Source organism: Melopsittacus undulatus, chromosome 1, assembly GCF_012275295.1.
Source record: "Melopsittacus undulatus isolate bMelUnd1 chromosome 1, bMelUnd1.mat.Z, whole genome shotgun sequence".
NCBI lineage: Eukaryota > Metazoa > Chordata > Aves > Psittaciformes > Psittaculidae > Melopsittacus > Melopsittacus undulatus.
In genome coordinates, this window is record NC_047527.1 from 103193600 (window position 1) to 103481957 (window position 288358).

At 42.5% G+C, this 288358-nt stretch overlaps 2 protein-coding genes and 1 long non-coding RNA gene across 13 annotated transcripts; 1 reads left to right on the top strand and 2 right to left on the bottom strand.

Moving 5' to 3' along the window:
• Window positions 1-3868: 3868 nt before the first annotated feature.
• EXOG (exo/endonuclease G) lies at window positions 3869-25075 on the bottom strand. The gene is given in 7 exon segments (XM_005150026.3): window positions 3869-4278; window positions 4280-4453; window positions 15514-15628; window positions 18422-18498; window positions 20198-20337; window positions 23640-23789; window positions 24917-25075. Coding segments are annotated over 7 exon segments (1092 nt in total). The 5' UTR covers window positions 25065-25075; the 3' UTR covers window positions 3869-3990.
• Window positions 25076-35372: 10297 nt separating this feature from the next.
• Window positions 35373-130356, bottom strand: ACVR2B (activin A receptor type 2B). Its single transcript, XM_005150027.3, has 11 exons — window positions 130266-130356; window positions 54960-55167; window positions 51167-51276; window positions 49659-49810; window positions 48480-48623; window positions 47250-47393; window positions 46236-46384; window positions 42474-42588; window positions 39796-39934; window positions 37313-37443; window positions 35373-35625 (listed from the first exon to the last, which is right to left on the bottom strand). The coding sequence occupies exons 1-11, from the start codon at window positions 130315-130317 to the stop codon at window positions 35431-35433; spliced, it is 1539 nt and encodes a 512-aa protein (XP_005150084.1). The 5' UTR covers window positions 130318-130356; the 3' UTR covers window positions 35373-35430.
• Window positions 130357-131629: 1273 nt separating this feature from the next.
• On the top strand, window positions 131630-147287 carry LOC115946673 (uncharacterized). Of its 11 annotated transcripts, XR_004549635.1 has the most exons (6): window positions 131630-134279; window positions 143494-143587; window positions 143815-144045; window positions 146063-146287; window positions 146464-146517; window positions 146614-147189. It is a non-coding gene; the product is annotated as an uncharacterized lncRNA (long non-coding RNA). The 11 variants fall into 11 exon arrangements; XR_004080722.2 differs by adding an exon at window positions 147198-147287 and having other exon boundaries at window positions 146063-146764; XR_004080724.2 differs by lacking the exon at window positions 146614-147189 and adding an exon at window positions 147198-147287 and having other exon boundaries at window positions 146063-146517.
• The last annotated feature ends 141071 nt before the right edge of the window (window positions 147288-288358 follow it).

Consider the following 288358-nt stretch of genomic DNA (forward strand, 5'->3'; position numbering starts at 1 on the left):
GTCACGTATCTTTGTGGAGATAAAGAAACTTTCAGAAACCTAGAGTAATGATGAAGAAGCAGTGATAACAAGGTTGCTCTTCCTTTCACAGAGCCTTTGTTAATCCCTGCAACCCGACCACTGCTAGGTAGCGACATGGTTTTGTGGTTGACTTGGCAGTCCTGAGGTAATGATCTCTTACAACCAACTTGATTCTAGTACTCTATCACTAGCGTGCTCCATAACTTCATGGCCTAACTCCCAGATTACCTTCAAACCTCTGGAGAAAAGCACAATGAGCCATGCAAATGCTCCTGCAAGTAAAAAATCCCAAGATGAGTTTAATACCAAAGAGGCAAAGTGATTTTAGTACCAAAGAGGCAAAGTGAAGTTTAGTTCATAGAATCATAGAATGAACTACACTGGAAAAGACCAACTTATTTTCTCTTGAATTTGGGTTCTGCTTTCCTGCAGGTAGTACCACCGGCACCTGAGATGCTGCGGTTTAGCTCCAGTTTCTCAAATAAGTACACTTGCACTATTCGCTACTCTTATGGTAGCTAAGTCTAGCAGTTCCAAAGGCGTGTTCTTCCTCTTCATCGCTCTGCTCTTCCTGGGGTAGACATGAATATGCTACCAGAAGTGGTTGGAAAAAGTTGATAGTAGAAAAAAGGTGAGAAATAAACAGAAAATAGAGTGGGCAAATACAGCACAGAATTTAAATGACTGACATGAAGCAGGAGGTCTGATTGCTGTAAACTAAGCCTGTTAAGCACAGGCCTGAAATCCCATGACCGGGACAACAAAATCCTTCTACAACTTCCTCCTAAATTGCCTAATATAACCTTTCTGCGTGAAACCCTCTGGACTCAGCTGGGTGAAGGATTATAGCAGCAGAGTATTACAGTTATTTAGGCACTATAAAGCTGAACATCTCCTGCCAGGTCCTGCACCTAGAGCTGGATACTGAAACATACTGTGAGTCTGGTTCCCTGAAAGGAATTAGTAGATAGCTGTCTCTGTTGGAATTCAAATTGTTCCTTTTGTGCACGTTTTGAATTGTGAAAACCAAAAAGACATTGTTTTCCAAAGAGAATGGAAAACTAAATTCTATAAAATGTGAAGAGAGTACATTCTAGAACCATGTGTTACTATTGAGCTATGCATAGGTGCTACTATTTCTGGTGCTACTCCTAAGACCCTGTTTGCAGAATGATGCTATAACCATCAGGCAATAGCAAACTAATCTGTGCCTACAGGTATATAATATTCCCTTGCCAAGAGTGATTTCCTAAAGTTCACAACCTGCTAAGTAATGAAGTGCCTCTTCTACCCTTCCCCTTCATGCCTCCAAATTTTCCGGCCTTACCCTTTCCCTGATTTCATTAGCTGCTTTGACTGCTGACAGACCCACATGTGCTGGGCTTGCCTAATGCTGCAGAGCATTCCCAGGTCGTGAATGAAAGCTCGGAACTGACATCATTTGCCCTGCTCATAATCCATCATTAAGGGAAATTAGCAGGGCAGCAAGTCTCCCAAGGATGGGTGTGGCTCGGCTGGAGCTGCAGCTTGACTCGTTTACACATCTGGAAGTTTGGAGGCAGCTCGGCTTCTTTTCCTCCCACTACTCCTCTCAGCCTCCCCTGCTTCTCCCCTCCTAAAAGCAAATCTCTGCCTGCTTTCCATGGCTGGGACAATGGCCTGAGCCAGCCCTTGTGCAGGGCAGTGTGCCGGGTCAGTACTCCAGAGGGAATTCGCCGTCCTGCAAAGCACATGCCTTTGGATTTTACTGGGGTCACAGTTATTCCCATTGGTAGAAGCAGAGCCGGTTATCCCCAAGAGCGCACCTTAAGGGCCAGAGGCAGCGTATTCCAGACGGACTTCACTCAGTACAGAGGATGTTCTGTCTTGTATGATACCTGTATCAGAGATACTTCTTTCATCACAGAATGGCAGGATGCATCCAGGCTATGCCCACTGGTAGCTGAGGCCATCCTTCAAATCAGTTCTGTACAAGTTAGCATGTTACAAGAGCACAGGGTAGGAGCAGGCAGAGGCAGGCAGTGTGCCCCGTGTGCAGGGACACCAGCATGCAGATGGGGAATCTCCTGCAGCACTTTGAGAAGCTGTAGGAGCAGGCGGACTCCCTGCTGTTGAGGCAGGAGGAGGGTAAGGTGGAAAGACAGAGGAGCCAGGTAAGGAGATGGTCACATATGAGGCCTGGGAAGTGGCTGCTGGGCCCACCCCTCCCCTCCAGCTGGTTGTGCTTCAGTGTAATGTGGGGGAGCCCCTTGCTCCCCACCCCAGATTGCGTTGTATGAGTCAGCAGCATGGAGAGAAATTCAAGCCATGCTGCAGATGTCCTGCTGGCACTTACAGGTCATGGCCACTTGCCCAGTAAGCCAGGTCTGTCCCTCGGGGGGACAGCCACCCCTGCCTTGCATGGCACTACCATGTTGTCTTCCTCCCTGAAGCAGGACCAGGAGGTGCTGAGCCAGTTGACGGTCCAGGAACAGAAGCTGCAGCAAGCCAGCAGAAGCTGTGGGAAGAGATGGCCTCCAAGGTGAGGGGTGGTTCATCCCCAGCGTGCAAAACTGGCACCTTTGGGGCTTGGTGGCCCAAGGCAGTATCCCTCTGAGGATTCCCACTCCTGGCCTTTTTTTCCTCTGAAATGAAGGAAACTATGCATTTTTTATAAAATCCAGCTGATGATTCACAACATCCAAATAATGCTCCTGATTCATCCTTTACGAAAACAGCCCGATTCAGCCTGGCAGTACATGACCCTTCTCAGAAACTATTAATTCTCACATTAAAACTACTGAAGGTGTCTATATGACACAACTTCAAATTTACAGTCTTACCAGTAAAAGAAAATTCTAAATAGTCTAAAAAAGTTTTTACTCTTTCTTTCCAGATTTAAAATCTCAGGATATGAGTCACACTAATTTATGTCCAAAATTCAAGTATGTCTGGAATTCAAGACGTACACACATGAAAAGTAAAAAACTAATGAAAAAATAACCCTTCATTAAGCCTCTCAAGCCAATGCAAATCCGACCAACTTCAGTTGCTGCTGAAGCAGAACAGGAAATGCGTTTATTGTCAATCTTGTGCATTCACAAAGGAGTTTTCTTGTGACACTTATATACCAAAGACTGATGTTGGTGTAAAAGCCCAGTGAGTGACAACCACAGACAAAAAGAAGCAGTGCAGACCTCTCAAATCAAGCAATATCAAAGAAAACACCTTTATCCAAACTTAGTGGTGAAAGTGAAATACTAAGCTTACATTAATTTATGAAGACTCCATAGACCCTTACAGCAACTTGTGCAAACTCTGCTTCTATTGTTGATTTTTTAAATGCAGAATTATACATGAATGGAAGAAGTCTGCTGCAAATGACGAGAGCTGACAGCGACTGACATGCTAAAATATCCCAAGCACACAAGGTCAGGGGAGGTAAGAGACAATCTGGTTTCGTCAATACCACTATGTGAAGACTGTAAGCGATTCCATTATGTCTTACAGGTCTCTAATAAAAAGAGTGTTAAATGAAATATTTCTAAATTAATATTTAAAAATCCCAGAAAGTACCACTGCTTCCACGGTGTCGTACTGAAAGACATTTGCAAGCAGAACTGCATTTAAACATGTTCCAGTTGCTCTTCCAAGGTGTCTCCTGTCTATTTTTATAATATTCCTAGAAGGGATTCCATACAAACCCTGAGTCTGACGTCTCACTTGGAAAATAGCACAAAGCCTTTTCTGGAGGTCCAGTAATCTATTCATGCCAGAATGGGGTCATTTTCATTTCCCACATCTAAGTACTGCAGCAAATCATGTGTATGCATCATGTTACATGAGAATGAATATTACTCCAAACCCACCATCTTCCAAATGTTTATTGTTTTCACAACTCAAAAAAGGGTAATTTCATACAGCCCTTGTCTTTGTGTTTGCCTTCAGCTCCCCTCTCAAAGTACAAAACCCCAAACATCTTCTTGAAACTTAGCCAGTCTTCCCCTCTCTAGCTGTGACTTGTTTTTCCTGCAGTAACTCTTCTTCCTTCTTCTTGTGAAGCTTTAGAAGATATTCATCAGGCTCAATTCCTGCCTCCCTTAACTCTGACATGACCTTCTCCAAGCGGTGCAATGTACGGGCACTCTGTACTTTCCTAGCAGTGATGTACAATGTAAATTCCTTGAAGCCTATCAGTTTACAGGTATCCACCTCACAGATATTTTTAACATCTCTGGTTTTGTCCACCTGGGGGAAAAAAACTAAACCTGACATTTTTTTCCAGATCTTCAATATTTACTTGGAATTCAGGCAGCTGGTGACTGAAGCCTATGGGATCATTTGGCACCACAAAAGCCCCCAGTACCAAGGGCTCTGTAGCTGTTCTGCTCCGCCTGGCAAGGATCACCTTGTATAGGTGGGATGGCACAGCTACATCATCCTTCCCGATTACCTGTCAAAAGGAAATGTATGTTTCAGATACAGAACTTATCAGTTGAGGGGAAAAAAAAAAAGAGACTAATCCTACCTCTGAAAAGGAGCCACAGCCCATTAACTACCCACCAAAATTATGGGCAACATTATCAGACTAGAAGCTGAGGTGGAAAGCACTTGTACTGGGTCTGGCTAGGATGGAGTTAATTTTTCCCTGAGCAGACCTCATAGTGCTGTGCTTTGCATTAAATTCACTATGGTTCAACTTAAGAGCTTGTACATGTTGGGTTCCCTGCTGTGTCACTTAGACCAGGAAGGAGGATCAGGACTCTACATTCACACAAAAACTGTTGAAAGCTCACACACATATGTATACAGTAGACACCCCACCCTGTGTCAGCAATAAGTCCAAGGGAACATACCTATTGATGATAAATGTATTCTCTCCCATATTCAAAAAGTGATGCTCATGCATGCACTATTCCAAGCTGTTTGGTTTTTTTCTGTTAGTGTTGCTGAACTAGATCTGCCATGCTAACAAAATGTAACAGGCTAATACATGGAAAATTTAAATTTTGCATAACCCTTCTGTATAACCACCCTTCTAAAATTTGTACTTTAATAGCAACAGAAGAAAAATGTTCAGATACCTTACAAAAACTACAAAGGGATCTTGGTTTATACATAAATTCTGGTAATTTGGTACTATCTCCAGTATTTGCAATACCTACAAAAGTAGACTGCTTGTTTTGATTTTTTTTAATGTATAGTTAAAATACAATTTCAGAGAAAGCAGATATTTATTTCACTGCCACAAACTGATTGCATTAATTGAAAGTATGTTACAAACTAATCCAGTGTATCAGGTCAGACATACTTTGTCCATTCATATATTCAGTATAACTCAATCACTAAAGAAAACACTTCCTATGTATGTTTCATTCTGAGAGCATTCAGCATTCTGTAAAACAAAATGAGTTTTTAAAACTAAACTTTGCCTGTGGCAAGTCTATTCCAACAGTCTGAGTTATGAATTCTTTCAGTGCTTGATGTGTCTCTCTCACCAGTTTTTTAAGTGACTAGCATTTAAGTCTTACTGGTTAGGCCAAAGCTAGAGAAAAAGCCTTCAGGAGAAAGTGAAGCCTTTACTAAAGTTTTTTCATGTTTTGCACAATAACTTAGCAGTACCACTACTACCATCTCTGTCAAACATGCACTCTTAGATTTCTTTGTTATAGAATACTTTCCTCCCCTTCCCTAAACTAGCCTATTTAATGGCTTTGGTGTATTTTAAACATTTTTTGGTGTGTTTGTGTCTCTTTGTGGATTTTTTATTTGTGGTAGTTTTGTTGTTTTTAGAAAAATTATCCTTTTTAGAAAAATGTTGTTTTTAGAAAAATTATGCCATCAAACTTTTACTAAATAAAGCTCTGCCTAGACATCTAGCACTCATTGAAACAGGTAAGCAATAAATAAATGCCTTATGGCAAATCCATTTATCCTTTCAATGACAGATGTCTTGATAGGGAAATTAGAGCTCCTGAGTGTCAAAGCACTTTACATTTAGCATTCCGTGTGGGTGAAACCAGAGTTACAGCTCCTTAGGTTCAATGGCATAAATAATCAAAACTGACTGATGCACCGATAATTTTAAAATATACTAGAAACTATGCATCAACACACTGTGCTATCTGGTGGATTAAAACTGAATTACAAAATCATAGAATCACAGAATGGCTAGGGTTGGAAGGGATCATCTAGTTCCAACCCCCCTGCCATGGGCAGGGACACCTTCTACTACACCAGGTTGCTCAATGCCCAGTCCAAGCTGGTTTCTAACACCACCAGGGATGGGACAGCCACAGCTTCTCTGGGCAACCTGTGCCAGTGTCTCATCACCCTCATTGTGAATAATTTCTTCCTAATACCTAAACTAAAACTATCTTCTTTCAGTTTAAAATCATTCCCCCTTGTCCAACTACATGCCCCTGTAAAAAAACCCTCTCCAGATTTCTTGTAGGTCCCCTTTAGGCACTGGAAGCTGTTCTAAGCTCTCCCTGGAACCTTCTCTTCTCCAGCCCAACTCTCTCACCCTTATCTCCATAGGAAAGGTGTTCTATCCCTCAGATGATCTTAATGGCCTCCTCTGGACTTGCTCTAACAGTCCATTTCCTTTTCGTGTTGGGCCCCATAGCAAAAATAAATGGTGTTGGGAGCTTAACCTATTTGAGATAGGTGGCACTCAAACTGGGGATTACATGCAACATATTGTGGGTGAGAGACAGGCAGCCAAGAAGCTCCCTGAGTGGAGAAAAAGCCCTGAGGGGGATAGGAAGTAGCTCATATTTCCATATTCAACCAAATACATCCAGTGACTGACACTGTTGAAGGCAAAGGGCTGGAATTCCTTTTCTCCCCTGGGATTGCAAAGTCTGCACTGCAATCCCACTCCCTGCATGCTCCTAGGGCAGAGTAGAAGAGAAGGAAGAGACTATGCACAGGTGCACCTGCATCCTGCACCTGCAGCCTCCTGAGAGAAGGCAGTAGTGATAATAAACTCTCCTCCCCACACTCAACCTGGCTACTGGTCTCCAGACTTGCAGCATCCCTGTGCAGTATGGCCTGCACTGCCTTTTCCAGGCACGCTTTGTCTTTCTTCACATACTTTGTCCCACTATAAATACATGTACATGTGCTAGGTCCCCCTTAGCTCGGCTCCCTCCCCTTCTCAATACCTCCCACACACTTACACATACCAGCATCCTCCTTCTGTTGTATAAAAGACCAGAGGAAGGGTAAACACACAGATTGAGCTGCTACAAGTATCTTCAATTAGGGGGTATACGACATATGTAAAACAAACAGGTGAATGCATGTTGAGTGAGCTAGCAGAGGGAATGAGACTGAGTCTGAGAACTGAGTGGGTGGATAGAAAGGCTGGGGAATGAATAGAGCTGAACATAGAATAGTTAGGTATGAAATGGAAATGCTGAATGCTTGAAGTGGGTGTTAAGGGAAAACAGACCCTGTGCTTATGCAATATGATGTAAATATATATATTCTATGCAAAATAATGCACATTTATGCATAGTATATTCACCTATGGAAGGAAGGAAGCAAAGCAAGGAAGAGAGGACTAGTTACAAATGAAGGAAGGTTTGGCCTTTTGAGAAACGTAGTTCTAAATACAGCTCAGCACTATACATGCAATGGCCATACATGCAATTTATGTACCAATTTAGTTTCACATAAGCTCTCTTTTTAGGATTTAAATAAAATTTAAGTAGTGAAAAGGCTTTACACAAGTCTTCTGGATAGCAATACACTGCTTCTGTAAGTAATTACTTCACTGAGTTCTAATACTGATAAAGTGATTAAAACAAACTTCAACCTGCCAAATGGCCAGAGTTCACAAGTGTCCTTTCCTTACATAAAACGAGGCATAAAGTTCTATTCCCAGCTAATTCTGCTGGTGGAGAATAACATCAAAGGAGTGTGCCTGATTTCCCTGACAGAGGAAAAAGCATGACAAGGAACATGTAAGGGTTTTTTCTGCAGTTTAACACTCATGTGAACCACACACAGGATTCATCACCAAAAAATCATGCTGCTAGTGTGACCCAATGATTTCTGTTGAAAAGGAAATGCATGCCATAATATTTCCATCATTATGCTCTGTAATATATCACAATTTGCTTTTTTATGTGAGTATATACAGAAGCTGCAGATGAATGTTTCCACAGAGTTTTCAAACACACACTGAGATCAACAGCCAGGGAAAGAAGGTGTGGCTCTGTAGAAGTGAATTTTGCACTAGAAGCAGTAAATAGGAAAACCAAACTCAACAATTCATTTCCTATTGCCACCTAGAGGATTTTCTTACCTAACAGCAGCCTGAATCACTATTCTGATCTGCACCATCTCATTTATCTCAATGCATGCTTAACAGAGGCAGATAGCATATGCTCCTATTGTAACAGAAGAGAAAATGGGTTAAGATTATCCATGCACAGATGTTGACTTGATTTGTGCTAGTCTATCCACAGGCAGCGGATGATCTTTCAGCAATCAATACCTGAAGCAGCTCTGTCCCAGTTGGAGAACAGCAGCAGTTTTACATAGTATCTGTGATTCAAAAAAGATCTTACGCCCTAATACAAGCAGGAAAATATAGCAGTGCCCTGTTGAAAATCACTGCTGTCCCACATGCTTTCACACCATGTTGGCAACAGGCCAAAAAGTAAATTTTTGTGTAATCTTTTGAAAACTTTCATTTTGCTACTGCAATAAAATTTTGCTTAATCTTTCAAATTTTCAACAGCCTCATAACAGGAAAAAAATAAATAAAGGCCCTCCAGCTAAAAGCCTTCTTTTTATAGTATTAAATATATTCCTTTCCCACCATGATCTGGGAAACCAATGTGAAATTTTAGATACTACCTCTCTTTGCTGTCTGTATAAGTTCAACATAAAAATGTTCATTGCTCTACCTTTTTGTGGCTGCTTATTCCTTTCACTTTTGCTTCGCTCTTGTTTCCTTTAGTGATTTGGTGCTGGCTGAAGCCCCGTGACTGAAGTGGTGTCATCCAATAATGCAACATTATGATAATGCCATTTTCAGCATGGTGTTTATTAGTTTTTATTATTACTGACATTGTTACTGACATTCCACAAATGTGTATAAATTGGTCATACTCCTCAATTATGTCAAATTAATTGTGGACAGCTGTCATGAGGACAGGTCATTAAAACGTATGAAATTCCTGACATTTAGAGATGTTTACATATTGCTAAAACAGCAAACATGTTGATAAGTAGTTACACAAACTTAAACAGTTCACGGGGCAGATAAGGATAAGGGAAGAAGCAACATGGTTTCTTAAAACAGTGAGCTTTGTTAAATTCAGCCTCACAGCTACATCACTGGATGAGGATATGTCTTAAGATTGGCTTTTCTCAGAATTTTGGCCAAATCTGTTCTTGGTCGTGGTTTTTAAAATTGGAAGGACAAAATTGGTAGTATCTTTGGAATGCTTAAGTATCACAACAAATAATTAAGAAATTTGATAATGGCATCTACAGTAAGCTGAGGCACGTGACATTACGTAGTGTCACCTTTGTGGTGGCAGTCAAATATATATGAAGCAAAGCAGTCCCTAAAAATTGCAGTCCCTAAAAATTACAGTCCCTTAAAGTTTGGAGTTTCTGAGAAATAAAACTCCATTCTTACATTAACAGGAGGAAGGAATATGCCAGGTATATCAGCAGAACACTTGAAATTATATTAAAAGAAAACATTGTTACTTTGACTAGAAATTTTAAAACATACATAAATGTTACCGTATTTTCATTTTATACTGGACCCGTTACAGCTTCCCAGAGTGGTAAGAAAATGACTGTCTTCTAAAAGAAAGGAATCCCGAATATAAAAGTAGTCTTTTGCCACCTAGTGACTAGAAAATGAAAATCAGCCATGAAGAGAATTAGCAGAAGGAACTAGCCTTTCATCAGCGAGTGCCAGCTCTGGACTGGCAATTATCTGAGATGCTCTTAGAACCCAGTAAATAGAAATCACATTCAATCATGCCTTAAATGCTAGTGCACACTGAAGAGTCCTTGCATCAGAGGGTACCATCATCAAATAAATTTAAATTATAGCTCCAGAAATTCCTTCTATACTCCAGTAACTGTTTCTTAACTCTTTCTGGATAATAACCAGAGTTTAGAACTAAGCCATACTGGAAAGGACAACTGACTGAAAACAAGCATACACACAATTCTCTATGTGTACTTCCACCTACATCTGGCAGTAACAAAATTAAGGCTTCTGTCACATTTCTTGATGGACAGAATTCAAGGACATCATTCCTGTCACCCAAAATAAGACTTTCTCTAAACAGGCACTTTTTTTGTTTCATCTGTAACTTTAGGTATGAAACTGACTAGACCCATCAGATGTTTTATTAGATATTATATAATTCCTGCTGATATGACACCAGTTTTGACAATCCAGAGCTTTTTTTTAATAATTTGATACTAAATTCTGTATAAAAACAGACTTTTTAGCAGTGTAAAAAATTCCCTTTGCTATCAGTATAATTTTATTTACTTGATTATTGTGATAACATTAACTGCCTTCACTCCACTTCCTTTCAGATTCATGTTAGGCAGCACTAATTCCGTTGATAGTGTTTTCTCCTGAATATTTGAGAGAACTCTATCAGATGGCACTAAGAACTGAGGCAGACCTAGCAATGCAAAAACTAGAAAATACTACAGATAAAAAGCACAGTAACAATATGCAACACTGCACAGCCAAGCACTCCAAAATGCAAATGCATGTACTTCAGGAAAATTTAATTTGTTATAATTGGTCTGACTGCTATTGCTGAATCATTTGGAAATACTAAAAAGAGAGGAAGAAAGAAAAAACCAATCCCTGAAGAAATGAAGACATGGTAAAAAAAAAATGCTGTGCCTAAATACATAGTTATGGCCTTAAAAACCAGAAACCCAAGCCCCTGGTTTTGGTTTGCTTGGGGTTTGGGTTTTTTTTTGGTTTGGTTGGTTTGATTTTTACAAACTACTGCTTCTACAGCAGACATTTAGGTTTCTTACCACTAAATCCACTACAGTCTCTATTACCACGCTTCCTATAATAAAAGGACCTTTGGGATGGGTACAGTGCTAAATAAAAGCAACCTCATAAATCTATCCTTTGGTGTCTCTTCTCCTCCAATCTTAACCCCGCGTCTATTATTTTCATTTGTACATCATGTCTAAATTTAGGGCTGACAGAGCTCTAGTTGTTTGTATCAGCTGATCTCAGACCTAGCCCTTTGTATGTTAAGTTTTATGGGACATATGTAACGGACCAACATCTTACTAGTTGTCTCCATGGCCCTAAGCCCTTTTGGAGCAGTCACCAAATAGTCAGAGTCCCCAGGTTTACCTCCATTAACAACACTTCCTTTCCATATAGTATCTTGGCAATGAGAAAACCTCTAGTATTTCTGAAATTTGACTAGGGAAAACCATAAAGTACCACCTTCTATTTGAGAGGTGCAACTTGTTGCCACAGAACTAGATGACAAGTATATCTTCTGGTACAGTTATTGTACGTCTCTGGCCCAGGCTCGTGATTCAATTTTGAAAATTAAACAGCAGACATAATTCCAGTATGAGCTTTGTATTTTTAGTATACACTAAAAAGTACCAAAAAATGTAGACTTAAAATAACAAACAAACAGTTACACTGTGCTTTTGTTCACCAAGCATAGCCAATTCTTAAATTATTGTTTACTAGGATGGCACTGGGAATAAGGGTGCAGCATCATGCATGATACAGTAGAATGATTGCAAAATTTGTATTTCAAACTCCAAATCTGCTGACAGAGGAAAATCATTGAAGTGACAGTCAGTAGGGAACAGTAATGCATAAAACAAGACAATGTCATTTTGATTTGATCTGGACAAAGATGAAAATTCTGCATCTGTCTCTCCAGTGACAGAGGACAGATTTTTCCTGTTGGCATTCTATTTTACATATATTCTCAAAATATGTTTTTCAGATACAAGCATGGTCATCAATCTGCTCTTTGCAATAAGAGCCTCTGCTGGAGATGGATGAAATGACAGAACATATCTGAGGATACAGCAAGTTCAGCCAATAGATAGAACAACACTGGCATCTAAGGAGTTCAAGGTTAATTCCCTTTCTGGAATTAAACAGCAAATGGTACCAGAGTCCAAGCAGGAACTGGGAACAATGCCATGACCAATGCTCTGTTTTTCCTCTATAGTGGTCTAAAAATAACCTTTTTGGATGTCTGATGAGAAAAACACCAGCCTGTAAAGCCATGGATACATACTCCACCACTCCTTTAGACAAAAAACAAGGAAACAGATTAAAAAGAGGATCTGAAACAAATCAATGCAGACACATTCACTGTAGTACTTCTGCACTTTCTTTTTTTCCACAGTTCTAGTCTCAGAGAAGAAGGAAGACACTAGAAAGAAGCGCAGCCCTAACAATCACATTGCCAGATTATAGGTTGTGAGTTTCAGCACTATTGTGTATACTACAGCACTTCTTCAATAGCACATACAAATAAAAAGGACACCCTCTCACATCAGCTTCATAAGCCCAAACAATGAAGACTAAAAGCCTTTCATTTTTTGAACCTAGCAGAATTCACTCTGAAAGACAACTAAGTACCACCTTCCCTTCTCATTCAGCTGCCAGCTCTTTGTGTTCATGGTTTAGAGGCATAATACCAGACTACCAAAATCAACAGCATTGACTGCAATTATAGCCAAGATACCTGTTTATCTCCAGCCAGTGTTCCCTCTTCTAAGCTTAGTGTTGATGTAAGAAGGAATAAAAAACCCCAACAACCCAAACCCATCACACCACTCTACTCTGAAGTCTCCCTCCCCAAAGGACAATGGCAAGCACAAAATCACATGCCATAAAGAGATTTCAAAATAGTAAAACAATTCTCAACCTGTATTTATTTACACTTAGGAGTGTTGCTAAAGAGGACCTAAATAAAATAATTAAAAATTTTAAACAAAGGAAATAACCCCAAAGAAAACCAACATTTTACTCTTCCCACCTGCAGACAGCATCAACTATACTGAAATAAAAATCAATTTACATATTGAATCTCACTATAGGAAGCTGAGTAAAGGATGTGGCCAAATGGTAAAATGAAAACCTGAATACCTTCATTCCACTGTTTACAATCTCACACTGAACTTCACTTCTTAGTTTATATTAAGACTGAAACTGATAAAACATTCATTAAAAAGACCAGAGTTGTCGTCAAAGCCAAAGATGATGAAGACATCTTGGCAACAGTCCAGAACAGAACAATATGATAATCAAAGCAGCATGGACATTATGTGCCTATTATTCTATCAAATTATTTTGAATAAATGCAGTAAAATGCAGTGCCTGCTATTATTTTTACCTGTGGAATACTAAAATTTACATTTCAAAACCTAAATGGAGAGCAACAATCATCCAGAAAATGTAATCTTTCTCTTCTAAAAAACACCTTCTCTAGAGAAAAACTAGAAAAAGGTGACCAAGACTAAAGTGAAGCAGTTGATAGGTACACTTGACAGATGACTCAACTGCTTCCTGCAAAATAATTTCCAGATATAAAATGTTCAACTTGGCTCAGGATTTTTAATTCTTTGCTATGCAAGATGAATATATATCTTTAGAGATAAAAAAGAAAATGCAATATCCTGACAGCTGCAAGGAGGCAATCTCCAGCAAGTGATGTGCAAGCCTGGTGAACTCTATGGTGCCATTCTGCCTGACAGTAAGCCAAACGTCTGGCAGGAGACTGTTGGAAGGGAACATCTTTATCCTGCTCCTAGCTTTGTGTTTTTGGACATATCTCAGGCTGTCACCAGTAAGCACTGGACTCCTCTGTGTGCTCTTTTATCTTTCTACAGCAGTAAAAAACAAGCCCAGTAAGCAAATAGAGTCCAGTATGGATGGTTTTCTATTGTATTGGGTAATTAAGCATCTTGTGGAAGGATGTGACAGTCATCAACACTAGCAGACATAGAAAGGGACTGGGATATATAATGGGGCAGTAGCCAAGTCGGCACTTTTTCTTTGGATGGCAAAGAACCATTGCCATTGTAAAGATGGCTCTGCTGCTAACTTAAGGTATCCCTTAACCACAGCTCAGTTACGCACTTGAAAACAAGCACAGTTGCACTTTCCTCACAAAGATGTGGTGAGAGATGAAGTTTGAAACTGCCAGTGAACATGAGAGGGATAAATTATTATGGCTGCATTTTCATATGCATGACATGACTGGAAAAAAAAAAGTAAGTCAAACCCAAAACCAAGGCTGTAATTTCATCACAGTCAAGATTATAGCCATGGGCTGGTGGGAATATAAGGGACAGTTTTTAAAGAAATAAAAAAGTAGAAGTGAAGAGAAAAATTACATTATTTAATGACAGAGTTCCAAGTTTAATCAAATGGAAATCAGCTGTGTATTTATGATGGAGAAATAACGCCTAAATCTTATAGCTAAACAAGGCAGTGTTGAAAGCCTAACATCTCGTTTGTCTCTCTCATATACCTCTGAAATAGGAGCTTGTTACAGTGAGCTCATGCATTGTTCCTCAGAGAACTAGTTGGACAGCTGAATCACTCAAGAGTTGAAATTGCAGTTGATCCAAGCACTTATTTTCAAGGAAAAGTGTTTTTTCAAGAGGCACAAAATACAGCATTTATTCTTTGCATTATGCTAGCTTTCCTTTAGCAACTGAAAACAGCAATAATATCTCATTACAGCAGGGGCAGAAGGCAATAGACTCACTCCCTGAATACTTTACTATGCTCAAATCCTACAGATGTCTGAACACTTGCTTACAAAGATTAAGTCAGGATAAGCAATAATAAATTAATCTCTCATCTTGATAGCCTATCTTTTGTCTACCAGTGACAGTTTCTAGAGACTGTGCACTCCAAAATCTTCAGAATATTTTAAGCAGGTAATAAAAAAGGGTGACTAAAAGAAGGAGGGCGGAGCGGGAATCAGTAACATGGACCAATGATTATACTGCATTCACCTAAAACCTACTGAACGTGAATGAAACCTTTCATCAGACAACTGCTTTTGAAAGTAATGGAGCACAGGCATTCCAACCCAGTTCTGACAAACCCACACCACCTCTGTATTGCACTGTTTCTAAAATATATCAATAAATGATTGAATGGATGACTACACATCAGCGAAGCCCACTCTCTGCTTAAATACTGTCATGTATTATTGAAATTAGAAAACAGTTTTACTGCAGACTGAACAGACATTTAATAGATCTCTCTTTGTAAGTAAGAAGAATTACTTCAAAATTATATTTTTTCATGTGTAGGCAAGATACAACGGCTCTACTGAACTTGTTCCCACTAGTATTGGACATTTAGTATATTTTGTATGTACTAGGATGTTTAACCCTGTTTTATCAAGCTACAGGAGCAATTTTAAATAATTAAAAAAGTATTTGTCATTGTGCTGTTAACCCAGCCACATAGATACATACCTGGTAAGTAACACTCTTCTTTCCATCATCATTTGTTTGAGGCAAGGTCAGAGGTCCAGATACTACCCAAACATCTTCAAATCTCTCTGTCAGCTCCCGACAATACATTTCCATTCTGGAATATATTTGTCAGAGAGGGTAAAGTCAGCTGGGAAAACTTACCATCATAATCTTTGAAACATACTGTTAAGGGCAAGATGAATTCCTGACGGTTTGGAAGCATTTTTGCAAACTCATGTGACTGACTCACAAGCCAATGAAGGTAAAACACAGGTCCAAGTCATACTTCCTACTTGTCCAATTTAACTTACTTACAGATATGTTTGTGTTATTGCATGCATCTGAAAATGGTTTTTGCAGCCTTAGCACCTGCCCTGAAAATCCAAGTTCTCTACTGACTATGCCTTACTCCCACACTTTACACTAGAAGGATACTGTTGATGGTCACTTTGGACTAGTAAAATACATATTTTAAACAGCAGTTTGTGGAGTTCTTGCTTCAAAACGTTTACTGCATTACTGGATTTGTATGTTCTTCCCCAAGGAATCAATGTCCTGCAGCAGACTGCTCTTTCCATAGCTCAGCATACTTAGGAAAGTTTCTAGGTGCCATTCCCACGTAGTCTACTTACTTGTTTTTTTTAATACAAAACTGTTTGAAAATAAAGTGGTAACTCCAGAAAGACTAACTTTAGTTATAGAGCTGCACTTCGATCATACGGAAAAACAGGCCAGAACACGTGATGATCAGTCCAGCCAATCTGGCTGCCTCTGAATGAGGAAGTTTCACCTCCTCCTCTGTCTCATCCCTGTTCTTCACAACTCTCCCTTGGGCCACCTTAAGTACTCCTCATTTGTCAATACTCCTGAGCAAAACCAGTCTTTTTTTTTGTGCTGGGTTAGTGAGTTAAATCAGCTCACACATGTCAGAATTAGCAGGAATGAGCCCATTCTTCATGTGATACACCAAAACACTGACCAAAAGCTACTTTTTTTTCCTGCCGTCATCAGCTTTGCTTCCAAGCAGCTCAGCTCCTCAGGCTGTTTCACAGCATGGCAATACAAACACCGCCTGGCACAAGGAAAGAATGGGAACAAATGCAGCTAGGGAGCAAACTGCTTTTAGTGGCAGCAGGGACAGAGATCAGGTTACAGCAACCATGAAATCGTTCTCAAAACAAGATAGGAAATGGTAGTTCCACATCAAGAGAGAAAGAAGTATGTTGGTGGGAAGAGAATGAGGAATAAATACTAAGGTGCAGTTAGACCACAACACTGAAGTAATCTAACAGCTTGATGAAATATGCAGTCCTGATGCCTCCTTTCCTGCTGTTCCCCTCGTCTGCCCCAGCTGAACAGTCCTACTTTGTCTTCCATGTTGGCTCTGGCACTCATCTCACCAGTTGGTCCCATTTCCTAATTCATCAGAAACATGACCAAATAAAATAAAATGCAGATCAGTCTAACTGGGTTAGCAAATGGAACTGACTTACTGCAGTCAGGCTAGTACCAGCACTGGAACTGGGAAAGCGGCAAGAACACGTGGTGGGAGGGTGAACACAAAAAACACTGTTAAACTGACTAAGCTGGATTGTCTACCTGCACCTCAGAAGACAATTCAAGAATCAAGCAATTAAAACAAAGAGAAAGGAAGACAGCTCTGAAGCCAGGAAGGGATACAACACATATGAAACATAGTATCCTTAAAACTATTTATCACTGAACAAGTGACTGACAAAACCGGTGGCACCAACACCTTGCTCACGTATTTAGACTGTGGAAACAGAGTTCTGAGGCTGGGAGAAAGTGTTAATAGCTGCTTCAATTGGGGGGTGATAGTGCCAAGGGAAATTTGTCAAATACTCCCCATGATTTCATAATTATGCAGAGATCCTGCTCAAGGGAAATAAAGAGGATTTCCTACCTTGAACTGGTACAAATGCCTAGCTCTGGTATAAGTAAATTTTATACGCACATACGTGAGGTATTAAAATAATACAAAAACCCCCTCTTAAAATGTTATAACATTTTGTCTATAAAGCAGTATAACCTTATTGAATGCCTCATATGATTTTATATGCATTCTTGTAAAACTGGAAAGCAGTGTGCAGTTGCATAAGGATACATTTTCTTGTAGACTTTTAGTAAAAAGCTATACATAATTTGGCTAACCTTCCTTTGAGCAAATACTGTGAAATTCATTTTTCCCTCCTGTTCCTGAGTCTTAACTTTGTATAAGTCCTATGCAAGAAACACTGAACGAATGCTACTTTTATTAATGTTCTTCTGTGCTCAAAGGAATGAAAGAATAAAAATCCTAAGTGAAGAAAGTTTAAATTTCTCAACCACTCACTTTACCTCCAAACCAATCCAGCCAGTGCTCACAAGTGAGAGAGAATGTGCCTGACTGCTTCTTGAAGCCAGAACCTGAAGAAATGCCCTAGACATGAAGCAGTCACAACTCAGTGGGAAGCACTCAGCTGTCCAATTCAAAGTGCACCAGTGTCCACACACAGAGATGTGAATACTCGCACACTGCAAGTGCTTTTTTGAGGAAGAGATGTTAAAGCAAGACCTAAACCCTTTCCTTGCTTCTACTGAACTTTTCTTAAGGGCAGAAATGTTAAGCCTGGTACCTTTATCCACATCAGCCAGAAGAAGTAATTTTATCTATTCTACATAAAGGTCCTCTGCAGTTTGACTGAATAAAAACCTAAAGTAGTCGTTACACTGCTCTTGCACTGTGAGGACTGCCTTTCATTTCAGAGAAAGTTCCTATGATCTCTACAGATAGCCTATAAAAAGCACCAGAATACTTGGATGTAAAGAAGTTCTATAAACACAGAATTTCTTATTTATGCCACTGCCTGATATCTTTCAAATAGCTTGTTTACAAGTAGTTTCTCACCTGTTCCAAAATCCAGCATTATTTTCATAATTCTGAGGCACGATGTTAGACAGATAAAATGTTTCAGCCATAGCTCTCTGCATAGAGAAAAGAAAGAATAGAATTTCACTGAAACATTTACAAGCTAAACACACATTTTAGAAGATTTTGTATCAAGATACATTTTTAGTTTCGCCTTCATTTTATCAACAGAAAAGAACAGATAAAAGCTAAGTCACAACATCTACAAAATTATTTTGGATTAAGAGGTGAATAACTGAGGTGATGCAAAATGTAATTTTTTTAATTTTTTTTACAAGAAACATAGCGCAAGAATATCCAGCTCTAGAAGCACAGGGATTACTATGTCACCCAATGTCAGTTTTGTACTGTCTTCTTTCTGAATGGGAAGAATGCTTTCATTCGTGTTTTTCCTTTGTTTGACTGCCTAATGGCGAGCTTTTTCCTTTCAAGAAATGGCTTTATTAAAAATATTCATTAATATTTTACAAATCTATAACATTCAGGCAATTAAATGATTTATGAGACCATAATGGTCAAACATCTACATATCTGCTTAATTTTGTCTTTAAAAGGCGTCATAAACCACTCTGAACAGAAGCCCATATATCTCCAAATGCGAAGGACCTGGAGCTAAAGAACTCTGCATAAGCTGGCATATATAGGAGAAAAACTTAACTCAGAATCTTCACAGGTCCTGTACTTGTCAATATTCTTCACACACTACTTCTTCAAAGTGAAGGGGCTGACAAAACTCCTTAGGATAATGAGTGAACACTACCTGCGCTAATTAAACTGTGGAAGATTGTATCACCTCACTGCATTTCAAGCCAGGTCCAGGATCTCTCCACACAAGTAGTTTACCATCAAACCCCTGCCACCCCTCCCCCCTCTAGATACCACACATAAATAACCACAAAGACATTTCTATTAGAGATAAAACAACTGTTCTTTCCTCCACCACATTCCACTGTGTTGTAACTCTGCCCCACTGCATACTGTTCTGCCTGGCAGAAATACAAATTCAAACTGCTTCTTAATTGACAAATTGCTGCATTAGGCACATTCCACAAGACGATCCAATAAATCCAAGGCTGCTTGTTAGTCGGCCAAGGCATTAGGGTATGCTTTCTTACAGCTCAAATAAATGACAGGTGAAGACATTTTATAGAGTGAAAGAACTATGGCAAAAGAAGGGTCTAATTTACCTCATACATACTGCCAGAAAGAAAAAAGCCTTTTAAATCATCCAGGCAATCCCCTTGCCAATAAAGAACAGTACTTAACAGCATCTTTGCTTTGCCCAACCTAGCCTTAAGCATCTCAGCACCTGCTGGCCAGAATGAAGTCATCATTCCCTGTCTCCTTTTAACCAAGCTTCAGAAGACACTTTTGAGGTTTGTTTGGTGAAGGTTATCACCTTCATTTTACAGACAATGTGACACAAAAGAAGTTGAGAAGACTTGCTTAATGCTACACTGTACAAGATACACTCACATCATCTCTGCCTACCAAGCTAATCTAGATGTGGTTTATTGAAGAGAGGTATGTCACCAGGGGATGCACCTGATTTAGACACCTGAAGCAGTCTGTGAGAGCATCCTACAGTGCTCAGTCAGGGACAGACCTTGTAACTCCAAGTCCAGGTCTGCACATCAATAATGAGATCATGCTCCAACTCAAAACAGACTGCAAAAGGAACATCACACATCACTTTTAAGGGCCTTTAGATCCTTTCTGACTGCTAAACACAAAAAGAAAGAAAAAAAATCCTACTGTTGAAAATTTGTTATCTCCCGCTGGTGCCATGTGTCCTCGTGACCATCCACTTCCAAGGTAGTCTTCATTGACAGCACTAAACATTAGTGGGATGTTAGGATCTGGCCTGAATTTACAGTGCCTTCGGTCTGCATTGCCTGAAGAATAACATGCTAAATTGTTAGTTTATCATAACAACATCATAACAACCACACAAAAAGAACTGGTTCTGTCATACCCTGCCAAATGACCCATGCTTAAGGATTCAACACATTGAGTTAAATGGGCTATTTTCCTCCTCAACCATAAAAAAATAATAATTCTGCTTAAGTATCTGTGCTCCAGTTCTAAATTCTTCCTTACCACACACTAGAAATTCTAACATGCCTTCTGTTTTACAGAGAAAAAAAAAAGAAAAGCAAAATACTTTAGCATCATCATAAATGCAGATTAATATTAAAGAAAAGACTGCTAAAGATATAAATCAGTACAGATTCACTTTTTAGGGCAATGAAGACACACAGATCTTCAATAACTGGAATTCCATTTTTATGTTTCAGCCACTACAAATATTTCTTCTTGCATTTCTTCCAGTCTAGCCTGGAAGTAGAATGGGTGCACATTGATAAAGTTACACTTGGTAGAATACTAAACCCATTCAGGAGAAAGTCTTAAGTCATTTGAGCTTCACAGGCACAGAAGCCTGTTGCCTTTCCAGGCATTTGGGAATTATGCACAAAAAATGGCTAGGCCTAAATTCCTCTGGCAGAGAAAAATATTTTGCGGGATGCTTGCAGGGGGAGCTAACTTAACTGTTGCAGAGGTGGCAGCCCATTCTAAGCCACTGTCTTTCCTGGAGAGCCTGTGCTTTCTTCCCATGTTTACTGACCATGTACTAGTATTTGTGTACTGGCTGTGTATAAACTCCCAGTCAGCTCCTTGTAGAAGAAAGTACTCTGAGTGGGCTGCAACTTTGAAAAGACTCCTTCACAAACACTAACTGCATCCTTGGAAAAGTGATGGCCAGACAAGACTTGCATGAAATATTCTGGCACCGACAGCCTCCAATAAGACACCATCCTTCTTGAGGAATGGCCTGGGGCCCAAGATCTTCCACAGTTAAGGAAGGTGCTGCAGAGAAGCAGCAGAGGAACATGCAAGAGCTGACTCAGCTGCACTTACAGAATGGCTCCACACAGGCAGCAGCGCAGTACACAGCTGAAAAATAACTGTCTTAGAGCACCATCACCATTGTGCACATTTTTTTCCCCCAAATGATAAAATAATTCAAAGTATGTACAGCATACTGATTTTTTAAAATAAAATTCAAGGTGTCACCTTAGGCATAATTTCACAGGACCATTATGTAGTCTCTTTCCATTTAAGCATGAATCAGTACACACAAGAGAGAATTTTCCTCAGACTTGGCATTTTATAAAGCATTTCCTGTTGCAACAACATGAAGGGCAATTTTCAATAGTGATCACTGCTAGTTGTTAAAATTATTCTTCTGTAGCTGACTGTGCATACACACACAAACTGCACCCACTCTGGCTTTTTTTTTTGTCACATCAATATTGCTGCTGAGCGCATATGCACCCTATGCTTCCCTGTGCTACATACTGAGACTGAGAACAAAGTGTGGTACATGCTCTCCACTTGGCAACTCTCTGAAGAACTCAGGACCATCTGTCTATATGTCCATGTAAGTGATGTCAAAACAGAGCAGTGCTCAGAGAACCTTAATGCAGCGCAGGCAGAAGGAAGGATCTTCACTTTTCATTTTTGGTAAAGCATGTGACACTTCAAGACAGGATTGATGCTTTGGAAGCAACACTGACAAGTATATCAGTGTGCAAAATAACAGACTTCTTATTTCTAAAAAATTATATTTAATTTCAGTATTTAAGACAAACTGTAATTTATCAATTAACTTGAAAAGTGGAAAAATATATCATTTATTCTCTACTCACTGTCTTGATAAAAATGGTTAATTTCTTCTGTAACCAGTTTTGTACACCTCATTTACATGTATGTTTTTAAACATTTGATCTCTTACTTACCAATAAAATATGTTTTTTTACACCACATCCTTTCAAAACTCTAAGACACAGATGGCTTTTGTGACCTTCCCTGAACAGCAACAGATCTCTATTATGGTAGCTATCAGGCGTAAGTTGGAGCTGAATGCATTATGATGCAAAATTTCAATTTGCAGATTAGTTGTATCTGATAATTTGGAAAATATTTTAACAATTCGGCCGTTAAAACCCACTTGAAAGCAAGCCTGGAATTACTGCTTTCTTCTCAGAGAGAAGTGGAATCAATGATGCTACTTAGGGGTTGGTTATAAATATTTTCAGGATCACGTTTTTAATTTTGAAAGGTAATTTGAAGACAGTGATTAAGATATATTTAGAGGGCTACTGCATTCATAAAACATTTTACAATTATACAGTTATCTCCATTACTAATAATTTGCTTTACAAAAGCTGAACTAATGCTATAAACTTAATTTACAATGACTGTATACTACTCATACTTCATTCACTGTTGACAGCAAAAATTCTGAGCCTCTGTCTTGCTTAAAGAACAGGGGAGAGTGTATCAGATAACACACATCAGAAAATACAACAGAAGGCCATCAAAGTAAATAATGGCTGCAGTCAGTAGGGAATGCCCTATCTAGCTTTGAACGATTACAACTGTTGACACCCTTTGCTCCATTTTTATCTCACAAACAGGCATCCATCTTTTCTTCTCATTCTGAGCAAACTTCTAAGTTCTGTAGATTAAACAGTCTGGCCACTTCACAAGCCTTCACACATAAGGAGCACTATGTAAACTGACATAAACTGGACCACAGAGCTACATTAGCTAAGGAAGCAAGAGCAATTTTTATGTGCTTGAGCAGTAACACTGAACTTTGCAGGTCTGAATCAGGTAAGGAAAAGTTAGTTTTGTTTCATTTTTTCTCCATTCATGTTTAAAAGATGTATGCTAAGATTCCCTCCTGCAGCATGACTTGAGTGTTTACATTGACACAGCTCTATTTGCTTACAGACTGTTCATAACAGAAATTTCTCATGGAAGGTAGCTATAGTTCTTTATTCCTCCTTTTCATACTCAACCCACTGGGCCAAGTGTATTTTGCAGGCTTCAAGACATTGTATGTTCAATACCAGACCAGTTCCAACAAGAGAAAGAATACTGAAAAATCCTGCCAAACTGCAGTGACAGATCTCTTAAATCACTAGCAACATCAGCCTTAATACTGTCGTGATGCTGACATCTACCCAGAGGCTTGCTGCCTTCAGCGGGATTGTGAATCCATGGAAAAATCCATACCTAGAGATCACTGTGGGATTTTTCTCCCTGCCTGCTCCAGGGTCTACCTTCCTTGCACAGCAAAGCCCATTCTAGATGTCATATAAAGGTAAATAAATAAATACCTACATACCCAGCATCTTCTGCTTCGAAATATGTTCAATCACCCATCTCGGCACCCGTTTTGCCTGGTCATAAGACAGTGCATGATTTGTGTAACATCTTATCTCTGTTCCAGCCTCAGGGAATCCATACTTTTCCAGTAAAGACTCTTCTACCGGTTCTAAGGAGAAAAATAAATAGGAAGCCATCCACAGATGAACTGTGATCAGAAACAAACCAGTAAAAAAAGCATTTCAGTGGATGTAAACATATTGTATAGGGTACTACCTGAGGCTACTGCCACAATTAAGACTTAAAAAAATACAAAGAGAGCTATCCAGTGAAGCTCCTTTCTACTAAAAAAACTTGTGCTCTTTGTCATGTCCTCATATGAGTATCTCACAGTATCCACACAGACATTTCACCCTTCAGAGCTGGAAACTGCACTCCTCACAAACTGAACCGTACAAGTTGAGCACAAGCATGAATACTGCTCTCACTGGGAATGCTTACATTCTGCTGAATTAATGAAAACTTCACTTGGAGATGTTTGGGTTTTTTTGCAAGTAGCATTTTTCTCTCATGGAGGAATGTTTCCATCTGTCTTACTGACTTACTCATTCTGCAGACACCTGTTCAACAGAAACTCACACTTTTAGTGCCATTCTTCTTGTGCTTTCCAACACTCCCAGTACTTTAAAACCTTCAGGCTGCAGAGAGAACCATTCCTTCCCACCAGGCCCCAGTGCCCCCCAGTAGCTCCCCTGCTCCCCCCTCCCATGTGAACAGCTACCACCCATGATGGACTCATCCCCTCAGGGCAAGCAACAGCTAAATCTCAGTTATGGCCTGAAATGAACTGTGTGTTTAAAAATAAACATACGTATATCTACAGCTATGCGTGTGTATGTTATGAGGCTGTTACCAAATCACACAGAACAACTGCTCTCCACTCCAACACAGGACATTCGCTACCATCGCGGCAGCAGCACAAGCCACTTTCCTCGATGTCATTTCAGTGTGAGCAAGTGTAGCGCCGGGAAGCTGAATTTTTAATTCAAGTTACAGCCCAGCATCCTCAAATAACCTCCCCACCAGCCCGACGCACGTACAAGGGGCGCTCCCTGCCCTCCCGGGACCTTTGGGATGGATACAGCTGGGAGAAAACCCCTCTGAGGGGATCTCTGAGGGAGACTTAGAGACAGGGGCGGCTGTTGTGACTTGAGACCGCGCTGAGCCGCTGTGGTTCCCATTCCGCAGAGCCACGGGGCCGCCTCGCCCGGCTTCCCCTCAGCCCGCGGCTCTTACCCTCCAGCAGGACTGGCCCGGGCCCCGGCTCTGCCTGGCTCTGGCTGCGGAGGAGCCGCCACGCAGCCCAGCACGATGCAGCGGCGCCCGCCGCGGCCCCGCACACGAAGCCGCCCAGGAAGCGGCGGTGGCGCGGCAAGGCCGCCATGGCGGCGGGCGGATGGGCACCCGAGGTGGCTCTCTGAGCCACACCGCCCCCTGCCGGCTCGGCAGCCTGGTCGCCATGGCTGAGTGAGGTACTGCGGGAAAACGGAACGAGAGGAAGGAGCGAAACGCGATTTGATCGAGAGCTGGGGCAAACGGAGAGGGAAGGAGCGGGGCTCTCCTCCGGGGAACCGCTAGAGGAGGGGTGCCTAAGGTAGTCCTCAGGCAGCAATGCCAGGGGCGATCGTCTTTGGCTCCAGCCCCAGGGCATGGTGCAGGGTTGGGTTTAGTCACCATTTGGTGACTTGACATCAGACCTTTGCTTAGGAAAACCACCACCCCGATTATCACCGGGTTTCCCTCACAGGTGCCTGTTAATGTGCCTGACAGCCTCATGTAGATGATACATTTAGATTAGAAATTAGGGAGAAGTTCTTCCCTGAAAGGGTGGTGAGGCCCTGGCACAGGGTGCCCAGGGAAGCTGTGGCTGCCCCATCCCTGGCAGTGTTCAAGGCCAGGTTGGACGGAGCTTTGAGCAGCCTGGTCTAGTGGAAGGTGTCCCTGCCCATGGCAGTGGGTTGGAACTGGGTGAGCTTTAAGGTCCCTTCCAACCCAAACCATTCTATAACTCTATGGCATGGGTCCACTGCAAGCATTTCCAACCCAGCACCAAGCAAGAGGCATTTTTGCTGAGGATCAGCTTTAGCACAGGCACCTTTTTGTTTTGTTTCTTGTTTGGTTTGCTAGCAGCCTCCCTTAACCAAAGAAAAAACCCATCTGTCCTTGTTAAGGACCACAGTGTGCAGTATCTGGGGGCACACCATGAACAGGGGCATGCTTGTTCATACTGTTCATGGCTCTAACAGCAGTTGTACATTGGATGTTCACTTCCAGTGACTGTGAAGGTATTAGTGGGTAAATTTTTTACAACTCAGATTGGAACCATTGGAACCATTTAAGCAATCACAGCCCTTTGCTCTCTCCTCTGATCCTCTGCTAGAGCTAGTGGAAGGGCAAACACTTCTCTGCATAGTCCTGGGATTTAGCTTAAACCCCCCAATCAGTGTCAGTTGCAGCTATGTTGCTGGACTTTATTGAGACAGCTTAGCATGCATGTAATGCTCTCTGTGGATGGTTCTTTGCTGGGAGTAATAAGCAGTTTCACCACAGTGCTGAAGAGGCAACACAATTAAAAGGATGCAGTGATTCAAGCTAATTCCTTCTTCCCTTTGGAGGAGTTTGCAATTGATGGGTAGTAGAGGCCTCAGCTATGACTCTTCAGGGATTTGGTTAGGGATTTTGGATTGCAGGGATTCCATTAAAACATCAAAACATTGTTATATAGAAAGGGAAATACTCCAGCTAGATGCCAAATACAATAAAAACAATGATTTTTAACACTGCACCACCAAGAGAAACAGTTATTTGTAATTTACTGTTTATTTTCATATACAAAAAGATAAACTTGAAATAGTTCTTTCTAGTTTTTTCCTCCTATCTGTTGGGGTGTAGCTGCTTCACACAGGGCAAATACTACATTCATACAAGTTTATTCGGACACCCAGTGCAAAGCTGAAGCAGCAAAACTCCAACTTGGCAGATCTAATTTCAAACTTGAGACTCATTTCTAAAATACCACAGTAAAAAGGAACAAAGATCCACTGCAAATTCATGAACTATGATACAATGTTCTTTCCAAAATGTCTTCATTTCATAACTGCAATACAATGGATATCTGCATTAGGCCATTTTATATATACATTTTATATATATATACTTTTGCAGAATATATATATATAAAATATACATATAGAAAAAAATCAGCACACTTCAATCCAAAAGGGGTTACAGCAACGAGCTTAACTCTCTGTATACTTTTTTCTTTAACAGGATACTTTAGTATAACTTTTGTTAACTCAGTAGTACAAGCTATCTCTGTTCTACATTTTTATAGCTACAAGAGTGAAATATAACCTACAACATTTACATTTCACATATCTTGGTATACAAACAGTACTTATTGAATTTGAGCCAAGGACCAAAAGACTCTTTAAAAATTATTTCACCATCTGATAGAGCTTCCTGTAATTTACACTCAGTTTATTCTGCAATCTTCTAGATCATTTACTTAATCTCTTAGTTTGAGTTTAAATCCATTCAAACTGGAAATCCTGGAGAAACAGGTTACTGCAAACTCTTATGTATACTCTATATATACAAGTTAAGTAACACAGCGTAATAAGACTTAGCTATTTATCCTAAAACTGATATACACATATTTCACTACGCTAGACGAGTCTTAGGATTTTTATTTCATTTCTTTAAATAAAGCACAAATTTAGAAGTAGCTGGTAAAACTTACAATAAGATGGTTTAAAATGACAAATGGTTAGGGTGAGATTTCGTTCTGCTGGTGCCAAAACATTTTCTTGTGAGTTTTGTACTATGCTGTGTTGTTTAACTGTATGCATCTAATGTTACATGCAGAAAGCTCTTTCCACAAGAATTGACATCAAACTGTACTTAAGTCAACTTTACAGTATAAAATTTGTTAAACTTAAGGACGAATGTGAAAATATTAACAGGTGAAAGATCAGGCTTTCAACTCTATCATGAGGATCATGCAGAATTCATAAGCAGATAATTTGAGCTGATTGACAATGGCATTGTGCGGACTTACAGCATAGAATTGAGGTCAAGAATGTTACTTAGTTTGCAGTAACCACCTCCTTCAATTCTCATCCACCAACAGATTAACTTTTGCATCACAGTTATTCCATTGGTAGGCCAGCAGCATTGCAAAATGCTTCCTTCTGGGAGATTCTAGTACTTTTGTGAAGGATTTACCGAAGATAATCATAAACCATCAACAGCCACAAACATATCAGACAGTCGAGGAAAAAATGGGGAAAGAGAAACATCTCCTCTTCTTCCTTTCATAACAGAATAGTGAATTAATTACTAGCCATTAATTACCAGTAGTTAATTAAGTGAATCACTAATAATAGTAAATTCATTACTATTTGGATTGGAAAGCTACAGTTTTGTCCAGTTAAAACTGACTATAAAGTTGCATCAGCTACATCGATACATTTTTTAAAAACAGACATTTGGGAGGGGAACAGTAAAATGTTAATGACAAAAATTATCTTATTTTTTTCCACAGAAAACATAACCTGAAGAGAATTCTCTTCAGCAAAGTACCATTAAGAAGTCACTCTGACTGAATGTCTGCCTGTATGAGAAGGCTCTTGGGAGAAGGTAGCTGGAAAAAAGTTATGGGCCAGACAGGTTCTAGGTCTTGCCAACATACTTTTTTTGCTATCCACAAAGTTGCTCTAGTACTAAATTCATGTTCTGGACCTATGAAATGCTCCAACCTCCTCTTCTTATGCTATGGCTGGATTTTTGGTTTCAGTTATTGTTTTTTTTTTTTGGTGTTCTGTTTTTAACAGGAGTGGCAATACAGGAATGCCATCGACTACTGAATTAGGATTTTAATTGACTAGGATGGTTACTGGCTAAACTTCAGTTCCTCAAAACAGTGGAAAAGTTGCATAAAGTATGGCCAATAACTTTCTTTCCACAAAAAAAAAAATAAAAAAAACAGAAGCTATAAAGTCTTCCCAGAACATTTTTTAGTTTTGCAATACTGACCTTACTGGAATGTTACACATTGAGTTTTGGTTGATGGTTTGGGTTTTTTTAATAGCTGGAAAGATTAAGAGGCCTATGCTTCAAAATGGGTCAAAAAATGCATAAATAGTGTTTTAATCACATCATCTGCCTCATTAAAATACTGAAATAAAAGGCTAATAAAGGAAGCACTTTTCAGAAAACACTTTCTTGATAAACATCCAGCACAATGCCATTATAGAGCTTCAGGGAAGCCCTTCTGGTTTCAACATTGGAAAACAAAATAGTTTTGCTTTTTTCCTTCAGTCCTTGGGGATTACGCTCCATTTACATATATATAACATATACATATGTGTATATGATACATATATATAAACACCCATATATAGCAAGGTTCCTGTTTGTGTATGTTACAATATTGTAGTATCAAGAATCCAGATAGCAACACTGTTTAACATGAGGTTTGAGGTAATTGGTTCTTGAAATACCTGGATCACAGGCTGCATCCAGAAATAACAGCTGGGCGATGAAAAGTGGTTTTTTTCAGACAGAAAAAAACTAGTAAAAGGTGGGAAAAAAAAGGTTACAGCAGTTGCTTTTATGTGTCAAAATAAAGGCACAACAGAATAGCATTACATTTCAGAACAGCTGGGTGGACATAACACAAGTATCACCTCTTTCTGTGGAAATGTCCTGACATAAAGGATTACTGCTTACTTGAGAGGTTACTGCTTCAGTCAGGGAACTGAGCATCACCCTAAAACTAGAGTTTTGAAAGAGAATTCCCATGTAAGTAAAGGACCAGGTGTGTTTAGAAAGCGCACCAGGAACACACAAACACACACTCATGGTCCCACAGAATTGGATGGCAGCTCTCCCCTTGGCTTCCACAAGGCCAGGATTTCACTGAGAACATGGATGGCAGGTCTCCACAATGGTAGCACCCTGCTTGAGGTCGCCTAAGCACTAATTTCAAAAGGCACACTGTCAAACCAGCTTCAAGGGATTGTGGCACATTGGTTTAAAGCTTTTTTCAGTAACTCTTACCCCGATGACACTGTGTTATCAAGGTTAAGGGAACCAAAAAGACTGGAGTGAATTTTAGGTCCAATGGGAAAAATTCGCTTAAGTGAAAAGAATACATTGTAAAGTTTCTTCTTTCATACTTTTAGAATACCTTGGATTGGTTAGGCAAACCTGGAATGTTTCTTTTCTAAGTAGGACTTTGGACATGACAGTGCTCCTTTACTTTAGTGCCTCAAACCCACACTGTGAAATCTGACATTGGGAACACAGAACATGTATCTGCATGTTCTGGTGTGGCCTGATTAGTTGTGTCACTTCAAAGAGAAGGAACTTCTAGGAATTGGTTTTATCAGGACTCTACTGGCAACAGCTCCTTACAGATCATATTGTCAATGCAGCAGATGAAGCTGCTATAAATGGATATGGCAGTGAGTGAGATCAGCCCGGCTATTTGGTCTTGGTAAATTCTTAACACCCTGACTTCACAACTCACTGAAGCATCATGGCATATGCCAAAAGGCACACTGCTCACATATGGATACTCACATGAATACATGAAAAAGCTCTTCCTGGTTAAACTGAAGATGGTCATAAAAAAGCAATAAGTAACTTTAGCAGAAAGGATGTGACATGCAAGATAACCTAAACATATACTTAGTGCCACCCTCAAAGCATGTCCAAGTACATCCAAACTTTTGCCTCAAACTCGTTTCAGGCTAAACTTGTTCTATTCTCTAGATTTCGATGTAGTGCACACTTAATTAAAACATTATATATATATATTTATTTGCTGTGCGTACACAGACCTTTCTCCCTTTTCCCTGCAGAAACATATCAGACATTACAAAAATAATTTGTGGTATAAAAAAATTCTCACACAATGTAGAATTTTTGTTTGCATATGTAACTAAAATATATATATTTTTTTCCAAAAGTAAAAAAGTCAAAATGTCCTTATTTTCCTCTATTATATAGTATATATTATTTACAATGTTACCAAACAATATTCTGTATGTAAAAAGTGATGATAGTGTGTGGGACACTTCCTACTTAGCAACTTCTCAAGCGGAGTGTGGCTTGAAGAGGACTACAACAACAGCACTATCACAACATTAGTGACCAACACGTTCCTCTGCAATACGAGTTTCTTCCATACCAAATGAAACCAGATCCTTCTCCTGCTAAGGCAGGGTAAATTCTAACAGTCTGCCTAGAAGTAGCACAAGAGGAATAAAATGTGTGCTCTCTGGTTTCCATGCTGTGATAGTAAGGGGATCAGGATTCCTCATGGCAAGGCCTGACCCTGCCAACCTGGAAATACTCCCCAGCAACATTGCACCAAGGGGTCCCAAGGCTTCTGCTGCTCCTACTGAAACCAGCAACTTCAGGTGGGAACAGCAGTAAGCCAGGAGACAAGTAAAATGCAGTACAATTACTGGGGCACTCATGGACCTACTCTTTGAAACAAACATACACAAAGATCTCAGCATTTCCATAGGTGTAATTTCATCCAGCATAGTATATTCTGTAAGAGAACTGCAGCTGAAAAATTAAACAGAATAAAAAATGGTTTTCTTTTGTCTTAAATACAGAAAACTGTGATCAGGACTAGCTAAAATCCTTAATCATAATGAATAAGCCTGGTACTACTTAACTGATGGCTAGATTGGTATATAGGCATGCATATAAGACACACACAATTTCCAGCCCTGCAGCACTACTACAATTTCATTAGAAAGTCACTATCTATCATATCAAACCAAGCAATTTTAGTTTCTGTGGCATTTCCAGATTCAAAATGTGAACTCAAACATTCTCCACCTAGGAATCCAGCCCAGTCAGTGCAATAAATTCATAAAGAGAGTTACACCACATGGGGATGGGGATCCTGATGGGGAATCCTGGCTCCTAAAGTCAAGGGGAATTTTTACCCAAGGTTCATATTCACATAAGAACTGCCATACAGGAGAGGAAGGTCAACAAAAAGTTCTGCAGCAAAGTTTTTTAAGAGCTACATCCTCCAGGTCTGAATGGGAAGTGAAATTTAGAGCTTGGGAAGTAACTTAAGAGGTGTTGTACCCATCATATTCAAGGGAGTGTTAAGAGGGAAAGAGACACAATTGCTTATTACAGCTACACCTATGGATGTACCCATGCTGACTTGTAAAAAGACTCTGCAGTACTAACAGAACCAAAATCATGCTGTCAGTGAGAGCTCATATGCTAGATCAGTGATGAGGAAACTACCTGCATGACTGCTCAAGTGTTGAAAAACTAAGAAATTAATCAGAGAGTATCTTCATGAATAAAATAAAAACCAGTTTGAAAGAACAGCTTTAGCTGTACAAATCAGTAAGTAAGCAAAAGCTCAGGATTTCCTTCTTTGCTGCGATAGCAAGACAGACACACATACCTACATACATTTAAAATTTTTAACTCAGCACACACACAATTTAGGAATTCTGTTTAAAATCAGTTTCTGAATTCTGTTTGACAAGATGATCTATAAGGAACCATCACACCAGGGAAGATATAATACTTTACAATCAACATTCAGTCAAAGTTTGTATAGTTGTGCAGTTCCCCACAGTAAGATAAGCTACATGTGAGAATTTTTGTTTATGCTTTCTCAAAAGAGAAGACTTCAGAGACTAATAGGCTATTAAAATCATATGGCACTTTCAATAAATACTTTAAAGCTTCTTAAAGAAATTAGGATAAAAAAGCAACTGCTGTAATAAGCCTGTTTTAGCCATAACACATAACGCTGAAGGAAAAAATCCAGAACAGCAAACAGATAACAGTTAAAAGACAGTACAGCTTTTTTCTTTCTGCAGCAATATGAACTGGCTCCCATTCCTGGGGAAATGGGAGCAAGCTCATCTTGAAACAAGTATTCACTCAATCTTAACTGCTCTACGCTCCACCCCAACCCTTACATCACTTCACTTCTAAAACATAGTCACATTTTTATATAAATCTCAGTGCAGAAATGTATTAAACATGAAAAATACTGATCCTGCAAATGTTTACAACCACACTTAACAATAAGTGAGCGCCCAACATCATGACACCAGAAGAGCTACCTACATGCTTAATGCTAAGCACAGGTATGTTGCAGCATCAGGCCCAAAGATGCCAACCCCCACTGGGGACATCACTTGGTCAGAATGGTTTCGTTCTGTCTGGTTTTGTCAAGGTGTTCTCAACAGAAGCACATCAAGAAACAGAAACTTCCAAACCTACACACAGAAATACAGTTACATGTGTGTACATACTAATATGCAATATACATTCAGTAACTTGAAAGAATAGGTTAAGACTTTATTCAGATAGACAAATTAAGGCAATTATCTTAATGTCTCTTCAAGATAAAGGACCATGTCCTCATTTGTGACCTCTAGGTTTTAAAGCTATATTTTTTCAAGAAATATATTTTAATTTTCTTTATATTTTCTCCAATCAGCCATTTTGTTCGCTTAATAAATTATATCTGTGCAAGAGTGCACGCTGACAATTTGGCAGTGGCAAGAAGTCCAATTCATTTATATAATACACACTTTTTACATTTTCATTACAGGGTGATCAGTTTAGGACTGCATTTTGGCTTAATACAAAGGAAAATTTAGAAGTTCTGGCCATCCAATAGACATAACTTTGTCAGTCCAGCAAGACACAGAATTCATGGTATATTCAAAGTAAAAACAAAAATTGAAAATTAAAAAAAAGAAAAAGAAAAGAAAAAAAAAAAAAAAAGATGTACTGTCCTTTCACTAAAACAGACCAAAAAAAAATAACAGAGAATGGAAACAGCCTTCACAAATAAGAGTGAATAATGCCCAGGTACCTTATATAGGCAGTTATTCTACAACTGTATACAGTTATTTACAATGGTGCTTTATAAAACAAACAAACAAAAAAAATGGTAGCACTTCCTAAAAGATTTTGGAACTTTTTTTCCTTTTTTTTTCTTTTTTTAAAACTCCCTTGTCATAAAAGCCAACTTACATTAAAATATACTTACTACAAGACAACACAACTAACAAAATATATAATAAAACTCATACAAGTAGAAAATTCTGAGGTATTTCTGGTTTGAGGTGGTCTGTGGTCATGAAGTTTTTAATTTTTTTTCAGTTTAAACCTCGGAAGCCACGTAACGTGTGTGTTTTGTGTTTGTTGGTTTTCTTTCCTTTTTTTTTAGTTTTTTTTTTTCCTTTTTTTAAACATTGCATGTTTTGCAAATTAAAAAAATATTTCAATGTTGAATCAGCAGCATTAGGAACATTCACTGACTAGAGCGAGTTTATGGCATAATAAGAGTAATGGTATTTTAGAATATGCACCACTTTAAGACAAAAGAGTTTTGTCACAGAGCAAGGAGAAAGCAGCGTCAAAGAAACCGGAGAGATGCTGCGATAATCACTGCTGCTGCTGAGCTGCCTCTGCCTCCTGCAGCTGGGCAGCTCATAGGTGTCTTAGATGCTACAGGAGCCATCTGCCACTGGTTCAGGCATTCCCACCACCTCCTAAGCCCAAATTAATATGGAAAAAAAAATATAGAGCCAGTTTTCACACTTTTCCTTTTTCCACCATCTGCACCTGGAGCCTGGGCTGACAGATCAACAACCCCAAGGCCAAATTTGCTGAACTGACTCACAATAAAGTAAGATGCAAAAATTTTGCCATCTTCCAGTCTTTTACCAAAGTGCGTCTGAAAACACGCTTTCTCACCTCTTCCAATTACATGGCTTAAAAGCATCCCTCTCATTACTACCTGGAAGTGAAAAATAAAAGGTATTTATAGTTCTGCTTTGTTCTGTTACCACCCAAGCCTGAGATACTGGAGGAAGAAAGAACTAGTGCCTTGCTTACAACCACTGGCTCTTTAACTCAGCTTTCTCCACACTCTGCTGTTGTTAATACTCTGCCCAGAAATGTCCTTCCTCTCCTCTATGGTTACCTGAGAAGTAGCTCCATAGCAAATGATGTTTCCCCAAATGCTGCCAAATCCAACGTCACTCTCCCCACCCCTATTCTACGCTCCCCCCTTCAATTCTGCCATCAAGAATTAACATTCTCTGCCCAGTTACTTTTTTTCCATGTTACAATGACACCCGTTAGATCCGTAAAAGACACATCTGCTGTTTTTTTTTTTGAAGCTCACTTCCAAAAAAAGCCGAGAACCAAAAGGAACTGAACCCAAAACCAAAACAAAATGGGGAAAAAAATCCTTTTGAGGAAGGTGTATTCTTTACATAACAGTCTTAAGTTTCCTCCACAGTTTGCAGCATTGCGTTTTCTAAGATGGTAGGTGGTTTTCCTTTATGTCACAGATGCTCCGCTCAGAAGACAGACCAATAAAGAGAAACCCAGAAAACTGAATAAAATAAAAACAACTGAAGTGAGTTTGTTGAGGTTCTGAGGTACCTGCACCTTTTCTGCATTCATTAGTCGGCACCTGAATGCTTGCTGAAATGTCCTTTTTTTAATACAGTAGAGCAATGTGCTGGTAAAATTGATCCAATCCAAAAAAATAATAATAATAATAATAACAATAATAATAAAAAGTCAAGATAAAATAGCAGCTGCATTCATGTGTTTGTTGGATTTTTGTGTTTTTGTTTTTGTGTGGGTTTTTTCTTAAAACCTTCTTTTTTCTTTTCTTTTAATCCACTGAGTCTGGAAAGACAAAAGTGAACCAGGACTTAGATACTAGACTCTTTGGGCGGCAAGTCCACGTTAGTGACGGATGTCACAATGGAGACGAGGCAGTCCGAGGTAGTGCCGTTTACAGATTTGCGGATCTGCGCAATGCGCTCCTCGACACAACCTGCTGAGAGCCGAGCCTCCGCATCGTGGTCCCAGCACTCTTCGATGGTCACACAGAGCTGCGCCAAGCCCTGCAGGCAACAAGGAGGAGAAAGCACTGTCAGCACCAAAGTCTGCTCCAGGGAATGTCTGCAGCAGGTGAGGAGGTTCACTTAACACAGCCTAACACTTTAAAGAATAACTAAGAATATTTTCTCCATGGTCTCATAGAATCATAGCACACCAGGTTGGAAGGGACCTCAAGGATCATCTGGTCCAACCTTTCCTGGCAAAGCATGACTTAGACTAGATAGCCCAGCACCCTGTTCAGCAGAATATTAAAAATGTCCAGTGTTGGGGAATCCATGAATTCCCTGGGAAAGTTATTCCAGTGGCTGATTGTTCTTATTGTGGAAACTTTCCAAACATCATGGCAATTCAAAAAATTACGCCAATTATCACAAGATAAGCATTAAAAGTGACTTTCAATATGTGTCCTGGGATTTTTTGAAAGCTTTTGCTTTCTAGGACTATATGGCTTGGTCGTATACAGCTTTTTTACATAGCCTCAAAAGTATTTTTTTAATATAAACATATAGCCCAAGATTTGTCAGTTAAAGCATTAAGAGACAAGACATCAAGTACTGCGATTCCCATGATAAAACCATAAGGGCCAGCAGCACCATATCTGTTACTATGAAACTGTTGTTTTGTTTACAGTCACTTCTGAAGAGAAACTAAGAAATAATTCTTCCCTGTGAGGGTGATGAGGCACTAGCACAGGTTGTGAGGGTAATGAGGCACTGGCAGTGGCTGCCCCAGTCCTGGCACTGTTCAAGGCTAGGCTGGATGTGGCTTTGAGTAACCTGGCCTTGTGGAAGGTGTCCCTGCCCATGGCAGGGGGTTGGAACTGGATAAGCTTTAAGGTCCCTTCCAACCCAAACCATTCTATGATTCTATATAACCAGAACAACTAAATTCAACACTGCTGGAAGAGCGCAGCTCTTACTTGCACCCTCATTTGAACAGAAGACTCATCTTTACCTACAGCCCACAGCCCTCAACTTCAAGGCAGGGAGTTAATATATCTGAGTCTAGCCAAAACTATGGCAGTTTGGTTCGAATAGATACATTTAGCTTCTTTCTGAAGCCCTGTGAGATTTCATCATCTGCTTAGTTTCCCAGTCTGAAAAATATAATATCTTTTATTAAAAATGCAAGCCTGAAATTATCTACCTCTGGGAAACCCATGCTGCATTTTGCTTCATTGCCTGCTTGCTTCACATCTAATTAATTTTTCCTCAAAAAATTGTTCAAGTCTTGCATCTATCTAGTTTGTGAGGTACACATCTCTGATGTTATGGATCATTTTCTTTTTCTTAATGAAAACGACTTTATTTTCCATTCTTTCACCATATTGAAGGAATCCTATTATACCACCAGACGCTCCAAGTTTAGCACTGGCTGTCTTTAATCTGCTAATTTACTCTCTAAATAGAAGGAAAAATGGAAAGGGGAACATGAACATGGCAAGGGGATTGGAACTAGATGATCTTAAGGTCCTTTCCAACCTTAACTATTCTATGATTCCATGATTCTATGAAGGTGTTGAGTGACCCCTCATTCCCAGCACTGACTCTCTTTAGCACTGGCAAGCAGGTCCATGCACCAGGGTGGACTCATTGGCTTCCCCCTGAAGCCTACAGGTGATGCATAATCACATCCCTCATTCCAGTCACACAGGAAAATATTTTCCACCATTAACCAGGAGGGACATACAGGGTGTTTCAGCCAGTGATCCTTGAACACAGGGCGCATCTTCTTGTGAACCACCACTTCTTGCAGATCCTCAAGGGATGGGTGCTGACCTATTTCTTCTTCGAAAGGCAGCATGTATTCATCCACTGGACCTAAGGTGCACACAAAGAATCAGGTCAGTACAGAAATGTCCTCCGCAGAGTCACGTTCTCCCCATGCATGAGTGAGCTGTGGCTCCAGAGCAACCTCAATCCACTGCAGCAAAACCTGAAGTTCACATGTCACTGCAGACAAATGTGATTTATATTCTTTCTGCACAATGGACTTTGTTGTCCCCGCTGTCTGCCTTATGCATTTTCCACCTCATCAAGTTAAGAATCCGAACCCTCAGCTGGGCCTCCCAATCCCAATGCCCTCCTTGAAGAGGCTTGTAGGGAGGTCTATGATTTATTTTAATAGATAGGGCAAATCAGCGCATCCTCACATTTTGGCATAGCAATTCAACACACAATAACCTAAAGAAAGGTTTCAGCATGAGCATAATTTTATTTTAGGCACTGACTAGCATGGTCAAGCACACAGAACACTTAAATTTCTTGCTTTGTGATCTGGCTTGTCAGGTTTGAGTCAGCCCTGACTTGCTGGAGCCAGATGCACTCATCCCAAGTGTCAGCTCCTAAGTGCAAAATGATTTCTGAATGGTTTAGTTATACCAGTTATGGCTGTGAACTGCTATGGGCCACAGGAATGAGACAACTGTTACGAGTATCAGTGCAGATGCTGGACGGTAGCAGTAACTTCTTCATATTGGAACATCATTTGGCTTTTAGCAATGTGTAGATACTTCCTCATAAACAGCAGCCTAGCTTAACTGATGGGCTTCTTAGAGTGCTCCATGGCATCACTTATGGTTTCTTGGTAGCAAAGAGTGACCTCTTTCAAGAGTGGAGATATTTCAAGAGTGTCTTTCCAGACTAAAGTAAGAGCTGAGCACTTCAGTTGGTCATGAACTGTGACGCCAACAATGTGGTATTTAGGTATGGTAAAAAAACAAAAAAATGAAATAACTAAAACAACTTATAACTATTCTTGTTGACATGGCACACCAACTGAAACACTCCTTCCACAGATGGCACAATAACATTCATGACCTTCCCTTCCTCTTCCTCCAAGAGGGATCAAGGCTATGGAGAGCTGCACTGGTGATCTCCAAGCCAAATTTGTTGTTTACAAAACATCACTTCTGAGTTAGAAGCACAGATGAGGTTCAATGTAACTCCTCATCACCCTAAAAGAAGTCTTCCCTCTGATTTAATGGTACTCTGTATGGCATTTGCAGTATCTTGGCCAGCTGCTGCATGAGAAGAGTTGGAAGGAAATCACAAACATGACAGTCTAAAAATCCAAATGCTTATCTGGGGAGTCCAACAGAGAAGGGTCACCCCTACATGGGTACCACTGTTAAACCCTACTGTGCTCATACCTTCCTACTCCTCCATCATTTTATCTGGTTAGATAGTAAATTTCTGAAGAAAGTTTCTGAAGAAAAGGCCTTCTCTTACCACACACCTGTGTGGTAAGACTGATTGGCAAAAACATTTGAAGTCCAGGTGAGGTACTGGTCATGTATGAACACCCATATCCATAAAAGAAGAAAGAAGTTGGAGCAAGCAGCCTTGGAGCTACTACAATGAAATAATCGCTTCATTGACCAGGGACAACGTCCTGCAAATGGCAAGGGTGTCACCATAGGGCAGAAGTGCTATTTGGAGAGAAAAGATGCCCCATTTTGCAGCATTAGGATTAAAAAAAAAACAAACTGGAAAAGGAGACATCATGAAAGTTCATTCTTTTGGATCATGCAGGAGAAAGTGAGGTCCTCCAAAACTCTACATGGAACAACAAACTCTTCCCACTGCTGAGAGAGGGCTTGATCAGCAAAAGTCAAAGATTTAACACCTAACGACTTATGATAGCAGGGAAATGAACTTGCTGACCCAAGAAGATCCTTCCAGCCTTTGTTCCTGCTACTTCATCAAGGTGCTTCATTTCTGGGCATTCCATTCAGGCTACCACACTGCCAGCAAAAGTGAGGTGTGACAGCCAAGCTGGAGCCCAAAGCCTGCCTTGTTCATGGACAGGAATGCAGAGTGCCACAGAGAGCAGCACAGAGCAGGCTCAGGGCTACAGGACACCCACCACTGATGGAGAAATCACCTATTCCTCCTCCGAGTTCTCAGCCAATTTGCAATGTAACCAGCAGAGTTAAAAGCACATTGAGACTTGGAATGCTACAAAGGTTATTATCTACAGAGAATGACAGATTATGTTAAAAAATATGCAAATGAAAAACAGGTTAGCTACTTAATAAAAATATGCCATTATTACTCATTTAGAAAAAAAACAAAGCCACAAAGACTGGTCCACTGTCTGGACCACTAAACAATGCTGAAACAAAGCTGAAACAAAGCCATCCCCAGGGAAGAGACAATCTTTATTCTTACCATCAACTGCTCTGCATCTGGAGACTAGTTCCCACAACACTAGTCCCATTGCATACATGTCTATCCTCAGGAAGGCGTCTCGTTGGAAGTTGATTGCTCCCTCTAACACTTCAGGAGCCATATACCTCCTTGTTCCCACCTACAGAGAAAAAAAACACAACTCAGATGACATTCTAGTTAGGCCTGTCAGCCTCTGCTGGTTGGAGATGACTGACAGCTGGTTTCATTAGCCTTAAGGCTACTTCTGCTTAAGTTGCACCACACTTGGAAAACAGGAAAAAGGGAGCTGTTTTTTTCTGATGCAGATTCTCATTAAGATCACTGGAGTCTAGAAAAGCTACCTGAAGGAAAAAGCTGAAATGCATGGCTATGTGTGTGATATTCATTCAGGGTACACTACAGGTCTAATTTAAACACATTCTGGTGTGGTAAGTATGGATAGAATCCTGCCTTCCCTGCATCCCACCGCATCTTGCTCTGGCAGCATACACTCCATGAGAAAATGCTGTCTTTGGAGACAACAAACATTATGAGGTCAACTCAGACTTGGTTATCACAGTTGTTGAAAGTTCATCTCCCTTTCACTCAAAAAAAATTAACTATATGAAAAAAAGAGTAAAATTGATACATCCTGAAATGGTAGGAAAAGGTATTGTTTTGATACTCCAGGATAAAACAGGTCTCCTTTAACCACAGGAGCAGTAACTCTGCCCTGGCTTGCTGTGATCTAGTTTGGAAAAGATCCCCTCTTGCCGATTTGAGGGGACTCAGGCCTCATTACAGTTGTGTTTAGTCCAGCCACAGCCATACTAAGCTCGTCATATAGTTGTGATTATATTAGTGGCAGAATTACAGCCCATACTGAAGGAGAGTGGTGAGAAGAGCCAGGGCAAATGCACCTTTTTAACCTGAGATTTGAAACTCCTTTAATACATTCTTTTAGAAAATTCTTATCTGTTCTTGCTGTTACCTGAGTCAGTGGGTAGAGGGGAAAGGCAGGAAGTGAAAAAGGTATGCAAAAACTCAGGAAAACATGAAAATAAAGTGGCAAAAATAAGGAAAGCTGGGAGGGACTAATTTCACTCCTTAGCTAAAATAAAATGGGATCCTGCATTGGAGATGAACACTTAGAAAACCCCACAGGCACAAGCAGGGGATGCTGGCCTTGCTGTGCACCAGCACAAGAACAGAATCACAGAATAGTGAGGGTTGGAAAGGACCCCAGGATCAGCTGAATGAGGGGCTACTTACTGCAATTCAAAGGCAGAAGATTTAGAACCCATAAAAATGTACCAAAGCGCTGAGGTAGTGCACAGCCAGCTCACAAGATCTGCTGCTGGTAAAGGTCACCCAGGCAGCCACGCTGCCTGAACTCTTAAAACTAAGTGAATGATTTTCAGAGTACTAATATATGCATTGTCGTATTAGTATTAATATTTAGGAGTATTAATATTTGTGCTACAGTCTAGACAGGTGGTCCATGCAGTGGGGGGGGAGCTGCCTGACTGCCTGTACACAGAGGGTGGTGCTCATTAGCTCCTTTTCCAGCTGGGGTCCCCCAGGGATTGATGTTGGGCCCAACACTGTTTAATATCTTCATACATGATCTGGGTAACGGGATCAGTGGTACCCTTATGAAGTTTGCTGATGACACCAAACTGGGTGGGGAGCTGGACATTTCCCTGCAGGAAGACCTGGATGGGCCGGAAGAGTGGGCTAACGAGAACCTTATGAAGTTCAATAAGGACAAGTTTAAGGTCTTGCACCTGGAAAAACATAGTCGGGGAGAGCAGCACAGGCTGGGATCTACCCAGCTGAGGAGCAGTTCTTTGGAAGGGATCAGGGCTCCCAGAGGTGTTCCCTGGCCATGGCAGGGGGGTTGGAACTAGATGATCTTAAGGTCCTTTCCAACCCTAACTATTCTATGATCCAAGGGCTGAGAAGCCGTATGAGGAAAGGCTGAGAGAACTTTTTATCCAAATTTGAGAAAGGAAGGCTCAGGGGAGACCTCACCATATTCCAGTATTTAAAGGATGGCTATAAAGAAGATGGAGACTCCCTTTTTACAAGGAGTCATATGGGAAAAAATGAGGGATCATGGGCACAAATTACTTCCAGCAAGATTCCAATTGGACGGAAAAGGAAAATTTTTCACAATGAGAACATTCAGCCACTGGAATAATCTCCCCAGGGAAGTGGTGGTCTCCCCAACACCGGACAGTTTTAAGATTTGGCTGGACAAGGTGCTGGGACACCTTGTCTAGGTCATGCTTTGCCTAGAAAGGTTGGACCAGATGACCCTTGAGGTCCCTTCCAATCTGGTATTCTGTGATTCTATGAATATTTAATTCCTAGACAATAAAAAGTCAACAAGTCCCATGTCTGAAGGAGGAAGCTGCCTGGCCCCAGGGCAGGGGTGACCTCACCTGCACAGTGGTCAAGAGGGTGAGCACTCTCCCAGCTCACCCGGATCAAAGCAGCCTGATGGTCAGGCACAGCCAGGGGTTTCTACACAGTGCTTGTCCACCCCTGCCTGTTCCAAGGTTTATGTCTGACCACAAGCTTTTATGGAAAATACGTATCCCACAGAGAATTAAAACTACACAAACTGCTCCCATTTGCAAGGAGCTTTGGCAATCCCAACTTTTTAAAATGTGATTGTTAAAGGTAACGATTACCTGTCCATGAGTGTCCCCTGGAGGTTTTCCAGGTTCAAACCGTACAGCTAGTCCAAAATCAGCTAGCACTGCTGTCAAGTCGTTCTTCAGCAAGACATTTTTACTCTTGAAGTCCCTACAGACAAGCCAAGAAGCAAGTTTGGGAAGGGTTTATTATGGCACACAGCCAAATCACACTGCAACACACCATATTGTAAGTCTATAGGCTTAGCAGCCCCCAGTAAATCAATTCCTTTCTTCCTTACCTGGCTGTCCATCATGGCCAGCACTGGCAAATTTGGCTGCTCCTCACTGTCCATGTCCCCAAAACACAACCAAGCAGCCCTGTGCTGCTCAGCACAGAGTCGACTAAATTCTATGGTGAATTAACCTCGAGCTAAAGGAAGAAGTGGTATGAAGGCAGTCTTTTAATTAGAGCAGGCAGTATAAAGCGCCATTTCTTGCTCTGAGCACCAGCTGTAGACCTCCTCCTCTAGGCACTTATATTTCTCACTCCCAACAACAAAAGCAAGACAGGTTAAGGGGTTCATTTACTCTATCCTAGTAAGGATGTTTGCTCCCCTCTACAAAATTAGATCTTCCTGGAAATTAGCAGATGTTGGTGGGACTCTCTTCACCCTGACTATATGCTTCAACAGACTTTTGCCACAGCCATCTATTGCACTTATGTTTTAATTGCTGGATTGATCTTCCCTGGAGAATTCAGAGAGCTGGAAAACAAGCGGGAAAGGGGATGAGTCCACACTCAGAAAAGCTGCTGGGATCGGACAGGGCAGCTGGCAGGCAGCTGTAAGCATTTGCAGTAGAGAGGGTCTGTCCTTGAGGCAGCTTTAAGGAGACATTCGTGTCAGTCCTGTGCTGCAGTGGGACTGTTTCAGGGCAGCTCAGGTAAATCTGCAGGGGCTGGAAAGGAGAAGAGGGGGGAGGAGGGTCACACCGAGATGCCTAACCACTTGAGCCCCGTTCCCTGGGCTTCCTGCATTTTCATCTGCCAAAGGAATGTTTGGCAATCTAATTAAATTACAGACCTTAGACAGCAGATGGCAATTGTCCTGTATGCTCAGCATTATAATTTCCCTATCATCAATTCACTCAGTGACCCTGCTGATTGCAGGACATTGCAGGCCTGAACAAATAATTAATGAGGGCAGATACAATTGTTCCACACTAGAGAGACCTGTCAAAATTCTCTGGGAAGAGAGAAACTGCTGGACCATAGAGAAGGACTGCTTGCTGTGGCCTCAGATGCCAGAGCACCAGCTCAAAGCACCACAAGCAAAAATCATTCTGTACCACCAAGCCTGTGATTTTGAGCTTAAAAGAGGATTTCTCCTTTCTAAACTAATTACAGCATGATGGAAATTTCTGGCTCAAGGATTAAGATGGGGAAAGTGCGTGGTAAGTTGTAGAGCATCATATAGCCATGGAATGCCAGCAGAAAACAGTCTCCATCATTTCAGGGGGACACATTAGGTTTGTAGGCATACTGTACAGTTTTTCAGAGGCTGCAAAACATTCGTAGCCCTCCGTTACACACAAAACCACCATTTACCTAATACCTGCCATCTCAGAGACTGCTTCCATGCTATGGCAGTTTTCCCACAAGCTTAGAAAACAGCCATCATCTAATGACATAGATAAACGCCTTTGCTCAGCCAGCATTAGAGGATTATGCCCTCCAGGATGGTACAGATTGTGTGCAAGATTTTTCCAAAATGGTGATTCACAGAAATGAGGAGCACATAGAAATGCTCAGACCGTCTGTCTGAACGATACATTTCCAAAGTGAAATGCAAACCAGTATTATTGCATGGGCATTTTGTTCACCCACACTGCCCTTTGGGCATGCACCAGTTAACTACTACATCTTGATACATGATGCAGTAATTTTCCTTTGTGCTTCCTTTTTTTCCCACTATTTCTATACATTTCCCCATTTTTCCATGTTTTGTTTCCTTCCTTCCACAAACCATCGTGAACTGGTACATGTGAGCTGCAATGCAAACATATACAGGACAGGGAGAAAGACCTGATCCAAGCCATGCCAAGTAGAATTCCCAATAACATCACATGCATTAGACCATACTAAAATGGTCACTGATAAAGGAAAGTGGCCTGAAAAACAAATATATATCTTTTACCGTGCACTACTTTAAACTAGGGAATAAGGGAGTGAGGGGACTGTGAATGATGGCTGCGTTAAGTCGATTCAGATACCAGAGATTTTATTTTCAGCCTCCACGTGGGGGCACTTTCGCACCAACAAGCAATCCCATAACCTTAATCCTCCTTGTAGTACCGGGGGCCAGTAAGGAGTTAGCTGAAGCCGTGCCCAGTAGTGACTCGGGGAGTCACACCTGGCAACCCCAGCATCTTCACATGCTTTGTGTGAAGCCATTCATAAATACCCGCCTTCCCCCTAGTTCAAAATGCATTTGGTATTTTCTTTTAAAGCAAAAATAAAACTGAAAGGAGTGGGGTAATCCAAGGGAAATCCCCTGTGTCCCGAAATCCCTCTTTGGTAGGTATGCACTAAGTCCACACAAATAGTGCATTCTCCATCTTTTATAATTTGCTAAATGGATGGGGACACTAATGAGCACGATCTGTTGCTTTAAAGCCTTTCTATAGCCTTTCTCTGCTCCCCACTCTCAGGAATTTTCATCTATAAACCACTGCCCTTTATTCCACAGGGACAAATGTCAGGGACACAGAGGTCAGCTCCAGGAGCAGCACGAAGGCAGCTGCAGGCTCTTTCAACAGCCCCCAGCTCTCAGGAAGCATCAGGTTTGGGTAGGGGGGCTGTTTTGGGGGCAGGGACACTCCTGAAAAAAAGGGATTATCTTGCCATAGATGAAGACAGCCCCACTAGATAGGGTACAAATTGCTGCAGCTGGACATAGGGTTTAAGTCCCTCCTAGATGAAATGTGGTGGGTGGCAGGGTAGTACAGCTGCGGATTAGGGCATATCCCATGTAAATCCCTTCTGGAAAACTCCTCCCTCCTGCCGTGCCACTACCGTACCTCTGGTAGAAATGCTTTAGTCCAAAGCAAGCAATGTGGGACTTTGGAGAAGGGCTAAAATAAGTATTATTGCAATGAGGATGCTTTAACCCACTGCCTTCTGGATTCCTGCTGTCACTAGGGTCCTATAACCTGGATGGTTTGAAGAGGGTGCCAACAGGTCTCAGAGGCTCTGTGGTACCTGCTCTGGTGTCTCTCATAAGCCCGCCGGTATGATTTGGGCACTATAAATACAAGGGAAAATATATAGCAGCCATTTTCTGCATTTCTACAGTTTCTCCATTTCTTCTAACAATCAAAAGCTCTGTGGGAAGGCACACAGTGGAGTTATCAGTCTAAAACACTTAAAGAAAATTAGGGACCACATCTTGGTGAGGCTACAGACATACATAGATTATAATACGATTTATCAAGCACAGTTCTTCAGCAACTATATTTCCCTTCCCACTACATGTCAAGAAAATAGTTGATCAAAGAGGGAAGCACCTAACTTTCAGATGTTTGCCAGAAACCACTAGCAATCATACTAACTTTTTCACCGACAAAAAACTTACTTGCTCTTCACCATTTCCTACACGGCTGAAAAAAATTCTTGCCTTATCATAGAATTTGTTAGGTGAAAGGGCATTTACCTCCTAAAAGCACAACCTCCTCCTTTTCCATTCAACAGCATAATTTCAAAGAGGTTGCAAACATTTGACCACAGCAGTTGAACGGTGTCAGTAAAAGAGGCCATACCTGTGTGCTATAGCAGGTTTGTGTCCTTCACCTTTGCACCAAGGGACGTCTTCATGAAGGTAGGACAAGCCACGGGCCATTGTTTCTGCAACATGGCAGAGCTCATTCCAGCTGATAATATTGCCCTTCAGGTAATCTGTCAGAGAACCCTATGAAACAGGACATCGTATGTTCTTAATTGCGGATCCTGCTATGTGACAGATGTGCCAATTCATCAGTTTAGAAAATTATTTTAATGAGTGCTTAAGAAATTTGAACCTTGATTTAACAGGGAGAAAAAAAATAAGAAAAAAGAAATAAACCCCAGAAACATTTATCAGCCCTCAGCCTTTGACAGCACAGAAAGTATCTAGATGTCAAAAAGGAGTCTACTAATCTGCCAGGGAAGGGGAGGGAGGTAAGGAAGGAACAAAATCATCTCAAAATACAGCAATTCATCTAACCTAAGAAAGGAGAAAGCCTTCCATGCAAGGAGATTACGCATCATATCAGCTGGTTGCGGCAATGATTGACTCAGTAGACCTTGGATTAAACAGAGGGATAACACTGCTGGCTCAACCCCGGATTTGTGCATGTTTGTTTTATTTCAAGTGTTAGTCACGTTTGATAACTAAAGCAATCCATTAAATGGGAGATGTGCCCCGAGCTTCAAAAGCAAACCCAGAGCCCATCTGCAAGGGGTCAGCTGGGACTGCAATGGTCTGCGACACCCCAACTCCCACATTAAGAGATGGTGACTACCACATACATAAGCTGTGGCCTTTTGTACCTGCCTCTCACCCCAATTGCCACCTTTATTAATCCCATATTTGTGTAGGGAAGCCTTGAAAGCTTAAGGGCCTTTGAAGGAGGAGAGCTGTAGCCCTTCTCTGCTACCACTGAGCCACGGCTCACCATGGAGAAACTGAACAGATTACAGTAGAGCTTCTGGGAGAATATTAGGCACCAAATCCTGCTGTTTCACAGCCAGCCACCTCTCTTCCCTCCCAGAATGTACATGCAATGATACCTTACCTTATCATGGAAAGCTGTGATCAGCCAGAGTTCTGTCTCTAGGTTTGTCCCTCTTTTCTCTGCTGCGATAAACTGCAAAAGGTTTTCATGCTTCATGCCAGGAGTATTGAAAATCTCCCTCTCACTCTGCCAAGACTGCTTATCCTAAAGCAGGGAGAAATGCACCATCAAAGATCATGCTTCGCTTTAAAGCAAACAGCTCCTTCAGCTCAGCCAGAGCTGTTCACAGTCCTCTTAATATCATCCTCCTATGTTTGGATGTGATGTATCCCTTCAAAATGAGGCTGTTTTCCTAAAGTGTAGATGTTGGAGAAAGACTGGAAATTGCTGCTCTCACTCTCCCTTCTCCAAAATTATCCTCAGCTCATATGCTACAGCAAACTCAAACTCGCTGAGAAGTAAGATTGTCAAGATTTCCTAAGGAGGCTTGCAAGAATAAAGCCTGTGCATATAGCACCCATATCTGCATTGTAGCTGTAATTGTTATGATTGCAGTATCTAATCTAGGCTCTATTGAATATTTACTAGTAGGTCACAGCTGGTTTGGACAGAAGATGTGCAAATCTCCTTTAGCAATAGTATGACAACAAATACGGGGCAAAAAATTAACAAAGAAGGAGATAGCAGAGGATCACAAACATATTTCAGTCATTCTTCTTTCATTTGACTTTTGATTGCTCTACTCTTTCCATCTGCAATTCCTAGAGAGTGAAGTCAGGAGTGTTCAAAGGTTTCCTAGAGCGGAAGACATGAGCTGACAGAAATGCTGCAGTGCAATTAGCTTTCACAGTGCAGGGGCTGTGCCTTTGTAAGCTGTAAACTGTTTGCTAGGTTTGGGTCTGGATTTACAATCTACCCAGGCAATACATACAAAGCCAGGGCTTTGGGCTTTTGTGTGCATTTTGGGAATCGCAGCTGCACATTGCCTTGTTGGACTTGAACAACACAGACATTTGCAGTGAAGTTAAAATACCCTGTAGATTTCAAAATGTGTTTGTTTTTGCCCTTCTTGCAACAACTACTACTACAGGAAGCTTTTGATAATGAGATATGAGATAACATAGAGAAAACTGTAGGAAGGAAGGGTCCTTGAACATTTTCCCCCAGAAGAAGAGTCCAACTGCATCTTCACTATTGTCTTAAAAACCATAACCACCAAAGGCACTTAGGGCATCTCAGCACCGGTGAGGCAGCCCAGTGAGTGAGAACCTAATGTGATGCCCTTCTTACCTGAATAGGGAAGATTTTCACTGCTACATAGTCATTCATCAGCTGAGCCTTCCACACACAGCCAAAGCGTCCCCTCGCCTTGATCTCCAAGAGCTGCAGGGGCTTTAGGCCGACCAAGGGAGAAGGGGGTGGAGGGCCTGGGTCCTGCACGAGAGAAGAACATTGCCATGAGCTGAAGCTGGACTGTAAAACAAAGAGAAGGGAGCAATGGGGAGACTGTGGATGGAAAAAAAGGCATAAAGAGGTGACATTTTATTTAATACAGATCACCTCCAAGTGTCATTTTGTGTATCAGACTACCACCTGCCATCCTCTACCAAAACCCAAATTCTCCTATGTTTTCAAAGCAAGAGCTATTTTGGGCTGTAAAACACTGATGACCTCAAGGTTACCTCCTGTCAAAAGTAAGAACTTTTTGATCTGTGTGACCCAACAGCCAACTACACCTAAAACCTCCCACTGCTTTGCACTTCACTAAGCATTTTTCACATAACCCCTGCAATGGGCAGTAAACAGGTCTGTCAGCATCATAAAGATTGTATCTGTTTAAACTGCATTTGCCCAGGAGAACAATGCAAGCTCACAGGATGTGTGAGGTTGGAGTTCTGTTCTATCTGTTTTCAGATGTGAAAGGCTCACAGTATGGGCTATAACAGGCAGAGAAGGGAGGGAGGGGAAGGTAGCTGCTTGGCCCTTCAAAAGAAACCAGAATGCTCAGGGTACAGCAGAGCCAGCAAGGACCAGTTCCTGATGGCTTCGGGCCATGAGGATGACCTCCTACATGCATTCACTGATAGCTCATAAAAACTGAGATTCAACACGGAAAGCATCTCCCCTAGCCCCATAAAGCTGGTAGAAACTTTATCATGTCCCTGATCTCTTTCTCTGCAAAGTTGGCTTAAATCAAGCAATGGGATTGAGAGTTTGGAGGGGAAGGATACCCAACAAGCAGGGCTGTGTAACTCCATCCCTTAGTAATCTCAGACATGTTGATAACCCTATACAAACCTATCAGCTCCAACAGGGGATGACTACCACAGAGGCCAACTGCACCACCAACTTTAAAAACAGAGAGAAATTAGGCCATCTAAGGAGAGTGAAGCAAAAGTGGGCATGAACATACAGTAGCAGCCTCCCTGCCTTTTGCAAGGTCCAAGTAAAGGGAAGCAACTCCCTCACCTCATTAATGTCGACGTGCCCGTAGGGAGGCTTGCGGTGACGATACATCCAGAAAGCCAAGAGGATGGCCATGGATAGGACAGCAATGGGGAGCAGTGAGTACACCAGGATGTTGAGCAGGGAGGGCGTTGGTGGTGGCGGCTCGTATATGACTGTGAGAAAAGATCAGGGTAAATGTGGGAAAGGACCCTTCAGGTATGCAACAGCACTGTCAGCCACACACCCAGATGCAACCAAACCCCATCCTTCCTTCTGCTCCAAAGCTGACAATGCTTAGTGGCATGACCCAGCACATCCAACAGCATTCATAAGGCTCTGTAGTTTACTCTTTTCCATATGGCTTTCAGTAATGGAATTACAATGGTCCAAACCACACCGCACAAACCGAGCCTCCATCTGACCTTTATTTAAGATGGGTATTTCTTGCCAGGATACATAAAAGCAGAACATTTCCTCTTCTTAACCCTTCTGAATGTATTAAGTGAGCACAAAATCCCTTGCAGCATTGCTTTGCCTCTTACAGTGATTGACAAGATGTCAGTTTTTAGTAAAATGCTGCCGCAACCACAATCAAATGCACTATTCCCACAGTAGTTCTTGTTCCAAATTACATCAGTGCAGTTGAGACACAAACAATGGGAATACTAAATGGAGCCATGTTGCTATGTTGGAGACAGGGAAGGAAAAAATAGCAAGACTTGCCAAATTAAACAAAAAACTGTGAGAGAAAGAATATTTGCTACTAGGTTGCTACGCGTACATTAATAACAGGAGATAATAAAACATCTGTAAACAATTAAAACCTAACAGGAAAGCCCAGGAAAATCTGATAATGGTCTATCGGAACATCTCACTAAATGCACGTAGTTGACTGCAAAAGAAACCATCCTAAGGAAAAGATCCACCTGCTTTAATAATTTTACTGAATGATACCTTAGCAAGCATTAGCTAGAAGAAGAATTTTTTCTATTAGCCTTTGAAGAAGGACCTGCTATTACTTTTCTTCCTTGAAGTATATCTACAAACTCTGAAAGCTGACATGCACGCCTATTTCCTTTCAATTCTCAGATGCACAAGATAGCAATCAAATGCAAAAATCTCAGATGCTCAAAGTATTTGGAGACCTGAGACCCATGAAAATTAATGACAAAGGTGTCAAATACCTCGTTAAGAGTTTAAATCTTGATCCGTGCTGTATAAATCACTCTACCCTCTTCCCCTAGTCTGTGGTTTTGTAGTATTCCACTGTGAATGTCCACCATAAAGAAAACCTAATCTTTACTGATGGGATCCAAGGTGTTATTACAACACACTTTATTCATGGACTGAAACTATTCTTAAAGATCCATAGCAGAAGGATTTCTGGCCTTCGTAGCCAAAATGGTACTTTGAGTCCTGCTGGATGTACTTTTTTTTTCCCCCTCAACAACTAAAAACTCCACACCAAGAACGTCATAAACCCGGTCTAGAGGAAGAGACCTCAACTGCCCATCCACCCCATCACTCACCTTCTGGGCCGGTGACTTCAGGCAAATGGGTAAATTTCTCATTGCAATAGTTGCCCTCGCAGCAGCAGAAAAACACTTGAGGATTTTCTTCTGTGGCTACACACTCCTGCCTGCATCAGGGATGGACAGACATGGCAATAAAGGGAAGAGAGAAAACAACATCAGCCAACTCCTGCGTCTTGTCTTTGGGAGCTGACCTGCCTCGAATTGTCTTCTCTATGTGCCTTCTCCTGCTGCTGAACTGCACAGATCAGCAGCCTTCACTTAAAGAAAACAGCTTGGCACTCAAGTACCCCAGTGGATAGCAAAGACCCTTGAAAAGACCGTAAAGGAAACAAATGCTTCCATATGTACTGAAGGCATTAGATGGTGAGTAATAAATAACAGCCGCCACTGCTAACTGAATGAGAAGCAGAAAAATGATGGAGAAATGCCTCATTCCCTGAACAGCGTCTTTCTTGCAGCCCATATGTATGCTGTCAGGGCAGAGGAGTATTTGATCATGCAATTAAAGATTGTGCCATAAAGCACATAAGACGAGAGCTGAGCTAAGACTGCTCTCACAGACTAAGCATCGCTAACTCTAGAAGGGTACCTGACAGCAGTATCAACAGTCCAGCTACAGTTTTTGTTGGAGTTTTTAAGGTTTAAAGTACCATCTTCTTCAAAAAACAAATTCTGCACAAAAGCCTTTAAGAAAATCAGGCTGCAGTCTTTTTGTATTTGCCTGTTAGCCTTCTCAGCACTGAGGTTTTCTTGCGCACTGCACAAGGCATTAGGGGACTTCCTCAGATCTGACCAACTCCACTTCCACACATCCTCCCTCTCCCACACATCAATGCCAAGAGATGTGCAGTGACTTCATCAGTGATCTAGTAGTCATTTCTCTTTCTTAAATGCCTGCTTCCCTTCCCTGCCACCTTTTGCTACATTACCTTCTGCTTTTAGTTATTACAGTTGCAGAGCTGCTCTCTGCAGAGAACTGTATCAAACTATTTCCTGAAGCCCAGCTAAATTATATGCATAACTTCCTTCCTTCAACCACTCGGAGGAAGTAGCAAAACAATCATATGTGTTTGACATTATTACTCATTTATGAACCCATGCCAAGTCTCCCTTTCTGTGGTATCACTGACATACTGCCACAAGACAAACGGAAAGGACTCTCTTCAATCATAACACAGGGTAGCTTTCAATGCTTTATTCCTTTTGGAGGAAAAAAAACATGGCTATAGCTGAAATGTCTCCTGCAAGATCTCAGCTGGGAAGCACTTGGATTGTTTTTAGGCTTTTATTTTTTTAAACTTCAAAGAAAAAAAAGGAAAAAAAAACCAGCCATTTGACTTATTCAAATGAACAAAGATGTTTCAACAAGTTAAGCAATGTTTCCAGATGCTTTTTTGTGAAATCAGATAACAAGCCGTTTGGATTTAACAGCATCAGTATTGGAGTCTTCAATAGAAAACACATCCTTTGCTAAATCTGTTGGTTAAAAAATCAAGCTAATGAGTGAAAACAGCCTGCTCCACATCTGCAATTCATTATCCCTGTCTTTGAGTTGGTGTGCACTCAGGGCAGGCATCCAGGTACATATGACATGTTATACTTAGCAAATATTACAAATGAGACAGTGGGAGAGAATGACACATTTTTCTATGGCAGTGAGGACAGGTTTCATAGCGGTTCATGTGCTCCTCAAGGCAACATGAACACGACCTCTCTAGTGGGGCTGTGTAAACAAATGAAGAGCACAAGTCACTTTTTAAACACTACCTTTTTCCTATAACCTTAAATGTACACGTGCCACGTTCTTGTTTCCTTAAGATAAAGGACAGAGTAATGAGCTATCACCATCAACATCCCAGCCCTTGCACTCCTGAATTTTTCCCCTTCCAGTGACAAAGAGGCAGTGCCAGAAAACAGAACATACTGCTTGTGCTCCAAGAGGAGCTGCAGCCTGGCAGAATAAGGACCATGCCCTGCATCCAGGGGATGCTTCCGCACGTATAGATACAGGTGTACCTCTTGAGGCTGTGCCAAACTTGCCTTCCAAAGCTGCTGAAGACAGAGAAAAAAGGGCAACAGCACAGCACCATTGATCAATAAATCATCTTTTTTAGTCATATTTTGCTATCTTGGGATTCAACACTACCTGCATGAAAGGCTGCTGAGGGCACTCAAGGGAAGGAAAAAAACTACTGCATTTAAACAGCCTTTATTTAATTAAAGCTAACCTTTATTTCACATGATGCTTTCAACACTTGTACTGTTTGTTAATTCTCAGAAGGTCTTTTAGCTCTGCCCTGGAACTCTGTCTTTGAAGAATCAGCCTGCAGGATAATGGATGCTCAACCCCAGGGCTGCAAAAAGGCTGGTGAGGAGCCTTGGAAACTTTTTACTGTTGTAACAGAGCAACACATCATGACAAAGTTTAAGAACCACTACATCCCTGCACAGAGACACTCAGTGACAATACAAGTGGCACTGTATATGAGAGCAGGCACTGAAAAGAGAAATCTGTTTACAGTAAACACTTCTGCTTGGAAGCAGGAAACTAGAGTGACCTTCTGTTCTCAGAAGGATTGGCATTAAGATGACTAATGGGCCAAGAAGGATTGATTTATCGGGAAAGAATAAAAATTTAACTATATATAGAGCTTGGCTATGCAAATGGCAAGGGAATAGGTGTGGTGGGAAAGTAATCCTGGTGCTAATAATAGAATGAAGATGAGGAACGACTCACAGTTGGGATAAGCTAAGACAACAGGCACAAAAGCAGAGATAATGTAGAGTGACAAAGGGAGAAAACTTTCCAGCCATGGGGCAAATGTAGTCCAGGATTAAGCTCCACTGCTTAAGATGTGATATCCTAAAATTTTTGGAATGAGAAGCTACAGAGGTGTGCAGATGGGAATTGCACAAAGGTGAAATCAGCCTATACTGGTGTTGTATCTAAAGAAATCCTTGAATTTTATGTTCTATGAACCCTTCTTGGAAGGTTTGAGTTTGGACTGGTTGGTCATTGGGTTTTTATAACAGAAATACTAAGTCTAGAGCTACTAAACACTGTCCTTTTAAACTGTGAAACTGCAGAGGGCTATTTTCTTCAGCCATAACTGTCTCCCCCTATAGAATTCATCAAGGAAAGTAAGAAAACACCAGTTTATTTTCCTAGCTGTTTAACAAGGCTGGAGGCTCCCTACTACAAAGCCTCACTCCTTTCAGCTCTGTACAGGCAGTGACATAAAACATTCATATTGCTTTGCTACCCCGCTCTTTCTCCTGGCCAGTCTCTTAACTCAGCCAAAGAACAGTGAAACTTTTTGCAATATCACAAATGCCAAATACCTCAACCTCTAACCACCCCAGATACTTATGCTTTTCTAGAGAGCTCTAAACAATTCCAAGTTTTCCTTTGTATTGCCAAATGCTCTTGGAAGAACATATTATTCTTCATTTGATGGTACAGGACAGGTTTTTCAACAAATGCTAGAATTATCTAAGCTTTGCTAAGAAAAAACAAAGAAAACCCCTAAACACCTCACAAACAACAAAAACAAACCCCAACCAAATACAAAAACAAACCTAAAACTGCCTTTTGTAGCCTTTTTTGGTTTCTATTTATAAAGTTAAGGCAGGTAGGTGACAATTTCAAGAGCTATGTTGTCAACAGAAGTAATTCCAGGGCCAAGTGACATGGACTTGCTTCCTTTTCCCCAACAGAAAAATCATGAGCCTTTGCACTTAAAGGAACAATTAAACCTGTATGCAGAAAACACAGCTAGGCTATTACCTGTCATAACAGTTGAAGTCGTCTAACCAGCAGCCTTTCTTCACCAGCTCAATGGAGCCTGAGTTGTTTCTCCAAGAAGCATAGCAGTGGAGCCGCTTGTCTTTCTCTCCCTCACAGCGCTCCACACCACTCTGGTTGGTCTTCTCCAACTCCCAGTTGGCGTTGTAGTAAATGCATTCCCTTGTCTCAGCCTCCCCATGGCCTGGTCCTGAAGCAAAATTCAAACCCCAAGTTAGTTCAAGTAAAATCAGAAACTGATCCCAAGAGACCTATATCCACGTCACTGTGCTTCAGGTGATTCATACATTTGATTCCCTGGGAGCTATGCAGCTCATTGATGTGAGGTTCAGCATGGTGGTAGAGGGTTATTGTCCTCTGCTGGTATGAGGTGGGGAACAAAGAGGTTTGGTTTGCTTAGGCACACAGCAGGAGCTCATGGTGAAGTTAAGAGCCCAGATGAGACACACTCCCCTAATGTCTCCTCTGGCCAGTGCTTCAACCACAGAATCCTAGCAGTGGGATGTACAAGGCAACCCATACTCTGTATTTTCTATCCACAGAAACACTGTTTAGGAAAGACAATCTCCCAGGGTGCTACTTAGCGCTTTCTGGGATGTCACGCAGTTGACTTCCCCTCCCTTTCCACCACTATTTTGGGAAACACCGCCTAAAAATAAATGGATTCTTACATGGGCAGGATGTAACTGAGAATAGATAATACTCATCCTGCAGAGGAGAGCCAGACCAATGCCTATTCTCACTTGGATCCCAGTTTAGGCTTATCTGGATGAGTCTCCATATGATAAACAGCATGTTTGCAAGCTGTGGCTGACAGAGCTCATGCTTCCTCTCCACCCAAGCAAGCAATTCAGCAAAAAGCAACTCTGTTCCCCAAATGGGCACTGGGTTACCACAAACAAAGGAGCCTCCACAGCCTATGAGACTTTCCTCCTTTAGAGCCTTGTACCAAAATACTGAGGAGGTCCTACTGCTCAAAGTGAAAAAATTCCCCCATAGCCATGGTGGCACTGAAAGACAATTGCAGACACCACCATTAAAAAGGGAATCAGGTAAGAGAACACCAATATCTGCAGGTGGCCTGTTTTGTCCTAAGTCTCTCTTCATTTGGAAACACTCTGTGGCATTTTGAGGATTAGTTTAAAATAAGGAGAATGAAACAAACACACAGCATGTAAGCAGACAAACAGAAAGGTACCATGAAGCTCATGATTTCATAAATCTTGAGATGCCTTGTAGTTGTCTCTCTTTGAGACTGCCCAGCCTAAGGCAAGGTCAGTTCTGGTCATTATTTTGATGGACTACAATCATGGAAAACACAGGTATCCCAATAAAATGTGTTGACAACTAGGTAGAAATCATAAAAGGGTCCCATGGGATGGTGAAATGAAAGTGCTGCACTCCTGAAATAGCCAGACCTTTGCAAAGTGCAGAACTAAGCTTCTGGCTAGAAAATTTTGCAGTGCTTTCATGACTCTATCATCCCCAAAGGCCATGAAACCTTTAATGTTGAGCTTAAGGCAGCCAGGGCCATGTCTGGACAATCTAAATGCAACCCAGCCTGTGATTCCTACTCAATATGACAAATCAGCCACTTCTGAAAGAACTCTGTAAGGTGATGCAATTCATTCTTCATAAGACACTGAGTAGCTAGTGGCCTACAGCCAGCAAAGAAAACACCCAGCCTGGGCCCAGGCATCAGCTCCAGGCTCCGATACCTTTTGTAGCTTCGTTTTCATTCCTGAACACCCATCTATTACTGAAGTGGGTACTCTAACAACACCCAGCTAAAGAAAGGAGTATTACTTCCAACTGAAGATCCAACATGCTAAGTTTAAATGACTTGTCCCAAGGAAGCAGGATGCTGGGGAGGAACCTGATCTGCCCTTCCACAGCCTGCAACTCCTTAAGTTGCCAAGTCTCCAAGCTGTTACCTGGTGGCAGGATTCACCTCCAATTTTGCAGTGCATGGAAAGCCCTTTATAGATAGCACGTGAGACAGAGACAGCATTTAAGCTATGCGGTGTGGCCTGATCTGCTGTAGGGAATCAACCTTCTGCTGCCAACAGCCATCAGGCAAGGAGTGCAGATGACCTGGAATGCAGTGGAAGCAGAACTGTAAGAAGGTTGGAGAAAAATTAGTTTTTGCCAAAGCTAGGGGTGATGTGTCCAATCGGATCCTGATACCAACACCTGGACTTTGCCTTAGGCAATTTTCATATAACAGAACAAATGCATCAAAGATCTCTTTGCAAGTCGAAGAGGGCTTCAATCCTTCAATAACTCTTTTGAGAGGAACGTCTAATCTACATTGTGGGAGAGACTGCAAGGGAGGAGGGGTATGAGAAAGTCATAAAGCTGACTTCTGAAACTGGAAATTACATTCAAAGCACACATGAACAAGAGCTTGATTTCAGTAGCACCTGCAGGTTTTATCAGCACTTGCAAAGCTCTAAGTTCACCTCTGACAAGTTGCTTACTGTAATAAAAACAACCTACCAATATCCCTCAACACAGAACAGTGTCAATATTGACACTTCTTGTTAAAGCCTTAATATTTGTTCTCTTGATACTTACACTATGCTTTGTTAGGGAAGATTAAGCATTTTTGCTAAACACTGGTTAAACAGGAAAGCAAAGGAGCATTTTCTTGTGTGTGGGGAGGGAAATATCCTCTTATTTATAAAGGAATGAGCAAATATCTTTGCTTCATTATAATACTTCACATGGCTTCCAGCTGATACCTGATAGCTAATACTAACAATTTCTGGTCCAGTCCTTGAAATAAATTTTGCAATATCATTTCCATCACCCCAAACCAAATCTTACCTTTGCTCTAGATGGAAATTTCCTCTCCTTCCCCAATTCCATTTCCCACAAAGCAGGAAGCTTTCTGGGAAAATGAACCATTTGCCTGGGAAGCAGGCCCAAAATCTAATCCTGGCTCAGCCACCTCTGTCTGTAACCATGAGCAATATTACGTAACCTCTGCTTTCTCCACCTGCAACAATGGCCAATGCAATTCACAAAGCTGCAGTGAGGTTTGATGCTTCCACTATGGTTTGAAAAGGTAATGTTAAAAAGATGTGCAGCAGGAGCTGTATCAGCTCTGGGACCAGCAAACAGAGGCTGCTAAATCCTGTGCTGAGCCCAGGCTCCCTTCCCCCAAGACAGTTGTCTTTTCTGGAACAAGTTTCAGCTGAAGACTAAGATCTGCTTGCAAACACACAAACCCAACTCTGCAAACAGCAACTGTGCCAGGAAAAAGGCCTTTCACAGCTTTTCCCCCACCATCAAAGTTTAGATGAGTTGAATAAAAGCACGTATAAAGTTTTGGATAACTAAATGTATGTGTGCTTCCCTTAAAACAGCTCCTAAGGATGCTTGCATTAAGGAGACACTTTAAAAACCTGTGTGTCTGCTACCTGCTTTCACATCTCTTAAAAAGCCATTTGGTAAGGATCCTCATCCTGCTGGCTGCTCAGGACTGCAAGAAAACCTTCTCTTTGTGCCCAAGATGGTCCCAGCAGGAAGGCACAGGGCTCCAGGACAGGGTATTAATTTACCTGATGCTTTAGCTCATCAAGAAACACTCACACCTTGCTCTGTAATGGATCATGCAGAGACGAAAGTTTATCACTAACTGTCATATCTGAACTTGCTGCATTAAAACCATCAACTGAATGGAGGGAGGGGGAATTAAAACGGGTGTTTATCCCTTTGAGGGAGAAGGTGGTGATGACTAAGAGAAGGAAATATGAGCTCTGCTTCTTGCATCTCCAGGAAGCCATGTAGTTTTTTCCTGCCTTCTCTTCCCCTTGTACAATGAATAGTGCCCATTCCCCCAAGGCCACTGGAGGTCGGTAAGAAACACTGAGCTGGAGACTTCTGCCAAGTGACAGAGGTGGGAGAGGCACAGATCAACCATGTTCTACTTCTTATTTCAACTTGTAAGAAAATCAGAGGGAATTGCCCCAAAATGGATGCAGAGAGAGCCTGTGTCCTTCCACTGGACACAGCTGATGCATTAGCACAAGTGTTGGGTCGGACTTCAGTGAGCTTCCCTCAATACCCAGCAACACAACCTAGCTCAAAGGAGGTGTTAAACTGGTAGGTGGTAGGAAATCTCCTGACCTCCTTCATTCAATGGCACTCCCTGGTAAAGACATCCTGCTCATGCAGGGTAGAAAATAAACATATCGAGGAACTACTTAGATTTTGGCAGAAAGTCAATAGGACTTGGGTGCAATGAGATATAAAACATTTGCTAAGCAAGTGTTTGAAGAATCGGAACTTGGTTTAAGTCATTGGGTCCTTCTTCCCTCCTGCCTAAGCCTATTCTGCCAGCCACAAAGCAAAATTTGGGGGGAAAAAAGCCTGTTTCCTACCCAGCAGATTCCCACGAGGTACAGACAAAGGTACAAATGTGGTTGGACCTGCTGGCCCCTGCCAAATGTATGGACCCCCCCAAGGCTGAGAGATTGCTTGCAGAAACTACTGCAGGCAGAACCACATCACTACATTGGCAGCGCTCTGCGGAAAATGCTGAGCAAGCAAACCAGGAGCATGCACGTCAGGCAGGAGCATGGCATCTCCAGCAGCACTGGAGTTCTCTCCATGGACATAGCCTCATGTCAGCAGCCAGGCAAAAAATGATACACATTTTAATACCACAATCCACAAATAGTCATTTAAGGAATAAAGTCTGAAGTCTGTTTTGGACTCAAAGTCTAAGGAAGGAAGAATTAGGCTTTGCAGAAGCAGATGGGTTTCTGGTATCCCACTGTATCCACCCAATGTTTCAGGATGATGCGGCTGCTCCCAACACCTTTCTTCAGCAAAAGCCACACAAAAATACCTTTGTACAAAATATCATGAAGTCCAAGTAACTCCCATCATGAAGGCAGAGGGGGGCTACTCCCCACCACCCACTTTGGGGGTCAAAATCTTTTTTACTTCAGTCCTGAGAAATCATTACACTGATTCCTTTAGGTCAATTTTCTGCTCCAAATGACTGAAGCATCACCAGGTTTTTGCCAAGCAGGACCCCCAGCACCTATTTGATGCACATAATGATAGGAAGAGCACTCAAAACACTGTGCAGCATGGGAAGACCTCTCTCTTCTTCGGAGTTGCAAGGCACAGAGTGATCTCATTAAAAAGGGTCCTCTTGAACTGAAGGACTTCAGCCTGCTGAAGCATGGGACCTTGCTGCTGATCTGAGACTAAACTCTGCTCTCCTAATTTGGAGCTGCTGACAGATCACTGAGGCTGTGTCATTATCCAACAGCTGCTAAATTATAGCCAAGATCCAGTATAGCAACTCTGGGTCTAGGTGTTAGCAGTTGCTGGGCTCCTAACTCATAATTAGATACATAGGGAATATCTTCCCCAAGGCTGAAGGCTGCTATAAATCTCAGCTCTTTATCTCTGCCTGTCCCCTTTTTAAAACCTAAAATGAAAGTATATATGAAAAGATGGGATGTGTCAAAATAGTCTGCATAAACACCAAGTGATTTACCAGACAGTCTGTTTGCCTAACTGTCAAAACCACCGGGCTTATATATGAAACTGTGTATGCAACTGAAGTTATTTGCAAACACTTAGTTATGTCCCTATATAGCTATTTGTACATGCAATTTTATAATATAAAATGACAGAAATTGTACACTGAATTGGGGTAATTGCCCTCTAATTTGGAGGGTAATTGCATGTAGCAATTAAGCACCTGTGGATGCATTCTTGCACATGTGATTATGAAAGTCGGGCCCTTTGTTTGAGGTTTGGGGTTGTTTTCAAGAGCCATCCCTCAAACCACAGCATGGTTGAGTAGAGCTGGGAAATAAGAGGCTGCTGCAGCACAACCTTCTGGGATGAGCCACTTTCGATTGCTCAGCACCTGCAGGGATCCTAAACCAGCTGCCTTCGAGCCCTGAGCTGCATTTTGGCACATACTTCAATGGGGAAAGCCAAGATCTAAGCATGTGTAGAGGACACCTGGGGGCATTGCTGGAGAGAGAAAGGTAGGGAAAGAGGACTGCTAACTCCCAGCTAGCTCTCTCCCAGACAACTGCCCAGAAGTTATGTGCAGGACTGCAAATTAAAGAAATTCAGACAGTTATTGCTAGCATTTCAGATCCCAAAATAAAGCCAGAGGAAGGTTTGCAACTGGGAAAGTTTGGAAAATGTTGCTCTGGAGAGACCACCCAGTTGCATCTCTACAGAGCCGATATTGAATCTTCAATTAGTAAGTATTGCTCCAACACTTATTCCCCAAGCAGGGTGATTTCATTCCTGTTATACTTAAATAATAGGATCTAAATAAATTTTTAGGCACAGCATCAAACTAGCGATGACATCTGTGGTTAAGTACGTAACTGTACAGAAGGATTTAAAGACTTGCTGCGTGCAGCCCCTGTTCTTTCACAAAAGACCTTGAAACAGCAGAGCCCTGCATAACAGAAACAAGCCCCCTTGACTCTGCACAGCCCTTTTCTCAAGCCAAAACTTCATTCCACCTTTTGAGATCTCCATGGCCAGTGAACACCCAGGCATGGAATGATCAAATATGCCAGCTATCAAGATGCAGGGATGGGCATTACTCTGGCTAACTAAAAAAACCAAAAATAACTGGTAAAGCATCCATTGCTGCAAAATGGTTTGGTTCTTAGGCCAGATCAGGTAGAAACAGACCCATGCAGCACTGAGAACAGTAACAGTGTAACACCAAGGGAAGATATTACTTTGCATTTTGTTTTCTGTCAATACATTTGGCATATCCCACGATAAAAGAGCTCTAAGTTTTCTAGTCAATCAATGGCTGTTAATCTATTATCTCAGCATATATTGCCATGGTAACCTGCAATGATGCCATTGACAACCAGTCTCAAAAGGACAGGAGGCTTTAAGTCATTTTCTTTTAAAATTAAAAAAGGAACTTTAATATTAAAGAAATACATCCTCCCTGCTCACCAGGGATGACAACTCAGGGCTTCTATATTCACACCATGACTCACGCTTCACAGCTTCCACGGACATCTGTGTAGCAATCCCCCCCCATGTATCTCTTTTTTAACTTGGGCTTAAGTCAGTAAAAGATAACAAGGAGATTATTCAAAAGAATTAGATCTTTATTAGAATTGTCCCCCAAACTGCTAGTAAAACCTGGTTTGTAAAATACAGAGAGCATGGTTTAAGAGTCACTACTACCAGCTTGGGGAAAGGATGCAATAGCTGTTTAAGTCTTCTGAATAATTTCCTTGGTATTTTAAGTCAAATAGAGTAGACAGAAGAAGGATGTGGAGAAGGACATGTGGTATTCCAGCTCCTTACAAGTCCATAAAACCAGGCAGATTCCTGTTTAGGGAAGACAGAGCTGAGCGAGATGTCAGCACTGTTCAATCTAGTGAAATACTGAGTGTACACACACACACACACACAACACACGCAGAGCTGATGAGATTAATCTCTTGGCCCAAAGGGGAGGATCACTCAGGAAAAGGTTTAGTAAATCATTCCTCTGGCCAGGCAGAGCAATCCGAGGAGGTTTGGCCAGGTCACCAGCTGGACTGGCGTGAGGCAAGACAGAAATGTTGCCAGCAGTTAATCAATTTCTGGAAGCAGAGCATTTTTGACTTGAACTCAGCTGGTCATTTCTATATTTTATTTAAAGAAGAGATCATTTCAGTTATCCATTAGAAAAAGCCTATCTATTCTGTAGCATTTCAGTTAAGGACAAAGACAAAATGTAATTAGATTTCTCCCCTTCGCATCACTAACCATATCTGTCTCTCCCAAAAAGGTTTTAGTTCTTTAATAAAACCATCAGGGAGATCAATCAAAAGCATTTAATGCCATGGTGCTTCTGCAGTTCATGTTGAAATGCACTTTGGGTCACAAACGAGGCAATTCGGACAAGAGAGCTCAAACTGGATTAATAATAACACACAAAAAAGGCCTAATTCCTTTTTCTTTTTTTACAGATGCACACTACTCTGCTATACCCAAGAGGATAAAAACAAAATCAAGTCAGCCTCAACAAACACAAAGTCACACATCCAAAAAGGGCACCATCACTGGCTGACTGCCTGCCCATGGTGTGAGGGAAGTAGAAAGCTGTGATGCTGGAGATCGCTCACCCAGACTTCCCCAAGGTGCTGAGCTGCTGTCTATCCATGTGTGACTGCGCCCAAGGATGCCAACTCATGAAGGACCTCTACCATGAGCAAAACAGGTGAATGCCTACCACTCCTCCAATCACCTTGCTCATTAGGAGACACCTCCTTACACCCTTTGCAAGAAAATGCCTTCACCCATATAGGATTTCCATAGAGGAGAGGGTTGTGTTTACCTTGCAGACTAGGAGTTTTGAAACAAGCATATAGTTATTGAGATTACTTTTTTTTTCTTAAATTTGAGGTGTGCATTTATAAAAGCATTAAGGAGACCATATATTTAGTTTGTAACAGCAATGAGTATTCTCTGGCATGAAAAATGGACCCTTGTGGGTTAAGCACTGTGCAAATAAGCCACCAAGAAGATTATCTTAGCTGCTAAACTTTGCAGCCTTGGTGATGGAAAATATTCGACTTTAATGACAAGATTAAGATATTTACAACTTCACTCCTGAAAAATCAAGTGGAGAGCAAATTTTGACCAGATACCACAAATCACTACATAAAATATGCAGCAAATACTGAAATGAGATTTAAAACATCCTCATTTGTTCTCTCCTGTTCTCCTCAGGAGCCAGCATAAGTTCTCTGAAGGGCATGGGAAGAAGAAGCAAAATCACATAGCTCGTAAGTATTTTCCACACACACAGAGTGAAGTATTGAAAAGCTTTCAAAGGAAGTCTACAAAAGAAACTTCTTTCCAGGCAAAGGGATGTGGATACAGGAGCATCTCCTTGAGGAGTGCAGAATTTAAGGAACAGTAATAACCACATGGCAATACCTTTCCCAGCTCTTTCACATGTACCTGCTCCATCCCACCATCCTCAAACTCCCATGCTGCTGCCAACAGCAGAAACTCTTTTCAGAGCTCCTGATTTCTAAGGTCTTCCCCAGAGAGAGACTGATGCATGTCTAAAACACCAGAGAACACCTGGCAAGCCACAGAGAACTTCAGTACCCAAACAGCACCACCTCAATTCATAATCTACACGTGGTCCTCTGAGATTTATCAGCAGGGACATTTCAAATATGCTTTAAAATGTGCTGAGTCTACTAAGATTGGGCCCCAAGTGCTTTTCTATTGATTCTGCTTGACATTTCCAAATACCACAATTCCAAATTTAATTCACTGGTAATTGGAAAAACTGTAATGCATGTAAATGGACAAGAAGATGTTGAAAGTCCAAAAGGTCAAGCATCAGGAAAGCATGCCCCCAAGAACTAAATGATGTTTGTTTGTCTTCTTGTCACCCTCTTCCACTTTAATAATCAAAGCTCGGAGCTGGGCAGTTTTCTCAACAGGATGGAGGAAGAAAGGAAATAAATAAGCACAAACACCCTATAAACTATGGGTTCAAAATCACTGCTTTAAATTTCATCACTGACCAAAATTTGAATACACCATAGAGATGATTCACTTGATCAGCAGATTACATGAGCAAGTGAGAAACTTGAGGAAGAATTAATTTGATAACTCTGTTAGTAGAAGAAGATTCTCTCTATCTAGAAATCAGCTTTCTAAGATTACCTTTCTGCTACCCCATGGCTTTACAGGCATTGAGCTTCTCCTTGCCAGCCAGGTGTAGGGGAGGCAGTGGCAGAGAGAAAATCTCACCAGACGTCCAAGTTCAAACCTCAGTTCCAGTGTGATGATGGACATTTGCTGGTTGATCCTTACTGGGGTCTCTATCCATCTGAGAAAAACCAGACTTCTGCTTCAGAGGAACCAAGGGCTTCAGCAAGAACTGCTGTGGGACCATGCTGGGGATGCTCACCCAGCTCTTTACACAGAGCCCTGAGTTGCAGCAAAGCCCATTCCTACAGCATGCTCAAGGATTTAATGTATTGATGGGCAATTAAGCAATTCTGGGCAAAGACCATTTGCATATGATAAAAAAATCCCCTATTTCTCCATGTTCTAGAGAATAAAACATGCCAATTTTAGCTGCCAGTGTGACCTGAATTCCCCAGCACGTAAGCAATCCCTGATGCTCTGACACCTCGGTGCATTTAGCTCAAAAGGTAAGAATATGATCAAAGTACACTGCACAAACAAGCACTAGCACAATTTATAGTCAGTTTCACTGATGAAGGACAAGTATGCATTACCACATTCCAATCAGAGTTCCTTTAGTTCAGCCCACAGCAGTATGTATGAAAATACCTGATAACTCCTTGAAGCAAGTAACATCTTTTACATTACACCCCAGGTTTTCAGATCACTCAGGTTTTGTACAAGAAGAAAACACTGACTTTTCAAACCCTCTTTCCCAGCATACACTGGTATTTCAAGAGTTAAAAAGCTTCAGTCAAACCATGGGAAGGCAGCTGAAGCTAGCCTGAAAGAGAAGGGAGGCAGGAAGAAAAGCAACTCTCTAGCCCTTGCAGTCACACACTAGCCTTAAGCCCTCCAAAAGGAAGTAAAGACATTCCTAAAATTCTTCAAGGATGAGAAGCAAGCTGTCAGCTGAATCAGAAGTCCATTTCTCCCATCTTTACGCTCTTAATGGCAAATCCCACATGAGCAATTTTGAAAGACGCTTTTACAATGGAGTTTTCTCCCAAGTGGCTACCACATATCTAGGACTTGTCTCGTGTTTACAGAAATGTACCTTTCTCTTTTGGGTCTATTGAAAAATGCTCCCGTCAAATGACCTGAGGAAGGAATGTAGCACAACCCAACAGCATCATGCAATTTCCAGTGATTGTTTCTGTTACAATAATGAAAGGCACGGAAGAAATGGCTGGATAACTGCAGTGATTCTCTAAGGACAAGTTCTAAAAGAGATGCTGGATATATACTATGTAAAGGGGGGGAATTAAGTCCCCTTTAGCTTTCCTCTTGATTACCTGCACTCGCCAGCATCTGGATTCCACTTTGAAATAAAAATGTTTCTGAGAGATTGTCCCAGAAATTTCAAACTCTGCCTGTTTCATAGGTGGAAAGCAGTAAGATACGTAAGTGCTTTTGGACAGGTCTTCTCCATCCTAGTGTTTTATAGTTTTCTCAAGCCATACGGAAAACTAAAACACTTTGGAGCACAGTGTGCACACAGCATAGAAGAAGAAGCACGTACTCTCTCATCTGTGTCCAAACTTTCTGGATGACATGAGCTCAAAAGCTCCACCCCAGAAACTGGGCACATTCCCTTCCAGTTCACCTTACCATTTGGATTCCTGTTTCCATGGTGACCAGGCTCTAATATTACATAAAGCAACATCAAGTAATATTCTAAGATTCAGTCCTGTACTCTTAGACAATTTTCTAACTTCAAGATAGGTGGGAACTTCCACAAGCCCTATCCCTGATGCTGCTCCCATGTATTCAGATGCTCATGTATGAGAATAAGGAAACAGAGGTGCCCTTGTCTGAGCAGTCCCAGGGATATCACAAGTATTTCAATGGATTTCTCACTGGAAATGCAATGAGAACCCAAGAGAAGAGAAAGCTCTGGGGAGATCTTACTGCAACTTATAGCTCACTGCTAGATCCTCCTTCCAGCCCTTTTGTAGATGGACATCACATTTGCTAATTTGCAGTCAACTGGGACTTCTCTGGTTATCAAGGACTGTTGATAAATGATTGAAAGTGGCTTGGTTGATGAATGATAAATGATCGAAGGTGGTTCCTCCCTCTACTAACCTGAACACTTAGTGGAGAGACCTTTCCTGACACCAGAGAGTAGGTCAGACCTTGACAGAGCAAACCACATCAAAATATCAAGATACTTTACATTTTTCTCTTCCTTCTCCTCCAGATTTCAGTAAGAAGGCAAACAAGAATTAATTCATCTTTGTTTAAACCACCTTGCAAAAAATCTTTTAAATACTCCCTCCATAACCTGCAATATTATTTTAGGCTGCAGTCAAACCCTTTCTTCTCAAAAGCTTTATCAGCAAGATGCAGTAATCACTTGTTTACCTCTGTGTGCATGAGTTGTAAGATGAGAGAGGTGCCTGCAGGAACATACACACAGAGGTCTGGCAGCCACATGGAGATGAGCAAACTGCAACTACGAACAGATCTTCTCACTGCCTCCCTCTGCTCAGGGACACAGGCGTGCAAACTACTCCCACCTCTCCAATAAAAAGGTACTGCATGAGACATTACTGTATACTCCTGTTAATCAGCAGAAACAAAAATGGAGGACATACCATGAATAAATTCAGTTTTTTCACTACATAAAGTAATCAAATATTCTAAGGCAACGTGGAAAGTTTCTCTGCAACTGCTGCCAGCTGAGCAATAAAACCACTAAACTACCCACTAGGTTTTGACACACAGGTCTCGATGCTCTACAGCCAATTTCCTGAACTTTGGTAAGGCGTTGCAGCTATCTGAGAAGAGCAACAAAACTTCTGATAACTTTTCGGAAAGCACTGTCCACACCAACAAGTAGGTGAACACGCCTGCCCAGGAAAGACAGCCACAAGGACAGGAAACTCTCCACCTGTTACATCTTTCTTTTTGAGGTCAGAGCAAATATAAGGAGAGTTTCAGCCCACCACTACATGTGCACATTTACCGTGGGTATCACATCACAGTTTAAGCCTTTCAATTTAAATACTCTACTATGGAATTCACTTTAATAAAATAACCCCAGGAAAACATAATCTATTATTTTAGCTATCCTGGGATCTCAGTGACCACTGATATGCACTCTTCTTAATGATGAATTACGACTGGAGAATAATAATATTGCTGATTAATCTCCCCCAGCTTTAAGACGCCCCATACTTTGCAAGGATGAGACAACTGATGAAGAGTGGGAACAAGTGATAAACAAGAAGTGATGAAGAGTGAAACAATCACAGATGGTGGGGTTTATGTTCAAACCAAACAAGACAGTTCCTCATGAAAAGGGCAGGTGATGTGAAGAACCCCTTCTCAGAAGATGCCCCATAACGTTGTAAGAAGAACCAAGTGCACTTGCTTGTTCTATCATTCTTTTGGCAATAGACGGTGTCAGGCCACTGGGCTGGATGGGCTTTTGTTCTGGCCCAGTCTGCCCATTGTCTAGTTCTTACATTAAATATCTTCAAACTAAAAAACATCACTTAAAAATACTTCAAATGCTGCAAGGCCTAAGCAGCTACTGGTAAACCAAATGCAGAGTGTTACTAACTGTGTCTTTGCTCTTGATTTTCATTTGACCTATCTTTTCTTTCATGTTGGGATTTGAGGAACCCAATCCCTTTGAACAACTGCCCTGAGCCTGTAACTGCCATTTAGAGCCAACAGCTGCTGGGAGAAGGACACAAATCTTTCACAAGCTCCTCCCTGCACAGCTCATCCCCACTACCCTTCAGATGAATGTCTGCAGCAGTTTCCCTGTGGGCAGAGATTTTGCATAGGGTTTTCATTCATTGTTCAGTGGTATTTTCCATCTTAACAAGTTTTTAATGTTTTATGCAGCAAGGATGTCCCTGCCATTTAAAGAGGGTAGCATGCTGTAGTAACTATTCATTAACAACACATCATAAGTGACCTTTACACTGAAGCAAAGGAAGCTGCCCTGCCTGCCTGGCTGTATTCTGGAAGAAGATGTGGGCCAAGATTTTCGAAAGGAATAAAGATTTTCATGCAGAGTAGCCAGTCTAACCTATCTTGAAAAAGTGTCCGATTCCTGAGGGGACAAAAAATGTTAAAAATGTCTCAAGTTAAGTATCCACAAGCCACTACAGTTTTGAAAAATCTAAGGAGAGAAGTCACCATAGTGCATCTCACAACCACCTTGGGTCTCACCATAACAAGGTATTAACATATTGCCCTTGCCATAAGAGAGATATTTCTAGCGTGAGATAACTAGATTGGCTGTCTCACCGCCAATTCTGAACAACAGAATCATAAAATCATAGAATAGTTAGGGTTGGAAAGGACCTTAAAATCATCTAGTTCCACCAAAATGCAGTCCTACAGATGGAATCAAAGCAAGGGAAAACCTACAAGCCTTGCAGCAAGAGCTGAAGTCCCTTGTTCACAGCAGGCTTTTCTAGAGGGGTGGGGACTACATGGTAGTTTTGCCAATACAAGCCACACATTCCTAGTGTGGCAAAAATAAAGGTCCTGCTCTTGTGCCACTGGTTTTTCAGAAGGACATAATTAAGCTTTTTTCTTTATTCCTGGAAGAGGGCTAGTCCCATCTTTAGGCTGCCATCTCAGGCATACATGAATGCATTCAGGAAGCAAAGCACCATATACACAAGTGAGGAGAAGAGCCAAGACACAGACAAGCACAGTCCAGACACGAGTATCATTTGTGAAGTAAAAATAACATGCACCACTTTATGCACAATTACATTTTCAAAAGCAGAAATGTTAAGAAATTTTTTTGAAGACAGCCAGTGACGTTTTTCACAAGGATCGCTGACTCAAGCCCTTGATGTAGCTGTTTAGCTGATGACTGGAAAAAAGCCCTGGCTATGTTTATTCTTTAGACAAAGTCCAGCTAAAAATGCATACAGGCTTAAATAATCTGTGGAACAATGACCTCAAAACCCTAAATACAACACTGCATCGCATGCAGGTTTCCCAAGAGGATAAAGCATTGTCAGGACTGATACCCAGCTATCCCCTTTTGATGCACATTCTACTAACACTGCATTTTCACCTTTATATCACCACCACGGCTCTTGGAAGTAATATACTATTTCATTTCCATTTGCATTTCAATACGGCCCCAAGGGCTTAACATACATCTGGTCCTCACTGCATTAGTCACTTTCCAAGGAGGACATTTCCTGAAGAAGGTGAGACAAAGGATGCACCATGTCTTGAAAACCTCACACATTGGTTCTCAGCCAAAACCGTGAGCAGAACTGCCCGCATCCTCGCCTGGTGAAGCATCCCAGTTTACTTTGCAGCTCTCCATGCCAGTGCTGCTTTACAAATAGCAGCAAATGTCATTATCCCAGTTATCACAGGTGGGGAGAGCCAGAGTAAGAGGCACAGCTCCAAGCACAAGGTTATACATCAGTCAGGAACAAGCCAGTAGGAATATCTGACTCATCAATGTCAGATCCCAAACTTTCCATGTTACCTAAATAACAAAAGCTTAATGTAAGACACTGTAACAGGTCTGCTGAGCATAGCTTGGGAATTACAGATCTTGCATGAAGGCTTGTGGCTTTATATCTATCACCTTGCTGTAAGTTCCTCTCTCTTCTCCCCCTGCACAGCCCAACACAGCAGCAGATTTGCTCCCATCATAAGTGTTACCTTCAGCGGGAAAGACTTAATATATTTTTAGACATTTATACAGATTATTATTTAGAATTTGTGAACTTTTCAAAGTAGTGAAATAATGGTTTTTTTTTCCATACTGAGAAGTATTTTTACTCACACACTCAGTGTCTCCCACCCTACCCTTATGATGGCCATAATGCCCCTTCAAAACCCATCACCCTGGGACTGAGCACAGGCAGAGATGATAAACAAGACCAAGTGCCTCAGACCAGGGACACAGCTGATTAACCTGATTAACCCTCTCTTCTCCAGAGGGAGCTTGGGCTGGTCATGTTGATTTTGCTCATGTCATCCAGGTGATTAGCAGCAGCCACACTGGGCACAGGGAGATGGTTCCTCCTGCCTAGCACAAGTTCAGCTCCAGCTGCTGGTAAGCAGAGAACTGCAGACAGGAGGATCCTCAGACCCATTTTAAAATCATCTTAAAATAGGGTGATGCCTCTCCATCAAGCAGGCAGTCCAAGCCGTGCCCTGATGCTTAAGTTTATCCCTACCCAACCACTCAATACATCCCAGCCCATCTCCAGCCTCAACCACAGAGCAGCTGTGCATTTTTTTGCCATAGGTATCTTTAACAAGGGCTCAGCGACAAGGAGTACAACACGCTTATCTCTTCATCTATAAAATAAATATATAATTTTTTGAGCAAGGACATATCAAAGAGCACAGGATGTAGTGCAGTGACTCATGCGACCAGCAAAGTACAAAATTGGCTGCATGCATGCCTGCATAGGGCATTCTGCAGCTATTCCTATAATTAGTCCTTCAAACGCTAGAGGGGAAAGTAGCAAATTCAAAGAGGTTCCACTTCTCAATTATTCACATATTTCCAAATCAAACGGTTGTCTGTCAGAGAGCAACATGCCATTGCCCTAGGATATCAAAATGCGAACTGAAAAGTCTCTCCAGGAACAGGATTTGCTTTCATTACATTTATATCACCTAATTCATTTTAAGATTATATATAATTAGCCTATCCCTCCATTCCCAACTGCCCCCTCCCAAGTTCAATATCCTCTCCCAATTTCAGAATATACCACATGTGCCAATGGCGCTTCTTCAAAAGCAGCAGACTGTTGCCTGTCAAACAATATAAGGAATTTTAATTTCTTTTTTCAGCATTTGCCTTCTTTGAATTGCCAAATTTTTCAAATGCACATTAGCACCAAATGAGATTTTCACTCTTTTTTTTTTTTAAGCAAACATCTCTGAGGAACTTTTTATTTTCTCTTTTGCCTTCCGACTCCGAGATTTCAGGCTACCATTCCTAATGTTTTACAGCCATTTTCCATCACCATCACACTATCTTCATTTGAATGTCTCTGCTTTCATTTCAAATCTTCTCAATTCCAGCAGGTAAACCTGCTGTAAGGTTTAATATGAGAGAAAACCAAGGTGTCCCAATCACTTTCCCATCAACACACTATTACAGTGTTGCTCTCAGTGAGGATGCAATTTCCTTGAACTAGAAAAAAAAAAGTGAGCCCTGCATCCTGAAAAAAAGATTTCAGCAAACGTATGAGGAGATTCCTGAGGTGGGCAAGTCTTTTTCTGGCCAGCTATGAGTATAAAGGAATTAATTGATTATTGTTAATTTTTTAATAGGGAAGCAGAAGGATCTTTCCCCATAAGGAAAACATGGAGTTTGCTGCTGCTTCCTGCTCTGCTCCAACCTTCTGCTGAGATTTCTCTGAATTGATGGGGGGGGCTTGGAAATCACATTAATCATCAACCATTTTAGCACAGGTGATTTTTGGGCTAGATGAAAAGCAACCAATTTCTACCAGAGGTGAAACAGCACAATATCAAATATAAAGAATCTGCCTGGTGTGTCACCACTGCCATCCCAGCACAAACAACCCATCAGGTTTTGCTAAGATGAAATCAAGTATTCCCCTATAGCAAGAAGATGCCACAGGGGTGGGATGACTCTCAGCAGTCCAGGATCCCATCGCATTTCACTGCTTTTCTAACAACGCCTGTAATTTCAGCTGCAGACTTGGCATTTTCACCCTTTTGAAGCAATGGGTTTGTCAGTTTTCAAGCAACAGAACAGGGAAATAAGTTATTAGAGCTTCTTTCAACTTGCAAAACCAAGTGATGTAAAAAAACAAAATGCAAAGGGATGTTTCACCCAACTTCCACACGCACCCACGAGCCCAGGCTTGGCTTGATGCTGTTTTTAGCACCTGGGTTTTTGAGTATCTCTATAAAACTAAGAGAAAAATACCATAGCCCTTAACTGGGATAACTCACAGGCCTGGAAGGTAAAGTCAGGGTGAAGACAGGCTTATTTTACCACAAAATAAACCAGGTGAAGGCAACCTCAAAAGAAGGAGCTGAGCTGTGCTAAAATAAGGAACAGCACTAGTGGGCAGGGTTGTCTGGATGTATAAATAGCTAAAGCAGAAAAGCATCACTATCTTCTATGAAAAGAGAAGAAAGCAAAGGAAAAAAAAAAAAAGAGAGGGAGAGAAAAAAAAGAGGAAAAAAAGCATTCTTTAACTCTATCAATGAAAATGTGGCATCTTGCACTGCTTCCAGTCAGAGGACCCAAGAGAGCATGGTGGCCAGAAGAGCCCTGTGGCTGCACACATTGTCATCCAGCTCCTGTCATCCCTCTGTCCTGCCCATCAACAACCACACTGGGTGTGAGAACACCAGCACTGGGGCCAATCTACCTACCCGGGATCACCAGCACAACATCAATGGAGCAGGCAAGGAGAGGATGAGGAGGCAGCCGAGCATTAAAACCACTGCTGGCATGAAGTCACCCCAAACGCTCCTCGACCCCTGAGAGCCGGGAACTTCTCTCCCTACCTCAAAATCTGGCCAAAGGCATCATGGAGGAGCATTGCTGGTTTGGCACATCCAGAGCCACACACAGAAGTGAGCACAGGAGAGAAGGATGTGATTGAGGAGTAGGGGAGCCTGGCGCAGGCATGTTAAAAAGGGAAAATACCACTTATACCTGCTGTAGATGGTTGGGTTTTTTTGGTGTATTTTAGCCTAAAGAGTTCCCAGAACCACCTTGAAAACTTCCCCATCCCCTCACATGACCCTCAAGTGCAAACAGCTCCCACAGAGACATCTCCCGAAGAGTCAGCTAACTTAAAGCAGGCCTTGGGCAAACACCCCATAACATGGTGGTTTGCAAGAAATTCTTATCAATCTTACTGCTTTCAAGACACTGACTAAAATCACCAATACCAGCTCCATTCATTTTTTCCCCCGAGTGCTTTTACTTCGTATTCTCCAATATTGTAACTCCCTGAACATCACACAGCAATTCCCCATTAAGCCCCAGCAGCTCATTTCCAGCTTTACTCAAGTTTTTTGCAAGCTGTTCGCCCTCAACTGGAAAGCAAACGTGCTGTTATCCCTCCCTCCTGGCTGATCCTCAGGTATGACTGACATATCAGCTGCAAAGGATTTTCCACATCATGGGTTCCCTCTTAAAATCGCAGCAGACGATTGCTGCCTGCAATCGGTTTGCAGCTCGTGCACACACCAAGCTGTTCCAGCAGAGCTGTTCAGGCTCCCGCTCCTCCTGAATATCCACAGGCAAGCACATTTACCCTGGAATAATATTGTTTTGTTTCAATTTGGCCTTGTGGATATATCACAATGAAATAAAACAGATCAAAAATTAATTCTCTGCTCCAGATTAGGAATATCTACATGCATGCATCCATTTAGGACCAGCTATTTCACATTAAATTCATATTGTGTTTTAATTTCAATAGCACATCTGACCACATCTTTAGCAGCCACTTCTTAAAAGCTGTAGTGCTCAAGAGCAGCGAAGCTAATGAGTTCTTGCAAACAGCTTTTTTATTCAAGAACTAGTAACACTTTAAACCAGGTAAGCAAACATGGGGTATGCTGAGTGAGAGCATTACAACAGCAGTCCAAAGAGCTCTTCCCAAGCGCACCATCCAAGGAGCTGTTGGCAGCAGCATGAGGCAGGTGTGTGTCACTAGAGAAAAGCCTCACTTGGATGTGATTTCAGTGGTGAAGGACAGAGCAACACACCTTCCCAGAGATTCAGAGTCACTCAAGGACTTGAAGAGCACAGCTCTCAGAGAAGGGACACCTTCCCCAGCACATCGTATGTTTTAGTGCCAGGACTTGCTGGTTGCATCCAAATTCCTACATATTGTTGCCCAACCCCCTTCTGCACAGCATCCTCTTACTCATCAAGTAGGAGAGTTTGCAAAACAGAAAGCCACTGCCTTGAGCTGATCTGTGATGAAAACCCCACTTGCAGCTCCATGCATGCTGTCTGTGCCTTCCTGTGTCAAAGTTGCGCTCGATAGAGGTCTTTCACTTCTAACGGTCATCATTGTAAAGGCAAAACGTCCTGAGAGCTGCTGCAAAATAGAAGTTAAAAGTCTTCACCAGCTATCTGCTCTTCACAAAATCTGTTTCAAAGAGCACCAGACACCAAGATCAAAGCACATGTGAAAGTCCCCATGGAGCTCAGCAACTCCAGGAGGGGCTTCCAAGTGCCTCAGCAGATATTTCCCTTGGCTTCTGGAAGTAGGGCTGAGTCAATACCAAGTGCTTTTGGGAAATCCCTCCTTGCAAACTATCCACCTGAGGGATGGCAAGAACAGAGAACACCACAGCAGTGCTAGAAAGCGACTCTCTCTCATGCATTTCAATGCACTGGGAAGCCTGATGAATCCACATATGTTTTCTGGAGCACAACAGGAATCCTAAACTCAGAGCAACCTCAGTAGGAGATTAAGGACTGACAGATACTTGTTTTCAGAGGTGCCATCTGCATCAGCCAAATGTGCCTTCCAGGTATTTTATAATTCATTTCATTACAGTCAGATTTCTCAGTCCCATTCCTTCAGCAGACCTTTGTGTCAGTAGCAACAGCCTCTGTCATATCATGGGTATCCCTGCAGGATTTGGAACTGATATAACCAGTATCATTCTGCTCCTCAGCCAACTGTGCTGTTTCCAACTCTACTGACTGCTAAGCAATCTTAGAGGCTTAAGAAGACTTTTATCTTGGAACAGATTTTAAGCCTGAAGAGTACCCAGTAGAAAAAAAGGTAGGTTGTGGGTATCAGAAGATAAAGGTTCCCTGTCCACATGCTGTAGAAGGATAAATTAATGCAACACAGTCCTCATCAACAACCTTAACGTCTACAAAATCTCAAGCCCATGACACCAAGATTGTGCCTTTTGTCATCCATCTGCTTCCCTGAATGGTCAACCTATGGCTGGCATCACACAGCACCTTCCAAGCACACAAATGCATCATAAATCCTGCTGAAGATATCATCTCTCCAACTCTGTTTGACCAGGGGATGGTTGCAGTTTAGCCCCATTTTTAAAATGTAGTTATCAGAAAGAAAGTGAGAAATTCACATCCAGCCCTCCAAAAAGGAGACATTTTGGAGAATAAAGCACATGGCTTGTGTAGATACTAGCTTCACTTAATCATGAAGCATTTCTCCCAGCTGGCCTTGTAAAATATTATGGTTAATCCAGCCCCATTGTGAGTGGGGTTTTTTTTATATAATGAATCAAGTGGAAACCAGAAATTTCCACCAGACAAGGCTGATTTAAGAGGGGGCTGTGGCAACAGCAGCTCCTGTGGAGGAGACTGAGATTTCTACCCATTAGATCCCTTTCTGTGAAGATGGACACTTGTCACAGATATTTCCACATGGGCATTTCAGGGTTTAAAGATTGTTCCTTGCCTGCTACAAGGGGACAAACAGACCACAACCTACCATCATTCATGTAAGTGGGATTTTCCATGGCTGCCTCATTTCACACAGCCCTGAGCCCAGCTCTGCCATCTCCCCTGGGTAAACCACATCACACATGTATATGTGAATAAGGTAACAGAATGGACAGAAAAGGAGATGAATAGGTGAGTCATTATATGCTGGGGGCTTTTTTTCCCTTATCCAAAACAAGCCATCTCCATCATTAGTGGCAGATAGGGATGAGAATGCACTTTACGCTCTCCACTGAACAATTGCTCTGGTTTAAGAGGGTGACCAATTCAGAAGGTGAAAGAGATACAGTCCTCATGAAAGAGATACTGTCCTTGAAGCAGTGGTTGCAATGATGTATACTCATCAGGCAAGACCTACCTTAAAAGATACCCTAACAGTGGAAACCTAGATGGTAACATGCGGTGACACAAACTGATTTCCATGATGAGACAAAACCCATCTGAGGATGCCACATCTGAGATTTTCATATCAATTTGAATAGTCAGAAGCAAGCCCCTCTTTGCAGGATTTCCCTCCAAAAGCTGAAAATCTGCCAAGGTTTCTGGCTGCCTTTAGTTAATGCAGCATCTCTGCTCCAAAGCCAGATTGCTTAACTTCTAGTTTTTTTGTTAACATTAAAACATTCGTGACCACAAGCATCCACTCTCTATTTCATTTATAACTTAGCTAAATTTAGAGTCACTGGCCAAACAATAGCCATTAGTATTCTAGTGCTCAATGTGTGGCTAATCTTTCTGTGTATTATGAAATACAGACAAATCATTGACATATACTTCTTTTAAATGAAATCTCCTTCACCTTCCACGCTTTTTTTTTCCCCTCCTGGAATTAAATAGCAGTGGCAGGTACTATTACAAACAGCATTTCCCATTCAGCAGTCAATGGCTGGGTGCTGCATTAGTTCACCCTCCACCACCCTCCACACAGCTGGCTAAGCTTGCAGATCCCAGCTGCAGCAGGATTGTGTGGCAGATACACCTCTAGAGGGGTCACAAGTGCAGGGTGTACATCCCATTACATAAATCACAATACAGAAAGATTTCCACTGATTTTTCCTTCTACTGCAATTTTTCATCTTTTTTTGTTGTAGTTGTAGTTTTCAAAACGGGATGGTGTCAATGTAGAGTACCAACTCTTTACAGAAGAGCCTCATCCTATGCTTATGGAAGCCTCCATACATTAAGCAATGTAGACTAAGTCACAGGAATCATGGGAGGAATTAATGCAAAAGCAACTCATATATATCCATACTAGGAGCAGAAGAAGCCCAGATAGAAGCAGCACATCTGCTCCTACCATCCTCAGTGTATTCCTCAAACAATGGGAAGAAAAGCCTGGAGAAGCACTGACCCTCACTTCATTCAAAGAGTGCCCCTGCTCAATTCATGAAAGTTTGCCTTTCCTTTTCAAGTGAAAAGGCCAGAAGAATACTTGGGAAACCAAAAGATCGCTTGGAAAAAAAAAGAAAAGAAAAAAAAAAGGAGGGGGAATAAAAACAAAAAAATCATTTTAACTGCAGGAGGTTTCCAACTATCAAACCCCATAAACTTTGTTTAAAAGAGTTACAGCAAACTAGTATGCTGGGGATTTAATTTTTTCTTTCTGGGTTTTTAAGGAAGAAAGTAAACATAGTTTTTTAATCCTTCCACAAAGAGATTTACAACCCTAATGTGCTGAAGCATAAACTGATACAGTGACAAACCCCCTTTCTCCTTAAATGTGCTAATAAGGTTGATCCTTTCTCCAAAGCTTTGTTCTTGGGAGGTTTCTGCAATGAGTTCACGTCTTTCACCAGCACAGAGCCCTGCTCATGTGGAAATCATTGGGCTGAATACATTCACTGCCTCATCTGCCCCTCAGCATCAGGTCTCAATTGGGATTTGGGGTGCTGGGCAAATGACTGGCCAGCAATGCAGGAAAAAACAAAACAAAACAAAAAAAAAGGGGGGAAAAAGGGAAAAAAAACCTAAAAGAAATAAAAAGAGGGAAGGGTAGAGGGTTACTTTTACAGTGCAAAGTGAAGCACGATTTAAAATAATCTATCTGGGAGAGGGCGCAGCTAGCACAGGGCACACCAGTGCTTGTGTGCAGCTTTCCCTAGCACCTTCCTGATATTGAGCAGCAGCATTCACCTGTGGTTTTAATACATCTGGCAAGTAAGCCCTATCCCACACCCCAAAACTATCACGGCAAAAACAGCTCCACATTACGGGCTTAAGAATGGAAACTCTAAACTGGAATTACCTGCAGGGACAAAAGACCCTAAAATAGAAGGTTAAGCCAAATGTAAGAAATCCCATCCCACTGAGACACGCATGGGAGTGGTCTGACTTTTCAAAAGCAGTGTACTGATCAAAGGCATGCATGGTAACAGGAAGAACAGTCAATTTGCAGAGTCAATATCCATTTTACCCGTTAACACGGTGAACAGGGTGCCTTGCTCAATGAGGAAGGTTCAGTGTCATGGATTGATTCCTGCAGAAAGTTAGGTTGAGACACCTCTCCTCACCCTCTGCTCTGTGAAGCAGTAGATCATCATGCTGATGAGTGGCCTCAGGGATGCTCCATCCTACAGCTACCAAAGTCCAACTCATACCAGTAACCTCCAGATTTTCTGCTTTTACAGGTAATTGCAAACCAAACCAACAGCCTCCTCCAACCCAACTTGCAAATAGCTGCCAAGAAGTCACTACACAACCATCCTTGGATGCAAAAGAAGGTCAACAGGGACTTTGGCTCTTCTAACACTCCGCGACTGCCACAGCATCACTTTGAAGACAGATGAAGTTTAAAAACAAACAAAATCCCCACAACTCGCAGCTGCTCTCCTGTATCCAGGCTGTGGCCAAGGAAGGATTCCTCCTGCAGTATTTTTAGCTGAACACGTGCTACATTTATTTCTTGAAGAGAAACCTCCTCGAGGCTGTGGTGATGAACACTTGTGAGAAGACATTTAACTCTTCCCCACTGAAAAGTCCATGAGACAAATGTGAGGATACATACCCCTACAAAAGTTTTATAGGAAGACAGGGATTTTCTTTAATATCCCACCTATTTCAGCTCCTGCCAAAGCCTTCTCCTCCATCCCTGAACCAAGAGGCACCTCCAAACCCATTTTACTAACCTGAATACCCAGTGGCCAGTTCACACCTATAATCCAAGGAGGAAAATGTATATTGGACAGTACTTTTCATGTATTTCACAGGCAGGATCACTGCCATAGCATAGCAGGGCTCATATAAACACACCAATCAATCCCTGATAAAAAATTATCAAATGTATGACCATGTGACTGCTCCCAGCCCAAGGAACCTGAAAATCTTTCCAGTACTTAAAATTAAGCTGCCCAGGGATGGAGGAGCGATGCTCCTCACCACCCAGCCCACTGCTTCCCCTTAGCTGCTGTATGGTGCAGGAAACAGCTCTGGGAAGGGGCTGTATCCCCTTTAAAGCTCCCTCCCCAGCCAGGCTCCTCTATCCAAGCTGGACATCATGTCCTATGGCCACCCTGTGCTTGCTGCTGACTGATGGTTAGAGGAGTATTTATGGCAGAAGTCTTCCTCCATAAAATAAACATAAACGACTTAGCAGCACAAGCACAGGCTGGACACGCAAGGCAGAGTATAAATAACCTGCTTACCCTTAAAACCTTTTTCCAACTCACCTATGCCAAGTGTTTCTGCAGAATCCCTGTCTTAATTTAGAAATCAAATGTATTTTGAACAAGAGCTGGCACTGAGCATTCCCCGCCTCCGGGTGAGCAAACGGGCCACGCCAGCACCACTGACAAGCAAAAATCCAGTTCCTTCCAGCTCATGGTATCGCTTACCCAGCAGGAAGATATTGCAGAGGAATGTTAAAGAATAAAATCAGAAATGAATGCAGAGCCTGCTATTCAGACGTGCCTTCTCCTTCCTTTTAAACAGGATGTGAGAGCAGCCTGGAAAGGCAAAGCCCAACCTGGGGTGCTGGGATCTGCAGAACTAGCATTCTGATCCCCTAGTAGCACTCAGATGAGCTGGCCAAAAGGGATTTGTGACTTTGCGCCAAAGCTGGCCATGTGCGTGCCAACTGCCTCTGAAGTCTGTTGCAAGTTCAGATGTACTCAAGGCTCTTAAGGACAGGAGTTCAGCTTATCTGAGCTCATCTCGCCCAGCACCACCCCACTGAACTCCGGATGCTGACTCCATGGCATGACAGCACAAGTCTCACATTCACCCCTTAGCAGGTGCCCTTCAGTTTTCAATTGGTCCCTTTCTCCTGCTTGAAGCTCAAAGCAGCAGCCTCTGGCCAGAAATGCTTTGTTACAGAAAAAACAGTGGAGTGCATCGGGAGCCCTGCAGCACCCACTTACACTTTCTCTTTACAAGGCTGTTTGGCTGTGAAATGTGGGCCCTGCTCGACTGAGTCAGGGACAGCTCACCCATGAGCTGGCACCGAGCTCCTTTACTGCTCCTGGCAGAGCCAGCCCAGCTCAGCCCCTCCTTGCATCATCATCCCTGGGCAATGGGGAGGATGAGCCAGGCAGAGCTGATGAAGGGGCAGCTCATCAAGGCATGCCTGAATTTTCACCTCTGGTTAGCAAAAGGTAGAAGGCCAAAACTCAATTTATCCAAGCTGGAATTCTGTTTACTTATGCAATAGGAGATGGAGAGGGCGAGATTATCGCAAGATAATCACTCCCTTGATTAATTATAAAGCAAAGCCAGCTGCTTCCAATTCCTGCATGGTACGGGCTGCTTCCCAAGGAAGCAGCCAGCACAGGAAAGTTTCAGTTCTTTCCTCCTCAACTGTTTAATTCTAAGCTTAAGAAAATAATGCCACTTGCTATCCACCCCCCAAAAGTGCTCACTGCTTAAAGTGAATAGATCACTGCTTAAACATGAAAAAAAAAAAAACAAAACCCAGTCATACAAACCCCATTCATTCAAGATTCATCTGTGCTCAATTAAAGAGCACAGGAGCAGCTGATGAAAACATTTACAAGATACTATCAAATCTTACAAGGTGGGGAAGCCAAGAGGAATCCAGATATTCAGATTTTGCCAGGATTGATTTTTATTCCACGTGCACAAAAAAAAAGAAAGAGCAGTTGTAGAAGGTTGTTTTGCCTGAACAGAATTGGTAAGTGCAGCTATCAATAACCATTGCAATAAATAAAACATTTGCAGGAAAGAAAATACCTACATAATCATAAATTCAATGAAAGTCATCTTTCCTGGTACGGACTGTGCTAGCACTAGGTACATGCCCTGGTACAAATTACTCAAATAGAAAAGTACTCTAAGTCTCATAGTCCAGAGGGGCAAACGGGAATTACAATTGTAAGAGCAATGAAAACAGAGACAACCTAGATGGATCCAGAGTCATCCCCATGTCTTGCAATACAGGTAAGAGTGAGAAACCACTGAACCTGCTGCATTTCCTCCTATTGAGGGAGAGTGGCAATTCCCCAGAAGTGATCCCGGAAGGGAAAAATCCCAATTTGCCTCATTCACCAGCACAAACACCAGGGACCAGCAGCCATGATGCCAATGGGCAGCGCCTCCCTGGAAGAGCCCAAGGGGCTGACCACATCCCCATCTCCTGCTGGGCATCACTGCTGCTCCTCAAGCCTCTGGGGAGAAATGCTCTTAGAGGACAATTTAAGCATATTTTTGTGATTGTAAATTCACCCAGGAGGCTACATGACACTTGTATGAAAGGGAACCTGTGCCGCGGAGCTGCTGCAGCAGGGATCAGGTGAGAGCCATGCAAGCATTCACGCTCGTGTTTCCCTAGCAACTCCAGCTCCTGCTTCCCCTTACACATTCCCTTCCTCTCACTTCAAAGTAGGCCAAGACTCTCCATCGCTCAGCCACACAAACCAGAGACTAGGGGAATTCAGTGAGCCCTATTTCCATTTCATACAGATTTTGATGGACAATGCAGTCACATTAAACCCTGTCTCTGCACATGCACTCAAGCTCCCCTGCAAATACAGGAGGGACCCATTTTGAGAAAGGGTGTCTCAGCATCCTCAGCATCATACCCAAAGCCTCTTAGCACTTGGTAAAAAAAACAACGATGAGGATGGAGGACCAAACTGCAACACCTGCTCACAAACTTGGAGGTGCCTAGGTAGATATCAACTAAACCCAACAATCACTCAAGGAATCTGACTCCCTTCAGAAAACCAAGTCTAAGGCTGAGACCTGCCAAGATATTGAGATGGTATTATATTTTTGTGGCTGAGACCTATACACACTGCAATGCTGGGCAATTTGGTGCTGTGTGCACACGTGCTTTGCCAACTGAAAAGCCTTGTCATGGGCTCAATAATACGCACTAGAAATTCAGCCGTCACGGCTAAAAACCACGTATGGCCAGCAAAAGAAAGCACTCCCGTGGCGAAGGAGAGGCTGTCAACAAGGTGCGTTTGAGTGGAGCTTCTCAGTTTATCTCCTCAACCGCACAAAATCCATTACAGCCAGAGATGAAGCCAAACCACCACTTAAAAAAACAAACCACACAGAAAAAGGCAGCAAACTGTAAAAGTACACAGTACTGCACCAGCGCTGAGATGCTGCAGTAGCCAGAGGCTTGCTGAATAGGTCACTGGAGGGTTGACTCGGGGGTAAATCCCTTTTGTAGCTCTATCTCACAGCTGAGATTTTCACCTCAAAGCCCCAAACAGTCCATATGGGAGAAAACACCTAGTCAAGATGATGGTAGAAACACAACTCTTTCAACCCTGCAGCCTCTTCTCACAATAGCTGTAGAAGCACACATTGCTTTTGAGAACTTCATCCACTGAGATGGCAGCAATGTCAAAAGGCAGAACAGAAGTAGTGCAGGCAGACAAGTAATGTTATCGCCTAACATCTCCATTAGCAAACATTTGGATAAGAATGGCTCATGGAAGAAAAGCGCTAACTTTGAGAAACAATTCACATCATTTTTCAACAAAATTGTTAAAACCAGGAACATTTATTTTCATCTGCATCTAGATATAGAAATATGAATGATAAACAACTGTGTCCTTAAGTGATCGAAAAGCAGAGCATGATAAAAAGTGCTGTTTCTCCTACCCTCCATCTACATATGTCCCCTCAAAAATAAGCTGCTGAACATCTGGTGAATGTTATTAAAAACCTTGATTCAGAAAGCATTTAGGCAACATGCTTTAGTCCATACCCGTCAGCAAAGGCCTTAACTATGACATTAGAATAATATGCGTAAATATATGATGGGTCTAAACTAGAATCACGAGATGTGCTCCACTGAACAGGGACCAAAACCGTAACACAAGAAAACTTCAATCTAAATTTCGTGTTCATTGAGTGAATTGATCTGTTTTAACAGTGGGGAAAAAAATGAAGAGAGAGAGAAATTTTCCTTTGGAAACATCAAAATGTTTGGCTCTACCACCCTGCAAGGCCACCAGCTGGCTGCTCATCGCACAACCCCAACCTGGGAATTGCAACTCCAGCTGCAATAAGATGGCAGGCAAAATGTATTTAAATCAAACTAAAACACTTATCTACCTTCAGTAGCTGTGAGTAAATACGTGTTTATTTTATATTCACATACTGTATTTATGCATGCATGTGTATATACACGGTATTTAAAAAATTCAGTGGTAAACCTTTCACTAGCCACAAATCTTTTCTTCCACAAAAATGAAGCATTGCCTGGGTTAACTGGACACAAATCTCTGCAAATTTCTTTATTTTTCTTCCCCGAGAATCAAGGATGGCACAAGGTTGGATATGAGCACTGTGGATCCAACCTCACTTCACCACACATGAATCCTCCTCATACTGACGAACACTATTCATCAGCCCCGTAAGGTTATACAGTAATATAATTAATAAAGTGACATATCATACATAAATAAGAAGCCTGCTGCTTGGAGAAGAGAAGGTAGCCAAAATGTATCCTAATTCACTCTAACAGATTGAGGAGAAAATAAAAATACCTAGCTGAAGCATCCATCTTTGCACTGTCAAATACCCTCAGCTAAGAGGAACCGGCACATCTGCCTGGAAAATAGTCTTTCTTCCCTTTTTTCCTTTCTTCCCTCTCAGCCCTTTTGCTGGTAAAAAGTGGCATTTGGGCTGTGTTACAGTTTCAAGCTAACGTGAAAATGAATGAAGGCAGAACTTCTGGACAAGATGGACTTCCTATTATCAAATGTCCTGCAATGAATTTTAGGTATCACCCACTCTTGTCCACCAAGGGTGTCTCTAAATCACAGCCAAAACCAGGTGAGATGCCAACTGCCAGCCAGGCAAAGGAGAAGAGCTCAGGAGGAATTTCCAGAAGCTGCAGATCACCTATTGAGAGGCAGGATAATCTATAAATCACTCCTTCAAATAAATGGATTTGCTTTTGAGCAGAGTAGTCTTGACAGTCCAGGTACACAAACACAACTTCCCCACAAAAAAAAAGTTAATCCTTTAAACATTCCCAGTAGTGCATGTTAAACAATTCTGAAGTTATATAATTTACACTAGACTTGACAGCAGGGTCATCCTCTTCCCTCTCTCTGGAGCCCCCCTCCTTTTCTATCTGTGCTACAAGTGTGGAGTTTCTCCACATGTCCTTCCTTTCCCCCTGCAACCTTCTACCTTGGAGCTGCCACCATGAAGCCACTGAAGCAACCAACCACCCTGGGTCACCCTGATACCAGATATTTGCACCCCTCTCCTGACCTCATGATAAAGCCAACTTTTTCTGTTGCTTTGCAATGCTCTTGCACCAAGAGCTGGTGGAAATGGCAAGGAGAAACCACCATGAGGTCCACCAGAACATCGCTCCTACGACCCCTTACAAAAGGGCACTGAGCATTTCAGGCAATGCATTAAATCTGCAGCTAATATACACAACTGCTCGAGGTTATTTGCTATTTTATAACGACAAAGCATGAGATGCTCTGGCACTGCTCCCACTCTTTGAGCGTAACTAACCTCCAAGACTGCTCTGACTGTCAGGAGGCTGATTACATGAAATAAAACACCGCATTTGTCTATTAATTAATATTGACTTCACTGCTTGACCCCCGAACATGTAGAAATTTATAGGATCACTCTCCAGGTTTATTAGGGCGCTATTAATAATCTGAGAAGTATTTGAAGTCAGTCACCTTAAGGAACTAAAAAGAGCTCTTTGCTATGATGCATAGACATCATATCAGGCTACTTTTGGCTTGGAAAAGCATTTGGCTAATTTTCAATTTGTCAAGTGAGTCCCTGACAATTTGGTAACGTATGACAGCACAGATCTTCAGGAACCTCCAGCAAGCTTTTTCTCAGCCGCGGCCAGCCACAACAGCATGGCACAAGGATTTTACAAGAAGCAATATAATAACCAGATGGAGCAGAGCAATCACCTAGGCTATTTTGGTAGATCCACTCCAGATGAACATGATACAGAAGCCAATTAACTCCAATATATCTGACATGCAAAAGAGTTTTAAACTGAAAGAAATCTCACTAATGAGCTGAACTATCTGACAAAAGTCTGAAGCAATTCAGAAGATGGTGATGCAGTCATCAAGTATGCAACTTTTGTGATGCGTTATGGTGAATTGAAGTGGTATTATTATCAGAAATATGACAGGCTGAGAAAGTTGGGGCTGTTCAGCCCAGAGAAGAGAAGGCTGCATGGTGGGACCTCATAGCAGCCTTCCAGTATCTGAAGAGACCTACAAGGATACCAGAGAGGGACTCTTCATTAGGGACTGAAGTGATAGGACAAGGGGTAATGGGGAACAGGGAAAGTTCAGGTTGCATATAAGAAAGAAGTTCTTTACTGTTAGGGTGATGAGGCACTGGAATGGGTTGCCCAGGGAAGTTCCGAATGCTCCATCCCTGGCAGTGTTCAAGGCCAGGTTGGACGAAGCCTTGGGTGATATGATTTAGTGTGAGGTTTCCCTGCCCATGGCAGGGGGGTTGGAACTTGATGATCTTAAGGTCCTTGCCATGGTTCTATGAAATCTAATTTTTTCCCTTCCACATTTTTCCCCAAATTCTGGGACTTTCAAATATACAATATCCCTTTTTTTTTTTTTCCAGAAAAAATGTAATTAGCCTTTTGAAAAAAAATTCAAAGGAAGCATGGTTCATTTTAAGTCCATAAAAAAGTAGAAAAAGTAACTATTTTTGTTAAAAACCTGGCTTTCATAAAAGAAAACATACAGACCAAAACCACAACCTCCCCCACACTATTTTTAAGCTTGTACTTTAAAACTAGAAAGTGTCTTAGTTTCTTACATGTACCACATACTAAATTGTTAAGGACTATATTTTTGGGTAGTTTATTCAGTGAGAGGGAGATGACTTATGAAAAAATATCCAGAAATCTTGCTTCTAAGCCATAATATTCCTTACGAAACCCAACATGCCTTTTAGAAAGGCCAAATCTGTGAATATCAATCTCTAACTATTACAAAGGGCAAACTTAGCAAGCGTGCTTCCCTCAAAAGAAATAATAAGTAAAGTGAGCACTGAGAGAACTAACAGCCTCCAGCATTTTATCTTCTAAATCTATTTGTGACTTACAGATGCTTAAAAGCAGTGGTCCAAGGTCAGGGGGCTTAGTGCCTAAGATGTTAAAAGGACTTTAAATACTATAGGCCACTTTGAAAAATCTGCTCATCTTTGCCACGTGCAGATATTTTCACCTATGGAGCAAGGAATCAATGCGAGTATTTAAACTTCCTTTTGTCAGGAATGATTTAAACCAGGAGAGCACAGAGGCTTGTAAACAAAACTGCTGACACCTCCTGCATTACTGAAAGTGAACCATGATGGAGCATTAATTGAATGAGCACCTTCAATCTGTCAAGTCACACAACACCCACATGGGCTGCTCCTGGCAGAGCTCAGGTTGACACTGCAGCCATCAGGGCCATGCCATTAAATTGGGAAGTTTTTGTGATACCTGATCAACCATGACAGGACTTGGGTCATCTTGGAAAGATAAAAGGGCCAGCACAGCTGCTGAGACCATCTTCATGGAGCCTGTGCTTGATTATCAGTAAAGACATGGCTCCTTGGAGTCTCGCTCTACTTAAAGATTTCTTGCAGACCAGTTGATTTTAAGCCCACTAGCAGATTGCCACTTCCACTGAGTCTGCTCCTCCAGCCCAGGAAAATAGATTCTTTCCCCCTCACACTGGTGCTCCAGCCCACAAAAATGGTTTTTATCCCCCTGACCCAAAAAAATGGATGCTCCCCCTCATGTGCCCATGCACGTGTTTGTGTTATTTCCACAACTGAGAGCATCGGTTGCACCCACCAGGCACAGAAAGGATCAGGTACTCTCAACAGCTCACCCTAACACAAATCCCAAACCATTTCTTTCCAGCAGTGCAAAGTCACCACAGCCAAGGCACTTGGTCTTGCACAGTTTGCAAGCATGACACCAAATAGCTACAGCAAAAAGGAGCTTTCAAAAAGGTTAGAAACAAAAAAAGCAGCATCAAGAGGAACATTAAAACCAGCAAAGGCCTGGGCCACCACATCAGCACAATTGTTCCTGTGGAGCTCCTGCCCTCTCCAGACCAATAGGCTTCACTGGTACGAATGAATGATGCAAATAAACAAGCAAAAGTAAAATCTAGTTTAAATGGCTTAACTACTTAAGGAAGTGATTTTTACCATGCCCATTTTACATTCAATTTTAAAATGAAAGATAGACATAGGAATGCATAAGAAGGTGATTGATTTTTAACCTCCTTCTCAAACTCTCTTTTCCACCTCTGCTCAGGAGACACACATTATGCTTGCTTTTAAGTGAAGGGTTGGTTAAAGAATGACACCTCTCCCTTCAGTAGAAAACCAAACAAATAAAAACATAGCACCAAATTAAAAACTATCTCATTTAGGACCAAGTTTCCAACTAGCAGGGCTCCAAACTACTGGAAAGAGGAGGCAGAAGAAAGGCAAGACCCAGCACGTAAACTACCTTCTCAAAGATCCTCTCTGATGAGGAAAAGCAGGAATCAGTGCAGTCTGACCCTATGCCCATTTGATATGACTAAAGCACCACTGAACAGCCAATTATCATTGACACCTCACTAATGAAAAGAGTGGTTTTACCTTTCCTGTTAACCATACTCCATCTTCTCTCTCCACTTCTTTAGGCCACAGCATTTTGCAGCAGGAACTTCTGCTTGGCACTAGACTTAATTCTCCCATTTTTGGAACAAACCTATTAGTATGAACACTTGAATTCGATAGGCATTCGCATTACTCACTCCTGCAACTCAAGGTACAAGACGCCTCTCAACTCTCTCTCGAAGTAAAATTACTGTTTTTTCTTAATTACACCATCGGTTAATGCAACCTCTGACAGAGGAAAGGTTCAACATTTAATTTGGCAAGGTTTAATGCCAATCTGCATTAGGCCACAGTGATTTAACCTCCATCTCCATGGCAGTGTGCCTACATCATTCTCCTAATAGCACACACCCCAGCCCTACATGTTTCATTGGGATCCCTATGGTAGGCTCAGCTGCAGTACCTGGACCAGCAGTTCTCAGTGCAGTCATTATAGACACTGTGCAACCCCACCACAGTGGCATTTATTCTTCCCAACCACCAGTACACTATTTCGGATGTCAAAAATCAAGGCTTGCATTAATTAGAAGGCTAATTATACTGCTAATTACACTGTATGCTCAAATACACTGCTTTCAAGTCTCAAAACCGCAACTCCGTACAACCTTATACTCCTAAATTTCTAATAGGGAAAGCACCTAGTAATGCTTGAAACCCACTCTCTCCGGCACAGGAGTTACAGCATGAAGTCTCATATTTTGTTTTGCCCATAGTTCAAACAAGCAGCATGGTTTCAGTCTATCTCTCCCTGTTGATACATGACCTTCTAATCTGCACCAGGAGATGTGAAATTTGGGAACATGACATCACCACAAGCAGAAGGTCTGACTCCCTTCACTAACTACGAGCATTAGGTGGTTAGAAGACAAAAAAACTGTACCATGCGAGGAGATGTTTCAATGATAAAATACACTTACTACGGCTAAAAAGAAACCAAAATGAAGTGTAGAGGCATTGTTCTGTAATTAACCAAAGTAGATTTTACTCTCAGAGCTAACAGTAACTTCTCGACACCCCTTACACTGTCCATGAATTGTGTAGCCCAGCAGCACACCAAGGTCCACATGGGAAGGGAAACACCAACAGCCCCCAGAGTGCTTTTCGTGTTTGTTTCTCATGTGGCACCTTCCACTATTAACATGTCCTTATCTGCTATCTTGTATTTATTAGACGAGAACACTTCCTATCAACAAGCTTTGCTGCCACAAACAAGCAAAGGCCACTCAGGAGCGGGAGCTCACAGGGATCGAGCAGCAGCACTCCAAAAGCCTCCTTTGCCTCAGTCTCCCTAAAGCCAGATTACTTAAACTTCTCCAGTAGTTGTGACTGTAAGAAGGCTATTTGCCAAAAAAACCCCCAACCCACAAACAGTATTTTATCGCAGAAGATAACGGTGTTTCCCTGGGTAACAAGTTCTTGCTGTCAGAAAAGGGTCCTTCAGTGACCTCTTGGTGAAGCTCAGCATCATGGTGATGCCGGGAAGCAGCTGAAAAGGTGGCCAGTCCCTTTGTAGCCCAGCTCAAGTACTCCAGGAGAGAGAAGGAAAGGGGCAGCAACACAAGTTGGTGATAATTATCTGCTTCAAATACTCTATTTGACAACTGAAAAGAAAAAGAAAGAAAAAAGAGAGAGAAATAAAAAAAGAGATTTCTGCCATTTTAAATGGATTACATCAAACCAGAGCTGCTCACTACAGGCAAAACAAAGTGCAAGACTTCATGCTTTAGGAACAAACACACTTGGTCAGGCATTCACTAATTGCCAGGTATCCAGCCTTTTCCCCCCTAAATTCGGGGCTGCTCAAGTAAACGCAGCAGCACCTCTAGAAACCTCCCACATCCACACATGCTGCTTACACCAGGGAAAAAAAAACACAGCTCAGGAAAAGGCTTCAAAGCTGATACTGAAGGTGGTGCTCCCACATCTACTTCTTTATCGACTTCCCAAACTACCATTTGCAAACTCCCACCTCAGCCTGGCATTTGATCTCTAACCTGGGTTAGCAAACACCACCATGCAGAACAAATTTTCTACTCTGAAAAAGGCCAAAGCTAGCTTTCCACATCTCAGTTTCATTCAGGAGCAATCCTGCAGCCTCAAAGAGGATGGTACCCCACCATGACTTAGGGGTCACCACCTTTGTTTGGGGTTATGGAAGGGTTCTGCTGACCTTCATCACTCAAATTCCCCTAATGGCATTTCCAGCCTGTGCTCCACAACCTTAACCCACTCCATCTGGAGGGTCCCACTCTCGTCCAGCTGCCTGAAGATATTTAAGGTGGGGAAGAAAGCCCTGCTTGGTCTTTCAAGCAACCTTTCATTTCTCAGCATCTTACATTTCACCATGGGAGAACAAAGCAGCCTTAGTATCACAACAGCGCAAAAGAAACTCCGTATTTCAAATTCTCCTGCATGACCTTCTCTGTCTCCTGCTCCAAAAGCAGAAATTACAAAATCCAACTTAAACCTCTATAAAAGAAATATCAGCAATTCAAGTGAGACAGGGTTTTTTTTGTTCTTCTTTTTTTGGTCCTTTTACTTTAGCTACATAAATTAGGGAAAAATAAGATCATGACACAAAAGACCAATCATAAAAATAGTCCAATTAATTTTCCTCTAAACATTTCAAATAAATGGAGTGCCATTTCTGCATTTTGAGACTATTCAATTACAGAACGGGAAAAAAATATTATCCTGCAATATAATATGCTATGCAGCTCTAGCATCTGAATAGCTATGAAACCAAAAAGAGGGAGACTCATTTATTAAATCAATGCTGCATTACCTGTATTGCAGGATCATCAACACAATTAGAAGGAAGCTTCAAAAAGAAAGTCCCCAAAATATGTAAGAAAGCAAACCCCACAGTACATGGCTTTTCTGAAGGAGACTGTGCAGGATCTGAGGTTATTCTGGGAAGACAGTTGCAGTAACTCATTGCACCACACAGCAATGAAGACCATAAACACCTGAATATATTGTTCAGCCATATAAGCAATCATTAACTCATTACTATCACCATTAAAAAATAACACTGCCTTCATCAGTGTATCATCTGATCCCTAATGTCCTGCTTACTTTTTTATAGTGCTAATTTGTCAGTTTTGAGGTTTTAAGTAAATCATTAATTGGACTTCTTGGGGGGAGGCTTAACATAAATGTTTCTCACTGAGTTTGCAAATAAATTATAAAAGGGAGAGGGAAGAGTGAATAAATTTCCTGACTACTTCTACCTCTCGTTCCTGTTTTTAGTATCTCACAACTCACCAAAATTCTCAAGTTTCAGACTGAAATTCACCAAATTCAGTCTATACTTACAAAGGAAATTTGGTGGGTTTTTTTTTATTGTTTTTCTTTCTAAAACTGAAGGCCAAAGACAGCAAACTCTTCCCTCATCCTCTTTCCTTCCCACAAACCTGGCAGGGTCTCCTGGCTGAGCTGCGGCTCTTACTAGAAAGTCTTTCAATGGAGCTGAAATAACTGGACAGAGAAAGGGCAGGTTTTGCCCAGTCCAATTCAGACTTTATTGAAAAAATATCTCTAAGTGTTCTGATAAAAACTCATTTAATTCAACAGTAACAATGCCATTTAATCTATGCTTCTATACAGGGCACTTCCTAGTTTCTTCTTTAGTATGCATATAGATAAAAGACTTCCTAAACGAAGTCCTTGATTAAGTTATCTATGCATAAAGGGGAAAAAATTATGTATCAAGGGATGATTCTGTTTCCTTCTAGGCTATTTGCACAGCCCCAGTTGCTCCAGGGTCCACTGGGTGCTACAGTAATGCAAAAAAGCATCATCATTCTCCCAGAAGGAAGTGTCTAGGTAAAAGGAATCTGGTTTGGGGTTACAGGTGCCCTTTGGGGTGTCTAACCAGCAGTTCAGCCCAAGAGATGATGGGGATGAAGTGATGCATGATGGTCCCATCCCTCCCAATGCAGAGGGACCATTCCCATGTCCCAAGCTCAGAAGTCCAAAACCTACCAGGATCACATACAGCCATGGGAAGGGCTGGAGGTGCTGAATATGCGACACGCATAAGCATGTGCAACACCCCAGTTCAAATGTAATGGCACATTTCCAGACCAGAAAAAAGGGAGAAGAAACTTGACCGATGTTACATATAGCAGCAGCAGGAGTAAAATCCCAGCCAAAACCTACCTGATTCCCAACCTGGCACCATCTCATCAGGGATCCTCCAGAGCATCCTCACGGCTATGCCCTTCCCATGGCTCACTCATTAACACCTCGAGGGATCAAACCTTGGTAGGAAGCTGCTTGCAGCCGGCAGCATCCCTGCCAGCAGCACCACCCTGCCCGCAGGCAGCCATTCATAAAATAAAACCCCAACAAAAGACACACACACAGACATCCACACACACCTCTAACCGGAGAAAGACCATCTTACTCACTGCTCTCTCCTTCCCACGCTACCTCAAAACACTCATCTGCTGAAGCAATGCGCTGCCTGGCCGGCAGCCAGCTGGAAGCCAAAAGGGGCTTTTCCTTTCCTGCCGCTCAACCTCATTCAGGCACTTATTGCTTGTACACAAGGCTATTTATAGCTGCTGGCGAGCAACCAGGCGCAACCCAACCGCAGAGCCCCGGCAGTTCCGAAAATAAAATAAAAAAGTAAATAAAAAACAGCAAAAATAATAAGAAAATAACAAAAAAAGCCCAAGTGCAATGGGTTTGTTGGTCTGCTCCCGAAGACCCTGTCGCGTGCGAACGCGATGGCAAGAGAGAGGAGCGCGAATGGGCTGCTCTGAGCTAAAAATAAACCAGCCAAAAAAGCCACCGCAGGGAAGCGTGACCTTTACTACTACTACAGGAAGAAAGCACGCTGCACCCTGTGCCTGCCTGGGTAGGTAGTGCTGCTTTGGAAGGCAGGACTCAAAGTGGTGGGGAGAAAAGGAGATGGAAGGAAAAAATATGAGACAAGAATACTGAGCAGGGGGGGAATAATAACAAAAAACCTCAACAAATGAAAAAACCAAACACTCCCCCCAAACCAACCAAAATAAACAAAAACAAAATAAAAAAACCCACAACCCAAACCACCACAACAGCTTTTTTTTTTTACAGGAACAGCCCATTTCTCCCACCTCCAAAAGGCAAAACTCTTATTCTTTTGGACACCTCTTCCCAGGGAATGCCCCTGAAATATGGGGGGAGGTGGGAAGGTGAAGGGGTGGGGTGGGCAAAGGAAGAAGCAGCTTAGCTTCTTGTAGATAAGGATTATAAATTTGAAGGAAAAGACAGTAGAGACGATGCAGTTTTGCCCATAGGCAGAGCTGGCCCCCAAGCAAAGCCACAGCCAAGGGTTTATCTTCCCACATCATCCCCTGAGTGGTGGGTGCTAGCAGTGTTGCCACAGTAAAACCCATCCTCAGTCCCCCTGGTTTACACCCATTTTCCTCCCAACTCATATTTAATCCCAATGGCAAGATGCTGCTGTCCGTGAGATGTGAGCTGCTGCTCACGTAAACCAAAAACATCCTCCTTTAACCTGATTCGACCACTCAGCAATGAACTGCCCCCAGATCAATGACCAGAGGAGAGATTCATGGCCACTACTTTGCCCTCCCCCAGCAAAGCAACTGGAACTGAGATTTTCACAGAAAAACAGTGGGTTTTGGTCTCTGCTTCAGCCTCCCTGGGGTCAGCACATGCATCCTATAGAAAAACAAACAAAATTTCTTGGATTTTGGGAAGTAGTGGCATGAATTGGCACACAAGCATGCACGCATGAATGCAATTAAACACTTCTCATAAACGGGACAGCTAAAAAGAAAAGCCTTGAGGAGAGTGTAAAATGGGGGAGTTACCCCATGGGTCGGCAAACACCAGCGACCCTGAACTCACACTCTCCTTCTTGCATCTATTTTTTCCCTCTAAACGAAAGCACTTTGATTCTGCCGAAACAGGTGTTTCAGATACCGCTTGAAAACTAATTAAATCATATCTGCAGCTTGAAAACTAATTAATCCTTTATTCCCTATTATAATAGATAATTACAATGCATGATAGGAAATGACTTGTCAGGTTTTCTGTTTAAAATGCTTGCACTTCATGGAAAATAAAATGGGGGAAATGGTTACAGGGCCTTCCCATCCTCCTGCAGCCCACCAACTGAAGCTGCTAAAGGGCTGGGGTTTTTTTAGATGTAGCACAAACAAAAACTACAATAACTGAAAACAGCTTTGAGAATGAAAGGCAATGATAGGTCAGATTTCTCGGGTCATTCTTGTTCATTTGAGTGTACGGTCAAGGGGCTACTTCTAGAGTGCAGCCCCCATGCAAACAAACAGATAAGTAAAGCATCTGTAATTAAAATAATGAGCCAGGCAGAATTCAACATGCAAAAAGGGCAACATAGCTGCTCTTCACTTCCTCCTCCAACACCTTTTCCTGCATCAGGCTCACATGAAGCCAATAGTCCAGTGGCCAGGAAGGTGAGCCAACACCCACCATCATCCATCAGCAAAGGCACCCCAGAACCCACATTCCTCCCCCCAGATTTATCTTGAATTATCCAGCAGTATCTTCACTTCCACTGTGAGCTAAAAAGTGTGGTTGTGCTGAAAGATTTCATAACTCCTTTGCCACAATATAAGTTTCCAGTCTTGCCCTACCTTAAAAAAACCACAACAACCAACAAAAAAATCCCCAAAAACAACAAACCCTCACCCAAAAAAAAACCCCAAACCAACCAAACAAGAAAACCACAAGAAGACCCACAAACAAAACATACAAACATACAAACAAAGCCACCTTCACAAAGCCAGGTAGGATGAAACCTACCAGGTAACAAAAAGCAAAGTCATGCTAAGAGCAGAATAAAATGAGATATCTCCATTTGCACTCAACAGACAGCAACCACCAACAGAAAAACCTTGGATGATATTTCTTCCCCCAAAATAACCCCACTCTTTTTGCGTTCACTTTTGCCTTCTCCTCAAATTGGTTGCTACTTTGCAAACTTCATGACCTTGACGTAACTCTATGCAGTTGTGCATTCCCATTTTTGGGAAACAAGAAAAAAATAAGCAATCCTGGTCACTGCTTCTTTTGGTTTACACCTTCAATTTGGGAATTTGTTTTATTTTAGAAACAGATTTTTCTAAAGCACCCAAAGAGAAGCACCTTTCAAAACCACCCAACTCTCCACTAGGCCCACACAGGTTCCCTCTCCAAACTGCCTGCATCTCCTCAAACCCCACAAGGAGCAACGAAAACAACCACTGCATATAAAGTTGTCAAAAGTATAGTCAAAGTTGTTTTCTTTCCAAGGAAATGCTTTGCTGTTCAGGAAATTCTTCAGGACCATGTGTAGCTGGCATCTGGGAGAAGGACAACACAAACAAACAATGCCATGGACAAAGATCTTCAGTGCATTCTGGTACCAAGCGTACTTATCATATAGTTCTTTAGCAAGATATCCTTGTGAGCAACCCCCAGAGACTGGACTGAGGCCCTGTATGCTGTGTTAATGAGGTTAATTATAAACACTCTTACCAGCAGGGGGACTAAAGGGTGAGAAAAAACCTCAAAGGGTGAGATCCCCTCTACCCTGTCCAGGGAAGATATCATCCAGCCTGGTTTTCCTCTTTCCCTATGGAATGACCAAAGATGCCACATCCAACAGTGGTTTTAAAACATACCTTGTCCCTCCAGAAAGCATCCTCCACTGCCAACTCATCCAAACCAATTTCTCCATCTCTTCCCTCCCTCCTAAAGTAGCACTTGCACTGCAAGCCACAGCTTTCCAATCCAAAAAGGTCAATACATCACCCAATTTCAAAATTGATGATCTGTCACCAACAGGATGAACATGTGAAGAGATTTGGGGAGGGGGAAGTGGAACGAAAAGAGGGGAAGTGGGGTTTATATCAACATAAGTAATTGCTTTGGTGTTTGTTCATGTATTAGATTAGTAGACTTGGAGGCAGTTAACCATATGTGACAAGAAAATACCCCATGGCAAAGCTTGGCCTGCTACTCATGCCATTTAAGAGCTTGGGATGGAAGGGAGGGAGGAAATTCCGCTATTTTGGATTATTCTGTGATAAAAGAAGATGTTTCCAAAATCTGTATAACAAGTTAAAATATTAGAATTAATTCTTTGCATTTATCACTTTCCTTTAGAAATATGAATTTTAAGTAACAAAGTTAATTAGTATGAAGGAAGAACTTTAGAGAGAAATTAAACCCTCTACCTTGTTTTGCCTATTTTCTGAATTTCATCTCAACCTAAACTGGTACTCTTCTAATAATATTTAATGAAACTGCTTAAACCACAACAGAAACCTATGATGAGAAGACATGTTTCTTCAAGCGTTAAATCATCTGATGATACTTAAATTGACCTTTTATATATACTAGAGTCTATTAAAAAAAATCTCATCACCTACTACCAGCTTCGTTTTCATTAGTGTTTAGCATCTCATGGACATTCCCACCTATGCAACAAACACACCCTCCAAAGCCACTGAAGCATAGCTTTGGGGATGGATTCCAAATAGAACTGAGGTTATCTCCTAGTTCTGATCACTCAAGCACAGCTCTCCCTCCACTTTGCTATTACTTAATCTCTACCACAATCCTACAGCTGTTTTTCACCCAAACACTCATTTCCTACTCTTTCAGTAATTAAGGTTTCAATGGAACAGCCTGGCAGCACTTAATGCTGTTTTTATTAATGCTGTAATGACTTGAGTTACAAGATATTGAGCCATTTTCATGTTTTCACAAATAAGACTATGGGTTCCCCCCACTGCTGCAGGGTTTCTGATTCTCCACATTCCTATTCAACAAATCATTTAGATTCCAGGGCAACACAGGCATTTCTAAGAGAGCCATGGCCCAAAAGGCTTTCTAATTGAATTACATAAACTGGGTACAGAGAAAAGAAAAAAAAATTCAAAACTAATTATATTATAGCTTTGATTTTTTTGGCATCCAATTTGCCCAACCTTAAAGGGTCACAATTTTCTAAGAGAACACCAGCTCCTTATCCACTGAATAAAAACCCCTTTAAAAAAAATCCCTCTACTTTTAAGCTTCTGAAGGCACCAACAATACTTGCAGGACACTGGCCCAATATCTAGCTGTTATCATAGAATCACAGAACAGTTTGGGTTGGAAGGGACCTTAAAGATCACCTAGTTCCAGCTTCTCTGCCATGGGCAAGGACACTTTCCACTAGACCAGGGTGCTCCAAGCCCTGTCCAACCTGGCCTTGAACACTGCCAGGGATAGGGCAGACACAACTTCTCTGGGCAACCTGTACCAGGGCCTCACCACCCTCACAGTGAAGATACTCAGTGGCACCTCTTTTGGTCAGTAGTAGCAATATTCTCTTTAAGGAAACTTTGAAGTGGTTTCAGGCAAGTTACAAGACATATTAAGAACAACATGCCATCTGCTTCCCAATGTGATGTTTTGCATTGTGTAACTAAACCCATTTAAGAACTGAAGTCTATTTGACATCTAATTAGTCTGTTTGGTAGCCTGATCACTTATAGATGTTTTGGAGGGGAAGAAGCATTCTAACAAACTTGATCTTTTTTTAAAAAGAAAACAACTAAAAATAATTAGTCACAGAACTGTTTTTCCTTCCTGAATATTTTTTCTTCTCCATTTAGGAATCAAGGCATATGTTTCTCCCATGCTACCCTCTATTTCTGGTAGAATGTAAATCTAGCTATCCTTTTTTTGGGTACCAAAACCACAGAGCTTTACCAGAGCCCTGGAAAAGGGAGAGGAACATTCCCTAGGTTGCTGAATCAAAGGCTCCACCATCAGTGCCCAACATCACATGGTGATTTGTCAGGTCATTTGTTTGCTTGCTTAAGTTAACAGTATTTCTCAGGAAATGCGTGGTCACCTCAAGAGTGATTTATCCTGGCAGAGTAGCACTAGGGTATAAAAGCAGTAGGCGCAATCCAAACAGAAACAAAACAACTCATACCAGAGCATTTAAAATTCAAAGTCTAGACTCCAGCTTGCATACTGCTGCAGCTTCCTCACACACTACACCAGCGCAAAGAGGAGGACCACGGGTAGCTAGCAACATGCCACATCTTAAAATACCAAAGCAGGTCAGACTCAGAAGTACCTGCTGGCATATGCTTACCAAGGATGGGGATGTTCAGATTCACGTATCCATTGGGAACACTGCAAGAAATAGCTAACAAGCATATTTAATAGGGACAGCTTTTATGGTAGCCACACCAAGGAGAAACAACTGTTTTTCATGCATGAGCAGACGATGGAGAAGGAAGTGCACACCACATCTCCAGAAGCATTTCAGACATGTCTTGTAGAAATCAAAGAAGACAGCTTCCAGCAGACTCACTGTATGCACCCACACACCAAATGCAGTCACACTCCAGAACACCAGAGACAAAATTTGATTCCAGCATCAGCCATGAACAACAGCATGAAGAAGCACAATGCATTGCTCCACACAGCATTCCCCCAGGAAGAAAAAAGACAGAAAAGAGATAAAAAGAGGTGAAGATAGATGAGTATGAACCACAATCAGGCAAGGGTAATAGTTGGAGGCAGGGGTAGATCAGGTCAGTCCCAGAGGATGTTGTTCCTGGAACCACAGGAGTTAGGGTTTGCAACCTTTATCAGCTCCCTCAGTGAAATACAACTACTCTTCTGGCCAGTCCTGTTTTCCGAGTTTTATTTTCTATTGTTCTGTACTAAGCAACAGCCTCTCCTTATCAGCACCACCCTGGTCCCCCTTGTTTTCCTGTTACTTTCCCTTGTATCACAGTGGTTTTTCAGCCTTGTCTGGACAGGCGTTTTGGAAGGTGCGATGACTCTGATAGCCTGATCTAATTACCGCCTTCCCAAAACAAGTCAGAAAAGAAAGGAGAAGAAATGAAAAAGACCATTTCAGTTAGTTAAGCATGCAGCTACCCAAGAAAAGAGCTGGAAGGAGGCAGAGGGAATTTGCTAACTTTCACTCGGTGTCGGAGCAGAGCTGCTTTCAATATGCCATATTGACTTACCGCTGCTGGAGGCACAATAAAGGCAGGCCCTGGAGTCAATGCGAGCTCCTGCAGCTCTGTGTAAACTCCGCTTAAAATGTATTTCAAGGAACTTGATCTATTGACATGGCAACTGTGAAAACTTGAGTCCATTTGAAATTTAAATAGCATTTCCATCCTTCTCTAAATGCCAGCCACGGGGTGGGCCCCACGGCTCTTGTGTGGAAAATGCTTTCACTAGAAGACATCTCCCCCAACAGAATGCCTCCAGACACAACTGCTCTCCTCAAAAGCAGGCAGCACAACTGATTGGGACCCCTTTCTGATGCAAATGCATATTATTCTGTTGGGGAACAGCAGGTGTTCAGCCATGCTTTCCTTTAGAAGAATTAGGACCTTGCTTTCTTCCCCTCCTTCTTGCACTTGGCTCCCGGTTAGCTTCAACCGCTCTCACCCTCAGCGCACACTTGGGTGCCTCCCGGGCTGTGAAGTACAAATCAGTGCTATTCAGGAACGGGACAGTGTGCGCTACTGATCCGTAAATATGACTTTTATTACACATGACAAAAGCTACATGGCAAATACCCACAGCGCAGCATACCAACTCTTCCCAGTGTGGTGAGCAGAAGTCCTCTTTCCCACTGCATGGCCACTGAGACCCAACATGGCACAAATGGAGGTTAAAATAGAGGGGAAGCATTTCACAACTAATTTTGTTTGACTTGTGGAGCTGTGCTACCAGAAGCCTTACCAGCAACCATACCACATAAATAATTTACTTCAACTTTGGGAAAGAGGCAGAGGAAAATAAAAAGGGTTACTGTTGAGTATCTCAAGGTTGCTATGGTCTATATAAAAGACATGTGAAAGCTGGCTGCCGAGGCAGGGAGCACATGCTAGCCCCAGGAAGGTGCCAATGGACGATGCTGTTGGGCAATTACACATATCACTCAACAAAATGGTCTACAATAGAAGTAGGATCAAAAGGTATAAAATAGGACTAACCTTTCTCACTACTCAAGCACAAAAGGGAATGTTCCTGCCCTTCATAAAACGCTGGAACATCAGGCTGGAAGGGACCTCAGCCATCATCTGGTCCAGCTTTTCTTGCACAAGCACAACCTAGACAAGATATCCCAGTATCCTCTCCAGCCAGGTTTTAAAGGTGTTCAGTATTGAAGAATCCACCACTTCCCTGAGATCATTCCAATGTCTGACTGCTCTCATTGTGAAAATTTTCCTCTTGTGTCAAACTGGAATCTCCCCAGCAGTAACTTGTGCCCATGACCCCTCACCTCTTCTGTGTGACTCCTTGCAAAAAACAGGAGCCTCCACCTTCTTTGTAGTCACCCTGTAAACACCCTTCCTCACTCTGCAATGCCACCATGTCATTTGCAATTTAATTTGAGAACAAACAATGGAAAGGGAGAGGAATAGAGATAACAAATTCACAGCAAGACACACATTAATATGGTTTTATACAGACACCACCTAAAACTCCTGGGGTTTGGAAAGTTAAAACCCTCAGCCTCCTGTGGAACTGTATCTCTAGGATTTCCTGAATTATCTACCTGAGCACATAAAAAGGGCCTTTATCCTAGCACATGTGAATACCAACTCTCCGTTGGATCCCCAGAGTCTTAAAGAACAATTTGGAGGAAAAAGAAACTTCTTCATGGACCCATTTAAGGAGCACAGGAAAGACCTGCTGAGGACACCGGCAGGAGAGTCAGACAAATGGATGATTAAGGCTGGCATTGTCAGAGTGATGCAGCAAAACACCACAGCTAAGTGACTGGAGAGGGAGCCACAAAGGGCCTTTAAAGATGAGGAAAAGGAGCTTAAAAAAGATCATGTGATTTTGCTGATGGAAGAAATGTTGAAAAGACGAAGGAAAGGCTGGGGATGTTCACAGAGGTGACGGCTGGATGGTTGCTTATTGGACAGAGGAAGCCAAAGGAGCAAACGCCAGTAGGCTAGGCATGGGACAGTGTATAACATTTGCCCATCACTGCACTTCCTTTAAAAACTAAAAATTTAAAAAACGAACAAAAAAAAGATAAACTAAAGAGATATGATTTCAGCTCTTCAAAGTCAAAACAAGAAAAATCCCTGGAAACTTGTGGGAATATTAGTCTAATTTAAGCCTTAAATTCCTAATTTGAGACATGTTTGTTTAAACATAATGTAAGACAGACATCTGAAGTTATAAAATAACGAGACACTTCCAGCAAATTTGCCAGTTTTTATTGCCAGTAACGATCACTGTCTCAATTATGGGCTCCAGTTAGGACTCTGTTATGCTGCACCCTTTATAAAATACAATCCGTACCATTAAAGTTCTACCTGGCTGGGTTACAGCAGTTTGATGATATAAAGAATAGCTAATAAAGAACTGAGAGTTTGAAAGCCTTCTCTTTATTTTTTCTTAAGAAAATTTTAATCAGACCATTACTCAGTGGTTATAGCAGCAATGTTTTCGTATATATACATTATTTTTTATATATATACACATGTCTATATATTTATAGATACATATACATTATATAATTCCCCCTCCCATTTGTAAAAAGCTCAGGCAGGTCCTCTTTGGAGCAGCTTGGTACAGATACACAGCCAGAGCCCACAGAAGCAGTTTCAGCACTTTAGCAGAGATAAAGCACACGGATTGAGGAATTCATCCACTGAGAGCTGCTCACAGCACTAACACTACAGTGGCAATTGATGTTAAGTGGTGAAAGCAGGGATATTTTTTCCTTTCTTCTCATCCATACAGTCATAAAGGAAAAGCAGGCATATGATGCAAACTAACCCATTTTAAACAAAGTTTTAGCTCTTCTTTCCTGCAAAGCTACCAACACTCAACCTTTACACAGCTCAACTTAGAACTACATATTCTTATTGCAGCATAAGAAGAGGTGACCCATCCATCTCTGTAATGGCACAGCAGTTCAAGTGAGAAAAAAAAGACAGAAAACTAAGTAAAAAAAAACAAACCATTTTTAGGACATGCAAAGGGTTTTGCTTGGTAACACCCTTCAAGATGGATGTAAAATCCTACAGCCTGTCCAGTGACAAGGTCGGTCTGCCAGAAGAATAGTTTCTTCTGTGACCAATACACATGGAAAGGATGAGGGGAAAAAGCCCAGATTGTGAGAGGGAAACTAGGGTTATAAATGCAATATTGAAAGTAGAGGTTTTTTTTTAAAAAAAAAAGTGGAAAAGCTACTTGTGTACTCATCATTTCATATGCCTGGCTAAATACCCTTTAACAAATTAAAAGTCTAAAAGACATGCTGAATCAAAGTCAATGTCAAAGCACAGTGCTTGACATTTGTTTTCTCAAAATTAGTTATTGGCACAGCATCTAAAACGCACTGTCACCAGAATTACAGCCACATAATTCATTTTTTAGCTGTCCAGAAACAGGGATAACAAAAATGTCTTGGCCAGTCACACCATGGTTTGTACTAACAATGCTCCTGCCATCTGATGTTGCTTCATTCCGCCTTTGGCAGAAGTTTGGAGTTTCATTCTTGAAGTTGTGTAATAGATACTTTTGATTTGTGATTGAATGGAAGATTATAATCAACCTTGGGACATTCACTCACTCATGGAATAAAGCCATACAGTCCACTATAAATATTTATAATTTTTTCCACATTTGTTAGTATAATTAAAGGGAATGAAATTCAATGCAATAGTTGGGGGAGGGAAGAGAAGTAAAACCTGTTATTTATGGTGTCCTTTAAAATTAAATGTATAGACATTAATTGCTTATTATACACACTGTTATTATACACACTGTTATATTATTACAACCAGTAACACACAGAAAACTGAGCCAAAGAGAAGAGCCTGCTGCATATAAACACCCCACAATAATATGTCCCAATCGGTCATTCAGTTAAGAAAAGACACAGGGCATCTTGTTTGCTTCACTTGCACCAGCAGCAAATATAAGATGCTACCGCAGCAGTACAGTATCATTTTACACACCACAGCACCCGCATGAACGACTGTGCAGTGTCAGATGCTACCAGTCCAATTTAGGAGTATTTTATACCACTACATCCCAGGCAAGATAAATACAATTGGCCCCGTTATCACTATATATAAACCACTTACAACCGCATGGCAGAAATGCAAGGGCAGAGGGTGGTTAGGAAAATGCTGGTTCCAGCTCCACATTTGCTGCTGCTTGTCTTGGAGAAAAATAAAACCACCCATCACCTGGGTACTAAAATTGCAAAGGCAAACAACCACAATGCCACAACAAGCTGAGAAGTTCGAAGTTTACAGTGCAGGTCCTGAGGAGGAGCTCCTGTTTTCAAAAGGGTCAAATATTTTGACATACAGGCTTTTAAAGCTTGTCCTGTGAGAAGAAGGGGGATTTTATTCTGGGTCCATTGCCTATTCATTCTTTCTTTAATAATACATGCTTCTGTTAAAAAGGGCAGCACACTATTTTTAGACTGTCCCATAATGTATAAGAATGCATCAGCTAGGGTTTTTTTTAAGCCTGGTACCGCAAAGGTTTGGGAGTCTGGAAAAAAATGGGGCACAGGTAGGAGTTTGTCCCAGGTTGCAGGGAAGGATTTGAAGGCTAGGTGAGAAAGCACTGAAAACATGCCCAGCACTCTTCAACTCTTCTCAAACCTGAAATGTGCTGATAGAAAAGTAGGGAGAGAGTAAAAGAAAACAAAACCACTGAAGTGCTATTGCTTGGAAACCACTTTAATGAAAGCCACTGCAGAGTATGACAAGATACCTAACCTACGCTGACAGGGAAAACAGGCAAATCAAATCCACACTGCCACTTTTACATGCCCTCTGCTACAAAAATAGCTGGATAATAACCATTTCGCAGCTGAAGATGTTTGCAGGATCCAACACCTCTCTGAATCTTAAGACTGCTGCTGTACACGGAGGAAACCCTTCTGGAAGCATCAGCTTCGAGGCAGGAAGATCCTTCTTTACTGCTGTTGTAAAGGACAAAGGGCTTATTGGAATTAAGGGATGTTTCAGCCTCAGCCTCTTCTCAGTAAAATGCTAGTTCTTATTTGCTTTTTTACAAGCAGGCTTAGATTCTGTCCCCCTCCCCTTTTCAACATGGTGCAGCGATCTAATTCTAAAGGATGCTGTCCCTTTACACAATTTTAAGAGACCTGTGAGGAGTCGTCTCGCCTTCCCACCTCCATCAGCACAGCACCCTGGGACAGGGAGCAGAAGAACACAGCCTCTCTCATTTCCCTCAGATTTCATACTGGGGGGAGGCAGTATGGGGGGAGAGTTTCTTCTTTTGGCACTGAAACTGAACTCCTGTCCCAGGATTTGATAAGCAATGCTGGGTTAGGCTGCTAAAGCCCCGACTCCAGACACGGTCACAGGGCAGTCACACCAGGCTCTACAGTGGGATCACATCCAAAATAATACACGTGGAAAAGGTCAGTGCTCCAACCTTTACTCATTAAACCCTCCCTAGAGCCCAGCACAGTATGCTTGCTGGATATAATGGCATTCCCCAAAAATGTGTCAGTGATGCATGAGCTTTAAAGTAGATCTCTGAACCCAGAAAGTAAATGCCAAGTCAGATGCAGCTACATGTGACAAGGAACTTTTTGTTCAAATAAACTCAAATGCATTTTAAACCTGCTCTGTTAGATAACTGCATCCATCCAGCACTCCAGACCCCTTCAGAGCCTACCTGGTTATGCTCTTGTACCATTACAAGGATTGTCACTTTTTTCTTCCACACAAGAACAATGAGAAGCTCAAAAGGATGATATAATCTTTAGAAAGCCCAATGACAATCGGGTACACCAAAACTCTACCACCAGCCAAGCCTAGAACTAGAATTACTGTTCTCTAGCCTGTTATTTAAGGCAAATAAGATAAAAAATAATAAAAAAAAGAAACAGAACAAAAGCAGAACTCTGCTGTGCAGGGTGCCCAGGTCACGCAGCCAAACTGGCTTGAGATTTATGTCGTAATCCCACCTTTATTCTTTACAGGCCATGCATTAATTTTTAAAGAAACCTGAGTTCAATGGGCTTAAGCTTTATAAAGCACAAGGAGAAGGTTACTGCTCTTTTCTTCCATCAAATCCACAAAGTGACCTCACCAGGTACTACCACATTGGCTCAGCAGTCACACCCTGTTTGCTGGAACATTTTTGCGGGTATCACTGCAGTGGCTCCTCCAAGAGACACTACACACATATCCTAAACTTCTGGTTCAGACAGGCATATCTTTCAATTTTTCTATTTGCAATACCCAGTATATGTCCCCTGCTGTGATCAGCCCAAACTGGGAGCTGGGAGTCCAGCTAATCACCCTCATCCTGACCACACCAAATTCATCCACAGGAGCGACAGTCAGGGACAAGGGCTGAGCTCCCTGCATTTTTCTGTATCCTCAGATCCCTCCTCCAACACCAGCTGTTGCAGCATGGGGACAAGAATAGCCCCCCATTAATCATTCCTCATTTCAGAGACAACATATTGGTCCATCACAAGAAGCTATTCTGACTGAGAAGACACTGCCACGACAATCTCCACCAACTAAAGAGCAGGAAGAGCTTTGCCCTCTCTCCCTTCTCCCAGAGCAGCAAGATTTCAATGCCTTATATCCTCTTAAGAGCCACCACTGCTCCTCAACCCCCAGGAGACTTAAAGAGTCTCAGCAGGAATACATGCAAAATCCTCATCAGCTGATCCAAAGCTTTGCTTGCAACCACCCTTTACATAACCAGCAAGCAACATCCTAATTATCCAGCTAAACATCATGAATTCAATTTGCCTTCACTTCACGCACTTCCATTACTACAGTAGATATAAATTAACGCACAGGGCAACTTGCCCCACAGCACTTTAGTAAAAACTAGAGGGTCTGGGGATGTGGAAACACTGGGTGAAACCATCCACCGAGTCTGCAATTGAAACATTAACCTAGATAGGGACCACCAAAAAACGAGCATACCCACAGTGAAGCCCATTTACTGCTCTGGGTGGGGTTTTCCAGTGCTTTTGCTCAGCCAGAGATGGAGAAGCAACAGAACAGCTGCAGCAGAGGAGTAGATGGATACTCTTTTTTTTTCTTGGTCCAGTTCCCTATCACACTGTAAGTAATCTCTGCTCTCATCATCAAGAATGCTTGCAATGACTGCAGAATATAACCCAGATTTTCTCCATTGGGTCCCTCTACCCTAACTTAGGTGCACATCTCTATTAACCTTTCATTTCCTGGCCTGGGTTTTCAGCTTCAGGTTTGTCTGTTGTTTGGTTTGTTTGTTTTTAATTGAACCACACTGTACTCCCTATAAGCCTTGCATGTAATGAAGTAAACAGCACCACAATGCATTCCTCAACACTAGCTGAACCACTAAATAGCTGCCTGGAGTTTGAGGCTGAAGCAGCTGGGTGTTGGATTACAAACGCAAAACAAATGCCAAGGCATGGCCATAATGTGTGCAATACATTGATGACCTACTGCACTTAAATAGCTCCTCAGAAAGCAGATCGGCCATTCAAAAGGCTCTTTCACACTTAAGAAAGAAGAGAAAGTAATTTGTCCCTATAATGCAGATTTGACAAATTCAAAGCAAATTTTTTTCATGTACACAAACTACACTGGCAAGAGGGGGCAGGGGAAAAAAAATCAGCCTTGCAGGGTTGGCACGCTGGAAGGGACAGCATTTCACACTTCTGAAATGTTTCCAAAGGGCGAGATCCCTCTCCACCGACGCCAGGAGCAAGACTCTCGCTAAACATGGTTAGGCAGAGGATTTCCGAGACCGATCATGGCAATTTGAGCCTCCTCAGATCCTCCTTTTTCCTGCCTAGAATACAGCAGTGCTTTTCAAAGCCCATGGAGTCCACAGCAAAAAGTCCCAGCCAAATAGCACACATAGCATTTTAAAGCAGTGACTGTATCAGCCTACTGCAATCTCAAGTACACTAGTAAAGCTATCCATGGAGTTAGTTGAGTGCTTCTGGGTTTTGGAAGAGGTATGCAGGGTCTCTGACCCATGCTCAGCAGAATGAAAAGGGGGTTTTCATTCAGGCCACAACACAAGTTAAGATAAAGCAGCTAAAGAGTAAAATTCCCCCCCAAATTATCTTTTTACCATAAGGTAATGTAAGGCTGAATTGCAGCTGTACCACTCCAAAATCATCACAAAGTCAAAGTCCACAGCTGAGCAAGGTCTGGGGAAGTCACTTAACTGTGTCACCATGAACATTACTTGTAAGTCTCATCTCCAAGAAAATTTACAGCAGGAGTGAGGACATTGTAGCTTATCTCCCTGCTACAACACGCCTACTCAGCCACAGTCATAGCTCCCCATAGCCTTGTCTTCCCCCAGATCAGAGCGTGTCCTAGTTTAAAGCCATTGTTGAAAGCCATGTGCTGTTGGACCACAAGCAACATTTCAAAACCTTGGTTTGGTGCTGCAAAGTCATCTGCAGGAGTTTGCACCATACAGCTGCTACTCTGCAACAAGAATTGTCAACGCTCCCAAGTATCACACTTTTGCTAAAAGGCATCAAAATGGAAGCAAGTCTTTGGCTAAAGCAGACTGCAAGGAACTGGAGGAAGCACTTGCAAGCTTTTCTGTAGAAAGAGTGACAGAGGGGCTAGCATCCACCTCCTCTTTTGTTTTTAAATGCTATGTTCAGTGTTGAGCAGGAACATCTCAATCTGCAAAGACTAATTCAAGTTGTTCTAAGGGAACCAAAACTTCTTTAGTATCTCAGCAGTAGACAGGATGTAACCGGCAACATCTCACCAGTCCTGTCAACCTCTTGGTCAACTAGCTGAAGAAAGTTGCAGACTCTTGAATACAGCTCTTTAAAGTGTTTAGGGTTCTTTCCTTTGGGAGGTTGGGGAAAAGACCCCTCTTATATCCAAATATCCCTGACAGCAAGGTATTAAAGCTAGGTTCATTCAGAAACTCATGGTAGCTTCTCCTATCCAGCAGTGGCAAGGCTATGTTTGGTGACCTGGCCAGATACCTTACATCAAGCAATACGCAAGTGCAGCAAGAAAACAGGAACAAAATTCTGACCTATATGTACCTGACTGAAAACCTGAAGGCTCAAGAGGTCACCCAGACTGGAAGGAGAAAACATTTAAGAAGGGAGTTGAAAAGAACGTTGCCATCACAAACAAGAAGAGTAGCAGCAGGCTGAAGAATGTGGCTCTGTCCACTTTGCCTAATGGTAATATTCATTCCTGTGGAAGAGGGGAGATGATGCTGGGAGAATTTTTGATGATGCATCCAAAATAAAATAACTCAAAAGACACTGAGGCTGCTCTGGACTCACTTCCCCCTTGCCCCAGGTACTCGTGCAGGGAAGGAGGCTCGCAAGCCCTCCATGCATAGCCATAGCCCTAAATTAAAATGATAGGATATACTCATGGGAAGGCAGAAAATTTCCCAGAAACTGAATTGGGCCCAGGAGCATTACAGTGAGGCAAATATGGAGAGACCACTAGAAGAAACGGAGATGTTCAGAATTGCCAGCCTGGATTAAGATCAGCACAGGCCTACCTGGCCCCAATGGATCTCTCCTGCTCCCTAATGGATGCTCATCTGAGTTATCTTGATCACTGCAAGCTCTTCCTTTACTCCCTCTGCCACCAAGCTACCCGTTGAGTGCAGCAGAGGAAGAGTCAGGTCATGAAAGGGGTTGGAAAGGCAAGGAAAATGCTGCTACTGGAGGAAAAAACCCTGCTCCCTCCACTGTGCTCCTTCACACATGCCATTGTCTCAGGCCACCAACAGCCCGATGGAGGCAGAGAAACCAGCTACCATGAAGGAAACAACTGCCCTTTCATGCTGCAGACTTACAGCCCTCTCCTAGTGCTGAGACAGCTCAATTTTTTAATTAAAAGGTGCAGGATTGTGCTTGTAGCAGAAGAAAGAGGGGGGCGGAATCACTACAGCAAAATACCATTTCATTTTGGGGCCTACTGTGTATGAAAGCCTGGCGAGTTTTGCCAACAGCTGGTCCACAACCTGCACAGTATTTCCAGAAGTGTTTCCAGTCCAATCTACTCAATTTAGCAAGAATAACTCACGCGTTTCGTAACGGCAGCTGGAGAGGTTTGCAGCACTGCTGCTTTTAAAGAGGAGACAAAATCTGAATGATTTTTAGGAATGTAAAAAGAAGACAAAAAAAAATAGATGCAAGTCATGTTTCAGCTGTGATTTCAAATCAGAGAGCACTCTCAAATGTGATCCTACCGGGACAATAAGCAGCTTTTGCACATAGGGATTTCACCCAATATAATTCCTTCTAAGAAGGAAAATGAGTGGTACGGAAGGTGTGTGGAAGCTACCAACCCTTGCTCTTCTGGGATGGCTCTGCTGAAGACCCCCAGATGTCCTTCCTTCACCCCACATCCCATCAACTATATATCCTCATCACCCTTTGGCCCATCGCAACATCCACCTGGGGTGAGATGGCTATGTGGTTATCCCCAAGGCCACAGCAGTGGTCCACCTGTTCCCGCAGTGGCCAGGCTGGATCTTGCCTTGGAGAGCAGCTCCCATCCCACAGTCTGGCCAGTAGCCCGAAGACCACACGGAGCCAATAGTTGGATTACAGCACATTTTAAAGAGCACCCAGCAGGGTATCATGAAGATGAGTGCTGGGCCAAGGAAAATCAGGAATGTTGGACAAGATACAACTGTAGAAGAGGACGTGAGCAGAAAGCATAACGGCAGAGTGCCTGGCTCACTCACGGCTGCAGTCTCCTCCCTACATCCAGTGGGATGGGGACCATCACATCTTTCTTTTGGCTCTTCCCACTCTCTAACTATACCCAGCGGAGAGCATGATGAGAAATGCTACCCCAGCCCAGCACGCTGGTGCACCAAGTGGGATGTGACATACGAGCAGCCACCTCAGCTGTTGGATGTTGAGAGAAAGACGACAACCTGAAAAGATGCTCCCTTTCCTCCTGGAGACATCACACGTGCCAATCAAAAGTGAGAAAAATGCAGACTTTCAGTGACTTCTGTTACCAATGACAGGCATTTAATTGCCTTAAGCTTCTCTGCAGCAACCTGTTCTGCCAGTTCAAATACCAGTAGCTGGAATAAGGACAAGGCAGGTAATGGCTCTCGCACCAAGGCAGGACCACTCATATCCGCTGTGTGCTGATGGCACATTCCAACCTAGATGGTCATGGAAAGCTGAACAGCAGGCTTGAGAAACCTTCACCCTGGCACAAAGTCAACAGAACGTATCACAAAGCCTCAACGCTAATGCCATTTCAAAAAGACCAAAAAGCAAGCAGAGCAGCAAACTAAATGTCCTACCCATGCTTATAAATTCTAGGCCCCACTTAAAAAAAAAAGATACAGTATGGAGAGGTCCTTTATCTTTTGTAACCTCTAGCTGAATGCCTCCTAAGGAGTAGACTGCACCTGCCAGAGAGCAAACAGGCTGCAGTGGTAACTCCTTCGATTTCAAAGCACAAAGCAAACTTTCAGCTTCTCCAAGAAGGAGGGCTAAAGAGAGAACATGAATATATTGGCCCCACTTACAAGTAAGGAACATGCACCTCATCATCCATAAAACCTAAGTACTGGGATAATAAAGGACGCTTCAGTTTTGCAGAACTAATGCACATACTTAACTAGGTATACAACAGCTTCTCAACATGCTTCAAGTGAGGCACAGAAACATGTCAAGGATCTGAGCAGACTTAAGACTGCCTGTGGAAGAAAAAGTCTTTATCACAGAGTAAAAAAAAACAACCCTAGTTTTATAAGGCTGTAATTCACCCTGAAGATTAATAGCATCATATGGGGCTGAAGCAACTCAGGACTAGGCCCAGCATTTCCATACCAAACCTTCTCTTTCCAAATAAGCAAAATGTCAGATGGCATCGAGTGAGCCTCAAATGGGATTTCTTTCCCTGCCTTGACTGCTAACCACTTACCCAGCTTACTTTGAAGAACATGTGGTACAGATCAACTGAGGTGAAGCCTGAAAGGACAGAGGTTACATTATTCCCTTCCCAGATGGAAGGTTTGCACATACACATGGCGACCTTTGTGTTTCACAAAAAGATGATTTCTTACTTGAAAAATATGGTTTGTGTCAGCCACCACAACCACTCGAGGAGAAGAGGTTGTGGTGTGCTCTGGCAGGCAAGAAACAAGAAACTGCTGCTGGGTTTTGGAGTGATATCCCTGTTACAGAAACTCCCCCCAGCTGGTTTTTGTCTTTTCTTGGCCATCACAGGGGCAGGACTTCCAAAGTCTATACTTCTACTGACAAATGAGGGGAATTAGTTAATCAGTTGCTTCCAGAAAGTCCGTCTCTTGCACCTAAATGTGATCTTCTTTAGTGTCAGCCCCAGCCTCCAGCCCTAACTAGATGCTACCACAGCTCACCAACAGAGGTAAGTCCCATGTCCTTACAGATGGAAATAGTAAGAAAAATTTAGGTAGCTACATCTCATAAAAAGATACCGACCTGAGATTTTTAAATACCTTCCAAGCTATTTTTTCCCCATCTTTTCCTGGCACCAGGGTTTTCCAAGTAGTGCTCTGGGACCCATGAGTACCCCACTGCCAGTTGTGTTTTCAACTACATGTCTCACACAACAAACAAGAATGTCTCATGAGAAATTCAAAGGGGCCACCAGTGCCAAGAAAGGTCGGGACCTCACCTGGAGTATCGTGTGCCGTTCTGGTGTCCTCAACATAAAAAGGACATGGACCTGTTAGAACAAGTCCAGAGGAGGGCCATGAGGATGATCAGGGGACTGGAGCACCTCCTGTATGAAGACAGGCTGAGAAAGTTGGAGCTGTTCAGCCTGGAGAAGAGAAGGCTGCGTGGAGACCTCATAGCAGCCTTCCAGTATATGAAGGGGGACTATTCATTAGGGACTGTAGTGATAGGACAAGGAGTAATGGGATAAAACTTAAACAGGGGAAGTTTAGAATAGATATAAGGAAGAAATTCTTTACTGCTAGGGTGGTGAGGTACTGGAATGGGTTGCCCAGGGAGGTAGTGAATGCTCCATCCCTGGCAGTGTTCAAGGCCAGGTTGGACAGAGCCTTGGGTGACATGGTTTAGTGTGAGGTGTCCCTGCCCATGGCAGGGGGGTTGGAACTTTATGATCTTAAGGTCCTTTCCAACCTTAACTATTCTATGATTCTATGAGTCTAATATCTCCCCGTTATTTTATAACCACCAATTTACATCCCTGGGAAACTGCAGTAACCACTGTGCAAGCCAGCCCGCAGCTATGCTTGCACCGCAGCCTGTGCCACCACCTTCCTGCACATCCATATGTCCAAATGCCACCTGTCCAGCCCCAAGGGACAAAAGCCAACATGCTTTTGACAGAAGGGGTTTTGCAGAGGGACAAACAGATGCAGAGGAGATGCAGATATCAAAAGCATTAAGTTGTGTGGTACCAGGATCCAGAAACAGAAGAGGTGGAGAAACAGAAAGGTAACGGAAGTGGTGAAAGGAAGCACCGGCATGCTGCCTTGTCTCTCTTCCTCCAAAACTTCCCATTACCCTCTTCCTTCCTCTCCAAATCATGTTAATGGTTGATGTTCCACTTCCTTTTTTTCCCTAGGAACTAGCCTCTCCATGGTTCCAAAACCAGGATAACAAACAAAAACCACAAACAAAACAAGCATTCCCCCCAAAACAACCAACCAACCACAAAAAAAAACCCCACACCTTTTATACCTTATCTTTTTAAAAGAACCTTTGTGTACTGCTAAACTGTAGCATTATTTTAAACATTCATTTTCTGCCACTAGCTCAGCTTTGACAACAGAAAGGAACTGCTCCTTTTCAGGTTCATATCTGGTAAAGAAATAACAAAGCACCAGGGAAACAAGTTATTTCCAGGCTGTGAGAGTTTTCTTGGAGTTGTTTTTTGGTGGGGTTTTGTTGGGGTTTTTTAAGTACCATTTAACAACAAAACAATAAAAAAAAACCCACGTTACTTTCATGATGCTGACCACAACATTTTAAGGCAGCGGGGCTTCAATAAATATTTTTACGATGAAGCCTGCAAGAAAAGATAATACATAAGACAGTTATTGGACTTTTGTTTCTTTGTAAATGCATAGTGAAAGTTGAAAAGACAGAATGATTATTTCTAGTCTAACTTCAGAAAAGTTATGGAAAAAAGATGCCTTAATATTTTACTAAGAGAAGGCTTTCTGAGGAGACCTCTCCCCAGAGCTCCCATTAACTCATTTTTGCAGCTTCTTTGATGAAACATCAACAACAATAATTCAATTTATGGTCCAGATAAAAGGCATTTCAAAAGATGTGAGAGGAGGGAGAAGGGGTTTCAAATGGCATTACCAGTTTAATTCAGTCCAGTTACCTGCTGCCTGTTTGCAAATTAACTCCTGACAGCTCATCCTCCACCGAACAGAACAGCTGTAGCTAATGGCATCCCAGAGGGGACAGATGAGTGTCAATGCCTGTACACACAAGAAGACCCTGTAGCATCTTTAAGTTGCAGTCAGATTGTATCAGATCACAGAGAACACTGCCCACACCTTGCAAAAAATCGTGACAAGCATGGTCATGCTGGGAACAGGAGCTCACCCCAGGGCAGGAGATGCTCCAGCCCAGGGGTCCTTGGAACATAAAAAATATGCACAAAGAATTGCAAGCATCCACATCCAAACTGCCGCTTGGGAGAAAGATAAGTAAAAAGTTTAATCAGCATGGTTATAAGGACTACTGACTTCTGGCATACCATTTGGTAACTAGGACTCCAAAGAGTAAAGCTGGAGAAGACTGCCCCCTCAATGAGCAAAGGGTGGGGACAGGTTTCTCAATTTCCATTTAGGTCCCTCCAGCTGTGAGGAGCAGCTGGGGTGGGGAAGGGAGGAGATTTCACTGCAAACACAGAAGGATCAATAGGATCAGGAGGATGACCTCTCTGGGGATGGAGATGATGCAAGAGCATCCCTGTCTGCCTTGCCCATCACCTCACTCCTATCAGGCAGGAGGATGTGTCATTAGTCAGGGGTACTGCATGAGTGGTGGTTGCAGCCTTCCCCTCTACTGAACTGTCAAGACTGACTTTAGGCTACCCTTTCCCTGAAAACTGGAGATAAAAAATCTGTTAAGATACATAATCTATAATGGAGCCTGGCTTTCCTTGTCCATCCACCACTGACAAGCTCAGCAACAGTGCCCGTAAAAACACCCTGACACATTCCCTGCACACACACATATGAGCAAAACAACCATCAAGCCCAGCTAACTGCTTTCATTCTGACAAGTGAGAAAACATTTCCTGAAGTCAGGACAGACAATTTCTTTCAATGAGAGAAAGGTGGAAAGAGCACAAAGAACAAAACCAAACATGCAAGAATTAGGTGAGTTACATGAGAAGTCATAAAAGAAAAAGGTTAAAAAACAAAGAAACACCCAAAACCCCACAAACCAAGGCCGTGTCACTGGCCATGTTTCCCATTAGGAGAAACCTTTTGTAAACACCACATCTGAGTAGTGTGCAAGCCATGATGGACACATAAAGGATAAAAAGGGTGAGCAACATCCGGTACGGACAAGTCCTATGCCTTGTAGGAGGTGTCCCATCCTGCATCCTCTAGGATGTGGAGGCTGACGAACTCACGGGCAACTGAAGAAAATAAAGCTGCCTTAATTGCTGGTGTTCCTGCAGCACAGAGAAGGGGAGTCATTTTGGAGCTGTTCTAAGAATGGTTTAACTTTCTGGGGAAAATTTCATCAACTACAAATTTCTCAGGGATATCAACCACATTCTGCTCTTTGTGGAAAGCCCTAAAGGACAGGATTTACTCACATAATCCATCCTAGGTATCTTAACCTGAAGTACTAAGAGAGCTTCTAGCAACTGGATGGCAACACAAAAAGACAAAAAAGCCCCTCTGTCTCAAGAACACATACAATCACAAACTTCACACACTGTCATGTCCAGCTGGCAAGAGCCAGACCTGTCCCTGCAGGTATGGTAGCATTAGTTTCTGCCCTATTCTTTCTTCCCAGGATTTCACACAACCCAGGGAAGAGCTGGATTTTTGTCAGCTACAAACTCATCCCTCAGTGACATTTAGAAGATATAAAACATTACCTTCTATTTAAAGAAAAATATTTTCCAGCTCTCAAGGAACGGGAAAAGCAGCACAAAAATGCAACCAATGTACATTTTTACACCTGAAACCCCAGAAAGCAAATAAAACCAACCCAGCTGTTTGCTTTCAACTCCCAATATCTAAAGCCAAGTCTGAAGGCTTTACTGTGAGGAAGAACACAACAAAGAACTCATCACTTCTAACGTAGTGAAAATAATCTGCCCCTTGGACCTGTCCATCTAGCACAGTGATGGAAGGGAAGGAGCAGTAGTATTTCGCACTCCCAGGTTCACAGTCTATACCCATAATCAGCTCTCCAGTAGCATCACACACTTCAGGAGAAGATCCAAGCAGATTTATAGGAGGCTGATTTCGGATTACAAGTCCCCAAGGAAATCTTCCTCCCAGCATCCACAATTCAGAGGTTGATTCATACCCAGTGCATAATAGGCTATGTTTCTTAGAGACAACTGGTTGTCTTCAACCCCACTGCCATTGCTGCACCTGGAGGCTTGGTTTGTTTTGACAGTTGTAGAGTTTATAAATACTGAAAGCAGCACTCAATTAAGGCTGGAGACAGTCAAACTACCTTAGACCAACAGGATGCCAAATGGTAAGGCACAGTAATGAGATGATGACACATTCATAACCTAATGCTTTCATTAAAAACTTGCCGTCCAGGAAAGCTTGCCCCTTCACAACAGAAACACTTGGTTTTCATAACTGCTCAAAGAGAAATTTTTGCACAAACCAGTGAACCCTGGGGAGAGCTCTTGAAGAGCGCAGGTATCCGTCTGGGAGCAACTGGAGAAGTACCAACCAAGCGGTTGCAAACAAAGCGGTGCGCAACCCATTTAAAATGCCACTGAGCACTTTGGCATGCACCCACACACCAACAAGCCACTAACAGTTACACCAGCACGAGGTTGGGAGATCATAGTAAGCAGATTCAAGGAAAAGCAGGACTCCTGAGATAAGCTGCTGGATGCCTGAAGTCCCTGAACAGAGGTTTCTTCATCCACAAGCACAGTCTCTTTCCCAGTTTTTAATTATTTTTAAAGGCATGTTACTTTGATCAAAGCCACAGCATGCACACCAACCAGCTGCAAAGCTAGGCCATTGTCACAGCATCTATGCTTGAGGTGAAGCCATCTATTTGCCGTATCATTAAAACAGTAACTGTAGATATCTACCTTCCAGCATAGGAATTCTGAAGGGATCTAGAAGCCCACATAAAAACTCCTGTCTTTGCGGATCGGGGACCACAGACTTTATTCTGCCCAAACACCACCAACGGTCCGAGCATCACTCTCATTGAGCACGTCTCTCTGCTCTGGTCCTCATTTGTATGTGCAAATAATGGGACTTCCTCATCCCACTGGAGTGGTGCTCTCATATTATCATATTCAAAACATATGAAAGTGAGGTTGGCAGGGATATTACAGAAAACAGTCCTTTATAGCAATGATCCAATATTGCTGATCCTGCCTTTGGAAGTTTCTGACACTGGCATGTGTCTCAAGGACACAGTCACTTCCAGCATATCATCTATTCTGACATAAACTACAGGGGATGGAAGGCATCAAAATTTAAGAGTTGCCAAAATTTTGAGAATGAAGTTCTGCAAAGCACAATTCTAACTCTTATAGCCGTACAAAATCAGATCTAAGTGTCCAGAAAGTAGGGAAGATCCGTTTATCTATCCAACTAGAAAAATCTATGATGGTTAAAGAAACTGCAATTGAAAAATTCAATGGTAAGCACCAGCTATGTTTTACAATACACAATTCAGAGACACAAAAATACGCTTCTTAGAGTGCCAGCATCATAAGATGTAACCGAGGACACAAATAACGGGTGAAAGAACAAAAAACCCCACTTTTCTCACCTCCCACAATTCTGCCCCATGACTGTGTGCCACAGAAATCTATTTGGGGTTGTTTTGTTGTGGTTTTGGGGTTGTTCTCTCCCCCACCCCCCCCCAAAAAAGTAAGCCCTTTTTAAATTAAATTTTGGTTTCATGAAGTTTTGTGCATTTTATGTGTTTGGGGTTTTTTTAAGTTTAACAGCACAAACCAAACAAGTGGCTGCTCTTTTAAGAATGGTCTCCTCCTGGTTCTTCTCAAAACAAGAAGATGAGGAGGTCAAATATCCCAGCTCTCAAAACCACCGTCACAAATGGGAACCTCCTGGGCAAAGAACACCTCAAAAAGGGAACCGAGCAACTTTTCATCCACCTCATCTTTAGACGCTTCTCATTCACAGGGCTTGTGGAGCAGGAAAAGAATGAGAAAGCCGTAACACAAATTCACATTCAAAAGTACGCTTAAGAAAAGCAAAGCACCAAGATTGATTAGTGTGTTCCACTGCTTTAATAAACAGCCTAATGATGACCAAAATATAGCAAAGCTCAATTGTGTAACCAAGGAGCCAAGATTTCATCCTTGATAAGGACATGGATTTCTGTCTCACAGGAGAAGCCTGCAGTTCACTAACAAAGATGACCTTTTATATTATACCCTTCAAGGCCACAATTAGATGGAGAAATACTGTACTAACTTGGCAACATGAGTTTTTGTACACTGTGCTAATTTTAGGAGAATCTTGCCAAGACCATTACCATCTTATAACAAGAAAAAAAAAAAGAAATACAAATACAAAACCCACTGCTCTCCAGACCCAAATTACTTTCCACAATTTAATGCAATTTTAATTAAGATGATTAAATTACAGCAAAAATGATTAAGATGATATCCCGCAGCAAACCACTAAAGGTATAACACCTTAATCCAGAAGAAGCTGGCATGTACATACCCATGATAAAGTATTCATGAAAAGCTAGAATTTTACACATGAACCAATTTTACATCACTCAAACAATACCTTGGGAGATATTTGTCACAAGTAAAAAAAAAATAGTGACATCCATCAGCAGAGCACAGTTTTTCTGAGACTACACAGAAAGAAATCTACACAGAAAAAATTGAAAAGGCTACAATTACTTTGACAATGTTTCTACAGCTCAAAGGAATTTGGGGGTTGAAATAAATGGTTTCCTTCTCCTTCCCAGGGCTCCCAAAATCAATTTAATATATAATTCTTTTTTCTTTTTATTTTTTTTTAAACTAGTTAGATCAGAAATGCATGTGAAATCAGGTCACTGCAATAATCATGTACATGGTACATTTCCACTATTGCCTATTAACCACGAGGTTTAAATGAATGAGGAAAGTCTCAGATCCATACTTCACCAGTGGAAATTATTACTATAAACACAGCGCTGCTCAGGTTTTACCCTTACCATCCAACTAGGCCTATACTCCTTTGGAGAAGGGTAAATGGTATTTAACAGACAGGGTTCAAAAGGCAGCTACACAGAGGCATGTATCTCAACTAGGACCTGGGAAAGGATATTGCAACAGATCCCCTAGGGTTCAGGTAGCCTCTTGTGGTGCTTCAGCACTGGATAAATTCAAGCCTGTGATTGTCAAAGAGGGGTAGCTTTAGCGTCATTTTAAAAAAGCTGTGCCACTGCAATGAAAAAAGTTAAAAATCAGCTATTTCTAGGCGCAAGTCTTCTGGAAAACCTCAGCAGGGACAGAAACAAACAACAGAAAATGGTATAAGAGATTTGGAAAGAGGAGGAACAAGTGACACAGCTCTGGCTGGTGCCTTTTCCAGCCCATGGGACAGGACAGGGCTCAAAAATGACCACTGAGCTTAGGTGGGCACCAGATGTTTTATTCTGGAGTACAGATGTAAACCCAAAATGTCTTAGAAGTTGTGGCTCAATACACAAGAAGGTACCAAGTAACTAAGCTTTGCCTTGATCTGGACCTCCATGACTCCTCTAAGACTGACCCATAGCAGGGGGGGTTGCAGAGTTAACTGCATCGTTTCCACAATATAGGTCCATTCCCAAAAATGCTGCTGCAGTTTGCATCAGGGACACCTTTGGAGCTGTTCACACCAGCTGTTAGCTTTCAAAATTAAGTGGGGGGGGGGGGGGGGCGGGGGGGGGGGGCCTGGAGGTTTATGGGGGGGGTGATCTCTAAATAATAAGAGGAAAGAAGAGCTCTGTACATTGCAGAGAGCTATTAACAGCCATGCAGAGTCACCCAACAGCTCCCAGATTCAGGACACAAAAACCCTGAAGAGCTTTTTAAGGACAAGCGCATTAGTGAAACTTGGAGGTGTGAGGTTTTTTAACTATAACTTTGAGTGCCCAGTTAAGGTCTAGTTTCCTCCCCGCAGTAATTAGTCAGATATGACACGAGGTGAGACCCAGTCCAGGTGAGAGGTTAACTTTGTATTTTTCTTTAATGGATGAAGAAAAGTTTAACTGGAGAAAGATAAAATTCCAACATAAATCCTCCACCGAGGCTGCTATGAAATAACTCTTTTGTTTAATTAGTATGAGTTGGATCGGCAAACACTAGATCCCGATGGACAGAGAGCAGCTGTTACTATAACAGAAAGACATTCATCTTCCCTTCTCAGGACACTGAAACTCTATCAACAATGCCTGTAAAACGACTCTTTCCCCCCCCCCTTCCCCGCCCCAACCCCGAGTTTTTGCCTGGCTTTCATATTCAGACCTATTTTTAGCAGACTTTATCTTGTCGTATTGCACTTCATCGTTTTGTACATTAGCTGGTTCTAAATCATATCCAGGCACAAAAGTGTTAGGGACATCAACAGGGCAATTCTCAAGTGCAGGCTGCAAGAATGGCACGTCCCTCACTCGGGGTTTCTTCTTTCATCAGCAATTCATTGAGAAGGAGCCTATAGACACAGTTACAAAGCCAGATACACTTGCATCTCACTTATCTAACAGAGTAGGGGGGATCTCATTTACCTTTGGGGCTTACAGTTACCTTGGAAGGGCTTCTTTTAGCTGTTATTTACATAATAAATAGCCAATCTGTACAGGAGCGCATGGGAAAGGAAATTCTATTACCAATAATAATAATAATAATAAAAAGAAAGGTTTCTCATGTTTGCTTTTAGCAGCACTAACTCCATCCCATTAGACAACAGAAGCAGCTATCTACGGAAAATTATCTATAGCCATAAAAATTATCTGTAAAAGACTTCCCCAGTTATCTCAGGTACAATATAACTGCTAAAATACCCCCCAGGAACGGACACATCGAGCCAGACTCCCTGCCAACACAAACAGGCACTATGCCAAGGCTTCAGCCAGGCAACAGCCGCGGGGATACACACTTGCATGGACTGTACCTTCAGTGGGGTTTGAAGGTTTTTGTGTTTCCTTTTTGCTTTGGTGTGGTTTGGGGGGGGGGGGGGGTGGGTTTGTTTTGGGGTTTTTTTCATCCATCACTGTCAAAACTCAGGAAGAATGAGCTTTGTGCCACCAAGCTGCACCCACGAGGGGAGCTGCCCAGCAACAGCAAGTGTGCTCATCAGAAATGCTCCATCAGGCTTTGCTTTTCTTTATCGCCTGCATAAAGAAGCCTGGAAATCAAGAATGGAGGGCCACCATGTTGCTTCAAAGACTCCAAAAGATGATTAAAATCCACATGGGAATTTCTTGCTATAACCAAGTGTGCCAAGGCTGCCCTTTCTCCAGACCTCTGCTTCACACTTCCACTTTGAAAAAGATATTCCAGGACTCTGAGGAAGGGACTAATGTCTATTGTAACAGTGAGGTAGTAGAACAATAGCACCCAGGTAAAAACTTTCATATCCATAAGTTTTAGTTTGTTGTGAGGTTTTTTATTTGTTTTGTTTGGCATCTTTTTGTTTGGGTTTGGTTTGTTGTTGTTTTTTTTTTTTTCTTGCTTGCTTGAAAGAGGATTTGTCTCTGAAATATTCCAAAGGACACCGAAGAGCATGGAAGGGGCAACTCTGCAACAGGGCACACCCGGGACAGCACCCTCACCTGAGGGTCCATGTGCAGCATTTTCATCCAGAGATGCTGCGGCTCTGTTGTAATCACTGGAGTCAGGCATTCACAACTCCTTGCCTGCCAGCAGCCAGGGCCAACATCGCAGCAAGGCACTGCCAAGCATTAAATACACCATCCTCTTCTCCTTCTTGTTGTGCTAAGCTTTATCCCCTGTGCATCGCAGGTTCCTTAAGTAAACAGGAATTTCACAGCAGGGAACTGGTATGTCAGCAACAGTGCCTATCAGCACTACCCCAAACTCAATTTTTAGAAGCCAAGCAGGTGAGTGTTACTCGGTGCAACTGTAATAGGTATCTGGGAAAATGCCTTGCCCCAGGCCTAAGAATGTGCTTTAGCAAAGACTTCCCTATAAAAATAAAAGTGCCTGGTATGCCGTGGGTGCACGTGAAAGCAAGGAATTCCGAGTTCAAACTTTTGTGTACCCGAGAGCTACCCAATAGCCACCGAGCTGTAACTGGATACTCCCACCATGAACACCCAAGGACAACTGAATTTCTCAGCCTGCACATATATAGGGAATTAGCATTCTTAACCCATTAATTACGCTCAGGAACTAAAGTGGCAATACAAAACCCTCTGTGTTCCGGTTGTCATACTGGAGAAAGGAAAATAAAGAACTGGAGAAACAAGCGAGCTGTGCACCCACAGGTTGCATTGCCACATCTCAGCCATCCCACGAGTGAACTTGCCAGAACAAGGCTACTACCAAGATAACCACAAATCTGCACTTTTCTGAGCAGCAGCATCTCATGTCAATCATAGCTGCCCTCTGTTGAGCACAGGAACTTGGACAAATCTGCACAGTAACATGCAGGTCTGAAGCAAAGCAAATGCCTACTCACACTTGAGCATCTGCAAAGCTCACAAGCTCCTCCAAGAACAGTACCATAGTCTCCTTACAACTTTAATAGCGTACAGCTCAGCTTGCTGCCTCAGAGAAAAGCCTGAATATTAGCTATGCAAAATTTAAAAGCCCCCCTTTCCCAGAAAAAGAAGTATCAATGACAAACAGGGCAACTGGAAAGGGGAGTTTTCAGACAGCTCAGCCAAACTGCACCAGCCTACAGAAAGAGCCAAGAGCCAAGCCAGAGACTGTAAGACATGGGAAGAGCATTAAAAAGGTTTAAAAAGCCCAAAATGCCCTCATTTTATGAAATGCTTTTTAAAAGTCACAAAAAGGAGACAGAGCTTGATTGAACATTTCTTCACTTCAGACCCATAGCTGCATTCCTCCCTCCCCAGGAATTCAAAACTGTCTCCAGAGGTAAATTATGTATAAGCAAAATATTCCTAAAAGCCAAATTAAAAAAGCTGCACACATTACACAAGGCCTTTTAAATACATAATGTCAGAGGAAAGAAGGGCTAGCCACCTAGATTGACCATTTGATAGATCAGGCACAAATGGAACTAACTTTATCCCTCTCACCCACTCAAAAGCTTATAAACTCACACCTTGAAGCAATAAATTAGGAAGAAGCACTACACTAGCACCACAGGCACCACACAGAAAATTTAAACTTCTACTACTAGTTAGAAAGCAAGTTTGACAGTGGGAAAAGCTTTAAATAAAATGTATATAGTCACACTACTAAGACACTACAGAGTAGCATCAGCTACCACAGACTTAAAAATCACAACCTTTGCCACTGTGGGTTTGGGGCTCATTCAGCACAGGCTCAGGATTTTGGATCAGTCTGGAAAGTGCCAGAGACACACTCATCTCTCTATTCCACTGCCAACCTTACTGGAGGATTAATGCACACCCTCTGCTCTTCTTCTGCTATTACATAATGGTACGTACTAGACAAGAAGAGTAGAGTTCAAAATCCACATCTTAATTTGCACAAGTATCCGTTTAGATTAAAATGTATGTAGCTCACACTGTAAAGCACTTCATCTTTTCATGAATGCGCTTAATTCTCTTTAAATAAAGATTATGAAGTCATACAGATCTATTAGTATGAGACCAAGACAGGACAAATAAAACAAAATTATACCTCTGGTTTCATAAATATACCAGAACACTCAATTTTTCTCAGCCGATTTCATTCTAGGTGGGCAACAAAGGACATTGTGGTGGCCAGAGCTCCAGATGTGAACCCAAGAGGATGGGGAGAAACGCTCCTGCCACTGACTCTCAAGATCTCAGTGAAATGCCTGCCATAGAAGTGGTGGGAATATCCGATAAACTTTTATTACATCCCATAAATTACGCACTATAGGGGCAGGATGCAGACATCCACAGATACAAGTTTTATGTCTAACAACTCCTGTGCAAACATTTTAACAGGCTCATTTCAGCTCCTTAATACACCTCTGGTTCCCAAACCCATCAGGTCCAGGCTGCCTCCTGCCCAGTGCCTGCAAGGCAGCCCTGCCTACACCGAGCCCCATGCCTTCCTCCAAGCAGCCTCCTGCCCACAGAACTCTCCTCCAATACAGAACCAAATCTGTGATGAAATGGCACAGCAAGCTGGAAATTGCAGAATTATTAATGAGAAACAGGTAATTCACATCTTCCTCCAGCAACAGGGTCACTCCTTCCATTATATTTCTTCTCTATTTAAATTTACAAACCTGTGTGCATGAGCCAGTCCCTGTTTGCAAGCAACCCAACCTAAGAGGAGAGGATCTTCTCCAAGAGCCAAATACATCAACCACCTCCGAAGTCACCAAAAAATAAATGTAAATCACATAAGGTGGGTAGAGCACACTACCAGGTCAAAGCCTGATCTCACCCAATACAGAAACACTTCCTCATGTATTTTTGGTATAGGTACAAAACATTTGGTGTGACCCTGGGTGAGCCACTTGACAATGCAGCGTGGAGCACTTGCAGACAGTAATGTTTTCTCATACTTGGCCCCCTCTGCTCAGTGTTTTTGGGGCAGGGACCTTCTCTTGACACAAACAGCACTTTCCAAAAGAGAAGCGGCGTTTTTCAAGACATCTAGACATCAGTAACATCTTTTTCTTAAGTAGCATGATGGACCAATGCCACATGCAATAACATAATCAGGGAGACAAGACTCAAATACTGGCAAAATAAGAGGCACTTGTGAGCTAGAGGGAAGCATATTATTATTTTCTGTGTACACTGACAATTGCTGCTTTTAACTTCTAGTTTGAATTGAAGCTATACTGTAGTGAAGGAGGAAGATGACAGAGTGAAAAAAGAACATGAAATTGGTGAAAAAGACCAACGGTTGTATTTATATCTAAGGATACAATGTGCCGAGTCTGCAGAATGCAGGCAGAGTGCATCTTTCATTTACTTCTCTGCCCCTCTGACTTCCATGGCTACAAAGAAAACTTACACAGGAGATTTGGGAGAGGGAAATTATGTACATTATTTTTAATATACCTTAAAGGAACAAATGACTAAAGGGATACAAAATTATTTCAGAATGAAGTAATAATGAAGAGATTAGACATTAGTTGATCCTCAGTGATTAATGAAGGGGAAAGGCAAGGGAGAGGAAAGCTTATACTGGTCAATGTTGCGGCCACAAACACCTCTCTTACACATCCAATTTCACTGATGTGAAAATCCCCACGTGAAGAAACAGGCAAAAAAAAGAGCTGAAGTGGGAACAGGGTGCAGAATGCCAAGTGCTACACTGAATAATTCAGATCCAGGCACTGCTATTGGCCAGGCAAGAAAATCACACCCCCCTGCTAGTTTTAAAATCAAAGGCCAAGGAAGGATAAAAGGGAAAGACAACACCTCTTTAAAGCAGAGATTACTCTCTGCAGTTCCCATTTCCCAACTTCCCACAATGTTTTGTTAGGCAAGAGCACTGGAGCTGGGGTACCTCAGTAGTGCTGAGGCATGGCACCACGATATTCACAGCTGACCAAAAGCCTGGATAACACTGATGCCTTTTTGACAGCACTCCTTCAGCCCAACAGCATGAGAAAGCCAACTCTGAAGCAGGTACTGACCCAACAAAACCAAACTGACTTCATAAGAGTTGCCTTTGCAAGACTTTTCCAGCGCATAAGCAGTTCTTCAGTCACTGAAGCTGAAGGCAAGACCTCATTAGGGCTTTCACTTGGGTCTATGGTACCAGTGAACCCAAACAGGTTCTCTCCCCTGCCTTTGCCCTTCCCAATCACAGCAATGCTTCTTCAGCACTGGCCAGTGGGGCTGCATACACAGATTTTCACGTGAGGGATGGGAAGCACCATAATGAGAGGCTGTGCGCCTGGTGCAGTATTCCATGGAAAAGGGACATCCAGCAAATTACCTTGCCTTGGTCATGCATAGCTAGCAGCAGGCAAGTTAGCAAGTCACTTCCACAATTTTCAGACTACAGCTACTGCGTTAAGCTTGAAATAACCGCCCTGGGTGTATTTGGTAGAAAGATGCTATATATTCTGGAGCTTGAAAGATGCAGTGCTACTAAAATCCCATCTGACCAATCTACTGCAGCTCCACATGGTCAACTGCTACAAACATTAAATTTTAGAAACACTTCTCAAAGTAGGTCCTGATATTTGACACCCAAAACACCTTCCCCTACAAAGCCCAAAAGTGGAATAACTTCGTCTCCTATTTATTTTACCTTTAAGGTATCCTGGCTTTCTAGGAACAAGCACCATGTGGACAGTGCACACAATTACACCTTTGCTGGATGCCCAGCCTCAAACCATCTCTTCCATTGACCTCCTTCCCTCTTGATGAATTAAGATAGACATCCCTTGGTTCCTTTCACAACTGCAGCGCTCTTGCAGAGGAACCCAACCCTTGGACAGGCACTATGTAAATCACAGCAGCAGGATTCCTGGGCTGGTCTCATTATCCCATTACCATCACTCCAAAACCTGCCCCTCAGCCCAGATGAGAGGCTGCCCTTCCATCTCAGCCTGTGTGCCAGTCCTGCTTCCCAGAACTGGTGAAGTAAGGGAACCCCTCTAAGTGAGCCGCAAAGTGAGGAGTGCATGTGTGGTGGGGAAGGGGAGGGAAACAGTGGGAGGGAGAGAACAGAACAAAATAAAAAATAAAAAAAAATTAAAAAGAAAGGAAGGAAAGAAAGAAAAAAAAGTGAGGCTGGCCTGTTTCTTTCTTCTCTACCATCTATTCAGTGGCAGCAGGGGAGGTCTACAACTGTTGTGTCATGTAAAGCACAAAAAAAACCTGACAAGCGTGTTTTAGCTGATGGAGACCAGAGTGGACAGGAGGCTGGTGACAGCTCAAATGCAGGGAGTAAGAGACCTCCACTTTAATTGCCTGTTTCTTACTATCTCATCAAACAAGCAGGAGCGTTTGAGCCTGGATGGGCTGCTCGAAACCACAAGAAATGGCAGAAATTTCAGTGTGTAAATACTTCAGCTAACTACCCAGGCTGACAGAGATTCTCACTCCTGTCCAGGGATACTGAATTTTTAACCATGCCTCATCCATAAAAGCCTATACCAAAGGGAACATGCAGAAGATGCTTTGAAATGGTGAAGGGAGGGAGGGGGGAAAAGGGAAGTTAAACCACAGGCTGGGCAGGACCTGGAGAGGTGTTTATAAATAAAGGCACTAAAAATAATACACTGCACACTCGCATCTCTAACATAGCATTTTCTTCTCCACAGAACTGTGACAATGGTTATCTCGGTGGTATAATTATCTAGATTTGATGACAGATTAAAAAAATGTATCTCTCAAACACCTGTTCAAGAGTTCTGTGTTTTTAAAGGCCATTGCCATTAACCTTGGGCCATGCACTTCATTGTGTTTAATTAGCAAGCTAATGAAGCCAGTTTTATTCCCCTTCTCAAGCACAAGAGGATAAATACAAGACAGTGAAAGAGGAGACCAGATCCATTTGCAGCACAGTTCATTGCTGCATGGCATTACTTAAACTTGCACCAAAATAAAAGTAATGCAATGGCTCGGGAAAACGTGTTAGCAATGCATTCTGCAAGACAAATCCTTTTACACCTTCTGTATTTTCTAAAGCTCATAGATTACAACATGACTTCCGAACATTTGGGCTGCAGGAAAATTTGCAAACAAAGGGCTAAAAATGAACATAATGTTTTCCTCAATGAATCCTCAGTATTCCAAAAATTAAGCATAACAGATTTCTTTCTTTCTTTTTGGTTTGTTTTTTTTCTGCAAAGAACAGCAGCCCGTGCTTGCTTTGTTACAGCCAGCCAAGGTAGCGATGAGAGAAGCATCAACAATGGAGGTCAAGCGATTTTCGAAAAGCCCACCACTTTCTCAGAGTCCTAACGTGTACACACACACAAAAGGCATACTCCAAGCAAAGCCGGGTGCTACGAATCCCAGCAACACATTGCAACTGTGGGTATCTGGGGTTGGTTGTTTTTTTTCCCCTGACTGAAGAGCTTTAGGGAAAACTGGACAATGAAGATCACGTTGATAAATACTCGTAAATAAAAGCTTTAAAAGAGAGGGAGGGATTTACAGAATTGCTAATGCACTGATTTAATGATTCCAGGGGACCTTTCCAAATAAACAGAATTATATTCATTTTCTAGGGTTTCTGTACTCTGTTTTCAGGGGGAGGAGAAAAAGTCAGCATAGTTATGCCCTATCACGTTATCCTTTTCGTAACATGATACATTTAAGAAGCTTTCGGGGTTAATTTTTTTAACGCAATCATTTTTTCTCCTCCAACTTCCATTTCTACCACTATATGCACACGGCCATAGGATCGGGTTAAAAAAAAAAAACAACAAACCAAACAAAACCCCAACCCCACACCCAAAACAAAAACAAAATAACAAAACAAAAAAACCCAACCCGGAAGCCATCTCTTTTATTGAATCACCCGAGATAAAAGGATTCCAAGATATATGGAAAGAAAATACATTGACCATAAATCTCCTTTATGCACATAATAGAATTTTCCAGCCAAGAGAGCTGTTGTGATGATAGCAACGGCGAGCACCACGAATACTGATGGCACACACGCACACACACACACACACCGCCTGCTTCTTCCAAAATACCTGCTCTCTCCCTCAGCACTGCTATGTAAATACAAGACCGCACAACCCCCTTCCTCACACACGGAAACAAAGCTGCGTACAAGTGTCCCAGCGATCAGATAAAAAAGCCCAAGCTGGCTTTGCTCACCATCAAATTAATTTTTTTTAATTTATTTTTATTGCCCACTCCCTTTTCATTGCCTTCCCCTCCCCGCCTCACACTTTCGGTGTGACTTAAAAAATAATTAAGCGATGGCAGTGTTTATAATGCCAAAGGCAGGCGGTGGCAGCGCATATTTAATGGGCACTCGGAACAAAGGAAGCCCGGCTGCAGGAGCGCCCCGGGGCCGGCCCCGCCGCCGCCCTCCCCGGGCAGCCCCTTCCCCAGGCCGGGGGACACGGACACGCGGGGAAGCCCTCCCACTCCCACCCACTTTGCAATACAATGAAGCCGCGATGGCAAAGCCGCCGGGAACTCCCCGGCTGCCCATCGCGGAGCAGGGAAAGGGCACGGCTGCAGCATCGCCGCCTCCCACACCCTGCCCCCGGGAAACCCTCGGCCACAAGCAGCACCCCTCCCTGGCCACAAACAGCCCCCCCACCCCACAGATCCAACCACCAGCCCCTCGCCCCGGGCTGGGAAATGGAGGTACCGAAACAAGTCACTGCGGAGAGCCGGGGCGGGGGGCTCAACCCCGGAGGAGGGAGGGGGGGGGGGTGTCAAGGGGTCGTGGTGACCAACAACGGGGGAGGGGGACCGGGGAGGGCAAAATTGCTGCCGCCACAGTTTGTGTTGGGGAATGTGCATCAACAATAAAAAAGAATAGAGAGGAAAATAATAATTACAAAAATAAAAACAAGGAGGGAAAGGGGGGAGCGTGGGGATTTCAAGCGTGCCCGCGTTTTTAGTGCTGGGGAGGGAAACAAGAGGTTCTGACCTCTGCCCCCCGCCCCCCCCCCCCCCGCGAGGGCTGTGGGATGGGGCACCCCATGGAGAACACACACACCCCCCCCACGGAGCGCTGCCTGGGGCTCCCACAGCTCCTCCAGCAGTGCCCGGGCTTTCAGCTAACTTCCACCCCGCGCCCCCCGGCAAAACGCGCACCCCAGGGGTTGGAGCCTAAGTTTGGGGTCCAGCCCAGTTCCACAAAATGAATAGGATGCAAAACACACTAAACAAACACAACCCCGCCACAAAAGCGCCCTCCCGGGGGATGCTCCCCCAGGCACCCCCTTCCCGCGCCGCACACCCCCTTTATCCTAACTTTCTCCCAGCTCCCCCCAGCGCCAGCCAGCCCCAAACGGCTCGTTTCGCGCTAACAGGCAAACCCCAGCGGGACCGCGGTAGCCGGGGGGCTGTGAGGGAGCGGCGGAGGGGTATCCTCTGAGGAGCAGGGGGGAACTCCTCTCCACCTCCCTTACACACCCGCAGCCCGGCAGGAGCGAGCGCACACATGGCTACTACCTGAGCGGCCCCGCACCATTTCGGAGCAACCCCCAGGTCTCCTCCCGCTGCTCCCAACTTCTCCACACACACACGACCCCCGCAACCTCTGCGGCTCCCCCTCAGCCCCACTCCGGCAGCACCGGCCCCGAAGTAAATGCCCGTTTTTGTAAAGTTTCCTCGATATCGCGGCGTGTTTACATTGCCATTAATTCCCACAGGCTGCCTGAAGGGAACAAAAAGCAGCAGCACGGGAAGGCTCGTCCTGTGAGCAGGGAGAAAACGGAGGAGGGGAGTGAGGGGGTGAAAAGCAAAAAGAAAGAAAGAAAACCAAACAACCCCCCCAGTAATAATAAAGCAAATGAAGCAGACGGCAGCGGTGGGGCTATTCCCCAGTTCGCAGGCTCGCTGGTTGCTCTGCTCTGTTTCGGAGGGTGGCTGCAAATAATTGCACGGCCCATTCAATTCTGCATTTGGAGAGGCGACCGTAAGCCCCGAGCGGGAGGTAAACACACCGAAATGCACTTACCTGCACAGAAAGTTCCACAAAGCAAGGCGAAAGTCAGCCACGAAGCAATCATATTCCTTTACTTTTTTCTTCCTCCTCGTGTGCCGCTCTATCCCCAAGGGAAGCAAAAATAAAAATACGAAGATCGAGAGAGTGAAAGAAGGGGGGAGACGCGAGGCTCTGCCCGCGCTCTCTCGCGCTTAAAAAAGAAAGAAAAAGAGAAAAGGGGAAAAAAAAAAGGAAAAAAGGCAAAAATCCTGGGGGAGGGGGGAGGGACGGGGGGGAGGGAGAGAGGGGAAAAAAAATCGGATTTAATTCCTTCGCAGTTGCAAAATGTATCCAGTGGAGAGGAACAGCCCCGGACGGTTCGACCTGCTCCTGCCTGGCCCCGGCATTCGCTCCGAGCTTTCCAAGAGTTTCTTTCGCTGGGCTTTTGTGCTGGGAGCTCGGCGTGCACCACACACTGACTCCCCCCTCCCCTCACCCCCTTCTTCTCCTCCTCCTCCTCTTCCTCCTCCTCCTCCCAACCCAGCCCCTCCGGCTCCCCCAGCACTACGGGAGAGCGCACACGCACACGCGCGCGCGCGCACACACCCCCCCCGTCCCCCGTCCCCGCGGCGGTGCACGCGCAGCCCCCCGTGCAATGCACGCGCAGCCCCGCGCAAAGGCGCGCGCGCGCACACTCACCCGGGGCCGCGCTTCCCCGCGCAACGCACACGCGCTCCCGGCGCCGGCAGCGAGCGGGACTCTGAGAGGTGACCGGGGCGCGGAGCGGCAGGCAAGGGACCGCGGAGGAGCCGCGCAGCCCCGGCAGCGTGGTGGTGGTATGGGGGGGGTTGTGGCTGCGGGCCGCGGCATCGCGGGCTGCGCGGGGCGCGGAGCGAGGGGGTGGCGGACGCGGGGCTGTGACGGGAGTTGCCATGTACTGGGGGGGGAGGGAATAAAAGGAAAAGGGGGGAAAAAAGAAGCAGCTGGGGGGAAAGGGGAGGTTTGTTGTGTGTTGTTGTTGTTGTTGTTGGAGGGGGGTTTAATAATTAAAAAAAAAAAAAGCTGAACCGGTTCCAAAATGGCTTCTAAAAAAAGGGAGAAGCCAAAGCGGAGCCAGCGGGGAAACCCGGATGTTTGATACAAAGAGGCTGGAGCGGGGCGGAGCGGCGCGGGGGCTCCGCGGCCGCTGAGTGGGGAGCGGCTCTGCCCGTCACGGCCGCGCCCCGCAGAGCACCGCCCCCAGCGGGGAGATCCGGGGGGGCTTGGAGGGGGGGCGGCAGGGTGCAGGGAGGGGAGAAATGGGGAGCATGGGGTTGAGGGGTGAAGCTTCCTCCTCCAGTGCCCACCACCTTTCCGGAGCTGAGAGGAGGACGGGAAACCCCCCCCGGGGGTGGGAATATACCCTGTCCTTATGGATAAATAATCCTTCTCTTCCAGGTTGGTGAAAATGTGTTTTCTCTACTCTGAAACCCCCGCACGAAAAAAGCCCTTTGACCCCCAGATCTTGCAGTAGCGATGGCTCAGGGACAGTGTCCAAGAGTGCCAGGGCAGAAGGGCCACCTAGGCAGAATCAATTCCCAGGCAGCTTCAGGGTTAATAAGGTTTTCTTTATTGCAGGGATTACAGGAATTGAACTCTCTCCACAACCTGTTTTAATAATAACTAAATAATATGATATTAGGGAGCACCACAAGGGGAAGGAAGAGGAACAAAAGACGCTGCAGTTGGGTCATTCCCAAGGCTTGGAGTCTGCAAGGTCCACTGGAGAAAGGGCTGCAGCACAGATGTGCAGCTCCCGCACACAGTGATGAATCTCAGGTCACCTCCCTCCAGTTTGTGCTATGGGGTGTAAGGTTGAAAATGTTTCTAAAAGCGTTTACTTTTTCCTGTGGATGGAGAGAAAACAGAATAATTCATTTTCAAAGTTTGAGAAGTGTTTTGTTTCAAGAAGAAATAAGTAGATTTACTTTTGCAGTAAGAAGTTTGCAGGAAACTTCAGGAATCTTTTGTAAGGGCTTGTAGCGTCTTGGAAGCTGGAGTCTTTATATACATACAGCACTTGCGTAACAACGTCTTAACTGTGAATGAGATTCCTAGGTGCAGTTGCAATAAACTGATTAATAGTATCATTCATGGTATCATACCTCATTCATATGTTCAGTGTAAGTAAAGAGGAATACATTGGCAGGAGCATAACGGTTGTGACTTCAAACACGATACTCTTGGGGGGAAAAGTTACAGCTAAAGCATGCACCACTGGGCAGTGCAATTGGTAAAGCTGCAATAAATGTTCAAGAAAATAATTTGTGGAGTAAAAAGCAGCAAAAACAAGCTCACAAAGAGCTAGTGCTGGGCAGGTCTCTGGCACGTTACCCAAGGTGGGTAACGTTACCCAGTTAGTCAAACCGAGGATGGAAATAAGAAGGAGACATGTCTGTCAGTCAGATTGTTCAGGATGACCCCTACTTATGCATAAACAAGCACCCACAAGTAGGGTTGTGTGTTTTTTTAATCTGGAGACAGCAAGGACTGATTTTTGTCACCAAACACTCGTGGGACAAATCACTGACAAAAGCACACAGAAAGCAGAAGGGAATAGAAGATGGTTAAATGAGAAGGAATGTCTTTGCCATGGGCTGCAGCTGCTTGGAATGCATTGGGATCCTCAAGAGAAGAGACAAGTAATGGGTCAGTATTTCCTATACGGTTGCTTATTTCATTCAAAAGCAAATAATGGGTCATTTCTGTGTGTTTCATTCAACGAATAAGTTACTTGAACTACCACATGGCTGAAGTATGGAGAAATGTGTGGGGCAATAAAAAGACCCAGTGTTTCACTGTGCCGGCATCCCCACAGTTAGCTAAAATGAGACATCTAGTTCATACCAAGAAAATATTAGCCCTCGGGAGCAGGCAGCTTGGCTAACGCAGTGATCGGTTGCGCTGTGTCCCTGCCCAAACTTAAATGTTCCCTGGCCAGCGCTGCTCCTATTTTTAATCTCTGTGCTATGAAAAGCCCTGTTCCACAGTACCTGAATTTGTGCTTTATAGGCAGAGACTTGGGAGCACGTTTATCACGCGGCTGTCATTGCTTTTGAGGAAACCGGTCCAGAGTGCTTGGGTTGTTGTCCTGAAGCCACCCAATATGACGTGGCCCTTTGCTCTCGGACAGTGTGCTGCTTCACGGCGATGCTGTGAAGAGCAGACTGACAGAGAGCTGGACCCAGGGCAGTTTCTGCCCAGGGATAAATGATACCCTGATTTCTCATTTATTAAATTGCAGCCCGTATTGTGTACATTGTTTCACAGGGAGATGTTTACCCTGCTGAAAAGCTAAAATGTTTTCTCTCCTTGCAACATAAAAAGCCCAGGAGTGAGTATTGTCACCGGAGATAATGTTACAGCCTTAGCAAGATGGCACTTCAAAACTTCGTCAGCCTCCAAGAATTTCGGAATAGCGATGAATGAAGGTAACAAGTGTTAAGAGCAGGCGGTGCTTGCAAGAAGTGCCCTCACAAGCCGTGTTTTCAAGAGCTTTTTTCTGTTCCCAGTTACCATTAGAGCTGCACAGCTGGGACCATTTTTAAATAATTATACTTACCAGTTAAAAACCCTCACATGCTAAAATAAATTTTAGCTAAGATGGCTTTGAGCTTTGCAGCCTCATATGACACTCCATCTTTCTCGTGTGACTGTTGTAACAAGTCAAATTCATGTATTTTGATACCCGGCACATGGTAAAGATACTTGGATCACTTAAGCCTGTACAAAACTGCAATGCTCGCATGTCATTTATCTTAAAATCCTATTGTGGCTCTCGTGAAATGTAACTTCTTCAGCGAATGGAAATTTATACTGGCAGAGGTGTTATAAATCATGGAAAATACTCAGGGAAGGGGACCCAACGCTTCCTTTATCTCTTCAAGTATTCAGTAACAGGAATTTATTTTTCAGCTTGGCATTGGTTTGTTGCAGGTTACAGAGCTTTGGTGCAACCAAAGGGACCCGTTTCCAGTCATCTTAACCAAAACTGAATAACTGCAACAGGTGAGACATGTGCTTGTGGCTCCTAGATGGCAAACTGGTTCATAGGCTGCAGTTTCCATATCAGTTCCTAAAGCTGCTTGTAGGAAATCACCCAGCCTAAAAAACCTCCTGGATCCCAGCTTCTACATTCCCATTTCAAAATGCATGGATAAGAGAAAACAATTTATATTCATAACCTTAAGTAAATAAATTGTCACTTTAACTACACATTTTATTGTAATTAAATGCTTCTCAGTAATAAGCAACTTACACTATGAAGGAGTTTCCTAATATAACAGTAAGCTAAGTTCCCGGTTCTGAGCAGAATTAGGAAGCTTTTAAAAGCACAGACCAATTAATATGGCAGAGCCATGTTGCAGTTCTCAACATGTGGAGGAAAGGTGGTTTTGCTAGAGAACTTTATCCTTATTTTCCATTGCTGTGTGGTCAGCACCTCACCTGCAGGATTTCCCACTAGGATTTATACCCAGCATTAGCTTGACTCTGCTTCTGGTGGCTTTGCCTGACTCGTAGCAGGAACAGACCTGAGGCAGATTTAAACCTTCCCCAGCTTTCTAAGGACTCGCTGCTGTCACCTCTCCATAATGCAGCTACAATTAACTTTGCTGGAATTTCTATATTTGAAGCAGCTTTAAATTAGAGCCTGAACTTACAGACATGGATGCAGATGGTCTTTGCTGCTGTCTGTATGAGCCCTTGGTTTTTGCACTAAAAAAGCCCACCCACGTTGACAAATTTGCCCTTTGCGGTCTGGCTTCAGTGCAACCAGTAAAAATAGCAAGTGATACGACAGACAGAATGGGCCCTAAACTATATTTTTGATTGCTTTTCTTAGCTCTAGACTAAAGAGCAAGGCATCTGATGTTGACAGATTAAAGGGGAATATACCAAGCAAAGGGATCTGCTACCAAGATGCCCATAAACTGGCAGTTCTGCCATCCTCCAGAATGTGAATTCTTCCTTTGGTTCTTAGTTGTATTTTGATCAAAGTGTAAATACCAGCACCTGGTACATGTCAGACAGTGTCAGAGCCGCATACCAAAGCTTTCTTCAGGTTCAATCTTTAGCGCTGCTTTACTCATCCATGGATTTTGTTAGGACTTCTGGGACATAGCTCATTATTTTTACCACTGTAACCAGCAGAGTGGCCATATCATCATTTCCCCTTAAATCCAGGAGAACAAGTCTGGCCTATTGGGCAGGGAACTTAATTGTGAGAAGGCTCTGGAGAGTGATTGGCACTGGATGATAGCTGTACTATTATCATGTTACTGCCCCTGAAAAGGAGGATCCAAGCTCTAATGCATACCCTCAAGTCCCGCCAGCTCAACGGGTACCAAAGCATGCCCACACTTGAGCTGGAGACTTCTCTGCTCAGACAAGGAGGATTACGGACATCATATGACTAATTCTGCAATGACGGTGTATGCTTAATTGGTAAAGGACTGCATTTTCTATCTTTTTTTAACCCAGGACATAGCGTCAAAGGTCTGCCTGATGTTCGAGGTTCATTTCAGGTATTTGCTTCATTGAGATTCACTGTACCTAAGGTTACTGTGACCTCTGGCTTTGTCTTGTCTTCAGCACTATGAGAAGCCAGTATTCAAATTCCCCTGAAACGTAAGGCTGTGCTGCTCTCACAGCTCACAAAGAGCCTTCTCTGAACCTCAGGTACAAAAGCTTTGGCTGTTGCAAAAGCCAGTAGCCAAGAGTCACAAAAAGCATGATATTTATGTAATTGAACTACGGTACCAAACTTTAGACATTGATTCTAATGTCCTGCTTTCAAGATCTCTGCCTCAGTTGCTCTGTAAAATGCAAATACAGCATTGGTGATGCTTAGCTGATTAAAAGAAATAAATACTTCTCTAACTTCTAAGAGTGTGTGTTGCAGGGAGTTGAAGTCAATGCATCTTAAATTCAGTGGAAGATGTTTTTACCAACCATTCAAACAGATTACGAAGAGCCACAGCGGCAAAATCCCTTCTGCTTGAAATGTTAAGACTGCCTGGGTGCCTGTCAGGAAAATGTCCTCCAGAATTGGGGGGGTAGAAACACCAGAATCACTTCTTGGTGCCAATGCTAGTGACTGTGACAGCCTCCAGTAATGGCAACCTATTGTTTTGCTCTGTGCCCATAAAGCACTCTGTCCTGCTTCCTTCAAAAGCTGAAGGTAAATAAATACGCGTCCCATCATCTGATCATTTTGCTTGCATAGAAGTCACCTACAGAGCCTTTACATGAGATGGACAAGCAGAAGGGCAAGAAAAACTCTTCCCATCCTTGGTGTAAGGCCAGCTAGTGCACAGTGCTGCAACCTTGGGGCTCAGAAGCTATTGAGTCACCCTGGTTGTTCCACTTTTCTGTGCACAACAGCCGACATTGCTGATACCAGCTGGGGGTGGCAGGGGAAGGGCAAGGTGTTAAACCTCTGTGCTGGAGTGTGTTTGGACCAGGCTAGGGCAGCGTTAAGTGCTGCATTCTTTTGGGTGGCTGTCAGCATGTTCCATGGGGGTTTGCCACACCTAAAAAAGAGCCTGCAAATACAACAGAACCCTTGAATCTGCAGATTGAGAACAGCATGTTCAGTTACTGCCCTTGGACTGTTCCTTAGCCCCATCCATTTATAAGTTACCGTCATCTGTAAAACAGTCCAGTAGGTATTTACCCACGTTGTCTTCAGCTGTTGATGTTTACCTGAAAATGCAATGTAGGTGTTTTAAAGTGCATATGGTGGCTACAGCAGCCTAGAGCAGAGGCTTGTTGTCTCTCCAGCCCCTCACATATCTCCCTCCCCAGGTGTTCCATGGGCAGAAGAACATCTTTTGAATTCCAGTATTCTATTTAAAAGCCTAGACTTCGGATTCTTGCAATCTGGTGGCAAATTAAGCTTTAACAATTGGAAGGTTCATATGGAGGTGCTGTGCCCCTCTTTGAAATGGCTTTGCCTAAGAAAAGCATCTATGTCCCTCCTGCAGCCAGCCAGAACACACTGCAGGCTTTACTTCCACTACTCTTACCTGTGGCCTTGTGCCTCCCAACACACAGAAGACATGTACGGAAGAGCTAACAAAATACATCCCGGAGTGTTTGGTGTATTTTTAGAGTTTAACCCAGATTATTGGCCTTTGTCCCAGATTTCAGTGGTTAGGGTGTAAGAATGCCCAGTGAGGCCAAGTGCTTCCTGCACTGCTCTCAGGAAGGCTTTAATCACAAAAAGTACCCTCTCAGAGAAGGCAAATAATCAAGCTTTTGTGGCAAATACTCTACTGCCAGTAACAGGAGGTGGTAAACACTCAAGACTACAGTATAAATAGAGCAAGGCAGATGCACTAAGCTTTAAAGTGCAACATTATTGTGTTACATGGTATTGGGTAATGAACTGGACATCACTAGCAAGGTAGTTTTCCTTTCATCTTTACTGGGACCGGAGTTTGTTTTTTATATCATGAAGTTTCTGTCCTTGCTGCTCATCAAGGGAAATGCTGGTGTAAACAGCCTGGATTAAACTCTTCCCACACTGTGGCAGCTGGCAGTGCGCAAGTGGGGATATTCAGGTGCCATCCAGCCTATCCTCCTCACTTAGGCAGCACCTATTCGACCTAGCTCTTCCTGCAGTGCTGGGTACTGCATGGTGCTCCAGGCTCTTACTGCATCATGAGCTTTGCCTGCACAGTATCTTCCCTCCTGTGTAACCTCAGCCTGACCTGCTGCAGTTTGGTCCTCGCTGAGCATGTTGGGGAGGGATTGCCCCTTTTCTCTCTGCTCCAGCCTTTTCACCTTAGGAGATGGTCTCTTTTCAGCCTGCCAAACCCAAAACAGGCCAATTCATTTGTCCCTTCCTCATATTTCTGGCTGCACAGCATGACCCTTGCTCCATCCCTCAGGTTGCTTAGCCATATCTCAGGGGCTAAATTCACTTGCTGAAGTCCTAGATTTCCCATGCTACCATCTCTGGCATGCGCTCCTTAGTTCTGAGGGATGTCTCTAGGTTCAGCCCTCCAGTTACACTGCAGGTCTTTGGGGTCATGAGGGGCTCCCTGACAGACTCATCCAAGTAATTTCTGGCTTTCGTGGACTTCTGCTTTGGTATTACCTTTTTACCTTCCTATCAACTACTTATTGCCCAGCTGCCCTAATACCCTATCTAAGGCCGTTTCCTTAGCTTCATAGCATACAATATACCACATGTCATAAAAAGTACAAAATATAGAAACTATTCTGTTAAGAATCCAGCAACTGTTCATCAATTCTGTAGAGAGGCAGGAGTGACATATTGCCAATACAGATGCAGGTAAAATCTTGCTGCGCTCAGTCACGCTTGTGCTTTCTTTCCCAGTGCTCCCCAGCATTCAACTGTTGGACATTTTGGCATATTATCAGTGATAAATGTGTTCACAAGTGAGAGCAGCCAGCCCTGCAGGCTGTGATGCCAGGGTATTGTGGGTTCCTGGCATGGGCAGAACGAGACAGAGATATTTTTGTAGTCAGCCTCAAGTTTTTATCTATTTATAGGTATCTTGGTGACCCCTAAATTGGGATTAGGTCCTTTGGCAGGGAGACTGCGCTGCATTTCCTGGCCCCTTATCCATTCAACACTCTCTTGCTCTCAAAAGCCGCTGATCTTGTCCTTTATTTTTGCCACCAAATGCCACTCATTTGGGTTGAGAAGCAGGAACAGGCAGCAGGAAAATCATCAATAATCCATCAAGCAACCAGTCTCATTTTTAATCCCATTTTTTTGGCCTGTGGATGCTGTGGGGTGGTACACAGACCCTTAATTGTTCACCTACAATAGTTTAAATGATTGCGAGTGGCTACACCAGATTTGAAAATAATTCAGTAATAATAGAGGGAGAAGATTTTTCTTAAAACGGGTAGCATAAGACAAGAATGGAAAGGGTGCAGGACCCTTGTGGCAGAAGTACTGGTTGGGGGTATTCTTGTGGCCTGGGTTTCAGCTCAGTCTTCTGCAGGATCTCTGATAGGCTTTGCTTTACTTAAGAGATAAGTCCTGATCAGAATGGGAGCAGCAGGCTTTATACACAAAAGTAATTAAAATGTTTCACTCCCTGGCAGGGGAGTTAAAATCAATTTCTCAAATACAAGATGAGAAGAAACTGGCCAGGCTGCTGCCATGCGGAAAAAAGATCCCGGGCTGTGATGCTTGGGAGTACAGCAGAAATCCAGTCCTGCAAAAATCCTGTTCAGAGGCGCATGCTGCAGAAGGCACGGGACAGTCTTTCTATTAAACTTGGCAATGGTGGCGTCTTGGCTCAATAACAATTTCCACACTTCAGGAAAGATATGGGTCAGCAGGGAAAAAGCCCAAAGAGGTGCAAAAAGAATGATTGGAGTTGTAGAAAACCTGCCTTTGAGGAAAGGCTGAGAAAGAGAGAAGTGTGTGGTCTGTAGAGAGGACCAAGCTGAGACAAAGCAAGTGGCCAAATACATACAAGGCTGAAGCAAAGAGGAATAGCACAGTGTGTCCTTGTACCTTCTGCAAGTAGGGTGAGTAATGGCCTTTAGCTCCAGCAGAAAAGATCATAGAATCATAGAATAGTTAGGGTTGGAAAGGACCTTAAGATCATCTAGTTCCAACCCCCCTGCCATGGGCAGGGTCACCTCACACTAAACCATGTCACCCAAGGCTCTGTGCAGCCTGGCCTTGAACACTGTCAGGGATGGAGCATTCACTACCTCCCTGGGCAACCCATTCCAGTACCTCACCACCCTAACAGTGAAGAATTTCTTCCTTATATCCAATCTAAACCTCCCTTGTTTAAGTTTTATCCCATTACCCCTTGTGCTGTCACTACAGTCCCTAATGAAGAGTCCCTCACCAGCATCCCTATAGGCCCCCTTCAGATACTGGAAGGCTGCTATGATGTAGGTAAAAGATCAGGAAAAGCTTTGCAGTGCTATGGATAGTTCAGCGCAGGGCTATTCCCACAGGCTATTGTGGAATTGTCAATGCAGGAAGGTGTTAGTCAAAGATCTTGCAGGGATGGTTGAGTTGATTGTACTGGGAGCCTCTTAGAAGGCTTTATCAAACTACTTCCTCCAGTTGCCACTGAAATCATTGCAATTCAGCGCTTCAACATTTGAGAAGACCCGCTACAATAGCAATCGCCTGTTTGCAATCTAGTGCATTGCCAGAGCAGCCACATGCATATTTAGCTCCTAGGACTGTAGGGGTGCCAGAACAAGCTAAGAAATAAATTTGCTGTAACCATAGAAGGTGGTTACTCTAGAGCATTGAAAGTCCAGTCTTTGACAAAAAGTGCTGCACATGAGCTTTTCCATGTAAAATAATGCAGGGAAATCTCAGTTATGTTTAGTGTTAGAGAAGCACAAAGGAAATTTCATTAGAACCCACCAACAATGATCTGTAATAAAGGGAACAGGAGCAATTTGTGAGTTCTCAAAAAACAGGGTGTGTTTCTATTCGGCCCTGTCCTCATTGTCTGCTGCTGTACTGTAGGACATAGATTCCTTCAGAGAAGGATCTGTGCCTTCTTGCTCAGTTAGCTCTTACACATCACGTTTTATTTGCTAGGAGACTTGAATAATGAGCAGCAAACACTCTCGTTCCTACTTTAAACATGTGGAAACTGCAGTACAGAGAAATAAAATGACTTGCGCAGGGTCACAGAGCAATTTTGTGGCAGGGCTACTACCAGAACCCAGCTCCCTTGCTCCCAAACCCATGTGCCAGTCTTCTGCTCTTCATTGACCCATAATTTTAATCACCTTCCAAAGAAGTCTAATAGGCCTCTTGCAGTTGACTTCCATGGCTATAATGCCAGGTATCAAATGAAGTCACTGGGAATATCAATACAAAAGAAGTCAGTATTAGATGCAAAGAAAGAACTGATGGAAGGGAAAAAATAGATTTTAGAGAAAAGGGAATAAGTTCTAGTGCTGCTTCCATAATATCATTCCCCCTTTAATTTGTGCCTGCTCAAAATTAAAAAAAAAATAGATTGCTAATATTAATAGATGAAATGAATCTTGAATTTTATAATAGTGGAGGAAATGAAAGGACCAAAGTAATATTGTGTTGTTAACTGAGATTTTAATAATGATTCCGTCCTCAGTTGGTGCATTTATTCCACAGAAAGTAAATCATTAATGAAGAGGGAAAACAGTTTGATGATGATGGATTTTTGAAAGAAAAGTTCAATTTTGCTTAACTTCTAGAAACTCTGAAATATGTCTGGAGCTCTAAAACTTGAAGACAAACACCTCAAAACCACTCCACAGACTGCCTCAGGTAGGATGGTGCCATGCCCATGGCTTCACTCTGATAGAGCTCAGGTGAGTGGAAGAGGATGGTCAGAAACATTGGGTTTGATGGGGGAAGAAAGGTTTGAAGTTTTGTTGTTAGTTGGTTGTATTCTCATAGCTATTTCTGAGTAGCATCTGGAGAGCAGTAAGAACATCATTCTCACCTTAAAACAAAGGAGATCTAACCGGGCTCATCCTGTGGTTTCCGTGGACTTCTGCAAGATCTCCTTCTACTATGTCCTCCACAAAGGGTGGGTGGGCTGAAACAACTCTGCAGTGAGTGTGTTTGACTTCCCAAGTGAAGAAGTAGCACACCAAAGCTAGCATGTCCAGTGGTAGCTCTTGAGCTACCCACCACTATATTCAACCACCTTCAAGGAAGCCCAGAAAAAGGGCTCCCTAGGGCAGCAGCCCATATCACACCAAACTCCTGGGTTCAAAATGTTGAGCATAGGGAGGATCACAGCAGTGGAGAAGAAAAGCATCTGTGTACCTGGGATTTGGTGCCTAAGAAAAGGAAAAGGCAATATGGGACATACATGCCTGCACATGCATGAAACATATGGGGGAAAAGACAGAATTCCCCTGATTACTTAAGGAGCACAGCACCCCAACAATGAATGTAGAAATATGCAAATTAAATGACATTTTGTGTTTAAATTATCAAATCAATAAGGAGACATAAACATTAAACAACATTATATGAGAGCCTGGAGTGTCACCACAAAAATTAAGTCTATGTAATTAAAAGTACAATGCAATTTATTTTTATATCGTTCTTCATTCAAATCAACAAATCTTATTACTTGCCCAAAAATGTAAAGCAGGCTGCAAACTAATTCAAAAGATGAAGACAAAGTGGCTATTGAAAAACCTATGTTTCTTGGTCCCTTATAACTAGCAGCAGTGATGATTTAATATTGTAACTACTGTAATAGGTTATACTGCTGAAGAAAAGTACATTAATTACTATAAGGAACCTAAAAAAATATCTAATTAAGAAGAATAAAATCATTCTTATTGACTGGGAAAAATAAAACTATGTAAAGGGAAATGAAGGATGAAAAAACTGAAGGAGCACAAGTATTAATAAATGTGGTCTGTGCAGAATAGAAAGCACATTTCTGCAGTTGCTGGGGGGGGGTGGACTTGAATCTGTCTGGAGATCATGGTTTGCTGTGGCTAAACCTCTTCACTGGTATCTCACCTACTAGAAGTACCTTCTAATTAGCTGCAGCACAGAGTTTGCTCTGAGTTGAGCTCAACATGTCCATGCAGAGCCAGTCCCACTGGCTGTGTCTGAAGCAACAGACTAAGAACATGAGATTGCACTGCATTTCTGAATATAGCATGGGTAACAAAATAATTGTCTCAATAGCTGGCATCCTTCCTAAAGAGTCACAGAGGATGCATGTAATAAAACAGTCTTGTGCCCCAAAGCATGCAATACATTATGCCTGGGGCCTGGGGACACCATAGGAATGAATTGCCATGGGCAGATGCAAATCTGCCTTTCAAGTAGCCACAGCTCTTTAAAGTAATTTAAAAGGAACCTTTCGGTATGAAATATCCACCACCTTATTTGTCCAGCCATGGCTAAGGTCTTTTGACTTTATCCCCAAGTAGACACCCTAAGGAAGCACACCAGCCCATCAAGTACCTTCACGGGATCCCCAGGGATGCAGGGCTGCTTTGGGAGCAGGTTCGTCTTGTATCAGCCAGAAACGGTGGCCAAAAATATTAGGAGGTGTTTGACTATCTTTTCCAGATGTGAAACTGGATGAGATTGTGTGTGGTTTTGTCATTGCTGGGGCTGGATTCTGGGGCTGTGATTTTGAGCTTTCATCCCAATTTAGAATAACAGCATGTTTATTTCATGCTCTTGATCATTCTTGTGATGAGAAAACTTTTTTTTTCTGCCCAGCTTTACTGCCCTCATTCTTAAAGATCCCACTGATGTCAAAATGCCTGTGGATGCTAAAAAGAAGGGGGAGGATGAAATAGGGTCAACAGCTACAGTAAGTGTTGAAACAAATGCATGCAGTTTAATTACTTCAGCTGATACTGGTAGTATTAATGCCTTTTCAAGACAGAAGTTATCCTTTGATCACTTATATTTACTTCACATTAAGTATAGACTACAGCACTTTGGCCAGTTAACTTGTACTGGATCCAGTAACTTTTACATCATTAATATCTCCAAATATGACAAATTGGTAGTATAAATTTTGCACAACCCTTCCAGGATTACAAATCTTCATCAAATGCAGGAGGAATTGTCTAAGGAATAAGGACTTCAAGATCCAACGAGTGTGTATCGTGCCAGAGAGGAAGAAATTCGCTGAAGTCTGTGCACCAAATTATGCTCTTATGGATATGTGCTTGCACAGAAAGCCAGCGAACAGACACTGCAGCACCTCAGCTATATTTTGGTGGTATCACTGTCACAAGAGTTAACGCAGCCTTCTGCTCAAAGGTAAGCACATTCTCCTTTCCCACCTTCACCCACAGGGAACAGGGTTGCAAAGCAATAAGCGTAGTTAGGGGTTGTTTGAGGAAGGCTTGGTTGATTTGGGGTTATTTTGCAGCACAGAAACATCCAAGCAGTAATGCTTGTTGATTAGCAAAGCATTTTTATGTTTAAGTTTGCAAAAGACACAAAGATTACTCATGAGAAGTATCCCATAGACCAAGGGTGGCAGAAACAGCCTTTAGTTATAAAACATAAAAAGAAGCAAAGATTAAATTCACCCTTTGAGAGAAAGATAAATAGGGTTTTTATGTGGTAGCATCTGAAGACCATTGTATCAAGACATGCCATATCCTAAATGCTTTACTAATCCAAGATCCATAGATATGAGACCTTTGTATAGTCTAGCCTGTGCCCCTGCACAGCCAGACACCCAGGGCTGATGCAATCCCAATGCACAGCTCACATACTGCATTTTGAATGATGTGGCTATGACTCAGGGGTGTAGCCGCAGGGGGTTGGAGCCTGGGGACACATGGGAGGGCCTGGGGCTGTGGGCTGTTGGTCAGGGATGGAATGTTTTAGCCACCTGAGTATGGAACTGCCACTCTCCTCTGGCAGCCTTCATCCCAGTCAAAACTCTCTTTACACTGCAGGATACAGAGTGAGCTGTACCTGCAAATGCCTGGGATGCATCAGGGCAATGGAAGGTCATGAGGGCAGTGGGGGGATTAGACTCACCTTATCTCAGAGTAGACTCCTAAATGCGAGCTGTCACACTGGGCTTTCCAGGAAGCAAGAAGAAATAAATGGGTTTATTATGCAATTCATCTGCTGGTTTAACCATCTACTTTAGGAAGAGATGAATCACCATAGACTCCATCGACTGTATTGACTGGCTCTCCATTGACTAGCAAGGGAACCACAGGTGACTAGCTCAAGTGCTGATTTCTGCTTTAGTCAGGCAACCCTAGAGTGCCTTGTGCCCGTAGTGTGAGACTTGGCTACTCTGAGTAGCTCAGACTGTGGCATTTTAGTCAATAACTTTTGTGGCAAGCGCAGTGTTTATGGGGAAGTGACACCTACCAGGTGGAGTTTGCAATGGAAGTAGACGAGAGAAATAGTATGTGGGAAATAGAGGTGCCCCATGATGAGTAGGGAATAAAGTCTGTTTCCTTTTGCATTGCATCCCTCAAACCTTGTGTTTCTTATGGGAGGTTTCCATGTCTTCACAGAGAGATTAGTTTATGTGTCAACTAATCATACCAGTGTTTAGTTCATGCTGATTTCTGTCATTTCTCTTCTGCAAACTGAAAGGGTCCTGTTGAAGCCGTATCTCATCCCCCTGTGGCTGTTGCTGCACTGTATCCTCAGTGCACTTCTGAGGCAGTCTTGGGTCACCAGGAAGGAAAGCCACTGGGTCATCAAGAAAGTGTACGCTTGCAAGAGAATAAAAAACCATCAGCCTGTGGAGTGTATGGCATTAAAAGTAAAAAACAGCCTACACATGTAAGAGCGGCAGCCTCTACAGTGTGGTGTACGTCCACACACTTAGTCCGTTGTTTCAGAAATCATCTCCTTTCGTCTGTGATCACTCTTGACTGTTTGCAGTCTGTATGCGTTGACGTGCATGGAATATTACTATGAAAATGTGCATTCTTGTTAATAGGTATAGTTTAGGATGATTGTTAGCAGAGCATAAGGCCTTATTGATTGAAAGTGGCATATGGCAAGGATGTATAATGATTCACTTTGGCTGCTAGTTTGAAATCCTATTCATGGATGAAAAAAACCCACTCTCCTTTGCAGTCAGGCTTCATTCTTTTTGCAGTGTGTTTTTCAAACTGGGCCATTTCACAAGTGATCCATAGGAGAGATTTCCTGCTCTCCTGGGTGTGTGCTCAAAGCTCTTTTCAGTTCTGCAAGGGCAGGTCACAAGAACAAAAGCTGAAGTTATCATATACCTCCCTTTGAGGGAAAGGTTGGTTGTCTTGCAGCTCTCTCCTCTAAAACTTCTTTTCAGGGCATTTAGTGTTTATGAAAGCTAGTGGAATTGAAAACCTGATGCATGGTACATGACAGCGAGAGGAATAGCTGGAGCTATGTCCATTTTCCAGCAGCACACCTTGGCGCCTGGTGGGAGAGTGAGTGAATCCCCACTTGTGGCAACAGCCTCCTGGAAACGTTTTTGACATTTTTGCCATTGCATTTGTGAAAGGTGAAGGTGCCAATGCAAGCTGCAGTAAAGGTGAGTGCTCCTCTAGATCCAGCTTCTCTTCACCATGGGGAAAAATACATGTTACATGGAATTAATAAATACAAAGTAATTAACACAGTGAAGGCAAAGCAGTTGAAGTATTAATATATGTGAACTGACAGAGGTAAGTCCTGAGGACCTCATCCATCTTCTGTGTGTGTTAACAGGGCCAAGGGAAGCTGGAGTTGTCTCCCCTGGTTTGCCATGAGTAGACTGACAAGGTAAGCACAGACCTTGCAGCTCGGTAAAGATGGCAGCTTGTGAGTCCTGAATGCCCCGCACCACATAACTGAGGGATGTGTTGTATCTCAAAACAGGTGTCCTGGAGGGCAACAGCTCATAACGACATTGCCCCAGTGCATCGTGCAACTGACGTTAATACTGATCCCAGTGCCTGCTCCCCCACCACTGCCAGGAGGGCAGTGCTATGAAGGGTTTTGCTAGGTTGGTGGAGCCATGGTGAAAAAGGTGATCCCAGCAACCTTTAGGAGCTATCATGCCACCTTCACGGTACAGGGAAAATCTGCAGGGACTGGTCCTAACCTACCAGTAGATCAGCTCATCTGGGAAGATACCCAATGTAGGGAAAGAGTGTGATCTCTGTCCATTCCTATAGCATTGCAAATCCCCCTGACCTTTGTCTGGCTGACTTAATGGTATATACTTGGTGATATCTGAACACTTTTTTTGGCAACAGCACCAAGAATGATTCAAATAGCGTTCTCCTCACTGTTGGAGGTACGGCCCTGGTGTTTCCCTCCCAGCAAATAAAGAGGAGAGCTTTCATATATGTGTCTTCTGGGGACCAGTGCTTTCTAGGAATTGCTTACAGAGAATTAAGTAACACATTTGATTGTCATCCAGAAGCCCTGGGCTTACTACATGATCTTCTTTTTTCCAGGGAGATACTTCTTCAAGATGGTCTTGAGGATTTGCCTGTGGTAGGCAAAACAGGGCTTCCTTGAATAAAATAACTCTGAACAAGCAAATAAACTGAATGCCTTTCATTATACCTGTCACCAGTTTATTTACTCCATGGCCTCTTTCTGCCATAAAAGTCTTGAGTGATTTCAGCATACTAAAACATCTGCACTCATTTTCAGAAAATAACAACTGCCAATGTATGAACTCACTATTTTCTCAGAACGCCTATTGTTCAGTGTCCGACCCTTATTGTTTCTCATCTCCTGTGAGTGGTTTACAATGAAATCCACTTTATTTACAGTGGAAAGCAAAATATGTCAGAGCAAGACAATCGACTATAAGCTTTCAGTCAATAACAGCTTATTTTTGTTCATGCTAAAATGCAGTCATTTCTTGCATTCATTGAAATTGGTGGCAGAATTCCCATTTGGAGGTGTCTGTTTGGTCCTGTGCCAGATCCTGTGCTCCTGCTAAGCGTAAGCTAGTATGCCTTACATTACACCTTCTAAAACTGCATCCAGCATGCACAGATTATCTGACTTATCTCTTCATAGGCTCCATAAGCCATCCTGCAGTGAGTGCTCACAGTTTAAGACCTTTTATCAGGACAGTACTTCAGCATTGCTCAGCTCGTTTGCTGATTAGGTACCTTTGTAAGAGATTGAGCTGTTGACAGGTGAATCATCTCTGTCCTACAGTGTTTCAGTCTTTACTCTTGGTTTGTGGCCAACATCAGCTCCCGCTGAAGGTCTTTCTTATATAGTTTTCCAGTGAATGCTTTACATGGGGTCATCACATCTCAGAGAGAAACACTGAATAGCTGAAGCATACTATTAAGCTTCTTAAAACATCAGAAAAACAATAATTTTGACAGAATAGATGTTAATCACTTATATAAAAGCTTTTCATCTTCAAAGCATTTAACCAACATTAATTACATGTAATTGGCTTTTCCATGTACATCATGCACAACGCACCTTTCATGTCACTTGTTACTGCTACCTTACCCAGGATTACTGAAAGCTGTGCCTGTTCAGTGCAGCATGGCTTCCTGAAGCCACCTGAGGCCTCATCTTGCAAATCACAAAGGGCAACATTTAAAACAGCAGTTGCACAGAACATAGATACCTCAGCTGAACTGAGAGATCTGTGAAAAAATATAATGCCAGCACACTTGGGTGCCTTTACTATTATAAGTGTCTTCATTTCCCTGACAAAATCTTCTGAGGAGACTGAAGTTTTGCTGTTCCTCATGGCTGGGGATGTCCCTGTCTTCACTAAGCCCATCCAGGTACCATACCCACACTTGGGTGTTCACAAGCACTGCTGCTTGAATGCCCAGGATGGCCTAGTGAGAAGGCAAGGTGCCTCTGGATTCCAGCAGCACTGCATTTGGAAGGCTACAGTGAAAAAAGAAGAGACCACGTTTTCCATAGTAACCTTGTCTTCAAGCACCCAATAAGCTGCAAATGTGGGTCCACTCCCTCTGTCTGAGGAGGTCTGAAACCCCAATCTGCCACCACCCTGTCATGCTTTTCTTGCATGACCTTTTCACTGAAACAGCTGCTACATTCAGCCAGAAGCAACTTGAAAAAGTTAAGATTTTTATTCCAATTTGCAGCATGTGCGAGACAAAAAAGAGTTCTTGCTCAGTGAACTGTCAGGATTCAGCTAGGAAATATGAATTCCACGTGTCCTTGGAAGAGCTGGCGAGTACTCAGGTTTCCTAGAGCTCAAGGCTGAAAGGAGAGGATTTTGGAAGCATTGGTCACACACACACACAAAATAATTCTATCAAAAAGGATAAATCAAGAAAAATTCTGAGAAAAGCAACAGAAAAAAAATGTATTTGGGGACTAAGTCACAGGAAACTTTTCCTGGAGGTGAGCACTGGATGGGAGAGTAAGTTTCATAACAGGTAAGAAAACAAATCTGTGATCAATAGCACTACCCAGGTCAGAACCATATGACCTTTCCTATGATTGATATCAGAGATTGGTGAAGGTCCTGATAGATGTCTTCACTCTGGCTGTCTTTCAGAAAGCAGTATTGAAGGTGATATTATGCGTACTTTCATATTGAATGTAGCACTATTCACAAGCTGATTGTCTGGTTGTATATATAGCTGACACAGCTAAAACATGTGCTGTTAGCTCAGTGGCTCATGAATGGATGAAAGCTCCACCTTCCATTCCTGCATTGTGTTGACGTAAATAAAGGTGCTTTCCCAAAAGCCCAGGATTTTCTTAACTTTTATTCTTAACCCTCAACTTTTACTCATAACCATAGATGGCTACAAAGGCCAGAGACTGAGTTTCCCACAGGGCTCTTTGGGTCTGGGATAATAAGTTTTAAACCTCTTGAATGGTCTTGCACGTTGGAAAACTCTCCATCCTTCATTAGCATGTGTTAAAGAGAGGGAGACCTACACAGTATGGGCAGGATGAGCAGAAAAACAGTCCTGCTGCATGAAAGAGAATTCAAGGAGCCAAGGGACCTACCCCCAAATCATAAGCAGGCAGATTTTTAGAAAAGCATTGAAGTGTCAGGTTCCAGTGCCAGCCATTATTGTACTCATAAATCAACAAGACCCTTTAAAAATCCCACAGAGCGTCACCTGCCCTCCGTAGCTAAAGTGGCTGCTTATTTTGCAGACATCTTCACAATTTCATTCTCAAGATTATAATTCAATTAGTGGTGACACAGTTCTGTCAGTAAATGGTTAAGTGCTTTATTGGGTCAGAGCTAGAAGACTTTACCTTGCAGGACTGAACCCTGCTATCCATATTTCCTTTTCAGCTTATACAAGTAACCCCAAACAGGCTAGGAACACTAAATGTAAAGTTACGGGAGATGGCTGTGGCAGTATCTGAATGACGAGCATTTAAAAGAAATGTCAAGAGTCTGTGGGCTGAAAGCTTTTATGTTTCAAGGAGAAACAAGAAGAAAGGAGGGACAATAAATCAAATGCAACAACTTAGCATGCTCAATCTCTGAGACTTAACCTCTTGAAAGCCATGTCCCAGACACAGCACAGGCCACACTCCTTTGATCGGGTCCATTATTTTCTGGAAAGCGATGGAAACAGCAGGGTGGGCTCCTCCATGCATGCCCAGGGGCCATGTATACTATGCTTTGCTTGACATGTGCTATGCATTTTTGGGTTAACATCAAACATGAGCTGATTTATAATTTTTAATCAAAAAAGGATTATAACCTAATAAATCCTAATAACATATTCTGTCTGGAGGTTATGTGATGTAGTCATATAATATACTGGTAGTCTTGCTCTTCTGAGCCTGGAAGATAAAGTGTTTTATTTGTCAGTAAGCTGCTCCTTGGAAATGCTTACATGGATCAAGACCCTCTAAGCACCATGATGCTGGTCATCCCCTTGGATAGAGCCTTTTCCACTATCACAAGTTTTGAAGTACCTAGACAGAAACACACTGGGAAGCTTGCAGCATTCCTGGGTACTGTATGTCTCCTCTCACTTTCAAAGGCCAAGTGTTGTTGGTTAAGAGCTAATTATTGGTAGCTATCTAGTTGAATCTAAGCATTAAACATATCAAATGCATTGTCAGTGATAGAGCCCTAAGGAGCCTTCAACAAACTGCCAGAGACTAAGCACTGGTTTGAAAGGGCCCACCATCTTCTGAAGTTAAAAAATTGTGACCACACAAAGGAAGACTTAACCTTCTCTATTGGATTTCCAGGATTTTGGTTCTCCCACCCATGTAGACAGGCATTATCATGGGGAATCTGCAAGTAAGTCAGACCTGCCAATTTTCAAAGGCAATTTCTGAGCCCAGTGTTCCCAAAGAATTATCATCTTCTCTCCAATCCATACTCTGCCTCCCAGCAAAAAGCTGTCCTGGAAGAACACTTACTTCCCAGGAGACCTAATTAACATTACAAGACTAATGGAGGCTAAGCATAAAGAATTTTGAAAAAGTTCTTTTTGACTGCAGTACCATTTTTAAAGCTTCTCCTCCCTGTTCTTTGTTTGCACACAATAGCCAACACACCGCAGTGGGGATGTGGTAGGGGTCAAGAGGTCCAAGATATTTTCAGGCTAGTTTTAACTGTCTTGCTGTTGCCTCATGCTTCTCTGCCATGTTCGCATCCATCTGGGGCATTTTAGCCTCCTCCAATAATCGTCTTCTAGCCAAGGATGTTCTCTTTGAATGTATGTATGTGCATGGTATGATAAGACTCAGTGGGTGGTCCATGAACAAGACGTCAAGAGAAACTCCTAGTCTTTTGCATTTTTACTGCAATTACCCACAGCAATCTTAAAAGGAGTTTAGAGCTGTTCCTTTACACACAGATTTACTAATTACGGAAACATTTTCAAAACGATCAGACAGACAAATTGTTCAGGATCAACCAAGTCTGTGTCAGTAGAGTTGCTCTCACTCAGGTGTTGAGAGTGTGGAAAGGTCGCTATGGGTGGTGATCCACTTACAACTCTTTGGTTTGGCAATTTTTTTCTGGACATCTACAATCTTGAAGTTACATGCCTGGAAAAGGCAACTCTTTGAGCTTTTAACCACTAGGCTTCAGTTAAACCCTAGCTTTCTGCAGGGCTCAGATAAACAAGCCTGGTCTGAAAGACCTCAGTTGCAATCTTTTGTAGTACTCACTAACAGCACTTTGCAACAGGCCTTGGACATGGAAATTCATACACATCTGTCTTAATCCATTGCTTTTCAAAGCATTCAAAAATACTCTGCTCTTTCCACAAGAGTTTGTGGAAAAAGGGCACACAAAGAGTGTCTTCTCTCTCTCCCTGCCTCAGAGGAAGCAGTTGCCTTTAATTTTTATTGTACTAGCAATGACTGTATTACTATAATAAAAGCATCTGCCCAGTATTTCCAAACTCCTCTTCTGGGAAATAATAGCTATGCTTTCACAGTCTCATTGAAATTCAGGATGAAAAGGGGTATCTGTCTCCCCACCTAGGCCCAGACACCCTCACTATTTCTTCCCTTCCACAGTTCGAAAGCATCTTCTGCTCTTCATTTCTCAACTTGTCAGAGCATTAAGGCTCTGCTATAAAAGCAGTAAACACAGCTAGCACACTGTTCCTAACAGCCCGGTGAGCCAACCAGGCTGTTCACAGAAGAACACGTTAGATCTGAACGCATTTCCTGGGAGAGAGGGATGACTGTGTGAACAAACAAAAGCTCAGCCAACTTCTCAAAGTTTCCTGAAACAGGAGTGAGATTTATCCAAAACCCTGCCAAAAACCCCATCAGATTTCCAAGAACAGGATTTGTTGGACCTGACAGAACCCACCCGAAATTGCTCCAATTAAGAAATCACTGTAGTTAGAAGGTAAATAAAAAAAGCATCCCAGTTGTAAGAAAGTCCATCTACAAAACAGAGCAGATAAATGTGCCTGATTCAGAGGAATTGCGAGAAGTACAGAGCAGCCTCCCTCAGTGCAGTCATTCCTCTTCACTAGCATCTTTCTGGAATGAAAAATAGGAATCTGGAACACAGGTAATTCACAGATCCAAGTCAGCTTTTAATTCTGCTTAGTTCTTAGCACAACTCAACCCTAGCCCTGATCCAAAAGAATGGATGTTACTAATGGATGCATTCCACAGGCAGCTTCCTAATCTCCTTCTTTCCTTCCAGGCAGTCTGTGCTGTATCTGCAGCATCAGGCTGTGACCTTAATAGGTAGCTTGATAAGTCTATTTATTATGACCACAGTCCTTGCCAAACCTGGAGGCTTTCAAGCCTAAAATGGTGAGCTGCCACACTTCGGATTAAAGACACCAAGGGCTGTCTCGACGGAGCTGCAATAGGTCTTTTCTCTGAGAATGAGACAGTGAGAGAGTTGCAAACACACACCTATGGCTTATAACATGAAGTTCCTGATTCAGCTTCTTCAAAAGCATTGCATAGTGGGTGTTTTCGGGAGCTGGAGCTGCAGTTCCAGGGAGCAAAATGATCACTGTCATCCTGTTCAGTGAGATACAGGGAGCTGGGAATTTCTCACAGAGGTGGTTTCTGCATCATTGATGTCCCTGGCAAAAGCACCTGCAAGTTTTAATGCTGCAGTTTTAGGTTCATAATGAAAGTCTGTGACTGTACCACAGATCCTAAGAATACAAATGCCTGTTTTTATAAAGGCAAAACACCCATCAAGGACTTCTTTAATTGCGCATAAGCCCTGATCTCTGCAGCTTCAATTTTATAAAATGCGTTCAGCTCTTATTGCCTTAAACCTTTTGGGGCTACAAAATTGTCCCCAGTTTTTTAAAGCCCTGATTTTCCAGTCATGTTTTCGAGTGTCCTGAGACTTTTTGGAAAAATGAGGCTTTAGCCTGGCTAATAAAGAAGCAATAATAATTAGAATATCTCTCACCCAGTGTAGATTTTATAACTCCGCAGATACCGTGGTATTAACATTCTGTTTGTCCACCTGTTAGAAGAAACAGATCTGAAGAGCCATAACTCTGAACCAGTGGGTGACAATTTAATGAAAAATTGAGCTCTGCATTTAATTTCCTTTTAAGTTCAGTTGAGCATTCTGCAAGATCAAAGGGGCTTTGTGGTTTGCAAATGATCTATGATATCAGAGAAACAGATTATAACCCAGGCACAGTTTGGTATTTAAGTAAGTATCCACTTTTAATACCAATGTTTAAAGTAGGCTAATGGAGCTAAAGCGCAAGTATAATTTCCTATGATACAAGTCTATAATCCAGTTTAATGTATCAGTCAAACACTAAAAGTATATTGTGAACTGATTTCAATCACTTGGCCCCATTTGGAAAGTATCCTGAGACACCATAAAATATTTTTAACAAAACAAGAAATCCTGCCTTAGCTTGTAAGCTTTTGATGAAGGGACTGCACCTATGCACTTGCAGAATGCCTGGAGAAATGTGTCTCCTGGATTCAGTGTATGAAGAATAGATAAGCAACAGCAGCACTGCATGTCAGTGAGGAATTTCTTTTAGTATGGATGCTAGAGCTCTGCCTAGAAAGCATCCTGCAGCTAACATCTTCCCCTTTCATATCTATGCAACATTATGTGGGCAGTGCACTTGCAAAAGACAAACAAACAAAAAAGCACAAACCAAAAAATTCAAACCAAAACATTACTCCAGGTTAAAAGGTTCCTCTGTGGTGGTTTTGTTTGTTTGTTTGTGGTGTATGGGGCATTTATTTATCTATTTATTTATTTATTTTAACAAGTCCCCGTAGCAGCAGATTCCCTTTCAGAAATGACTATGCTCCAACTTAAACCTAAGAAGGTTTTTACCCTTCCTGTTTCAGGGAGGAGGCTGCTGCAGACTCGCTTCTCCTGTCACTTGCACACTTCTTACTTTCTCGCCTAAATTTATGGCCAATTCATTCTTGTTTATTCTTGTGCCAGTGTTGTCCTTCAGGCTAATAGGTCTAGCCTCCCCTTCATGTTTACCTCCCTGATACGTTTATAAGCGATCATTATATACATGTCTTCACCAGGCTGAAGGAGTTAATTTGTAATCCCCTCTTGCAAAGCATTTTGTTCATTTCCCTGATTGGTGGTTCTTCCTGTTTCAATATGAATTCATCAGTTTTGAATACTAGTGATGGGAATTGCACATGCTGTTCCAGAAGAGGCCACATCAGCTGCCTCTACAGTGGCTGTATCTTTGTCTCCTGATATATCTCAGGATTGCAGTAGTCTGACATGGCATGACATGATGTTGGTAGCTCAGACATCTCATGATTAACCAATACATGTGAGTCTTTCTCCTCTGCAATGTCAGTGAACCCACAGAATTTCTGATTATGGCTGTAATTAACACAAAGTTCAAGGTCATATATTCAGGATTTTACAGTTTCATCCCCTTTCCAGTATTTCAGTATGTGAGGCCAGGCAGGCTTTCCTGTAGGATATCTGGAGCCCCTTCAGTACTGATAACACTTCTCAGTTTAATGTCACCAGCACATGTTCTTTACCTCCCTTCTATCTTTGGTGCCAAGCTCTATCTATATCTTTTGCCCCACTGCTCAGCACAAGTGATGATCATTTATCCTCAAGGTAGTACCTTGCCCTTCTTACAGTCTACTGTTTACTTTTGTTTTTTTCCAACTAACTTGTCATTTTCCATGTGTCATTACATAAAGAACAAGACAAGACAACTGTTAAGTTCATGGGGATAGGTCAAAGCTTCATTTAAACTGGCACCAAATTTGGAATTAGGTATGTTTTACTAGCACCCATAAGGACTAGTCTGCTGCACAGCCACGGTCTAGAATATCAGTTGTCTTTTCCATGAAAACAACAACAAAAAACCTCATGTCTCCCTGATTAGATCTGAGATTTTTAATTCCTTCTCAATCATTTGAAGAGGTGAACTTTTTTACTGGATTTGTCATTAAAGCAGCTATTCAAGACTGGCTCCAGCAAGACTATCACGGGCAGTTTGGAATGCCGTGCTGTTGGTGTTATGTGTAGTGCTGCTTGGAATGCTGTGCTGTTGGTGTTACGTGTAGTGCTGCTACCTGTGGACTTGTAAGGAATGTGGCTGGCATTTTTAAACTCAGAGAATATGCTGAAAGTCAATAGTAGCTAACAGTTCCTTTGCTTTGAAAGTCTAAATTTACAGCCATAATGCTTTCACATCCCTATTTCTTTTTCTTGTATCCCAAAGTGAAGGAGGAGGTATCCAATTAAGCACAAAAATACATGACCCAGTTGCCAAAAAATAGTTATGTGGTAAATGAATATTGGATATCCAGGACATCTGGGTCAAGTAGATATAAAATCTATTTGTGATCTTCAGCAGCAGCAAGAGGAAAATGTTAGACCATTTCAGATGGCACTAGACACCTATCTGTCTTCAGGCAACTGAAGCATGCCCAGTGCAGACATGAATCACTTGTTTTCCCTGGCTAACGGAAATAATTTTTTTCATGGAAGCATTATTAGACAAGTGATTACAAACCAAATGCAAAAGAGAGACCAAAGTTTCATCAGGAGCTGAAGACTAAAGATTTGAGGTCTATGGAGAGCCTGTGGTACAGAAAACTGGGAGGAGGATGGGGTCCTGGGAGCAGGGCAAGTAGGAGGAAGAGTGAGAGAGACCCCAGATTGCATCCCAAAGACTTCTTTAATAACATTGACCCTACTGACCAATTTTTAACTGAGTTCCTTATTCTGAAACTGGACAGACTGAAGTCAGTAGCTTTGCTTAGACAAGAGGAGCAGGAAAAGCACAAGGCAAAGTGAGTCAGAATAAATGGAAACATCAAAGTATCAAAACTAGGTCATCAGTTGTAGTATAATAGGATAGGTGCTTCAGTTTTCACCTCATTAATCCAGTTGCCCCACTGGATAAACAACTCTGCCTCGTAGTTAATCTTCAAATAAACATGCTTTTAAAACCCAGTGGGTATTTATCTAATATAGGATAACTGTCTTAGTGAAGCTAAATTAAATGCTTTTGGGTGAACTTAATTTAGCTTCTTGCTGGAGTGGTTTCCTGAATGAGGTGAGGGAGAGGAAATTCTTAACTCCTGTCTGGAGCAAGGATGGTGACACCAAAGGCAGCTTAAACTTCTTGCTGGGAACAAATTCCTCCTGTGAAGCTAAGCACACATCATGACCAAAAAATATAGGTTACTAGCACTTGTGTGGCACCTTTTAGTGCTAGAACATCAAACTTTAGAGTGTGGTCAGTGTCATTGATGCCATTTTACATGTGAGGAAATCCTAGTGTGAAGAGTGCCTAAAGAACCGGAGGTGAAGCTGTGCGCAGAGCCAAGGGCTCTTCTTCATTCAGAGCTGCAGTGCCAAGCCGCCTTGCTTTCCCCAGGCCATGGGGAAATCTATAACTGCATGAGAGCTGACCTTCTCAGAGGACAGCCCCTCTCACCCATGTTTTATCTCTGGAGCTGTATCTCTGGAGGCTACAGCAAAACCCACCTGCCTCCTTCTTGCCCTGGACCTTGTCTCAGGCTATGTCAGACTATGTGCAAGGAAACCCTCTGGAGACCATGTTCTGTACAGAGGCCTTAGCTACCGATAGTTAGGAGATGGCAGAACCCCTGGAGCTAGAGCATGCCTGTTTACTTCAAATAGTCTGTAGATGTATACTACAACAGTACTGGGTTTTAATTCCTCACTGGAATGGTCAGTCCCTCTCTGAATCTCCCTAAGTCCTTGACCACTACAACATCCAGGAAAAGTGAACTGAGCTCTAGAAACCCATCACATTTTCCATGGTTACGTGGAATTTCTTGCTAATCTTGAATTTCCTGCCTTCTATTCTTTAATTTTATGCCTCGGGTAGGAGACATGAAAAAAGTAATACCGAGCCAGCCTCCTTTTCACTGTTTCAGATAGTGAACTGATAGGAATCCAGCACATGTCCCTTCCCACTGGAGCCCAAGTCACGTCCTCAGCCCTCACAGAATTTCTGGTTCCTTCCTGGTGCCCCAGCTCTCCTACCACTCTGCCTGATGTCTTCCCAGCTCCACAGCACCTCTGCCCACAGGCTCAGGCACGCTCACACCTCCTGGGTTTCTTTTCACCATACCCCCTCTTTTCCTGCCACAGGCCAGACAGCATGAGCTTTTATCACAGCCCTTCTTATTTAGCTCCCTTGCACTGTAAACACCACTTATCTTTTCAATCTCTCACCACATAAGATTTTTTTTTCCCAGGTCTGAAATTATTCTTGTCATCCTTATCTGAACATCCTTTAATTCCCTTGGCAGTGACATATAGCATTCCAGATGAGAGAGAAGCCTTGGTTTTATACCACTTTGAAATTTACTCCATCCCATTTCTTACACATCCTAACCTTTTGTTTGCCTGTATGACAGGATTTGTACCTGAGCTGAAAACTTAAGTGACAAGAGTGCAATAATGATTCAGAGATATTTTCTGTTGGTCAATGCTGTTACTAAGGTGCTTCATTGTTTCTTGAGCTTTCTGCAAGCACATTTACCTTTTGAGCTCATCTTTCCTTGTGCAATACTCCAAACAAGATGCTGCTAACTACCTTTCATAGCTGACAGCAGCTCAGGTTCTCCAGGGTGGAAGAGGAACCTGTAGTTAGTGGCTGCAGAGACAAACACTCACGAGCCCCCACAGAGGACTGGCATTCAGCCAGTGTAAGTCAACACAGCTTAGTTTGTTTTGCCTTATTTAATATTTTTGTAATTAATAGAAGATTTCTGTAAACACTTTCAAGTCCCTTTATATTATCCTGAGATGCCTCGCAATCTATCATTGCAGCACTGTTAAGATAGTGGTGCAAGTGCAGCTAGTACATGTATTCAAATTCCTTTTAATTCTTTTTGTATGGATTATTTTACACCCACCAACAATGGTTTAACTGAGGGATAACAGGGCAAGAACTCTCACCTTAATCTGGGTTTATGTGATACCTAAGAAAGTAAGACCTTGATCCATAGCTAAGCCCACAAAATAATACTACTGCTAATACTAACTTGTCATGCACCTTCACGCTGTCCACTCACCTAATTCAGTTATGACCTTCAGAAATTCTTTATCACCTGTTCTTGAACACAAGAGTGATGTTAGCTATAAATTTTACCACTTTGCTTGTCCATCCTTTTTCTGTATCACTCTTTCTTCTCTTTTAATTTGTGTCTTCTTGCCAGTTGATCTTAGATTTCAAGCTGTTTTGGACATGAATGCTCCCTCATTGAATATATGGTCTAACATGCTATGCACTTTACCAGAAACAAATACATATTTACAGTATCACGTCACATGAACCATTCCACTGAAGTTAAGGGAACTCCTGTAAGGAAAAGACACAAACTAAATAACAGTAGTAGAATCTGTCCCTAAGAATTTGTCTTAATTAAAATTATAACTACACACATTAATAATTTAAAACTGAAAAGGTTATGAAAGTGTAATGTTTAATAACAGTAATGCAAAAAAGGTGATACTTCATTTCTATCATCCTCATGAATGTTCATCCAATGAATTTAGGAATAACTGTGGCTGTGTGGTTTCTTCTGTAATTAAGATTTGATTAATCCCTAAAGCTCAGTTTAACTTAGATTAGACCTATATTGATTTGAATTTCTTTACAATTGCACTCTTAGTACAGCAAACTTACTTGCGCATCATGATGTTGTTCATAATGCTAGCAATGGATTTAAGGAGTTGCCTCCATGGGGACACCTGCTAAGGTTGAGCCTGCCACCTCGCGCTGCGACGATGATTCTTGGAGCTGGTTTCCTGATTGTCTTCACAGGGTCCTTGGGGTTTCTAAGATAACCAAACATCAGAAGTATCCTTTACTGTATCTGTTAGTATCTCTATATTCTCCTATATTAATAAACTAGTTGAGAGTTCTGTATTTGTCTCTCATTTTCTCTCACCTGGAATCCTCGAACTCTGGAACAGGAGTCTGTCTGGTCTTTGATTAGGGTGTCACAAAGCTTCTTATAGAAAAAGTGTCCATGCCAAGGAAAGGTATCCAACTCTCTTGGATATGCATGCCATAATAAGAAATTACTGATGTGATATGAACAGCAAACATTTCTTCTAGAACTAGCTTTTGCCCTCTTGAGCTGCATGATACGAGACATGAACCAATGTCCACCAAAGCCAATGAGAACTCTTTCCCCTTAATCACAAACACGCAGCTGTGGGTCTTCCCATGAGTTTATCTTCTCACAGAGAAGGGAAAAAACTCACCATGGCACAAGGCTTTCATTGCCAAAGAGATGAGGTTACAAGAACTGGAGGAGATAAGAGCACAATATGAAGGGCACATGTATGCCGATAAGTTCAACTCCAGGACTTCACAAGGCAGGAGTAGATAAAATTCTTCATGCAGCCTCTCTTGAAAATCTCAGTGATGGAAAGTACAATACCCATGGGGACCAGTGTCCTCTCATCATTACAAAACCAAGAATTCTTGAGCCTGGTTTGAGCAAGTCCAATTTTTCTGGCTTTAGCAGAGCTTCAGATGATTGTAATGGCTCTCCCCAAAGACCTCAGGACCCCATCACTCAGAATAAACATACCAGAATGCAGATCTTGGCTGTGCTAAAAAGAAATAGGGAGTGATACAGAGTTTCTGCTAGACTTTACAGTAATCATCACATGATAAGATCAGAGAATCACAGAAAGGAACTTCTAACCCTGACTGAGGACTTGGAGAACAGCACCGTCCCTAGAGTCTGCAATGGCCTCTAATCTACTCTGGTTGTAGAGTTTTAGCTCTTCTCCCATGCCAGACCTTGCTGCCTCAGACAGATATGTGCCGAGCTTGAAGGCTACCTGAACACTCAAAAAGTCCTCACACAGTGTTTTATCCTGTATCTAACACATAGCTCTTCTTATCCAGCTTCTGAAAGAAGCCATTTGTTAAACAAGTCCCTCGATCCACATCAGCTCTATGGGTGCTCTAGAATTAAAACTGAAGTGAAGTAATGCAGCCAGGCTTAAAATGCACTATTAGGAGGGTTCATGGTGACTCCATAGCATCCAGAGAAATCCTGCTTTCTAGAATTATTTGGCTGAATATTCACTTTCGGGACCTGCTGTCTACCTATTAGCAGCATTTTACCCTAAAGTGGCACGTCTAAATAACCAATTAACCTCCACAGGGCAGTCAGTATCATGACAACAAGAGGATACCTGGAAGGTGAACAACATTTGTTTCACATATAAGACTGCCTGGTAATGAATGACAACTTTTTACAGCTATTACAGCCAGAGTGGCCAAGTGTTAGACGTCTGTGTCTGTCGTAGTGGGTTTTTTTCCCTGGTTCCCTCCATGTTTTAAGGGAGATTTCAGAACAAGGTAACAAAAGTCGGAGCTGCTGTTCAGCAATGGCCACACAGCTGCTGGCGAGGGATTGTCCAAATGCAAAGCCCTGGAATCCAATACCCAAAGTGTAAGAAATGGAATTTCACAGGCACATGCCTGAGACTGCCCTGTCTTTGGAGATGTGGCAGTGTTCACCTGTCACTGCGAATGCAAATACAAGACATAGACTGGGAAAGCTCTGATTCTCACTGTTTAAATGTGGTAGTATTTCTGCAGGTTGAAGTGATGGCTTTCTTGCAGGTCACCAGCTCATAGAAATAGGAAATGCTGTGTAAACAAGACATAGGAGACTACGTTGTGCAGGTTCCTGAGGTCTGGACTATTGGTTTGTGTTACTGTTTATAAGGAAGGGGCACATCTGTGGAAATGAAGAACAAGAAGACTATAGCAGCTTCTTTAATCTCGCTGGTGATTCATCCAGTGGCTCTTCCTCAGAGACAACAGGAGAGATGATTCTGTTGAAAACATATAGACAATATGTGCTATCTGGGTTATAAAAGGAAGATCCTGGTTACTATAGATGAGTCAAAGTAGTGTGCACAGTGTAGCTTTATAACTAATGCAGTGTCCCATGCAGTCTTCTGCTATGGGTACAAAGGGGAAGGTTGCATGTGGGATAGGACTGACTTCATCTTGCACCCAGCACCTCAACCAAGGCAAGCAGAGAGCTACGTCTCCAATAACAGGGCAAGATTTTTATGTTTATTTTTTTCCCCTCATATGATACCCAGTGGACATAGTTATGGGGGTATCAGCACACGTTGCCTCCAAAGCTCTTCTTCATCTCAAAGGTCTGCTCAGTTTGAGAATATGATTTAAATGTTCACAGCTCAGGTGAAGTGCTGTGACAATCAAAACATTCAAGCCTAAAGAGTTTCCATTTGGGTTTCCTCTATTCTTGTAGAGTGTAAGAAAAACCTGTTATAAGGTTTTCGGTCTACACCTCCTGCTTCTTCAGAAGCCTGACTAAACCAATTTATCTTATGCATAGATGCTGCATTCATGGTTGCTTTCCCTTGCTGATGTGACCTGCAAGGCTCATGATTTCTGCCGCTACTCAGGACAGAGGAAAATGTGGTCTGAAAGGGATATTTAGCATTCAGAGAAGTGCAGTCAGACTACGTGTCCAAACATCTCCAAGTTTCACTTGACATAAGACAGCTGGCAGAGCTTCCCTAAGAACTGTTATCGTGATGTTTTATTAAACCCAAACTTTGGTCCATGTGTTTTGATCCTGTTGAGTCCAAGGTCCCTTTAGACACTAGCTCTGGAGGTGGCCTTTAAAGCTTGTACCCACTTATTTCTCTATGTGAGCTATAAAGAGCAGCTTCCATAGACTTCAGGAACAACAGAAACCTTCCCTCTCACCAAAAACCATTTGAGTACCACCTGCAGCGTTCCTAATCACCCCAACAATGTGAAAACAAACTGAAAATTCTAATGTCAAATTTTAACAGCACTCCTAAGCCACGTGCACACTCAGCACAGACACACCATGATTGTTACAGACCTGCTGAAACATGTGCTTACAGGAAGGAGCATCCTGAAGATGTAACATCCTTCCAGAGGGACCCCCAAAATTCCACATCTTCCCCTTGATCTTTTGTTCTATATTCTGTAAGTCCCATTTGCTGGAAAAAAAAACATTTGCATATATAGTAGTTCTTTTCATTTGTAGTAATGCCATTTATCAGATACTCACCTGGTATTATTTCAAGAACCTTCTCTGGTAGCTTGCTGCTGATATCCAGCACAGAAGAAGTCCAACCTGGAAGAACAACTGTCCCATGGGTGGTAGATAGATCTCTACCTACAAAGGCTTTCCTCTGAATAGATTTCCTTGGCTAGCCATAGTTATTCATTTTCTGCTCTGTTCAGGGTATTCTCCTGTGTTTTCTCTAATATTTCAGATCAAGTTCCCTGCATTTGCCAGAGCAGTTCATCTCTGAAGGCAGAAGTGAAGACACAGTGTCACTTGGCAATTAAAATAACATTCACAAAAAAAGAGAGTTTCCCAGCACACATTCATGTGACGCTATCACATCTATGCTGACCAAAGTAGGTTCAGAGGGGGGAAAAAAAGGATAAATGGAACTTCCACTACTATTTCTGTCTCCATGCCCTTTAAGTCATCAAAACTTTCTGACAATGTAATGAATCTGCTAAAGCAAATGGATAAAAAGCCATTCCTGCAAAAGGGGGACCAAAAAAATATCTAAAATTGCAAATTCCTCATTTTCTTAATTCATTTCCTTATGGAAAATTTGGAGCTCCAAAACATGTACTTATTGGTGATGAGAGAGAAGGTAATAAACACTGCCATGTAACCTTGGCTGTTCCCTGCAAACTGCAGTTACCCAGAAGCCCAGTTACCTAACATAAAAGGAAACTATCCACTTTAATTAGCAGAGCAATCAAAAGACTCTTATGCAGGAAAGCATTTATCACCAAATAGAAAATGAATGATACTTTAAAATTAGAATATGCAGAATTCGTAGCCAAAGGCACTCAGGGGAGAAAGAGCTTTGCACCAAACCAGACAGGGATTTCTTTTTGGCTTCAGTCTAATGAACTTTAACAATAGATATCAAATTCTCTCTGGCAGCGTGTTTTAGCAATGGATGTGATTTTTCAGAAGTACTTAGCAAGCTTCACCAGTGACAGGAGGAGGAGGCTGGCATTTAGAAAACTCTTATTAACCTGTATGCAGACCTCAAACCTATATCCCTAAAAATGCCTTTTTTTTTTTTAGTGTTTGCCTTTGCTGTCAAAATATAATACAAATCACCAAGGAAATTTTATTATAATTGTTGGTGTTGATGAAGACCTCATCGTATCCCATCTACAGCCAAAAATGCTGTGCACAGAGAAACCATGCAACACTGTACTTTGTTATGAGGACAATGGGCAAAGCTCAAATTGGAAGATAAGAGCAATCTTCTCTGGGTCTTCACTGTAGTTGATAAAAAAAACCAGAAATGTCCCAAAGTCAAGGAAGGCTAGAGATAAAAATATCTTCCTGTCACCTTGGAAGTTCACATGGTTTTTGAAGTACAGGAGACTGAAGATGTTTTTGAAGCAGGTAGGAGGTGCTGTCACTAAGTAGTCAGTCTTCTTAGAGATTGTTAAAATGCAAAATGTGGAGTTCTCCACTGGGTTTACAAATCTCACCTTACAAGGAAGCTGAAAGCTGAGAACTTCCTACCAAGGAAGTTCCAAAATTACTGCAAAAAGACAACTTTATGTCAGCCTGCTACAGACTCCCAAGTACAGATGTGATTGATTGTAGCATTTCAAAATGCACAAGCTTCTATTCATATGAGCACAAATTACACAAGCTGTCTTAGGTCTGCAAAGTTAGGATCCCACAAGTTGCATCCAAGAGGAAAGTTGTTCTGAATGCTAAGGCCATAATGACAGATTTACTCACAGTAGCTATTCAACCATTGAAGTACAAAGAGCATAAAGGGAATGAGACAGGGTGTGGGTCCTGATAAACAGGAGAGAGACAAATCAGGAAGTGAATCCGTATTCAGCCTATTTGTTTCTGCTTTCTTCAAAGGACATCCTTTGTTATAAGAAGATCTGTGATTTTATAGACCTACTGGAGTTACCATGATCTTTAGACTGTAACTTCTAGGACTAATATTTACTAAAAGTTGCTTTGTCTGGGGTCCACGAGATGGATCCCCAGTGCATTGCTCCAGCTGAATATTCTTCAGATACAGCAGTTCTAGAAGTGGTCAAGATACATCAGCACCTTTGGCTACTGCTGAACTGTCTCAATTGTGTTTTTACCAGTTATTACAAGCAGGCATACACGTGGCCTAGCTATAACTGATTTGTTGGATCAGAAACAGATAACGCAGAACAGTGTAAACAAGAAAACCACAATCCGACAACAAGGTCCTTGTCTGAACCCAGCCTCTCTTCACATCTCCACATGACTAAGCAGCCCTAATTCCACCTACTTCCAGTTGGTACTTGCCTTTTGCTTTTGGTATCTGCACGGTTCTGCGCTTCAAAGATACAATAACTACCACAATAATTCTTGAAACTCTGTGTACTAAAGAATTAAATTTGTCTGTGGAGATTTTAGAAGTACTTAATAAAGCCTGTCTTTTGCCATGCTGTTGGCATAAAAAGCCCTCTTAATGCTGAAGCGCCCTTGGATGTCAGTATCAGGGCCAACAGAGATATGCACAGAATAAACGAAAGCATCCCTTGTTTTATCCTGGTGGAACAATAACTTCCTTGTGGTTCAGCAGAAGGTTTGAACAACTTTGCCTTGTTTAGTAATGTGGCTCACCTACTAGCTGGTAGCAGTCATAAGCTAGTGGAGTAGGGGGGGTGGTGTCTGGTAAAGTGTTGCAGATCAGGTCCAGTGATATCTACCAGGAATGGTCTCAGAACTACTTAAGATGGTAAATCTACCACCATTTTTTCCATTAATGGTTTCAATGGAAGCAAAGCTGGAGGATGCCTTTTGGATAGTCATATTCTGTTGCTAATTGTTATTGTTTCCAGATCTAGTTTTAAATAGCCTGAATAGTCTGAATAGTCTGGTTTGACTGTACAGCACTGTTTAATACCACACTGGTGCACTACTTTGAATCAAGCTTACAGTATCCACAAAAGCATGGTGTTCTGCCCCACCTAATTAGTCCTTCCTCTCAGTTGCAGTCACATCTCCAGATCTGGTATAGACATTCTATCCTTACAAACTTCCATTCTGCCTTAACAGAGTCTCCAAGGTTATGAGTGTAGAGACAGTGCAAAGGACATACCTTTGCAGCAAAACCAGATGCAATTGTACCTCATTGTAAAGTGTTGTAAGTATCTCCATTGTGAGTTCACACTGATTTGATGATAGCCTGAAATAAAGAGTTGAGAGCCATGAGAGCAGTATTTAAAAATTATATAGGCCAAACAGTCATGGAACTAGCAGGCTGTCTATTTACAGCATTAAAGGAAGTCACCTCTGATGATGGTTTACAGACGTGGAAAGGAAAAGAGAAAGACAGCTTTCAGAGAGGACTGGAGATAGCTGATACTAAAGACAAGGCTTTAGTTTGCCCATATGACACAGCCAGCACAGGTCCTGACATTGTATGGATCAATGCTCCTAGTAAGTGGGCACCTCTTGACAGCCCTCAGCACCTAGCCCTCAAGCTGGACCTTTGCAGAGAATTGCATTAGCAGTGGCAGCCAAACTGTATTTACCTTGGAGCCTCCTGTTTCTTGCCAGGCCTGGTGAAGGAACAGAACTCTGAGAAGCTTATCCAGTGTTTCCACTAGAGAAACCAGTAAGACTAATGAAACATTGTCACTATCATGTCCCACTCCCAACTTGGCTGCAATAAATTCTCATCTGGAGATTGTTTCAAGATACTAGTGACACCATTTCAGCTCTAAATCTGTCTGAGTTCATCACTCGGAGGCTCTCTTATGCTCACTGCACATCCAGTTGACAGACCCAAGGGAGTCCAGGGCACTCTTCATCTCATCCTAATGTTGGTCAGAATAGCCACTCTTGACTTATTCCTCTCCTTTCACTACGCATGGTGACTGGGTCAAGTGGACATCTGCAGTGCAAACAACTCCAAAAGTAGTTTGAGTGGGCTTCACCTTATCTGTCACCTTGGAAGCAGATACAGGAAATTACAGAGTCTGAGGTTTTAGGGATGTGTTCCAGGCATAAGGAAGAAAGGATATTTTAATAAAACCAACTCCATGTTCTAAAACCCTGTCATCATGTTTGCACTTCAACCATGGGTGAAGGTTTTGGGCCCCTATAACATTTCATTTGTGAAAGCTCCAGAATTGAATCAAGTGATTGATACAGAAAAGAAAAAAAAAAACATGATTTATTAAAGGCAGTCAGATGCAGTTGGTCGAGTGGTGTGGAACATGTTGTTCATCGTCTTCAGCAGCTCTAAGACCGTTCTGCTTGCTTGGTCTCACCTCCCTCATAATGTAGGCTGCAGACCCTCCCTATGGGAATCACGCATCAGGCTCTTGACTTTCAGCTGATTTAGAGTGTATTTTCTAGGAACACATCCAGACTTGATTTAAAGCTGTCAGATGATGGGGAATTTAGGTAAGTTGTTCCAGGAGCTAAAAATTCCTGTGGTTAAAGAGTGTATGCTCATTTTTAGGTTGAATTTTGAGAGATTCAGCTTTCAGCTACTGTATCTCATCATGTTTTTGACCTCTTCTATGGAGGAAATCAACCTTATCCCAAATGCAAGTTGTAAATATATAGCACATTGTTCTAATGCTCCTTGTAGCAACTCTCCTGATGAGAGAAAATTTACTCCCCTTTGAAAGAGAAATGGCCCACCTTGTACTTACTGAGCCAGGAGAGTTAATGCACCCTGTACCTCACTGTGCAGCAGCTTCCCCTGGTAGCCTTTAATCTGCAAGATGAAAGAGCCTTCTAACAGCGTATCAGGAAATTTACCTGAACAATGTGATTAAGCCTCACTTAAATTTCTGTTCGTTAAGTTAAACAGAATAAACATTTCTTTCCTTCCCTTCTGCTTTTGTAGCTGGTGCAAAACCTACAGGATGTTCCAAATCCCAGAAAACCCTGATCATCTTCTGTCCAAGAGTCATCTTGTTCTTTCTTCCTTAGTTCAGAAATTGCTGAAAAGATGCACATTTTAAGATATGCTACAGACAGGGATTATTTTTTTTTCTACATTATATAAAATAAGGAGACGTGAACAGAATGTCTTTTAGGAACCCACCTAATACGTAAACATAAAAAACTTCTTGTTAAAGACTGCAGAAGACGCTGCAGGGTCACAGGCTATTTACTCTGACATCACTATAAAAGCTGTTGAAGCTGCTAACATTAAAAACAAAACCAAAAACCTAGCAAAACCAGTGTCTTTAGGGACTTTTCCAATGATAGCTCTTTATTTATGACTCCATTTAAAAAATTTAACTCAGCACAATTATTTACTTATGATGGGACTGGCTTCTCCCCATCCTTCATGCCTTTGTGGAGGGACAAAGGAGTGCCAAGAGCAAGCCCTATAGCAAGCGGCCTTGTGGGATGCTTTAGTGTTCTCTCTCCATCATTTTTACCATTTTGACCAGGGCAGGGAGAGAGGCATATTTTGGCATATAGAGAGCTGAGAGGAAATGAATCCCCCAGGCTGATCAGGGGGACTCATATCCAGCACATGTGACAAGTGAGACAGCATTGAGTAGTCTTGTATGAGTAAGATCAACTTCTAGCATTGAAAGGGCTCCAGAGAAAACCTCTACAAGGGAAAGAACTATAGTCACAGCCTGAATCCCCAGCAGGGAACAAACCCAGCCCCTACCAGCACATGCAGCACCACAGAATTAACACCCCTTCTTCAATCTCACCCCACCATGGATGCAGATCATTACCACAGCTACAAAGGAAGGACTGCCTCTTCTTGCACCCAGGCAAGGTCATTTGGGGGAATTAGAGCTAAAGTTCAGGCAGGAAGCCAAAAGTGAACCAGTATGGGACAGGGAATGGCAGAGATGTGCTCAGTCAGCAGACAGTGGATCACTGAAAAACCTGCACCCACTCGGATTTCCACATGAAATAGTCTGCACAGAAAGGATTGACCACCATCATCGTTGGCTGCTTGAAATATCCAGAGGTGCTCAAGCAGAGAAACCCCAAAGCCTGTTAGATCTTCTGATACCTTAATACTCTTGCAGTTTGTGGTAGTGAACGGGTGCACATTTTTTAAATTAAAGATGGAATGAAAAGGTTTCGAATGTGCTGGATTTCTGCCTGGCTGCAGGACTGGATTGTGTTAGAGAAACTTCACAGAGCTTTAAAAGGGATTGTGTAAGGGCAGCCATGCCCCTCTGAAAAATAAATGTCTCTCCAGCCTGAGTTTTGTTTCCCCATTGTCTCCCTTCAGCAGCCCAGTAATCCCACTGCTTCACTGTTTTGCTTTGTCCTATTCAGAAGGAAACCCCTTATACAATGAGAACCCTTTGGCGCAAGCAAAACATCAGGGATGTTGAGCTGTGAAGAGCTGTGTCAGTTGTAAGCCTGGTCAGAAGCAGTGAGGGGGATTTTTTTGTCCCCAGAATTGGTTAGAAACAGGGAAAAAGAAGTAAAAAGGGGGGGGGGGGAAAGAAGGCAGGGGCTAGAGGAGTATGTGCAGACCTTTTGAAGTCTTGTTAAAATTAGGAATGTCCCATTTCCAAGTGCCACTTGTGAGTGCAGCTATGCGTATGAGCAAAGGGAGCTAGAAATGCCACTGCTCTCCGCCATGGGTAGGGTATGGCCAAGCAGATACCTATCAGGCTCACAAAGCCTCAGGCCCCTGGGACCAGAGGATGATGAGCCCTGCTGTAGCCTCCCCACAGACCTGGACATGCTGTCACCACAGAAAGCATCAGCATACAATGCCCTTTTTCCATCCATCCTTGCTGTCAGTTCTCTTTAAGGATGTGTTTTTGCCACACATGGTCTGAATGTGAAGCTTGAATGTCTTTGAGAGCAACAAGGATTTAACATGTTGGAATAAGTCTGTAAAGGGGCTTTTACAGAGCAGCAGGCCTCCAGCCAAGGGGCCATGTTTTTGTACATATTTGTGAATGGCAGAAATTGGCATTCATCTCTTCAGGCAGGTTTCTGAAATGTATACTGTCCTTTAAATGATTCCTTAATATTTAATATCATGGTAGGATGAAGTCTGATTTTATGGTTAAAAATGTCAATTTTCACAGCTGATTGAACTTGTTTAAATGGCAAGCAGTTTATTTGTATTGAACATCATATAAACAAATCAACTTATTTACTGACATTAAAGGAAGACAGTACTTTATACTCCAAAGCCTTTCAGTTTTTGAAACTGAAAAAGAGCTCAGATGACTAAGTTCATTTGCAGTTTTTCCCCCAATGGCAGATTGATTGTAGTTCATAAAACAAGCCCATGTATCTGGCAGCAAAAGGAATTGCTTAAGAAGCTAAGCCATCCTTTCAAAAGTCCTCCGTAATTAATTATCAGCTGCTTGCAAGTCCATTCTGTTTTTCCTTTTGTTTGCATTATTTTAATGGTGTCTATAATGTACATATAATGAGAAAAGCAGCATCTTATAAACATACAAATAAATCTTAAGACTTTAAGCAGGATTAGGCAGGTAAAAAAAAACCCAAAACCCACTCTGAAATCCAGATGTGTGGAATCAGAGAAATCAGCTTTGTTAATGCCTTCCTAACCCTGAAGCCAATTAAAGCATGCATGGACATGAAGGAAACAGGGTTCATACTGGCTCAGATTTCCTCTGCCTCTTCTTAAAAGTAGCTGCAACATTCAGTCCGATGTCTGTGCTATTAAAAATAAAATACTTAATTTTGATGCAATGGAAGCAGGGGATAGAAAGTGGCCTGGATGTGGATAAAAAGTCTCCTGCCTCATTACTTGGACAAAGGATCCTGCCAACAGCTCTGGTTGTTGAAGGAGATCAATTTGAAATCTATCCATTAGAGGGCAATGCACTATCCATAGTGATGTCCTGGAGACAGACAGCAGCAGGAGAATTTTCAGGAAGAGGAGAAAAGGAAGGGTAGAAGTGATAGCCAAAGAACAAACGCAGGACTTAGGTCTGTGATTTGGGTGGTGGCTGGAAGATGTGCTGGATAACACAAGGCAAAAGTGAACACAGACAAATGGATGGTGACATGAAGCACCAGACCTCTGACAACATGTGGCTGATGGGATCTATGGGTTTTTCCTCCAAGGAATGTAGGCCAACAGGGTATGTCTTTATAGACCGGTTGCCATCACCAGATGGGTGACCATACACACAGTGTCCTTAGCCAACGACCAGTGGGAACTGGGGGTTCAACTGATAACTGAGATGAGTCTTAAATATCAGAAATGCCTTAAAAATTTGAGCTTGCTAGGGGAATCACCATCTGCCTAGGAAAGCTTCAAACACGGTGAGAAAAAGTTCATCTCTACCACAGTGCGCCCAGGGACATGATACGTGATGTTTTGAAGGAGCATATTTGCCTTCCAGTTTTTGCCCCCAAGGCAACTACTGAATTTGTTGTCTGAGGCAACCCCTAAGGCTTCCCTGGAGGACACCAATTCCCCACCTCTTTCCCACAGTGCTGATGGATCTGTTTCTTTGGAGACTTTCCTGGGAGCAGCCCTGAGGTCAGGGAATCAATCCACCTTGCTACACCTAAAGATCCCTCTGCCACACATCCCAGGGCAGACACAGGTCCCCAGCCTGGCCCAAAGCCCAGCCTGAAGATGCTGGCACTGTCATCAAGTTCATCTTCCCCAGCGGGTATTTGGAGCCTGTGGGGCTGCTCTCAGCAGGCAGCTGGGATGTGGCCACCCCGCTTTTTCAGAAGAGACTTTGCCCATGTGGGTGCCAGCATGGCCTTGCCAGTTGGCAGGAAGATCAGAGGATGGATGCAGCCTGCTGTGGTTGCTGGTACAGCCATAGCCTTGGGAAGTGCTGGCAGGGAGCTAAGGAGCTGCACTGTAATACTTGCTTACCGACCACCTTTTTATTGCAAAAAGCTTTGAATGATGGTGCAGAAATTGTTCAGTGGAGAGAGAGTAAAGAAGGCACTTGGATGTCAGTGACTGCTGTTTTTGAGAGAAGAGTAATTTGTCTAATATACAATCTGTCACCCTCCATTCTTGCTGGAAGAGTGAGGAGCTGCTGGAAACTAACCACACATATGGTGACATGGCTCCATCATTAGCTTGGGTAGGAGACAAATCTCCCTGTATTGCTTTGGCATGCTGTATTGGAAACACTTATTTCTTGGGCTCATGTTAAAGACTGGCCTAGATGGACCCTTCTTTCCACCTGGATACTTCCTCTCGTTCCTCCTTCACTGCAGTGTTTTTCTAATAGCTGTCTCCAAATGGAGCTCTTCCGTCTTACTTGGATTTCCTCAGGCTGCATTTTGCAGGACCAAGGAGGGCAAGAACTATTTATTACACTAATAATAATAATAATTAAATAGCCACTAATTAAATTACCATGTCTAATAATGACAATAACTGCCTGCAATTTGTTCTTTCAGGACTCTCCCTGCAGCAACAGAAATTTTATGGTGACTCTTCCAAAGATGCCTAAGGAGTCCTACATAAATATTCATAGGAAGAGGAGTGCATTGAAATGCTTGGCCCCACTGAACAGAGGCTCACACGTACGAGTTCTGAGGTGGTGTAACTTTAACAACAGCAGAGTTATTTCAGATTTACCCCACTGCAGCTGGGAGCAGAGTCAGGCTCTGATCGTTTAGCAAAGCCTATAAAATAACGACACATACACCTCACTTACAGCGAGCCTTGGCATCTTCATGTCAATATTTATTTCCAGCCCTTCTCACTTTCCACTGGCATTCAGATGTACGGCCAGCCTCTGTTAAATATTTTATTTGTATTGCATGTAGCTGAAACAAGTTTATGTTAGGTGAGAAATGGTGGTGTATTTGAATACACATGGTCTACAAGGGCCTTCTGTGCACCACAGCAGACACTGTGTTGGCTCCCCACTGCCAGCTGCAATCCAAGCTGAGGATGCGACTTAGGTGTGCGCAAACGCACTTGCATGTTGATCCAATCACATTCATCTGCTAAAGTCAGCAACAAAACTTTAAAAGGATTGGGGGATGCAGACAGGAGTGAGAAACCCCCCAGAAGATGATGTTTGAGGAGGGCTAGTTCACTGCTGTCTCCTATAGCCACCAAGGTTTTGCTTCTGAAGTGGACCATAGCGAGGTGTGAGGGCACAGGACCACTTTGGAAGAGAAATGATTTTTAGGACTAAATAGATGATGCTTTTTGGAATAAAGGCATGATGTGGTAAAATAGCATTATATTTCCATGTCCCCAGTCTTCCCCCAGCCTTTCTTTATTCCCAGCACCAAGAACAACAGACTGCTTTGCTGGCTGCCTATGAATACCAGGTCTCAGGTCATTATCCTGTTGCACAAGCATGCTGCAAGGTCCATGGAGCTGGCTCAGCTGCCTAAATCATGGATGAATTTTTATTCCAGTGATGCCAAGACAGGTTTCTCTTCATGCCAGTCCCTCGTGCTTCAGGGTGTCACAGTGCCCAGGAAGCACAAAATCGTGCTTTATGAGTGTGATCTGTCTGCAGTTTCAGAATCACTTCCCTCCCAATCTTACCTGCCACAGTCAGCTAGAGATCATAAATACACCCCTAATGCCACAATTAGCATATGCTTTTGAAAGAAAATTGTGCTTGTAGCAAGAGTTCCCAAGGGCCAATATCAACAGAGAGACATTACAGAGCAGAAAGTGAAGATCAGGGCTGAGCTTTCAAGTCTGTGTCTCTGCTCCCTTGCTAGGCAGTGGTCTCTGCAGAGTTTGTCTTTTTATCAGGAGCAGGCAATGCAAAAGGATTGCACATGCTAACTGCTTTGATTTACAGTTAGACCATCTTTTTGGTGGGGCAGCAACCAGTGCCAGACTTTAATTCCCTGCTTCACTAATCTGGCTGAATAATTAAAATAAACCAAAACCAACCACCCTAACATTTAGCTTCATTTTTGTTCTTGCTCTTTTCCATCAGTTTTCTAAGCTGCTCCTGGCAAAGGGGATCAACTCTCTTGCCAGCCCTGACAAGACAGATTGACAGGGTTCCTGCACAAAGCAAGAAGGACAGATGAAGGAGACTGTTTAGAAAGCAAAGGTAACGAACAAGGCCTGCTCCTCTGATTTGCGTGCTTGTTTTATCGAAGAGGGGCCATGTCTTGCAGGGATCTGCATGCCTCTTTCCTAGAAGAGTTAAGCTCCTGCTTACGGGTTTGCAGTAGGGGTATGGTGTACTGCAAACCCTCCTGAGCAGGCTTGGAGTAGTATGGGTTTGTCTAATGTCTGCTGTAACAAGCCTTTGATCTTACTGAGACTTCTAATGGGATCCAATTGCAACCATAATCATAAATAAGTGAAAAATATAAAATAGGTAACAAAAGCTGCATAAATGTGTTGCCTCTTGAAGATTTCAAATTCCTCCCTTGCGCAGCATGGTTCACTGAAATAAATGGAAGCAGCAGACCTGCTGAGGAGGAATACTGACATTTTGTGGCACCTGATTTGTGATGCAATAGGAATTCTGGGGGGCAGTGGGGACAAATTTTCACTTTATATTCTGCTCAAATGAGACAAAGATTACAGTTAAGAGTCAAGTACTATCAAATTATTTATTGAATTCTGTTGGGGTGGAGAGGGTATTTGCACTTTTTTCCAGAAAAAGATATTGATTTTAAGGATGGGTTTGATATCAATTAAGCTCAACATGAGAGACAGGCAGTCACTTTGTATAGGGAATTTAATTAAAAGCTCTGTACTTAGTCAGAAGAGTGTTGTAAGGATAAAATTGTTTTCCCCGTTTGGGTCAATTTTCTGTTATGTTTGTATAATGCAATTAAAGAAGGACCCATGCCAAGCAGTACTCTTGTCTGGTATAAAGCTGTCCATACGTAATGACTGGCTCTTTGGACTTCCAATAGATCAACAAGCGTTAGCTGCATTTGGATTTAGTTGTCTTCTGTTTCATTGCTACAAGAACACATCCTTACAGATGCACATCTCTTACAAGGCTTTCCAAGGGATGGTTAGGCACAAGCAAAGACATGAAAAGAAGGGTGATATTCCACAAATCTGTTTCCTTCTGAAAAATTAGAAGTAACAACCAATGTGACCTGAAGCAGTTGAAGTTCACAGGTAGTTAATACTGAGAACTCCATGTTCTAGCTTATAACTAAGATTAGTCTTTAATACAAGAGCACATAAACCAGCAGCTTTTGGGGGTAAAGCTCTGAGGGGCACAAATCTAAAGTCTATGTGTTTTCCTGGAGCTGAATCACCAGCACTGGATAGATGAAAATCTTGCACAGAATTGTATTTCAGCCTGAGAGTCCCCATCCCTTCAGTGGGCTTTGGAGCAGCAGTTGTCTGGTTTTTCATGAGAAGGAGCTTGGGAAAGATCACAGTAACTGCTTGGCAAGAGGCTGAAGATGGTCTAAGCCAGAGCTGGCCTCAGAGGATCCTGAGGTCTGCAAGTGCTGCAGATACGTGACTTCTCCTCAGCTTCCTCTTGTTTGTCTGAATACAAATGGATTGTTCCTTCCACTTACTTGTATACATGGGAGTTTGGTGCTGTGGATATGAATCTGAATAAAGTTTTGAATACAGCTAGTTCCCTTCCTGTACGTGACATTCTGTTCCCAAAAATATGTTCACCTCAGCTATTTTAACTCCTAATTAGAGATGCAACCATTGACATTTAAGCCTGACCAGGTGGGAAAGGATCTGTAGGGTCTCTGAAGTTCCTCTGATTTTCTGGGAAAGTCATGGTCCACTCTCTTTTGTTTGTCATAGGATATACTGCAACTACAGGCTATTTCTGTTATACACATAGAGCAGGATATCCAGAAAAACTCAGCCCTGCTCTGAACCTGCTCTGAAACCGCTCCAAATCTGCTCCCATTGAAGCTAGCCATAGAACCTTCATCCAGAGTTAGAGCAACATTGCAGAATAACTGAGAATCCCTGCCATAGCTTCAGAGGAAAAGTGCAAAGCCAAACATGCACAAGAAAGAAGCCAAAAGAAGTTGGCATTGTGGAGGATGATTCCTGCCTTATATATTGCAGTGGTGGGTACTAGGGAAAACAAATACATAAGACAGATATGTAAACAGCTAAGAGAATTAGAGTGACAGATACACGTATACACAAAGCCGATGCCAAACCTGCAGAAGTCAATGAAAAGCTGAAGATGAATGTACCAGATGAATCCAAGTCAGGTTCAGATAATGCAGGGGACAAGAGAAAAGACCCTGCTCAGTCTTTGGTATTTGAGTAGCTGCTCAAGGAGACTACTGAGCCACTCAACAATGCATGAACATCTCTTTTATGTACTTGTGCTCCTGCCGTAGCACGTGCAATACTCACGCATCCTTCTAGTAAGGCAGAAAGCCCACACGAGGCTCCTGCATCACTTAAACCCTCCCCATATGATGCGCAGCATCTTCTGCAGATCCTCCTTGCTGGCAAGGGTTTCACTCAGATGGATTTTATTATGCATGTTAAAGCTGGCATATATTTGCTCTGATGTAATTATTATTTTACAGCAAGAGGCTGCAAATCACTCAAAAGCGCTCAGGCCTGGCTTCTCGACAGTGCCTGAGATTTCAGGGGCAGATAGGTAACTAAATACCTTGGGGGTTGTTCATATCTCTTGTCTTCCCCGCCTTCTCTGTCAGGGATTTTCAGCCTGTGCTATACCAACCCCATTCCCCCGCTGTTAGAGCAGCAACAAGTTTCAGGACCCTTTGCACCCATCAAAGAACGTATGGAGGCTGTGACCCCACACGAGGCCCCATGTTCCAAGTGATTTCTCACTTGAATGCCATATGGATATGCCAGCACATACAGTCTTTTTCTTTTTTTTTCTCCAATTTCCATCTGCTAAGAGGGAGCTAGAGTGTAGGGCTTTGCAAGCAGTAGATGAAAATGTTCAAAGCCTGGAAAAAAACCCAATGTTTTTCAGGGGACAAAAAGTAATGTTGCTTATTGGATCTGATTTTTATGCTGTACACAAGGAAAACGGCTTTCCTTCTCTCCTCGTACCCTGTTCTGCAAATCCTCCAGTCTAGCAGAAGCAACTGCTGCAGAGGTACTCCCAGGTACACACAATTCCTTTGATTTCAGTGGGGCCCATCCAAACTTGGCCTGTTTGAGGGCTAAAATGTGGCTTCACTGGTTTCCACTGATTTCCATCTGACTGAAAAGGGGCCTGTTGTCCTGGTTACCCAAAATAAAACAAACATCTCAATTATTAATATTTTGGTATTGCTTTTGGGTCCCACAATCATTATTTACACTCATTTATTTCTCAAAAAAAACCAAACCCAAAACAAAAAACAACCCCCCCCCCAAAAAAAATTAAGTGGACAGCATGGCATTACAGACTTAACGCTTTCCCATCATAATATGGATCCTGCAGCAAGCTTATGCCATGGTTTGATGATACACCACTTTTGGCTTTGGGGCCAAAATGCTGGATCTAAAAGCCCACATGTCATACAGCATTGATCTGCTAGGGGCTTACTAGCTGTTCAGAGCTATTCACAGATTCACCCCAAATCAGGAGTTGTTCTGCCAGAACAAGTGTTTAGTTTTCCCACAACTGGGAGCATAATTTTTATCCTGTCCCATTCCTGCTGGTTGTTGGATGTGCAGCTGTGTTGCTGCCCAAACTCAGGTCTGCAGAAGTGGCTGATCTGGCATTGCACTGACCTGACACTGTGATCATGGTAGTGTGGTTTTAAATGTGTGGCAGCAGAACGCCCCTTCACAAGATGCGCTTTCAGCATGTTAAGTTTCAGATATTTTGTAAAAGGAGAGGTGTGGGAGCAGAGGCAGCACCCGAAGGCATTTGCAACCATGTGCACCTAACTGGCCTTAGAGACGAAGGAAAGATGAGCAGATTTCTAATGACAGGCAATATGCTGAGTGAAAAAGTGTGAGATGATCCACTGCGACCCAGACGGCACTGAAGAGTAAAGATGCCCATTACTTACGGGAAAGAACAGACTCATTTACCTAATCATCATATGCAGTTAAGACAGCAAGAAAAAGGTTGCACAAGACAAAACAGACCAGCGCAGAAGCCCTCCCTTGGGTAATAAAGTTCAGCAGTATAAATGGGGCTTTGCGTACAAGCCTTCAGTACATTTTAGCTGTGCCCTTCAATCAGAGCGGTAGCTAAAAGGGAAGACATCTCACTACCAGTAATCTTGGGAGCTAGGAATTCCCCATGATGATCATTGAACATTATGGGTTAGTACTAGCTGGCATGTTATCTAATGTAGGAAGCAGCACTCATCAGCCCCTTTCTACTAGGATGTGCCCTACCCCTCCCATGGCCACTGTGCTAACGTCTAGTGGCTGAGGTCAGCTTTAGCCCAGCTGCATTGAAATGCTCCCTCACACACATGGTCCTAATCCCATTTATGGAATATTGCATCCTTTTTGCTAAGTACTCCATAAGTGTAACTCTGCACAACTCACCCTGTTAGCATGAGACCTCCCACACAAAGGGATGGAGCTACTGACACACAGGTGCCCATGGTGCCCAGGCTGCACATCTGCATCCATTTCACCCAACACTCAGACCCTTTCTGATCCCTGATCCTGAAGCAACACTAAGAGTTACTCTCCTTGTGATAATTGAGAAGCCACCACTGGAAACAGAAGGCCCATAATGCTGTTTTAAAAGGCACGTTTCTACCAGGCTCACACTCTAGCCTGTATGTCCCCAGTTTCTGCTTTCCAGTAATAAATCCTGCAGAAACAGCAATGGTCCCTGTGTCTTCAAATAGTTCAGCTCCTGCTGGCAGCAGTACTGCCTTCAGCATCCAGCAGAGCACCCCTCCTGAGCTCTGTACCCACCACCCATGGAGGGCTCAGCCCGCTAGCTCTGCTGCTGTCCCACTCTAGGTCATACCAACACTTCACCCAACATGAAGCACTGTGTTCGTCATATGGCTACACGTTTTTTTTGTCCTCCAAGTCTGCAAGGGCACATGCTGGGGGCAGCAGGGTCCTCCTCAGGCCCTGTCCAAGCCCACGCAAGTCAATGGGAGTTCTTCCATTAAATTAGGTCCCCAAGGCATATGCCTCAATAGCCGATAACCTCGCAAATTAATTACTTTCCTGTGCTGGTTTCACAAGGCCCAGCTAGCAGAGTTATTTCAAAAGACACTGCTACAGGCGTGATCTTAACATTTAATTACATAACATTTTAATAAGTACTTAAGAGCATTTGAATATGTCTCCCACCCTTTCTGATTCTGCCAGGTTTATTTCTCTTAAAAATAATTTTTGAGCAAACCCAGTGCAAACCAGGCTGTAGCTGGTTCCAGCTACTAAAGATCTCCTTGAATTTCCTCAATGAGTGCAGCCTCCCTGCATCAAGCAGATCGTTCATTTTGGGAAGAAACTGGGACAGAGAGAGTGGGGTTGAAGAAAAGGCAGAGAGGAAACAAAGAAGAGGCTTATGTTTCAAAGATCACTACAGGCCAAATATTCTCAGGCACCCCAGCTTTTACAGAGAAATCCTTAACAGTATAAAAATGGAAACACTTCAAAGATAAAATAAATAATTTAATAATAGTCTGCTTCTCCAAAGGGTTTTGAACAAGTTTTAGATTCGCCAGTGAATGTTTCCCTTAGGCAGTAGGCCAGTGGGGAAAAAAAAGGCACAGTGTGCCTCTTCTTTCGTAAGATGTACTTTGTGCTATTTTATTTCTTGATAAGATTCAGAAACAATTCTTTCCCCTCCCACCCTCCCTCTGGAAAAAATGTGTTTTTTTTAAGAAAAGCCAAAGGTGATGCAGATGCAAATGATCTCTTACGTACAACACACACCCAATAAATAGTTTAAATAGATCCAACACCATGCAGATTGCATCTTTTCCTTTCTGGTTGCTTCACTTACTATCACATGCTGAGAAGCACCCCAAATACTGCAGTGAGGTATGTTTAAAGGGAAGTTTTTTGAAGGCCCCAGTAGCCTTCTGTGTAAGAAAGACTCTACACGATTTATAAGCAAGACTCTACAGTATTTACAGGTTTGTAAGGAAAATGCACAAGACTGAACTGTGGCATTAGTGATTGTAACATTCTTAATAGGTCAAAGAGGCTGCTCTTCTAGTAAAAAACCCCATTTATTTGGCTTTATCACATGGACACTAGGAAGGACTGAGCTTCATTAGTATTTTCTTCAGATTGGCCTCAATATGCTATCTGGTTTAATCTCAGTTTATACACCATTTCTTCTAATTGTTGACAAGGAAGACAAATGGGAAGCTGCCTTGTTATTTGTTGTTGGATCTTGTGCTTGTTTTTACATCTCTTTGCTGATAAGTCTTGCCTCTGGAAACCCCAGGACCCTCAAGCAAGGAGACTTGCCCTTGGTACAGTTGGACCAGGTTAAGGAACATTTATAAAAGCTGAATGTATAGAAGTTCATGGTACCTCATGGGATGTACCTATGAGTGCTGGAGGACCTGGCCTCTCAATTGTTTTTGAAAGGTCATGGCAACTGGGAATGGTTCCTGGGAACTGGAAGAAAGGAAATGACTGTATGGTCTTCAAGAACAGCAAGAAGGAGAACAGCAGGCCAGTCAGCCTTGGTTTGATCCTTGGGATGATGATGGAGCAAATTCTCCTGGAAACCTTCGAAACACATGAAGGTCAAGAAGTGATTGGGATTAGTCAGCATGGGATTCTGAGGGAGAAACCATGCCTGACCAACCTGATAGCTTTTTAAGATGAGGTGACTGGTTTGGTTATGAAGGGAGAGTAGTGGATGTTTATCTTTATTTTAGCAAGGCTTATGACAATGTCTCTCATAAAATCCTCATTGACAATGTGATGAAGAACAGGCTAGGTAAGTGGACTTAAAACTGACTGAGCTGCTGAACTCAAGGGGTGAGCAGCAGCACAAAATGAAGCTGGAGGACAGTCTCTGGAGGTATATGCTGGGGGTCAGTACAGGGGCATATACTCTTCAACATCTACATTAATTGCCTAGACAGGGTGACACTCTCAACAAGTTTGCAGATGATGGAAAACAGAGAGGATTAGCTGACAATTGTGTGGCTATTTAGAAGCTCCTCAACAGGCTGAAGAAGGAGCCAACAGGAATGTCACAAAGTTCAACAGGGTGAAATGCCAGCTCCTGCACCTCAGGAGGGAAAAATTCATGCGCCAGTATATACTGGGGTCAACTGTCTGGAAAATAACTCTGCAGAAAAGGCCCAGGTGTCCAAGTCTTACATAAGACAGCAATGTGCCATTACAGCAGAGAAAGCCAACAGTCTCCTGAGCTGCATTAGGAGGAGAATCACCAGCGCATTCAGAGAGCTGATCCACCCCCTCTGCTTAGCACCACTGAGTGGTAGGTCTACTTCTGAGATCCCCATTACAAGAAGGACATGGACATACTAGAGTGAGTCCACTGAAGGGCAGTGAAGGTGATTAAGGGGCTGGAGCATACGATATAAGAGGAGAGGCTGCAAGAGCTGAGGCTGTTGAGCCTGGAGAAGACAAGGCTTAGAGTGATCTTATGAATGAGCATAAATACCTAGCAGGGGGTGTAAAGATGGAGCTAGATTCTTCTCAGTGCTATCCAGTGACAGGACAAAAAGCAGTGGGCATAAATTGACATACAGAAAATTTCATTTAAATTAAATAAAATAAATTTATAGTGAGGTCAAAGACTTAAACAGGTTGCTCAGAGAGTGCGTGGCATCTCCTTTGGGGGTATTAAAAGCACAGCTAGAACAGGCCCTCTGCAACTTGCTCTTGCTGTTCCTGCTGTGAGCAGGTGTTTGGACTAGATGGTCTCCAGAAGCCTCAGCACTAGAAGGGGGTACAATGTCTCTGTCCATTGAGAGCACAGCTCCACCATGCTGAATGCAGGGAGCTCTCTCACTGGAAGTGGACCAGCTGCTTCTGTGGTTTTGGGTGTTACAGGCTGTGGTAAAGACTCCAGCGAAGATGATAATAAAACCAGTCTTTTCCAATGATTTCACCACCCCTTTGTTTCATTCTGTGGTTTCCCCATGTTATCCAAGCACAGATGCTTGTGACTGCCTTCTGTGCTCCATTGACCTCTCTGTGTTAACCTTCTCCCACCCAGTGTCTTTCCTTTACCAAGGTGTGCTTGGAGACACCCATGAAATAAAAATCATAAGCCAAATTACAATATATCCAAATCCAATGGATAGAACCATGTGCTGGCCAAAGAAGCAAGAGTGAGAGCAGCTTGGAGGAAGAAAAGTGATGAATGGTGAATAGCAGGTAAGACATCTCCATTTCACTGTAATGATTCCCTAAGTTTTCATGGACTGGAGCAATATATTCAGCATTATAAACACTGCCTTTGAACAAGATTTTTGCAGATGGGATACTGACAACCATACATGGGGTCTGATTCATTTCCTGGGGATGCTAACATAGTACAGGAGGACCTTCCTGCAGACAGCCAGTCCCGCAGCACTGGAGTCAGAGCAGGAGGCCCACAGGCTACAGCAATGGCAGGTTTGGGAAGGAAGAGGTTATATTGTAGCAAAAATAAAGGAGAGGGCTGGGCTGAGAAATTTGGGTAACTGCTTGACCCTCTTGAACCAGTACAAATCAAGGATTATTTTGTTGCCATCTGGTGAGTTATGTGGCTGTAAAACTGGTACAAGTGGAGAAACAGGCTCTACATCTTGCTGACGCTGTGTCAGTAAAAAGCATTTTGAGTTATTTCGTCTGTGTCAGACTGATATTTACCACCATAACTGCTTCCTTTGACTTTTTTTTTTATTTCTGGTTCACTTTAAGCTGTTCTATACAGACACACAATATTACCTTTAATGTGCAAGATCATCCTCTGGTCAACACATCATTCACCGGGGAGATGATATGAGATACAGCTAAAAAGGGGGATTTTCACTTCTCTCTTTCCTGTCTCTTCCTACCAAGCATGGGATGTACATGGAGATAACATACTGGGCCCAATCCTTAACTCTGTTGCAGCTTTGTTATTGCTCTAGATTTACATGGATGTAGCAGAACAGAGCTGAACTTGCTGTCCTTTTTTTCCATGCACACACGTAAAAATTCAGGATTTTGTTCTGACTTCAAAGCAAATGCAGTATGTAGATTAGTATGCTCTACCTCAAAGGAAGTTGTCACCAGGCACACAAAATGCTTTTTCTTTTATGATAACTCATAATTTATCAAAGAAAATCAAATCAATTTGTTGGTAAAAGAAACAATGTTTTTCATGAATTTAGACAACACCAAAGGTTTCAATGAGAGAGCAAAAGAAGGCTATATTAATCAGACTTAGCATCTAACACTTAGTGGGAAAGAGAACAAAGCTCAGATGGAACATTTATTCTCTTGGGACGTCAGTCCCCAGATGGCAGCTGGTACTACTCATCCTCTCCTCCCACCTCCCTTTATAATATGGGAGCAGAGGGCTGCTGCTCTTTGCCCTCTGAAGGCCAACAGCTAAATGGGCTGAATGCAAAATGTTAGTACACCCTGGTGCAAATAACTCAAGGTACAGTTCATCAGTAAAGCAAGCTGATGTACACAGTGTAGACTAGTCTCTGTCCCTGTGCTTTAAAGGTGGTCTTCCTTGCCACAGGTGCAAAAATTAAGGCCAATTTCATAACATATGAACCAGAAGTTGTCCTTCAAAGTTGGGCAGAGTTTTTCTCTCACTTCCAAGTGTTTCAGAAGCAGGGTTTCCATTAGTGACCTCTCTATTCAGTTCAGAATCAAGGAACATTCCTCAAACACAAAACAAACAAAAAGCTGGAAGAAGAATAGGTCAGATGACGCCATCAAATGAAAGGAAGAGCAGAGCAGCATCCTACAGCTTGAATAAAAAAGTGATGGCTAAAATAATCATGTCTAGTATACATCCAGTACCAGGGCTGGATCCCAAGGGACTTTGTTCAGACATACAATACAAAGATTGTTATGAACAAGGATTACTTCACCACCTCCTGCAGCCGCTTCAGAAGCGAGTTAAAGGTAAAACTTGAAAAATGCCTAGAAAAATTGTAACACATCTTGGGGCAAGAAGTGATATATTTATAAATGAACAGAACTGAAAGCACTGTGGCTGGAAGGAAGATACCAAGCCCCAGTCCCAAGGCAGCTTCACGTAGAGCTTAACTATTTCTGATGTTTTTTAACCTGTTCTCTGAACTCTCCAGTAATGTAGATGCTACACCTTCCCCAGGACAGATCAAGACAGGGCTTGCCAAGAGGCAGCAGGGAGCAGATCCACCTGTTCTGTTTCAGAAGCGTTTAGCTATACACATGAAAGCGATGCTGGGCTACCTGTCCTCTGGGACCCAGACCATTTATTTTACTAGCATAGGTGTAGCTTCCTTACAACAATGCCTTTTTATACTTGCAAGCAACCCTCTGGCCATTTTAGTGCCATTTATTTGTAGTCCTAATAGAGCCTTCTTGAGATGGAGGGGTTCAAGGACTAGAGCTGCACACTATAAAAGATGTGGTCAAACAACTTTGCTTCAGCATGCAATTTTTTGAAAGCTTAAATTTTTATGTTGAAAGCACCCACCTGAGACACCTGGTAAGTTATTGACAACAGCATTGCTGGAGTCTTGATAAGCTTAAATTTAACAGCTGGGCACATTCTTGGGATCTCTGTAATTGAAAGAGTCTGGTTACAGCAGCCTAAGAGAAGAAAGGATGATTTTCCCTCCTGGCATGATTTTATGTCTTTGTATTATTAGCTGTTCCTTTTCAAAACTAAGTAAGCCCAATGAAATGTGCCCCCTCTTGATGCATTTTTAACATGCTGATATAATTCCTTAAGTACAATATTCATGGCACCAAAATGCTCTTCAGCATTAATTACTGTGACAGCGACAGACTCTTTTTCTCAAATGCCTTTGCAGCTTAGCTGGTCAAAGCTCCTTTTAATCATTCATACTCTCTTCACAGTAATTCCTGCTAAGCTTGTGATGCAGCCTGAACTCAGTGGATGGGCCAGGTTACGTCATGGAAGAGCAGAAATACAAAACTCGTTAGTTCCGAAGCCTGCTCTGGAGACAGACACAATGTAAGAACCTTGTCAGCATGAGCACAGACCACATCCTCCTAAATTCGTTCTTGCTAATAAGAAGTAACAAGACCAGCTGTAATTTATATGCACTGGTTGGTCATGATTTTCTTTATACAAACAGCCAACATATGCTTTCAGTCTAACATCACCTAGTTCAAAGAGAACAATAAAAAAAGGACACATGTCAAAGGACCATGAGCATCAGCTCAACAAGTGTGTCTTGTCTGTAGCAGGCAGCGGCTGTGCCAAGGTTTCAACAACAGCCTCTTGCCACATAGGCAGTCATCTTGGAGATGCAGAGGAGTGGTACGTGGAAAAAAAGATGCTGTAATTTCAGCCAGAGCCTGAAGCAGTCTCTCTATCCTTGCATGATGATAATCACCACCATGCAGTTCTTAAACTTTAGGCAGTAATAATAAGGCCAAGATGGTTTTTGTGCCAAGATAACTTTTGTTGTTTTTAAATGGGAGTGCAAGTCTCCTCACTACTTTCCTTCTGCAAGATCAAACTTGCTGATTACCTTCCACTTGCCTGGGCTTGGGATTCCAGCCATTCACTTTTTGGTTCTCCAGTGCAAGTTTCTAGTCTGTGATTACTCGTGGCAAGCCTTCCATCAAAAACATCCACATTTACACATAGTAATAATAATGTTTGTATTCTTCCACCTCCTCTCTGGGATTCATTTCAATCCTCAAATCTTCCTTAAAGCAACAAACAAGTTGCAGCTACGTTAAAAAACCTTGGGTGTTTTGTTTCCCTTTCCTTGTGAGGGTGTTGATTTGCCTCATCAAAATATTCGTCTCTTGATTTTGTCTTTCAACATGTTTAGTAGTGTCTTCCAAATTGCCCTGCAAGAGGGTGGAAGCCATAATCTGTGTCTTATTAGTGCTCAGATCTCTCAGAGGGGTCTTTCTCCCTCAGCTGAACTATCTGATTTTAAGGAACAGGCAGCACCCTGGGACATAAAATGAGGAGAAAGTGAAGTTTCAACATTGATGTATCTAAGAAATAAGTAAATAACATGTTGCTCAAATAACATGCGAGAACTCGTTTTCTTGGGCTTATCTTTTACTTCACCACTGCAAAGCACTACTAGCTCTGAAGCAAAAATGCCAGGAAGTTCAGGAATAGTTACCAAGCATTTCCAATGATGCCAGGGTCATAGATGTGAGCACAGTTTTAAGAAAAAGTATGGGTGTTGCTATGCCCACCATTTCAGGCTCTGAATTAACAAGATCTTGAAGTTGCACTGAAGTTTTCTGAATGTAGTCAGTCATGCAAAAATGGTTTCCAGACAGAGATGAAGAATCAGGAGATGAATTTTAAATGAGAGCCATTACATATGTTAACCTATTGGTCTTCAGCTGCCACTATTTCTTCAGTGCATACACTTTGAAATATTTGTTCCCAAAATATATATGCATGTAAGCTACTAGATCAGCTCCTGCCAACTGCACTGTGTGATTCTGTACAATAAATACTCAACAAAACCCCAAGCTGGAGTCAAAATATCAGATTTATTATTTACAGTGGTAACTCTTATGCACCTCTTGCCCCTTGTGTTCTCTAAACCCCTTTGTGCCATCCGTCTTCTCAAGGAGACAAAGTAACACAACACATATGTAAACGCAGAGTGTAAAAGTCAAAATCACCAAACAGCTTTCCAACAGTGTGCTCCTTGCTCCAAGCTCAAAGGCAACAGTTTTCCTTTTTTTTTTTCTGTAAGAAAAAATGTATATGTAAAAGTTTGCAGTCCTCAAGCTTCTGACATTATTTATGAAGCAACAGCCACTACACTCATTGTACCTCCTGCCCTCAATGGGACTCATCGTTCAGAGCTGTTGAGCAGTTGGGAACAATTACAGAGGATAAACTGAATGAAATACGTGATGCTGTGAATGTGTCAAGATTTAGACCAGTGGAATTTACATACATGAATAAATATTGAATGCTGTTTAGTAATGAGGCTCCTGCATAGCCTCTGTACTGGGCATCCTGCAATGTAAAAATAATTGCTACCTTTATTATCAGGGCTGTTTTGTTGTTTTTTTTATCCAGCTTTGACAGCAAGCAAGAAGGAGCTTCAAGTCTGTGAGGTAAAGAGGCAATTAGATGTATCTCCATTACCTTGTGCAAATAGTTAATGCTCCCTCTGATCCTCTCTCTTCAGTAGGAGGATAAGTGGATTGTAGTTTTCTCTTTCCCTAAATTTAAATTACGACAAACAGAAACATGAGCATGTTGTGGATTAAGATAAATTCCCCCAAGATGTTGCTGTAGAATTATTAGGACAAAAAAGATGGATTCCAAAAGTCAACTGCGCAAAGCTGTTATTCACAGAAGAGGAGAGATATCCAGACACATAGCAATTTCACAATCCTGGCTGGGGCTTCAAGGTTCAGGGAGGTTCATTTCCACCATGACTCAAGCCCTATATAACTCTTTTGTTCAGCCAAGCACTTCCTTGGCTTTCTGGAACCTGGCTAATTTTCCAGTGGGTATGAATGCAACATCTGAAACTGGAATCACCCAGATGTGTGCCAGGAAAAGCACCAAAACTTTGCCCTCCCTAAAGAGCATCTGGTTTGTAAGATGGGAAGCCATGTGGGGTCTCTAAAGCTCATAGCTTTTCAAAAGGTAGCGTTCTGTGGCAATGGATTGCTTTTCATTTCAGGCTCACTCATGGACACAAGTTTCCCTAGCTTCTTCCATCACAAAGAAGGAAGGAGATGGTGTCCCTGCCCGTGGCAGGGGGGTTGGAACTAGATGATCTTAAGGTCCTTTCCAACCCTAACTATTCTATGATTCTATGATTCTATAACACCATATGAATGTGTTTGGTATCCTAACCCAGAGTCCTTCCCAGCAGTGTAAGCTTAGCAGTAACTGGAATAAGAACAATATGTAAAAGGACAAAAATGAATCACAGAGATTTTTATGATAAAGATCACATGGTCCCAACTCAGGGCAGTATCGTTGTCCAGGGTAAGCTGGAGAACATCCCTGATATAAAGCAGCCAGCCAGTGGTGGCCAAGAATGGAATTAAGTAAAATATTCAGTGGGCTGAATATGGCTTGAAACCAGTTTCTGAAAGAGGTGTGGTCATTTAAAATGGCAGGGAACTGCATTTGCTGTTTCTGAGTTCTAGGATAGCTCTTAAGCACTTAAAGGGAACTTCAGCACATGTGTAAAGTTAAACACTTGTCTACAAGTTGTCTTAAATGTGAAAATTTGAGTTCAGTTCAAGACTCTGACATGTGTCTCCTGCATAGAGAAGTACAACTTCATGCAGCCAACTAGGGCTTCAGGAAGCTATGGGGGAAATTATGCTGTGCTTCCCCCATCCATGCCATCCATCTCTGCTTTTCTATCTACTGTAGGTTCTTCAGTACAAGGTTTGTTTCCTGTGATGTCTCTGAACTCTTATAGAGCCCTCCTTTTTGCCCACTAACCTTTTCTGTTCCTGAGGACAGGAAGACAATCTGGCTGGGTGGGAACATGTTTTTTTTCTGCTTTTCTTTCTTTCTGTTTCATATTACAAAGTCAGTCATAGTCTCTGAAAGCCACATTGTGTTCTCTTGATCATCTTTTGCCAATTCATTAATTCATCAATTGCTATTGTTTGGTCCTGTGATTAGATGTAACTAATTGCAAGAGCTGATGAAGCAACACAGTTGAGTTCCCCTTCCTGCAGCTGCATTAGTTGGTACAGACCTCACAGGAACACACCAGCACCAGCCTCTGTGCATACACCCACCTCTGCTGAGCTGTTTCTGCCCTGACAGCAACTCTTATGGAGGCAATAAATGGAGGGCTTATAGGTTTTCCTGCCACAGATTATAGTTTATTGTTAAACTGTACTCCCAAAAGTTGACCTGACATCTCCTGGCCTGTGAACTGATGCTTAGGCAAGATGAAAACCACCCATGTTATTGCTTTGTCTAACACATATGCCACTTTCAGGTTAAAAAAGGGGAAATATTGGTTTAGTTTACCACATATTCTATTTAACGAGGATATCCTCATCATACCTCTAAATATCAAGTTTCCTGTAAGTTGTGTAACCACTCTGTTGAAAAAAGTTCTCTTTTCCTTTTTCTACCCAAATCAAAGGTGGAGGTGAAGGAACTTTTCCCTTTCTCCAGTTCCCATGGGTAGCTATAATGTATAGATACATATATATGATAATATATGATAGATGCATACATATACTTTGCTGTTCGATCTTCAGCAGCAGCAGAATGGACTTAACCTGATTTTTGGCTCAGTGTTACACACGGGACCAGTGAGAACTGATGTTTTAAATCACCCCTCTTTGACAAAACCCAGAGAAGCAGGAAAAGCACCCAAGCTACCTATTTAACTCATGGGCTGGGGATATTATCTGGTCCCAAGTACTTGTTCAGGTTTCAAAAGGACTTCTTAGCATCCTGTGTGTCTAGAGATTTCTTTCCTTTTTAATGAATGTTTGGTTGGGTAGAATCCAAAGGCAATTTACAGAAACTTTCTATTTGCTGCAAGCTATCGACGTTTTCATGTAATCTTTGTGTGTAAGCTGGATGCTCAAAAGTAGTATTTTGGTTTTGAGGGAGAGGTATGTTATTTATAAAGAGCAATTTTCACGGAAGAGGAGCTCCCTCCTTTCTGAAAATCATCTCTTTAAGGAGTTTTAGTTTGTACACTCAGATATAATAGCATCCAACCCTACAGAAATCATTGTATTTGTAAATCTTGGCCAAGTCTTCGCTTAGTAATTATTTTAATGCCAGCTTTTTTTCCTTTTTTTCTTTTTTTTTTTTTCTCTGTAATCTGACATGTACATCCACCATCTATGTTAGACTAGACAGACAAAAGATTACGTGGGCCACACAATAGATCTTTCTCTCCACATATTTTCTTTCATCCCATTCTGGTCCAAAACAGGCTTGAAACATATTAGCATGACTGAGTCTCACTCTGCTTGCAGTCTATGCTGTCACTATTCTGGCAACAAGCAAAGTTGTCAATCCAGCACTTCATCCCAGCTAAGAGTACACTTAAAATGTACATACAGCAAAATAGAGAAACTTTCTTCAGCACTTATTTACCAGATAAATAGGATGGGAGATGCCTCATTCATTTCAGAAAGCAATATGAGTTTTATGACCTTCTCATGATGGTTTTATGCCTATTATGATCAGTTTGCCTATTAAATAAAGGAAAGCAAATGTAAAGAGCTAACATTCAAGTAACATTTAAAGTAGAGGTAAAGTGGCAAAGCCCTGCTGAGTCAAAGTTGTGACTGACATTTTGTCCTTTGCTGGGGGGGCAAGAATTAAATGCAAGAAAACAAAGGAAATAACTTTCAACCTTCTATTTAATTATCATAGACCCTGTCAACTAGTATCATAATTTGTCACTTTAAGGGTAGACCCCTAAAGCTGCAACAACAGTTCCTCTCTGAGCATCACTGTGCTTTTGTTGACAGCCTTTTCATGCTACAAGTAGTGAGTGCAACTTGGGGTTTTCAGCTGGGAGGATTTGGGTCCAGATGCTCCCTGGGTGAAGGGGCTGTTTTTTAATCATAACACAGTGTTACTGTGCATTTTGTAGATTGGAAAAACTTAACTGTAGTTGGAAACCTCATTTTTATTCCTGTCTTCTTGGACAAATCACTATTCCTGTCCTTAAAATGGGGATGAAGATCCCTGGCTGAGAATGGGTAAAATAAGGATGACACTGGATATATTGATAACTCTGGGAAAACTGATATTGATCCATGCATTTTTCCCTTCTCCCCTACTTTCATAATTGAATAGTTATGAAATAAAGTGTTCTGTACTTGGAACATGGTGATTTATCAACATAGACAGTTTGAGGCCCAGCAGATAAAATGCAAAGCGTGAACTGAAGTAAATAACCGAAGTTCACAGCATGAACTAAATCATGGTTTATTGCCTTTAATATTTCAATTGCTTCTTAGCATGAGAAGCAGAGACCAGGGTGCATTTAGCAGCTCAGCTCTCTCAACCTCTGTCTCCATTGCATTGCTTTAGCCTTCCTCCTTCCTCTCTTGGAGAGCCATCCTTCACTGCATGGAAAAGCAATGATCTAAATTCACCCACTCCAGGAACCAGCTCTGGGATTTGGCAATTTCAGGATTCCTCACTGGGCATCTCATTAGGGTATGTGAGTTGGAAACTTAATCACCTCAGGCTGCTCCTGTAACTGAGGGAGACAGGAATCTCCAGCAAGGTGTTCAGATCTCACATACACCAAATTTTTCCCCAGCAGGTACTTTTTTCTCTCTGACATTTATGGAGAGTACCTAATGTACTTTGGCCATCCTACCAACAGGCCTACATGCTTGGCAAGACCAAAAATCATCTTTTCTCCTGCCATTCTGCCAATAATTTATTAACTAAGTTCAGATGCAATTTCCATTTTGAATCTGGTTTATCCTGAAGTTTCTCTCAGTGTTTGAATTCATTCTCACCTCTCCAGCGCACCATCTCTAATGTGTTCAGTCTGCTTTAATAAATCAGTACCTTCTGGATGGGCTGATTCAGACTCAAGCCTGCAGCTGCATCTGGGCTGTATGGCAGCAGAACTTCTCACCTGGCTCTTCCATAGTGTGTCTCATTTAAGAGAAATGAGACACATGGGAATTAAACGTGCCCTGGATAAAAAAGTGTAGGCTGCGGCTCATGTAGCTCATTAGACCATGACTTACTACAGCAATTTAAGCATGGAGCAGTTTGTTGCAGGGTGGATAATTCTCTCCTCATTCTCATTCATGAATCCCTTTTTTCCATGTTCTATCGCTACCAAATCAATTATTGGGGTTTTGGATCCACAGATAAACAACTATAGAAAATGTTCAATACACTAATTTTCACCCTTCAGCACCTAAAAGAATCACTGCATTAAACTTGGTATATGATCTCTGAACAATGTTTTAGGCACTTCTGCTCCAATACCTTCCGCTTTTTATGTTTAAGATTTGGTTCCACTGTAGTCCCTAGAAAAAACTGTGGTGGGCAGACTAATCACTTAAAATCATCAATTTTGACAATTATTTAAAATGACCAACTTTTGAACCAATAGTAAAAAGGGGAAGAAGGGATTATAAAATAGTGTGTTTAGTAAAATTGTCTCACAGATCAACAACCGCAAACTTTAATTCAGCTTCTTTCTCAAAAGGCTTTATAATGTCACACACTAGTATATTGTCAGTCTCCAGTGAATGAATATGAGGATGATCTTTTCCAAAGAGTTTACTGAGAAATGCCACTTTTGGTTGATATCTGTCTTTTCCAGGAATGCTGAGAATTTACACAAAAGATGCAGTGGAACTACACACACAGAAAAGCAAATGTATTATTCTCAAACCACTCCGCTGCTACATTCTCACCATTTTAGGCTTTTTACACAGCCATTCCGATCATCTTTTCATTATCAGACAAATCCTCAAGAATTTCCTCTGGCAACTTATCCACTGCAACAAGGGAATATTTTCCTTGAGCACGACAGCATCAACATTAGGTAAAAGCGTCAGGATTTTGACGGGGCTTTAAAAGGCTGGAGAGTACCAAGCTAGAGCACGTGTCTTTTGAGCCTCCTTCTCCTTTCACCTACCATGCTTATTGCAGTCTTTCTGCAATAGCCATCATCCCAAGAAGCAAAGCTTGAATCTGTAGGGGTGCAAGTCCAGCTGTAGTCATCAGATCAGAGGGTCTTCTGAAATTCAGGGTGTGCCTTACTTCCTTTTGTTTCATTGATTATGAAGGGGACCTTCTTCAGACATATATCTTCTCCTGCATTATGCACCCCTTGCAACATGCAGCCTGGCACCTTGGCACTGCTGCCATCTCCTAAGTGAGGTGTCCCTAAAACAAGTGCAATTGCTTGGGGCGTATTCTCCTTCATGAACTTTTCATTTGCACGGGTTTGGATAGCTCAGCAAGGAAAGCCAGTCAAAACTTTCCAGAATCCTTTGCAAAAGCTGTGCCTGTGCCTGCTGCCTGGATCTCAGCACAGAAGGAAGGCAGCAGCACTGGAGCTGTGAGCATTGAAGCGAGGACCAGGCAGAGGATGAGTGCTGAGTGAGTCTGTCCATCTTCTCCTGTCCGTTGCACAGCCAGCTGCTACAGAGGGGGAATTCACTGCTAGTGACAAATGATCTGTTCTCCAAGAGGGCTCCTTTCCATTCACATCAGTGACTCATTTTTTGTTTTTCCTTATCAAATCACTCATCTCCCCAATCAAATGTATATTTTCTTCCCCAACTCACCTTTCTCCAAGGAGAAAATTATTGCAGTGGTGAAAAGTTTTCCAAAGCACAGGTATAGGTGAATACCAGACTACTGGCTGAAAAACTGCATTATGCATTAAGCATTATGTTATTTTAACAGTGCTCAGTATCACTTTGCTTCTAATCAGCCAGAGATCCAGCTATTCTTCTGCACTGGGAGCACCAGTAAATATTTGATCTTTTCAATCTGCAGCCAGCCAGCCAGCCAAACAAGGACTGACTGTTCCACCAGTCTCCTTATTTTCTTATCCCATGCTCTTTGGAGGGATTCTTAAGTCAACAGACATTCTCTCTCCCTTCCTACCCCCCTCTCTCCCCTCAGATATTGCCTCTCAGCCCTCATTTCACATTGCTGTTAAACTCCATCACATGATGGAAAATGCCAGCCACAGATGTTGCCGCAATGTCATTACATTGCATGTGCATAACAAATTCCTCACCAAAAATTTCCAGGGTTGCAATATAAGTTAACACAGAGCGTAGGTAAAGAGTTAAAGCAGGCGCTGGCAGCTCAAGTGAGCTCTTTGGTACACTCACAATTCTGTGCACAGAACCTCTGAATTGTTTCTTAGCACAGAGAAGCACTCATATCTGGAAATTGTGGTGGGAATGCCAATAATTTCCCACAATATAAATTCCCCATGGTACAAATTTAGCAATTCATTCTCCTTTGAGTGATCAAAAGAAGCTCACCAACTGTAAGATTTTATAATTAAAGAGCTGGAATAAGATTTGAGAGAGGTAGGCTGATTTCTTTTCTACAGACTTGCGTGGTCTTGGGAAACACTTCACTTTTTCTAGACAATGGTAGCCTATGTGACTACTGATTTTGAATGTTCCTCTCGACATATGCAGCATTTCAGAAACTGCTAAGCACCTGGGAAGTTAAATCCCTGCCCGGCATTTTCAGGGATCTGCTAGGGTAAAAGTGAAGAAGTTCAAAGCATCTAGCCACTGGAAATGCCACACCATCACCGTGGCAGCTCTGTCCAGCAAAGGATTAAATGTGCTGTTGAATTAGGACCCATGAAGTATCCAGACTCCATTTATGTGCCCATAAAATAAAATCACGGCTTCATGCACTGGGCTGGCCTGCAGTGACCCACAGGGCTGTCACTATCCCTGGAGTGTTTTTTGGCCGGTGCTCTCTGACTCTGTCCCCAGCATGGCTCAGAGGTTCATGCACCCAGCTATGGGTAGGAGGCAGCTTGGACACAGCCACCCCGAGGCTGGAAGGAGAAAATGCAGGTATAAAGTATGCATCGCTCTTGGCTGGCTTCAGGGTGAGGGAGCAATGCCTTCTTGAAATCAGCTTCAGCTTCAGCCACAGCCACCATCCATGGGCACAGGTTCATGGATGCCACCGGGGTCCCAGTAGACTTATAAAGAGTCTGGATTAGGGCTTCTCTTCAGAGTGCTCATCTGTAGCTGAGCAAGAGATGACGAGGTCAGAAAATGCATCTGGGTTGAGATAATGGTTTTATGGTTTTTACCTTCCTGGGAAGATACTTTAATGTTCCCATTTCTGCCATCTCTCTTTTCCCTCTCTATGAACGAACAAAACCCAATAAATAAATAAATAAACACAGCTTCTGCCTGATACTTATCGTCAGGAGACAAAAAGTTAAAAAGCTGGGAGATGTTACATGTACAGACGGCTCGTACATTCTTTTGCTGTCAGTTCTCTACAGCGATCAATATTATGAAATGTTATGATTATTATCAAATATCGTTATGTTAATTTTGAATCTGTTAGGAGTCCCATCTCCTGCAGTCATTACACTCTGAATAAATCATCTTCTGATTTTTAAAAATAAAAAAAATATAGGAGACAAAACTCTCTGCCTAGCTATTAACTAGCAAGGAAGATTTAGGTAGGCAGACAGATCCGCTCCTTGTGGTATTCAGCTTGATAAATTGTGGCTTTCCTCCAAATAGAGGCAGAGTTCAGTATTTCACACCATGACAGGTTCTCTCTGTACTTTGTGGATAAGGTTGCTTGGATCAGGATCAAACTTGCAGCTATTCACAGAAGATGGTAGAGTTTCTAGAGGAGCATGTCTTTATTGTATTGAGGTGCTGCTTGCTAGAGGCTCATCTGAGATCCCAGCCCTATGGTGCTAGGCACTGCATAAACACAGAGGAAGAAACAAGATAGTTAAAGAGTGGTGAGGAAAACCACTGTGTGGAGAAACTGGAGGAAGACTGTAGCTGGGCTCCTGCTGCCCAGTCCCGTGCTCTGTGTGGCTGTTCCATAAGAAAGGTTCTCAGACCTGTGCAAACACAGCAAGCATTGCAAGGGTGAAAAGCACATGGCAAGTTACCTGAGTGGCTACAGTTTCTGAGATCAGCAATATCTGACCATGGGAACTAGCAGAGGGGTATTTTAGGAAGTCATCAAGAGCAAAGGCTGCTCTCCTAGAGCTGTATTTCTTCACCTGTAGGGATCTGGAGCTTTACAAGGTTGTTTCTGCAGCCCTCCAACTCACCTGGATTCCATTTCACACTTGAAGCTCAGCTGCATTTTGTCGAGAGGGTGGTGGAACACAAGGGCCACTGGTGAGTCCTATGGCAGATTTATGTCTTTGTGGTGCAGAAGCCAGGTGCAGGCTTGCCAGGGGGTTAAGAGTCTGCCTGCTCCCCATTACAGGGCTCGCTGCAGCCAGCTCTCTCCCAGCCATGTAAGGCAGGAATGTCTGCATCTCCTTGCAGATCTGTCCTGTATCCACCATTCATGAGCTGGATGAATCTTGTGGCTTCCTGGTATTTGCATGCCAACACAGGAAAAACACAGAGGATAGAGCAGAGATTTGCTGTGAGTTTGGGATTTGAAAGAATGCCAGATTCAGAGACACTCCGAAGGGCAGACAGAGGGTGAAGGCACAAAGGTTAAACAAACAAAAATAACAGCGTTTGCACCAAACCTTGCAAACAAGAAACACCCAGCTAACTTCAGCTCTGAGGTGCAAGCATGAGGCTTGCTTCCCAGGATAAAAAATACACACTCTGCTATTTCAGACTGAGAACTAAATAAAGCCACTTCTGTTCTTCTCGTCTCATATGCTAGCAAAATTAATGGCAGCATTTTTATTTTTTTTTTGGCCAATCATTCATTAGCCTCTTTTCCCTGCTCCCTAAACCTTCATAAACACAAGCTGAAATCCTCCCTGAGAGAGATCTTGACTACAGTCAGGTTTTGCTTCTCTCCGGGCTGGTGTGAGATTATAATGCTTCTCAAGGTGTTCCCTTCCTCATAATGAAGCTCCATCTGTTCTACAGATGGTAAAGATCACAAGAACCAGCACTAAATATCCCTCCCCCACCAAAGAGTTTTTACCTTATGGTAATGTTGCTCTTTGTTTTCCCTGTCTTTCCCAGGAGCACAGGCACATGTCGCAGAGCACAGGGACTAATCTATTGCCTCAGCTACTTGGCACGGTGGCAGTTGCCTCTGCACAAGGAGATTTTGGCCAGGCGAAAGGCAAACCTTTTCCACTGACTTTGCAAGAAGCCGTGCACTGGCCACCTCTGAAAACTCCAACTGTATGGTTCATCCCATCTCCACTCGGCTGCTACTTGTACCAGCCCCAGCTTTGCCCCAGCAGACAACTCCCTCCCCTCTCGCTGTCACATGTGTTGCTTCAAGGGCAAAAGGAAATCTGTTGCAGTGAGGACCTGCCAGTTGAGACACAAAGTGAATTCAGGAGGTCATGTCCCAAAGGATGGGAAAAACATTTACAGCTGTTAACTGCTTGTTCTCTGCCCTACACACTTCCGTGTGCCTTTGGCTCAGGAATGGAAGCTTTCTTTCAGATACCTGCAAGACAATTTGAGCCTATAGAGCACTCGGTGAGTTAAAGCTCCTGGGTATGCTGCCAGCCTCCAAATTTTGGCCTCCTCTGGTGTAACCTTGCTGAGCACCCAAGCACAGAAACTGGAGTCAACTGTTATGATCTTGCCCTCCATACATAATCCAAATAATTAAATTTACTCAGCTAAACAGGTTTTAGCTCTGAAACAGGATAACCACAGAGGGTCCTTAGACAATACTCTAAGGCAGCTGGCAATGGACTAACTTCATTTATGTGGTTTAACAATTGCCTAACAGAAAATACTACCACTTTTCTCTTCGTGACAGGTAGATAATCCTAAGAGGTTTGACTACCACATTAACATCCAAACCACAAATGATGGGTAATCTGAAAAGCTGGATTTTCTGAGACACATACAGCTTTTACAGCTGCTTTCTACATCAGAGCCAGAATTAGTTTTAATGTTGTGTTTGTATTAAATATGTGGATTAAAGGAGCTCAGCAAGAGTGCTGAATTAGCTCTTCCTGTCTCCAGTGGATTTGGACCGCATCTCTCCATGCAGAGACAGATGTGTAGCTTGTTACGTTTTGTGTTTTGCACTTGGAAAAACTGTGGCTTGGTACTAAATCAACAGTTGCTTGTTCAAAAGGAGTAATTCCAAGCATCTATTAGAGCTAAGCAAATCTGGGCTGGGGGAGGTGGCAGGGATAAAGTTCTACAAGGAAATATTTTGGGGCTGTTGGCTCAGACTGTAGCCCACCAACAGTGCCATTGCTCAGGATGAACAGCTTTCATGCTGTTACACCATAGTAAAAGACCAAAATCCTGAGACAGGAAGACTTGATGGCACTGGCAAACCCATACAATGAAGATATTCTGCTCCAGTGTCCTGGATCCATCCCAGCTCAGGTAATTATGTCCCACTTATCTAAATTTCTTCCTCAGTTTTCCCTCACATTTAGCAATTTTCTTCCCTTCCTGTCCAAAACAGCAGTTTAACAGTCCAGCTGGCTGCTGAATACCCACTGTCCTTTGAACGATGGCTGAAAGCCTCCTCTGTGCATACGTATATGCTGTTTCCAAGGCACCTTGGGACCTGATGAATTTGGTAAAGGAGAGAAGCAATATGAAAGTGATGTTTTTTTTCTTTTTCTCTTTTATTGGTCTCACAACTGGGAGCACTGTTGGCACAAGATCTTAGAAGTTGAGAGCAGGTGAAGCAGTGTTTCCCCAAATTAATAACTATGAAAATAAAGCTAAAATCACAGTGAACTTCTCCATAGGCAATTCCCTCTGGCAAATACTTTGCTGAAATTATAGTTTCAGCAAGACTGGGACCCAGAAGAGTTCTGACTCCCAGAAAGGATGTTTGTTTGTGCCCATGACTGAGGTGCATGGTCACACATTTCTGGGTACCTGGCCATAGTGTGGAAGCCACACTACGAAGCTGGACTGCAACATCCCTTAAGTAGAGCCTGGAGGTACTTCAGGCTCTGAATGCACAGAGTAGGGCACTGTGGAATTGCACTGGGCTGCAGATGCTGATGCCTGAATCAGAGCCATGGACAAGGTGACAGTAATGCCACCCTCTGGACTATATTTCTAGAGCTGGCTGAAGGCACAAAGACTGAGCTGAATAGCACCTGCAGATGGGGATTGGGAGCTGGGAGAAAACCTGGCTTCCAGCCTTTTGCAAAACTAAACCTGTAGCTCCCTGTTCTTCAGATTACAGCAAGACTGGGGTGATAGCCTTTCCTTTTCCTTCTTTCAAACATAAACAACTACTCAGTAACCAGGATCAAGCAAGACGGGCTTTGGTTTTGTAACCCAACAGTTGGGAGGGACAGATCTGCATTGTCATGACTCATTCCCTAAAAATACCCATGTCTCTCCATTGACTGTGCAGGGAGCCCAGGGTGACCAGCTTGATGTAGAAGTGTGCTGTGGAGATGTTTGAAATTAGACGAAGTGAATCCCATCCCTAAAGCCAGCCTGGGTAGGAGGTAGTGTAGGATGGTGCAATGCGAGAGTCTACATGTGAGCTGGAAGTCTGCACTCCCACTGCCGGCACTGGGGATCTAGTCAATGTGGTCGGTGGAGCCTAGGAAGCGATTTATCTCACTGTAAAGCAGACTCCTACGTTTGGTCAGTGAATCACTCTCTATACACCCACATTTCAGTGAGATGGATCCTCTCCCTGAAGTTAGGAGAGATGAATCTCACCCCTAAGTCTTTTTCCTCCTTTTTTTGTGTCTGCTGCTAAGTTTCCAACATGCTATAACACTAAATCAGTTGCTTGAATTAGCTATTACTTCACTTTTCCTCCATCTCCAACTAAACCACAATAAACTAACACATTTTGGTATTTATTTTTCAAATTCCATTTCCAAACTGAAGTCAAACTCAAAATCTTCCAGTCTTTCCTCAGTCAGGACCTTCAGTATAAGCATAACTCAGCAGTGCATTAGGATATGCGCCTTCATCCAATTTCCACATAAAGCTTGTAAAACCCAGAAGACAGCTCAACCCAGATGTCTCTCTCAAGCTACAGTGGAAATATCCCACATCTTTCCACCATTTTGTCCTTTCCCATCTAGATACTGTCAAACATTGCAAGTGGAGAGAGGCCGTTAATACTACTACCAGTGTAGTTCTGAAATAACTGCATGTCAGGTGCACAAATTAAAAAACTAATGCAGGCTGTGATTACATTTTATGTATGGGTTTTCAAGGCGTATGATAATGAATATTAATAGAAACTGCTTCTCCAGTAAATTATTATTTTCTCAATAGTTGGTATAAATAAAGCCACTTGGATATGAAACAGATTTTTTTGATGCTTATATCACAAGCGCAATGATGTATTTCCACAAGAAAAGGCACACCTGCCAGTACACCCTCATAAAAATGTAAATATTTGCAGCTTTTGCAATAATTACATCTAATCCCCCAAGGCCTATCTCGCAGCATCTGAAGACAGAATTTAGGTTCCTTAGCTAATAAAGAATGGATGAGTAGCACAAAACCAGATATAATGAAGCTAAACCTCAGAAGTTTGACAAGGCAGGTTTGCCTGTAGAAGGCTGGTTGCCTTACCAACCTTCTGTAAGTAGATGGCTGCAGTGATTTAGTCATTCGAACAGTCATTCCCTCATAGTCAATGTGGACAAACGGGCACCTAAGGCTATCTAATTTAGGCTTAAATGAATCAATGGCTCCCTGGACCACATCTCCACTGACTGCAGAGGGAGCTGAAAGTGACTAGTTGAGATTCAGATGGTTATTCAGATGAGCACAAGGTATAATAGGCTACCCTGAAAGCATACTTCCCAGAATAAGTGCATAGAAGGCAAGTGTTACTGACTTTAAAAGAAGGCAAGAGTCACAGACCCCAAACTTTGCTTACTTCTCCATTTGAGAGACTGTATCACAGTTAATTTCATCCTCTCACTTCTTTTTATTCCACTGTAAGACTAGAGCAGCTGGAGCCGTACCCTCCTCTGAATTGCTTCACTTGGCATATAAGTCTTGTGTAGGGATGGAGTTACGGATAATGGGCAACAACATCAACTCCACGAGGATATCAAGAGAAAAACTCATAAAGGGAACACAAGATAAGGTAGGGCAAGGGCAAGGGAATTTGCCTGTAAATGCTTGTGCTTTTAGTCGAAGTCTTCAGGAAGCAGATGTTATCCCTAAAGAGCTATGCTTACTGAAACATGGAAAAATAAATAAAAAAAAAAGTAAAGAGATTTGACAGATTATTTCTGGCCTCCTGCAGTTTAGTTGCAGTCAAATCTGTCAACAAGAAGTGGACAGGGGACTTGAGGGAATATCTGCAGACATCCATTCTGAGGAGATCAAAGGGAGCTTTACTGATGAATTTACTGTCCTACTGACTTATTTGTTTAGAAATTCTAGACACATGGAGAGGTGTTAAGAAGATGAAAGGGTAATAAGAGAAAACAAACCCAACAACATTCTGCTTTCAAAAAAGGACAAAACTCAGCTTACCACATCCTCCAAGCCTAACTTCAACAACTTCTAAAGTAAGGGAACAAATAGTGAAAAAGAAGAATAAGTCGTAACAGATCCATCAGGTCTTGCACTATTTATACTTGCTAGTTTTGGCTTTTTAAAAACATTTAATTGTTCAGCTAAGCCACCATATCTTCTCCTCATCTTCTCAGTATTGCTTCTTTCCCTTTCCTTCTTTCTTTGCAGCATCTTTGCTGCACCATCTTCTGTTAGACCTCAATCTCTTCAAAGTAGGAACTCTCTCTCAGACAGGAGAGATGTCTGTCATGACCGAAGGAAGCCCTGAGGTGCTGTCATGAGACAGAAAAAGAAGAAACTGGAAAAGTGAGGTTTAACCAGGGAAAATAAAAGTCAGACAAATGGATTTCATGGGATATTTTTTTTATTACAATGTTAAAGCATCTGACATGTTGCATTTGGATGCTGCATGGTCACAAACACTCCTCTGCCTGTATCCTTACCTGGCTCAAAGAGATACAGGAAACAAAAAGCAAAATACTCCAGGTTAGGCTGCTGTTTTCGAAATGGATTCAAAAAGCTTAAGTGAACCTGCCATAAAACCAGTTTAGCTTTATGAGTAGAGCACCACTATACCAGTTAAGCACACATGTTCAGATTTAAACATATAAGCAGAATCCTGGAGTTAATGGAATTGATCAGAGTTTGTGTAGACTGGACAATGCAAGGCATGTCTTGCTTGATATCACTGACAAGCGTCACAAAGATGAGGATTTCTGAGGGAAAACTTTTCTATTTTCCATCAGGTTACTTTTTGTTGAAGCAGAGAGGAAAAAAATTGCCCTTGGCTTTCTCAGCCCCTGAAGTGCCTTTCACAGTCGTCACCTTCCTTTTGCAGAAGTGTAAATGAGGCAAAGAAAAGCAAAGACCCAGACACAGAAGAGACATCTTAACAGCAGATGCTTGTCCCAACCTCATTGATGCCAACAAGCATTGTTATATGCATACACGGATGGATACTCACCTGGCCCTTTTCATAGGTCTGAGTACAAATTCACATTAACAAGACCCAGACCCTCAAAATAAGGAAGGCAGTTTATAACTGTTTTTTTTTCAGTGACAGCAGTGGGATTAAGGCACTAAATGGGAGACATGTTTCTTCTGTACCTGGGGTGCTGGGAAGTGAGTCTACATGCCCCAGCTAGATGGCTTGAAATGGTCCATTTTTCAAGAATACAAGCTTCATGAGTCAAACTCAGGCAGAAGTAAGATATTTTGGGGTCCTATCCTTCTTTCAGTTCTGGTTACACACTTTATATTTGATGGTATTTCATAAAAGCACACAATGATTTCAAGAACAGGAGCCCAAGCTTCGGTGACATGATCCTATTATTTCCAGCTGAATTATGCAAAAGGAGGAAAAGGAGAGAAACACTATAAAATTATGAAGCAAAGAGTGAAATACAGCTCTGTTTCTATGCTGTTTATGTGGAAGATCCAAGGAGTACATTGCTTTGGGTTGGCAGGAGAGGATTTCAGCAACACATTAACCTTAGTGTCAGTGGTCTGAGACACAAAGCTGAACTTTACACACAGCTCAGTCCTACTGCTGCTTACCTGCCAATACAAAAGATATCATCTCTACTAAAGCATGAACCCAAATCTTTGATTTTCAGTAAATTGGTAGGCAAAGCTGTGGGAGGAATAAAAAAGGGTAAATAATCACACCTTATTCGCTAAATCAGTTGGTGGATGTGGCAATGTCAGGGCTGAACACATAGAAAGCTATGCTGGGAATTGTACAGTCGCTTTTCCTCAAATTGAGCTCAAGACTGTGTGGTCTGTCCTGTGAAAAGTAGATGAGAAATCCAAAAATAAATCAGCTGACAGTAAGTTGTGATCAGCACACTATACATATGTAAATCGTTGCTGACCCTGAGAAGAGCTGCCTCCGCATTATGATAAGGTCTGAAACCTGATTGAAATTTTTCATAAAGGGCATTATTTTGGAGGTGATCCTTAAATGAGCAGAGCAGAAAAATCATCAGCCTCTTTCCTCAGTAGTCAGAAAAATAGGTTACTGATGAGAGGGACTTTGGCTAAATGAATTTCTTCAGAATTCAGCCGCTGGATTTTTCTGTATCTCAGAGCCCTCTTTAATGACAGCATAGTTCTGGGGCACAATTAGATAATTATTACTGTACTGATAACATGCTGGCATTTCCTATGTTGCTGCCACTGCTGCTCTAATCTAGCTGATAAAGGCTTTTCACAATGCAATATTAATAACACCAATGCTGGATGCAGTATTACATCACACAGTCCCTTACAGTGTCCTTTTAGCATCAGCAAGATGATGGAGCAGAAGGACACTGGCCATCTCCACAGCACATGCATTTAGACCATTAATATTTTTACTTATTAATAAAGGTAACTCTGAGTTTGTTCCCATACTGCTCAGCTACAAATGGGTCTCTTATTTTTTTTAAGAAGTCTGAGGGTTTTCTAGAAATTGAAAGCCAAAATGATTTCTGCTTCACTGTGAACATGCCAGGCAGACAGCTGGAAGGGCTTCCTCTCTGCTCGACATGTGAACTATGCTTGTGTAGCTTGGAGGAGAGAGGGGAAAGCTGGGTGTTCAAAGATGCACTGTTTATACTGGTGCCTCTGCACTTCAGCTGCTCAGCAATATTCAGATCAGACCCATCTTCCTAAGATGTCTTTCTCCTGAATCCTATTGCCCCAAATGTTTTGCTCAACCACATCCTTGCTGCTTCTCCAACAACCCTGCCCATGTGAGAGGCTGCAGATGTTTCAGTAGCAGCATGCTTCCTTGGAAGAAAGATCACAATGAGATTCAAGGCTGCCCTTGCTGTGGCTGTGCTGCTCAGCATGCTGTGCCAAGTGCCCCTCAACAGCTGTGGAATTTACCTGTTTCATTTCAGACATCTTATGGGATGGGCCAGTCTGCATGGGAAAGACTGGCCAAGTCAGTATCCCTTCCTCCCAAGGAGCCTCACATCCCATCTCCCTCACCTGGGGTAGATGCAGAAAGGTGATCGCTTTTCAGCACCAACCTCAACCTCTCTCAACATCGACTCATTTCTTTGAAGAGGAGAATGGGAGAAGCGTAGTTTTTATCACCTAAGACATCCTAATTGTTAAGTGTTTCTCTCTGACCCACCTTAACTGTTGCCCTTAAAAAAACAGTGGGAGAGAAGGTGACAAATGGCTGAGAGGTAACTACTATAAGTACAGAGGAAAAAGGACATCTCTATGTCCTCATTTCCTGCTCTGGAAATGCTCTTTTGAATGAGGTCTCTCTTCCACCCCAGGATGGTGTTTCCGCATGCTGTCCCTGTAAATGTTTGTATGCTGTGCTAAGTAAGCCATCCTTCCTAAATTAGCTCTGTAGCTTTTCCCCTCTTTGTCTCCAGGTACATCTTCTTCCTTCCCATTTCTTTCTCCCACCTACAAAAAGAGAACATTCCCGATTTAGTAATCTCTGTGTTTCTGCCTGTGGGAGTGTGTTTAAGACTCACAAATGGAAAGGACAACTCCAGGACACGAGTACTCCTCTGTTTGTGGGCTGAGACTACAAGAGGAGAAGGAAAGAGGGTTGGCTTAAGGTTCAGCTGGGGGCAAGCAGGTCTGAATTTGTCTTCTTTGTCATGTTCATGACAAAGGCTGCAGCATCTGCTGGATACACAGAGCTTCCTTTGTCTTTCCAGAAAGACAAACTGTCCCCACTCCCTCCTGTTCTCTGCCTTAGCTCCAAGAACTCTTGCTTGTCCCCACAAAGGACAGACCAAGCACCAGTGGCCTGTAAATGACACCCAAGCTTGCAGTATTGGTATGTGGCAGAAAGGCTCTCTTCATCTATGTCTGGCAAATGAAGAGATAAGGAATACTACTGGCCACTACTTAATTCTACTTTTGCCAATCTATAAAAAAAACATACAGGAGGAACTGGGCACTGCACTGGTTATGGTGACAAGCTCCCTCTGGTAACTCCAGTACAAGCAAACCACACCTTAGCTGATGCTCTAAAAATCAGTTCCAGGCAGCTTCAAGGTAAGATCTGTATGTGCCTTCAGACAGGAATTAGGCACACAGTCTATGAATTCATACAGGCAATGAAAAGGAAAAACTGCCAAATAACCTGTTCACTGTAAAACAGACTTGAAGAAATTTCAAATGGAGGCATTTCAAGGTGGAACATAGCTTAGTTTTTATAACTGCTAGCACTGGGGTAGTAGACATTTAACACCCACAAGAATTTAAAGGAGTTGTTTTATCTGCTGGAAGAAATTTGTGCTATTCCACTAGTATGATCAAAACATATTGAAATTTATAGGATGAAGAAAGAAAGCTATTTGAATTGGATCAAAATCACCTAAAAGTTCAAAAGTGTTGCACATACAAGATGTATAGGAACAGGACATACAAAGATCTCAGTTTTGCTGCTTTGAGTCAAACAATGTGAGACTGGAGTCTTAATAGAATTTCTTTTTTTTTAAGTCCAATATGTTATAACTATGGCTGCTGCATGTAATCCTGTAATGTATTCAAGTAACAATTGTTTAAGAAGGTTTATAAAAAAGCGCTTGACTGTTAAAGCTCCATTGTTTCCAGCCAAATCTCAAAAATCCTTATCAAATTGAGTCCCTATGATACAGCATATATAAGAGCATCAAAGCTTCTTTTACTCTGGCTTCAGGTAACTACCCATACTCTCAATCCGAGGCTGATTTATTTATAAGCTCTAGTTAGACATATTAAGCTCATTGCTATTCCCATTAACAACCAGTGGTTTCCCTGGCCATTACTTCAACGGCCAACTATTTTTATTATTACCTTGCAAATTTTAGCTCAAAGTAACACTCTGCTGTCTTAAGCTGCTTTAACAAATTCAGCCCCTTGGGCTTGATCCAAGTCAAAATTCAGTAAAATCAGTGGAAAGGCTTGCATGGACTTCAAGGGGGTTTGGAGCAGCAACTGTGTATGTGCCATAATTTGTACTCAGAAATGTGGTTATTTGTAATCTCAATATCGTTGTTAGGGAAGCTAGCACTGCTTACAACTAGTCTAAGCCAATGCTTTCCATTAAAATGTTCTGCTTTCCATTGTTTGTAATTCTGCAAACTTTTGATGGTATGAAAAAAAAGGTTTTACATGCTGAGTGTTTGCCTCAGGTTGATTCTTTTCAGTATAATCAAAAGCAGTCCAAACTTTTCTAAGAACACTCCTAGGGAAAAAGGGGGTTGGGGGGGGGGGGGGGAAGTCCAGTTTACTCATATTAAATCTTAGGATCCTTTTTTTCCAAGGCTCACAATCACCTTTTTCCTTAGTATGAAAGACTTTGCATCTGGGAGGAAGGGTGGCATTTTTGGTAGCAACTTTTCCACTCTGTAACTGCATGTGATTTTTAGATGAACTATTTCTTGATCCCCTGTTCCAAACTCTCTCTAGAAAAGTGTATATTTTAGAAGAGAAAGAATCCTTTTTTTACTTTGCGCTTTGTTCATTTAATTGCCCCTTTGTATTTTGGTCTAAGTGGATCACACACACATCCGGCAGATGCTGCGTTCCTTATGCTCTGGAGGGACAGCATAGGCTACATGGCAGGTCAGGCTACCCTCCTAAAGAGCCTGTGACTGTTCTGGATCCTCTTGCCTTCCCAAGGTGGGATGTATGCTTTAAGAAGCACTTACATTTCTGCTGTTTTTCCAGGGGGTTTTCTACTAAAGCATGAGGCTGTCCTTCCTCTTACTCCTCTGACAGAGAGAATTTTAGAAGGCACACTACTTACTGCAAACACACTCAGACACAAGGATGATATTTCACCTCATGTCCCAAGTAAGACACAAGAAAAACCAGGGCCCTTCATGGACACATATTGTGCTATAGGACTATCATAAAGAGGCAGATAGCTGTGGGTCTGCAAGGACCCTGATACTACTCCAGTTAAAATGAAACAGTGTCTGAACTAGCTTGTTTGAAAACCAGTCATCTGTTCATTGCACCACATCTCAGAACAGCTTTCAAATGCAAAGGATTACAAAGCTTCAGTGGGATTTTAACAATCCATATTTTCATCCTGCTGCTAAATTACCACCGAAAAGCTTGAAGAAAGGTATCTCTGGTGCCTTGACCAGCATTACTTATCTCCATCAGCTCCACATCCACCAGTGAGCCCTTGCTGAGCTGACAGTCCAAGCAGCACAACTGTAGAGTTGCTACTATACTAATCCATTACTTTGCAAAGAGCACAGTGAGTATACAGCTCTATATAAAGCCAAACTATTCCCTGCTGTGTGGTGCTGAACATGTCAAAAGAAAGAAAAAAGAAAGATAAGAGAATTCCACAGTAAGTGCAAAAATGTTTATTGTTGCTGTTGCACAGCTCTGCACCCAATGCAAGACAATTTCTCTCTCATTAAGCAGTGATGAATGATAGATATGGCCAGCGGCTAAGACCAGTTCACAGATTAAATGTTGTGAGAAATGTCTCTCTACCACTAGGCAGGTGAGATCATTTCTTTTTCCCATTATACCAGTTTCTTCTCTCTGTTTCTGAGTAACACAGCATGACTTGATAGTTTCTGCCTCTAAACTATTGACTTATGTTTGCTTTGAGAGGGGCCTCCTAAAGAGTGAAGAATGGGCCAAAGAGCTCCTAACTACTCACATCCAGTGTGGCTGTTAGGCTGAAGTCTCTGTAGTGCTTAACCCTTTGACACGTGTTACAGAATTAGGGGTACTTCACCAGGTCTTGTAGGATTTTCTTCTAGAGAAGTGAGAAGGCAGCTTTCCTGCTTTCTCCTCTAATGAGCTGCAGTGTCTCTCAATCTCTACGTGTTCATTTAGTTATCTACCTGTTCCACTCCAGAGGACAACAATACTTGTTTATTGAAGGAGTCACTTGGGACGGTGCTAAGGAGAACAGAATTTTGTTCCTGGTGCTATTCCAAATGATTTTGACCACCAGCAAGCTACTCCCTCACTGCACTTTTCTTTATGTCTTTTAATTGGTGCCCTGACTGCAAGGGAATCTCTATATTGTTAATCAGAAGCTGTCTAGGGAGGAAAAAAAAGTGCTGGCCCCACCCATGCTTGCTCCCTGTCTTGGTGGTGGTGCACAATGAGACCTTAACAGATACAAGTCCTAGGATATCTTTTTTCATTCTTGGTTGAAAAAATCCCAAACAAAACCAACAAATCCCATGTACTTTGAGCCCCACTGCAAGCACCAGCTCCCTACACTTTAGTAGCAAGCAGAACTTTTATGCTTACTTCAACATGAGACAAGGAAAGAGAAAGAGATATGTAAAGCTGGATTTGTAAACCTTGGATGGCTGACCTGAACTGTTAGGATAGATTGCTCGTGAGTGACAAAACAGAGCTGGAAGCAAAAGGACAAATTCTTAAGCTTTACATTATTTGAAGAAAATAACTATTCGATTAAAAAATACCTTGCAATCCCTTGGAGAGGCATATGAGTTGCAGAAGTTTGGTCTGGATCTCAAACTTTTAAGAGTTCCAGGATATATATTCCTGTCCAGAATTTTGTCTTGGATCATTTTAGGGAAGAGTCAGCCATGAATTTTGGATCTGACTTCAGACTGTGCTATCATAAATCCAAAAGAACTGGACGTTCTCATCTAGGAATTCATACTTTTCTTTAAAATGTGATTCACTCAGCATGACTAAGGGCATGTCTACATGGATGGCCAAACAGCTTCTTCCCACTCGTCCCACAAGCCAGCTCTTTTCCAGGGGTCACACGGCCACCCTGGCATGATGCTGCATCTAGGTTAGTAGGAGTACTATGAAACAGGCAGAGGCCTCACTGTAATGAAAACAATAACGTTTGCCTCCTTTTAGATCTGATCCTTAAATTTGGGAATTAGAGAATTGTCTTCTAAGAATTTAACAAAAAGATTTCATCTGGGTTGTGTGTGTGTGTACATATGTGTTTTCACATGCATACAAAAAATTCTTTCACACACACTTTGACTCTGATCCTATAAAATTCCTACCCATTTGAATGGGACTATTCCTACATCTAAGTGCTTTGCTGGATCAGGGCCACTGCCCAGAAAGTAGGAAGTATTTTCTATATTATTCTGATTGAATAATAAAAAGCATTGTAATTAATATCTGCATTGCATTCCCACTTACTCAATCTGCAGTAAAAACAAAGTTGCAGTAGAAGTGTCTGCATGATACTTTTTTCAGTGTTCTTTACATATTCAATGCTTAGTAAGTCTTCTGTTAACACCAGAAAGGTCAGATAAAAAGATAGATGTAATGCATACACAGAAGACACCACTACCCATAATTGAAGTTCCACACTTTGAATAGAAACTTTCCAATTTCAGGGTTGAGTACCAGACACTTTCAAAAAAGAGATCTTGGAAAGAAACACATGAAAGTCTTATCTCCATCTCTAATTCCAGAGAGCAAAAGGATTATACCAGATGTGGTGACTGACTGTCCTAAAAGAAACAGAGAAAGTCTCTGTGACTTGAATTAAAGCCATTGCATTTTCCTAGCCAGACATTTCGAGAGTATTTAATTTCCCAGCTCAATACTTGTGGATCCTATCGAAAGATCACATTGTAAGGCACAAACCTAGAAAACATTTTTAGTCATTTACTAAAAGATCTGGCTAGCTCAAATCCTGCTTCAAATGAGACTTAAACACTTGAGGTGCATCAAAAGTCCTAAACAGCCTGTGTACACACCAAATCTGTGTTGCCCTGTGTCTAAGTACATTAAAAGTGAAAGACTGATGGCTGCATATCTATAGTCACCAACCACCACCAGACATTCTTAATAGAAGATGATGACCATCTTTTATTTTGCTAGAGGTGCAAAGATGTGATTAAGGCCACAGCAATGACAGCAGTATATGGTGGTGGAGATGTCACCAGCTTCTGGCCTATTTCTTTAGCAGTTAAATTAAATGCTCACCCACAGTAAGATGCTGTAGTTTATGTCTTCTCAGTCTAGTCTTCCTGTTTCTTACCTCCTGGGAAGTCCTTATCCACCAGGATATGAGATAGCCTAGAAGTGCTTGCTTTTGCACTCTTCCTTGCAGCTGGGCTTATGTCTGCAGGAAAGAATGCAAAAATTTCCAGGACAGAAAAGAGGTTGAAAGGCATTTTCCAAGAATTAGGTGAAAACTGGGGAAAGGAGTGTTTGGTGATCAAGGGAAAAGACTTAGGTGCCAGTCTCTGCTATAGACTTCTTCTCTGTACCCCACTGAAAGAAAATTACACAGGATTGCCAGGAAGCTGGGCCTGGAGCCCAGTTTTGATTTCCTCCAGCTAAGAGCCCTTACGGTTAGGCTAAAGTTAGATTTCTCCTTTCTTTCTGGCCAGCCCTGTGACTCTGCCAGTCCTGGCCAGCACTGTCCAGAGCTTTGCAACTCTGGGACAGTGATGAAGGCAGAAATAGTCCCAGCACTGCTGGGCACAGACTGAGGTGGACAGAAGGGGTGCCATCTCCCTCCTGCTGGGCACAACTTAGAGACCAGGGTCTTCTTCCTGGCTGGATATGTTACTGCACAAAATAGCAGCATTGCTACTGTCACCACCACACAACTTACTCTCAGCCTGGCATACCAGATTCTCTGCTGAGTGGTGACACCCAGGGCTTCCCACTGCCTCCCAGTATTGTCACTCAAAGAGGTGAAAACAAACTGACTGTGTGCAGTCCAGAGAAGATCTCCTAAGTATGGAGAAAGAAAGCACCAAAATTAGGTAGATTGGACTCTAGTCTGTAGTTGTTCCGAAAAGTCGGAGTCTCTTATAAGAAAAGGGCCTTAGGTATACTAGGTGACATGGAGCATTTTGCCTCTGTTCTTCTTTAGGATGAGGCACCAAAAATTCCAATGAAATAGCATACAAATCAAGCAATGAAGCTTAGCCAATGACTTTTCACTCTACCATTAAGGCTCATAGAGATGAGAAGCCCATCTGCTTCATGCATGCACTTCATGTAAGAACAGCACAGGGAATTAAAATGATGTTAGAGAAGAGCTGCACACATTAGAAAAGCTGCCATCCCGTGCTAAGCAGAGTACCTGACCCCCAGCTCCTCAGTGAGGCTGAGCACTAGAGGAAGTTTGTTTTCCCATCATTTCCCAAACAGGGCAATAGCGTCTGCCAGGTTGCAAGAAAGGAGCAAAGTTCCCAGAACTGACCTTAAAATTGAGCAATCTAAATGATAATTATACATCACCAAACATCTTTGTAGTGAGAAAATGCCAGGTCCTAAAGGGCTTTTTAGCAAAAACCTTTAGCAGATAGATTCAGCACCTGGAAATTCAACTAATTTTAAACAGAAAGATGCCCATGCTCCTTTTCTTTCCTAAAAGCCAAGTAATGAAGGAATTCAGCAGAATACCAAGTATAAAGAAAGATTCTCCATACATTGTGCTATCCCAGCTGGCAAAAATATTCTCTTCTGGAAGAGAACTTTTAGCTGGATGTACAACTTGGCCTGGTATGGTAACTGTGTGATTTTATTTTATTTTTCATGAGCTGTTCTGAAGGTTTTCTGGCCTAAAAAATTAATAAAGTTTGTTCTTAGCTTTTATAGCCACTGAAGGTTCGACAGTCTTATAAAAATCAGGCTACTTTTAGTTGATTATGTTTAGATTTTAGGGGTCTGCCAGTGAAAACAAATATTTGAAAACTTTGGTCTCACCTTGAAGCAAACCTCATAGTATTCTTAGGCTGGAAAGTCACGAATTGTGTTGGTAGGCACATACATTTTTTAATATTAATTTTCCTTCTTAATTGTAGCATATGTAAATATTTTCCATATTTCCTGCAGAAAAGTATTTAAAAGTATTTTTTTTTAATATTCCACTTAGGAAAATACATTCTGAATTGTTTCAAAACAAAATTACTATTTATGTATTTATTTTGTTGCTTTTGTATGGTTTTATGGCAATTCATTAGCAGCTGTGGTTTATACCTGCCACGTAATGGGGCCACAACATGGTCTTTTGTTCTTAAAGCCCTGAAAAGCAGTTGTGATTTAATATTGATTGAAACATCCTATTTAACAGCCCATCCTCTTGGAATTGTATTGGAATAGCTTCGTAATTTGAACAAGAAGTGAGAAGATGAGATTTCACTATTAGAATAGTGGCTGTTTTCAGCTTCTTAGAAAAGATTCCTGAGTATCACAATAAATGATACCAAAAAAAGGTATTGTTTTCTTAATTAAAGTGCATAAACTGTGCTTATCTCTCATGTGTTTATTTGTGGAGCCATTCTGTTTTTCCCATTGACTGTCATCAAGACAGTTTGAACATGGGACTCACCCTAATGCAAACAGCTAAAACACTTGGGATATGCTCTTCTGGGTGCCAGGCTCCATGTTGTAAGCATGGCTGGATTTTCTCATGACTCTGCCCACCAGTCTTAACACTGCAATTCAAACAGCTGTGATTCGACCCCTTCATAGAGAAGTCCTGGAAAATGCCCTTGTGGGGAGCTGCTGGAGGTTTCTGGACATTCACGTTTAGTGGATGTCCACCCCACAACTACCAGATCAAATGAAATTCTCACTTCCTCAAATTCGTCCTTTAATTCAAGGTTCATTCTTGTTTCACATGTTATCTGTGACTTCTTGTTTTCAGGAGGGGCAGAACTCAGTCATCGATCTGAAATCCACTGTTGGCTCTTCTCTGGAGACAGTTAATCTGGTTCCTGAATGTGGAGCTGGTTTGAAACCTGGGCAACCACTAACATGAGTGGGAGAGATGAGATGTAGAAGTTGGGTTTGACCAACATCAGGATGATTATCTGGGAGCTGGTTAGGTCCTGGTTCAGCTCTGATTCTGTCAGTGGCTCAGTGTTCTGTAGGTCCATGAGTTCGCTTTGACTCTGCCTTAATTTGCATACACCTTCGAGGAACAGTAGCCTCAATAATAACATCACAATTCCCACACTGGTCATGATCAGAGGGAAGAGGGTGAGTTTGTGGATGCTTGATCTTACCCAGTAGGTTTCTATACTATGCTGCAAGCAGCATGCATAGTAATATACACAGAGAACACTAAAAGTATACCACTTCTGATAAAATACAGCTTTCTTCAGAATTTCTTTCCATCCTCCCTTCCCCCTTTCTCATAAAAGAAAGAAAAGTAATCGGCAGCAGAATGCAAATCAAGATTCAGTGTTTATCTTCAGAAGGCATATGGTTTAGGTAGCTCCAATGTGACCTTCTACTCAGGTCTGACCTATGAAGAACACAGCTAAATTATGTATAATGGCTTTGTGATGAAATGCAATGCCAATTATAGGAGTGAGATGAGGCCATAAACATACTGCACATAAAAATCAGAGAAGGAACTTAAATCCCAGTCCCAGAACTGAAAGATTAGTGCTCTAACCACTGACTATAGTCAAAGCTTCCTACTGGAAATGAAGGTTAAATTTCTTCTTGTATTCACACTGTGTTGTCAGAAGAGTAATTTAAATGCTTTCAATAATATGGAGGTTAGAGTTTTCATCCTTTTCCTTTAAGAGGTCTTCTACATTTAGTATAATATTTTTCAATCAAAATTCAGGCAGTTTACTTGGAAGGCTAAAAATGGATAATGACTTTTCGGTCAATTGCTTTTGACTGTCAATATGAAGCCTGCATTACCATTCCACAATATCATTAAACAATCAATAGCAATTAGTGTCTAGTCAAGCTTGGTGTTTTAATCACTTAAATCAAAATGCCCATAATTGTTATTGTATGTAAATATTTGAAGATGTTTATAGTGGAGATGAATTTCACTCATCTAGCCAAGAGAACTAGAATTAGTGAGAGCAAAGATAGGCTTTAAGCCTCATTTCCCCACTTTCTGAAACTGGGACAAGAAAGAATGGGATCTTCCCGTATCTTGAGTAAAACCCTGCCCTAGCAAGGGCAATGTGAGTTTGTTGGCAGGTGATCACTGTGTGCTGGGGATTCCAGAGCTTTGCTTTACCTAATTTCACAGGTATCAGGAAAACCCAGAGGCTGCATAGTTCATTTGAGCCATGGACTGAATTTGCTCTCTGTATCACAGATTAGCACAGGTGTTTTGTACACAGAAGACTCAACTGCACACTTACACCTCCTTTGTCTTTATGAATTATTTCAGACTAAAATAGCTCCAGGATACCACAGAAGGAACCAGAACTTGGGGCATTGATACTGGGGTACTCAGTACCTCAAGTTACACAGGGGAATTTTCAGCATTCATTCTTTAGAACATGTAATAGGATTTCATATTTAGGGACATTTTGCTCTTAGTGTTTTGTGCCTGTAGCAGTGATCCTTAAGCAAATGACAGAGTGGCTTTCCCCACTACTGGCTTTACCAAGAGCTATCTCAGTTGAGCACAAGGAGCCACATGCAGTGTAGCTGTAAAACTCACTGAGGTCAGGCAGAGGATGATTATGTCTTATTAAACAAACCAAGAATCTTATCAAGAAACAGTGTGTTAATTGCTTTTGAAGGGAGCCGAGTAAACCCTCAAGCACAGCTGCAAGAGCCAAAAATGTGTACCCGCCTGCCACATCCATGTGTATAAATGTGAGGAACTAGATCATTTGACTTGATGCATCATTCACTCTCCTCCACAGAACAACTCCCATTGACTGTGGCAGGGATTTTCCATAACAAGACACAGTTCAAGTTCCTGGGTCCCATTTTGGAAGCTTGATGGGAAAGAACAATAGAAGAAGATGTTTGAGGTTGCCACCGTTCATAGTCTCAGATGGTTAAAAAAGGATTAAAAGGGTATTGGCTGGATAAGAAGAAGTTTAGAAGAAGAATATAAGGGTGATAATGTTCATGACTTGAGTGTAACAGGGCACACTGACAACTGCAGTATCCATTTAACAAGAGTGATTTATATCCAAAGATTTTTGGAAACACATAACAGTCTTTGAATGTTGCTGCAGACTAATATGACCACTGCAATCATTAAAGGGCTGAAGAGATAAGTAAGACAACAGTGAACACAACAGAAAACAACCCAGGAAAAATACAGATCCTGCTAGCCTATTGCTTGAGTTGGTGTGCATCCAGAGCTATTCCATGTACATGAACCAAGATGCTACCCCAGACATTAATTTTCCAGTTAATACAAGGAATAGAGATTAACAGAGTGCTGTCAGAACCCTGAAAAAGACCCCATGTCTTACAGACCAGTTCAGAATGGGGAAATATAGAATCTGTTTTCTTTGGATTCGGGTCCTAGACGTATAAATATTTTGAATCTGCTATTTGGCACTCTGAGCCACCACCAGCAGTTTATTGTCCTGGTTACTAATCCAGGCTTCAGCTCAGGAAAAGCTTGGATGTATGCTTAACAATAAGCTCAGGTAGCCCTAATTAAGTCAACATGTTCAGGAGGCTAAGTCCTTGCAAAATCAATGCTTCTGGATATTTTGTCTGTGAGAGCTGTACCTCTAACAAAGAGCATGAGGTTTTGTGTTATCAAAAAAAGCTCTAGATAAACAGTAAGGCAAAGCCCAGAAAGCAATTTGCATGCATGTGTGTAACAGCAAAGTGTTTATCAGGTTGAGATGACATAGCCCATGGTGAAGAGGTGGCAGAAGGACTTTGTGTTTGACAGCTGAGTCCAGTGGAGCCCCCATGGCTCAGATATTCCTAATATCGCATGGATGTTTTCTAGGGAACTTTTGGTTGTCATTTGAATGAGTGTCCCACTGTTAGACATGGCATTGTTGGGATTGATTTTGTCTTTCCTGCATGAGAAACCCAGCTTTGTTCTGGATATTCTGGGAGATCTGAAAAAGCAATCCCTGCTTCGTATGAATGACCAGTGACTATAAGAAGGCACAAAATCAATGACCAAAAGGGGATCTCTACAAAATGGAGGTTCTTCACTCTCCCATTATACACAATTTCTCCTGGTTTTAGTAGTTCATGAATAATCAGGTTTTAAATGTTACTTTCTTCAGGCTATTTTCTTGTGTAAACCATTAAACTGCAGCCTGAAATAGGTTCAGCAGAACCTATGCAAAATATCAAAGCCAGCCTCCTACACCCTCAAAGTGTTAAGAGCAGAGTCTGCATTCAGAATCTGAGCCCAACAAATTTCCAAAATACCACATCAAAGGAAGACAGCACCAGGCCCCAATGCCCCAAACAGAAAGGTTTAGAAAAAACAGAAAAAGACAGTTTACATTTGCATAACAACAGCCTATGTATCCAAAACACCTCTTGGAAAGAGCCACAGCTGCAAATAGGAAGTTTCTTCTTTCTTTGAATCTCATGACCCTATTATGCTTAATAACTAAACTAACTAACTAACATTCAGGAGATTTGTGGACCAAAGGCAAAAGAAGACCTTGCTAAAATGTTCCCCCTCTGCCTCCCAGCACCACAAACACTTTTGCCACTTTATTTTTGTGTCTGCTTCCCCATCTCTCTCCTTCTATTGCGGTATATACAGTACCTCTTTACCAGTTTGCCACCTAAGTATACCAGAAACGAGCCTGAATGTCTGCTGAATTCCTCTCAGAATTAGCTCTCTAATAGGCATTTCAATTACATTTTTTCATCTGGTTCCAGTCAGCATTCAGGTTTAAAAAAAACCCAAGCCAGCAGTACCGGACAATCAGTTCTCAAAGCTAAAAGCTCTCCAATAACATCCCAACAGCAGAAGAATTTTGATAGAACCCACAGGAATGCAGAGACTAAATTTTTTTGCTTATATCCCCTATATCCACCCCCACTCCCCTCCCCTTTGTTTTTGTTGGTGGTATTTTTATTTCTAGAGACAGGTTTTCCCTTCTGATGAACTCAAGCAACAGGCAATTTCCATTTATATCTCAAGTCCAGCTATTCAGACTAATGACCGAGATGCACATACATGGTTTTACTGTTCAGCAAAATAACATGCCAGTTTCAAGGCTGTCCATAGGACGATGTGGAAGATACCACGCTTAATTCTGGGATAGCCTTACCTTATAAAACCCCCCACAAACTGATGCAGCAGGGCTGACATCTGCAGCCACAACCAATTTCCCTGATCACTCTGCTGAAGAGCTTCAACATTCCTGCAAGCAAACTGCTCCCATGCAGTGTGAGGTCTGGGCCCCTATAAAGGCTGCTTCCAATAAAAAGCAGGGAAGGAGGAGATACGAAGATCCCTTAAATCAGAGGAAAGAAAAGATGCAACGAAAGATTTCCAATAATTTTGTAATATAAAACAGCTTTGCAAAACGAGAAAAGTGGCTGTGGGAAGCAGGCAGAAATCTGCTCTTTATCCCATCTCAGTACTGCTAAATGGTGAGAAACTTGGCAGAGGGCCCACACTTTTACTTATCTCCTAAGTCTAAAATCATGCTGCTTTTTTTCCTCTTAATTCTGTTCTAAGCGTTGTGCATAGAAGGGAAAACACTGCTTTAGATGTGAAATCAGCAGTAGAGTCTGTGGCATTTGGGTATTTTATTCCATCAAAATGAGCTTTTCTTCCAAGGTGAAGTGTACAATGTAACATTACTTAATTGCCCACACTGCTTGGTGGATGCTGACATATATTGTAGAAATGTTAACTGTTTTACATTTCAATGCATTCCCTCTCCCAGCCCTTCTACTCTGCTGCTTTGCTAGGATGAATCTGGCCAGCTGCCAGATAGGAAGCTTATTTTTCACTGGTGATCATAACTCTGGCTGGTTGTAGCAAATAATGTAACTGGCAGTGTTAGGAAGCCCTGCTGTGCTGCCTTAATTGGGATCACTCTTCTAGCCATGGAGTAAAAAGGTATTAAGTTAAGATAAATGAACTGCTTATTGGAAACTACGAATGTGTCTCTGCATCAAGTTCACAGATAGGGAAAGCGAATGCCGCTCCTCTCTCCTTTCTTCCGAGCTCCTCCTTCCATTATCCCAGCTCCCCGGCCACACATTCCTCTCCTCCAGCCTAGCAATGCTGCTTTAACAGCCCTGACCAAGATTACATGCATTTGTCTGCCCTAAAGACCGGATGGCATCCTACGGCTGGCTCAATTTTCCCTTGTTCTCAATACCCTGCTGCCCTGATGGAGTCAAACTGCGGGGACTTTTCTCTGGGCTAGAGCCTCATACACATCTGGCCTCTGGCTCTTTATAACACAGAGCTCTAGAGGCCCTCCTCACTGCATTGCATGAAACTCAAAACACAAGCCACAAGCCCCTGTAAAGAAGGCAATAAACATTTACATTGTGTAACTCCGATGGTGCTACAAGATACAGTGACAAGCCTGAGGTTACTGCAACAAGGACCAGATTTTGTCACTGCAACTCTGAGGATGCAGACTTCAGAGATGTGAAAGGCACATCCCATAAATCCTTCATGCTGTCATCCCATTGTCTGCTAGGTCCGGGCAAATTAAATCCACATATCTGGCCAATTTTCAAGGGCAGTTTGAGAAAGACACATTTACACAATCCTACAGAGGCCAGAACTTTTACATGAATACACTGGCCCAGCAGTGCCCACAAGAAATGCTGAGAGCTCTGAGAAGGACCAGCCACACTGTATAAAGCAATGGGCTCTACCTGCAGTAATGTAATTAGTCCATGTTTCCAAATTGTCAGATATAGATAAAGAGAAAACGAAGAAGCTTTTAGTTTCTGATTCACACCAGGGTCATTCAATTTTGCTTAAGTAAGGTCCACTTCAGGTCCCACTCAACCTCCTAGCAAGCTGATCCAAACCTTCACTTGACTGGATTTATGCTGATATGGGGAGGTAGCATCAGAAACCTTGACTCATCTCCCATGCAAGTCATTGTCACCCCAGGAACTAGGAAACACAGGAAATTAAGAAAACCCACTGGCATTATTCTTGCTTCCATTAAGACAAAAAGAGAACAGACCTGATATGGCTGATTTGGGTCTGATCATAAATATTTAGGCTTCTGTAAATCAGGTGTCTGGGCCAGAGCTTTTTCTTTATGGTGGCCAGACATGAGCTTGACTAGTACAAGGGGTCTGTGGGCACCTCTTGGAGGAGCTGGATTCCCTTTTTCCCTTCAGTTGGCTATAAAGGATGCCCAGAATGACTGCCTTGAACTCAACCTCTGTCTGAGGCTGCATCTAAAACTGTCTTTTAGATGCATAAACTAGGCCAGGTGAACCCCACCTGAAGCAACATGGGTGTAAATTCTCCACTCTGTTTCATGTAGGAACTTGCTCCCCTCTCTGGGAACATCAGCCCCAGAGAGGCAGTAACAGGATTTAATACAAGTGACCACTTTTCTTCCACCTGCATGGAACAACCAAACACAGTCTTCAGAGCTGGTTCCAGGCAGAATTGTTCCTCAGCATGAATCTTCACCCACATGAATGTGGAGGAGAGTTCCCAGTGACTTTCCTAGGACGAAGATTTGGGAAGCACCTCAAAGCTCAGACAACATTTGTGGAGAACAAGCTGCATACAGTGGAGTGTACATGTTATCCACTGTTGAATGGATATCTCTGTGCTTTCCAGGCTGGCTCTTCTGGTCATGCAAAATGCTCATACTTCTATAGGAAATGAACTAATTCTTCATGCAAGACAAAGGTCTGACATTCTTCTTCTGACATTCTCCTTCAGTTTTAAAAATACTTAGGAAGCAGGTGAAAGCATGATTGAAATCATGGCAAATATTCCCTTCCACCTTTCTAAGAGCGATGTTTTGGTGTATTCTCTATGTTCAAGAGGTATAACTGAAACTGGTCTGATCCAGCTCTCATCTAGCTTCCTTTGTCTCATTTCCTGGAGGCCCAGTGTGGTGGTGACTTCATTCAAAGACCACCACAGCCATAAACTGGCATGTTGCTCACACTGTTGTCCTTTTGAGACTCAAGAGCAGCTCAGCATTAGCTTGTTTACAACCAGCCCCACCAGCAACCTGGCTGATTTGATGAGTGCTTCTCCTCCATTAAAGTTCCACCTATAAATGCCTTCTGCTCCCTGCTCCTTCCTCTTTCAGAACTCATCTGCAGAATCAAGGTCCTCCTTGCTCATACTCTAGCGTTTTGTTAGGGAGGATAAGTGACAGTAGTACACATAGGGTCTATTCCCCACTCTGCCAGGGATTCAATTGCTGTAAGAACACTAGCAAGCACTGAGCAGCAACTCACCAAGATATGGAGGATTTGGATGAAATATTGAACGTGATCCCATTGTAACGAAGAACTCTGCCAATACTTAGCTTTATTTGAGTTGTGTTGATCCATGAACATTGTGCAGCACTGCTCACCTCTGGGTGGGTCAGAAGCATCCTAAAAGAGCAATTCCCTGCTTTTCTGCTTTTGGCCATGCTTAGAAGAGAATTTATGCTGGCAACACTAAGTTCTATGAGGGCAGTATCTTAAGAAGAGACAAAAAGAGAAGCTGCTTGCACTCAGAGCTTCTCAGGTTGAGGGAGCTGCCTGTCCGTTGCCTCCACTGCACTTAGGGAAATAGGATTTTGTTGGAATTTTTTGATGAACAAAATAATACCAGTCTGGTACCTGGCCCACATTGCTCCTTCCTTATCCCAGTAGAAACAACCTTGCAATATCGACCTGCCATAAGGGCAGCAATGCTATTTTCTTCTTTAACTGGTTTTGCACTTGGACAAAGTGGTAGAGAATAGACTGTGAGAAAAGATTTTTCTCCTTTTTTTTCATTGTAGAAATCAATACCCATATCCACAGTGGGTTTGCATGGGCTGTCTCCCCTCTAACACACACAGCAGGGACCAGGCACCATTCTGATGCCCTGTGGTTGGAATTGTGGTACAGGGAAAGGCTGAACTCCATCCTCCTTTCATGGGAGAGACCCTGAGCACTCAGAGACTGCCACAGTCATGTTCGCCTTTTGAAAGGGGTGAGAAAGATCTGGAAGGAGTCTTGGGGATGTTGCCATGAGCAACAGAGCAGGGAGGAAGTGAGCATGGAAGGCGACCTGCACGTCACCGCCACCTGCTTCCACTCTGACAACACAGTGACAAACTGCAGTGACATTCCTGTTCACCGCCTTGACAACCAGTCAGCAAGGTGCAAACAGCAAAGCTTTGCATGATAAGAGGCCTGGCATAACAGCTTAGGTGAAAGAGCAGGTAGGCTTGTAAGAAAGCCAGCAGTTCACACATATCTCATTAAACATGATAAAGGTGTTATATCCACAAGGCTCAAAGATCTCCATTTTGGGTAAAAATGATACCAAAACATTTTCCTTTTCAAGGACAATAATGTCAGAGCAATATTTATCCAGGATACATCAGCAACCTCAATACAATGTCTGTAAATGAACCCTGATCCCTCCATAAAACTTCACACTACCCATCTCCCACTATGCATTACCTCCCTCCCTCTGCCTCATGTGTGGCACCACTGCCTTCCTATTATGACCCCAGAGATTCCACCATGGTCTACATCCCTCACATCCCCCAAAAGCCCACCCATCAATATACACCCAACTGTACATCACCACAGCCACCTCCTCCCAGTGCTACATACTACCCCATAAAATTCATCCACCAGGCTTGGGCTGGGATTCACCAGGAGAGAGGAATGGGATGAGTTATAGCTGCTTCCCATGGTATCCCCAAGCTGTCTCTGCTTGGGCTTCTCCTGCCACAGCATCTAATTCCTGCCACACAGCTGGGACAAAGTTGACTGCTCCAGTCACACCAGCTATGAGTTTTCTTGAAGGCATCATATGGTAGATTCATGCCAGGAGTTTAGAAACGTACTTTCATTAGCAAGAAACAATACTGTTGGTTCAGGGAGAGCATACTTTGAACTGATGATGATTTAAAGATGCTAAACTATTCTCCAACAAAGGGAAGTAATGGATAGTGAGAAAAGCTGTGGAAAAGAGATCTGTTGCACTGAATCCCACCTACTTTAGATATGGCATTGAAGAATTTGGGGCCTTTCCACAAACCACAGTTCCACGTTGTACACCTCATGGACACATTGGGGTTTGGAATTATTACAGACTGATGTTCATTTCTGGTCCACCAGAGAAGTCTGAAACGCTGATTCAGCCCTTGGAAAAGTTTTCTGACTTCTACTTCAAAACATGAACAAAAAGTACCTATCCTGCCCAAAACACTTCACCTCACGTTGCCAATAAATCCTGGGAGACAACATCAGTTCCTCTGTGTGTGATTTTCTCTTTGAACAGCATTACCCCATATGCATTTCTGTTTAGCTGCTTCCCTAGTGCCTCCTCAGTGAGATTTGATCTGGCTATTTATTGAACTTTGTCTAGTGTTTATTATTTAAGGAATTCACAAGATAGATGTGAACACTTTCAACCTGACTGTGCTTTGGGTTACCAGGATGATTGTTTAACGTGTCCCAGCCTCCACAGGGCTACTTGCCAATTAAAAGGATTCCAGTGGGTGCTTATTAATTTCCCTGTATATTTAAGTAAAGCAATTTCTCTCCTTAGTTCCTAAATTTCTACAGGAGCTCTTCAGTCATGCCCAAAGCCAGGCAACCTGCTGGTAGTGAGCAGTCTCACAAAGTCAGCTCCTTTTCTTGTTTGTGATTTTGCCACTAATAGAGGCTGATCTTTCCAAAATCTGCACCTATTCCCACTTAATTAGCTCATCTGGTTTATACAAACTTATACTGACATCAGGATTGCTCACACACTGATCATGACAGCTATGAATAAAAAGGTCCTGGCTCCTCATCTGCTCTTAATGCTGCTGGGACCACATGTCTCATCTTATCCTTCAGCTACATGAGCCAAGCAGGGAGCATGGATCTTCACCCATGCTTCTTGCACAAACACAAGTGAAAGTGCTCTTACCCATGCTTTGATATGCAGAAATAATTGAATGGCTGAGCACACCAGAGCGGCAGTGCCAAATACTACATGGTAGTGTGATTTTTCAGCTTATGTTTAAATGAGTTGAGGTCTGAAGGCCAGTTACAGTGTCCAGGCTCTTCTGTATAACTGGCTAGCACTGCTTGAAAAAGTCCCTTAGCAATCACCATTTGTGGTCAGCACAACCAGTGTAACATGGAGGTATCACTCAGACTTGGAAATATCCTGTCAGCAATGATTCAATCTTTTATATGGTTATTTTTTTACAGCCCTCCATCTCTCCCCTTGGATTTTAGCTTAAAATTCTATGTTGAAGCTATTTCATAGATCACTACCCAAACTAGTCTAATTTTTGCTGCTGTTTCTCTTTCCTTTGGATCTGGGATCTCACATGAACCTCGCATAGGCATCTCTCAGTCCCATAAGGGAAACTTCTTGCATGTACTTTTCTATGACTCTTACAGTTAGAGATCCAAGAAGGACTGGGAGACACCTAAATTTTGGCTGCACAAGGGCTCATGTCTGATCACATTATGGAAACAGAAATTCATGAAGGGGGCATGGCCACTGCTCAGCTCTATTTGGGGCTTTCGTAATCTGTTCAGTTTCCTGCTGCTTTTTCAAGTGAATCAATGCTCCATTTACATACATATTTAAATAACTCCATACCTCGTTCTGTTTTAAGCAACATCCATGACATCAGTGAAGACAGACTAAGGAGACATCCAACCGAATTGTCACCAAAGTGACAGTTTTCTCCACGCAATGACAGGCAAGCATCCTGTATGTGACAGTAGGTGGGAGCAAACTTGCTACATCACCTGACACACGTGTGTACATAGGTACCATATGGTGAAGGTTGGGTGCATTCTGGTCACTCCTAGGGAGTTCTCCAGGATTGCTGGGACCTAACATGCCAGACTGCCAGAGACATTCACAGGGCCCACAGCTTCAAGAGGATTAAGATACCATGGGAGAAGAGTAAGGGGAAGGAGGTTATAAGCCAACCGTTCTTGGCCATGGACCATGGCATGAACATCCCAAAACTCTAGAGAAAGCACAAGTCCTGTTTAACCAGTGTTTGTGTCTGAGTAATATGGAATGGGTGGAATGGTAGCCTGCATGGATACCTCCAGCCCTGCCTTTTTGCACATCCAGCTGCAATCAGTATGTCACAAGAATGTGTAAACAATCAAAAAGATAGGGAAAGGTGGTGGGTTCTTTTCTGTCTACAAGACACCTGCTCCCTGTCAATGTGGAGCACAGCCTTTTGTGTAGCTAATCCAATAAACAACATTGTAAAGCATCTGTCCTGCAACTGGATCCCAGCCCATGACAAAGAGCAAATCTGATCCACAACAAACAGCTGGGAAGAGCATTTGATACTCACACAATATTTCACAGCCTGTCCACAGCTTCCTACCAAAATCATCCAGAATTTCTGCTAAGACCAAAAAAGAAGGGGGGGGAAGGTCATTCTGCATCACAACAAGCTTAAGTATTAGAAGAGGAGAAATGATGTTTGACACAGTTTTATAATGACCAAATTCTACAAGTGAGCAGCCCAACTCTGCTCTTCTGAAACTAAGATATAAATTTTGAAAGCACATGTATGAAATAGAAACAAAAACCCACATAGACCAACTTCACCTATATGATAAATTATCACCCTCAGTGGACAGAAAACCTTGAATTAATCTTTCATTCAGAAGACTTTTGAGTTCTGGTAGGCCAGGAGCTAAGCTTACAGCATTCAGGAATAGATTTAGGAAGTTGCCATGTCAACACACCTCCACCGTTAGCAAGAACACCTCAGAGATGGGGATGTGAACTAGAAGCCCTATTTTTAAGTCTCCATATTCAAATTCAGTGTGCAACACAAACCTCAGGCTCAAATTTCCCTGGAACTGCTGAAACCCTCCCTGCTTCACCCAAGGTGGAATTTGGTCCATGACCCCATGAGCACCCCAGGCCAATTAAGTAAAAATATGTCCTTTCTGCCGAGGAACAGCTAGAACATTCTTCTTCCTTAGAAGAATATCATCCCATGCAAAAGTAAATTCACTCAGATATAACATTTCCAATGGAGTAATTCTTCTCTCTCACTCCCAAAATGGGGGAAAGCTCTTTGCCAATATGTAATTTCTTTCCTAATCACATTGCAGTGTCACATACCAGTGAGCTAAGGGCTCCCGCAGCAGCGTTATTCCTCAGCATATGTGACTTTGTGTAACACGTGCTTTGCTCGGCAGTCATCAGCAACAGAGAGCAAGAACATACTTCTTCCTCTATGACATTATTAGGCATTAAGAGCACTACATAGCAGTGCATTTCAGCTTCTTTATTTTCTCCCAGTAAAAGCAGCTTGGCCACCTGGTGTGCTGCACACACAGTTAAGTTCCAAATGTAATGTATTTTGTAGCGAAAGAGATTAGAAAGCTGCTGTAATGAATCTCATTACCAGCGTCTTTATATCCTCACCTAGTTGGAAGCAGAGATCATCCAGACCTGGGTACTGTACTTATTTAGAATAGCATCATCTACCTCTCAACCCTGTCATTACAAGACAAATTATTTCCTTTGGCTTGATGTTCTAGCCATGCTTTGTTCAGTCTTAAAACATGTTAGCAGCCAGATTTTCTCAACAACTAAAGGCCAGATTTGGAAGTACTCAGCACCCACAACTGGGCTAGATTATTTTACAAGTGTTTGATCCCCATTTAGTCACCTAAAATAAAAGCCAGACTTCCAGACACACTCAAAAGCCTCCAAGATCTTCTGGAAATCTGGACTTACAGCTACTCCAGTAACTTGCTAAATCAGTGGAAATTAAAGCTGACAGCATCTCATCATGTTACTCATTGCAATGATAAACAAGCAATCTTACTCTTAGATCAATTTCCAAGCCCCATTCCCCCTTTTAAAGACAGTTACTTGCTGGTTTATTCAAATACAGGCCAACATTTCCAACTGTGGCTTCCAGGTTAAAAAAAAAATATAATCCAGATTTTCGTATCTTTGTATGTTCTCAGAAGAAGAAAAAGATATCATTTAAGCTATATTTGGTCAACATTTCCAGGACAGTTGATGTTGTGGCAGAGAGATATGGCCAGGAAACTTTAACCCAGAAAATGAATACTAGGAATATAGTTGCAGTTGGTGGGTTAGAGATTAATCCTTTGGATCTCTAACAGCAGAACACATGTACCCTCCCCAGGTCCACACCTGGGTAAAGGCAGACAGGCTTCTCTTCCTGCCTTTCACTTATATGACTGCTCAAATATATGTGATCACACCACTTTTTCATGCTATAGGTGCTTAAGACTGCAACTGCAATGCAAGAACCACCCCTCCCCTCTGATTCCATTGCTGTGCTGTATCCTGACCACAGTCCTCAGTAATAGATGTAGGCCAAAACTGGCTTTCCTTTCTCAGGAATGTTTCCAAAATTCCAAAAATTTTCTATGAGCCTGACAAAGCCTCCAAACTGAAAATTATGGAGAGACTCAATCACCAAGGAGTGGTCATGTAAGAGACTCCTTTAACCAGTCCTATCCAGACCAGGAACTGTTCTAGGCTAAGCCTCAAACTCTGACAAAACTGTTCCTCTCCTGTACAAGTAATTTCTCATACATTAGGCAATCAAATAACATTAACTAGCCATCATATGGGTTGTTGGAGTAAACAGGGCATTAACATTTCAGTGGAAAAGACACATTCCCTTCGATTCCTTCGGCTGAACCTTCACATTTGTTGATTCGTAAGTATTAGGACTTCAGATCAGTCAGCTTCTGAGTTGTGGTTCTATTTATCTACTTACTAACTTACACTTATCTCAGTGTTCTTCTCAATGCTGTATCAGATCTCAATACAGATGAACTCTATTTATGTGCAAATATACAAATTACAGAAGAAAATTAGGATTCATTCGCATTGGATCTAATGACTGGATGTGGGACATATTCCTTATAAATATTCTTTATGAGGAAGTTTTACCTGTTCTAAAGGTAAGTATTATATTTCAGTGTGAAAATGCAGCAGATCAGGATGATAAAGATTGTTTTATGATCAAAACTCTGAAAAAAGATCCGTTTTCAGTTCCCTGATCCAATGAAACAGACTCTCTGTATGACCTTGGGGAAATGATTTAATCTGTTAGTTCCTCAGATGAATATAAAGTTACCTCTTTCCTCCCACTCTGTCTAGTGGTATGTTGTGGTCTCTTCCTGTATAAAAAAAGGACCTCAGCCCTACAGTATTCAAGAACAAACATATTTTAAGAAGAGAGAAAATGAGCCAGCAAAATATTCATTCACTGTTAAGAAAATCTCATGCATTTCAGGTGACAGATTCAGTGCCAAATAGTAACAAAACTCACATAGATATTCTAAAGAGAACTTTTGGGTTTCCTCAATAGCCTGTTCTACCAAAGCTGGCTCTTGGGAGCACCACCCTGCAATCCCTAAAGGCAAAGATATGCTTTGCAGCTCATTTAGAGACTAGCAAATAGGGAGGGGATGTGGAAGATGCAAGTTAAAAACCATGTGAGCATAAATGCTGTTGTTTACAGGTAAATAAAGAGTGTATTTTCTTTTTGAACCAATGAGGTTTGGTAAGCACAACAATTTGCTCAGTCCCTGCTCCTACCATGCAACTCTCACTCCATTCTATCAGTGCTGTATGTCAGCATATCTGGATGTGAAGCACTCCCCATATGAATGGGCTATTCATCTTCCAACACTGCACATGCAGAGCATGTGAAATGTTGAGAGATTAGATGCTGCCAGAGTGAGAGATTCCTTGATGCAATTAAAGTATGAAGAACACATGCATCCTGGATTTAAATGACTCCATCCAAACAGCCACCACCTACAGCCACCTCCACAGAGGCAGGGTGGCCTCTGTGACATTGTAACCAGCCCATAATCCGATGGAGGAGCTGGTGTTTGCGCTGTGGCATGAGCACAGAGATGAAGGTGTCAGAGTGCAGCCTTTTTTAATGAGCTGTGATTGAGGAGACAGTGATAGGCTGCTCTGAGAGGTGAGGCAGACCCAGTGAAATGGCCCAGGGAAGCAGGGTGAGGAGCAGAGGCAAGATGAAACAAGATGAAACAGCAATATTTGAATAAAACTGATGTCAGAGAAGCGGCCATGCTGATATAATATCAGCAATGAGTGGGAGAATGTAAGAAAAAGTACATGGTAAATTAAGCACCAAGGCTGTTAAAGGTCCAGTTATTTTCCAGCTAGTTGCTTTCTGATTGTTCGTTAAAGTACAATATCCAGCCCTGAAAAACAGCCACTGAAAGTTCACTCATTTTTCCTGTTGGCAAGTGGTCACAGGATATGGAGACAACCTGGCTCCCTGAATCTTGACTTACTGCAGTGGTGCCTTGGTCATTAATATTCATATAAGAGCTAATGGTGCAGAGTTGGGTGTTTGCATTCGTCCTTCCTGGTATTTTCTACACTTGGATGTGGGCAGTGCTCACATTTTCCATGGGAGAGGCACAAGACTTTGTACTGTCCTCTAGCACTTCTTTCTGGAGGGAAGACGGGAAACCCATTTTCCGTTAAGACCCAAACAAAACAAAATAACACATTCATCAGAGCTGAGGACTGAAGAATGACCTCTGAGACAAAAACACCAGAGGACAAGAGAAAAGAATCGATTTCTGTTTGGTAGAAATCTCATGATTTTTAACCCAGTCTCCTGATTGTGGCAGCACTGAGTGTGATGTTTTTAGCAATTTCTGAGTCATCAGTCCTGGCTTTCCCGGCAGGAGAAGGAAGGAGAAGCACAAGTAGCAATGTCCTGAAACACCATGTTTCCAGAAAAAAAGCCACCAAAACAAACAAAACCCAAAACCAGCAAAACGCCCCAAAACCAGAGGCTCTGTGGTGGCTTAGGAGAATGCTCATAAAAACTGCCATCTCTTCTGCCCATAGAGGCAGCCATGGCTTCAGCCCCAGGCTTAGTGGGTGCTAACTCCCCAGCATCCACCATGCCACAGGGCTGCAGTTTGGGAGATACCAACTGCCCCAGGCTCTGCCCCCTCTTACTGCCCACATCTGGAAACAGGGATAGCTACTCAAAGCCCTTTGACCCTGCGTCAGGGTGAGTGAGATCCAGAGGTTTATAGAGGAGGATAAAACCCCTGCCATCCTTCACAACCTCGCCATCAGTAAACTTGTGATCATGGCAAAGCTGACTTTCCAAAACATGCCAAAGTCCTGACACTCCAGCCTTCATCTGTAGGAGCTGTCAATAGCTATGCTTTATGTGCAAAAGGTCCAGAGGTTTCAGCAGCTGTACGTTCAGATGGATTGCAGGATGCTTCCCATGCAGGATGGGTCTCTATCAGGATCTGCAGCAAAGCTCTCTCCTGGGGGGGACCTGCCATGGCTGCAGACATGAGCATTGCCCTTTCATGCCACCACTGAAGAGCTGTGACATCCCCTCATAGCCCTGCACCTTGTAATGTGGATAAGGTGAAAAGCAGGAGCTGAGTTCTGGTCCCTAAAGCCTGAAACCCACTGTGTGGGTGCAGCGAGACACAAGCTCCCCGCTTCCCAGCACGCCAGTGGGTGGCATTTCTCTCTGCCTGCTGATAACACTCCATCTCTGAGGATGGCGAGGAGGAGAAACAAACAGCTAGAGACACAGGCTGGCTGAAGGCTTGCCGCTGGCAGCCTGTGCTAGCTTTGAAATACAGGAGCACCACCATCCTTGTTTGTGCCTGGCAAGGAATATCTGCCATGTTTGCTCCTGCTCGTCACACTCTCAGGGAGGACTTCTGGGGCAGAGACCTGCTCCCTGTTTGGCGTTGATTCATCTGCTGTGCAGCGTTGAGAGGCTGCAGTAGCTGGCAGAAAGCTCCCACACTGATTTTGTCAAGAGCGCTGGGCAGTAATGGAATGACACCTCGACATGTTTGCAAACAAACACTGCCTCCTTTCCTGTTTAACGCCATCTGCCACCCAACCCAATTTCCCTGCCCCCGTCCCTCCCCAAAAATGACAGCCAGAGACAACTCCAAAAAGCAGCTGCTAAGACAATCCATGCTTTCCTGTGCTCAGTTTTAAAAGGTGATGGCAAGGAAGCTGCAGTCCCATGGTGAACCTGCCTGTGCACAAACACACACCTTACTGTGCACTCACAGCTGAACAACCTACTAGGCTGGGGGGTTCTTTGTTGCTGCTTAAAATACAAACCAGCTCAACAGGAGTTTGCTCTCAAGCTCTTCCATTGCATCGTCTCCTTCTGACCTCTCTGTACAGTGATAGGAGCTGGTGTGGACATGAGAATGGAAGCAAGAGGATACTTCGCTTAGCTCCCCATTTCCATCAGCAGATTAGCTCAGCTTCCCTGCCTGGGTCCTTGTGTCTTTCCACAACAGCTCTTGCAGGCTCAAACCCAGGACGGATCGGGTTATGGCATGTACCTGGCACCCATGCAATTGCAAACATTTCTCCAGGTATACTGCACTGACTGATGCGCCTCCAGGAAGCAGATAAAAGTCTTTCAGACTAGCCCAGCTTTTGGGCCAGCCTTTCTATCCGCTCTCCTTGAAGCAAAGAAAAGGGAGTAAAAGGAAATAACTTCATATATCCAAGAAGTGTGTTTACCCAAGAAGGATAAGATTCCTCAGGGCTTCAACCAAGGTGGAAGAAAAAAACAATTTCTTGAGCAAAGAGACTGTTTGGTTGAAGAAAACCAAACACTCTGCTCAGAGCACTGCAGGTGGGAACCTGCTGCTTTATTTATCACAGAGCTACAGAACACAGAAAATGAGGGTGTTGCATCCCATATCGCCCTGGATAAGATATTAACACTTCTGTGACATCTTTATTCTATCCCTCCATTCTTAACTAGAGCTCATAAACATTACATTAAAAATCAGAGGCTCTTTCATGTCACCTATTTAATGCCTGTTCTCTGTAGCACCCACGTTCACTCCTTCACATGTCAGTGGTATCCGTCATGGTCACTGCAGCCAAGGCTGCCCTTGAACTTCACATTTCCCCACTACCCCACTTTGTTGAATAAGCTCCAGCACAACAACTCTCCTCATTGGCTTCTCTGTCACCTGGAGAAGGTAGTTAACAACGCATTCCAGGAACCTCCTGGATTGTTTATGCCCTGCTGTTTCTCCAGCAGAGATCAGCGTGGTTGATATTTCCCATGACAACCAGGCCTTATGAACATGAAGCTGCTCCTCTCTATCTACAGAGGGCCTCATCTGCTCTGTCTTCCTGATCAGGCAGCCTGTAGAAGACCCCTACAGTGGTGTCACCTGTCCCTGCCCTCCCTTTAATCCCATCCCATAAGCTCTTGGTCAACTCCTCATCCATTTCCGGATAGACCTCCATGCACTCCAGCTGGTCATTGATGTACAGGGTGTCACTCCATTCTCATGTCCCCTGCCTGTGCTATCTAAAGAGCCTGTATCTTTCCACTGCAACACTCCAGCCACAGGAGCCATCCCACCACATCTTTGTGATGACCTTCAGGTGTATGCATGTCTCTACCTCCTCTTGTTTATTCCCCATGCAAAGTGTGTTTGCATAGACACACTTAAAGTGGGCTCCCAGTCAAGTTGACATATGACTGGAGGGGCTGGAATTTCTTTGTGCTGCTATTCAGGTGCTCTCCTGCTGATCTGCCATCCCTCTACAGGCTCTGAGCATCTCTTGCTGCCACTGGCATCAAACTGGTAAGAGCAGGATGGATTGAGGTTCCCCTCCCCCAGCAACTTTAGTTGAAAGTTAAATAGAAAGAGTTCACTTAAATAGAAAGATTCCAATCACTTTGAGGCAATATGCAGAGATAATGTAAACTGCCAGCATTTTTATGTGGATAATCTTTACACAGTGCTCATCCTTTGCATGAAAGCGAGTGGTTTGTCTTTAAAAGGCTTGCTTTATTTTTTCTCCCAGGACTGCATAGATTAAGACTAAATGAGTGTTATCTTCCTGCTCATCAACAGCAAGGCCAGGCTCACATCTATTGTAATTTGAGGCATAGTTCAAAAGAAATCTATCCAGATCTTCTTCCAAGCTCCCATTAATCATCTCCTTCACACTCCCTTTCTAGCAGCAATCCAATACACCATTTGAAGCTGGATTATATTAAAATGAACACATTTAGATCCATTCTCACTCAGAAAGTCTTCAGTAGAGTCCACACTTGTTACTTTTCAACCTCCACAATCCCTAGGGGCTGTTTCTGTGTAGCCACAGCTGGTTTACTTTTTCTGCGGATAGCAGTGGAGGTTTCCTGAGGTCACCATAGACATGCCTATTCCTTTTTATGCATATGTTCCACTCTGTGATTTTTTATATCAAGTCAATCCTACATACTGAACATCCCTGTGATCCTGGGGAGAGGCTGGAGGAGACAGCTCCTTGCAAGAAACTGTGCTGATGGACTTCTCAGGTCCTCCTCATTTCCACAAAGATTTTAGGCAAAAAAAATGCCCTGTGCATTTGATATAATTCTTGGCCTCTGAGTGTACAACAGTGTGTGTTATGTGTACCGCATACGTTGTGTCCAATCTACCCCTTCCCTTTTGTGTTTGAGTGACTTAATCTCTGCAGTACCAGCCATCGTCAGAGGGAGGACATCTACGTTAGCCTTCACTGTACAGACCATACAGAAAAGGATGAAACCTGCCAGAGCAGCTGGCCATGTGCATTGGTCAGGTTGCCTTTGTTTCCATGGAAGAACCCTTGAAGTAGGCTGTGATCTGCCAGAAAAATAAAGTACTTCCATCCCAGGAGTGATGGAGATGTTTTATTCCCAGAACAATGTCTTGCCTTTCTTTCATCAGGTAATTTAGGCTTTTCTGGCCTAGTCACTGACATGAAGATGAAGCCATCTGTCCACCCTCAAATAGCCTTCACATTACATACCAAAACATCATAGGATGTGGCACTGAAAATCTTTGTGAGGGTCAAAATGGAAAGCACTTTCCATGACATCACAGCATTTAAGATTTCTCATAATCCTCTCTTGCCTTTTTCCATTGGTACCAAGCCATCTCACGTTTTCATGTGATGACTCTAAAGGAATTTAATAACAATTTTTTACCAACTGTTGTATGCTCCATAAATCTGTTGCCTCCCAGGTGGCTGGCCTTTTTAAAGGCTACAAGTAAACAGCCACAGATTAAGTCCTTTCCCTGCCTACTGGGTACCCCAGGTATTACACTTCTGATTTTATATTTCTGGTTTTACAAGAAAACAGGTACTTGGTTATGAATTTCTGCTGCCCCCAGGTGACTGACATATCTTTTCTTGTACTTGAGGGCATCACCTACTCCCCCTGTAAAACAAAAGCTCCCTTTCAATGATGCTTCATTTGCTCTTTGATGATTTCCAATGCTCCTCATTGCTTATTTTGCTTTCCTAGCAGTCAGATCCTCATTGTGCCTACCTATCTCTGTCTGCAGAGATCGTTGCTATACACCCACTCCACAAACCTTTCAACCTACCTTGCCCTTCCCTGACAGTCCGTGTCTAAGGCATGGGATGCTTGCCTCCTCCAGAGACTTGATTCACAATTGTGCACAATTGCTGCAGAGGAAACTCTCTTTTAATGGTTCAAATACAGGTTTTAATGGTTCAAATACAAGCACTTGACAAGAAACCCAGGCAGAATGGTGTCCTCCTTCAACACCTCTCCTCAATCCTTCCTTCAGTGGCATGGGGAGCTAACCCTACTAGCAGCTATTTTGGCATGAGCCAATTCTCTGCATAAATCTCCATTATTCTCCCTTCTATATGTCCTAACCCCTTATAAACGCCAGCACATATTTTCACAGAGAAGTAGTATATCTATGTGGTCTAGTTTGACATTTCCCCTTCTAATTCTTGCAAACAATCTCTACCTGACGGGTTTTAGTTTTGGCCTAGGTATCTAGGACTAATACATATTTTACCTCTTGTGTTTGTGTTTTAAACAAACAAACCAAGATGCTGTCACCAGAAGCAGTCCACCAAAGCAAGCCCACATATCAATGCAGCACTCAGTAGAGGGTTCAGTCCTCTTTTGCCCTTCAGGAGATATATTCAGTGATGGTGTTGTATGTGCTTCTGTGGAAGTTGACAGGCAGTTTAACTTGACATTTACTCCATAAAATCCTTCATTGCCTTTTAGAAAGCATATATTGCTTACATCTACCACCTCATCAAAATCAAAAGTCTCCTCTGCTCCTCCTTTACCTCTGGACGAAATAGCAGATTTGAGAGTACAATAGAAAAAAAATCTCATAGAGGTTTTCCATTTTGTGGTCCATTCAGCTGTTGTTTTGGGTGTTTCTTAATACTCATCTTTTCAGCCTTTCAGTTTCCTCCTTTGCTGCTGCTGACAGTACTGTTCTGGGCCAGGTGAAGTTCTCCTCCACCAGCAATCAGCGATGGTTTATGACACTCATAATGATGAAATTCCATCTGTCTCACAGCAGATCCCTCAGGAGGTTGCTAATCAAACAACATTCAATTAGTCCCTCCAGCTCTGCACATATTCAGCTACATCATCTCCTTATCCTACTATGAAACTCAAAGAAATTGGCAAAATTACTTGTCTGTAGTGCACAATAGTTTGTTACATCTTCTGCAGCTCTTCTAAACATTTGTCTCCTGTTTTCTGAGGTTGTAGCAAACTCCTCAAGGGTCAGTAGTTTTAATTGCTACAGGAATCAATTTTGCTTGGTATCTGTTGGTTCTTATCTATAATCAGTTCTTAAATAAAATATCAGTCCCACTATTCACTATATACTGCTGGCAGTCCTCATTTTCTTCATTAAGGACCTCTGTTTTCCCCTGGAGTTTCCAGCTCCAGTTGTGTAAAAGTACTTCTCAGGTCATAGCAAACTCTTTACCCAAGCCAGGAACCTGCTGTTTTGCTAAACCTGTTGCTTTGTTTAGTTTGATTAACCACTTTATGAACTTCTACTCATGAAACAGAAAGTAATACGTCAAAGGGAAATAGGGCTGGATCCCAAAAAGCATCAGGCAACCCTGCTTAAACCTTTTAATCTTCATTAATATAACCTTCAAAGTTGTCTCCAGAGATCTATAGCAGTGATTTTAATAAGGACATTCAGAAATGTGTGGAGGTAGAATTGAGCCCTTCAGGAACATTGGGGCAAAAGCACATTGATTTTGGGGAACTACAGCCCCTCTATGCCTGAGTAATGGACAGACAATGTGTTGTTTAGTATGTCTAATGAGTGTCTTCTAGGATCATTTGGTTTGAATTAGTGAAAAAGAGATTTGAGTGAATTGCTGTAAATGATGGGGACTGAAAAGCCATGATAAGATCTGGAGTTAGATGATACAATCTAGGCTCTTCCCCACTAGGCTGCTGGATTTTAGCAGGACTTTGTCAAACCAGTTAAGTGAGCAAGATGGAGCTAACACAATGCAGAGATAAGCCCTTTCCACCCACCCAGAAAAACCCTAGGAGAAATCAGATAACAACGGACTTTGAATACAAACTTCTGAATACAATTTTGCCAAGTCTGCAGATAAAGGTCAGAACTCCCTTGGCAAAGAGGTGGTTGTTCTTGAGGGGCATTCAGTCTGAGAGGCTTGGGGCTCTCTTTTACTTCACTCATACCCATTCACTCATCGCTGGTTTCGGAGAATGACCTTTTACATGCTGGGTTTGGTTTGGAAGCAGTGCCTTTTGAAAGGAGTGTCACAAGCAACTTTCTTGTCTTGTATGAAGCAGCTACCACAGCCTGGCTCTGACTGGCAGCAGGAGGTGGGCAAATTGGATTGCATGGCATGAAAAGTACTTGATCTTCAGCAGCAACTCACCCTGTGTTGCCCATCATTATCAATGAGAGGAAATATCAGAGGAATATTCGGCCCTGTGGGCCTTGCCTAGACAGCAGAGTATGCTTAAATGTTTAGAGGGTAAAGAGTGGTGCTGGAGTCCCTTTTTGGCACAGCCTCTCTATTTGCTGCCAGACAAGGATGGACAGATTTAATGAAGCATGGAAGTGGGATCAGGCAGAGTAGCATCCGTCCTGCTCCCCTGCTGAGGGCTTCTGTGATCCTGATAAGTGACATGTTTTCTCTGTAGCCCAGGCTGCCATCAGGAAGAACAGGCACAATATTTCCTTCCTCCGATCCCTTGTCTTTCATGTTCATCTTAAAGCTCTTCAGGCAATGGTCTACTTCTTACCTTGTTTTTGCTGTGCTGCCATCACTGAAGAACCCTGTCTCACTTCAGCTGTCTAGACGTGACCATAGTGCAAATATTAAGCAGCACTGACAGCTAAAGCCTGCTTCCATCTTATTTCCTTCGATGTCAGCAAGCAATGTCATGGCATCAGGGATGACACACCACGGCCCGACATAACAGAAATGACACAACATGCTGAAATCAAGACATGACCAAAAATCAAGGCATGCACACAGAAGCTGCTGAAACTCTTTTCAGCTGGCAGGGAAAGACAGGAGTAGACCCTGTGAAGTGCATCACGTGTTGCACAGGTTTCACAGCCTCCAACAGAAAAACCAGCTGAACCTGCAGCTTGGATGGGCTTTGTCTTCATTTGTTAGACTACTCTGAGGAACAGAACAGCATCAGATGTCAGGTAGTTAAACAGAAGGAGATATGAAGTGCTTTACTTCTAGGTCACTGTTTCCTGCTGAGTCTTGTGCAGCTCAATAGTAGGTAAGAGCCATTGTCACTTGATTGTCATTGTGAATTGAAACAACAGTAGACCTTGTGGCCACCAGAGAGGAGCAATTGCATGCTCAAGGAAGAACTGGAGGGCAGGAATCATAGACCCTTATGCATCCCCACTAAAACGGTCAAGGCTAATCTGCTCCCAGTGCTATAAATAGTTATATAAAAACAGACACAGAGTTCAGTAGTGCCTCTTGCAAATCTGCCTTGCTTTTTGCCCACATCCTCTCTGACTGCATGCACCCTAGGGGGTTGAGGAGCCAGCAGCACAGATCTCCAACCATGGGGAGCCCATCAGATGCTGCCTCCACCTCCCAGGCAGCCCCACACTGCTGCCAGCAATGCTATCCCTGCTGCTGCTGAAGCTGTTTTTCTTCTGTGGATCAATAGGGAACTTGAGGTCTGTCATCCTGACTTCACTAAACAAGTGGCACTTCGACACCACAACGAGGATTTCCTAAAATAGACAGGGGAAACCCCATGGGTTAGACTGGAGTGGGGCAGAGTAATAACACCCTTCCAAAACACCAGCTTTCCTCAAGGGTGCCCTGCCTCTGTCCCAGACCCACAAATGCAGAGCTTTCCTCGGCGAGTATGTTGCAGCTTTTGTCGTGTTCAAGCTGCAAGCAAGCAGTCAAGGTTGAATTTGGTTTCTCATCCCCTTAATCAGCACCTCAAAAGCTGAAGGTATGTCCTTGTTCACGCAGCAGTCTTTCAGGTAGCCTTGCATTTGGAAGCCCTCTGCCAACACAGACTTTCTGTCACAGACAGCTCCTCCTTGAAAAGAAATGTGCCCATGACCATTTTGGAGCAATCTGACCTTTTTCATGGAGATATATACCTCCCTGTCAATGGCTCATAAATGGATGAACAGCTCAGCTCTTTTTAATAGAGTTAGGCACAGGGTAATAATAGACTTGTGCAGCTCTCTCTCTTTGCTTAATTCATCTTTCTACAAATCATTAACATTGTTGAAATAACTGCTATCATTAGCTTGGATTCCTCCTTGCAGCAGCTAAAGGCAGCATTACAGTGCACAGCACATGGAAAATGGGGTTCCCCACTCCTGTTTGCACAACAGTTAGGGCAGGGCTTTTCATTCTCCTGTCAAAGGAGGAAAGGTGCTGAATAAAGCAGACCAAATTCCTGTCTTCCTCCACCAAAGAGCATAGCACAAGGATCATTGCTGCAGCTGCAGACACAGCAGGGGCTTCAACTGAGGCTCTCAGTGCAGAGGTTGTAGACTAAACCCAGCACAGGTAGAAGCCTTGCAAACCTTTTCTACATCTCTTAAGATGCTCCTATTCCATATGAATGAACCTGTGCTCTCCACATGCAAGCAAACAGTACCCTTCTGCTATCACAGTTTTTATGGGAACAATACTCATCAATCAATAATGGTAAAACTGACCCCTTTGATCTCATTTTCACTACTGCTGAGCAAGGAGCCAAGTGTATAGAAGCCTTCAAGGTATGTCATGACCAGAGCAGTGATGATCCTATACAACACCAAGTAGACTTAATGTCAGGTTGATATTCCTTTTGAAATGTCTGCAGCTGCTGGGAGCTGAACAGAGTCTCACTGCTGCACGGCATGATGGATACAGCATTGGTCTGAGCTGAATTCACCCCAGACCCTGATGGATCAAAGTGCCTGCCTCTTGGTGCTGCTCTAGGCAACCTGCCTATCTCGCATGGTGGAAGGAGCTCTGCTTGCTGCTGCTGCCAGCCTCAGGGACACCATGGAGAAGGAAGCAAAACCCTCTGGGTACATTTACGGTTATGGGTTTGTTTCAGCAGCAAAACAACCCAAAGCCAAATCCTATGGCTCCTACAAGCCCATGACAGTGGATGGGGCTCAGCCTTCAAGAACTCTGGGCCTGATCCCGCGGTTAAGATCTGCACATGTATCTGATTAGCACTGTGGGATCATCCTTTAATTAAATTTACTGTGTTTGGTTTATAAGCACAGCGGTCTGGACTTGATGACAGCAGTACACAGGATGGGGTACACTGTGATTTATGCATATTGGGGGCACAATGCATACTCTCATTTCATGTTGTGCAGCCCTAGATGATATCCCTGGGATTACACATGTGCAACTGAGAACAGCAATTGGCCTGGTCTCGGGAGCGTTGTGTGACTCTTCCAGTAATCTGAAATGGTCATTTCCTAGCAGTCTGTTTGTTTCTGTGTCAAGGGAAATAATCTAATTTGAGCGCTGTAAAATTTACAATTATTGTGCAACAATTTTAACGAGGCGGAGTGGAGGAGGGAGGTGGGGAGAACATTCGGATGAATTGATGTGGTGTGAAGGTGAAAGCAAGGCAAAGCTTCTCCCCAGGAAGCTGAAAACAAAACCTACCACTCCCGTAACAATGTTGCCATCTGCAATTAAGGAAGGCTCATGTGTGACCTCGGTCCTCGTGTATACCGCGAGTAAAGTTATGCAGAGATAAGAGACCTGTAAAGCACATGGCTTAAAGGCATCAACAGCCTCACACTACAAGCTCTGCTGGAGTTCGCTGCTCTGACGCAACTTTTTCCGGTAAAGTGTCTGAGCCAGATTACATGTCAAACCTGCTCAGACAACTGGGAGTCAAAGGGTCTGGAGCCAGGTTTGTGCACATTGTGTTCTTTCATATAAGAAATCTCCATGGTGAGTCCTGTCTCTCCTGTATTCAGCACTATAAATTTCCAGTCCAGTGGTTCCAGTTTGGCAATGGTGCAGAAGTGAGGCTGCGTTCAGGTCTGTACTGAGACTGACCCAGAAAGCAGTGCTCATCTGGCCATTGGCACCGGCTGGTGTGATGCACAGTCCTTGGATGTGGAAAATGGCTGTGTGATTGTACAGGCTTACCCAGAAACTATGTAGATGAATCCCATCCAGATACTGCTCACAGGGAAGTATCCAAAGACCCAGGCAAGATTTTGACTCTGTGATCTTAAAGTTCTATTCTGCTCATTGCTCCATATGCAAAAAGCCAGGGCATCCTGTTTTGATTTAATTGTAGCGAAGAAACTGTTATGGAGGTGGCAGCACAGTCCAAAGGCCCACTGAGCTCCTTTTGGGTGGAAAGCCAACCTGAATATCCCTCTGATATGGGGAACACCCTCTGATAGGGGGAACACAACAGACCCACCACAGTGATCGGTCCTTGTGACAGGCAGCTGGGATGAGAAGCAAAGGGACTGCTGTATCCTTGGCAAGTCAGGGGAACCTCAGTGTCAGGAGACAGGACAAAGCCTTCTCACTGCTGCTGTGTCCAGTGAAAGCTCTGCAGAGGGGATGACTTGGACCAGTGCCTCCAGGAGCTTTGAGGAAGCCAATGCTGTGACTTGGTCTTCCTTCCAAGAAGTTCTACTGGCTGTGTTTCTGAGAAGACCCCTGTATTTTTCATCATCAGTGAACTGCTGTGTCAGACATGTCCCATGTAGGCAAGGAGACATGAGCGCCAACTAACAGATCACAAGGTAAGCTCTCTAGGTCATCATTTGTCTTGACAAGATAATGAAGGAGAAGGTGGAGTTGCCTGCAGAGGGATTTAAATGCTTCTGCTTATGCTTCCCCCATAACATTGTGCTCATACACCAAGGAAGAGTCTTCTTTCTTTCAGTTCTGGCACTGCTCATGTCTTTCAAACAGCTCGGATCAAACGCATTTTTCTGGAACCATGCAAATTAATTGTTCTTCACTGCCCAGGCTATGCTCACAATAGCCGTTACCCAATTTCTCCTGTCTCCCTCCAGTGTCAGATAGAGGGGGAGCCACATCTCAGCCACAGTTGGGTTTTGTATCTCGATTAAAGCACTCCCCAAGAGGACACTTCATGTTTCTGTCTGAGCCACTTTATTTCCATCACACAAGCAGCACTCAAGCTAATGCACAGCGAGAGCCCTAGCGGGAAGTTCTTCAGGAGGAGGTAAGAGCCAATACGTAAAGTGGCTAATGAGCTTGTCACAAGCAGCAGTGCGTCAGGTTACCACTACTAGAAGTGGCTACAGCCAAGCAAAACTCCTCCAGCAACAATAACCTTAAAGCTTGTCTCTGCACCAAAGCCAGGTGCGTTGGGAGCAGGCAGAGCCAAAGGGAAAATCACATCAGAGGCAAGCCAGGCCATTGAATAAATTACCCCTAATACGTAAGGGTATTAACAGGAGAAAAACCCTAGGACCTGTTCCAACTCACTCATCAGGGCCAGGCAATTCATCTTGGTGTTTGTGTGTGGTGTCTCCCAAAGCATTGTGGAAGAAAAAACCCAGCCCCAAACAAAAGGAAAATGGGGCTGCAAAAGAAAAATCAGTTTTCGGAGTAGAAGAAGGTAGAGAATGAGAAACAGCTCTTCATTCTTCTTTTAGGCAGTCTAAATTAAGGCAACAGTATTCCCTTTAATAGTAACAGGTCAGCAGCTTCTAATAGATACCACATAGGTCACACGATAAATTCAGAAGTCCACAGCAGAATGTTACTTGGCATTGTATGTAATTCAGCAATGGCACGCTGCACCTCAAGAAACCATAATGTCTTGGCTGAGACTGAGAGCTCAGGATGCAGGAAAGGGAAAAGCCATTTAAACAAAGCTCAGACTATCAAGACTTGCCATAAACTTAATTAAAGCACAGATTTTGGAAGTGAGTGAAGTGAAAGACATGAACCTGCACCAGACAAGGCACAAGGCAAGGTCTAACCAAGGAAACTGAGGTGGATGTGGCTAGAGGAAGAGTCATTTTCTAGCTGCCACAGGGCTCTTTGTCCCCTGCAATACTTGGTGGTAGCCACTGATGGCCATCCTAGGCTGGTAGAGCCTCTTTTCACTATCATTTCCCCCTGTGGGTCAGTGCATTAGAAAACCCAATAATGAAACAGAAGACAGCGCCACTGGGGGGGGCATAAGGGGCCATGAGACAGACACCAAGCATCACTTCTGAGAAGAAACCTGGAAAGCAGATCTGGCCTATAAGTTCATGTTTTTGTAATACTGTAGTGTCATCAGGCTGAGACGAATCATTTCTCAGCCCAAAAGAAGTTTTTGATGTTGAGATTAAATAGTTATGGGGACAGGAGGCTCCTGACATTTTAGGAGAACTTATAATACAATATGCATATTATATATATGTTATATATATAATGTAACTTTAGGGGAATTTTCATCAGAACAATAAACAGAACAAAGTACTTTCCCACTTCAAAATCCACAGGACATCTTGACTTCTGCCGTTATTCCTCTGCTTTATCCACTCACCCTGACCATTTACCTGCTGGTTACAGCACAGGGATGAGCTGTGAGAGCATCTGTTGCAAGGAATATGAGTAGATAGATCACGTACCTTCATCTTTCCTCATTAGTTTCCCTTCATAAGCAAATATAGCCCAGAAGTTGTCACTATGCAAAAGGTATGAGGGGATGGATCTTGATCTTTTAATGCCATTAATGTGAACAAGCCTAAATCAAGGATTCTATCTCAGCACCAGGCTAATTTCAATACACCATTCTTTTTAGGCCTTCAGTCTCTTTCCCCACAGAAACCATAATTCATGGAAATATGTAAGAGATGGACTTGAGGCAAAGAACAAGGAGAGGACAAATCATGCTAATTTAATTTACTTGGTTAATTACATTTCATATCTCATTCATTTGAGATATACAGATGAGTAAAATTCATATGGACACAGACATTGAAAAGCCAAAAATAAAGTCATGAGCAGTTTCATCTTTGAGTTCTGCAGAAAATGAAAGTGAGAAAAGGAGAGAGAGAATGTGTTAGCTAGCAGATGCTGTAGGGGGACAGGGAAAATACAGTTTGTTCCTTCTGTAATGTCTCTGACCTCATCTTTCTCTTTTCCACATTCTTCCAGAATTATTTTAGTCTTGTTAGTTCTACCGCTACATTTTCCCATTCTCATTTTTGTTTTGATCCACAATCCAATCTCCTGCCCTAGCAGGTTCCTTAGGCCACATTCCTGTGGCCCATTGAAATAATTCTAGTAGATGACCAAAGGAGGCATAAATGACTTTGACTTACTCCAGCTACCACCCAAATCCATCAGAAGCAGAGTTTCTCTGACTTATACATGTGATCCTAAGGAACTGCTCCAAAAAGCAGGATTTCCTACTTTTTCATCCTGAAGTGAGTGGCATGAAAAACCCCAAGGATCTGCCAGTTCTGAGCCACCCAGCAATTCAAATCCTAATTTTATTGCTGTGTTGTATCCCGAGAGCAGCTGGGAATGGTTGAGAATCTGGGCTTCTATCTTCACACATCCAAATCTGTCCTTAAATCTCACTTCTTCAAACAATCTCTCCTAATCTTTTTCAGCATTGACAAGTTCCAGGTGCCTCCATGCTGTTCTGTGATGTCTGCTTCTCACCCTTAGAGTTGTTCTTATTTGGAAATGGACTAATCCCCATTTATAGTCACACAGAGTAATAAACATGGCTATAAAATTATATTCATCAGAATACCAGCTAGTGGCTAGACATGGAGTTTCACAGATGTAAATGGCCACATTTGTTCAGCTCCATGAAGTCCTGCACTCTTTCAGAACCACAAGATTGTCACCTGGAGAAGTCCTCAGTGCTCATGACATAAGAAAAGCCTGGATAAAGCAATGGGAAATTCACCGAGAGGCATAACCCTGTACCAGCAGATAACAGCATGCTTAAAACCTCATAAGGGCTTCTGTACCTCCTCTATCACCAATGATGCATACCTCTCCATGCCTGATAAGAGTTCTAGTCTTTGTGGCCTCCATTATCTACTCCTGACTTTCATACATCACAGATGCACATTTTCTTCATCCCCATATGAATCAAAGGAAACCATCAGTATCCACAGCTGATCTACAAATACAAAATAAAAAAGATCTCTAGATCACTCAGTTTAATCTGGGCACTTTGTAGCCTAATTATAAGAGAGTTTAGATGTACGGACACAAGCCTTGAGATGCCAATGGCTTCTAGGAGCAGTGTACAGGTCCTGGCCTGTTGCATTCATGAACATAGACAAAAGCATTACATGTTTAATCATAATGGTTTTTGCTTCTCTGCATCAAAACCAATCCCATCCCATATTCTTTGTTCACTCAGGGTCCCAGGACTGGTCTCAGCAATGTCTTACAAGGTAACTACTTACACTTGATGCTGATCAAAATATGCCAAGCAAAAGTTGCATATTTTTACCAAGTTACTGAAGCAATAGAAGTCAATAAATGAAATAATTAACTTGCAGTAATCATCTGGGATCTGTATTGCAAAGATCGCAGCTCTCAGAAAAGTGAGTGACAAATTGCAACCCATCATATCTGGCCTGAGCTGACATTGTTTGGTCCAGCTACCACGTAAGAGCCATCTGAGTGAGATCAGTGTCCAAAGCCTGGTGGGAGAGATTTATCTGACCCAGTGTTAGCACTGGCAGTGTGAATATCTCCATTGGAGCTGAGCAGCCTGACTCCTCCGCATCCTTGCAGAAAAGCAGACACTTTTATTGTGCAGTTCAGCTCATCCTAAACCAGACAGCTTTAGGGTCAGATAAATCACACTCATTTCTCTATATAGGTTATAAAGGAAGTCATGGGTGACCAGCTCAGCTGGAGACCCCTATCTCACTGGGTGAGCTGCATGTATCTTCTCTGCTTCATCCCCATCAGCACAAACTGATCCCCTTTGGTAAGAAAACTGCCTTAACAGCTGGGGCCACGGATGCTGCCACAGTGGTGAATGCTCCAGGGTGCCAACGAGGAAACACAAGAGATGCACCCTACAGTGCCAACCTCGGCTTCTGCTCTGATAACCTGCTCTAACTCCCATGTCAGGCAAACACCCCCAAAATATGGGACCAGCACCTTCAAGCACACTCTGTAACAAGCATTTATCTTCAGGTAGGTCTGTGTTGGAAAGTTATTTGGCATTTCCCCGGCAGGTTCTTGAACACACAGAATTCATAGACTTATAGAATTTGCCTTTTTCCTGTCCAGGTCTAGCACCATTAAACACACTGAACAGACTTTCAATACCATCCAAAAGGAAACAATTTCCTTAAGAAAGCTCCTCACACAGCTTAAGCTGAACCAGACCCATACTGAACTGTATAAATACCATCGTTATGCCCTGTTACTATAAAAACAATAAGCATTGAGAGCTTTGTTGTTTGCCCGGGAGGCAAAGCCTGTGCCAGGCAGCATAAGGCAGGCTGCCAGGCAGGAGGTGGACATGGCTAAAGAAACAGTCTTTTCCAGATCCAGTCTCCAAGACTGGTGAAAAAGGTTTCTCTGAGTGGAAGAGGTTTCCCATACAGGTTACACATCAAAGGTAGGCAAATGCAAAAGGAGGCTGAATGCTGTATGTATCTCACAATTACAGGTCCAAGCTTAGTGGTCCTTTGGTGAAAACAAGGGAAGTCATAATAATCATCAGGTCTAGTTATGCCTCCCTATCCTCATTAATGAAAGAGTCTTGATTTTTTCAGGATAAATTTAGATATTCCACAAATTATTAAAAAAATTTGTCATTCTTCATCTGGAAATTCTTCAGTGTCTTCTGGAGCTGTGATTTATTTCATGCTCCTATGGCTATCATCACTACCTACAGACCAGCCGGATTACATCCTGTGTGACAAATGTGAGCTACCTTTTGGGAACCCTTATTTGGGGCAGTATAGGACAACACAACAGGGACTTCAGCTATAGAGTTCAGAGGATGACACAGACTGCAATTTCCACAAGTTTCTCCAGCACATTTTCCAAATAAATATGTTTTTACTTTTCTGCCAGTGTGTTTCTGCATATGGGTATTTGAAAGCAAGAGACACATCTCATGTTAAGAAATAAAAGATTTGGGAGTCCTCTACAATGGTTTTTCTTTCCGTCTCATCCTTTGCACTCATGTGGGAACACTGAGCTACTGTATCTCCAAACAACTGCATCCTTATATGCATCACTTAGTGAAAGAATAGCTAAAGCTGTTGCCTGCTCCCTGGGTAAAGCTCATAGTGAGGCACAGGAGTCCTCAGCCCCATTTTACAGGCATTTAGAGAGAAACAAGACTACAAACGATCAGGTCATACTTGCCAGTAAGCACTTAGGAACTATAATCTTGTGCTCTGGCTGAACGGCAGAGCCAACCAAGCTACATTTACAGTATTTCCTTCCTATCATGCATATTTCAGCCACAGTAAAAAAAAGAAAAAAAGGTCATCAAAACACAGCCAAGTTGTAAAATCTGACCATCTGCAGAGCGGCTGGTGGAAAACCATTTTTGCTTTGCCTTGAGAGGCATTTTTCCAAAGCTGTCAAGCAGCTATCACCAATGGCCACTAGATTATTTACTAGTCCAACATCTGTCAAGAAATAATTAGGCTGTTAAAGGTAGATTGTTAGTTACTGGCATTAGGTGCCCATTAATATTAATTGAACTCTTCAGAATTATTTAGGAGCAAAGTCTGGCCCCATTGAAGTTAATGGGAGTTTTTCAATTAACTCTTGACTGACCTGATGGATTTGACTCATGCCAGATAGAGAAGTGATGGGTTTATGTTCAAGCCCATGAATGAACACATCTGCTATAGGGACATGATCTCAGAGAAGCTACACACTGAGGGAGTATTTCAGACAACTCAGACACTTTGGGTACTTGGTAAAGTCTCATCCACTCCCATATAAGTGCTCACCTGCGATGTGTCTTCTCTTCTTGAACTGGACACACTGGGGCATGGAGATGCTTGCTTCTAAGGCAGCCTACACAATCCCCACACTCATACCAGCACAGGGATCCACACCATGTTCAAGATTTAGTTTTTAAAAACATCAGCCTGAATCCAGTGTAATTCTTGGGGAAAAGGAACCACAGAATTTGGAGGCTGGTCCAAGGCATAAGGCAGAGCAGCTTGCAAGGCACTTTAGTTCACCCTGACCTTCAGCAAGATGTTCTCCAGATGGAGCTGATGTGCTTCTGATCTGCTAACAAAAGCTTCTGTGGTGATTCTGGGTTATCAAGGATTGACTCCTCTGCAATGGTGAGAGAGATGGAAAGGTAGACCTTACACAGCTGAAATTCAGCCTGTCACCCACAGTCCTGAAGCTTAGAAAAAATGTACTTTTGCAGCCACATGTGTCTGAAAGAGAGAAATGATATAGTTGGTGGGTAATCAGCGTTGCCAATATTTATGCAATTAAGGATCCAGGGAGAAGCGTAACAAGAGTGTGCCATATATTGGCTGATTGGAGATGATTATGTTTATGATTATGATATTTCAGTGTAATAATTTTCCCACATTACTCCCTTCTCCATGTAGTCCACAGGGATGTGTTTGATTGGGTCTTCTAGTGAGGAAGAGAGGGTCCAACCTTGCTGTCACATGCAGCATGTAAGAATAGGCTATCCAAAAGGAAAATGTTAAGTTTGCCTTTAAACATTAGCACAGACTTCTGGACTTCATTGCTAAGTTAAGAGTTAAACTTCTAGTTATCAGATCCCTTGTGTGGTATAAACTATCATTATAAGATACATTTTCTTTCCATTATGCTGTAATAAAACCCTCCTCCTTATAATATAAATATATACATTTCCTCCAAGGCATCCTATTTGCTAAAGAACATCATGGAAATCTAATCTCCTTTTAATCAATAAAACAGCAAATGATGTTTCTATTTAATGCAAACTTTGCTTCTCACCATGTAATGAACCTTTTTCTATTAAGAACACCGCCATTAACGGAATAAGTAATGCATTACTACTATTCCACTGCTACAGTCAGGTTTCTCTTAGTATTTCCATTATAAACTCTGCTATTTAAAAGTCTGCAGTTTTCTGAGCTGAAGTTTTGCCTATAAAAACCTTCTATACTGCTTGAGGGCTTAGGGTTGGGGGCTTGGGTTGTCGTCATGTGCAGGCTCTCTCTCTCGCTCAGCCGCAGACTCATGGTATGGCCCTGGCCAAGTCATTTAACCTTTTAGAGTTTCAGTCAATCCAAATGGAAAATGGTCTGAAAAAGAGAAAGGCCTCAGAGGCAAGAGAGATCCAAGTTTAACTACATTTGAAAGGATGGCTCTGGGGAATGATAATGGACTGAAGAGACTTTTGCTTTTGGGACATCAGTACAATTTATGGTAGGTCAGTAATGAAAAGAAAATGGAAGCTTGGCATTTTACCAAGAATACGAACTATGGGGGGCTGCCCCAACCATTTGTGATAGACGCCTATAAGAACAGATAAACAGCTGTAATTTGGGCCAGAAAATGCTTATGATCCAATCTATGCTTTTGCAAAGATAGTTTTTATTCCTATGTTTTTATCAAGCTATTATTGAAGAAAGTTCTGGACCTCTTCCTTCACAAGATGCTCACTCAGAATATTTTATATCCTTATTGGGTTGTGGTTCATCTCAGTCATACTGTTTTTATTATCTGAAAAATGACAGGGCTTTCAAGAAAGAGAACAAGAAACATGCATTAGGAAACTCCAAGACATGTTATCACTGATGTAGAAGTTGAAGGGAATTTGAGGATTAGCAAATATTTTGATGAGCAGACGGCAAAATAAAACAAGGGGCCAGACATGTGTATGTCCCCATGAAAGCTGTTACCTCTCATGCAAGTAGATTAGACTGGGAGATCAAACGGTCCACCAGGGCATAAAGGACATGCCTACAGCTAAAAATGTGGCTGTCCCTTTCACAGGTTGGTAACCTGATGTTGCAGGTTAAGGCAGAAATGGTAGGACACTTGGATTTCAAGCTGGTTTAGCACCTTTAGCTCAAGCCAAAAGAGAAGATGGAGTTCTAGATGCTAACTAGAGTTAAAGTGCAAGTTGCCTTCCCTTTCTATTTATTCTAGCCTTAATGAAGAACTTTTTGTACGGCAGCTGTGTGCAAAACAGCTTCAATGTATAAGGAATCTGGGCTGCAGGGGCACTGAGAAGGCTGTATTCAACTCTTCTTTCTTTTCTCCTTCATCTCTGAACACTGAGACTGGATAATGGTAAATATGGGCCTGGGAACACCACAACAGAGGACGCCACAGGTCCATACCCTCCTGGACAGCTGGGACGCCAGCCTGGAGAACACTTGTTTTGTACCCCTGGAAACAGACATCTTCTTTACCCTTGAGACAAGGCACTGAGGGTCAATAAAAGGTCTTCTTTTATTAATGCAGTAACCAGAGCATATTTGCTGGGACTTGCTGCCATCTTCAGTTTTCAGGCAAAGCTAAGGCATAAATGGCAGGGCATCTGAGTCTGGTGGTGGGGCAACAATCCCTAGTAATGATCTTCAAAACTGTTGTGTCAGTTGTCTATCTACTTAGATATATATTGTTTCTTCCATTGAATTCAGCTCAAATTTCTGAGTTTTGCTTCACAGGTGTGAATGTAAGAAACACCTTCCTAAACGTGGGAGCAAATCTCTAATCTGATTGCCTGACCTGGGAGTCATAGACAAGCCCTGTCTCTAAATATGCAGGAGAAGAAGCAAGGTTAACTGTCTCCTCTGAACAACTGGGGAACATGAAGCATGAATGAAGTTTAAGTTCATTTAGGATCCCTACGGGGGAGTCAGGAGCCAAAGTTAGTTCTCCTGATCCCAACAGAGAGCCTTAATCATGGAATAGGTGAGGTGGGACACATGATATGCAACAGACAGTGATAAAACAGACTGCTGATGTGTTTCCTGCACCTGAAGCTTAAGCAGGAGGGCCTGGGGGAAGGATCAGCCTATAGATAAGTTCCAGTTATCAGCAGTAACTGCATTGGTGGAAGGGGCAGGGAAGAAAGTGCAGAGGAGGAAATTGGCAGAGAGAGCCATCACATCACAAGGCTTTATCCTAGCGCAGGTAACACATTCTTTATTTCACATTTATTTTCTCACCATATTATGGAAGGGGAAAATAGACACGCTTATTTCTCCTGCTCATTTTCCTGGGCCATCTGGTGCTGAAGCAGAGATGACATATCACTGTGAACAAGGGGAAGATGTCACAGTTTTTACTAATAGCTGTGGGAGGAAAATAATTATTTTAAAAGTATGTGGGCTGTACAGACCGTACTTGTTAAGTCAAAACTACCAGGAAACTTATTTCAGACACAAAAACATTTGATATTAAATAATCAGTAATGCTAGATATCAGCAGCTCCAACTGTAAATGTCGGGATCAGTTCTGCTTTTACCACAATCATAAATCAGGCACCACTTCACCAAAGCCAGTGCACAAGCTTTTGGGTTTACTAGATCAAGTAAGAATGAGGAATCATAGACAAGTCTACGCCACAGATTACTCGCACCATGTACATCAGTGATTGCAATCAGGTAGGGAAACAGGTCAGGATAAGAGGTGAAGCCAATAACATGACATGTATCACCTTCTAAGCAATGACAAGAACATATCGATTTTCTCCCACTTAGCACTGATCCCTTCTGTATTGTTTCTGTAAAGTCCTCCGGGTGTCTACGTACAATTTCATAATAAATAATAATTAAACTTTGAAGCACCAGAGATGTGAACAGAAATTAAGTACTCATCCTACACAAGGATTGTCAGAAACATCAGTCTCACTGAATAGAAACAAGATAAATTTGTAATTGCTATTCAGCAGCGTTATGGGCTTTCTAGAAATATCTTGAAATCTATCTAATTCAGTCTAGAAACTCACAAGATGCGTGGAATGGTAAATGAAAATAGGGTGGGTTTTTTTAATCAAATGGAACAATTTGACACATAAGCAGTCTTCTTTTTTGGAATGAAATGAACATTTTTTCTTCCTCCCCCCAAACAAATCTGTTTCACTGAAATGCTGGCATTTGAAAATGTTGATAAACTCTAGTTACAATGAGAGCTAGTCAGAGAATGGAAACAGATTTGGTAAATAAGTATAAACAAAACAGCTTGAATTTGATTCCCGGTATCTTGTGGAATTGCTTTGCTTGCTCTTTGTAAGCAAGTAGAGCTACGACTTTGTGCATTCATAAAACAAACACAATGCCCAGAATATTTCCAAATTTGTGCCAGGATAAAATAATAATATTCATTATTCAGTATTGCACAATTCAGCATTGTATTATTTTCCCATTTAAATCATTCTTTTAATCAGCAGCAAATCACCCAGTGGAAGGAATGGATGTGCAGAACAATTTAAAAACTAAACACCTGACAAGTGTTTTCTGAAAAACTTGTTGCACAATGAATATAAAATACTTATGGAGGTATTTGGATCACCTATCTTATCCTTAGACAGAATAGCAAGAACGCATTCAAACTGTCCTCCTTTCCAGTAGATACTTATGGAAATAAATATCACACACCCTGTTGTACATCATCTCCTTACTCTGTGAGAAAAAGATCATCTCAGTGGTATTCCAGACAGGCCTATGAGTCCAGCTACATTGCAAGAGTAAGTTTTTAAGTGTTGTCAACACAGAATTATTTATCAATACTAGTTTAAAGGTATGTTTGACAACAAAGTAGGTATCTAATTCAATAAGACTTTGCTAAAAGTTCTGGAGAGAAGATCACAGGTAAGACCTCCAGAGGTTTTTGCTTGAAACACTGTATTTGGTTCTTTTTCACAGAAGGGAGCTGCCATATCCAATTGGAAATAGAAGACATCTATAGCAAACTTAATACAATTTTATTGGAAGTAAATTCAATCTCTTAATTTTTTATGCAGTAGTGGGTCAGCAAAGAGAACTGAAGAGCGCAGCCTCAAACAAGTAATGTTCTTGTGGTCAGAGATGCCACCAGCAAAAGTACACTTTATAAACAAGGAACTCCTGAAAAATCGTTTAGAATATTTAAAAGAATAGTGCTCTTCTCAGTCACATACAGACCTGCAAACATTTGCCAACAAGCTGTTTCCCAGCCATCACTGCAAGCCCAAGCTTCAAACAGAAAATCCATGCCCTAGATAAAGATCACTTCTCCAATGTTATTTTTTCTCCTTCCTCAAATAGGTTATACAGCAAGTTCTCTACTTCAGCTGATTAAAACACACCATGTGTAAGGGAGTGGGAGACACACACATGGAGTCAGACCCTCGATTTATATAATCTCCATTGACTTCAGTGGAGTGTCACCAATTTATAACAAGAAAGGGTCTGCCTACAGACTCTTAAAGGATTGATTGGTAACCTACAACAAACATTTTCAGGGAATAAGGTATTTTTTGTGTGAATTATTCTTCCTATGTCTTGACTGTGAGACAGAAACTTTGCTAACAGAAGCAGGGGTTACACTGTGATATTTATGATACCTGAAAGAAAATACCTTGTATCTGAAATGCTTGGTAGTCTAATTTACATATTTATTGCACAAAAGAGCCATTTATTTACAGAGAGAAAACCACCTATACATTTTAAAGTAGTCTTTTAAAAGAGAACAATTTTGAAAGCGCAAAATAAGAGGGCATTTTTCAGCTGGCTTGCTCTCTTCCTTGTCTTGTCTTGTTTGCTGGTAAGAAATACAGTAAAATAACACTTCGAATAGTAGAGATCATTCATAGCATCTCCATCCATTTTCCACGTCTGCTTTGGCAGCCTGGCTTGTGTCATAACTATCACAAGTTTATTTATAGTTCAGTGGTGTTATGAGAGGTCAAGCAAGGAGGAAGAAATTTTGATGAAACCACTAAGGAGTCCAGAGATTAATTTTGTTATGCTGAGGGTGTTTTTTGGGTTGGTTTGGTTGGGGGGGCTTCTTTTTATGTTCATTTCCAAAATAACGTGTTTTAGAACCTATTCCTTCCTTTGATTTCTCTGTGTTCCTGCTTTGTGGCTGTATTAGCAGTGATGCTATGGAAAAGTGAGAATGTTGAAGGCTATTCTCAGAGCTGACACCATAGGTCATATGAGGTTTCTGTGCTGGTGGCTCACAGTGAGTTAAGAGAAATGGTCCTCTGGCTGAGGCACTGGGGATTCAGCTTCAAGAGGTGCTGCTGCTCTTCTGTCAAGAGTATCTGGTCTAAAAAATGGCAATTACAGAAGCAATGAACTGCGCTGAGGTGGGAGAATTTATGAGTGGGATTTTACTCATCACTGTCCTCATGGCTGGAAGGAGCTGTTGTTATTAGCCCAAAATGCTACTCCCTGCTCTCCTTCCTGCACTTCTGGGAAGTCTGATCCCTACCTGCCAGCACAAATGAAAGAGTCAGGTCCAAATTCCCTCCAGGACAGGACCAGTTGTTTCTTCTCTTTCTCCTCTAGGGCATTTCCCTCCCTCAGGAAGGTTCTTGGGTGCTCTGTAGAGGAGTGGAGACAGCATAGGTGTCCCCTACATGGTATAGAGGAAAACTTAGGACAGAGGATTGCAGTGAACCTCAAAGACATCCAGGACCTTGAGGGAAAGAGTGGGCACAACCTGAGAAACCCAGGTTCTCCTGCTGTCTCACACTGGCCCTGTCATGAAGCGGAGCTCTCTCTGCTAGCTGTAACGGGGATGCTCAAGAACTCCCTTGAGTAAATACAGGACAAACAATTTCCAAAGCATTGCATGAAAGGCGTAGTCAGGGTGCTGCTTCTTCAGCAAGGCAGTAATGCAGGGCAGCAGCTCAGAGATGGTTAATATATCACCTTCTAACTGGGATTGAATAGATTCACTTGATATATGCAGATATAGATGAGGCTCAGTTTTCAATATTGTGCTGCCTATAACATATGACAGGGTCAACAGGCTGCTGTAGAGATCAAGAGAACAGATCAATCTTCCAAAAATTCAATATTAATTATTGAATATTTATGTTTATCAGAGGGAATGAGTGATCAGAATTTCTCTCCAAGGCTGTGTATGAATCTTTGTATTTCAAGAACAATATAAATCAGCCCTTTTTATTTGTCATGTGTGTGAGATGAAATTAACATCACAAGCATTATTAATAAGGCATGAATGACAGAAAGAAGAGAGGAAGCATAGCAGCTCGCTACCTATAAGTTTCTCTCTCTGTATATTACTTAGATTTATCACGTACCAGTTCTTGCCCTGTCCACTTCTGCTTTTCTTTTCTCTCTGGCAAATTTGGGCTTCTATAGCATTCTCATGCCACTGATTAATATACCTACCCTTCAGCCACCAAATTATAGTCCTTTACAAATGTTAACAAATTCACCCTCACCCTTGTATCAAAATCACCAGGTACCAGATCTGTTCTCTGGGCTGGCACTGGGGGAGGCAGACTGAGGTCCCAGGGATGGGTGAAGGCACAGAGTAACACATCAGTACTAAAATAGAAGCTAAAGGATTCGTACAAAGAATGTGCAGAAGAAGGTTATATGGACAAGACCTATCGATCACAATGGTCCTTCTGGCCTTCAGAATCCACTTAATAAAAGTTAACTCTCTTTGGCTTTGGGCCCTTTGGCCATACATCTCAGCCTGTTTCATAAAGGAAATTATTGTCCTCAGCCTTACAGGTGAGGTAACTGAACAACTGAGAAATTAGGGCCCCAGGCTCTGGGATACTCAGGTGTTTGACTTTAACAGGATTTCACCTAAAACTGCATGCCTGTCAGGTGTGTTGGCTCTACAGCTTAACCCTCAGATTTACAGCCCGTTGCTCAGCCTGAGCACAAGCACAGTCCAAGGCAGTGGGAAGGTGGACATGGTGGGCAGTTTCCATCTACCTTGGTCTTTCCGGGTGATTGGTAGGTGGACACACAAATATCAATACTCACAGACAAACCTGAATCCAGGGAGCTGAGAACAGGTGTTATGAGTGTATCACTGCTCACCCAGATGGGGATGCAAACATCTGGAACAGACACCCTGAAGTGCAGAGGGAAGTCCCCCCAACAGCCACCAAAGCTCCCATAACAGAGGGGGGAAAGCTGCACATGGCTGTTTGGACCACACTGGGGGCTATCCCTGGGCTGCAGTCACCTTTTTCAGTGATCAGCAGTATTAAACCTGCCTTTGAAAAAGAACGCATCTTGGCAAAAATATTGCTGTTGGTGAGGTGGGAAGGCTGTGGAGCTGGTGTTTTCCTTAAAACAGGTTGGAGAAGTTATGTTCATTCAATAGTCAGTTTTTCCAACATTTTGATTTGTTCTGTTTTAAAATGCCACCTTGTTCTGCCTTCTCCACTCTCCCTACAAAAGTCCATACAATGCAGTCTACCACCAAAATAGCTTTTTGGCTTCTATCCCCCACTCTCCAAATTCCTAGACCAGGTGTGTGTCCAATGGCTGTGTGCCTCTCCAGCTACAAAGATAAAATGCCCATGGCTGCTGAGAAATTCTCTCTCATGCTCTTCACACTATTTACTGTGCAATATTGATATATTACAATATTACACCTAATCGTAATTAACAATGATACTTAGCAGCATCTATATGGCTCTTCACACCTTTAAAGTGCTGTGCAAACACTCATTAATTAATCTTTGCTTCAGGGATCCTGTACAGCAGTCCAAGAGCCTGTCCCTGGGAGCAGAGCTGTGCTTGCTGGGGCTTGCAGGCAGCTTGGGTCTGCCCATGGAGATGGAAACTGCTCCTGCAAGGAAGGTTCAACTCTCCACTTCTGGGAGGTACCAAAAGCTGCCTTTCTGTCCCCAGGAGAGATGTGAAACTGCAAAAACCTGCAGGAATGGGCAATATAGACAAGAGAGGGATAAATGGTGGTGGCTGATAGTTCTTACTCCTCAGTGCCGGTCCAGTTTTGTGACCTGAAGCTATCTAATAAAAGTGAGTGCCTTTTCTTGGGCCAACCCAAGTTCTGCACACTCATGAGCATGAGCCCATGGTCCCCACAGGTAGCCCAAAGCAGTGGGTGAGGAGGAAGAGGGAGGTGGCAGTGGGGACATGTGGTGGAAATGGGGAGGCAAAGGTCACCAACATGGGAGCTGCTACATGGGCACATTCCAGGAGCTGCCCCCTCCATGTCTCCATCTTCCACTCCCCACTGTCCATGTTTGGTCCTGGGGGGGATTTCTCTCCAGTTTGTGTTTTAGAGGTGAACAGCAGATACATTATTTTACATCTCGTGCAGCCCGTTCAGTGCTGGTATCTCTGCCTGGATGAAATGCGTCTTTTCTCAGATTTTCACTGTCTTGCTCTAAAATCTCCACTCCCATCCCTCTGCAGAGCTCAGTAACAGCTTGCTTCATCTTCCTACTGTCAGCACTTTGTTTTGACCCTTTAATCAGGGGACTTGGCTTTTATCTGGAAGACATATGCCTTAGGTGTCTTGTATAAGGTGCCACACAAAGCAAATTCAGCCAGGCCTGCCAATAACACATCATCTAACCAGATGGGGATAAACAGACTTGAATTCATTTGCTCCTTTTTCTCTACACAGTAGTAGCAGGCACCAGAGAAAAGGCTGTTACTAGCTTTGTATAATGTCTCTGGGTACAGGGTTTTTGTGCTTTGCATTCAAGGAGAACTTACGTCAGCTTCACAGCTTCTTTTGAATAGATATGGTTGGCATTAATAAAACAAGACGCCTTTTGCCACTTGTCCCTGTGACATTGTAGGTACCAAAAATGAATGGTGTCATCGAGTTGGGGGTTTTTTTTTTAAACTCAGTGAAATCTCAGTTGCTCTTTTTTGTGCAATTCGAATAAAACAAGGAGGAAGTTTGAGGCCCCCTAGGCATAGATATATGGTTTGTGTTGAATTGTCAATGGAGAAGTGACCACTCATTTTTTTCCTTTGGTGACCTCAGCAAGATTGATATCGAGATCTCATCAGCTGAAGTGAAAGAGTTATTATTACAGAGCCTGAAGCAGAGCTGACATACTTGCAATGAATGAGGCTGTTTCTAGCTTAGGGAATTCAAATGGCCTGGCCAGGGATGTTCTCTATACATTGAGAGCAGAGATACCAGCATTCAGACCAACAAAATGGGTCTCAGGCAGTCAAAGGATCAAACAAACACTTCTGAGGGGAACAGCTTCTCTTTTGAAAGTGCTAATTGGAATATTTGATAGCAGCATCATTATCTTCTCTTCACCCTCACCCCCCCACCCCCCAGTACTTTTTAAAGCCATTATCTTTCTTTGGGTCCTCTCCATTAAAATTATCCATTTTTCTCCTTGGAAAATTTAAAGAATGGCAGAAGATCCTTAAAACATCCTTTCAAAGCAAGCAGATTTGATCTAGTTAAGAGCAAACAGACATGGAGACAGCTGCCTTTCTGTAAGAGGACATATTCTTCTTTTAGCAAGGCCAGCTAGTTCCTTGCATTACACTCCTTGCCATGGTCACATTTGATATGCTACTCTAAGATGTGGATAGTGACACTATGAAAGTCCCTGATAGGAGGTATGCCTGTGGGAGAATATCCCATGGCAAGGCTTGGTATTCATTATTGGTATAGGTGACCCAGAAGGAGATACCAGCCCCCACATGAGCTGGAATGTGTACAAATGGTGATTGTGAGGAGCTTGTATTTTTAATAAAGCAATGTCCCTGCTCATATACTGCTTGGAATTACAGGCACAGAGAGATTAGGACCCTGATCAGAAACCTTCTGAAGTTAACAAGGGTGGAACAAAATTGCCATCACTTTAAGTGAGCATATGGCAAGTCACTCTCAGCGTCAAGGTCATATGGGAAACATGTAACATTGCTGATATTTCACACCCCAGGTGAATGCATTAACCCTGCTTGGAAACAGTCATATCTACTCACAAACCTCAAGTCTGCCTGCCAGCTTCAACAAAAATTGACAGAGTGAAAGAGGTCTCAAAGACCATGGAACTTTAGTAGCTTAATTAAAAGCAGCATCTGGGCAAATTAAAGAGAGAGACTAAAATTAGTGCCTGTGCAGACAAAGAGGCAAACAGCACCATGCTGCTGCACATCTGCCTCTGCCCCACAGGCTCTATACAAGGACCTGAAGATACAACAGGGACAACTCCATCCACCTCCTTCATCCCTGCTCAGAAAACCACATTTCTACATGAGATTGTGTAACTGCACATGTACCTGAAGATCTGGGATCCAATTTTATAGATTTTTTTAATATGTATGCGTTGAGGAAAAAGTTGTGTATGAACAAAAAAAAATAGGGGATACCGTGTGTAAATAGCATTGCTACCTATTTCAAGTATCCTGGACACCGAAAGAAAGCAGTGTAAGACACTCTTCTCCTTTAAGATGGTTTTGTTTGGTTAGTTTTGTCATTTTTCACTCAGGTCTCTGTTCAGACATACTCTCCACAATAGTCTTTGAGATGTGCCACAGCATAGCTCAACCTTCTGCCTCCTTAATCTGATACAGCAGAGTAGTGAAAATTGGCAAGGCCAGATGTTCAAATATTCTTATTTTGGCAACAAGAGGAGCAAATGTGGAGAAGAGGTCAAGGGTCAGGAGAAGAAAAACGGAAGAAAGGCCACAGCTTTCAGTAAAGAAAGTACCACAGCTCTGAGACAGCATGGAAGCAAAATAATGAAGTCAAAGACCTCACATGCTTCTGCTGCAGCTGTAAAACGCTTAAGCCTGAAAGTTGGATTTAGATCTGTCACAATAATACTATGCATTTCAGATTGATTGAATTATAACTCACAGGTGCTCCTTGCTCCATGTATTTCATCCTTCTTCCGTCCGCAACAGACTTTAACATCCAGCACACAAGATGGATGGAAAAGATTGCTTCCTTACACCCTCCTGAACACCGCTAGGTCTCTATCATATTTATAAACATGTATTTTAACACGTAATGTTCTACGGAGGAAATTCAACTGCCACCAGAGCAGGCTGTTTTGATGGACTGAGTAAACATGATATTTTGGTGACAGGTAATTTTCATACTCTACTGATTAATTCCAGAACACAGGAACAATGGGCTTTTTCAGCTGCTGAATAATGCATGTATGGCATTGCAACTGGTAAGCAGCAGGGTTCCTGGTTAGCGATAGAAATTCACACACCCATGCTATTTTAATAAGCTATCACTGTTAAAGAAGTCTATTTACGTTATTCATCTCCAACATTTGCACAAACATGTCAACTGGGGAAGTGTGTGGGGGGAGGTAGGAGGGAAAAATGAGGTCATATTCATATACACTTTCTTAGCTGTTTAATTTATATAAGCCTTAAAATTAAGCAAAAATCTTGCCTCCAGGGGAAAGAAAGCACCATGACCACCACCTGAAATCTGGATAATATGAACATGATGGAAACAGACCACAACAGAAAACCCAGGACAAGGATATGCATAGAAAGCTGGGCATAGGCTGCTCCAGAGTTTTGTGAGCCAGAGCCATTCTGGGTGTTGGCCATCAGGCTTCTCCAGAGTGCCATTGGTCTCTTTGGAGCCATCTGAATCATGTCCTTGTCACTGTCTCTCCACGAACCAGCCAAGATCTCGCAGAGGAACCAGACCTAACTGGTCTCTGCTGGTCTTCCCAGCTGCTCTGCTGCAATGTGTTGGGGTTTGGGACAGAAGTCACCAGTCTGGAATCCAGGGCTGCTCCACTTGGCTAATGAATGTGTAGACAGCAAAAGGAAGGAATTGGCTTTTAGTTATGGGATCAAGTGTCAGATTGACTCTTAAATTTAGTTGTGTAATGAGCTAGATGCTGAGTATCTTCTGTAACAAATGGAGGTCTAGTCAATACTGATCATCTGTAGAAGTCTGTTTTTCTTGATTCTACAAAACATTGATCAGGGGATAAATAATTTTGCATAAAAGCAGCTGGTACCCTTGGAGGTTCTGGGGTGTCCTGGTTGGTTCTCAACTGCTACTCCAGAGGGGTGCAGGTTTCCTATAGATTTTGGGTGATGTTTGCCAGCTCCAGGGAGAGATCTTGGATATCAGAGGGCATTTTAAATGGTACTAGATACCTATGTTTAGATAACTGTATGACATCCTTGACCTCCATTGACTATAATGGGAATTTGGACAGCTGGATGTCTAAATCTGTGTGCCTTAATCTGTAAACTGAATCCCACCTCAAAATGTTGAAGTCTTCTCATTTTCACTCCAGCAGGTCATAAGAGTCCAGATTTCTGAGAAAGCAGCTCCTGTTCTGACATGTGTGATCAAAAGTCAAACCTATGTCTCTCTAAACAAAATGGGTGTTGAGCAGGTGAAGTCTGCTCCACCATCCCCTATACCCTAACAACTCAGTTTAAAAACAGAGATAAAATGGAGTATGAAAACAGACCTACAAACTTAGAAGGCCCAGAGCCAGGATTGGATGTGTGTGCAATGGATCTACACACGCATGGCGTAGGAGACACAGCCACATGTGATCTCACATGACACTGAAATCCAGCAGGTCACCCTTCAGGCAGTAGCACTAATGGAAATATGCCAGTTGTCTCTTTTCCCTATACCATTATGTGCCTTACTCATGCTCTCATGGAATAAAGTGCTTTTAAAGCAAGGAGCAAACTGGTCTACCCCAAGCAGTTAACCTTGTTCTTGCAACCCACTTTATTTTGTTGTCTGGGATTTGAATGCTGGTGCAGCTTCATCCCCTTCAACTTCACATCTAAGTTTGCATGGGAAGTATTGCTATCACAACATTCATTCTTTAAAATCATACTCCCAAATGTTGCTTCTCCTTAGCTGGCTGGGAGGATTTCCTCTCCCTTTCGGGTGCATGCGTCTCTCGAAGACTGTGGGAAGAGATTATCTTCCTTTTGAGGAGTGGGGCTGTTTAGCAGAAGAGCACAGGAATGGTATTAAGCATGCTTTTCAGGACATGACTGTTTTACTACTAACAGCATAATGATTTATATTATTCTACTGGAAGCTTTGAGCTTTCATTTATTTTATTTCATTGCTTTTGGCTTTGCAAATAGTAAAAAGCAGGGAGAAAAAGAATCCCCAAATCTTTGCTATGGGACACTCAGGCATATCAATTTATATGGGGGAGTTGTGGAGTCCCGAGTTATGGGAGGAAGGAGTTGGAGCCCAGGGGCAGCCCTAGCATCACATTTTGCAATGTGTTATTTCAGTCTCTCTGGAGGCCAGCAATTGCACACGTCAGAAGAACTTTAAGGTAACCAATGCAGAGGGTAACGGCTGCATAAGGAGACCAACTGACAGAACACATTGAACTAATTTTCTTCCAACCTCCCCCAAATTTTTCTGTAAAAGCCTTTCCCTTCAGTCTGAGCAGAAGCATGAGAAACTTGCCTGAGGTTTTCTGAGCAATAGTGGTCAGTTACAGAAACCTTCCTCTCCTTTGTGGCTCTCTCATCTACCTCAGCCCAATAGTAATTGAAGTTTCTCTTGCACCCACTGTGCTAGTCGCTAATGGGAAAATGCAAATAGACATCCTCACTCTGCAGGGATCATATTCTGAAGAGATAAGAGCAGGGAGTATCATCCTCCTGTTAGTGCAGTGATGGTAAGCAACGGAGACTTTTAAAAAGCTATTTTCCAAAACTTTCAGCCAGCTTTGTAGCTTGTGCAGGAAAGAGGGCATTTACTCTTCTCAAACAAGGTTTTAAAGAAACTGGTTTTGTCAGCACTGATCTTGGTTGTTTACTGTGAGACACCACTGAAGTAGGGCTTGTTTTTCAGTAGTTTCTCTTCTAATACTCAAACCTAACTTAACCTGGCTCACTTTTCTGAATATCTTACGAGCTCCCACACAGTCTATAATGGGATTTTCCCCATAGCTCCCTGCAGAAAGCTCCTCTGCAGTGATTTGGAGGAGCGAAGGAAGCGGGAGTTGAAGAAGAGCGGAAAAGGAAGCTATTTTGAGCACAAAGCCTCTAGGCAGATGTAGCTTGTGGAACTAACACATTCAGCCCAAGTTATTGGAGCAAATCAATACTAATTATTTTAAGGCTGAGGCCTTATACCAGGGCTTCTCAGAGTACTCATGATGATCTTTTATTGCTTCTCTTTGTAAATTTGCAGTGTGAGCCGTTATTGCAGTGTGCACAGCAAGGATGCTGTAAGGCAAGGGAAGGTCCCACTTAGTCCCACCATGTTCTCACACACTCTTGTACAATCCCTTGGTCTGTGGCAGGGCATGAAAACACTGGTGGAGGTTGGATTTCATGCTCTGAGTGAGTCCTTTGTGAAGTTAGAGGAACCTAAAAGCTCCCCTTCTTCCAGAACAGGACCATGTTTAGGCTCTTTGCTTTAGGAGACAAGAAGAGGATCTCATGGATCTTGAAGCAGCTTCAGCTACAAATGAGGAGCTAAAGGAGCTTGACATTCACAAACTGCATGCTCCTAAATCAATGCAGCTGAGAGCACCCTTCACCTTCTTCACACTGCTCCAGCAAGGAACATGCTCCAACCTCCTCATGAAAGAGATGTTCCCCTGCCAAATTTATTTACAGAAAGCAGCTTATGTAGTTATCAACCATAACTCAATAGGCTGGGATCCTATCCAGGGTCCAAACTCTCCCTCTAACCAACACAGCTGTTTACTGTGTCTCCACTGATATTTAAGATGAATTTCAAGCTCATATCTGGCAACCAGCTACTTAAAACTCAACCCAGTGGCTGCCCAGACCAAACCTGAAAGCTGTGCTGTGATGTAGGCTGATGTTTTCACATCTCAGTACTGCCCATGACAGCCTATATGGGGTAACCCATGCACAGCAGAATCATACCACTCATCCTAACATGTTTTTTATACCTCCCAGAGCTTCTACATTCCTTCTGCTGATCTCTAAGCAAGAGAAGCTCAGAAGCACAAGTGCTCTGCAGACCCATTCATGTGAGGGTCCTGGTTTATATGAAAAGAAACAATGCAGCTGCATCACAGCACCATGCTTAGGAAATCATGAATGCAGCATAGCTGGCTTTGATGCATGACATAGGTCTGGGAAGGGCAAGGGTAACCAGAAGGTCAACCATAAAAATCAGTACAGCAATATTCACTACCATTTAGTTTCTCCATTTTATGGGAGGGGTTAAAATGTTTTTCTCTTACAAAGGCTGTTCCTAGCATTGATTTTATTTTTCTTGACTCAGTGGCTGAACCAGGAAATATAAAGATTATTTCATTTTACCCAAGATGAAATATCTGTTTCATTCTGGGAGGTTTTTTATACTTTTTTTTTTAAAAAAGAACAAATCATCAGTTACATTTCCAAGCAAAACGGTGATTTGAGATGTAAAGTTTTGGTTCTGCAAACAGCAAGGTGCAAGACTATAACATTTAAAAACAAACATTTTTCTTTCATTCTTTGGGGGTGAAAAACCTTGAAAATGTGGCATGATTTTGCCAAGTTTCGGGTTAACTGAAAATGGCTTGTTTATGGCAAGTGAACTACTGTCTGAGAACTTGCTTCATGTAGCTCCATTCTCCACTAACCTCTTTTTGTCTTTTTTAGAGTTGAAATTCTTCAGGGAAGAGACTGACTTTCCTTTTGCACAGGGGAGAGCACTTTGAAGATAAAAATTGTTAGAGCAGTGCTAAGTATTGTGTAGCCTCGGAAGAATGTGTTATCAGCTTACAAAGCCACTTTGAAAAGTAGCATACACTCAAAGGCACTGACATCTGTCTGTAAAAAGGGGAAAAAAGAAGTGTAGGTGGGATTTACTGTCTGCTATATAACTTTTTCCTAGACCTTGACTGTATGGAACATACTGCAAGCAAGAGTTTTTCACAGTAACAACTGCTCTCAATGAAACTTGTTTTTAAGGATTCTGTAGCAGCGCAGGGATGCCAAAGATTCTGCATTCAGAACAAAAAAACCCTCCTTAGGTCACAGCAAATCAGCCCAGCCTGCACAAAGACATGATTTGGCAGGTCAATTTTATTAACCAACAGCTAATTTTCAGGTGAGACCACCTCTTCTTAGGAGTTATATTCTAAGAGGCTTTTCTTGTTTTGATTTGTTTTGTTTTGTTTTCCCAGTGAGTATCACTGCAGCAAACTGAGTCATCAGCACAAACAGAGCTTCAGAGCTGGGTATAGACTGTGTGAGACCCAACTGTTCTGTATCATCTTTGTAAGGGAAAATAACTCGTGGCTTCTCCCTTCCTGGTTAGACTGGCTTTCTAAAAGGCTACAGGGAACTCCAGGGATGCCTGGTGTTTCTTCAGGCACGGTTATCATTTTGCTAGTGTGAGACAGGCACTATGGAAGAACTGGAAATATCTATCCATCTTTTGGAGGAGTTGCCCTGCCTTCACCCCCTCTACCATTGTTGACCATGTATGTCACAGGCAGTTTCAGACCCGTATACCCAGATTGCTCCACTTCTAGTCCAGTCAGCTCTGGTTTTCAAATTGTAGAAAATAATCTTGCCTGTGCTTTCAAAGCAGGAAAAGAAACCCCAACAATACAAAAAAAACAGCTTTGAGAAGAGTGAGACAAGTAATCAATGCAGATGGGCTGTGTCCATAGGCATACACACCAGTGATGCTGTTCATCTGTCAGTCTTTGTGACACAGGCACTGAGTCTTCTCTTTGAAGAGACTGAGCAGATGGGGACTCTTCTGGAGGGCTAAATAACTTTTTTAAGTCCTACAGATGCTTAAGCGCTTATAGGACTTAAGAGTCCTATAAGTGGGTTATGCCAAGAGATCAGGGACCTGGCTGTACATGGATCCAGTCAATGATTTCATAACTTGCCATGGTGCTATATGGTGCAAGAGGGGCTGTCTGAAGCACCTAGCTCTGCTCCCAAGGCCAGAGGCAGCCCTCTGAGCTGGTGACTTGCTCCACCATGTAGTACAATCTGGCTTGGCCAAAACAAATAATGAGTCTGCAGAGCAGTGTTATAGGCCAGGCTGGACATGGCCTCTAGCAACTTGCTCTAGTGGGATCATCTACCTCCCATGTCAGGGATTTGGTATTAGATGATCTTAGGGTCCTTTCCAACACAAACCATTCTATGATTAGAACCAGCTCAGATCTGATGCCTGGATGTAAACATTCCCTCCTTTCCCCTAACATCCAGGGCTCTGATTCTGCAAATTCATCTTCCTAAACTGCTTGGGAGCCTGTGGCAGTCTGACCTTGCAGATCAGCCATGCAACTAGGAGCCATGGGACAGCAAAATGGAAATCTTCCAGGGATTCCCTTGTTTCCCTACTCCTCTGAACCACTATCCTGCTTCTCATGTGGATTCATGAGGTCCAGCTTCTTCCTGTATCCTTGAGCCACTTACATGCATTTGCCAAAGGGCTATTTGCACTAATTAAACTGGAGGCCCCTTACACAGATGTTGCAGATGGCATCTACTTGTAATTATTCTTCCCCTGCCCCTGAGGTAACCTGGCCTCTTAGCTGAGGTATATGAATATCCCATGAATATCCCCTACATACATGTTTTCACTCCTCCTCTTTCTTATTCAAGGATCAAACATACCTGTAGAAACCTTTTCTCTTTGTTACAGCACTAAATAGAGAGGGCCCCAGTATGCTGGAGTCACCCTAAAGATGGCCTCCTTTAGCAGATCTCTAAAATTAGCTATGGACAGGCTGTAAATCTGTGCTGAGACTTTATTGCAGGTGAGAACATGGAGAACATCACCTTAAAAGCAGTAGTAGGCCAGCTCTGAGTTCTCTGTCTTGATTACACTGGGGCAGCGTGCACCAGCCACTGCTCCTCTACTGTGGTGTGCTGATCGTGGTACCTCTGTGGCTGTGGAGGTCTTTCTTTGAGTGTGGAGGACAAGGGTTTGCAAGGAAGGAACGTGAGTCAGAGCCTCCTCTGCTACAACACTGTGCAGCCTGTGGCTCATAGTGACCCCAGCTGATTCCCCACCACTGAGAAGCCCATAAATAACAGTAAAAATTCATCCACATACAGGAACATAAGGAAATTAGCTGTGAAATAAGGGCAAACACCTCGAGCCATAAGCTCTCAGCTAGATTATAAACAGCAGCCAAACAGTTATTACTGTTGTTATCATTAAAGTTTCAAGGCTTCCATTAAAAGCAAACCCATGTCCTGGGGCAAGAGAGGAGCTGAACTTGAGCCTATGAAAGAGCTCACTCAGGTGATTTGTTTTCTGAGGACAACCTCATTAGTAAATTTTGGGTTCAGAAGAAAAGACTGAGCATTTCTCCACCTGGTATGTCCTACCCTCCAGGACCTGGTATTTGTTTTCTGTACCTGCAGCAGTATATTTGTCTAATCCCGGCTCACCTTTAACTCATGACTTGCCACAGACAAGAGGAACCTTTGCAGCCTCTCAGAGTCATTCCTTTCTCACCTTTGCTCAGCAGGAGCTTTCAGAGCCATCACAGTGTCCGTTTCATTACATTAGGTTTTCAGAGTATCACTGCCTGCAGATGACAGTTGAACTGCCAGCAGCTCTTTTAGTCAGTTCTGAACTTAATGCTTTTTGTTCTTCTTCCCAATAATACACAATTTTCATGGGGTTCTTTCCAACTGAAGACCTCAAGGCAGCTTACAGAAGAGTCAGTAGCAGTACATCATTTCACCAGTGGAAAACTGCTGCACAGAGAAGGTGGAAACCCCATCTCACATCAGCTAATGTAGGCAGCTGTGGGCCATACTATTGCCTGTTGGTTTGAGCCACCCATATTGCTACCTCACAAGGTGAACATATGTTCAAGGTTACTATAGGATGTCCCCATGCCGCAGAAGACATTTTCAGGATGTCTTAAATGTTCTTTGGGGTATATAGGCACAGATTAGGTTTCTTTCTGTTTGTTCAGATCCTATTGCTGCACCACACTGACTCCATGTGGTGCTGGCAGAGGGAAAACTATCCAAGAGAAGGAAGGATCACTGTGATGGACAGGGTTCAGGGGAAAAAGACCAGTGAGCAGCAATGTTCACATCAGACTCATTTCCTTTACCCAGAGCACATGTGCACAGCACTTTGTGAACATTTCCAACTACATGTATTTGTATACTGTTAAATGGGGGGAGAAAAAAAATCACAGTTTTTTTTACTTCCTAATGGGAGGTAAGCTGGGAGTTGTGACACTGAAAACTGGCTTGAAGGGCTATTTCTAGCTTGTTTATGCAAACATAGCCTGCACGTTCTCATCACAAATAACTTTTGAACCCTGTGGTCACTTCCCACCAAGTACAAAAAAAAGATGAAGCATTCCCAAAGCTTAACAGTTCTTCCAAGTTTCATTAAAATAGGCAGCTAGGTAAATGAGACCCCCAAGCAAAAGGAAGTATCAAGACCCCCAGCCAATATTAGACATGAAGAAGCTAAATAGAGACGTGCACGCATACAAACACATACAGCTTTCAGTGCCCCAGCTGATGGAAAATCCTGACTTTGTCCCTGTGCCAGAGAAACCAAATATCAGACTCCAACCCTGGTAATGAGGCTGCTTTGATCCTGCCGCAGGCTGAATCCCTGATCTCTTGTGGAATTTGCCCTCCTAAGGTTGGAACAATGAATGTCAGATGAATGAAAGGAGGCAGGAAGGCAGCAGGCATCTCCCATCATTCTGCTCAAGTCCTCCCCTCTGTGGTTCACCTTGTCATTTGCTTGCCATGCCCATACTGCAAACACTGCTTGACTTAACCCAGTGACTCCTCTGTGTGGACTAAAGCAGATAGCATGGTGGGAAGCCCTGAAAGGACTGAGCCTTCCTGCAGTGACACCTCTAGACACGCTAACAGCACCCCTTGGAGATGCTAATAAAACATATCCTTCTAAGGGGGGTAATCCCAAGGGCTGCAGCGTTGCTAGGGCAAAAAAGTTCATTGCTCAGTTCAAAAGAAAAATCAGCTTTTCTCCCACAAGCTGAGGAGAAAGTGTGTTACACCAAGAGGAGCTCCTCATGGGTCAAAGTTCCCCTGTGCTTGCCTCTGAGCATCCTGTGCCCCAAAGCATCAGGGGGTAGAAATGAGCCAGCATGTACCCAGAAACAAAAACACTTCTAAACCTGCCACACATTTACTTAGATGAGAGGAAGTGCTAAGTCCTCTTTTTCCCTTTATTTTCACTTCTATATGCTCCCATGGACCTATCCCCATTTCGCATTGGAATTGAGTCCATACCCAACCTGAGTTGCTAAAGGAGGCAAAGTCCTGGAGTGCCTTCCTATAGCCCCTTCCTGTCTCCACATTGGGAGCTCAAAATATGGCCATACTTCCTTTGCCTGTAAAACACCAGAAATCTGCAAAGCACTGAACATGTAACGAAACAGACCTGCTCTTAGCATGGTGCTTTGTAGAAGCCCTGAGAAGCCTGCTTGGTACTGGCCCACTGTGCTTGGTGCTGTGGAAACCCACAGTCAGTGACAGCTTCTGCTGTGAAGAGCTGCAGCAGAGGTTTACATGATGCCATCCCCTCCTCTCTGCAGGCCACCATCTATCCAGCTGGTGGGCACCACTGCTCCCAGATTACAATTCTTAATTTAGAGAGTCTCTTCTGACATTTTGACTACTACGGCCTGATGCTCACAAGCTGTGCTCAGAGAGGGTGAAATTCAGCTCCTCCAATCGCACCCAGTTTCTCTCTCACACTTTCTTTTCTCCCCTTCCTGATTCATTTAAAATCAACTATGAAAAATGTCACTGGTTTCCAGGAAAAGCTTGGGTCTGACCAAGGCAAAAGTCAACCCTTCAATTTCAAACAGTTGAAGGGGAGACAATTCAGTGAAGCGGCTCAGCTAATGCACAAACAGTTTGTAATTACAGGAGCAAGTTGGGAAAACAGGACCTACCTAGGGAATACTCTTATTAAATAAAGCAGAATTCTGTCACCTTCTTAATTATGAAATATTGATGAAACTGTAACCAGTCCCTCTGAGGTTTTAGCCTTTGCCCTCTCTTTGCCTGTGTGTGTGTCCACACAAAGACAAAGGAAAAATAAACCCGCCTGCAAAGCCTACCCATGGAGCTGCAGAATACTAACCATGCTGCTCTGTACCAGCAGATTTTTGCTGAGCTTGCATGGGTATATGGATTGGAGAAATAAAAATTCTTCACTCTGAACAACAAGAAACTTCTATAAGACTGCATCAGTAATGGAGGGGTGATTCAATACAGGTGAGAAAGGATATATTAAAAGGAGGACTGTCCTATGAATCAGCAGAAGGAGGGCCAGGTGTTGATGCTCTTACTAACCTTGTGTCCTTCTACATGTTCTGGAGGCAGTAGAAGGCTACTGAACTCAAGATATCCTGGACTGTCAGATCTTCCCCTGGCTTTATGAAGCTATGCTTGTAGCACTGGTGGTTTTTCCTGGGATAAACAACAGCTGACAACAGAAAAAACAAGCACCATGATCTGCGTTCTCCTTTGGGAAATTTAGAGGTCCCAGAGAAAGCAGCTTCCAAGACACTGCAGGCTATGAACTCAAGCTGGATGTACTCAATATTCATCAATATCCACATCTGTGGACAGTTGGAGCTGGGATGAGAGCTCCACAGGTCCTTCATCTCAGGTGGTGCTAGGATGGTACACCGTGAAGCTTCACATCATCTTTGAGGTGTCAAAAACATGCTGGAGAAGCAAGTTAGCTTCTGGCAGCTGTCTGTCAGCAGAGTAGGCAGTACCATACCCCTTGCACAGTAGCTCATGTCTTGGCACTGCTAGATTCAGCCATCAGCTTGCTGGGAGACCTCAGCAACAGGAGCCCAGAAAAGCCCTAGGAAGGGAAGAGCCAGGGACTATGAATAATGTGGGTGAAAACAAGAAGTTTAAGGAAGAAAAATCACAGGCAAATTTTCATCCCTTCACACTTCCTTATGCAGTAGGAAGGGAGAGAAACTCTTTTCAAACCAAAATAACCATACTCTGCTCCAGTGTGGTGAATCAGCGCCACGGTCATACCTGAGTCAAATAAAAATGGCGTATTTCCAGGAGAGAGACATTGGGACCACAAGAAAAAACTGGGAGACTAGTTGTCCTGGTTTGAGCAGGGTTAGGGTTAGGGTTAGGAAGTGCTAGTGCTTCACCACTAACTAATCCTTGAAAGCACATTTCTCTGAGCTTGTATTTTTAGACCTTCTGCAAGGGGGGAAAGAAAAATAGGTGGGAAAAAACTGACCACAGGGATTGGCCAGGAACAGCAACTGATCCACAGGGATTGGCCAAGAATATCAGTCACTACGTGAGGCGACTTATCAGGGTTTTTCCTGACAAGAAAATATCATAGTTGGAAGGAACTGGAAAAAGGGACTGGGGCCAGGCTGGCTGGAAAGCAGAGGAAGGAAGGATCAAAGTATTAGAGGAGGAAGGAGGACAAAGACAGGGAGGCTGCAATAGCTTAGAGAGGGTGAGATGCATCAAGCAGCAGGGGAGCCTCCTCTCTTCCCACTGCGGTAATGGGGCCTTTGTTCTGCTCCTTTCATGTTCACGCACATCCCGGTCCATAAGGGCAGCCGACAGGAGCTGAATCAATCACTCGCTGGTCCCAGCGGAGGGCAGGCCATGATTGATTTGCTCTCCCTGATGGCTGGCTCTGAAAGGACACGCTCTCATTACAGTTAGTTTCTGCATCCCAGTTCTTTACTCCAGGTCTAAATGCTGCAAAACCTCCTTGCCTCCGGCATGGGCTGTTTTGGTACCACAGTTTCCTTTCAACTGCCTGAGAAAGCTGTGAAAAGAATAAATAAATCTACATTAAAAAAAAAAAAACAACACAAAAACAACAAAACACATCCCCCAACTTTAAAACTTGTGCTGAAATATAAAGCTGAGGCAGTGGCCACGGATGTGCTCGTCTGCTACAAATTCCAGTCATGCTTGTCACAGTCCCACAGCCTCTAATTGTCAGGCACAGCCCTTTGTGTTCCTAATCACCCCTGAAAAGGTCTTACTTCCTGCGATATGGTGGGCACCCTGGGGTGGTGCATTTGGAATTGGAGGGGTAAGGCAGCCCTGCCCCTACTCATACGTGCTGCAAGCTGTTGTCTGCTCCAGGGAAGCTTGGAGGATGGTGAAGACAGAGACAGGCTCTGATCACCCGGGTGAGATGGAGATACTCCGCACAAGGATTAAAGCTTGGAGGTGGAGGAAGATACTTGTTAAGAAAGAGGACAGTGGCACCCAGCAGCAGCCGTGGTCTTCAGTTAGCTCAGTGGCATCAAGAGGTAAAGGCAGTCACAGAATACTAAAATGATCTGGGTTGGAAGGGACCTTAAAGCTCATCCAGATCCAACTGCTCTGTCATTGGCAGGGACACCTTCCACTACACCAGGTTGCTCAAAGCCCCATCCAACCTGGCCTTGAACACTGCCAGGGATGGGGCAGCCACAGCTTCTCTGAGCAACCTGTGCCAGCGCCTCAGCACCCTCACAGGGAAGAACTTCTTCCTTATATCTAATAGGTATCCACTCCCTTTCAGCTCTTCTGGCTGAGATTATATCATACTTTCTGCAATGCACAGTGCTGCAAGATAAGTCAAGTACACATCTATGGTGAAGAACCATTCACTTCAAGAAGTTTCCCCTCCAGTATACCTTAAGCATCCCACCAATTTCAACCATGGGTGGAAGCAATATTATTAGCTACAAAAGTGTAGCAATAAACAGTTCATCTGCAGGCTTTAATTATTCACCATTTAAAATCCTTCCCACCTACATGTTCATACACCCTTCAGCTATTCTTACTTTAAAGCAAATCATCCACACCACTTCTATGTTCTTATTTAGGTTGGAAAAGACCATTAAGATCATTGAGCCATGAATGAAGCTGCCCTCCAACTCATTGCCTTGCTCACTGAAACACACCTGGTGAGATGCAACTCAGCTGAGTACAATGGGCTGAAGGCTGTAGAGAAATGTGGCAATTCACACGCAAACAAACTTGCTTCAAAAAAGTTATCCATGACCTGAAGTCTTTGGCATGGTTTGCCTGGGGGAGAGAAAAAGTCTGAGAGAGAGGAGGCTTGCAGGATCAGCTAGTCTGACAAAGGTGCATGGTCAGGAAAAACCTAGGTGCCTGCATACCTAAGAACAGCAAAATAAGGTAACTGTAGTGAGCTTACAGCATGTTAGAACCATCAGAATCTTATTTAGACCCAGGTTCTTCTAGTGATATCCAGGTCAGCATGTCCAACTATCCTGCTCTCTTTTTTGTCTGAGGAGTGGGTATCATACCAGGTCTGTGCCAGTGTGATCTAGGTTTGCTGTCCGGGGCAGAGCACTCCCCCTTTTCAGTGCACAACGGGTTAAATAAGGGTTAGCACAGCCCAGGCAGTTTGCAGTTTAGCTGCTAATTTGGGAATGTCTGAACTTCACCTCCAATTTTTGATATTTTGCTATGCCTTTTCATTAGCTGTATTTTCTTTCTGGAAACTACCACATATCTGTATCACTACATCTTTACAACAAAGCCCAAAGGGTTTTACACTCTCCAGTGAGGGTTCATAACTATTCCCAGCTCTCTTTACTAGGAATAGCTGCTTCTGCTGGCTGCATACACTGCTCATGTAGGCAATATATTTTCCAGATTCTTTCCACCTTCCACTCCTTTTTACTAGAGATGTGCTCCAACATGAGAACAGATTAAGCTGAAGCAGAGGAAACATTGGAGCCAGGTTGGCTCAATAGTTTTATACCAGAAATTTCTTTTGAAATCAGCACAGAGCTCTGCACAGACAGCAGAATAGCTCTTGGGTTTGTTTAACTTCAGCCTTGCTTTTAATAGCAGCATCCAGTACATGCCATAATTCTCAAGAATTCCTCCTTTCACCAAAAAAGTATAATAACAATCAGGGTATGATTCAATTTCATCTTCTACTCTATGACACGGTGCCGCAAGGTTATCCCCAAGGGATGGGTATCCCTAAGCTAAGGGTGACTTGGAGACAGAGCAGGACACAAGCTACAACGTACCTACACCACCCTATTCTAAACACAACTCTGAAAGCACTGCTTCCAGGCACAGATTTTCAACTGCCATAACCAGTCCTTTCCATCTTCTTTGTCTCCCTATTTAGTCCTGCCTACAGCAGAGCTCCCCATGTTTGCACCAGTTCAGAACTGGGCTTTTTCATCCTAGCTCTGCTGGGATTTATGCTAGCCCAGTTACCAAAAATAACACCTGGGAATAGGTCCTGTTGCACCAAGCTCTGCACAAACATGAAATAAGAGACAGTATCTGCCTGAAGGAACTCACAGGCTCTATAAACGAAATGGCAAATGACACAGCAGTGAAAGGAAGATGTCTGATTGAATATGGCATAGTGTTGCAGGCTGGGTGTCTAAGTGCCACACACTGATTATGCTGTTATAGCAGCACTTAGACTTGTATTTCCACCCTAATGTACTAAACCCTTCTGAGGTTAAGCTCACTGAATTTGAGAATACAACCTCAAAAAGCGCCATTTTCAAACCCTCCATTCCAAAGGGAAGCCAATGACAGCATGATGACATTACTCTGAATTCACCTCTGGGCAAACTAGGTTTAGTCACTGCTGTGAAACTGTTGCCTTCTTTCCTACCTTTCCTGCCTGCTACCCATTTGACACTTTTCACTGTGACAGTCATCAGCCTGTGTAGAATATAATCAAAAGGCTGCTTCTGGCTTCAAGCCATTCCAGAGAGAAATTTTCACAGCACCCCACATTAAAATGCAGCCCCTGTCCTGCACCTTCCTACCATGTAACTTTCTGTTTCTTCCCTCCACTCCATGCTTTTGGGTTTAGGGGGTTGGGTTTGTTTGTGATGTTTTTTGTTCTCTTTCGTACTATCACATTATCCCATGTTGCAATTGTAAAACCACATTATAAAAGCAGCCAATATTGAACTAATTTTATCACAGGGCTAGTAATAAAGTTTAACACCAACTATAATATTGTTGTACACCAGAAATATTGCAACAGAACAGTAATATCCTGTTAAATTCATTTTCCATCCAACACCACAAGATCTGTTGAAAGATGTTAAGGGTGAAGGGTTTGCAGATTTTATTTTTTTTTTTCTTTTTTGCATTAGTTTTGTAAAGCACCATAAACGTTTAAATTTTGTAAAAAAAAAACCCCAAGATACATCACAAAATTGGCAGTAATAGTTCTGGTGACACATCTAATGTTTTCATTGTCTGAAAAGTAATTTATGGCCAGTAGCTACCCTGCAAGGTAATATATATCGTTAGAACTAGTTCACAGAAACAAAGAGGCAGTTTTAACATGGCCCCCATTACTGCAGTATTTTGTCCCCTCATAATGCTTTATATATTTATTCTCAGACACCCCAAGGGAATTAGATACAATTATCCTTTTCTCTTTTTTTGATCAGAGAAATGGGTAAAATGTTAAGCAGCTAGCCCCAGGTGACACAAAAAGTTTTATGATACTTCATGTATCTGCATCAGCATCCCCAGGGCAGCAGCTGGGCTATCTGCTCCTCCCATGGGATGAGGACGTGGATGGCTAAATGCTTTTTCTTGCAATCATTCCTGTCTGAGAATGCTGGCCAGTTTCTACTGCATCCGAGAAAGGTCTCATCCACCTATAGGAACACACAGGATTAATTAAATGCATTGTTTTAAACCAATTAACTTAAACTGGTAGAAGCCCTCATGTAGATACTCTCAGTGGATTTAAACCTATTTTTTTAAATTCCATTTAACTTGAGGCTCTGCATTTGCCATCTGGGTCCCCAGCATCTTTCGCATCTTTTCAACGGCTTCTGTTTTTAAGCTAATTTTAATTAAGCTCACACACTCTGTGTGGTCAAATCCCAAAGGATCTGTAGGAAGGCAGGCAGAGACACTAGGAAGAAAAGTAGAAGTCAGTTCATGGCAATCCCAGGTATCACAGCCGAGCTTTTGGCAGGAGTCAAGTGTTTTAAGTTCAGTATATATGGACAATGAGACACCAGACCTGTCCCTGACCTGAATTTGTGGTCTCCATAGACTTTAATGGCTGCATTTGTCCATAGACAAGAAAAGCAAACCAGAAAATACATGGTGATGATCAGCTTCCTATGGAAAATCAACAACAAAGAGGGAGACCCAATGTCTTCTGACAGTCAGTGCTGCTGGTTCTTTGCCTTCTTCCAGAGCAAGACTAAATGTGACCTGGGCACAACACTTAAGGCTGAGTTTTTCCAGGTGATACAGCATGGAAATCAAAGTATGTAAGTATGTCTGGCATAGCATCAGCCCAAAAGGCATGGTATTCCTGGAAATTTTCCATGCCTCTGAACAATCAAAAGCCACTGGGAGATGGAAAACTGTATTTTTCATTGACCATTCTTTGGTCTAAATGCATACACTACACAATAAACAAGACACTTCAAGAAATATTTTTAAATATGTACTGACCTTATTAATAACAAAAAGGATAAATTGTCACTTCCCCATAAACCTTCCTTCTTTTTAAAATATCATTCAATGGGCTTTTTCATTTGCTAATGCACGTGCCAAGCAGTCAGTAGACTGAAGGGCACACGACTCCAGTCCTTCCTGAACTTCAACCCACTATTTCCTACCTCTCTGTAACTCGTTCAAGAATGCTAAAGCTCCCAGAGGTTTTCTGTTGTGTATTTTAAACCCCCTTCCCTCCTCCTAGCTAAACCTAAACTTTGATTTGTCAGCTTTTTTAGATCACAGAATTGAGATGGTCGTGCAACAGTGACCTTTCACTGTTGCAGATCATGTCTCTAAGGCTGCACCCCTAAGAGCAGGAACCAAAACTGATGGAAATCTCATGGTCAGAAACTCAGTATGGCCATACCTTCATATAAGGCCATTCTTGTTAGCACAAACCAGCACTAATAACTTCCAGATAGGATATTTTCTGAGTTATCAAGTATTGTCTCAAGACTGTATTCTCAAAATGTCTTTAAAAATATGTTCTCCTGCAATATTGGGCCATTTACACTGCAATCAGGATTAACTTGAACTTTGCATGTGCACAAGCAAAAGTCTTCAGGAGAGCACTGTGTGCATGTGTGTACAAACTTTAAAGCCACAGTCAATGGCCAATATGCTCTGCTGTCCGAAATATCTACACTTCTATCAGGAATTGCAGCCTTCACAGGAGCTTCTTCTTAAATCATGGATTTAGGCTGAAAGATAAAAAAGAACAAACTTGACATCCACTGTAAGAAGTTTTGCATTGTTAATTTATTCCCTCAGGAACTAGGAAACTTGTCATGGAGAGATATAAAAGGTAAAAGGAAAGGTCTTTCGGACCTGTGAAAATCTGGAAGAAAGGAGAATCAGAAAACAAAGTCACAGACACTACAAGAGAATCAGATATGAAGGAGCTGTTCAGAGATCAGGTGTCAGTATATTAGCTGGAAAGATTTCTCATGGCTATTCACCAGGAACAGCTTGGAAATACAAGAGTCTGTGATATAGGCAAACAAATACAAGTCTCACAAAAGCTTCACTGCAAGTGGAGAGCAGGAAGGCAGCAGGATAGCTGGGCTGGTAAAAATTTGCAGGAGGCTTCTTGGAAGAAGATGGTTGGAACTAGATGATCTTAAGGTCCTTTCCAACCCTAACTATTCTATGATTCTATGATTCTACAACTAGCTGTCTTCAACAAAGTGTGACAAGAGTCAGGATGTAATGGAAAGATTTCCCATTGACAGGATTTCCTGCAGTCTTGCATCTTAAAGCACTTCGTAATGCAGAGACAAATGGACATGAAAGGGACCTTCCTGAACTGCAATAGGTTTACGTGCAGTCTGCAAAGGTGGAAATAACATGATAAAGTGGACTAGGTTGGAAATAAGTAAGTCCCCTTAAAGCACCATCGTATTATTGTCTACTCATAATAAGTAATATTCTCGTCTTTCCTCTTTCTCTGTATTGACTATTCTACCAGTATAATTCTTCACTTAACTTGTCTTAAACTACCCTTGATTTGCATCCATTTAAATGAGTAAGACCTTTATGTTATTCCCTGCAGTGGAGCAGTGGTGATTTACCCCTGGTGAGGATTTTGATCATATCCATAAAGGTAAAGTAAATCCCACTTAAGGGTGGCTGTGTTATCCTATAGTGCAACCCAAGGGAGGTTTAAAAAGGGAATGAGAGAGTGTGAAGCCAAGGCACAGATTTTAAGGCTAGAAGAGATTGATAAAATTGGTTGATCTACTAAATAGCATAAACTTCCAGAAATTCTCCAAATAAGTCTCTCAGCATTACACAAAACATCTGTAATGGAGCTGGAAAGTGAACCCAAAAACGTATCCTACTGTAACAGGTAACCTGCAAGGCCACATTCCAATTCTCTTGTGTGGAAGCAATCCAGGCATTTTCTTCATATCTCATTGAGGGTCCTTTTGCTTTTCCTGTATCTCACATGACTGTGACCTGGGACCATGCCCTCAAGCAGGAAGCAGAACAAATCACAGAGCACAAATTGCTTGAAAAACTTGTGCAGGTGGATAATGAAAACTGCAGCTGAAATCAGCTCTCTGAAAGAAGACACTGAGAACAACTTTTCCTGGAAACGGAATCATCACTTCTGTTTGCATAGCATATATCTTCCTCTGTCTTTCATAAACCCCAATATGCAATGCAAGAAAATGACATAAAATCATTATCTGGATAGTTAAATCCATGTTGCTATCTGCTGAATGATTTATTTGTAAGGTTTCACACTGTGCTTCCACCAAATTCTTTAATGAATAAATAAATAAACATTACTTCTCTTTAGTTACCAGAAGGTTTCTAAGTTGTCTTGATAGTATGTCTTGTCTTCTTCCTCCTCCAGCTGCAAACACATGTGGTTCTGCTTTACTTCTTCCAAGCCATCTTTCCCATTTGATGTTTTGCTTTCCTCTGGCCATATCTTTGTGTGAACAATGCCTTAACCAGAGTGGTTCATCAGCTCTGTAATGGCTTAAGTGGCTTTTAAAAGTCAAAGCTACTTTGCTTTTGGCAGATCACACACATAAGCAGAGGAACCTTAAAAAAGGCAAGAGTGGGCAAATACAAATAAGAAAAAAAAAAAAACTTATTCAGTCAAAGGTCCTGCCATTCTCACTGGCTCCACACACAGTCATGGAGCAGATGGATGTGGACCCCATTCGGAATTTGCATTGAGTTTTCTATGCCATGATCCCACCTTGAGAATCTAGAACTTAACTAGTGTACATGCTTACTGAGCTATCTTTTGAGAACATCCATAATGATTCAATTGTTTTTCTGGCCACAGAACAGGACAAAGCAATGTGAAGAAAGATACATCAGCTGTCAGAAGAGAGGTAACACATCTTGCTAACATACTCTATGCATTTCCCCCTCAATAGCTTGGAGCAGTATTTCCCTTTTAAAAGTATCATATCACTTCTGACAGATGGATTAAAGCTTAAAAGCATCAATATTTTGGGAAAGTGGTACCTGCTGGCAAGGTAGATATAGGTTTATCATTCAAGAGGTTTTATATTTCCTACTAGGTTCTTTTCCTGGAAAGCAACAGCCATTTATTTTCAACTTTATGTACTGGTAGGGCCTTGAGGGTTTTGGATTTTTGGTTTTGAGGGTTTGGGGTTTCTTTGCTTGTTTTCATTTCCTTTTTTTTTTTTCTTGTTTTGTTTTCTTCAGTGGACACCTCATCTGTCAGCAGTGGGGAAGAGGAGGAGTGCTTTTCTTGGCTGTCCTGAAAACTGAGCACTACGAACCTGCCAAACTGCCATTGCTCTTGCTCACATGGGTTATCAGAAGGTTATAGCAAGAGGATAGATTATAAAAAGGACCAATATGATCCCAGAAGCAGATTTAAAGGGTTCCGATAATCTTTTTTCCTCTCACAAGAAAGACTGAATCAGTTGTGTTGTTTGTATTCCCCATGGTTCTTCTGATAGGCTGTTTTGCTTATCTGGCATTTCAGCTCAGATGCATCCCACCTGATAGTAGGCAGAGATGCTCAAGTTAGGACTGTCATTATCTGGGCACCAGCTATAGTCACAGAGAAGAGAGAGACACCTCAGAAGAGGGATTCACATCTGAGGAGGGTGAATCATGCTCTCAAGATGCCAGTATTTCTCCATTTCTCAAGATGCTGCTGGCACAAACAGCAGTAAGTCAGTACAATGAGGCTTCTAATTTAGGAGCCTTGGTGAAATGCCTGAAGTTTGATAGGTGAATCTAGACTATGGTGAATCTCCCTCTCATCATATTAGCAGCTTGATGGAAAGAAAGATATCAAAGATATTTACCCTTTTGCTGCACAGGACTCTTTTGAAGGGAGGTAAAAGCAGCATAAAGGAAAAGAGGAATAAAGAGAAGGAAAACATGAAAGTTTCCAAAAAGGAATAATGAAATCTATCCTGCTATTGCCTTCTGGCTTTGTGAGCTAAGTTGCACGGCTTCTTGTCTATGCCACCTCCACAGACAGAAGGCTGCTCAAATACAGGATTTGATTCTGGCCCAAAGCTCAGTCAGGAGCATAGCTGAGGATTTTCACATGGTTTCCATCTGCTCCCCAACAAGTCCTCTCCAATAACTTGTGCGGCTGAATGGCTGCTGCCCTGGGAAGGACAGGATTGGGGTGGCCAGTGATTTACTTCAGCCTGAAGACTTAGGGTGTCTGAATATATTCACCAGAGGTATAGAAAAACATTAACAACCCTAGTACAATTCCAAAGAAGACATTTCCCTCCAGGAGATGCTTTGACATGCAATATTTTCTTATTCCCAAGTACTAAGTGCAGAGAGTTAAAAGAACTGGAACATTTTTTGGGTCAAAATAGCTGCAGGAGGTGGAAAAGCAGAGTTAAGTTAGGAAACCCAGCACTGAGCAGATCAGCAGTGTGATCTCATTTGAAGACCCTAACTCCAGGATGTCCTGGCAGCATTCTTTGCACTAGTCTTCTTTCAGCCTTCATAAGCTAACAGGGTAATCTGATCCCTCATATACTTCCACTCTGACCCCAACTCCAGATTCATCTTTACAGGACACTGTAAACCTATGATCTCAGCACCAACCCCATCAAAAATGGGTACATTTATCCTCTCCATTCATTGCCTAAAGGCAATGTGGTTTCCCAGTATCCTGCTTTCCCTCCATCGTTAACTCAGAAGTCTATCTTATCAGATCCAGAATGCTCAGATCTTGAACACATTTCAAAAAGGTAAGGGTTTCACATTTTTCTTCTTTCTCACTAATACTGGCAGAGAGGTCCTTATGAGCATCAGGATGGCCCATTTAGGGTCAATGATACACATGAAGCACCTGAGTGGAGCCTGAAGACAGTCACACCAGTTTCCCTCTGTGCTCAAGGAAGAGGCATTTCCAGAGAACATGCAGCCAACTGAAGATATAAAACATGCACTGGAAGCTCCTGTCATTCTTCATAAAGAAATCCCAGAGCAACTGCACTATGGTGGGACACAAACAGGATGCAGGGAAAGTGCTGATGCCATGGTGACATACTGCATGTTTTGGGCATGTGGTTAGTACTGAAGGCAAAGCCCTTGCTTCCTACTTCCTTTATCAATTGCTTGGAAATCAGAAAGGTTCCAAAGTCATGGGTTGAAAATAGAAATTCCAGCATCGAGACTGAATGTCTGAGGCCAGAAAGAATCCTGAAGTTTGTGTTCAGAATAACAGAACTGGAACTCATGGAGTAGAGCTACTCCAGGAAGGGCTCCCAGATGCCTTTTTTTACACATCTCAAACCTGTAGGTGACTATAATTACCAGTGCTGCTCGGCTGCAAGAAACCCAAGGAAACAAGCACGTACAGTGATATTGTGCACCACCTACTACCACTGGTGAGTATTACCATGAGTAATTCCAGTGGAGCCAAAAAGGCTACAAGCGTGAGTAGTGTTGGTTGTCTGGAGAATGAGGCTCCCAGCCTAGCCCTGAGAATTATTTTAAGGCTTTAAAAGGTCTCTGCAACTCAGCCTGCCATCTCTCTGCTCAAAGGCATGCACATTGTAAGTTTTGCTCTGCACCTAATGGCTTCCCATTTAATGTTTCCATGAATTAAAAAATGTGTGCACTGCACTGTATCATGTCCATGTACACATGTGTAATAGCAAAGCAATGCAGGCACCATAATACACAGTTTGCTAGACACACTGTAATAAGATCAGATAGTTTCAGTGGCATTTTGGTTGCCATTTTTCACCTGAGTGACATGCTTATCCGTTTTGGTATATAAACTTCTACAAGGTCATCTAGGATGTTGTGTTTTACCTTGATTGATAGCACAGTGCAAAGAAGTGTGACTGATCCATGCAATCCAGCCTCAACCTATTTTTCTTCAGATCTCCAAGGTTTGGAATCCCTCATTAAAAAAAAAGAAAAAAGGAATTAAAAGCTCAGACAAACTCAAAAGACTAGAGCAGTCAAAGCTGAAGCACCCATCCTGTCTGTTAATAACTTGCAAAAGTTTTTACTGCAAGATTTGGAACGTGATGGTAGAATTCTGCATCACGCATGTGGTGTGGGAGGAATAGAAATTACATTTAGAGTTTGAGTCTGGAAATTTGTGCCTGAACAGGAAAAAAGCAAGGGATGTGTTTAATCAACAGGCTCAAGCATTCCCTTCTTGTAAGACAGAAAAAGAAAGCACTTAAACTTGAACACTTGGAAATAACAAGCGAAGAACATGGATCGGACGTCAGCGATTCTCACTGGAGAGAAGAAACACAAAATGGAGTTAGAATTAACATGTTCTTTACACACACGTGCACCGTGCATTGCAGAGTAATTTGTTCAGTGGCTTCTCTACCTGCCATCCTGGATGGATTGCCAATGCCTTATCTCTGTGTCCTGCAGTGCACCCTGTTATATACCATGTACTCTATTCACCAGGGAGGCTGGGAGATTCAGCTGACAGTAGGGTTCTCCAGTGGGAGCAGTTAGATGCTCCTCAAACTCTTAGTAATACAGCAGCACTGCAGTGAGTAAAAGGAATAAAACTGAAGCACTGAAAAGGGGATATCTTTGTTAAATATCCTTCAGGAAAGATAGGAACTGCAGTCAGGTGTTTGACCAGCTACTGTCTGTCTGCTACTGTGTCCTCAGTAGCAGAGATCAGTCCAGTAAGGTTGTTCTTGTGTCCTGCCAGGCTAGTGTAACAAGAGCCACAGTGAAATGCTCAGCTGTATTTTAGTTTTAATGCAAACAAAAGGGACAGAATAATGAGGAACTAGTAACTTCTTCCCTCCCTCCAACTGGACATCAGGGCATGACTGAATTCTTCCTCAAGAGCAAATTCCTCATCAGTCGCCAGCTGCTCCTCTCCTTCTCTTCAGTGCTTGGGGACCAGGTCCCAGACTTTTTGCCTGATTCCCAAGCATCACTGTGTTTTTCTGTGAAAAACAGAGCCACTCAAAGGCTCCCAGGCAGTGTCAAACATTTTTCCAAGCCGATACCAGTCCTGTTGGAAGTGGGTGTGGAAGAATGAAGCCATCCCGTGGACGAGGGCTTCTGTGCAAAGGTGTCCTGCTAGGAATAATGTCATTCAAATCATGCTATCCATAGCACAAACGTTCTGGAAAGTGTTCCCAGCATAGGCAGATCTGGTAGACTTGGACTTTAAAGGCCACAGGTATCAGTCTGAACATTGAACACAACCCTACTGTGATAGACCCAGAGATGCACCCCATGCTTCTTGCATCAAACACTCACACCTTGTGATTGAGCTCAAGCTTCTTCTCAAAAGGTGCCCCAGTCTTGATTAATGTGGTTAATTAACTTCATTGCAAAAGGTCTTCCTATCCTCTTTGACTGATTTTATACTAACTGTTAATTTCAGGCTACTAATGGTTACTGAACTGCTTACTTGCACAAAGAGAAGCTTCCCAAGAAAGATACCTTGCAACTAGGATACACCATTTTATCAAAGCAAAGAAGAATTTTCTCTCTCTCAATAGGGAAAAATGAGGTTCTGACTACAGTAGTGTCACTTACTGAAATGACAGGTTAAGGATAAGTGTGTATGATTGCAAACTGCAAGATGGTAAAGTATATGCAAACCCCTTTCAAATGTCAGAACACATATTACTGTCTTTTCATCTGGGGGAAAAAAAACCTTTTTTGCCACTTAAAATTACTTCATCGTGGCTCTTAAGGCGTTGGCTGAGAACTGGCAGAGCCCCAAAGCCAGACCTTAGTTTATTAAACTGAGCTTTATTTTATTGTCTAGAATCTCTGGAATCTTGTGAAGCAGTTGTGTGACCACCCTGCACCTTCAAGTCAATGTGACTATGCCCACCCTTGTAATTCTGTACAAAGACGGAAGGTTAATTAAACCTGTGTTTGATTTATAAATGTTATCCCTTCTGGGGAGCAAAGTGCAACTCCAGCTAAAAGGTAGTACTGTTTGTTTTACTTCTCACTGACTGTTCCCTACGTGAAGTAGCTTATGGATATAAATAATGTTTTAGAGTAGGGAGCAGTTGTGGTGAAAACTAAGCCAAACTTTCGAACAAGCCATGAAAGAGAGTAACTTGAATCATGCAATGATTTCTAGGAAGCTGAAGCAATTAATTCTTTCATGGGTAAAATATAAGCCAAAAAAATAAAACTTCAGTGTCCCTTGGTGACATGATATTAAAGAAGGCAGAATTCTGCACTAGTATATGAAAATAATGTTTTCATTTAGGCCAGCAGAAATCTGGACTAGATCCATTTGGATCACTGAATTTTCTCTGTATTTACCCCAGGATAAATAAGAACAAGACAATCCTCCCAGGTTTTCTTTTTTGCTTCTTTCCTTTTCTTTCGAAAGAAGAATCAGGGACAGATCCAAGTAGATAATATCAGTGCAGCTCCAACACATGACCTCTTCATCACCATTGGTATCTGTGTGGATGTAAACATTTGGGCTCACTACTGTCTTCCACTTTTGAGAGGGCTCCCTTCTGAGAGCACCCCCTCCCCACCATCTCAGCTCCTGTAATGTTACCAGCTGCTTGGCAAAGCTTGTATCTAACCCTAAACAATTGCAAGAAGTATTTTTATAGGGGAAAAAAATATCTGAAGACATTACACATAGGTTGTTGTGGGAAACATCAATTCAGACAGCAAAACATCTATTGTAAAATGTACACCAGTATACACCATTTCTGAGTAAGGATGGTTATCATTTAAAAAGCAGCTATTAACACAAAAAAACCCAACCAACCAAAAAAAAGACATTAAACCATATCTGTTTTTACAATGTTGCATTCAAAATGTAGCCATCAGTATTTCAGTTCCTGTTGGTAACTCTTCTACCTTCAGACACTCATGAATCTATGAGAATAAATGCTATCTGTGCTATTTGCATGTCCCATGCCTGATACAAGGAACCAAACCAGCCTAGAAGATTTCTAGGTTAAAGACCATCCTTTCCTACTGCACAGTGGAAGATCAGTCTAAGCCAAGTACTGAAGGGTTGGGCTAAGACAAAATCATAGGACACTCACACACTACTTGCTACCTTTTCCACAGTACTGGTGACATCTCTTGAGAGTTCCAGGAAGTAATGGCAAGATCAGAGAGATCGGAACGGAGTGATGTGTCCCAAAGACAACTACAATTTATGCCCCTATTCAGCAGAGCACTTGTAAGCTTAAATTTAACTATGAGCATAAACCCCATCAACATATCTCCTCTGGCTGCTAAGAGAAGCCCTGAGGCTGCTTAAAAACCAGACTGTGCTCACAGTGAATTTGCAGGTGTCGGCTTAGCGCTGCCAGAGCACATTTTCTAAAGGGTGCAGTATAGGCATCGTTGTTGGTTTCAGCTGGATTGAAAGAAGTGTTTCAGTGGTGGTATTATCGAGATCCTGAACAGAGCTAACAGAGGAAGCCAGGTAAGTAAACTCAGACCTGGCTGACATGTTTTGCACCCATAAAGGGAGCCTTGGTTAGATTTGTGTTGCAAAGCCAACCCAGCTGCTGCTCAAAATTCACCCTAATGTTTGCTCTAAGTTCCTGCAGCAGTGGTTTATGCTACTGTAGGAAAAGTATTTTAAACACTTTAATGGCCTGCTTTATATCCATCCTCTCCTTCAGTGGGTGCAAATAATTGCCAGTGCAATTTTGTACCTCCAGTTATTTGCGGTTATGGTGCGTGTCATTGACGTGTCTAACTAGCTGATAAGATACGTGGGTGCAATCAGATGCTGTAATTAGAAGTTTAAATGACACGAACTGCACCCACACAGAAGTGCAAAACGGTATCCATAACATCTTGGAAGCAACAAAGAGAGGAAGGACTTAGAAATTTGCCCCTGTAAATGTTAATTTGCATGGCAATAAGCTTGAGCCTATTAGGCAAATACACTTTCATTACACAAGATTTAAGCCAATTGATTCTAAACAACCTGAGAGTGTTCAGACACTTAGCATTAGACACAGCATCCTGAGAAATTATACTAGTCAGTTGAGCTAGGGCAAGGAACTTCTCTTTAGTTAGGTAACGTGTAATTCATGTCTTCGTTACTGCCTCCACTGTGGTTAGAGTAAGCAAGAGTCTTCGCTTGCAATGACAGATTTTTATAATGATTTCTCAAGGCTGTAGCACAGTGTAAGTGCATTTCGTATTTCATGATAAGCAAATGGTGTGCAACAAATAAGAAGGTTCTTGCTCTGGAGTTTCTCTTGATGCCATAATCATATAACATACAATTATAGATTCCAGCCTAATACAAGACTGAAATTTTAATCTGACTCCTCTTCGTAAACATTACCCAAAATTCTGGGAACCTTAGAGGAGTTTTCAAGTGGGTTTACTGGGAAGATACAAATGCATTTTGAGGTTAAATCAGAATCATTGGTATTTGTCTTATTCCTCCCCTGTTTTAGCCCCAAGGCTCTGTTCAACTATCTCTGTGCACTGCAGAGTGTGCAACACAACTGCAAATATTTCCTTAGGCTGTTTGTTATTTCCCCCTCTCTTCTGGCCAACGGAGACTGAGGGAAAAACTGAACCAAGTAAGATTGCAAAAGCCAAAGCACAGTGGAAGGGAGCATAGAAGGATAAAACAAAAATGCTGAGAGATCATATCCTTTCTTCTCTGTTCCAGTGTCTTGGCTCAGCAGTGCAGTCTTTCCCTTTCTGAGGGAGAGAACTGTGAGGAGACCATGGCAGAGCAACACAGCATGGGCTGCTTGCTGTGCCGTGGGGTGGTCCACCTCCCCAGCCCTGAAAGTGAGGCTTGGCCTGCTGAGGGCAACAAAGCAATTTTCAGATGAGGAATATAATTTTCACTCTTTAGGGGAGCCAAAACACAGCAGCGTCTGTTCTGAACCCTCCCCAGTCTCTCTAGAGCCACATCGCCCTTTAGCTGACCTGTGCCTGATTCTGCAGTTGAGATACTCCTGCACCCAAGTGTCACAAGAGTTTTGAAGCGTCAGGAGATGCTCATCCTGAGTTCAGGAAATTTTCATCAGACCCCCTCAAGTGTCAGCTGCCTCTGCCTGGGAGCCAGCACCTCCTGTGCATTTTGAAGCAGCACAAACCAAGGCAGCTTCCCGCTGCGTCCAACTCACTTCCCCACCTCCCGTCTCTGCTTCAAATGCTTTGCAGCTGACCCTAAAAGAAACAAGCCAAAATCCCAGCTACCCCAGAAGCAATCCCTGGAGAGCATGACTTGCTAATGGCAAACAGCTGCAGTCATTAATGTTATCTCAGGGGATCTGGGCTTTAACAGTGAAGGTCCCAGGTTCAGATCTTGTTGACAGACTGTAAGATTAATACTAATAATCTTGCCTAGCAAAATATAGTGGGGATCACCTTTTCTGAGGCCCTGTTCCTAGGAGAACAGGCAGCTGATGTCTGAGCCACCACATTGTCCTCTTGGTTGGACAAATAGAACAGTGCTCTGGTAGCTTTAAATTATTTTCTTTCTACTTTTTCTTCCTTTTTCTGTTAGACTTTTCTCCAAGTGTCAGGCACTCTGGCTGCCCATAGACTGACTGTTTCTCACCATCTGAATCAAATATCTCCTCTCCATTAGGTGTATGGAATTTCCATATGCCATAGTTGCTTCTACTGCCACCTCCTGCTCTTGAACCTGTGGAGATGTTGGCTCTATCATCCAAGGCATCCTACTCAGCTCCTTGCGCTTACTAGCTAATAGAGCCAAGGGATCCAAATAAAGATTACAAAACAGCAAGTTCTTGGATCAGCCTGGGACTAGTATGTGACAAGCAATAATCAGCCATAACTTTTGACTTCCAGGTGGTAGAGTAAGGAGGAGTCTGCACTGCTGATGGATGACTCAAAAATGGAGTGAGATGATCTCACTAAAGCAAAACTGGTAAGATTAAGACGGTTACATAACATCAGCCTTGTCAAATGAGCTGGAGAGAGCTTTTGGCCCAGCTTTCAGTGGACATCTGTCTACTTGGTGCTGCCTTGATAGCTCAAGTCTTCACCTCTGTCCTCTGGGACAGGAAGAGGGCAGAGGAGCCATCATCTATATATAAGGTTTGGCTGTGGTAATAAGAAGGCCACTGCAGCCATGAATAATCTGTTTTCCACAGTTTCCACAAGCCATGTGGTGTGGAAAGCTGGACAAGGATTGTAAATGAATTGAGCCCAAGAGTAATTACACGTTCCTGCACATTACTTGGTGCCATAATTGCACTTAGTATTTACCATGTGACCTAAGCCAGAAATAATCATGTATTTACTTTATATTTATATTGTAACGTGCCATGTACTGTAATTATACTGCCACTCCATGGTACTTAACACATCATCGAATGTTCCACAATTACCATGTTAGTAAATAGCACTTACTGAGATTTGTGGCCTGTAATTTCAGACATTACCTGCTAAAGATTGAGTCTAGTGATGTCAAAAAACCTGTTTAATGACAATGCCATTTCATATAAAAAATGCCAAGTCCTAGAACAAATAGAAATTGGGTTTTAAAAATTCAAAATTCAAAAATACAAAGGAAAAGCTAGATTTCAGATTAAGGGTTTTTCCAGTAAAGTAATAATCAATTCCATGAAGAATTCTCTGAATTCTTCTGAATTATCCTACTCAAGATTTCAGAATATTAAAAGTGAAAACTTTCAAACTTCAGTGATTAGAGGAAGGTATTAAATCCACCTTGAGACTCTTCAAGAAAAATGTTTTAAAATAAACTAATATCCACTCAACCTCTCATTTGATTCTGATCAGATCTCTGAGTAGCTAAAACCGAACCTTGGATTTTCTGAATGCACTTATGCTTACATATACATTTGTAAGAAATGTATATATATCATAGAAATATTCTTGATTTCAGTAGAGTTACTCATGCAATTAAAGTCAAGCATGTGCTCAAGAGCTTTTCTGGTCTAAAACCAAAGTTTATGTATGGAAGTCTTAAAATGTTGGTCAAAGTAAGCTCATTTAAACAGGAAAGCTTTAGAATATTGTCAAATTTTCATTATTCCTCCTTCCATGGGATATTTCCATATTGTAACACAGACGGATATCACTTAACTCTTGCCAAAAATCAGTTAAGACCCAAGATTTCCAGCTAAGGCCAACCCTCAGATTAAATAACTCACAAAATATTTATAGAAGCCACCCCGAGCTTCCTTCCCTGCTGATGTTTTCCTTCTTGGTTTCATTGCAAGCCTCATAGAATGGCATATAATGTAGAGATCTAAACCTGGAATTAGGAATATATTATTTTCTCCTCTGATTCAGGAGCACAGACAAACCACTATGTTCAAATTGAAGGATGAATTCCTGGTTGCATATCTAGTTAGTAGTTCTGCTGTTGAACTCTGTGGAACCCAGGCTATTCTCCCAAAATCTCATCTCTTACTTCAGCTTTGATCTGCCCAATATATACAAATGAGCTTAACTTTAAACACTGATAGTACTATTTACCTCATTAACTGGAGCTGGATGAATAATTCATAATGCATAATTTATCCAATGACTCTCACTTCTTTTTTGTGTTTGTGAATTGTCTGCAAATAGATTCTTGATTGGACTCTTCATCTAAAATTATTTGCAGGTTTCTTCAGTGAATCATAATCAGTCTGCAGATCGTTTAAGCGGTATGCTGCGAGCAGCCACAGTTTGCAGCTCATGCTGTGTGGGATCGCTGTAGGAACGTCAAGGTAAAGCTCCTGTTCCCTCCCTGGAAAGCCTTATGTAACTAACCAACAGGAGGATGAATTTCAAACTGTGCATCTGAACATAAAACTTGGAAATTCACACTCTTGCTGAGTGCTGTTGTCAAATTCAGAATCTCCCCTCAGTGAGTAGTCTAACAATGCTACAGGAATGTAAATATCAAAGCTG

What these genes read in the sequence shown, in the direction of transcription:
- ACVR2B (XM_005150027.3), bottom strand. Translation starts at nt 130,317, where the DNA reads ATGATTGCTTCGTGGCTGACTTTCGCCTTGCTTTGTGGAACTTTCTGT. An exon ending in CAGATGCAGAGCAGTTGATG is followed by an intron (nt 37,444 to 39,795) that starts GTAAGAATAAAG and finishes TGTGCACCTTAG; the next exon opens with GTCCAGTGGATGAATACATG. An exon ending in ATCACTGGCTGAAACACCCT is followed by an intron (nt 35,626 to 37,312) that starts GTATGTCCCTCC and finishes TGTTGCCTGCAG; the next exon opens with GGCTTGGCGCAGCTCTGTGT.